Source organism: Tyto alba, unplaced genomic scaffold, assembly GCF_018691265.1.
Source record: "Tyto alba isolate M040663 unplaced genomic scaffold, T.alba_DEE_v4.0 Super-Scaffold_3, whole genome shotgun sequence".
NCBI lineage: Eukaryota > Metazoa > Chordata > Aves > Strigiformes > Tytonidae > Tyto > Tyto alba.
The window spans coordinates 11,482,231-11,770,588 of NW_024881304.1; the positions used below are offsets into that span (position 1 = coordinate 11,482,231).

General features: G+C 46.4%; 2 protein-coding genes across 21 annotated transcripts; both read right to left on the reverse strand.

Annotated features, from left to right (window-relative positions):
- Positions 1 to 6,410: 6,410 nt before the first annotated feature.
- FEZF2 (FEZ family zinc finger 2) lies at positions 6,411 to 9,581 on the reverse strand. Its single transcript, XM_042799629.1, has 5 exons — positions 9,180 to 9,581; positions 7,962 to 8,815; positions 7,701 to 7,835; positions 7,442 to 7,574; positions 6,411 to 6,994 (listed from the first exon to the last, which is right to left on the reverse strand). Exons 2-5 carry the CDS (start codon positions 8,757 to 8,759, stop codon positions 6,729 to 6,731), a joined length of 1,332 nt encoding a protein of 443 aa, XP_042655563.1. The 5' UTR covers positions 8,760 to 8,815; positions 9,180 to 9,581; the 3' UTR covers positions 6,411 to 6,728.
- Positions 9,582 to 20,149: 10,568 nt separating this feature from the next.
- On the reverse strand, positions 20,150 to 241,046 carry CADPS (calcium dependent secretion activator). Of its 20 annotated transcripts, XM_042799799.1 has the most exons (34): positions 240,537 to 241,046; positions 197,653 to 197,766; positions 192,853 to 193,185; positions 161,794 to 161,874; positions 157,184 to 157,420; positions 154,777 to 154,898; positions 135,671 to 135,782; positions 131,286 to 131,425; positions 129,174 to 129,240; positions 120,990 to 121,098; positions 119,675 to 119,887; positions 108,359 to 108,495; positions 102,932 to 103,119; positions 101,707 to 101,871; positions 92,588 to 92,689; positions 91,541 to 91,604; positions 90,657 to 90,780; positions 88,179 to 88,247; positions 87,296 to 87,313; positions 80,423 to 80,524; positions 77,643 to 77,749; positions 76,379 to 76,387; positions 71,802 to 71,958; positions 70,683 to 70,824; positions 63,899 to 64,045; positions 60,589 to 60,744; positions 57,527 to 57,674; positions 53,112 to 53,126; positions 51,738 to 51,812; positions 50,589 to 50,672; positions 45,628 to 45,660; positions 42,404 to 42,511; positions 23,280 to 23,384; positions 20,150 to 21,489 (listed from the first exon to the last, which is right to left on the reverse strand). In XM_042799799.1, the coding sequence occupies exons 1-34, from the start codon at positions 240,951 to 240,953 to the stop codon at positions 21,310 to 21,312; spliced, it is 4,380 nt and encodes a 1,459-aa protein (XP_042655733.1). In that variant the 5' UTR covers positions 240,954 to 241,046; the 3' UTR covers positions 20,150 to 21,309. The 20 variants fall into 20 exon arrangements, with proteins under 20 accessions (XP_042655733.1, XP_042655734.1, XP_042655735.1 ...); XM_042799800.1 differs by lacking the exon at positions 88,179 to 88,247; XM_042799801.1 differs by lacking the exons at positions 53,112 to 53,126; positions 80,423 to 80,524 and adding an exon at positions 115,559 to 115,570.
- Between the last annotated feature and the right edge of the window lie 47,312 nt (positions 241,047 to 288,358).

The window sequence follows — 288,358 nt, forward strand, 5'->3', positions numbered from 1 at the left end:
TATCACTAGTGATGATGATCTTAAAAATAAATGTGTGGTGTTCTTTCTCCTTACTCTCCGTCGTATCACCTACCAGAAAACCCTAATAGGCAACAAAATAGTGTGAGACGGTATTTACATCACACTTTTGAAACAGATTCAAGCTGAGCCAGCTGCCGTAAGATTATTTTACAAATATATTGCAAATTAATAAAAGGAAAATTTTGCCGTCCTTTAAGTAAATTACAGTCTCCTTGACTAATTACATAGCTTGAAGCCGCAGTAAATTAGTACCTGCCTCACAGCGGTGTTGGGAAACGTATTTTTGGTTTCCAGGCTTGCATTTCCTTACCCATTTAGTTTGTCAGTGTTTCCAATAGCTTCATTCCCGGTGCTCTAACTGTTGCTCAATAAAAGCTTCCGGAGGAGAATTTGCTGAAGCGACCCACATGCCTGCGGCTTTGTTAGGCGCGATCTAACCTGCGCGCTCGGCCGGGGCTGGGGGGAGCCCGCCCGAGGGCTGGGCTTGCTCCGAGCCGAGCAAAGCCCCGGCCAGGCGGCGGGGAGCAGGGGGGAAGGGGGGAAAGAGCATTTATCGTCGTTTCCCGGGGGGGAATGGGGGGGGGCTCCGGGCGCGGGGAAGGTCGGAGTGGGAGGACAAGCTGTTTCGGGGCGCTGGGGAGGTGGAGGAGAAGCACGGGGGGGGTGGGGGTGTGGGGGTGTGGCGCGGCGCGGAGGTGCCCGGGGAAGCTCTGGGCAGCGGCTCCGAGTCCGTGGAAACGCTCGTAATAACAACTGTTAACAGTGGAAAACGTAGCCGTGCATCCATAGGGGAAAGGTTTGTATATGTGAAGGAAACTATCGCATCCCCCCGACATCTGTGAGCGGTGTTTAGAGTGAGCTTAAACAACCGCAGCCGCTTTACACTATTCCTCGGACGTTTCTTTTTATTAAGTTTCCGGATACAGTTGGCTTTTTCCTCTATAATCAGCTTTCTTTTGCTGGATTCATTCAATAATGCGATAATCCAATGTTGGTAATATCTCAATTCATTAACATAATGAATCAGAAGGAAGAGGCTGATTATAAATCAGAAAGCTTCTATTTCTGTGAAATATCTTGGCAACTGTCAGCAGTGAGGAAGACAGTGGAAGGAGTATCAGACAGTTAGCGGGACTTTGGGAACGCGATTGCAGGAGGTCTCTGCGCGATTTAGAAGCCCGAGCCCTTCAAAGGACAGTCATGCCCGTTGCAGCGAGGCAGTGGCGCCGATTTGGGGAAATATTATTTGGTTTATGCGGCCTCGGTCTTCCAAGCGGTCCAAAGCACCCATCCCCGTTGCGTTTGGGCGCGGGTTTCGCTCCCGGCGGCCGGGGCGGCGCGGTGGGCTGGGGCTGCCGGGGCAGCGCTCTCCGACCCACGGCGATGGCCCCTTGGTTTGTATCGCCCGTGGGCCGGGGAGGAGGGGGCGCGGGGGTGCTCCGAAAGGCTGGGCGAGGGATGCCCAGCCCCTGCCCCATCGGCTGGAAGCGCTTCGGACCGGATCTCTTGTAGCGTTACTCACCGGCTTGCGTCTTCTGCAAACGCAGAAGCCTGCAAAGATGCAAATATTTGTATGAAAAGTCAAGTTGTGTGTTGTTTCGGGCTTATAAACTCCGGACTGTGGGAGCAGACCCTTTTTCTGCGCTCCGTGTCTGACAGCATTTTGTCCCTATCCCCACTGGGGACAGCAAGGCTTGCCCGTGACTAAACCGGCTCTTACTAGAGTCACTTTAAAGCCGATTTTTTTTTTTTTTTTTTTTTTTTTTACGGGTTTTAAGAGCACCGGTGACTTTCAGCACCCGCACCGAGAGGCTGTTCGTGCTTCGGGAGCGGGGGCCGCGGCTCTCGGGGCCCCGGGCGGGCTGAGCCCAGCCCGGCCGCGGCCCCAGCACCCGGCGGGGCAGGTTCCCTGCCCCGAAACGGAGAGCACAAGGCTCCAAATGCCCCACCCTTTTTTCTTTTTTCTTTTTTTTTTTTTTAAGTCGAGGGCACGTGTTGGGCTCCCGTTTCCGTGATTCAACCAATTAAGCAATTGCAAGAGATAAATGCAAATAACGCGAGTGCGGGACTCTGGCCCAGGCGCGATTAGCGCGGACCAGGAGTGAGGGTAAAAGGTGGGGAAGGGTCGCCTTATAGAGGTGAGCCGGTAAGAGTTTTTCCTCCTCTTCGTGTGTGTATGTACCAAGGACCCGCGGTGATGGTGTCGGGTGCTGCTCAGCACAGCGCTCTGCCTACGGGGGGGGCAGGATCTGCGGCAGGGCTCGGGAGGTGCTGGGGATGGCGGCAGCAAGCGGGGGGCGGAGGAAGGCGAATAGTTTGGGGTGAAGCTGGCCGTGGTGTGAGGTCTGCCCGCAGGAGTCCTCGGGAGAGGAAGGGCGTGGGGTGACCCTGTCACCGAGCAGCCCCTGGCTCTCCTGGGGGGTGGGCAGGGGGGGAGTGTCCCGGATCCGGATCTGAAGGGGTAGAGGGGGCCTGAGGAGAGAGGCGAGGAAGGAAAGAGGCGTTAGGGAGTGAGCGTGGGCGCCGTCGGGGGCTGGGGAAGGGCCACAGGGGCTGGGCTGTGAAAAGAGGGAGAGCCCGAAGGACGGCGGTGTCCTCGCCCCAGCCCTGGGAGGTGGCGGGGCCTGCGAAGCCCTTTGGTGGGGGGGGACCCCTCGTGGGCGACACGCGGGGGCGGGCTGACACGCTCGAGGCCCAGCGAGCTTGCTTAAAAAGAACGCAAATAGTTCCGTAAAACGGCTTAAAGCGGGAGAAGGACAAGTTCTGCGGGCACCTGGGCATCCGCGCGGGCCCGGCGGGTTGGGAAAGGCATGTGTCAATTTAGCCGTAGTGTTGACTTAAGCGAAAGTGCTAAGCCATTCCTAAACCTAAGTCAATACAGACTTAAGCCAAAATTGTTATTAACGAGCTCTAATCTGATTTAAGAGCCTCCAAGCGAGCCGTGTCTACACGAGGGCAGAGGAGGCGCGTTGCCGTGCGCTGCGCTCCGCAGTGCCCGGACCCCCGGGGGGGGCGCAGCCCGGGGCAGGTGGGCGAATGCAAGCCCGGGGAGGGGGAAAGGCGGGTTTGGGGGCGGTGCTGCTTCCCGAGGGGAGCCAGGCCACTGGGACTGGCCGGTGGGCTACCTCTGCGGGGTAACCTCTTAACTGTACCCAGCGCGGCTGGCGTGGGGTCCCCTGTCGCGGGGGGCGGTGTGGGGCCGGGCAAACCCCTCCGGGCTGGGGTGGCCGCGGTTCCCCTGCGCTGGCTGTGCCCGGCCCGGGGGTGGTGCCGAGATTCGGCAGCTCCGCTCGCTCGGGAGAGGGACATGCCAGTGATTTTTTTTTTTTTCTTTTTTTTCCTCCCCCCGTCCCAATGGGGCAGTTGAGCCCTCCACTCCACCCCCCAGTGGGGGCCTTTCTTTTCTTCCCCACCAGCTTTGAGCAGCCCTGTTTCAGATTGGCCTTTTTATGTTTGATATAAAGAATAGTTGTTGGCCAATTCCATCTTTTCATCGCTGCTCTCCAGGCCCGGGTCCAAGCGGCTTGTCAGATGCTCATTAACTCCCCCTTTGGCTCTTTCCAGTGTGTCTCCTAAGCTCATTGTGCCAAGAACTAGCGCTTCTTTCTCTTTACACGGCTCCCTTTCTCTGCTCCATCAGGGAGACAAATTACTTTCCAAAAGGGATCGCCAGGGATGGTTTAATGAGAATTTCTCTAGGGCTGGCCGTGGAAATCAATGTAGTTAACATTCGGTGCACTTAATTGGACTTTTCTCTTCTGCCTCCTTCAAAAAAACTCTGAAGCTATCCTGTTAATCTCTCATTTGTAATCAATTGTGTTGACTAAACAAAAGTCTAGGTCGTCCTTTCTTCCTGTCCCAGACAATCCTTTGTTGCCTCTAAATGCCTCATTCTTGAGTGCTCCTGGTCGTGTAGATGGGTCCGATTGTTGACAGTTCATTATTGCGCTTTTGTCCATTTAATCTCCCTCGCTGTGTTTTGCATGTGCATGCCTTAATGAGCTCCGTTGGCAATTAACATGTTTCTAGCAGCAAACTGGTTGCTCAGACGTTTGGAGAGCGGAGTGCAGGGAAAAGGGCAACGCCGCTGCCTTTAGGTTGTTCGCTTCCCGGTGCCCGGCGGGACGCACCCGGGTGCTGCCCGGTCCCGGGGAGGCACCGGGCCGGGCCGGGCCGAGGAGGGAAGCCCGGTGGCTCTGGCATGTCTCGGAGGCACCTCTAACCCTCCCCCCGAGGCAGCGGCACCGCTCAATCTGTTGTGTGCGCGGCTGCGGCGCCGGGAGAGGGGTTTTTGTGCGGTTTTTTTTTTTTTTTTTTTTGTGTTATTATTGAGGCTTGCTGGCAAGAGTGCCGAAGTGTGAGCAGTCGTGGACAGCAGAAACATCTTGTGAGGGAGAAGATAATTGGAGTCTCTGGCGTGTGTGTGTCTGACAGAGCCGCCCCTCCCCCGCGATCTGCGGCTTGTGTGTGCCGGGATCCGGGTGAGATCCCGGGGAGGGGGGGACGGGGATGGCCGGTGGCGAGAGCGTTGCGGTGGCCCCTTCCCAGGGCGTCCGGGGGAAGCCGGAACGACACCCGGCCCGGGGTGGGCTGCCCGCCTCCCCCCCGGGAGGGACGGGGTGACCAAACCCACGCAACGGCGGCCGGCGCGGCCCTTCAGGGTGCCCCGAGGATGCCCTTAGCCGTGACGAGGATGCCGCTCCCCCCCTCACAGACGGCTCTGTAAACAACGTCTCTTTTTATAAAAATGCGAGAAGAACGCGCTTCCCCAGTTCCCTTCCCGGGAGCAGGTTTCGCGCCGCTCTCGCCCATCAGGAGGGCTGGGGAAGCAGCCTGCGCGCTGTCTGCGGGGCCCGCAGCCGCGCCTGGCTCCCGCTTTCGGCACCCGGCTGGCAGCCCAGACCCGCTTCCCAGCGCCCGAGGTGCGGAGGAAGCGCCGCTTCCCCCGGCCCTGGCAGCGGCACCGGCTCCGCAGCCGCTCCGCGGGCTGCGCACGCCCAGCCGCCGCGGTGGACACGCCGCTCGTCTCCGCGCCCCGATCCCCTCCTCCGGCCGTGGCCTCCCCCTCCTCCCCCCCCAGCACAGCGTCCTCACGGAGAGGTGGGGTCTCTTCCCGCTGCCCCCCACCCGTGGGCTTGGCCCGCCCCGTCTGTCGCGGCGGCGGGGGAGCCGGGCTCGGCTGGCGCTTTGAAGGGGTTGTACAGCCCCTTCGCGTGGGGGACGGTCCGTCCCCCACCCAAGGTTTCCCAGAGCGGTGACTTACGGCGACGGGGGGTTGCCTTTTTCTTTCCTCCCCCTCTCCCCCTTTTTTTTTTTTTTTTTTTTTTTTTAATTTCCTTTTAACCCGAAACTCTCCCCAAATCTTTTAGCACAATCTTGCACGATCTTTCCCCCTGCTACCAGGTTCACTGGGTATCCTTTCCCGCTCCTCACCCGACCCAAACCATCCAAACGCTACTTCTGGCACTTAAAACTGCAAATTCCGAGAACCTCTAAGATCGCCCCCGTCCCTCCAGCGGGAGCAGGGGGCTCGCAGCCCCCCGGGCCACAGCCCGCTCCCCGGGGAGCGCGGAGCAGCGCAGCCGAGTAATGAATCCAGAAAGCCGGAGCGAGGGGTCGCCTCCCGTTCCTGCGCTCGGCGGCGAGCTGTGCTCGTCCTCGCCTCCCACCATTTAACCACTCAATTAAGCGGAGAAAGGTGAACTCCCCATTACGCCGTCCCCAGGCATTTGGGTGCCTCGCTCGTTCCCCTCTTCATTGGCAAGCCCGGCCCGAGCAGCACGCACACGCACGGCCGGCTCAATCTCCTTTCTCCGCTAGAATAATATTGTTCCTAACGACGTGGCCGGAATAGACACTTGCATATTAAAAGTGAGGGAGGGGAGGAGATGAGAAGGGAATATTTAGTGTAATCCAAGTGCTTGATTATCCATATTCTGATCAAAAAGAGTTTCTGAGGCCTGCTGGGAGTGATTAGATTAATGTAATGCGGTTTGAAGGGTCTGTGTTTTCTCTCTTAATTTGGGTCATTACTCGGAAAGCAAGCGTGAGATCATTTCATCTGCATGCAGGGAAAGATAGTCATTCAGGAGCGGCTTAAACACGCCGTAATGAACCGACCCCGGAAAGCGGCGCTGGGAAACTCCGAGCCGCCCTCCGCGCTGCCGGGGGTCCCGCACCGGCGCTGCCCCCTTTTTTCCCTCCGAAGCCGCCCGGTTCCCTCCCGCCCTCGATTTGTTTCCTCCGGGGCCCGCGCCGGGCTCTGGAGCGGCAGGGCCCGGCTCCCGGAGCTCCCGCAAGCCGCGTTTACACGGGGGCTGGCGCCGTTCTGCCCGGGCCCCGCTCGGACGGGGGCCGAGGTGGGAAATGAGACACCTGCGAAGGGCCGGTTTATTGTCCCATGATAGATATATATAGATATATATATATATTCCTCACTTATTCGAGCGTACATTTAAAATGGAGATTTACAGACACGTATAAAGAGCGCTGTCCTGGCGGGGGGCGGCCAGCCCGGCCCCTCCTGGCCCGCTCCGGCGGCGCAACGCGCCGTTAAATAAGATTCCTCTTATATACAACTGCGGCTCGGGATCGCTTGCTACCGGCGGCTGAGCTCGCTGGGGAAAAGACAAGAGAAGCAAAGGCTGGTTTGGATAAATAGTGCTGGCCTGGTGGAGCAGGTCCGAATGGGGCGGGGGGCCGGGCCCTTAGCTCTGCCCGCTGCGCCCAGGGTCCCGCGGCGGCGGCGGCGGCGCAGCACTGGAGACGCTGTCGTGCAACTTTCGGACGTGCTTCTTTAAATCAAAGTTTCTGCAAAATCCTTTCCCGCAAGTGACGCACGTAAAGGGCTTCTTGTCGTTGTGGGTGTGCATGTGGAAAGTCAAGTTATAGATCTGGTGGAAGGCTTTGTTGCAAATGGTGCACTTGTACTGCTTCTCTCCGCTGTGGGTCAGCTTGTGGTTCTTGTAGTTGCCTGCGAGAAAGGAAAAAGGTGGAAAAGGGGGTTACCCGATGGTGCCGGGGCCGCACGGCGCACAGGTAAAACGGGGCGGGGGGGGGCGTTAGGAAGGGTTTCCCCCCGCACCCCCGTCCGACTTGTCAAACTCGCTCCGCGTCAGCGCGGTGCAGCGCGCAACTGGCACGGCACAAATGAGAGGCAGGGTCAGCCCGGTGACCCGCGGCAAATGGAGGGCTCTGGATTAGGACCAAGGCCCGGCACCTCTCATTTAAAAAGCATTTAGGGAGAACCGTCAGCGGTGCCCGGCGATGCGGCCCGGCTTAGAGGGAAAGTAATTGGGAGCGGCGGCGGCGGCTCTGCCCTCGCCTCTCTTTTCCCCCAGCCGGGCTGGGCTCGCCGCGTTTAATCCCCGCTAATGATGGGCGAGGGCCCCGCGGGGGCCCCCGGCCCGGCCCGGCTCACCTTTCTGGTGGAAGCCCTTGCCGCAGAACTCGCAGACGAAGGGCTTGTAGCCGGCGTGGATGCGGATGTGGGTGTTGAGCGTGGAGCTCCTGTTGAACGCCTTCCCGCACTGGTTGCACTTGTGGGGTTTCTCCTGCACCGGGAGGCGAGAAGCCCGTCAAGGAAGGGGGGGGGGGGGGGGGGGGGGGGGCGGCTGCGGGGAGAGCGGGGGAGGGGGGGGGGGCCGCCGCCTCCCGCACCCCGGTTGCCCCCCACCTACCTGCGTGTGGATGATTTTGTGCCGGCACAGGGTGCTGGCCTGACGGAAGCCCTTCCCGCAGACCTTACACACGAACGGCCTGGCCCCCGTGTGCACCGGCATGTGGCGGGTGAGGTTGTAGTGCGCGTTGAAGACCTGCGGGGAAGCGCCGGGAAGGCCGGGTCAGGCACGGCGGGGTCGCCGGCCGCATCCCCCCCCCACCCCCCCACCCCGCCTTCCAAGCTTCCCCCCCCCTCCACCCCACGCCGGCTCCCCCCTTACCTTGCCGCAGACCTCGCAGGTAAAGTTTTTGGGCTTGCCCTCCGCCGCCCCGCCGCCGCCGCCGCCCCCCAGCTTGGCGTGGCCCTTGGGGGGGCCGCCGCGCTCCGCCGCCGCCGCCTCCTTCATCACCTGGTCCAGGTGTCCCGGCAGCCGTTCCTTGTGGGCGAAGGGCGGCGGCGGCGGCAGCTTCTCGGCCGCCAACCCCGCCAGCTTGGCGTTCTCCAGCAGGAAAAGCTTCTGGTGGGCCGAGAGCCCCCCCGGCGGCGGGGCGCCCAGCAGGCCGGCGGGGAAGAGCTGTCCGTGCAGGATGTCGGCCGGGTGGTACGCGGCGTCCAGGTAGTTGAAGTAGTAGAGGGAGCGGGGGGCGGCCGGCACGGCCCCGGCTTGGTGGATGACCTGCGGCTTGATGAGCCGGCCGCTGGGCTGGCCCAGGGCGAGCTCTGCCTTGCAGCAGACGCCGCAGTTGGCTTTGCAGAGCCCCGCGCCGCCCCGCAGGCTGCTCTTCCACAGCTCCGAGTAGTTGAGGAGAGTCTTGGAGGGCACCTCGTAGCCCAGCGGCGGGATGGGGATCACGCAGGGCAGGGGCGAGCACAGGCTCAGCGGCTTCTTGCCCGGCTCCGGCTCCGGCCCCGGCCCGCCGTGCCTCTGCTCGAAGGCTGGCTTGGGCTCCGACGTCTTGGCCATGATCCGCTCGATGGAGAAGGCCAGGGTCTTGGAGGGGTTAGCGGCGGCGGCCCTGCCGTCGTGCCGGGGGCAGGAGGAAGGCATGACCGTCTCCAGCGACCCCGAGCTCGCCATGTCGCTCCGCCGTGCGGGAACTTGGTGTGAGCAGCGACTCGCTCCCGCTCTCGGCTCTGCATTCCAGAAAAGCCAGGAGACAAATCAATTTAATAAGCACCTTGTTCTCCCCCCACCCCACCCCCCCACCGGCACCCCCTCCCTATTTACATTCAAATGAACATATCCAAGAACAATGGCACGTAGGGTACCAGATTACTGCTCATTAAGCGGAACACGCTAAAGTAACATGCAAGCTAGACCTTGTTAGTATTTAAAAAAAAAAAAAAAAAAAAAAAAAAAAAAAGAGAGGAAAGAAAAAAGAAAAACCTTCCCCAGCCCAATGCCACCCAACCCAGCCCCACCGATGGCCGCGGTCCGGGCAAGGCGGGGGCGGGGGGCACGGTGAGGGGCGGCGGGGCTCGCCTTGGGACCACTTACCTTTGCCCAGCGCCGGCGAGACTCATCCAAGCAGCGCAGTGTGGCCACAGTCACATTTTGATAGCAAACATCTTCCTGAGCGTCAGATCACGGTCTCGTACATTTAAAGCTGACATCACATGAAGTCACTTCGAGCAGAATGACATGGGGATGCCACCATGGATCTTCCCCGAGCCGAGGCGCCGGGCTTGGAGCGCGGTGGGTTGGGGCAGAGAGGAAGAGGAGCCCCCCCCTCTCCACGCACAATTTCCTTCCAGTTTAAGACGCACAAATCGCTCGTGTGCGAGCTGGGTTTTTTCCTCTCTCTCTCCCTTCTTAAAAAGCAACTTGCAAAGCAGAGGAATCGTTTTGCATGTGGCAAATTAGAAGGCAAGTGCGATTCACAAGTTGGGTGGAAAAGAGTGCTCCAGTTCTTGCTGGGGTTAGAAGAGCCACTCCGAGTGAGCGTGAGGATTTTTTTTCTTCTTCTTTTTTTTTTTTTTTTTTAAGAAGGGGGAGAATGAATTTTTTTTTTTTTTTTTCCTAAAGCAACTACCACGCAACCATGCTCGAGTTATTTTGGCAACCCATCTGCAATCAGCTCCGTTGCAACCGAGCTGGAAGATAATTAATAAATTGTCACTTATCTGCGAGCCTCCCCAGCATGTATAAATTAATAGCCAACCCATTAATTAGGACAGTGTATTAATGTTAATTAAACTAAGTTTAATTCCACCCCTCTCCCCTCTCAGGGTAGCTGGTGATTAGCCTTAAATAAACGAGGAGGGAGTCGAGTCCAGGGCTGGGCTTTCGCTGCTTTAAAAAAAAAAAAAAAAAAAAAAAAAACTAAAAAAAGGACCCGTACGCTGCGAACGGGAGCTTTGTAAATTGTCACCCCCGAAAGGTTCCCTCTTCCCCGGGGGGCAGCCGGGTGGTTCCCCCTTGCCCTTCCAGCCCTAGTGGCGCCCGCCCCCCTCCCCCCCCCCGGTACCCCCCCTCCAAAAAAAAAAAAAAATTAGGCGATGCTACATTATAGCGCCTGGATGCTGGGGTTTCTTCCCTTTCTCTCTCTAATAAAAACGACTTGATGCGGGAGGGGAGGATTACAGAAACCTCAGATGCGAGGACGCGGTAATTGAGAGAGTCCCGTGTCCACCTGTTTTGGGGGGCCCGGCTGCAACCCCAGCACCTCCCCTGGCCCTGATTAGCCGCCCCGGCCCTCGCCGGAGCTATTCAGCTGAACCAATTTTCCCCCAGCGATTCAGGGCGCTCAATTCTCTTTCACTTGTAGCCACTATAGCGCTGCGTGGAACCTGGTTTTGTGTGTTTCTAAAATAAAGGGGAGGATTATCCGGGGGAGGGGGGGGGGGGGGGAGAGAGAAGGGTTTAGATTGAGCCTGGCCAGAGGTAAAGCAGGCAATGAAAAGGCCCCTATACATATATATATATATATATATTTTTTTTTTTTTTCCAGCCTCCTTAGCACGCCTCAGAAAGTTTGGAAGAATTCGGGGGTTTTGTGCGGTGCTGACAAAGCCGCGCCTCCTCTCCCCGCCGGGGCAGCTCGCTGGCGGGTGTTTGCAGACAGGCTTTTTCACCTGCGAACCACAACACGCTCCAGAAACAAACTTTGAAAGTGGCGACCGCCCCGGGCTCCCGGCGGGCGGAGGGGAGCGCCCTGCCTCGGGGGGGGGCTGGGAGGGTGTGGGGGTGTCTCTCCGCCTGGAGCATCAGGTGTTGGCGTCCCCCCAGCCCTGCCAGCTCCATCCTCCCCGCCTGGGTGTGATGGGTCAGCGGGCAAGGGAGGGAGGAAAGCGTCCCGCTTTTGGGGGGGAGAGGGTGGGACGGGACTGGGGAAATCCCCACGCACCGGCACAGGCTGCGGGAGAGCCCGACTGAGCCCCGGGGAGCCGAGCTGAGCCGAGCCGAGCTGAGCTGAGCCGGGCAGCGGGCAGGCGGCGGCTGGGCTCCGCTCGCTCCCGGGTCTCGCCGGCTTTAGCAAAGTATTTAATTAGCCTCCACAAACTTCTTTTCCTCGCCTGCAGATTATACTGAGTGGAGGGTTGGGAACTATTTTACACCTTGCCACTCACATGTTAATTAATCTCTATCTAACCCTAATTGCAGTTTATTCAAGCACCGCTCAACAGCTCACCCACACAATAAACACTGGGGCTGCTTTTATCCATATTACTCCCCGCTCACACGTTGAGTAATTAACTCCAGTACCAACTAATAGTGCAAACAAATATTTTCTGTAAACGAGATGATTTCGGGCAGGATAAAAGAGGGCTGCGGAGCCGGGGCCGGGAGCTCGCTGCCAGCTTCCCCGCGCCGCCCTCGTCCTTGCCGGGGCGGTTTGTGAGCCGGGGCTCTCCCTCCCTTTATCCTTTCTCCATCCCTCCCCCTCTCCATCCCTCCCCGGCTGAGGGGACGGCTGCCGCTCCGCACCCACCGCCCTGCTCGGGGCAGCGGGTCCCGCGGGCCTCGGGCTCCCGGCGGCGGGGAGCCTGGGGGGCAGCCCCGGGGCCGCCTCCTGCCCGCCGCCCGGAGAAGCCCCCCCAGAGCCCGAGGCCGGGTACCGGGTACCAGCTCCCAGCCCGGGCCGTGCCGAGCCGGTGCCTCCCGGCCGGTGCGGGCCCGAGATACCGCACACCTTGTGCATCGGTGCTTTGGGATCCCAGCTAAAACGCGGGCATGGGAGCTCAGTATTTTAATTGAAATCGCAGGTTTAGGCACAGCTGGGGGCTGTCTCTGTCGATTCGACTTCTGCTGTTCCGGCAAGCGCGTTACAAACGAGTGACTTTGAGACGGCTGTCCCGGCCCCACCGCCGCGCCTTCACCCCCTCTCTGCGCCGGGAGCCCTGGACGGGGCGGTCGGGTTTAGGGGGGAGGGTCGAGGCGGCCCAGCCCGGCTTTGGGGGGGCAGGAGGGGCTGCACGTCGGGCGGGCTGCGGGGTCCCGGCTCGGCGCCGCTTTCTGCTGTTCTCCCGTGGGGTTTTAATCCTTCGCCCCCCGACGTTTGGAGGGGAGAAACGGTTTGCGGATTTTTTTTTAGTTTTTTTTTTTTTTTTTCCCCCTCGGCAGGCGCACGCCGCAAAGCCTCTCGCAACGCGGACGCGATCGCTCTCACGGTTATTTTTGCGCCGCTGCACCCCAATTTCCCCCCCCCCCCCCAAAAAAACACGACCGCGCTGCTCGCCCGGCCGGGACGGCGCGGCCGCGGGCGCGGAACCCGCCGGGGCTCAGCTACCGCGCTTCTCCGCGCTCTGTCCCGTACGCGCCCGGCAGCCCCGGCCCCGATCGCTCCCCGGCCGCTGACATCGAAAACCAGCGGGGGTTTCCCTTTCGCCCCCCAACAACCAGACCCACTCGGCGAGGGGCTCCCGCGGGGGCGTCCCGGGTGGGTCCCGGCCGGGCGGGGAGCGCAGGGCCCCGCAGGCCCGACACGGCTCCCCGCGGGCCGCCCCTGCCCGGGTAGTCGGCGCTGAGCATTTATGGTCCACTGGAAGATAACTTGGGATCCTCTTAGTTATTTAACTTGGCAGCTGCTTAAACTCCACAGTGGAAGCTGCCGAAAGTTATTATCATTATGCTTCGATCTCTCTGAAATGGTGGCTTTGATTTCTAGGCTGCTTTGCTTTTTATATGTATTTTTTTAAATGCCTTTTTTTGTTTGTTTGTTTATTTTAATAGCAGAAGTTGATGGACGACCAGGCAAGCCACCAGACCAGGCAATTAAGACGGGGCTGCCTTTGTGAGTTGGGGGGGGCAGCTTTTGATGTGGCTTTGCAGCTTTGTGGCTGGCACAAGGTGCGGCCGACGAGCCCAGGGCCAGGCTGGGAGGGGACCGGGGCTGTGGGGGTCCTGGCCCCACTGCCCTGGGTTTGGGTCCAGCTCGGTGCAAGGCAGCAATTGCAGCCTCAGAGCGCTGCCCAGAGAATGGCCCCAAGGTGTTTGGCTGGAGTTGGGTTTGTAGTGGTCCAAGACAGGCACTTTTTGGACAAACCGGCAAACAATGAATGGGGAAATCAGGAGAGCAAAGTTTGGGGCTGGGATGAAGAGGGGGTTGACTGCTTCCCCTTACCCGGAGCAGTACCAATGCCTTGGCCCCCACGGGCAGTCCCTCTCATCCTGCAGGGCCCTAACGGTCGGTGGGGTGACCCTGCTGCTGTGTCACCCAACAGACACTGCCATGACTGCCTGGGGCAGGGGCAGTGCATGGCGAGGCCACCTTGGCTGCAGCAGGGATGCTGAGTCCCTCCAGACTATTTTTTCAGCCCATTCACTGAGTTATGCACACATTACTGTATATATGCAGGCAGATAATTTTAATTTGCTTTATTTTATTGGATTTTTTTTTTTTTTTTTTTTGGTATAATGAAACATTACTGAGGAGCTAGGTTCTGGAGCACTGCACAGGTCCCAGAGCAAATGTGGTTAGTGGGATTCTGGAAGCACACTGGTCCAGAGTCCTTGCATGGCTGCGCTGGTCGGCTTTATCAGTGATGGCAGGGGCACCATCGACATTTTTAACCTGAGTCTAAATTTAAGAGCTGGTATCTGACCTACTCCTAAAGCTGTTTGAAATCTAGCCCCACTGCAGAGCAAGTGGCAGGGCACTGTGGCAGGAGCTGCACAGAGTGCCTCGATGGCAATCAAACTGGCTTATGTAATTCTAAAAATGGCAACTCCTTACTTGCCACATCTCTTTCTGTCTATGCGGAGAGTCCTGCAGAGCTGCCAAACAGAAGCAATTGAATGAACTCTTTTCTCGGCTCATTCCTCCTTCCGCAGCTCGGAGAAAGTGAGCCAGAGCCTATTCTAGTTTGCCTGTCAACAGGAATGGTAACTAACGGCTCGATCCCAGCCAGGCTTTATGCCCCAAAAACACTGCCTGCCTGTGCAGAGTGGAGAGAGACATCATGGGTGAAGTCTAGTTCCTGGTGTGAGACCGGGCTGGCCCAGGAGGCTGTCAAGGAGTTGGTGGAGTCCACATCATGTCCAAAGTCAAGCTGGCCAGTAAAGCAAGTAAGAAATTGTTGAAGTGGTGAGCTGCTCTTCTCCATCCTTATTGTCGGAAATAGTCATTCTTCACGTTGCAGTAATGGAGCAATGCTGCATTTAATTTCTGAATGCTGAAACTGAAAGATGTCCCTTCCTAATGTTTTGAAATGTTGTACTTTTTAGTTTTGAAAGAGTGGGAGCTTTTAAATTTTTCTGTTTTTGTGTTTTTTTTTTTCCCCTTATTTTCTATTTAGGAGAAAAGGTGGGAGGAAGTAGAGAAGGAGAATATAATGGGGGGATGGCCTTGTTCTCACTTTCCTACTGAAAACGTTTCAGAAAAAGGAGCAAGAAGCAGTGAAAACGGGTAGAAGCCCACTTCAGTTTTGTGTTCCTATTCCTTCCCTTTTTTTGCTTGAAAGAAGCATGGCCAAAAAAATAAGTGGGACAAGCCCCACGTGTTTTGAATTATTCTCCCCTTAATGAGATAGGAAAACATCTCATTTTCAAAATTACTTGCCTTTTCAATGAAAAAAAAGCAAATAGAGTAAGGAATTTTCCGAAGCCAATCTTTCCACCATCTTTTTGCAACTCACTTCCCACTCGGTGTTGACCGGCTTCTCTGGCTATGCCGCATCTTATGTTGTTTGAGATTTGTATTTGCCCTTGTTTGAACTGTTATCTCAGATGTCCCCATCCGTGCCAGAGCAGGACTCCAGGGCTGCGAGGTGCCGAGGTGGCAGCATATTATCTCCTTCCTCCGGGACACGCGGGACCGGTGGGGCTGCGGCATCCCTGTCCCTGGTGGTGGTGGCTGAATTGGAGAGAGCCTGGCAGGACTCCCAGGTTGACTGGTGAAACTGCTGCTGTGCCACCTGGGCACAAGAAAAGTGCCGATTTCACCCCAGAAGACGTGATCTAGAAGAACTACTAAAAATCCCCCCCAACAATCAGAACCCAAACTAAAAATCCAGACCTTGTTATTGCAGGAAAAAACTTCAATGCACGACCCAAGTATTCCCTGAATGTTCAAGAACACCCACAAATTCTGTAAAAATAGCTGGTAATTTATTTATTTGATTTAATTATGAGCCTAGCTTGTGATTTTGGGGTGGGGGCGGGGGTGGGGCTGGAGTTAGTGATGCTGAAAAACCAATTTAGAGAAAAGCCCAGGCGAGTCATCAGCTCTGGGGAGCTGTTTAGGCTCCTCCTCATGAACCGCAGAGCATTGCAGAACCCACAAAGGGCTCTGAGACTTCTTGGGTGAGGAGGACCTTGCTGGGGTAACCGCTTCTCGCCAGAGAGCTGTGGGCCTTTGGCCTCGCAGTCCCACAGCCACGGCCAGTGTGTGTTGGAGGGACTGGCTCATCCTTTCCTGCTTACCCACCTGGCTTGACCAAGGGTAGATCTGTGGTGGGGAGCATTAGCTGCCCCTCGGCAGGTCACCCTTCCCATCCCCTTTGGGCTGTGCTACTGGGTGACCCGCAGCACCAGTGAACGTGGCTATGGGGCATATTCTTGTCCCTTACGGGAGGGTGTAGATGGGCTTGGAGGCTGCCGTGGGCTCTGCCTCTGACGTACATCACGAAACCAAAGCTGCAACCTTTGCTGTTTTCGCTGGACAGAAAACACCCTTCCTTGTTATCAGAATTCACCACCATGTTCACTTCAAGCCTCTGAGCCATTTCTCTCCTCCTTCCTCCCTTCCAGTGCGTGCCTCTCCTCTCCAGCTGACAGCCTGGGACAGCCCCCCGAGATCAGCTGCTCGTGGAGCGTTCTCTGCCGAAAGCCGTCCTAAACGGTGTGGCCTTTGTTCGCCCCAGCTGTCGTATCCTCCGGGATTTGCAACAAGTCCCCGTTTTACAGACCCCCGTCTTGACAGTCCCCAATCTGATCTGACCACCTGGTTTGTTTTTGAATCGAGCACTTGAGTCATAACATTTCTGTTTATTTCAACAACTGTATTCCTTGCATAGGAAATGAGCCAAGATGGTCTAAGGCGGGGAGAGTGAAGCATGTCGTGGTTGTAATTGCTTTTGCTCTCCCAATATTAAATTTTACAGTATAATCAAAATCTTATTTTTGTACTACTGGACTCTCTTATTGACTTAATCTTCTTAAGTGCTCCTATTATTCCAGTGATTTCATCGTTGCATGTTGATTTTAATCTTTTGATCTCCATATTAGCTACTGCCTGCAACTAATTTGTTGCTCAGTGTTTTTCTTTGTTTTGACCTGTGAGGCATTTTCCTCATGGCACACAACTCTGCTGGCAGATTGCATATAATCTCTGCACTTTTTTTCTCCCATATTTTGCATAGTTACAACAAATGCAGATTTACAACTTGAAATGGAATATGCATCTTTTAGAAAGGCTGAGGAAAATATCACTTTAGGTTTAGCTCAAGAGCCTAAACGTGCTTGAATAAAGGAAATACGGATGAATACAGCTCACCGGAGAGAGGTGTCACACAGGCTTTTTAGTCCAGCAAGTTCAGGATGGGTGGCAAGTGCAAGGGTAGTAACTTGTATTATATGCAGCCAGGGATCAAAGAGTTTCTGAAACCATTGCTAGACCTAAGATGAAACAGGCTGGTTTTTGTGAATGGCTTAGAGGGACTCTCCTAGCTGGACTCAGCTTGATGCAGCAGTGCCTCTGTTGAATCATGACACCAGAGAGCAGATTTTTGAACAAATATTGATGATGGTCACAGTAACGCAGAGTCATGACCGTCACAGACAAAAGTGCAGAGGTTGAAATGTGGCTCAGCTGCATTTTGGCCATTACATGACTGCTTTTTCCCTCGGTAGTTGATAGTTTAACCTGTGCTGATTTATCAGGGGCTTTGTTTCCTTTAGCTTTTTCTTTTAAAGCCTAAAGAAGTATTTTTGCCTTAGGTTTGCTGTGACTTTTTCGAAAAGAACACAGCCTGAGCATTGACAAAATCATCTTTGCTTTGCTGAGTGCCTGTTTATGCTTCTGAACACGAATTGTCTTCTAATATTTTTGACGTTTTGGTCACTAGAGAGGCAGAAAAGCAATTTCTAAGATGCCTATGGGCCAGGAGACATGCATTACAGCAGAGGGGAAAGAATCTGTTAGTTGCTGAAATATAAAACAAATTGGATGAACAGCTGCTGACACTTGTCAGTCAAATAGTTGATAGCATTTTCAGTCTCCATGCCACATGCTTTAAGTAAGTCTGTCAAAAAAGGGATATTTTCGCTGGACTTCCCTGTAAATATGAGAGAAGTTTTGGCCTGATCTATCATTTAAAATTTTGCTGGCAGAAGAATGAAATTTTCCTCTTTCCCCAAAACTGATTGACATAACTGTACTGGCAGATTCCTCATCTAGGTGCAGTTGTACTGGCAGAAAGTCCTTTGACTGTTGGAGCTCATTCCATCGCAGCCATGGGTTGAAGTGAAACCAGCAGCAGACCTTTGCGTTCCTTGGCTGGGTTTGCCAGAGCGCTCCCGTCCGTCAGCAAGCCCTTTTTGATGCTGCCCGAGATGCAGCTTTGCTCTGCAGGAGCCTCAGTCCTGTCCAAAGCGTAGTCCGTGGCCAGGAGGGCTTTACGTTTTTCAGACAAAACCAAACCATTTTGGATTTAACGTTTCTGCACGATTAACTGAAGGTGGCACTTCCCGCTCCTGGTCCCACGGTGCAGCACCCATATAGGACAGGGTTGGGCCCCCAGCACCCATGTAACCATTTGCAGGGGTTAAAGGCAGTGGGGATCAGGGTACAGCGTGCTCCTTTGCTCAGCCACAGGCTGCAGGCTCTGGAGTGGGAGGTTAACTCCTGCTTTGCAGCACTGATCGTACATGAGCTCTTCTCCCTGCTCACAATAAAGCACGTAACTTGGAGCTCATCATTTGAGTCCAAACTCCTGTTATGAAGTAAGCTGGCTAGTGCTTCCTTGTTTTGAATGTGTGGTCAAGCCTGACATATCGTCAGGGTTGTTATGGAGTCTTTGAGGTGCTTTATTGGGGTTGGAGGGAGTGCAAAAAGCTGTCACAGGCTATAGGGTCATTGCTAATGACAGAGAATCTCAGACGAGGGTGTCCATCAGCGCCGTTTCAGGGAGGCACCTATGTGTGTTAGTGATGCACAGCCAAGGATCATCTCCTGAAGGCTGCGCCCACACTCTTTCATTCAAAAAACTGAGCAGGGCTCACTATTTTGAAAGGTGGCAGGTGGAAGTGGGCTGTGTTTTTACCCAATAAATATTTCATGTTAAAAAAAAAAAAAAACCACAAAAAAAACAGGGAGCCATTTCCAGAGCAGAATCAAGCTGTTTCTCCAGTTCTGCTCTGCCTGACTGGGAGCAGAGCTACAAATGTGGGTCTCCCCCAGTGCTCTTTGCTATCAGCCTAGTGACCACCCCAGGTAAGGCTTTCCCAGTGCCTCCTCTTGAAACTGTTGTCCTTCATAGAAATATTTGGGACAGCTAAGGGAGAGGAGGAAGAGGGCACGAGCACACGTATGCATCAGTACGTGTATGGGTCTCAAGTGGATCTCAACCACCTAGCAAGAAGGGACCAGGTGGCACTTGCAGTGTGTTCATTGCTTTATGTCTTGTGAGACTTGTTTTGTCAGGCAAGACCTGGGAGGGCTTCAGGGTGTGATTGAAGGCTCTAAGCATAACGATGTCAAGATACAGACAGTTTTTTGTAGGTGTCCTCATGACAGACCTGCAGATGCACCTGAACTGGTTTTGGTAGACTCAGTGTGATTTGAACACTCAACTGCTAGCTCAGTTCCTCTGGGGCTTTAGGACCAAATAGTTGCACAGCTGGAGAGTGGGTCAGAAGGGGGAAGAGCTTCCTGTGTCAGCAGCCACAAGGCCACATTCCTGATGACGTTCTGAGAGGTGTCTTTTCCTGGCAATGCTTCCCTCTACCAGCATCGCGGAGAAAGACGAAAACCAGTAAGTGTTCTGCTGGGCTACAGTCAGGGTTCAAAACTTGCCTACCCTAGTGCATCAGATGGCTTATCAGCACCTAACTGGTGCTAAATGTGCATGCCTCCCACCCACTCCAAAAGTAAAGACCCTGTTCCAAGGAGGGGGTGGTGTACACGTCACCACAGGTGGATAAGTGTTGAATGTGTAGGGTATGGCCATCAAGATGGGGCTGCAGAGCACCTCCAGAGCCAGGTGCTAAACTCTGGCACAGAGGGAAGGGACCCAAAAATCCAGTATTGCAGATGAATGTGCTCCAGGCTCCGTAACTATCCCAGCCCTACTGGGGACTTACGCCCTTCACAGGCTTTTCCTTGAGGTCCTCTCCTCCACCAGTATGTCCAGGGAGCATCTCGTGGCTCTTGGACACTGGAAGATGGCTTAGTTTAATGGTTCATCATGTTAGGCAGGTTCATCTAGACAGGACGTTTTTCCAACATTTGCCCATCTTTTATTTGTGAGCGGTGAACCTTTGTCCTCCATTCCCCAGGGTGGCCACAGGTTGCTGTGCTTGGAGGTGAAGGACATCAGCTCTTCCGCTTCTCTCCCAAAAGACTGAAGCCCCAGCTAACAGGATTAATTTTTGGTTTGATTTGGCTGCTGGGAGGGAGTGACTACAAAACCTCTCAGAAAACTCCCGATCTAACATGCTTTCCATCAAACCAGCCTGTTTTTAAATTCCAGATAGGGGTCTGCCCCGTGTCACGTGTTTGTAAGCGCCCTGCAGCCTGCTGCAATTGGCTGCTTTGGGAGAAATTAAAATACAAACAGGCCTTTTGGCGGAAGGTAAGTGTTGGGCAAGGCTGATGACCATGTAACAAGAGGGGCTGTACCAGGGTGGACCATCAATTAGACGTCCAGAGACAAATCATAGGACGTAGAGTGCAGGTAACAGTGGAAACAACTGTGGAGGTGATAGCAGAAATGCCCTTGTAACCTGGGGAGCAGACAGTATGGCCCTGACCTTGGGGAGCAAATCAGGAAGCCATCTTCTTAATTAATAAACTGTAAAAACACCCATGAGAAAAGAAAATGCCTTTATTCTGAGAGGTGGGGGCTCTTACATCTCAGCTTGTAATTTCTTTTTTTTTCTAAGGCAGACATAAAAAGACTCCATAATTTATTCTTAGGACATCTGAATAGTTATTTATTGAGAAGCCACAGTTCTCACACTTTTACAACTGTCGGCTTGTATAAGGCAAAAAAAAGCAAGATGGATCACTATTTTACACAGAAAGTAAAAGCTCTGGAGGGGGAACTGATGGACATGCAGTTACTGGTCAAAATGCAATGTACATGACATATATAAAAACCATTGTGAAACAGAGGAATTGTAAATTATGGTTACAATCTACTGAAATAAATATTGAGTATATTATTATAAACACATTTGTATAGTCTAAGATTGTAAATAAAGTTGTCTTTGTACATACACGGTTATTTGAAATTTAAACAAAAATGTAACATTTAGAGGACCAAACGTCAACATAAAACAACTGCTTTGGACTCGTAATGTGGCATGTTATATCCATAATGATAGGATTAATCTGGTGTGGCAATTAGAATGACTAATCCTTTGGGATGTAGCCTCTATGGAGTTAACTGCATATTGAAGGGAAGAACCTGGTACATTAACAAGGATGCAGAATGATTCAAACGGCTGTCTGGGTTTGTTTGTTTTCTGGTTTTTAAATGAACAGAGAGAACAAAAAAATCATTTGTAATTGCCTTGTTCTTCTTTTAAAAACAAAGCTGTTTTTTATTAATTTTAAGCAGTTGGCATCCATGGAAGAGAAACAAAGAAATGAAAGGACTCGATTCACTCATCTTCACAACAATTTACCATCAATGTATATACAGTACATTAATGAAGCATTGTTTAAACTTTAATTATAACAGGGACACACCTAGCATGTTTTCTATGTAGTTTTTCCATTAACAGTATTAAACAATGGTGCTCCATATTGCTTATGAACATATAGATACGAAATTAGGAAACCAATGAATCAAAGAGAGGTGCTAATCTTATTACCACACAGCTAACATGGCATTTGTATTGGTAAACTTCTCATGGGCATTTAGAGCTGACATAAAAATTCCTAATGTGGCTAACTGAGTTACGGACGAGGTACATGCACGGATACCAGGCGGCCCCCAGCTGGTGCTCCAGGCCAGCTTCCCTAGTCATCCTCTTCATCTTCCTCATCGCTGTCCTTCATGGTGATCCCCTGGAGCCCTCCGCCTTCGCTGACCGACGCTGTGGCCTCCTCTACCGTCAGCCGGTTCCGGATGGTCTCGTAGGTTTTGCTGTTTAGGGTGGAGTCCAGCACGCCTTGCAATCGGAAATCCCGGTACGTTTTCTAAAGCAGGGAGAGGCACGGGGAGACAGCACAGAGGTCAGGGCCCACACCGGCTCCCCGCTGCGCCGCAGGAGTCCGCCCGTGCCCCCCGCGCCCGGGGTTTGGGGCCACTCGTGGAAGAGGCAGGGATGCCAGGGAAATCCCAGCCCCCGGGGGTGTTCTGCATTGCCCCAGGGCAGCGCAAGGCGGGAGGGTGTCTCTGCCTGGCCACCGCTTTGCCATGGCAGAGGTCCCTTTTAGGGTGCCTTGGGCAGCAAATCCGGGCTCTGCAACTCCAGCCCTGCCTCCGCGGGGCGGCCAGGCTGTGCGGCTGCCTCAGGCTCCAAGGCGGGGGGTGTGCTGGGGGCTGCTCAGGGGGGCGTTGCGTACGGTAGGTTGGGGTCTAAAAAGGCATGGAAGCAACAGAGAAGGACTCTGTTCCAACTAACATCCCTTGCTTCTGGATGCATTCATCCTGCCTGTAATGTCAGTTATTTTTCTTCACGCAGCAGAACGCTTATCGCCCGTAAGAGCAGACGTGATTACACGTTCCCGGAATGCTCTGTATTAAACAATCCTACCTACAGTATTGGGATTAAATAAACTAAGTCCAGGATACCAGAGAAAATTGTTGATGTATAAACATAAGCACACAGCATGTGTTTCTTAAATCTCTCTTTCTTCACCTAATTCCGAACCTGAAGTTGTATTTCCATGGTTAGCTATATTTCCCTTGTTATTACAATTAATATCTCTCACTTTAATTTATGTTTAAAAACTTCTCGACTCGGTGAGATAAAACTCTGGCCTCGTAGTTCATTTAATTCTGCTCTGTGCTCTGCATGGAAACTATTTACTGTTCTGCTATTTCAGAAAGTCCTTGCATTTGTTGTAGCTGCTTCTGAATGTAATATTGGTATAAATAAAGCACAAGGAAGAAAGCTTTCCTCAGCTAGCTGACAAGTAGAAATAATTCGTCTGTGCCTGTTGTTTTCAGTTATGAAAAGCACATTTAATACATTTCAGTTTTAATTTATTCATGCCTTCAATGTGTTCACTGCACACAAGACCATAAACATTATAAAATACTAGACCAAAAAGCATTAGATAGAACCTAAAATGATCAAAAATATATTTACCCCCTTCTGTGATCTTATTATTTCATGTAAACCACTGTGATTTCACACTGAAATAATTATCATTAGTCCAAGGCACGCACATGCACACACACATATACACATACACGTGCACTCAAGGAAAAAAATGTTACTTTCAGGGTATGTTATCTCACCTTTGTGATCTCTTAGAGTTGATTATATACACCCATTGTAAAAGAAACAACTTCAATTAAGTATGAGAACAATCCTCATTTGCATTCTGATAATCACGAACCATAGCTACGCTTAAATGTTTCTAGGAAAACAGTGTTAAAAACTTTTGGCTTGATTTAACCCATTTTGACACCAGAGTTCACTGGTGTGATCAACATGTCTGTCCCGCAAAAGGCTAATTTTGGTGCGCTTACTGTACAGGTAGGGTCAAATAGCAGCAGAATTTCCATTTTTTCATGCAAGCAGTTACTTTGTTCTTATTTGCACACCTGTATTTTGCATCCATATGCATTTCAAGTTCCTGTTTATCCTTCACTACATGCCATACACACAAGGACCCTAATTTTTAAGAATTCTACCGAATGGCTTCATTTATTTGCCGGCGACAGTTTGCCTAAGAGAACACGCTGCACACACGCAGGCATACACACATGCACCTTCCGACAGCAAGATGGGATTGGAAATGCATCGGATGATTACCTTTACTATCCTAATGAGAGTTTTCAGTTGGTAAATGTGAAGCTGCAGGTCCATGCGGTCTGTCAGCCAGGTGCAGACAACATTCATCGAGCTGGTGTACCATTGCTGCAAGAGAGACAGGACTTCTCCAGCAACCACGTTAGGGCTGCGTGCTGTGCCCTGAACAGCACAGGCTGCACCCAGCACCCAGTCAGCACCAACCTCTCCCACTAGCCAGCCTGTTCATGGGCTACCACAGACTTAGAGGGGGTCACAGGCACCCTCTTTCACACGGAATTTCCGTGCGTGAGTTTTTAAATTTTAGTAACAACAAGAATAAACTAATTAGGAGGGGTAGTGGCCACCAGCAACGCCGCAAGGTTTTTGTAATCTGGTTTTGCCGTTGGTGGGACTTGCCAGCAGCGGTGTGTGCTTGGCCCCATCCATTTTTTAACCCATTCCCGCACCCAGTGAGAGCAGCCCTGCCTTTATGTGTGTCAGACCCACACTCAAGCTACTTACCGTCTTGAAAGTCAAACATAACCAGCCACGGGGTGAGTCTGGTTCCCTGATGGCGAGTGGGGGGAGGCTCGTGCGGGGCAAGGGTTGGCTGCGGGGGAAGATGCTGGTGCAAGCGCCCGCCCAGGCTGCGCGGGCAATGCTTTGGTTTCACCCTCACAATTAGGAAAGATGGAAAAGCAGCAAACAAACGAGCTCGTTTTAAGCTGCTGAACTCACAGGGCCCTTCCAGGGGCTGAGATTTTGCTGCCTGTCTGTGAAAAAGGCTTGCAGCTGTGTGGCAGCAGCCTGCCAGCCCTGCAGTGCAGGACGTCTCCGGTGGGCTGTGGATCGGGTCCCCCACTCACGCAGGGCTGGCATTGCACGTCTGACGCCACACAGACAAGCAGTGAGCCCTTGAGAGAAGGAAAAGCAGGGGCTGTGACAGAGGCGGGGTGGGGGGGGTGCGGCATGACAACCCACCCCCCCTGCCCGGCGCTCAGTACAACGGTTGATTAGAAAGTGGTCTGCACATAGAAACCCATCACACCTCTGTATGCACAGTCACACCCTCCTCTCGCAGTCTCCTACCCGCACACAGCTCAAAACCTATACTGCAGACCAGCTGCAATTAATCTAGAACCAGTTAAAGATTAAAAAAAAAAACCAAACTCACTGGCTCAGTTTATAAAAATCGTGATCGAGCACCGTCCAGGTTAGGCTGAAATGCAGCTCCCTCCCAGCTAGCCTAGACCCTTGCATCAGTCTAGCACAGGTATCGCTGCCTCCCTTCCCTACACCTTTGGGTGAGGGTCTCTGGCACAGAAACATGCCCTCTTCCCTCATTGCTACAGCCGCCAGCACCGCAGGTGAACGGAGATGACCGAATAATCTGTAATTGCAAAACAGAGGCCGATGACTTACTACTGGCTTCCTCCTTTCAACAGCGGCCGAGAGGCCAGCGCCTGCCGGCGAGCAGCGTGTGCCCGGCGCTGCGGGACCTGCGGCCCCAACACCGGCAGCTCCAACACCTACCCTGGGTAGGGCTTAGCTGGCAGGATCGGGCCCACGGACACTGCTGTCCCGCGGCACCCGCAAGCTGGCACAAGGCCCACCAAAGCGAACAGACGAGTCCGAGCTAAGCCAGCCCAGCGACACACCAACGCGGGCTCAGCACGCAGTCCTGAACCGTACGGTAACGCACGCGGGAGTTGCTACCCAGCACCAGGAGCAACGGTTAGTCCTGCTGCACGGGGATGCTCCTGTACTCCTGTGCTGTTTCTGCACCACCTTTTAATAAAATGGAGGAAATAAAGGGGTGGAAGAGTCACCAAAGAAACGGCACGTGGTATTCTCCTGCTTGATGCTTACACCTTGGGCAACTTGTAGCAGAGATTCCTGCTGGCCCTTTATCTTCAGGACAGAGACCTGGCAAGAGCCAAGAGCTCAAAAGAAACTGAGACAGGCAAGCAGGAGCTCTGTCCGTGACAGAAATCAAGCTCAGACACTGTTAGCTGTCACTCAAGGTCCTGACATCAGATTGGGGTTGAACTGTGAGTGAAGCACCCTGGTTAGCCGGGGAAGGCCTGGCCAGCATAGCAGACTTGAAGGTCTGGTGGGTCTTCATACCTTCCAATCCACCAGACTAGTCTGAGAGGTCAGAGCATCCCTGGATATCCCCAGAAAGCCCCGGGTGCCTGTGGGTGCTGGGACAAAGACCCAGGAGAGCCAGCAGCCAGCTGGGGGGGTGCGTGGCATAAAGTGGCTGCTGTCACGGGGGGATCTGCCTGGGTTCACTTGTAATGCTAGGGGCCTCCATGGGCAAACCAGAGAGAAATCACTGATGTTTATAACATTACCTCTCTGCAATCAGCATGCTTAAATGAATTATGCTCTTGGGTGACATTAGGTGTGACCTGGGGCTGTGCTGGCACACAGATGCCCAGGTCACCCAAACGCTTCCTTCCACCACCTCTTTAAATCAAAACCCACAGAAGCACAAAGCGACCGTATGTTACATGTGCACACCCTCTCCCTTCCACTGCTGCCTTCCACAAAACGATCTGCCGGGAGTTTATGTCCCCTCGAAATGAGAAGTCCCCGGCAGGGGCAGGTCCTGCCATTTCAGTTTGCCCCGTGCCACGCACACCTACATGGCTGTATTGGATCCGAAACAGAAACTATAATCTCTGCCTGGAGGTTATCAGCAAGGTGATTTTCCCGCTGTGAGACCTTCAGATTAAGCAAAATGAAACATTTTTCTGTGCTTCTTGTAGGCACTCCAACGTGCTGGATTCTGGGGAGATGCAAACTCCTCCGAGCTGAATCTGAATCATACCCCTCTCCTCTTGAGCACTGGCTGACAAGGGCTCAGCCAGGCGTATGGCTCGGCTGCGTGAAAGGAGCTCGCTTTCTCAAAGCTAAGTCACTCCAAAGACTTTCTGCTTTATGAGAAAAAGACAAAGTCTAATTCATTGATCTTGATACACAAAACCGTCACGTCACTTCATAGAGCACACACCAACTGCTGAATTTAAGCCCTGCATATTCATAAAAATAAGTTAGCCCATAAATTAAATGTTCCCTTTAGCTATCACTAGTGTTGATGTGCTATAAGACGCACAAGCCCTCTGATTCATGACTAACCTACCAAAGAAGATAACATTTGCATATGATTATATTATTAAAAAAACAACAACAAAGCCAAATGCTCCGAAACGGAAACGTGATCATTTCAGACAAAAGAGCACAGTGTGATCCTGTCGGGCCACGGGCCACCTCGCTCTCCCTGGGTGGGTCTGCCGTGCCCCAAAGGGCAGTGGGGTACATGCCAGGTTCCTTGGGGCTCCCACTCCAGCTTCGTGACTTCTCCCCATACACAAGGTGCAGAGGGCACGGCCCCAATACTGAACTTTGGGGCCTTGCCATGGGGCTGCAACACATTTCGGGCACATTTCTGGAACCCCAGCACCAGCTAAGCTGTGGCACGGGCACACCGAAGTAACTAGTACAAATATATTTTCTGAAAAATTCCTCACACCTGGTCGTAAAGAACAAGTAGACCTCACTGATGCTCCCAGGCCCACAGACCTCAACTCCGCATATATCTCGCTGCTGCACACACACGACTGATGCTAGCTGGCATCCCTGTCCACCACTCGGAGGACCATTTACACTCGGAGTCGGGGGGCACAGCGTGAGGGATGGCCACACATCCACTGGGATGTCAGCAGGGAAGGGACCAGAGCTCCCTTGGAGGCACACCACAGCCCCCGCTGCCTGCTGTGGCCGGGCTAACAACAGAGGAAATGCAAACAGAGGCTCTTTGGATGCTCTCAGAGCCCAGTAACAGCAAGTAGATACTGTATTTGCACCGCCAGGAATTCAATCCCTCTTTCAGGTTGCTCCTCCCGTTCTGCTTCTGTCTTTCACAGCGACCCTCATTGCGGGGTGCTAGCCTGGGTAGGCGAGGTGGGCCACGGGCTGGCTGGGATGCTGCTGGACGGGCATTAGAGGACCTGGAGCATGCCAAAGGGTGGGATTCCACGGCTGCCCAGCCAACATCCCAACCAGCTCAAGCAATAAGCTTCCTCATCCCCCACCTCCCCCCCGCCTTTTTTTTTTTTTTTTTTTAATGCAAAAGCATGATCAATAAGTTGCTGAAATAGCAAGTTTGTCTCCGAATACATAAATTGCAAAAATTGATATGAATAAATCTGCAAGTAACACAGAGTGTGGCACATTTTTTCAAAAAAAAAAAAAGCCCTGTTCTGGGTTCCTGCGCTTTCCGGGAGGTGGTGTCATTACACATACCCAGGAACATCTGCAAACCCCCGTCTTCTTTGGTGTGAGCTGAATGGAAGCATGACCTCCTGTTCCTTGCCATGAACCTTGAGTTCACACTCATATTTTACATGTTACAGGAAGCCACAGCTCACCCCAGGGGTGCTGCAAACAGAATCTCGTAAACCAGATGCAACACTGCTTCTTAAGGCACCTGAAGGAGCTGTATTCTTCATTCAAAAGCTTACATACTAGTAGCTTAAGGTCACTTCAGCTTTTGTAAAGAGTGGGACAAAACCAGGAATGCTTATAGGGCTGGGTTGTCAGCAGGGTAGCAGAGGGATTACAAGGAACCTGTGACTCTGCCTCTTTCTGCCTTTACTGGTAGTTTTTTTGTGTGTGAACAAGTGCCATACAACAGATTGAGGCTGGTATAAAGGCCTGGGACTGTGCAAGAGCACCCCGCTGAGCCTCAGCTGTGCTTGCAATTAGCAATAGGCATGAAATGATTATTGTTGTGGTGGCTGATGGCAATCTGAAGTGACAAGTTTTATGGGGGAAGTTGTAGTAGGGATGTTCAGCAAGTTTCTGCAAACCATTAATCGAAAGCTGCAGCACAGTTTAGTCAAAGCTATTTTATGTCATTCCAAAGGTCTCACAAGGATGCTGAAAGAGTATTTTTCTGCTCTCAGTGCCTTGGAATGGAGTTTTTCTAGGTCAGGGATTCTTTACTGCCCTATTTAGTGTCAAAAATACCCATTTGCCTCAAATTAGCAGAAAGCTTGTAGTTAAGGGCTAGAGATTAGGCATACAAAATTACTCAGCAGGTGACTGCTGGGTGGATTTGGGGGTTGAGAAGTCTTTAAAACTGACTACAAGACATTATATACTTCCGACAAAAGAACATAGTAATCCTACCTGCTTGCTTTAACCACTGTTGTTTGTCTATTATTATGTGCTTTAATGCTCATAAGAGCAAAACTATTGGTGATACTACTCAATTACCATAGTAACTCTCCCCTGTGACCTCTCATTTCAGTACTTGCTTTCCAACCAGAACCAATCCAAGCAGGGCAAATCTATTTAAAACTGTGACACACACTGCACAAGGAGGCTCCAAACGCCGGCTGGCTCCCTCTCTTTGTCCGGGACATGGACTTGTTTTGAAATGCTGAAAGGCAGCTTTGAAATGAAGCCTTGAATTCAAGGTGTTTCAAAGGTGAGGGACTGGATGTCGGGCGGCTGCCGCCGCAGCATCCCCGAGCCAGCCAGCACGGAGTGAGGGGACCACAGAGGTGGGAAGGAAGAGAGGAACGGGCTGACTGGGAGTCTTATTTTTCAAAGGAAAACCAAACCTGCTCTCACACAACAGCCCTCTCTCAAAGCGACTCGAGCAGCCAGGAGAAAAAAAAAAAAAAAAAAAAAAAAAAAGAATTAAAAAATTACCGACTCTTTGTATCTGGTGTTTGCGACCCCGTCCAATGGGCCAGAAGCTCAGCTGGTGGAAAGCACAGCGGGGCTGTGCTGATTTACAACTGCTGACAGTACGTGACAGCCGACAGAGCCGTGTCCAGCCCCATCCCGGGCGGCTCCGAGATCAAATTGGGAATTCGGCGTTGTCACACGCCTTCACGGCAGCCACCTCCCCTTGGCAGGTGTCGTCGCGGCAGGGCAGGCGGGGATGCAGACGCCGCAGCTCAGGACCGGGCGCTGTGGGGACCGGCTCCACGCAGACAGCCGCCAGCCTCGCGCCGAGACTCGCGCGGTGGAAGGGAGCCGGAGCTCTTCTGGTGGAAGCTGGCCTGCCCAAGGGACCGCGCTGCGGCGTTCGCCCACGGCGCGCCCGGTGCGCGCACGCGGCCGGGTTTGCGCACACGGAGCTGGCTGCGGGCCCGCAGCCCGAAGCCCGAGCTGCTCGGCGGCAGTCGTGGAAGGACCGTTCTTGTCCCTCCAATCTTCCGTGGCCGCCGAAGCGTTCCTCTCCACCTTCCTGCAATGTTTCTTCCACTGTCATTGATCCCAAGCAGTCATTGCAATTACAAAAAAACGGGTAAAGACGGTAAGCGTGAAGCATAGAGCCTCATGGCCAGTGCAGCTTCCTGCTCTTTTCTTTCAAAAAAAAAAAAGACACGTTCGCATCAAGCCTGCCCATACGGGGCAGCGTACTCAATCCCAGTTTGAGAGCCTCCTCTGAAGGCCAACTCAGCCGGGACGCTGGCTGTGGATGAGCGGTGGTGGGACAAGGTGTGCCTCTTGCCCTGCTCCCAGCCAGCGCTGGCGAGGTCTCAGCTGGGCTGCCAGAGCTGAGCCCTGGCTACTTCTCAGGCTCTGTTTTGGAAATCTGGGTTTTCTCTTGCTGCAGAAGAAGACGTGCGGTCCCCCAGGCTGACCCACAGCCAGAAGAGTCGGGGAAGAGCAGGAACAGGGCCTTGGTGACACAAGTGTGTCTGAAAATCTTAAGCTACATGGAGGTGGCCCCCAAGGGGGACGTGGCACAGCCGAAGCCGGCAAAGAGCCATAGTCCCTCAGGCACACATGTAGCTCTGGCCCCCAGTATCGATGAGGAGATGGGAACAGACCTTCTGCCACACGATGAAGGAGGAAGAGGCATATTTCCCTGCTGCACACATACGTTTTCTGGATGGCAAGAGGACACCTGCCCACGCAGCAATCCCAACCCCACACATTCATCAATCTTTCTTCCCACCACTCAACAAAACCCATCCTCTGCGCTGGCTATCACCCCACGGTGCCCTGCTTACAGGCTCCCTGTCCCCTGCCATTTGCCGGGGGACCAGAAGAGCCATCCAAAGGCAGATCAGCATTTTGAGCTACAAAATCTGCTCTGATGCAGAGGGCCAAACCCGCAGCGGGGTCAGCAGCTCAGCCTCACAGGCAATGAACATCTGGCTCGGTCGTGTCCCGGCTGTGGCCACGGGTGGCATCGATAATAACCCAGTGACGCTTTCAATTTACACCTGTCAAGGATTTGGCCCACTTGCCCAGCCTGGCAGGGGCCAAGGCTCAGGGGCTGAGTATTGCATCTCGGTAAGTGCCTGGGTTTTCCAGAAGCAGAGAAATTGGTGTGACATTGCCCATGTTACAGAAACAAAGTTTAGCGGCTGTGGATCTAAGAGCACACAGCTAACCAGAAAATAAGCAATGAGTTAATATCACAGGCATTGATCAGCTAGTCTTACAATTAATGCTTCCAATAAAAAAAAAAAAAAAAAAGCTCCCCCTTTTTATTCAACAGAATAAGAAATTAAACACTTGTGGGCTCATTCTAAAGAATGAATGAAATTGAATAAGCTACCTAGCACTTGAGATTCCCAGCGAGTGCTTGAATAGAGCAAACCTCCTGAGTTGAATGGATTGCCTTTTGGGACCAATTTGTCTCTTTTCACTCTTTATTCCTCCTTTTTTGCTGACAGATGTACAAAGGCGGAACTGCGCTGTGCAGCTTAGCTACATGCACCCACAGCAGCTGTCACTTTTGTCGAGCAAGTTAATCAAGCAAATGCCACCATATCCCACTTTCTATAAGGAACAACATGTTATAGACAGTAGTCTTGGGAGACGGGGAGGGAGGGAGAGAGACTTTATTTTAACTTTGAGTAGCTGGTATTTTTTTTTTCCCCTCTGTGTGTAAAAAAAAAAAAAAAAAGAAGAAAAAAAGAAGCAGCCAAACCTGGTAGCACAAGCTGACACTTTTGTTTTCCCATAGAACAAATATTTAATATGATTTTAACTCTAATTTGTACTAAAGGGAGACCTGTCCGGTTTTAATTAAATTTAGGAGACTTAGGGGAACATGGTTAAAAAAGAAATGGAGGCTTTTTGTTTGCCTTAACGCTTGTTGATAATAATATATTGATTGCCAATTGCTAAGCCCAAAAGATTAGTGTAGTAAATACTATTATCTGAATGCCACAAGTGAAGTGCTAGCTTCCCGTCCCTGCTTTTCCCTTTGTGAGGCAGTTTGAATCACTGGTTGTTATTTATACATTTTCTTTGATAAAACCAACTTGTGTGGCTGATTTTTTTTAAACCCTGCCTCATTAAGTGCATAATAGCATTTACGTGTGGGGCTTTCTGCTTTTTAGCCTTTCAAGCTTAAGCTTATATTCCTCTCTCACAACCATGTTTCAAAACTTGGGATGTTCACAAACAATTGGATACACACCAATATTGTATATATCAGATGCTCTCTTGCTATTGCCAAAGACTAGAAAATAACAGAACATTATCCACAAAGAGTAAATAAATAGTTATCATCCTGCTATGCTGCCACACGCCAGATAATAACACTGTCCGATCATTAGGTAGCTTTTCTATTGCACATAATTCTTTAAGAGCATATACCCTCGTTAGGTATGCAAAAGTCGACATCAAAAGTAGGTCTCTCAGTGTAGCTCTACAGAGCACAGAGCAGCAAAGCAGTGAGAGGGCTACAGGCAGCCTCCGGTTTGCTATTAGAAAGATTAATTTCCACCCCCTCCCTTCCATTCACACACTTTGGAAAGTACCTTCTCTTTCAGAAAATAAATCTAAGTTTTGGTAACAGATTGCAGTGTTCTAATTTAACTTCTCTGCAGGGCCTTTGGTTTGGTATGTTCAGAAACAGAGTGCAAAAATTGGAAGCGTTTGGGATACGTGAACTCTTTGCCAAACTCTGGACTCTACGCTTGCACCTCACCCCTACGAGCAAACCCTCCACCAGCTGCGCTCGGCAGCCCTGCCTGCGCCTGGGCAAGCGGTCCTCACAACAGGCAACAGGACCCTCATTTTCGGAATCAAACCTCTCAAATTATACATTAAATTATAGAAAACCAGTAAAGTGCTAACAACTTAATAAAAATCTCCTGAAACCCCAAGGTCCCGTTTTTTAAAATAAAATTTACCATTTTATTCTATCAAAGCCTCGTGAAGCTGTCTGGAGTCTCCCAGGTCACACTCACACTGAGCTATTACTGAAATAAATGGCTGTACTGTGTTTTACTGGGATTTTTTGTACCACTAAAATGCTGTCACTGCAAGTACACACAGCGAATTCTTCAACATCCACCCCAGTGCTGTGATTTCTGGATGCATTTTACTCTATTTTATATTCCTTGACTATGATATTTTATTCACATTGACAACATAGCTATACAAGGAAGTTACAAAGTCAAAGGGGCTCGATATGAAAATAATTTGTATTATTATTTAATAAAGTCAAGGTCCCAGAGTTGCCTAATAGGGTTAAGCTGCTAGCCAGGGCAACTCATCATCTGTCTAGGATGCAAATGGCATCACCGAATTATATTATCTTTCCCCCCCCCCCCCCCCCCCCCCCCTTCCCTTCCCAAAAATAAACTACAAAAAAACTTTGAATTGCACAAGAGCTCTGCCTTCAACCAGGGAGAAGAATTCAGAATGAAAGCTGAAACGCAGACCCAGGCGCACTGAAGTGCCGCACGCTTTTTGCAGTACATATGGCACCTGAGATCACCCACTGTTTGGGGAGCTCAGCAACAGGGCGTGCTCAGGCTGGCGCGTCACCCTTAATTGGCTTGAAGTCGGACCCGCTGGGGCTCGGCAGGTCGGTGCCACGGGTGTTAATGGGAGAACTCCTTGTGGGTACGTTTTCTGAGTGTGCCGGTGGGCTGGCACAATTCCCCACTCGCCAAAGGGCCACCACTCATCCTGCACGCTCCTCGCTGCAAATTTCTCTCCGCTCTTAACCCCAGATTATTTCAGTCCTTTTCAGGGAGGAAAAGGAGGATCGACATCTTTCATGCCGGTGGGGCCAAGGTCCCCAGCAAAACAAGATGCCCGAGAAGATCATCTCCGGCACTCCCCGCTTTCGGTGCTGCACAAATCAGTTAACACCTACACGTGTTTTGTGCAGCTGCAAGCCCCCACGCCGCGCTGGGGGGGCGTTTGTTTATGCCGCCTGGCAGTGGCTTCGCAGACAACCCGTGCGCTCTCGTCACACAGGCAGAGGTTCCCCGCTGCAGGTACACAGCCGGAGCGAGCAGCGAGGGACCTGCAGGGGGTACGCTTCACCAGAGGAGGAACAACTCCACTGCTGGGGATAAAATGGCTTGTACTTATTCAGGCATTCCTGAGCTGTACGTCAGGGTGGTCCACCCGGCTAGCCAGATGCCAAAATCTTTGCCTAGGCATCCTCACATCCCTGGCAGAGGTGAGGGCAGGGCAGCCTCAGGGCGCGACACGGCAATGACCCTGAGCTTTCTCCCCGGGGTGGATCGCGGTGAAAGAGCCACCGCAGCGCTGGCTCAACGGGCGGATGCAGTGTCCAGTGCTCACCGTGATCCGGGAAGGAAGGTCACAGACGCCAGTCCTGGCGACACCTCTGACTTCTCTCCTACTCACTGTCTCCTCAAAGCAGGGACACCCAGCGAAGGCAGGCACCCCCCCGTTTGCAGGCTCTGACCCTTGGCGGGTGCCTCCTTTCCCCTCTGAGACAGGACAGCACCAATCCTCACGCATCACAGTCCACATCTGCAGAAAATGCTGCTTTTTCAGGCAACCTGTCCTGGCTACGCGCACCCCTGAGCCTTTACGGGTGCGCTGCCACGCAGCAGCCCCTGTACCTGCACGCAGGGACTGAGCTCCTAACGGGGCCCTGAGTACCCCGTCAGGTTGGCTCTGGGTGCTGGGCCCTCGTTGTAGATACAGCTCAGCAAAGTGCACAGCACTTGCTGGGAACTGTTAAATAAAACCCCCAAAAACCTGCTGCTTTGCAGGATTTTGCAGACCTTGGTTTTCCTAAATGAGAGCTTCTGCATAAAAAAATATAAAGGCGCACACACACAAACCCACTTCTGTATGGATGCTAGTTCTCAAATACTTTTTTTAACCTATAAAATATTCTCTGCTTATTTCCATTTTTCAAAAAAGAAATGAAGTTGACATGTTAAAATCTGAGTTTCTATATAAAGCAGCTTAGTAAAACACAATATCCACACAGCGTGCTGCTTTTTTCTGTCCCGATTCCAGGGCCCTGTTAGTGCAAGGCAGCGATGGTATAACTGGATGCGAAGTTGCTCAATAAGCTGCAATACAGTAATGCATGCTATGGAATACTTTAACTATACTTGTTATTAAGATTAATTGAATACTGTCACAAAGTGGGACTTGGTAGACTTTAGCTGGCTCTTTTATAGCCTGCAAATTTCAAAAAAGCAGCTAGAGGCTGCCCGGGTATCTTAGCCCTGAGGGTTTTGCGAGCGTGGGAGGGAGCAGCATCCCTGGTATCATTCCTTGGGTTACACACTGGAGAAAACGCATTCCCTGCCCGAATCCTGCTAAGCATTTTTGAATGCCGATATCGTACATCCAGGGCGAGGTTTAAAGGAGCACTGGGGAAGGAAAAAGCTGCAGATCAAGAGAAAAGAAGTGACGTGGGACGGCTAATCTCACATGCACCGCTGGCTGGTGCGGGCAATGGCCGCAATTATGTGGGGCTGGATTGTGGGGGAGAAAAGGAAAAGAGGGATTGGAGGTGCTGCTGGAAATCAGACAATTCATTGTCCGTGCAGGGGCCGTGGGCTCACCCCTGTGCGTACCGGGGGGTTTCTTTGGGCAAAGGCCCTTTGCACAGCCCAGAGCGGGGAGCAAACGTCGGCAGCCGTGCCGGCGAGCTGGGGGCTCGGCTCCACACATCTGCCGGCACCGGGATGTCCCCACCTTCCCGTGCTCCTCACACCCCGACTCAGCTGGCACCCACGCAGGCTGGGGTTCACGGGGAACGCCAGCACCTTCAGGCTCTCCTTCCTGACAACCCACAAGGCTGGAGCTTCAATAAGCTAAGGCCTCTTAAACAAAGCTGGAAGGCAGCTTCAGCTCAGAGCGTACTATGCGACTCATACGCAGTTATAAATGTGCACGGGCAGCTCCTGGTCAGGGACCAGAGAGGCTGCTCGGAAGAAGGCTCTTTCCAGATACAGGATGCCTTGCTGCCTGCAATGTGGCACGATGGCACCTCTTCCCCAAAACCTACGTTGGCTACTCATGCCTACCAGGAAATAAATGATCTTTCACTCAGTGCTGGCCCTAAAACAAAAATCTCTGACACTCAAAAGCACTGTGCGGATGATGTTAGCAAGCCTGTGCTGACCTTAACGTAACAGAGCAATCAGTCTGCCTTCTTAGAATGATTAATGGAAAATCTCCTCTGGAAAAGAAACCAAATTAACTGTCTTCAGCCAAATGTCTACTGGAACACAAAAAGCTGTTCTGATAAAGACATTTAGGAGGGAAAAAACCCCCTTACGAGCACATAAAATCCAGTGACAGATCTAGGACTTATTTTATTAAGACTCCCCCTAAGATAAATTAAATGGGGCTTGCTTAAATGAGCACTTCAGGAAAGAAGCCTTGCTAAGGGGAATGCAGGAGAGGCGGGAGGCCACGCGCGAGTGCGTGCGTGCTGCCGCGTGAAGCTCGCACAGGGGAGTATAAAAGGACGAGGGCTGGCTCCGAGGAGCAGTGTCTGTGCTAAGCTCTGCTCCTCGCTCCTGTGTGGCTCCGAGAGGGCACATGGGAAGAAAAAGAGGCTGCAGAAGGATGGTTCACACTGTGTCCCCTCAGGACAAAGAACCTGTCCTTTCCTAGAAGATAGAAGGACAATTGCTATCACATTTTATTTTCCCTTTTTCCAAGCAAAGGTCCCTGCAAGTGGGACTGGCTCCAGGTCTGGGTCCAAGTGCTGCTGAGCCAGCCAAGGGCTGCGGCAGCCTCTGCAGCGAAAGCTGCGCTGCTCCGGCTCCTCCAAAGATGCACGGGGGGAAAAAAACCCACAAGCTGCACTTCCTAGAGATCAATCTGTCTAATTGTCTTCATTTCACAACTCACTCGGGAAGGGGGGGAGAGGGAAGGAAGAAAAAAAAAAAAAGCAAAAAACAACGCAGAAGAAATAGCTCAGTGGAGGCCATATCAGGATGGGAGTGGGAGAGAGTTAGTGCCCTAATGAGCAGTCTAGCTGCGTAGGAGGGAAACAGGTTGTTGTCTGTCTAAGAGAAAGCAGTGAGTGCGGCTGCAAGCAGATATTAGATGGGAGCCCGGCACGCAGTCTGATATCCGTTCTTCCCCTGATCCTGCAACCCGTCCTCCTGTGAGTAATTCTAACTCACAGTGAGTAGCTCCACTGACTCACGACCAGGCTTTTGGGTTCGAGGAGGGGAAGGAGAAGGAGGGTGAGAAGGGCTCTCTTCTGGCATTTGATTGTGCCGTGCATGGCTTGCACTCCAGCAAGAAATGCCATGATCCTGCAAGCATGCCTTGAAGGAGCTGCCAAAATGCAAGTGGGTAACCCCACTGAAGGCAAAAGCTTTGATTTTAAGAATAAGCTAATGCCTAACTGTCTGCAGAGAACTTGCTGAATTAACTGGTCTGTCAACCTGTGTCTTGTAATTTTTCCGTATACTTAGGTGTGATACTAGGCTCCAAACCAGAAGGTACAGAAACAGGCTGAGCTGCCTGTGCCTTTACTGCTCCAGTAAATCAGTGAGAAGCACTCAGTCAGGTTCCTAGAATTCTGTGTAAGGATTTTGCTGAAGTCTGAGGCTCACACAGTGCCCTGCATCCCTATGGCTCACAACCTCTGACATTCACAAGTCAGTTACCAGCGAGGGCAGCCACCCTTGAAAATACGAGGACAGTCCTGAGCCATGTCCTCAGCCTCAGCACTCCTGCTGGGCTCCTGGCTGGGGAAAGGAAACAAAAATCCACCAGCTGCAACCTCAGCCTTAGGATAGCGCTAGGGCTTCCTAAGAACCCAACTGAGCTGAGCCTGAGGGACGGGACCTGGAGATAGAGCCCAGCTTGTGCCTCCCTGAGAGTGGTGGGGAGGAGGTGCTGGCTCCTCGAACAGTTGAGCCGTGGCTTCTCCTTTGCTGCTGGGAAAGGACCTGGAGCGACTGTCCCTCTGCAGTGAGGATGGCACAGGGCAGAGCAAACCCCCGGCCTCCCCCATCACCCTCCCCGCTACGCCCGCCCGGACCCCGCGGATCCCACCCCGCCATCAAGATTAAAAAAAAAGCGCCTCCGTCTTGCAGAGACGAACGGGCTCGTTTTCTCATTTCAGGAGAAAATACTCCGTCTGGTATCCCGGCTGTGACACAGACCTTCGAGGAAGCCGAACATACACAGTGACAGTGAAGTGGTAAAACTGCCTTCTGCAAAAAGCACCGTGACTACTGCCACCTCAGCGGGCTGTATCCCTGCGTGATTAAGTTCTTACCAGACTTTTTGGTAAAGGCAACCTTCCTGATCTGATAACTGCCAAGGACAAGCCAAATACGCAGGGTCAATCTATGCACATTTAATCCCCAGAAGGCAGATTAAGTGTATAATTGACCCATATAATCCATGTATCATCTCCAGTGAAATGTTTTCTATGTCCGGTTTAGGCAGACATGAGGCCCATAAGAAAGCGATCAGAGACACAGTATTACCATTGCAGTGGATTTCATCAGAGTTAGAGATGGCTTTTTAATCACTGATCTCAGAGGCTGCTAGATTTAAGCAGATGAACTAGCACTAAGCACATCTGTTTTAATCCTTATCTTCTACTCAGGCTGGTGTCTTCAAGAAGTACAAGGAGGAAAAAAATAAATTAATTTTTTTTTTTAGGTCCTTGCAGTCTTAGAAGCTTCTCTTGGTGTTTTGATCTCTCATATCAAAAGCATGTTTTTGTTTTTTTCGGTAAGATATTGAATTAATCATCAGAGAGAAAAATGCCATCTGTGCTATTTAGGGACTGCATCAGGATGCTGGAATTCACAGGATCTCGGGGAGCTCACTCGACATTCAGTAGCCTTTTGTGTACGTGCTACTCGCCTGCGGCTGGGAAGGAAATATTCTCGCTATGTTTTACATTAGTGTTTACCAATTTATGAGGAAGAAAGGTTGGCATTCACACTATCTACTAGTCAATCATAGACTTTCTGGATCACATATGCTCTGATGGGTTGAAACCTATACTGTGAGTATCTAAGGGTGTGTGTAAAGATATACACATGTACACACATGTATAAATAACTTCCACCTAAAGGGCACAACCCTTATAAGCAAAACCCCCACTGCCTTCAGACAAAATGATGGATGCATAAACTCTGATCCTATGAAATTCTGAGGGTCCCAAGCCAAAGGGGACCTGAATTTTGCAGGATTGGTCTGAAAACTCGAGATCACTCTGAAGATATTTTCCCATGTTTAAGATACACCCACCTGCCTCTACCTCATTCTTCCTATAAACAGTCACATTCTGCATATCAACTCTGCCCCCTTTCTGGGGAAAAAGTGATAAAATTTTACTTTCTACCAGGCACTACACAGAGTTTGCGATCCTCCTGCACTGAGTGCAAAGTATCAGAGTGGTTTAAATCCCAAAGCACCCAGCCATGCACAGCAATGCAGGCAGCGGATGCTACGGTGCTATTCTGAAACTCTTCTGTTACCACTGCTCTCTACCAACGGGCCCTATTACAGTGTTTTAGCTTTAAATGTTATCAAATTAGTGAGCCAGGCCAAGTAAATAAGTCATGTTACTCTGCAGTAAACAGCACTGCCAAAAAGCTAGTTAGGTTTTGATTACCAGCAGAACTCCACGATCAATCTGTTCGTTCAATGATCCCAAGAATATAAATTTTTAAAATTGAGATGACTCTATTTCGAGGGGGGAAACCCTGACTAATTTGCAGAATTAAGAGGATTAACACACAGACCACACAGAAATATTACAATAATCTTCCGCAAACACCAGTACCTCCCAAAGAGCACAGCCCTGTTCTGCAGGTGCAAGCCGGGTACACGATGCAGGGGAAGAGAAATGGTTTCTGAGCTAAGAAATCCTGACGAATGCCCCAAAAGATGCATTAACCCAGTTTCTGTTGGGAGATGGCCTAGCACACTCTGCAGCCTCAGCTCCTGGGAGGAAACAAAGGGGAAATGAACAAACGCTGGGCAGGACTGCAGAGAAAAGTGGGGATTAGGACTATCCCAGGAGCTGCAAACCCCACTGAACATGCAGTAGGCAACTTTGCACTGTGCACCTCTGCCCTTGCACTATTCACGACTGCACAGAAAGGGGATTTAGCCCTATATTGTGAGCATCTCTAACGTGATACCACTGAGAGCAGAGGAACTGCCTGCAGGCAGATTTAAACTGGTTACCTGCCACTGCTGCACGTATTACCATATAACATCCGAAAACTGAACTAAGCTTTTGGCTGGGGTAAACCAGCATTGCTGCACTAAGCCAGTGGAGGAGCTGGCCTTGAAAATGTTAATAATCTCATTGCCTGGAGAAACTCTGCAGCTAAGAGGATTGCTCCTCTGCTGCGCTGGGGGAAGCGAGAACAAAATGAGGCCCAAGTCTAATTGAGCATCATAAATACCATTTTTGATTATTTCTCTTCTCTTTCATATTAAAAAGGTATTTAGCACTTAAAGCATCCTCGGAAATTATGACCATTGCTGCAGAGACCAAAGGAGCTTAAAGACCCCGTGGCTGCGCTGCTTTGCTGTGTTAGGTGAGAGGGGCAAAGGGCTGCAGGTCTGTGGCTGAGATCAAGCTCAGGACAACCATGTTAACCATTTGCTCCTGTCCTTACCAAAGCACAGACGAACACAGCACCGATTTAAACGGGCCCAGGCGACCCCCACGTACTCCTAAACCCCGCTGCTACTGACCCGCCAGCAGCACCTCAGCTGTGCTGCGAGCCAACTTTGGGAGCAATCAGCTTCCCCAGCTGCAGCCTGGAAAAGGTGACACAGAACCGCTCAAAACATAATTCCAGTTTTTGTGTGGCTAGGGCTCAGCGCAGCCCCCTCCCTCCTTGCAAACCAAGGGCCCCACAGCTCGCCCTGCTCATGGGTGGGCACTCACATACACGAGACACGTGCGAAGATGCTGGTGGCATCGGGTCCCAGCGCCGCCCTGCCAGCACAGAGAATGGGAATGGGAACAGGGACGGGAACAGGAATGGGAACAAGGATGGGAACAGGAATGGGAACAAGGATGGGAACAGCTCCCACACGCTGCGGCTCCCGCCTGCAGCCAGCGTGGGTCAAAACAGGCAGAGCAATGTAAAAACCCTACTCTTGATTATTTTATTCCGCATCGACCAGGGTGATTCAAGGAAAGCAGGGAGGGAAGGAAAGGTTTTGCACTTTTCGCTTCCCACCAAGGTAGCTGCTCTTTTTTTTTCATGTCAATTATTAATTTCTTTAAAATATGGCTTGGTAAAACTAACTACAAGTGGATCAAACTGAAATCAATATTTGTGCTAATTACAGCCTTTTGAAAATTGGAAAAAATGGCCCAAAGGGTACAAACACACCAACTGTGAATCACAGGGAAAGGATGAGGGAAAAGGCAGTGTGGGCATTGAAAAGAACAGTCCAGATGAGCTCTGGAAATTTAACTGCTCATGGAATAAATTTCAACACAAACGAGCAATGCACTCGCAGGCCTGCTGCAGATGGAAGCGACAGTCTTTTGTTTTGTGTTTTGTTTTTTCTCCCCATGCCTGCTCGATGGGTGCTTTGCGTCTGGTGCTCTGCGCTGCAAACTCTCCCCGGAGCGAGCACGCGTGGCGCCCGGAGGAGGCACTGCCGTGCTCCGTGCATGAATGAGGCATTCTCAGTGGATATGGGTCATGCTAGTAGATGTACACAGTAAGATTATTTGACTCTAATTCATGCCACTTGATATAATGTGATAAAACATTTGACATGAGAGATAAGTTCCATTTTAATCCGATAAGGTATGGGGGGAAAGAAAGAGTGGGATTGTAAAGGAGGAAGAGGTTTCTAAGGGACAGGTAATGCGCAGAAAGAGAGGTATTGAGTGAAGGAGGAAGTTGGTTGGGAAAAAAAGCAGCTTTCCCTGCACACTGAGGAAGCAAACGAGCGAGTAAAGAAAGCGAAGAAGGTTGTTACAGTTCCAGAGCTGGGAGACTGAAAAATGGCACTGCTGAGAAATGAAAGAAGGAAAATAGGAACAGAAGCTGCTTCAAACAGAAATCGATATATGGACAAATACCCTAAAGGAGACTGAAACACTAATGCTACAGGCTGGCCATCAACAGAAAACCTTCGCTATAGAACAGCTACGAGGACAGAAAGGCTATAACGTGACAAGAGCAACAGAAACAGAGATATTGGTTAACATGCATCCAAATCCAAAACAAACGGGCATCACAGGTCACTGTTCTCTTACAGTCCAATGAATTTATCTTGTGCAACAGAAAAATAGCTCTGAACATCTGGGTCAGTTCCTACCATTCCATCTTTAACAAGGAGACCATGTCTCAACTTTACCTTTGGTGTCAGACACCATAAGATGGTCCTCCTGAAATACAAAAGACCATTCCTAATCAGCTCTGTTTTGTTTAGCTTTTAAAATTAAAATTTTAGTGAGCTTAATTCACTGTCAGTTTTGGACTGCTTGTCAATGAAACACACTGAAAAATGTGCAGAAGAGATGGCCCTCAGCAAACGCATCTGCCAAAAACCTGGTTCAAATTTTAACAGTGAGAACAATGACCAAGATGTTCTGTCACAGAGAGATTTTCCACAAGCTTAAACATAGTAAAGGGCTCTCTTAGAAGATGCTGTTCCCTTAAAATCCACGCACAGACAGACCAAGACACAGTAGACTAGAGTAGAGATTTAAAGCAGGCAGAGAGCAGATACGAGCCTTAGTCAGAAAGAAAGGAAAGATTTATTTATTTTTTAAAGCTATAACCAATAAATTTGCTCAAAATGTGACTTATCCTCCTGTCTTATTTTGTCACATTTTGGGTCTCTCCTGCTTGGTGTCCAAGGAGGAGAAGGCATTTACTTACATCAAATAACCTTTCTATATACATCTCCTCATTGACCTTATCACGCAGGACATCCTGAGAGTGGCGGACAAATGTCACATAGGCATCAGCAACATCCATCCCCGGCTTCTGCATGGGGGAGAGAAGAAGAGAGAGAGAGAGAGAGAGAGAGAGAGAGAAACATGAATAGGGGTGCAGGGGGCAGCTCCTCTGTGTAGCCTCATTGATGCTTTTCCTTCTCTTCCATCTCCTGCTGTCCTCCTGCAGTCCACCCCTTCCTTACCAGACAGACACCGAGTCCCGCTGCTTTGTGCCCCATGACCAGCAGAATATCGTGTGCGACACAAGATCATGCAAAGGCACTTGCTCTTTCTCTTCTTTTGCCTAGAGCGAGGATGGTCAGAGGAATACAGCTCTTGACATACCGATGCCGGGAAGTTGTCTTGTTACCTTTGATGCTGTTGACCTAATGAGTGACCCAGCAAGCCAGGCTGGGGATTTGTTGTTTTCTTGGGTCATCTTCTCTATGCAAGCCCTCTGGTTTCAGAAGGTAGGAAGCTAACAGCCAGAGCTGGGCTCTTGCTTCTTCTTCTAGGGTGTGAGTATGCATGTAGTAAGCAGTTCACGTTGCAGGAGGCATCCCAAAATCACCTTTCTTTTTCTGTTTAGACCCCTGACTTTAGGTCACATGTACTGCTGCTCTTGAGAATAAATTGTGTAAACAATAAGTCAGGGAATATATGTCTACATGAATGTTTAAGCCGCTGCTAAATGGCAGTAAGCCTTTCTGTGCTGTCACATCTCCATGGCTCTCTGCAGAATTTAACTGATTTTAAACAGTAACTTACAAACGTGCAAGAGTTTGGGGACAACAGAATTTCTTTAAAGAAAATGGGAACTGAAGCAGGTGGATGGGAAAAATACTTAAAAAAAAATCCTGTTTGAGTTCACATTGCTTGATATATTGGAATCAAACTTACCTCAAAGGAAACCCATTAAAATACTGTAACACGAGTCATTACAAGACCTGCCACAAAATCTTAAATTTCCATGGCACATTGTAAGTTTGTTAATAACTAGTGTCATTAGTTTCCATTATTGTGATTTACCTCAGATCACAGAGTATCATTTCTCTGCAAGATACGATTGTCAGACGCTGTAAATTGAAGTTAGTTAACACATCTGTGTAATTTCCAGGGTGAAAATGAGGACAGTTTGGAAAGCAGTAGGAAGGGAGTTTTTTAATACAAAGCAAACAATTATCAAGCAAAGGGCTAGTGCTTGGCCCTTGGGAAGCCAGTAACATTTCTTAACACCTACTGCAACAATGACAAGGTATTAATTTGAAAAACAATGAGGACAACACAAATGTGGCAGTAGTCAAGTGTTACACTTTCAAGCAATTTTCAGCAGGCCGATTGTGCCCATTTCAAGATGGCATAAAACGGATTGGTTTGTACCCAGACAATTGCAACGCTGTTTGCGGAATTAGATTTAACCAATGGCTTTCTGTTCAACACCAGGATTTCCCCTCTGTCCTCTAGTCAAACAGGTTTTTCTTTCTCCTTCCCCTGGAAAGGCAGTGGCTCAGGGACCATAGGGCATCCGCTCGCAAAGGCCTGGAAGCATTGCAGGGCTGGTGGTTGATTTTATCAAAAATTTTGGGGCTGTCGAGGAAGCCAATGTAATGTGGCTTCCCTTCCAGGAGAATGTGGGGAAACAAGCGAAAAATAACCTAGATGACTGATTTGTGCTCTGTTTTACATGAAGAACTGGAGCCTCTGCCTGGCTCTGGGGACGGGAGCAGAGCCTTGCTCCTCCCGCACGGCCGCGATGCTGCCGACCTCCCAGGGGTGTCCCAGGTACAATGCTTTTAGAAAAGCTTGAAAGGGTTATATAGCATCCTACCAAGACCACTTCCCTGGAGATGCTTTACATTCCAGGAACATAGAGGCCTCAGAGAAGGCCACGATTTGCCCTAAGAATTAGTTAAAATGAATGTTCTGTACTCAAATTCCTGATAACTAAATATTTAAGATGCACTCAAACGAGTAGGAATTTCAGGTGAAGGATCTCCACATTTTCTAGGGCTAGAAATGAATTTTGAGTCCCTCTTTCTAATGCTCTCAATATCTTGTTTCTATTAATCCAAGACAACAGGATGCTGATCTCTGCAGTGGGATATTTTAAACCAAGCAAGACCTCTTACCATTCAAGAGTTTGTCTTCCCCATGCTGGACTAAAAATACGGCAATTTGGTAGGAAAGGTTTCTTTTGGGCTAAAGTTGTAGTAACATCAAATGCAGATGATGTGGTCCATGATGTCTGACACATTTATCATGTTTTCATGCGAGAGCATGCAGAGCAATCGCATCTATGTTAAATGTACATATATACATTATACATACAGGTCATTAAACTCAACTGAGTTATTCTTGATTTATACCGCCCGGTCTAACTGAATGCAGGATTTGGTGTGGTATATTAACATTTACTCTTTTTTCATTTGTAATTGCACAGGCTCTCTCTGCCTGTAAATGTTACAGTAACCCCTTATTCCAGCCAACATTCATATATTACACTTCAACTCAATTTAAATGTAAATTTCTGGCAAGTTAAGTGCTCTGTCTAAGAATGTTAAGGGCTCTCTTCCTTATGAATCAAGGTCTAATTAGAGGAGACGATGTACAGTTTTCCTATACCAATTACAGAAAAATGGAAAAAAATTATTTTCATTAACAATTTCCCAAACACATGTTGCTAGCTCGTCACCATTTCCCCAAAGTAATAAAAAAGTCATTTTCCGAAAGAGTAAAATAAACCAACAATTAGAAGAACAAAAATAAAATAGATTAGCTAATGTGTTAGATGTGTGTTGGCTCAGTTCTAACATGTCTGGACCTTTTTGTTTGGAAATTATACTGTATTTGTACAAGTCCAAATGAAGAATTAACAGAATGCACTGCTCCCATTTTTTTTTAAATGTGATTCAAGCCAATTGCATAAATATGGTACCTTTTTGACACCATCTGCAAATTATTGCCTAAACAGCCTCGTAGGTCTCCATAAGAGGGTAACTGCTCATTATTAACGTCATAGAGATATTCTTTCCAGTTCAAATGTTAGAAGTTTGAAGGCCCATGGTTCAATCTTGGCTGTTAATGCATAACGTGGGTTGCTACACATGCCATAAACCAAAGCACGATGCAAATTACTATGACAGAAGTTGTTTAAATTGTGCTTACGGGTACATCCACGTATTTGGAAGCAGCCTTCACCTGTAAAAGGAACAAGAAGAGAGTTTACAGTGTCAGTACGTCTTCAGGGCTTTGCTTTTTCTTTAAACACCTGTAAGAGCTTCTCCAGCCAAGACTTGGGACAACATAACGCTGAGTGGGGGGAAAAGGGTGATAAAAACTACATTTCCTGTCTAAAAGAATAGGCAAGGGTGGTATTTTTGTTGTTGTTTTTTTGGAGAGGTAACTTTACTGCTGCGAAAGCTCTAATAGCAACAGATGATAGTGTGGGAGTTGTGCTTCTCCCTCTTCTACTTCAGCGAGCGGGGGAAGACGGGGTTTGTAAGTAGACATCGTTATTTTCTTCGGAGGCCTTGTTCTCCGCCCGATGCCACGTGTCTCCGAAGGCAGCGTGTGTCTCTCCCATTGGGACCCTCATCCCGGGGACCGTGGGAGCCCTCGGCAGCGTGGGCACAATGGCACGGCGGGGCTGGCAGGCACCTGCACCAGGCTGGCCACTGGAAAGTGCCCAAAGGACCCTAATTTCTCCCCCTGCCCATAGTCCCCCCCCACAGTGTGCTTCTCCCAGCTTTGCCTGGGACATTATTTTCCCCCTTTTTGCTGGCCCTGACGCTGGCAGGAGCTCACAGAGCGTGCTGGGGCAGCGTGCTCATGCCGTTCCTCAGAGAAGTGCCCCAAAGCTTTTCAGCCTCCCAGACTCCGCACAGCTACATTAGTTTCCTGTGATTCTTTCTCCCTCCTTTTAAAAGACATTATATAAGGCAGGGTATCAGAGTGGACACTGCACTCTGTGGTGTCCTCACAAGCCGGCGTGGGCTGCAAGACCCCAAATTTACTTTGTCTCGGGTTTGCCATGCGGCAGGGTGCCCATCGCCTGGCACGGGAGGTGGGGTGGCCCCCAATGTCAGGGCCAACTTTTCCAACTGAGCAGTGCCCAGCTGGCCAGAGAGACCTTTTTCCCACTGTAGCATAAGGCACCGTGTCTAGAAAGAGTACGGCTGGGATTTTCCACAACGCTTCTGCTTTTAATTAGGGTAAGCGTTGCCGGCCATCTTTGTTTGGGTGTAAAAGCTCACCTGCTTTTAAATATTTCTAAAGCTACCATTAAAACAGCCTAAATATAACACGCACACAGTTGCATCTTGGGATGAATAAATTATGTGTCCCGAATGAGAGAATGAATGTATGTGTGAGACAGAATGTGAGAGTGGGTGGAAGCACTCATATGGTGTGTGTGGGGGGTGCATAATTAAGCACAATGAGGCGATACAAAAGACCAGACTGGTGGTAATTGCCGAGGTGAACGCTGCAAGTATTGGCAGCGCCCAGGCTGCCGAGCCGGGGGGCAAGAACAGAGGGAAGGGCAGGAGGAGGGCGCCGAGCGCCTGCCGCCGCGATGCGACCCGGGGTCCGGCTGTCGGAGGGGATGGAGGGGGACAGGGCACGTCCCAGCACACAAGCTGATGAAGGAGGTGGCAAAATCAGCGCCAAGCTCTCGCTCCCAGCAGACAGCGAACGCTCGCCTCTCCTCCAGGTATCCCCGTTTGCAGCCGGCCGTCTGGCCGCCTTGTCCTCTCGCTGCATTTATCCTCACAACTTCCTTGGGAGGTAGCGAAGCGCTTACCCCTCGCTCCTTGCCGGCGGGGAGCGGAGGAGCCCCAGCCCCCCTGCGGGAAGGCAGCGGGAGCCCGGCCAAGGGCCGCGGCTCCGGCGGAGCAGGCAGCCCCTGCGCACCCACGCCGGCGTGGAGCAGCCGCGGGCAGGGCTGCCCAAGCCGGCTCCAAACCGCCTCTTTTTCCGAGCAGCAAAGCTAAACGGCCAGGAGGGAAGCTCTGAAAACGACGCGGCTCGGCAGCCCGCAGAACTCAAGCCAGGGTCCGCGCCGCGCACCTGTACCTTCCAACGCTGCGCGGGGCTCGAAGTAATGCAGCGGCGCCCCAGGACACCTGCAACCTGAGCATGGATTTAGCACTCTTAGGTCCAGCTTAGCGCCACCATCTCAAACTGCCTCCTCCAAAGCCAAGAGGCGACGAGAATAACTCAGTCGGCTTCCTGCGATCTCCCCCCTCCACCCACAAAAAAACTGAGCTTCTTCTCCTGCCCACTCCCCTTTAATCAGAATAATTACTTGTTTTTCTTTAAACTCAGATTTGGCTACATTTAGTGAAATTTCCAAACTGCCGGATGTTGTGTGATTTTTGCTAGGCTGCCGTTTTTCACAAAGTATGTGACTTTGCCATGAAACGTCTCAGTTTACCATACAAATTTTGCTAAGAACAAAAATAAGATCTTTTACTTCTGTTTCCCTCGGGTAATATGCAGTCTTTAGTTTTAATTACTGTAGGTGTAATTCTCCGCCTACAGAGGCCATCCAGATTAAAGGGAATTTTAGCAGCTGTCATTCCTGTGACTCAGTGGATCTGCACATGCAGACGCCCAGCCAGGGCCTGGGCTGCTGCCGCGGAGATGCACTTAAATGTAGCAACAAACAGAAAAAAAAAAAAAAAAGTCTGGCCAAATTTAGAAGGGTGTTTTCCTCTCAAAGTGCTCTGCAAGGAGAAGTGGCTAGTGAGAATTTATTAGGACAACAGATGCATTAATTTTATCTTGAATTTCGAGGCAAGAATTGGAAATGAGGATATCCTACTAGGTGATAAAACTGTCTGTCACAAGACCCCCAATTACATGTCACTTGCAGAGCGCCTGGAAAACATGCGATGAAAGAAGTCGGTGGAAGGGGGTGGGAGACTAATGCTTTCTAGAGCTCAGCGGCTTGGACCATCACACTTTGTTGTATTTGTTCAGACAGGGAAAACGTGGGAGGTGGTGCAAGCATGCTGTAACAAGAGAGAGTTTCTCTATTTATCATTGCAAAGACTAAACACAGCAAATCACATTACTACTGCAGGGAAGGGAGACTTTCTAAGCCCAGTATCAAAGGGTTTGGGGCTGCTCCCCAGGCTCCTCTGGCGGCTGGTGCTGCCCAGTTGCTCCCAGCAAACAAGTGGCCCAAGGCAAGAGACATCCCTTGCCCAGAAAGGAGCAATCCTGCTCCTCTGCTGTGTGCTCAGCCTCCTTGCTGGGGGTGAGGGCTCAGCACCTTCCTGAGGACGCGCACACACCACACACGGTAACTATTTGGATACACATCCCTTCCTGGCTGGAAACTCAAAACTGAAGCTACGGGACCAGGTTCAAAGGCTGCGGGGCTGTTGGAGTGGGACAGACTGTTTTGTTGCTGCTGGGGCAGTTAACTGTCAGTAAGTGCCTGAGGAGCGGCGGGGTGAGGATGCTTGAACCCCGTGCACCTACGTGCTGTCTCCTCACGAGCGCCCAGAGCCCAAGCGCAGCCGGGGGGGCTCGCTCAGCAATCGAAGGGAGCAGCCCTCTGCAGCGTAAATAGTAGGATGTGGTGGGAGCACTGCAGCAGCAACCAGGGAACAGCTTGGATTCACAGAGAAGGGCTGCAGATTACACTGTCTACCCGGGCTGATGCTGGTACTTCCGATGCCTGGAAAGCTGCCGCCTCCTCATCCTCTGCTGCTGGCACACGAGCATCCCCTAACCCGCCGCAGCACTGGAACGAGGGAGGGTATCCACTCCAAGCCATCCCCTGTATCCCCCCCAAGCAGGGACGAGCACAGAGCCAGGGCTGTAAGCATGCAGGGATTATCCTGGGAGAAGAGCTGCACCGTGGGGCAGTGAGTAGAACACCCTCCCTTTCCCTCCTCCGCTGAAGAACAAAGTGCCTTGAGCACACCCGAAAAGTCAGTACTCTCAGTTTGAACCCCGTGGTGGCTTAGATAAGCTGTCAGGCTTTGTGTGCACACAGCTGCCCAAGAGCAGAGTTTCCTGCCTCCACTGGTAAGCCTTCCTACATCCATCCCCATTTCCAAACGGATCCTACAAAACTGCCTCAAACCCAGCAAAACGGACCCAAGAGTAGCAACCAACAGACAACTGCAAGTAACTAAGACAACTCCTGAATGAGGTTTTGGAAAGCCTTCCCAGTTTGCTGAGCAGTGCCTTCTGCCTCCTGCCCAGTCTTTGTGAACAAGTGAGCACAGGACAGGCTGCACATGCAGGCAGCAGGGCCGGTGGCTGAGAACGTTAATGCAACTTCCCAAGCAACCCCAGACATACACATTTGGGTGCACACCCGTCTGTGAGCTAAGAGGTCACACTTGCAAAGAGACACTCTTGTAATCTTCCTGGCATGCATTGTCAGAAGACCTTTGGAAATCAGCTGCTATGTGTTTGGCCTAAGAAGCTCTCACAACACTCTTCTGGAATACACCTCAGACTGCTGAACACTTGCTTGGTACTTAGGATAGTTTTGCACGGATATTATTCTTGTCCTGTATCTTTCTAGGAAATACATAATGTGGCAAGCTGTGGATTGGTTCTGCAATGTTAGGGAGAAACGTGGCATCAGAGGCACCTTGTGCTGTGTCACCTCGTGCTGTGTCACCTCATGGCATTTCCTCTACCTTGTTGTCTTTTAGAAACACAGAGGCACTGCCTAGATCTCCCTTATTTTGTTTCTTTACTACGTAAGATGGCCACTGTTATGGCCAGAAGATTGAGAGCGACACACCCGTCATGCAAGGTAGCAACAACGCAACTTCTTTAGTTAGGGAAACTGGATATACAGTGCAACAATTTTTTTCATCTTCATATGCGTCCTTAACAGAATAAAATCAACCAACCTGAACGGTTACTGGAGTTTGGTTTATTCTGTTCTACAACATGACGGCCTATGCATCTTGGGTGTTTACGTACTGTATATCTGCATAAAGGTTGTTTGTGTTGGGATTACAATGTTCAAACATCACAGAATGGGAGAATTATTATGTATCTGATCTAGTCCTGGGAGAGCAGGAGATTACAGCTCGGGGAAAAAAAAATAAAAAAAAAAAAAGAGAAAGGAAAATATTGTCTGTACTTACAGTAAATGACAGGAAAGAAGAAAACAAAGTTCCTTCATCGTATCTAGACAGTTTGGCCAAGACTCCTTCCAAAATGGTGACAAACTACGAAGACAAAAAATATTGCAATTATTTTTAATAATTGAACAAGAGTGTAAAAATCAGCATCAGCCTCAGAGAAGCCAGTGGAGCTCTCAGCATTGCGAAAGGAACTGACAACCTGTCCCCGAGCACAGTGGGGAGAACGGAGCGTTGCCTTTTGCCTGCTACGTGGTCCACCTCTCGCTGGGTGCGAATAATCATCCCTTGGTGTCACAGGTGACACTGGGGACAGGAGGTGGGTGCAGTGCACGGGGAAGCCAGCACAGCCTCTCTGGACTAGGAAGCCGGTGGTTCTTGCTCCCAGTATGCGGTGTCAAGCACACAGCTAGCTGGGTATTCTTGCAGAAGAATCAAATTGGCATATGTTAGCGGATTATGTTTAAAGGTCTCCACTGTATAATAGGGATGACTTGTTCTCAGAAAGTTTGAAACTAGAGGAAAACACACCCCACCATCTTTCTCCCTCCATACCAATTCCCCTCTGCGTTAGCGCAGCACACCAGACCTACACAGCAACCCAAGGGAAGTGCTGGCAGCTGAGCTAGGAGAGCCGACTCTGATGAAAAACAATTTCCAAACAATTAAACCTGACATTTTGGAATGTATTTCCCACTACTGTCACCTCTAAATTAATTTCTTAGAAGAGCATATGGTGATCTTGCACAGGATGAGTTATTTTGTCCATACAACCTTATGTGTAGGAGTGGTGACCACCTCTGCATGCCACCCCAACGTCTACGCGGCAGCATTTAGCAGTGCCACCCCCTGACTGCAGCTACCCTCAGTGCTGTGGGGTGATGCTGACCACAGGGTGTTACTCCATTAACATAACACCCATTCCTTAAAACCACTTCTGGCCCAGTATGGCAATCCTGCTAGCAGCATATTACATCTCACGCAGTTCCTAATCATCAAAGAGTCACCATGAAACGACTGGGAGATGTATGATCTTGCCTGTGAGAAACAAGAAGCCAATTCAACATCTTCATGTGTCACATTTTAATGGAAACACACATATTAAAAATGCAATGTTAACAGTGAATCACTTCACCTGAAGCTGAAGGTTACCTTTGCCACTAGGAGTGTTATCATTTCTTTGACGGTTTCCTCAATTAGTTCATCTATTTTTGAATGGTACTGGTGCTAAAGAAAAGTAAAAGGAGAGGGGGAGGAAAATATTAGCATTGATCACAGGCGAGAGCTCTATGGTTGTCAGCCTCTTCCCTTGGTAAGCCACAATATGCAGTATTAAACTGAAGAATTATGCAGCTTATTACCCCGTGCTCCACTGTAGTGGCCAGCGATTACTTACACTTGTAGGAGAGACCTTGAATTCAGGAGAATCTTGCCTCAGTTTGTGATGTGTGGGCAAACCCTGCCCTCTTCTGTGTGCCCGCAGCTCTGGTAGCCACACACAGATGTTGGAGGGGAGGCTTTGCCATCCCTGTGAGCACCCACCCCTCCCCGTGCTCCCACAGACCCTGCTTCGGTTCCGCGGGCATGATCCCGTTCGTTTTGCACATGGATCATGCCTGGCAGTGACACATGCCTGCGGTGGAGGGAGAGGGACAGCCCTTGCCTGGGGTACCACAAACCTCATAGCCCTCGAAGGGGAGCAGGGAGGATTTGCTGCCCCAGGGGAGCTTGCAGGGGGGTGTGCCACCAGGAATGATGTCGCACCCTTCCCATCTCCTGCAGCAAAGCACTTGAACCTGTGCTGCACACTGGGTTCAGCAGGGACATGGCTCGAAGCGCTCATTTAAGTGCTTTGCTTAGTGACCCGACGAACCAAGATCCGTCTTTCCGTCCCACGCAAAAGCCAGCAGGCAGGGCAGCCCCGAGCCCGGGGTGGTAGCAGATCCCGTGGCACTAGCCCAGAACCGGCTGACCAGCTCCAGCACCAGCAGCATCAGCATTTCTGAGTCTTCAACCCAATTCCTGCACATGCCAAACCTTGCTTAGCTTGGGAGCTCTGATGCAATCAGCTGCAATATGGCTAGAATAGGTACTAAAATACAGTCTTCTACTAATTTAGAAAAGACCTGTTTCCAATACAAGATTTAATTAGTGAAAACATACAGTATATTCTTATTTTCAATGGACTGAGAAAATACTGATTATGACTGCTTTCCAACACAAAACATTTGATTTTTCAGTCAAACATTTCAAGCACTGGTGCTAGTCACTATATTCATTACCACTTGGCATTAATATTGTTTTAAAATGTTAACATCAAATCACATTGAAAGAGACAAATCTGCTTTAAATACTAATCAGACTTCGGGAAGGAAGACTGTGAGGGCTTTACAAATGCTAGATGTTGGTCTCAGTGTCTGATCAGTAGTCTCTGAACTGCTCTACAGTTTGGGGAATTTTTTCTATGACAGTAACATGTTAATACAAGAATTTGGAAAAAAGAAAATAAAAGTAGGACACACTTACCCACACTTTAGCAAACTTTTCAGATGATTGGGGACATAAATAAAGAGGAAAGTGCAAAAGACAGGAAAAAGAACATATGAAGATAAACAATAAATAAACCAAAATCTTTTAAAAAAAGAGATGTACGAGAACAGCAGCATCATGTACAGAAAGAATAAGCAATGGAAAATGAAACATGGTCAAAACCTCCTTTCACTGAAATACCAGAGGTCGCTACCTGTAGTATTTGCAGTCATTAAAACAGCGGGAAGGCACCGAATTGTACCTGACTGCTGACAGTCTCTTATGGGTTTATTTTGCTCCGAAGAGGAAGGCAGCCGGCTGTGGGCAGGCAGGGTTCAGCACGGGGGCACTGACGCCCCTCGCCAGGGGTGGGTGCCCCCGAGGGGTGAGCCCTGCTCCAGGGGCAGGGGTCCACGGTGCAGCCCAGCCCGGCCGACGTCCCGGGTGGGGACACTCAGAGCCTCCCCCCCCCGTGGGACGACAGGCTGGCACTGCCACGCCGCAGGCTGCGATCTGCTGGGCCCACTCGGAGGGAAAAACAGACACGAACGAGCAAGTGATGCCTGCATTTGCAGTTCCCGTGTCCACGCCCTGCTTTGCAGGTCAAGACATGTACGAGTCCCTGACGGGATCATAGCTGTGGTTAGTCTGCTTAATGCAGAGTTAGCCCTTATCAGCTCCCAGGATTGACCTGGCACAGCTGGAGATGTAGCTGTGGGGTGACGGGGACCCGTAACAGCTGGGTACGGGCAGGAGCTGCTGACGTCCTTGGCATACACAGCCAGGACCTCCAAAGGGAGATGAAGAAGGCGTTGTGCATATTTTGGGGGTGTCTTCCCCACGACATTTTGCATCCGCAACTGCATTTTCTGTGTGTGGAAGACCTTGCAACCGAGGATTCAACTAACAGCTTTCCTTGGATAAGTCATGAGTTTTAACTCAAAAATGGCTAGCTACGTGCAAAACAATACGCTGTGAAATGCACTGACCGATGCATTTTCAGTTAAAAGCTTGTTTAAAAAGCAAGTAAGAGCCCTGATAGAATAAAGCCACAGCTCTGAGAGCAGGAGAGGACCCGGTGCATGCACCCAAGGTGGTGTCGCAGGACTCTCACCGCTCATTCCCATTCCTGGGCAGACTTGGAGCCAGCACCAGGACCAGTGAGTGTGCAGAATAGGGCCCGTGCGGGCGCGGGCGCTGCCCCAGGCAGCCGCAGCGATGTGCTCCCCGCGCCGCGGCCCCAGCTCCACCTCGGGAGGATGAGCCCCGGCCAGGACAGGGTCGGAGGAGGCGGCGGTTTGGAAAACGACTGCCTGGTGCTGCTTTCACAGACGCCTGGCTCGTAAACCAGAGTTTCTAACAGCTCCTTCTACATTTCTTATGAAAATGCCCGAGGTTAAAGATCGCACAACTGGTTTGCTTTACCCGGCGTAGCCCCCGCTTTTGACCGAGTTCGTCGCAGCTTTCTATTAGCTCAATTATTACAATCCATAATCAGTGCACTACAATGATTCAACTTGACTTTATGTGATGAGTATCTTGCCTTGTCATGTAACAGATTGTGTGTACGTTGTATTTCTCTAAGGACCATCTGACCTTAGATATTAAATAGAAACATACTAGACCAACTGAGAAACATTTAATACATACATTTATCCCCTTAGATGTATTAAAAATTCAGAGGAAAAATAAATATTTAAGATGGTAAAGTATGTTTACCAAATGTTTTAACAGCTGCCTTTAGAGACAAGGAAATGGAAATGAAATGATGGGTGTTTGTTTCACAGGGTAATGCTCGCAAAATGCGTTCAAGTATCTGTTAAAGTGAGTCTAACTGAAGGTAGTCTTAAAGGGAAGGCCTTTGGGGTGGGAGAGAAACCGCAGGAGAGAGGTCAAGTAAAGTGTCGACAGAGTCTCTGCCCATGTACAACTCAGACCATCAGAAAAATCTTTTTGCTTCTAATAAAAATGTCTTCTTAGGTTAGGTCTGGGCAAACGCCCCTGCCTGAGCACCACAGTGGGCAGTGTGAGCCCTTTTTGATGCTTTTGATGTGTCTGCAAAGGGACCACATATTTTAGGAGCTGGGAGGCAGCTGCAGCACTGACGAGGGTCCCATCAGTTAGCTGTGTCTGTCCCTCTGTCCCTGTCCATCCCTCCCTGGCGGGGCTGCAGGCGGCCCCGGCCGAGCTGTGCGGCTGCCACACACCAGGGCTGGGGTGACAGAGGGACTCAACTCTGCACAGACCCAGATCCCCAAACTACAGAGGAAGACACAGGCTTGAAACCCGGTTTCTATCCCTCTTCTGACTATGTGACTGTGTCATCATTTCCACCGGGGACGGGAAGATGCGGGGTGGTGTTTTGTCCTCCCCTCCAGGGCTGTAATGACAGATCTGTATCTTAACTTCTACCCCCCCCCCCCCGCCCCCAGCACGACCATCTCAGCGCACAGGTCTAGACAGCTTCAAGAAGAGGAGATGGAGGTAGTTGAAATATGGAGTGGCACGAGCAAATGGAAGGGGAGGTAGGAGCACTCATTAAAAGGCAGAAAAGAAAAAGGGAGGGTGTATAAAAGTCTGCAGCCTTAAATAGTAACTTATGCACCGATAATTTACATCTGCTTTACAGGTCTGTTAGTTCAGCTATCTGTTAAAAACCTCATGCCCCAGCAACTGCTGCTTGCCACGGGAGTTAGGCTGTCTCTGAGCTGCCGTACCAAACACCTTCTTGAAGCGGCACAGGCAGATTTGCAGAGCTAATCCCGCCGCAGCTGAGATCAGCAGAGAAACAACCGCGCTGCCGCCTGCTCCCCTCTCACTTGCAGTTTCGCTCAGGCCGAACGTGCGCTGTGACTGATGCTCAGAATTTGGAGGAAACTGTGGCAAGCACACAGCACCACAAGTTAGCATGGAAAGATGCAGCGCGTGGCTGGTCACACTATATCCAGATGCAGCTGATATTATCAGTCTTGTGGCATCTGAATACTTAACCTGACAGTTTTATGAATGCAATGAGCTTGATCTGTCATGGTATCGGTGTCAGTTTGATCTCCAAAACATTCCTGTCCCCAGGGACTGTGCTAGTATGCTAGTATAGTGCACAAGGGTTTGATCCTGGTTTGCAGCTGGGAGCATTGCAACCATGGCCCTTCCTGGCTGGAGAGGCACTGCCAGGCAGATGCTGCAGCAGCTGTAGACTGAGGGATTTGGGGAGAGAAAATGGGTAGGAATATGGAACAGAAAATGGTTGAGAAATTCATGTCCAGGCTTGGAGAACAAAAACCTGCTCAAGATCTGCCTCAGCTGACCCAGAGGACAAGGGAAGAACCTGATGATGAGAAGTACAAAACCTCTCCTGCAAGGTGACTGTCACAAATAAAATGTCATAACTGAAACATGTATAAGAAAAATAAAAAGAACAGCTGGATGTGATCCAAACACCACTGCCATCAGGGCAAGGATCCCTGCTGCATCCAGTGGCCTTTGGAACAAGTCGTCTCAGAGCAACAGGGTGAGGTAAACAAATGAAAAAAAACCACTCAAAACTTGCAATGATTCACTACAAAATCTGACCATGGAAAGTTGTAGAGAAAGGACCTATCTAGGAAATGCTGACAAGCAGCAGGATGGAAGAGCCAAACAGTATTCGTGAATTTATTATAGACTGGTGTATGAATATTTAATTTGGCTTGAAGCCACTATAGCAAAATTATTATTATGATGCATTTAATCTAGTTCAATTTACCACGCCTTTCTAATTCATAGATCAATTCACAGAAACTTCAACTGGAACTATGGCTTCATAAAAAAAAAAATACTAGCAATTAATTAAAACAGGTTTGTTATTTGGAAACCTGAGTCATTAAGAACCTGGAAATCCAGGATCATCAAGCGTGCTGACTATAGCCAATACTCAAGGAAGTCACAGCAGCTGGAATTTAAATCTACTTTTGGAAGTTATCTATTCTGGTGTTTTGTTTTGTGGTTTTTGTTTGTTTGTTTGTTTGTTTTTTTTTTCCTTACAAGCATAACAGCAACAACTTGGCACTTCTGTTTTCCGTATGTTTGACTACAGAAAACAGTCATATACAGAAAGTGTGTTGTTGACACCTGGCTCCAAGGTACGGTTAATGACTCAACAGATATGGTCATCATGCATCAACTGAGCTCAAGAGATACCTTATGCATACCACAGTCCTTGCAAAAAAAGCCACTCCTAGGTGACAGGGATTCCGAATGTTTATATTCATCAGATTTACTTGGGAGCAACCCCCTGCATATTCATCTGCACACTCTATACGGAACACTAAATCCACAACTGATAAAACATCTCTGAAACTAGCACAACAGGAAATAGGAAAGTTTGTGACTTTGCCTTTAAAAGCTGTGAAAGGAAGAACCTGCATTTTTACCTCTTGGCCCATTTCCATACTGCAAAGCTTTGTTGACTGAGCTTTGGCATCCACCATGACATTAAACATGGTGCATATTGATTGAGGGACTCGGAAATCTGTTGATCGGCTGGTTTTCTGCAGCTTTACTTCAAATGCAATCCTGGTTCTGTTAAGGAAAGTAGAAAAAGGCATTTCAGTTGCTTTTAAACGTACTAGAGCTAATAATAACAATAATAATAATAATGTGAAACAATACTGAGAAGAGTTTGAGAAAGCAGAAAGCTGAATGCTGCTGGGAGTGTTACTGTAAAGCACATTGTTACAAATGTGCTTTTACTAAAAAGTAGTTTCCAGTTTAAAAAGAAATCCACCTTCTAGAATACACACTATTTATAAAGTATGCAGTGGTTTCAGGGAAACTACGACTTTCTCATGCTTGATAAACAGTGTGATGATGCTACAAAAAGCAGTGTCAATGTACACCTATAATTTGGTTGCATTAGCTGATTTATAACCACAGACAAATAGCAAGCCTAACGCATTAAAGGAAGCTCCTATTGCTCCATGATATCAACTACAAATAACGAATTCATTCATGGCTTGACTAAAAGGACATTGCCAGATCACTGCATTTTTACGTCTGCATGATTGTATTTGCTTGCTGAAAGTTCCTAATTGTCTAATAAGTTCACAGAAGTGGTTTCCCTGAACCATACATATTCACCAGAATACATCTGCAAAATGTGCATGGGCGCAGTCGTGCATGTACGAACACACACACACGTGTTACACGAGCCTGCAGCTCGCTGCTCTCTTGAGGTTTCACTGAGCTCAAATTTGACATCCCCAGCAGTTACAAACCATGTTACACCCAGAGTTTTGTTGGGCCAAAGACTACAGAATTTTATCCCATGTCATATTTTAAAATACCAAGGCATTCGTGACTTTAACATGGGGAATACTCTGAAGTACAGTGGGCATTGCTTTGCCTTTCTTTGGAGCCCCTCTGCAGATTCCAGAGTTACTTCACTAATCCTACCTAACACAGAACAATTATCACATCAGACAGAATCTGCCGACAAATTAACATAGGAGCTTCAATTTAGAAATAACAAATAATATCAACTGCAGCTCAGGAATAACTTCGATCTCAAATGATCCCCCAAGGGTTATGCAAACGAAAACTCATTTACAAATGTGAAACTCCCATTCTTGGGATCAGATCTGAGCTGGTACATAGGTCCTCCTGCCCGGTTTTATTAGTGAAACAGGCCTTTCTTGCAAGGGCTGCTTTCTTGACAGCACTGAAATACAACCAAGTGCGGAAGGCGGGGTGGCTTCTCCATGGTATTCAACAGTTCAGAGACAGACGCGAAGAAAAATGTTGTGTCAAACTAAAATTGCTAAAGAAACCTTAGCCAGGCCCTGTTTGCAGGTGATATAAATAGGGAAGGCAGCATATTGGTTTACATCAGCAGTGGCATTTGAACTGATTTAATTACCAGTGCCAGATTTAGCCTGGACTCGGGGACTAGAATCTTGATAATTACTGAAAGGACCCAAAGCGACTGGGATTTTCCATCTCCTTGCAGAGATGAGCATGTTCCTACTTACTTATGCTCAGAACCATTATATATAGTCATACCATTACAAGCTGGGCCAGGTTTTTACAGAGGGGCAACATATTTGTAGAAAGGTTGAAGCAGTTGGGAAAAAACCCTGGCTTTCAGGCACACAAGCCCTTCTTCAGAGGTACCTGGAAACATGCTTATTTTTTCCAGTTATCTCAGCTGAGCTAACCTGGTCTGACTTCTGTAGATCATCTCAGCTATAACTGTACCACAGGTACAGCTTGGTTCCAAATAAAAAAAAAAAAAAAAAAGAGAGAGAAAATAAGTGTTTCGCTGGTGGTGCTGGGGGTAGATCAGAGAGCAAAGCTCCAGGTTTGCTCCCAAGGGACCATCTGGCAACTGGACGACAACTGAAGCTCAGCGTTCGTGCCAGCCAAAGGACCAAAGATGAGTTGCTGCAATAAAGCGGTGTTTGCTCAATGCAAAGACATCATGACCACCTCGTTGCACTTAAGATGCACTGGGGTTTATTCCAGAACAGTGAGAGAGCAAGCCTCAAGCTGTCTGCTTTCCAGCAGGCGAGTCTCCTGCCTCCATCTCGGGGACCAAACGTGCCTTCTCCTACGATGACGTTGCACATCCAGACTGTGAGGAACGGGTGAACAATAAATGCCATGCTCACACTTGCAAAGTGGCCAGGCAACTGTGGTACAGAACAGCCACATCACACATTGCAGCTAATATTAGCCTGTACCAGCCGTATTTGGCATCCATTCTTCCTTTGGTTTGTCTCTTTGTCTATTAATTTTTGCACAATTTAATGCAAAGTTCATCATGTCTTCCTCCTGCCTCATCACTTCTGATGCCAAATGGACATAAATTACTGTGGAAAGTTGAGAAATTCAACCTCAACATTTTGTTTTCAGAATGACAGCTGCCTGTATCTTGAAGAGTTTTTTAAAGAAACCTCTCTGATTTGCAAAATCTGCAGGTGAATATCCTATAATACGGCTGATGATACAACAGCTTTTCTCACTGGCAGCAGATGTGAAACCTGTGTGCGAAGCTACCCACTATCCCCTTATGGGGATCACTTTTTTGCTTGTTTTTTCATGGATCTGTGGTTTTTAGGTGGGTGCTGAGATCTTACTTCGGGCTATGCCTTCAGCACTCAATGCTGTTGACACCAAACTGCATTTACAAAGACTTGACCTCATGTGCAGCACCAAAAATAAGTAACTACCTGTAAAGCTTGAAAGAATTGGTGATTTATTGCCTTATTGTGAATATGCACTCTCCACAGTCTCGGCAGAGAAGTGCTTGCTTGCGAGAGTCCACAATTCACAGCAATAGAGTGGCTTTCCACCATGTCTCTGCTGAGCAGAGGTGAGCTGGGGTCACTAATAAACGGTTGTTGAAGTGAAGCTTCACTGATAATAAGACAGAGAAAAACCTTGCATCCTGTGAGCTCCTATGAGAAACATGTCTAGTTTGCTGATGGGCACGTACCTTTTCACACAGGACTCGATCATGTCACTTGCCATAAGCTTCAACCGTTGCTCTAAGTGTTTTCCAAACTCCTCCTCAGGCCAGTGCAAATCCCGAATGAAGGTCTGTAGGGCATCAAGTTTCCAGAACAGATCTTCCGAGGTGCCTGATCCATTGCTGGCAGGGCAAAATGAGAACAAAAGTCATAAGTGGCATCAGGCTCTTTGTAACCTGATGTGGAGACCATTCCTGCAACAAGTGTAGAGCAGACAGTAGTTTCATACACAGGACAACGCTGGCAATCTCCACCATCAGGATTTTGAGTTTTACCATACAGTTGCCTAATCTACCTTGCTGTCATCACCCACAAAACTTTCCAGACCAGATGAGTAAGACAACATTATGAGTTACACATATTAACAGGAAGAATGTGTGTATGGTAAAAATCAGCCTTAGTTAATAACCACATTAACGTATGTGATTATTAAGAATTAAGGCCAGAAACTGTGGTAGAAAATCCTTAATCAGTAATAACTGCCATACTAGACTGTATGCAGTTATTAAGGTTGAGGGTTTCATGCAATTCTCCCCCCTCCAAATTGTATCTTGAGTTTGCCTTGTCCCCCCCACAGTGAGGCCCCGTTTCCATGTAAGGGACAGTGCTAACAAGTGGTGAGCGAGGACACACTTTTATCTCTTGAACAGCTGAAAAAAAATTGGGGTAAGTCAATTGAGCTAAGGGCACTAGACATTTCATATCCAGGAGTTTTGGCAGGATTGACAGCTGCACCTTTTCACAGATCTGCCTCTTGCAAAGGCATCTATAGGACAACAAATTTCCATTTTTTAAAAATTTATTTTGCAACATCTTTGGTCTGTCACAAAACTGAATTTCTCTCCCAAGTGTATATTCTCATACCCACACCCCTGCCCAGATGGAAGTCTTTGGTCCTGCAGTGTGTAGCTACACCAGCTCTTTTCACAGTATAATTATATCTCAAACCTCCACTTACAGAATAAAAATACAGAACTGGATTGCACTCTGTTTGTGCAGAGAAATTTATGCATCCATAACCCTTTTCCCTCCTTCTCTCCTTCTCCCTCACTTTTTTTTTTTTTTTTCAGAACAATTACCAAGGGAGCTTCAAGAGTTTCAACCCCCTCCTCGCATACCACTAGTGCTAACACGGTAATTTATAAGATATTTAACACACCATGCATTACCACTTGTGCTGACATCATCTATAGAAACAGATGAGGGAGGGTGTTTCTATTGTGACAGATGCCAGCTGCATTGAGTTAATGCTAGAGGAGATCGGAGCTAATGCACACACGGCTACTACCAGGTGAGAACCGTAGTCCCAACATGCTAGAGGGGTCCTGCGGGGTCCTGCGCTAGCAGAGTTAACGAAATAAAGAATGAATCGTCTCGGTTGTAGGAGAAACGTATCTGACACTAAGCAACAAGTAACATGTCCTTGATGGAGGGGAAGGGTGAGTAAAAGGAAACCAGGGAGATGAAAAGATAAAGAATCAGGCATTTCCTTTAGACAGGGGACCAGCTTGTACAACAGTCTCAAGTGTCCATCTACCACCAGCTTTCAGCTGCGCCTGGTTCAAACCTGTGCTTGGGTATAAATAAGCTTCAACAGTCTAAACCTGGTTTTGGAACTGCATGAATTTATGTTTTAAATAATTCAATACGTACAAATGCAATAATTGGTATTTACTACAGCAACATTATGACATCTGTTTGGTTTCAAAATTTTAGAAGTATTATTCTTGGTCTTTTTCTCACTTTTGATTAAGGCTCCATGCAAGTAAACAACATAGTATATTAATTTCTAAGATGCACTGTTAATATTTTGCTTGTGAGCACCACAATTACTCTAATCATGCAGGCAGCTTGCAGTATACCATTGATGCTCAAGTGTTTTCAGAGGAATTATCCAATTTTCTGTCATGACATGATTCTTATCTTTTCAAAGGCAATACCACAAAGCATGCACAGAGAAAGATTAAAACTTTCAAGTACTCTTTACAGACAACTGCCTAAGCTAGCCTTTAATATAGCTATCTTAGCATGAATATGAGTTGTATAGCTTTAAAACATAAATGACCATGCTAATTTTTAAAAAGTTTTAAAAATCTATTAAAAATCCAACATCAGGGTTTGCTTTACTTTGGTTCGTTACCACTGCTCTGCAATACAGCCTGAGCAAGGCTAATGGCAGAGGCATTTTGGTGGACTCCAGGTGTAGATGTAATTGAGGGTGTTTTAGTAACAGTGAAGGGTGTAGTTTTGGGGGGTTTCTTCAGTTTTATCTTTTAAGTCAGAAGGTGGGGAAAAAGTAACACATCTGTGCAGTGCTGGCTGAGACCACCCCATGCCAACCCTAAATAATCCTCTAGGAATTTAGAAGGAGAACGGGCAAGATCTCAGTTCCTGTGGTAGAAAATCCTGGGAGATAAGCTACCTCAAATGACAAGATTTGGGTTGAGCCCACTGTGTACTACCCTCCACACTTGCTTCGTGGTTGGGACTCCTAAGGGAAATCTGCTATAAGAAGAGAACTTGCCTAACCTGTGCTCAGGATTTGAGGTACGTCCCCCCTGAGCTCTATCCATGCACCCTGGGACACCCGGACAGGGAGCTGGGAGCACAGAGCACGAAGCTCCTACAGATCAACTGCTTCGACACCGTGATTGATTTTCCAGGCCATAATCTAAGCTCATGCTGAAAATACCCTTCTTCAGTTGGTCATGGCATTATTCAGGCTGTAATGATGGCTAAGGAGCTTTAATTGCTGTCTGGGGCCTCCCCCAACACAAATACAAACTGTTGCAGGGTGTTCCTCTTTGTTAAACTGTTTCATCAAAATCAGGATGAAAATTATTATCTGGGAAACACAGATCTTGCATTAAATAAGATTCGCTTTTAGATCTACATCTGGTCCACAGAAATTGGTTGACTGGCAATGAAATTGGTTCATCATCTCTTTTGGACAAAACTCTTTGCTGAGACACATAATGCCGCATTATAAGTTCTGTGGTTCATGTGTTGTTCAGACTGTGTCCCATTGTTGACAGCTATTTTGTAAAGCAAGATACTTGCTCAAACTCTCAGTGGGAGTATGACAAATTTTCAAGATTTATACAAAAAAACCCTCAAAATACACATGCCAGAAATTCACTAGTGTCTCATTCAGAAAACATCTAATTAACTGTATCACTCTTTAAAGTTTTATATAATGCACAGAAACAAACAATACATATCCATGCCAAGATTACTTTAAATTTAAATGAGATCTAATTTGAACTGAATACACACTCAGAATCATAAATAGCAGCCATCCATGACGGTGCAGAAAAGCTAGGCATTTGTGGGATGCCTAGTGGGATGTTAACTGGTAGATTTGGTACTTTAGGGAGATTCACATTTGGTAGATTCACATTGGGCAGATTACTTGTTAAACTCCTGTGGAAGAAACAGACAGAAAGAAAAAATACCATAACAGTGACAATGCAGATGTAGCAGAAGCACATGACACTTATAAACAAATCTGCAAAGTTCACAGCATGACAACAGTTAAAAAAACAAAGCAAAACATTTCAGAAAGAAGCATGAGTATGGAAGCTTAAGTGTACTGTGTTTGCAGTCTGCAATAAAAAGCAAGTTACTTAAAAAAATAAAAAAAAACAAAAAACAAAAACAGAATGAAAAGAAGAAGAATCACAAAGTAGCAAATTAACAGAGAACTCAAACACCCACAGAAAATAACTCCACCTTCAAGTCCTGATACCATTTCAAAGCACACAGAGCCACCTTTCCTCAGAAAAATCTTGTAAGTAAGTGAGGCTCAGTGCTTAAACACTCAGGCTGGATAGAAAGAGCTAAACTAAGAGATCTACTAGAGAATTTGCATTCACAATAATCAACAGCGACTTTGACATTCCAGCCCTGCAGAAGTCCATAAGAGATTTTCTTCTCACCAAATTCAGGAGTTGGGATTTTACTGCAAAACCTCTTTGTTTATTTTGTACTCTACAAATAACGATGATGTGCTAACCTGGAGCAATGAAACGATGAACCGCAAGGTTCTTCCTCGGTGAAGACTCATGCCCTAATCCTGCCCTTGTGTTCCTGGGTGAGGAGAAAACGGGTCCTGCAGGTTGCCCAGCTCTACACGTGCACTTGAATGAATTGCACTTAATAAATCCAGGACTGGAATACGAATGTTTCTTGGCGGGAAATGGGCCATGGGGTGATTAAGACATTCAAAGATTAATTTATCTAGCATGTGTACTCAGACACCATGCCTTCAATCAATATTTTCAGACATACAACTGTTATGCAAATAGAGATCTTTTAAAAGTGGGTCAGTTTATTAATTTAATGCAACATACTCTCCTGAAACAACGTGCAGTATAACAGCACCACATGCCCGAAGTTTGCAGAACACCCTGATGTATTTTAGTGTGCTAGGTCTCTAGATGTTATAATTGGTCTAATTCTGTTTTAATGAATATCTCATCACAGCTAAATTTTATGCAAAATAAAAATGTCACGGGATATGGGAATCAGAAGCCAGTTCAGAAGTGTATCTTGTGTCTGCCTTAATCTAGTCATACTATATGGCATACTATTGGCACACAATTTATAGATGGTTTTACAGTCCCATTTGAGGAACAAAACCAGATGCTTTGACACAGTTTTCATTATTTGGGCTCAGTGAGAATGGAATCAGGACTTCAGGATTTCAGCTTCACTCTGCACTGCTGAAGCTACTGAAAGCTCTTCTATTGATGTGCGTGGGCACAGCTTCAGTGTTCCAACTTCCCTGCTCTCAGGGACTGCACCAGGACATGACACAGGAGGAGGTCTTTCCCATTCCCCAGGGTTAAACTAGTTACTTTACAGGCAGCATTATCTGGACTCTTGGAAAACTGTCATATTATGCACTATATCTTTCAAGGAATATTATAATATTAGCAACTTCCTAGAGGCATATTTAGAACTCCATTTCTTACTGCAAGTTTTATATATCAAAAATCAAAGTAATGGAATTGAGCTGCCTATACAGAATAAGTGTTTCCTATCGCAACAGAAGATTTGAATCACATCTCTGAAAAAGCTCAGCTTGTTACTGGTGGTAAGTCTTGGGGAACAGACTTTATCCTCATCCTCTCTTTGTGAATAAAATCCCTTGTTGGGGAGGAAAACCACAATTCAAAGTATTATTATAGTGAAAAAAAAAAGAAAAAAGAAAAAAGTGTGTTCTTGTTTTCTTTTGCTTCTGTGATTCTTAGTAGATTTGACGTCATGCTATCTGCTTGTCCTCTTTGTTAGGCAGTAACCAGATATGAGAATTTACTAACGAACAAAGCTCTCCATTGTTTCCATTCATACTGTATCTGCTATTAAGATGATATGATTATTGAATGAGACAGAGACTTCATAGTGATTGAGAGTGTTAAATCTTCAGAAATGGCAGTGCATGTGGTTAGATACTGATATGGAATAAATAAAAAAATAGCAAGAGGTGGACAACATATAAATGTATAAGGAAAAGCAACTTAAATAACTTAGCCAGATGGTAAATACATAAATCAGAGGACCTTTGGTTTTAATATTAAAATTCAAGAAGTGACAGTGTTATATTAATAAAAACACTGTATTAATAAAATATGACTTCTAGAGTAAACAGTATACTATATTCACACGGAAACATATTTCTTTTATACAACACATTATTTTGCTGATGCAAGGATATGTTGCAAGAATAAGTTAGTACTCTTAAAACAAAACAAAACAGCAAAATAATGGAGTATATTATGTTAACATACAGTAACTAATTTTAAAAATATCCTCCTGAATTGACATGCACAGTTTTGCAGGTTCAACCGATCTAATTATCTGGCTAACAGTTGCAGTGAGACCTGTAAAAAATGATTAATATTACCAACAAATGTTCCAGCCTGCAGTTGCTCAGACCATAAAACTACAGGTCCAAGATGAGAAACTGTTTCTAGAAGCCAGCCATGCCTATTTAATATAGATGGCTAAATATAACCTCAGCCATCAGGCAGAGAATGTGGGCATTTGCATCAACAAGATGAGGGCTGTCTGATTTAAGACGACTCAGCTTCAGGACTGGATCCTGATACATTTGATAAAAGACGCATTCTCTGGAGCTGTACTGCTTGTTTTCTTGGCTGCTTCTGATTCACCCCCATTTGTGTCTGCTAGCTGTATAAATGGCTTTCACCTGTGCTGTCTGCTGGGAAATTCTCAGTGCAAACAGATTGGCAACATACCCCTGGACAACATCCCAACACTCACACTGTACTGCAGCACCGATCACAGAAAACAAGTCCAATTGCACAGGGGCTGCTCCTGTAGAGTTGCCCTAGTACTGAAAGGACAGAAAAATCACAGTATTTTTACCGAGCTGTCTCCTGGCTTCAGAATAGAGCCAAACGAGACCCTTCTCCAAACTCAAATGTTCAGTTCCTACGGGATGCCTGAAACGATTCAGTGATGGAAGACACAAACGCCTGTCTCTTCCATCACTATAAATGCTTACTACCTTACTGCCTAGGCTGAGCAAATGCTCAAGAGCAAATCTTTTCACAAAAGCCTCGATGTGAAGCAAAGAGCTTGATAGTGAAGTAGGCAGTCAAATCTGTGCTCTTCCTCTGACTGACACCCAGAATAGTAACAAAAATACTCATTTTCACTACAGCAGTGCTTCTTTTAAGGGGAAACATTTTTCACTAGCATTTTGTAGTAGTACATCCTTATCAAATGATTAGTATAATCATACTGTTCAAGTTCTTACATTTATATTAATGATACATGTATAAATAGTTTGCAAAGGGTTAGTGAGAAATTAATAGATGCTAAAGCCAGGACTACAGTGCGGCAGAGACAGCCACAGGTCAATGAGTAACGTCCTAGTCAAGTGATTGAAATGGGCTGTCATTGCACCAGCTTTAACATTTGCTTAAAAAGATCTTTCAACACAGACACACACACAGAGACACACACACACACGTACGTGTCTGCTGGCTGCAAGATAAATCAGTGTTCTCTGAGAAGCTAGCATGAAAAAAACCCATTGCAAACCCTACTTTTCCAAGACCTCTCAACTCACCAGAGAACAGACCTACTCTGTGTCCTCCATATTTGGGATGACTGTGCGAAGGACAAGCGTTCCACATTTCTCTGCGTGGATTCATACAAGCACACCAGCTGCTCTAGCTATAGGGCACGGACCCCCTGCAAATTCAGCAGCTCTGCAGAGGCAGATTACATAGCCCTCATGAGCACATTACATCAATGCTTTTTCCCCCCATGTTTTCAATACTTAACAGTATCTCTCTCACTGTTTGTGATTTCTATACCTAACTTGTAGCATAAGGTGCAGAGTATTCAGCAATGAAAATAGAAGAAATATATGCTTGCAAACTGCCATCTGGTCAGGTTATGGAGGGCTACATATTTCAGCCTTGATTGCAAGTACGAGCATAGAGAAACCCTTTCAAAAGACTCTATGTTGTGGAATAATTTCTTGGTTAACAAGAGATAATGAGATTTCTTTCTCACAATTCACTGTAGAGATCCAAAGCAGGACAACAGTAAGCTCCGTGGAATGGACAGCCACGATGATCTACCTTTTCTGGCCAACCTGAAGACCTCTCTTCAAAGCAGAGGAAAGCCATGGAAAAAGATACTGCAGTGCTCCCAACTCCCCAAAAGCTCTGCTGGAGAGGTGGCAATGGAAGGCCACAACTTGGATGGGAACTGGCTGGTCCAAACTATTTGAGAATCAATGGCCAAAAATTCAGTACGTGCAGTATGGACATGTAGGGGGAGAAGCAGTAGATACAGGAGGGCAAAACAAACAAAATAAGTCTCTGACCTGAGTTCTTCTGCAAGTTCACTGTTGATCAGACAAAGAGGAGCAGGTAGTCTGCCCAGGAGGCAAAAGGTGAAGATGCCTTAACATTTAGTCCTGAACAGTGCATCAAAAGTGTCCTAAGATCCTAGGAATGACACCACACTTTTCCCTTACACTGTATGTACCACCTTCTTTGCATTTGCTGGCACCTTCCTTCACTGGGTCACATCGCGTTAAGCCAGCACTTGCAACTTGCACTTTTGTGTGCGAGACGCAAGAACAAAATACCAACTAGCGAAAAAAACCCTGGAGTGCACCTTTTCACCAGAGGGACATAAGCTTATTGTGAAAAGAACCCACTTTCCTGATGGATGAAATCTTTTAAAAACCCAAGTCTGTAAGGCAGATAGTCCATCCCGGGCTTTGGCTTGAAACTGCAGTGTGCAAAGCACTCGGTAACTGGAACTCCAGAACTGAATAACCATTACAAGAGAACTAAGAAAAGATCTTTTATAACTATCAAAGATAACTTGAAAATTATAGATAATGGCATACCCAGGGACAAAGCATTTTGACAGGCAAGTACCACAGCCAAGTACTTACAGACATCTATAGTTCAGCCACAGAAGTCATTAAAAGCCAAAATTATATCAGCTTCTGACAAAAGGAAAAAGCAGAACTAATTGCTTAATGACTGCTTGACTGAGGTAGACAGGTACACAGAATTAACTACCTCTGTTTCATAACAGACAAGGAAATACAAACATATTCATTACTAAAGCAGAACTCTGAAAGTAAAGTTAATGCTAACTTCAAAGTGCAATTCTGCTTGAAGGAGTGGCTGTAAAAATGGCATTCTCCTACTCGAAAGATCTATTTCTTGTATGTTTTCTGGGTCACATCTGCTTATTTGAAACAAGATTTTTTAGGATTTTTAATCCTGTTAGCCTGCAGACCAAAGACAGCAAATGGGAAGTGAGAGAGGCTCCTGAACGCCAGCCACTTAACCCCACTCAAAACAGAGGGGATGATCAGGTGTCAAGAAAAGGCCTGAGATTTGGCAGGCAGAATCCTTACGGATGCTGAGGATGCACAAGAAAGAAAGGAAAAAACCTGGGTACTCAGACTCCAGGTTGCATATGGGAGGCTGGCTGCCGAACAAAATCTCTTTTCCTTGTAAACGGAACATATTTGGTGTGAAAAGCCCTGAAAGACCACACGTTCTTTTATACAGCAACCTCTGAGAATGCAGCACCACTTAACTTTGCCTAGGGAATCACAAAAAAGCAGGGAATATAGTCTCTCAAGAGATCACCTGGTCCCAATCCCCTGTCTGAGGCATGGTCAGACTCATGCTGTTTGCAAAGGGTCAATATTTCTCTTTTAATACATTTATTAGAAGGAAAAGTCAGTTCTTTTCCTTTGTAGTATATGACTTGGCATTTTAGAGCAAGCATGACAGGGTTCAGCAATGCTTCAAAACTTGTGAAATAACAACAGTAATCCAAAGCACATGCCGCGTTTTTATCATTCACCAGCTCTTGAGTTCAATTTGGGTTTCTCTCAGGCTACTCATTTCTTGCTGGTAAACTCCTAGTTCTCCAGATTTAATAACTGATTCTGCTTGAATCACCTCATCCGTGTTTCACTCTAGTTTCTGCCCGCCTAATCCTACAGGCAAGGGAGCTGAGACCCACAGAGCTGCCCTGGGACATGGGGACAGACACATGAAGCCATCAGCTGTGGGGCTGATGTGAGAAGCACAATGCTGCACTATCCCTCTATGGAGTGGGTGGCAAAAATGAGTATTGGGAAGAATAAATACAGCAATAACTCACACAGGGCTTAGGGCTGGACTGAACACATTGAAGCAAGGTTTTTTGTTCTGAAAAGGAGATATTTGAATTCAAAAGCAGCATTGGAAAAGGGATCCAAAAAGCCATGCCAATTGAGAAGGTTTTTACATTTTCATGCTTCCATGTCCAAAGACGCACGGTTCAAACTGAGGCAGCAATGCATTTCAAAAAGCAAATACCATTTCCCTTATTAACTTGAAAACCCTGAAGAGATCAGGCCTTCTATTTTTACCATTAAACTAGAAAATCTAAATCACTTTCTGCATGTCCACTCTAATGTTTGCTAATTCATCTCTGTATGAATCTCCATCCATTTGCACCCAAATTCCGATTGTATCAAAGGAGGTTTCCTTACTTTACTGGCTCCCATGACTCCCGCTCAAAGCCCCTGTGAATTGACTGTGCAATTGAGGACTCCATCAGATCGACATATCTAACAACAAGTGGAGCAAACAGGTCTTGGAGGTGTTTGTGGAATTTTCCATTGCACAAATTATCTAGAATAGATAAATAAAAGTATAGTAAGACACTACTGTTACTAAAACCTTTGTAACAAACCACAGCGTGGCACTTCATTACACAACAATTTTGTCAGCGAACAGGAAGAAACTTCAAGAACATAACAGGAGCTGGCATCAGGCACCAGTGTTCACGACAAAGACAGCAGGAATGGCTTCTTACTCCAAACAAATAAGCAGACAATGAATCTTCTTTTCCATTAGTTAAACTTACAAATACGTTATTACTTCCTGTGAATAAAATGGATGTAAGAAATACAGCATGGCAAACATTATGGCTTTTTCATGCAGGAGAATAATTTCTTCTTCGGTTACTCACTACCATGATACTGGAAATTGCCCTCTGAGGATGAGTCCCTGGCTTTTTTATGTGGTTGTTGAAGGCTAACTGGGGCCCTGGTCTGGGACCTAACTGAAGGCAATGCCAATTCTGCCACCAGCTCCCTGGGGAGCAGTTGGACCACCCGGGAGAGTGCCAAATCCTCACAGGGTTTGAAGGCATGGGTCCATGTGCTTTGGAGAAGAGCCTTATTTCACAAAGCACTATTCTCCTGAACTACTCCTGCTTCCATTCACTTTAATATCTTCCTCCCTTCAAGAAACAGCAGGGACCGTTTTACTCCATGTTGAGTAAACGCAGTACACATATAAAATGATACCCACATTTAATGACAGTGAGATGGAGTACCTAATTCCCTGCTTATCAGGCAGCCATTACCAAGAGCCTTGAGAAGATGAAGCAAAATAAAAGTTCAACTTCTCACCTTTCACTGAGGCATTTGATTTAAGGGGTGTCTGTGCTTTTTTTTCTAGTCTAAATGGTACAAAACCAAGCTGATGGTAAGGTTATGTACTGTAAATCTCTACCCATCTCTGTGCAGTATGGAGACGCTGAAAATATTATCGGTAACCTGAGCTGCCCAATGAAAAAGAAATGATCAAAATACAATACATACAGTCACTACGGAGGGAATCGTTTAGAAGCTGAAAGAGTGGAAAGCTGTCCCAGGTGTCTGGGGGTTGCACCTCTAGCGCAGCATCCATATCCACTGCAAACAGTGACAGGAAGGTCTCCGCGTGCTCAACCATTAAGTCTGACCACCAAGCAAAGGCCTTCAGAGTTGGTAGAAAAAGATAACAAAGAAGTGTATTAGTTCTAATAAGGCACAAGGAAAGATGTTAGGCCACCTATCTAAAAAAAAATGTGCATCCCATGAAAACTACCTTTATTGTAAAGAGAACAGTGCTTTAAAGTGCTAGCCTGCACAGACAGTGCTAATCACAGGAATTAGGCACTGCTATTTTAATACAAAGGTTTTTTGTAGAGGATCTATTCAGAGCTCCACTGCAAAGGCACGCAGCTGTAACGTGGCAGAGAAGGGTTCGTCTGTTCAATTTACAATAAATGACTTCATCTTTAATTATGTTAATTATCAGAAAAAGAATCAACTAATTCTTATTCTAAAGTATAGAAATTTGGGAGATTCTTCACTGGGCTTGTGGGTTTTCTTCTGTGTTTTTCAACAGTTTAAATTTTATTTTAATTCACTACTTCTATTTGTCTTGAAAAACTAGAAGCCTAAGACATTAAAATCTGTCCTAAATCACTCACACTCTCCTTTAGAGATATTTCAAACATCACCAGTAAAAGTTATTACAGCACTGTTCATTTTACATGGTTAGCCATACACATCCATAGAAACACACTACCACCTTCATAATGCTACTGATTAGGAAACCAATTACAAAGCTCTATTATCAACATGCCAAGATAAAAAAAAATATCTACGGCAAGCCTATATTTTCACAGAGGCAGGAAAAAAAATATATCTAAACTTGAAAACCAAAAAATATCAGTGAAGTAACTCATTCTCATGCACATGGGTCCTTAAAATTCACTGTACGGGCTCTCTGACGTGGCATTCACATCATACATGGCGCAGATGTGAATGCTGCAAACGCATGCATGCGTGTTTAGTAATCACTTCTGGCTGGGAACATGCAATATGAGAAGTGCTGTCATTAGGACCATGTGCTGTCATTCTGAAGTGATAGGAAATTACTCAGTGACTTAAAGGATCTAAGAAACAGCTTTCCAGCACTTTGCAAGAAAAAGAAATCTCTAGCATAGGCACAAGACTGGAGATGAAACGGAAAAGACTGGGATTAGATGAATCAGTTTGAAGAGGAATTGCCAGTCAGGGAGGGGTATTTTCTGCAGAGTTTAGCAGACATGGATAAGCAGAATGGACTTTCACTTTCTCAGGGTTCAGTTTGATTCACTGATGAACTGAACACAACTCCAGCTGCTGGTTCACTTGGCCATGGAGAGGGAGCAGTGCGCCAAAACCATGTTACTGCCATGGACCCCTCCAATTCTTCCTATTTTGGCCTGACTTCTCAGCTGCCAGTGATGCTGGCAGGGGGTCTCTGGGACTATTTCCGCTCCTTCGTTCCCCCAAAACATAACGCAGACTGACACGGCTCTGCTATTATTCTGTGAGTTGATACAAAACTGGTGTGAAGACACGGGTAGGTTGAACGTGGCTCTGGGCATTATGTGCCCAAAGCACGTCCAAGATGTAAAATAATGAAAATAACAGAATAACCCCCAAACTAGTCTTAGTATGAGCCTGCCCTGTGGTGGAGGTGAAGATGTGGATGAGGTGGGCTGTGCCACAAAGACATGTCTTCGGTGCACCCAGGGGTGGGCTGGGCAAACTCTGTGCCCAGAGCGGCAACACCGGCAGGTTACAGTGTCCGTGTCGTCATGGCATGGGGACAAGGTGGCTACGCCGGGCTCCTCTGTCTGCAAACTGTCCCCAGCCCCACGCAACAAGGAGGAGGAAGCCGTCGGGCACCGCTGCAGTGCCCTGGGGTGCTTGGAAAGCTCAGGGGCAGTGGTGGCGGTGGCCCTGGGCGTTTGCAGCGTCGTCGCTCTGGGAAAGCCGAAACCGAGGTGAGGGAGCACGCGCGGCAATGCTCCCCAGATCCCCTCCCCACATCTGGCGCTGGGGCACAACCCAGCATCGGAGCGCCGCATCGGGAGGCGTCGAACCGCTGCCAAACCGCGCAGGAACAGAAAACATCAAGACCCGCGTCTGCTCCCAATACCTGCTCAAGCCTTCTCCCCAGAGCGCAGGTGGGAAATGAGCGGATCCCGAGCCACCGGGCTGCCGAGGGTCCCCTTAAAATTAGCAGCGCTCGTCTGTGGTTTTCAAGGAGGATGCCAGAGCGACCCTTGCTCTGCCGGGGTTCCTCTGGCTGTGCCCCCGCCTGCCGAGGGCCCTGCCACGCTGCGCCCCCGGCAGGTACTGCCCACAGCTCTGCGGGCAAAGAGCGACCGCGGCGAAGGAACAACAGCAACCGGCATTTTGAGGGGAGGGAAAAGAGGGGAGGCCAGAGAACATCCTCTGCAACAAATCCCAACATAAACACTTCAGAGTCCTGCAATAAAAACCTGCTTCCATGAAAAAGGAAAAAAAAAAAAAAAAAAAAAAAAAAAGGCTAGTTTTAAGAGAAATTATGAAGAAAAGCATGTGATCATTTGTGGAAAAAAAATATGCCCAAACCAGTCACAGTTTCCCTTTTGGTGGAAAAGTAAAATTTTAGCTCTCTAAGTCCCTAACTTATGTCAGGATCCTCAACCTCCTCCTCCCTAGTCTCAGTGAACCGAACCTTCCTGCGGTGGGAGCAGTTAACACCATACTTTGAAAATCTCCTTCAAGATGGTAACATTTCATTTATTTACCATCTACTTACCTGCTTTGGTCAAAACACAATGGGAAAAAAGAAGTGTGCTTTCTAGCCAAACACACCTATTATTGTATATTTTACACATGGATACACATGTATATATGTATGACCTCAAGGAGTTAAAATACATATATACATATACACATACGTATACATAGAGAGAGAAAACACAAGTTTAAAAATAGGTGAATGCCATTGTCTCTGGCATTTGCCATCAGTCATCCAGAGGAACGGGAAAGGAGGTGGGAGACATCTGATGGGAGAGATGACACAATGACAGAGACCTCCCGCTCTCACAGATTACAGACGTAGGCACACGGTTTCTGCTGCATTTCTGCCTGCACTGGTTTGCTTCTCTCTTATGGGTAAGACAAACCCAACTGACTAGACATGGTACTTCTGTTGTAATGTTTTTTGAACATTTTGCATGCTCTGAGTGTTATTTTCCGGGTTCTCATTAGGGAGTCTGCCTGGATGTCCATGTGGGGAAAAAAGGGGCATGTTTTAATTGCAAAAACTGTTGGTTTTCAGTAAATTAAAGCACTTCTTCAGTAAGCGGTGTGATTTAATTTTCTGCTGAACATCCAAAGTAGACTGAAGAGTCGCACCTTGCAGCTCGAACCTTCTCCAGGTGAAAGAACAACATGTCAAAAAAACCCCACCTGGAATAATTTGAAAAAAAGAAAAAAAAAAAAAAAAAAAGTGCAATACCTCAGCAATTCTCATTGCACAGTGAGATCATAGTGTGGCTACAATGTGTAATAAAAATCAGTGATAAACCACCCAGCCTCTTCTCTCTCTTCCTTTGGATGCAATTCAAAGTGTGCAGAGAGCTGGCCAACTGCCTGTACACTGCTGAAATGCCACAGCCACCCTCAGGACAGGGATTCAGTAACGTACCGACAGTGTGCCGGGCTTCTGGAGAGATGAATTTCACCCTTCCAGGTCACCATTCAGAACAAGGGACCGGGATGCCTCCTATCCATGTTGGCATTAACCTTCTGTCTCTAATCAAAACCTTGTGGCGCAAAAGGTGTTGGAGAATGGTTTTGAGTCTTCCTCCTGGTGAGGATCTCGGCAGCGTGGCTGGCTGAACGCGACCGGCCCCGTATCCACTTCCTTCAGAAGGCTACTATTTTCAAAATAACCTGCGTTTAAAAACAGCTCCTTCCCAGCTGGTTGTACATCCCGCCTGTGCTGGTGATGAGTGGAATAAAACAAATCATTATCCTTGGAAAAGGTTATCGCAGTTCGTGTGCAAGCGCGGCGCTCTTGAGCACCCCCTTGCTTTTGTAAAAATGAAGTTTATTTCACTCTTCACCCCATATATTCTCTCTCTACATATAAATACTGTATATCCAGTACAAGGCACATACAGACAAAACCAGGGGAAGACCACTACCATTCTAGGCACTCGTGTAGTACTTAGTCCATCTCCACCACAGTGTACTAGAGGTCGGGTGAATGCAAAACGACAGAGGTAACAACAGGCTGAGGAGAGAGTCCAGGCAGGTAGGGTTGTGTTGGGATGTAACTGCAGCGCTCGTAAAATATACCCATTGCTACATGCATGGACTGGACTACTACGCCACATTTACCCTCCTGTGTCAGGCTACCAGCTCCGCAAGCAGCCGACTCAAAGTTGCTGTTACATTCCTCGGTCAAAGTTACGGAAGCGAGGGCAACCCGGGTAAAATCCCAGTAGGAAACATGGCACTGAGAGGGCATGCACGAAATATGACAGGAGTGACTCGTTTCATTCGGTTTAGTCACATACCTCTTTCCCCTGCCAGGATCATCCAAGATTGAATGAACAGTAGAAAAACAGGGAGGAAATTTAAATATGCAATCAGGCATTAGTTGGGTGTTGTGGATTGTTGTGTATTATCAATAAGTTAAATTATACTGCAAATTTAATATACACTGGAATGATTTTTAGGTGATTGTGAAATTATTTATCAAATTCTCTTAATGCAAAATATAGTGAGTATATATATATATTAATGGGAAGGAAAAGAGAAAATAGTGAATGAGTGTTACATTATCTACAGTCATAAACAATAACTGTTGACTCTGAATTTCAAAACGGTTAACTTTTCAATACGCATCCAAGAGCACCAGATTTATAGAGAACAGAGGGCTCAATCCTGCAAATACTTACACGGGTACGCAACGTCACTTGCTTGGGCAGAAATGTCCCCACGTGCTGAGAGCGGGACTACAGCCAGCAATGTCACCTGCCTGTGGGGTCAAGTGTTTCCAGGATCAAGCCTCAAGATTTTCTGGTCTATATTTAACTATGATATGGTTTCAGTGGTTTTAAAACATGAAGCTTTTTGTTAAAGTGCTTTGAAGAGTTAAGAGTAGTTGTATTAGGCCTTAGATAACCCAAATAATGAGCAACAGAGAATAATCCATCCTAACCTCCGTGACTAATAATTGAGGTATTTCCAATCAGCCAAGGCAGAAGAGGCCAACAGGAAACCAGGTGAGTTAATCATGTACCGCAGGGGCCCAGGGAAACCCCTGGAAACAACCTGAACGCTCAGAAAGGGACGAAAAAGGAATTGTTCTGTTTTATGGTGGTTCTCCTTGCTCCAGCTCTGGACAGCAGGAGCAGTAAGCTGCTGCAGGCACCCCACTAATGCTGCCTGGAGGCACAAACACATGACATTATTTGGAAATACGACCTTTCTCAAAAGTGGACAGTCTTGCTCTTGTATGTAGTTGGTGGTGAACACATTTGGCCAGATTCGGCTCCTGCTGGTGCTGTATGAAAGGCTGCAGACTGACGTAGAGGAGAGCAGAGCTTAATTAATTCCTCCTGCCGCCCTCCCTCCCCTCTGCAAAAGCAATCTTCCTGAACTGTACTTTGCCTTCATTGCACTTGAGCACCATTATTTAAGAATACTTTTGGCTTTTAAAGAAGATAACCCAGCACCAGTTGGGAAGACATCACACAAATATAGAAAGCTGCCAGCAAGCCACCGGAACCTGCTGAAGACCTGGGGGACACGACCTCGCAGGGCACCGCTGCTCACCTCTGCATGGTGTTCTTCGTTTTGCTGTAGGACTTCAATTACCAATTCTGCCAGACGTATTGTGTCTTCTAATTTTTTAGCTGGTGTGACTAACCGGCCTACATTTTCTGTAGTACAAGAACTCGAGTTAAAAGGGAGGCAGAATGAAAAGCTAGACGTACAGTAAGTTATTTTAGAGGTTTAAAAAAAATCCGATAATATTCTACAGCCTTAAAGATCTTTTCATGCATATGTTAAATGCTTATATAATTAGTACTGAGCAAACCAGAAAGCCACATTCGTTATTATACTACGAAAATACAGTGCTCCAGCTCCAAATTTCACAATACTGTCAGAGTTGTTTTGCTTTATGGCGAGATGGTGGCACTTTATTAGCTCAAATAAGAACATCGCATTCCCTAAAGACAGCATCTGGCCGCTAATATACGAACAATATGTATCCTTCAATGTAGATGATGCTATTACAGAAATCATGTCTATATTATTTAAAAATTCTTTAAAGAAGATCAATTCAAACAAATCTGTCTGTACTTTTAATAAATTGTCAGACTTGAGCAATTTAAATGTCACCTGCTACTGAAAGCAAAAATTGCAGGTCTGCTTTGCTCCAGGATTTAACTCCACAAGGGTCAAGGAGCTATGCATGCTGGAGGGAGTGGAAAGTGGCAAATCCCACTAGGCGTTCATAGGTAAGATTTATATGGGAAAAGAGATGCAACTTTACAGCAAAAACCCCGCAAACAAACCAAAGAGTTTAAATCCTGGAGCTTGGTGTTTAGCTATGTTGAGCTATTTTGCAGCGTTTTCTGAAGACTTTTAAAAATAATTAAATTATATTCTTCTAGGTAATTTATATTTTTAATAAAATATTAAACATCTGAGGTGCTAACAATCTGGAACATTTAGACTATTTCACTGGAAATAATACAGAGAAAAAGAAAATAATCACATTTTCATTGAACAACAGCTTCTGCAGAGCTGGCTGAGTGCAACCGAGGAGGTTTCTGCGAGCTGAGACCGCAGCTCACTTCCCTGAGGTGTGCAAGATCTCCCTGCCACGGTCACCCTGAGGAGAAGTGGAGCAGGAGAGCGGCTCCCTGGGGATGCACCTACGCTGCAGCACGTCACCACGTTAGCTAGGAGATGTGTCCCTCTGGTTAACGGCTGGTGACAGGCCCGGCTCTCTAGTGCAGCTGGGGTGAAGGACCGCAGCACACTTTGGCAGCTACACCAGCCTGTTCATGAGCTCCAATGTATATTTTGGCCTCTCCACCATACCAAAGCTGGAGAATTCGTAAATGGGCGAAGTACCAAAACCAAAACCCAAACAGCCAAATCAATCTCCAGTTAGCACTGCACAACAGACTGCATGTCCCCAGCACAGCGGAAGGCCAGCAGTGCACGCACTGAGGCGCCGTTACCAGCAACCACCCCGGGATTTCCAAAGGCCCAGCTAAACCAGCAGCTCGGGTCGTGCGACATCCAAGGTGCTGGCTGGGCATCTCGCTCCAGCCTTCTGCACCCACTAGTTTTTTTGCTAGTGTTTAGGCCGTCTTTAAAGCTGGGATAGAAACCTGTGGCTGCACACTGGTGGCACCGCGCTGCTCTATGGGGTGATCTGGGGAAAAATCCTTCCCTTGCTGAAGGCTTGGTGAGCTTCAAGGACTTCATTGCCTGCCCCTAGTTCTCCCTGAATACTTCTTTACAGGTAACACTTTTCCCATGAAAAGGAAAGCCGTATTTTTCAGAATGGTCACATCTGGGCGGTTGAGCAAAGGGGCCACGGGCTGGTTTTCGGAGGAGCTCAGCAGCCCGGTCAGCTGAAGTCTGGCACTGCTGGTGCTCAGCTTGGCTGAGAGGCAACATGGTAAAGCACCATGCAAATGAACTCTACGTTTTTGCAGATTTATGCCACAGATAGGGGCCTTGGGAGTTTCTTCTCCAGTTTTCCTTTTGTTTCTTTTATCACTGGAAACAAAAAAATAAAATGCATGTTCCCCTAATATAATAATTTATTGGGAAAATACTGAAATTGGAGAACTGCTGGTTAACTCCTCATTCTCTCTCCTATTCAGCCCAGCACCTCACTGCCTACAAGAAGTAGAAACCTCTTCCTTTTGCAAAAGGAGTCCAAAGACATGTCCCTTAGCAAGCTCTGGTTGTTTCTGCACCTCCGAAGCCAAGGGGAAGCTTTTCCATCGATCAGAGCAGCATCAGGCCCATTCTCATTTGCAACACTGATCTGCTCTCAAATACAACTAAAAGACAAAAGTGTTAATAAGAACAACTGCTCAGAGATGCTGTCTTTAAAGAAAATATTGATGCTTATACAACTTTGGCAGCCAGCAGATGTCAATCTTAATTTTTTTTCTTCTTATTTTAAATATTTCCCTGGTTAAGTTACTATACATCAGAATATTCTGCTAAGATAGCTGGAGCACTGACAGTTACATGAAACGTATACGATATACTTATCAAACATTTCATCCAACATCATGTAAAGCTCATACATATTTATAGTTTTCATGCAAAATGTTATGCAACAACAATGTTATTTTGTGCTGACGTTGATATTTGAAAATGTTGCATATGTCAGACATTGCTAGACAAAAAAATGTGGACATTTTGAAATAAATGCTATCTCTAAATCTCTAAAACCTACCACATCGCGCTAGGTATTTTGTGTAAAGCTGCACATGAGAACTAGCTTTCTACTGCTACACAAGCAACTGCTAGACTAGAAAACCGCTGAATAAAAGGAAGGAAGACTATTACGGTACTTGGCGGCTGTTTGGCCATGCCTTTGAGCATATGATTTATCATGTTAGTCTGCGTTTGAGATGATGGTGGCCCAGCCGGTGGCTTAGGCTTGGACGGACGGGCTGCTTGTGCATGAGAGAGAGAGACACCAAAAGTAAAGAGACAAATGACTTTGTAAACGGTGACAAAAAGATGGAAACTTCAAAAGGAACATAAGCAGAAATGATCAAATACAAATAGAATAAGCTGCTGGGTTTTGCTTATCAGTACTTGAAGTATTACACGGTAATGACACCATTTAACAACACATATTCCAGAAGTCAGCAGATTTGAACATCCTATGGTACTGTGCAATCAGAAAGCTAAAAATTCAAGACAAGTATGAAACTGCACTTCATGCAGCCATGTGAGGAAACCGAAATAGGTTAATTGAGTTAAAACTCTGGAATTCAGAAAAGGTGAACTAAAAAAGATGACTTTAAGTCAGCGTCCCAATGCTTAGGTACATTTAGCAATAGAATAACGAGCCACAGGAATTAATTGCTTTGCAAATATCAATTACACATTTTAGAATTAAACGTCACTGTTGGTTAAAGGGAGCTATAAAATATTCTTGTGCAATTTAAACATGTAAAAAAATCTGTCACTTAAAAATGTGTGGTTCCTGATCGTTTCCAGCTCATTTAATTATTTTCAACTTGGAATTCTAGTGGCTTTTATATTCTGGGTTGAATCATATATAAAAACTTGCCAGCTCTATCAAATATGTTACTTGCTATTCCAAATGTTAGAATACTGCAATCAGGACTTGACCCATCTGTCATATAGTTTACAATATCAGCATAGGAAAAATTCAAAGAAAATAGCCTTTCCTTTTACATACACTCAGAGAATAAATTATATACTGTGAATATATTAACACAATAGTTTCTATTCCATTTAATAACAGTTTTTAGCAGCATTGTGACTATTTTTAATAATGCCATTTGCAAGGAATCTGGCATATTTATCTGGACATTCTATTGCCAAAAGTCCTTGCCATTTTGCTTGCATTTTCCAGTGGGGGGAAAAAAAAAATTGGTTGGCTTGTGCAAAGTAGATTTCTGATTGCTTTTAATTCTCACAGAATTATAACATTTATCAAAGTATAATAAAGAATATTCGAATAAACCGTTAAAGAGTATGAGTTAGGTTGCTTCTCCTCTCCATACACAGAGATATATATATGTACATAAACACACATACAGTGCGCACGTGCACACACACACACATATATATTTTTAGTCTTTTAAGCTGTGTAATAATTTAATTCAGACTCATAGATTCAAGCTACTGGTTTCTGGTGGGTTGTTTTTTTTTTTGTTTTGTTTTTTTTGTTTTGTTTTCTGATAACAGGAAAAGCAAATCTATTCGTTCATCTCTGGAGTCATCCCGATCCTTGTTCAATGTTTACCAAGGGTGGCTTTGTCCCCAGAAACAAACCTCAGCCTCAAGTGACAAAAATAACTGCTTTTTAGGCACTGGCCTAATGACTTTCAGTCTAATTTAAAACATAAGCAAGAATTCAATTTGGCTACTCACTGATGGCTCCTGAGCTCCACATGTGGATGTACAAAGAATATTTTACTGCCCATCACCATGGAGAGCAATTTCTGCCAAGGTCCCCAGATGGGAAGGGGTCATGGGAAGAGGGGACCACACATCTCCTCCCACCCCCACCTGGCAACCCCATGGTGGGAACCCCTTGCCACCCATGGGAGTCCGTCGGGCTCCAAAGTTGGGAGTGTCAAAGTGAGAGAGCTCCTCCCAAGAGCGTCAGAGCCAGGGTAAAAATCACATCCCAGCACTGCATCCCACCGCACCTCTCAGCACTGTCACCCTCAAGCACTCTGAAATGTGAGTCCAGCCCCTGCATCCCCAACAGCTACCCGTTGAAAAATAGATCTTGGGCTTCACGGACATCCCAACCCCATAGTGTTGAACGGGCCTGACCTGTGCGAGTGCTTTCTGTCTGAGGGAAAAGTCATTAATAGAGAAGGAAGAGGAGGGGAAAGGCAAGAGATGCAGCAGCACCGGGACTTCACAAATCTCTAGTGCAGCACGTACGGAACAGCTTGGAGGAGGCTCCCGCTGTGCAGTTGTCAGCACAGTGCCCCGGGGTGGCTTTCACTCCTCCGGGAGGCCTGTGAGAGATCCCCCCCAGCGCCTCACCCCTGCTCCTGGCACCTCCCCGCCGCCACCGGCTCTTGAAAACAAGCTTCCACAAGGGATTACAGCAGGTTAAGCAACAAATTCTTGATGTAATTCTGATCTGGCCCAATCTGCACAAATATTCAGCTCTTTTGTTCATTTGAATCTTTCAGACCCAAATCCAGGGCTTTTGCATGATGGCTGCAAAACCACCTGGAGCCAAGGGAAAGGAGGGGTCCTCTCCCTTCCTGGGGGCACTGAACACCTCCTGAGCCCTGACTCATGCTTTTCTTTGTTGACTATTGCAAGAAAATTTAAAAGATTAAGGTCTGGCTAAGGAAAGGGATTAATTTCCTCTGTAAATTTAAATAGAAATGGGGCCGCGACTGCAATGCCCCATCGGGCACTGGAGTTTACGTGCTCCTCTGGGTCCAGGTCTCAGAGATGATATGTGAGGTCTCTTTCACGGGGTGTCTCAGCTCCTGCTTGGAACGAAGGAGTTGCATAAGGCTGGATGGGTTTTACAGCACTTGACAGCAATCAGCTGCAGCGTGTGTGGCAGGTTCTGTTTCACTTTGGCTTTTCTTTCTTCTCTGTCCTCTTCCTCTCTAATCCCTCACCACAGCCAGTTTAGCATCAGAAATGCTCTTGTATTTCTGGCTCACGTGTGTCAAATGGGTAAGACTTAACCACCTCCAACACTGAAATCAGAGGCAGGAGCAGCTTCTTCCTCACTAACAACCTGACAAAGTGGTTTCCGATACAAACTTGTGCCAAAGCTTTTTAGGCTTCTGCATGATACTTGCAAATAAAATAATTGCAGAAACCCAAATTACTCAGCAAATTCTGGGGTTGTGCTTGCAATAAACTTCACCCTGCAATGAGCATAACAAGTATATTAAAATATCTGTTGTACTTTGGGTATGTATATTGCATACAATTCATTGTGTGTGACTCTATGGACTGGAAGATTTTCAAACTACGTATTTCTCACTCAGCACCATGATTTCTGCTAGATGGGCTACTAACACATCAGCAACAGTGAGAATTACACTTGCAATAGAAGAAGAGTATTAATGACTTTTCATAGTTTTAAAAATGCAGCCACTGACTCAATGATGTCCCTGCAATAATTAAAAAATATATGACCCCTGCCAAAGGCTTTGGTATGTAAGTGTTATGTGTGTGTTCATTTGCGAGCCAATCATGAAAATGATAAAAAGAGCTGCAGTTCTTAAGATGACTATAAAGAATAATGGACCTAGCCTGAAGATGAGGCAAAGAAGCCTTTTATTATATTAATTAAATGAATTTGTGTGTATCTGAAAGGGATTTCAGTGCTGATATAATTTTTTCTTTCAAAATAAGATGCGTTATCTTAAAAACAAGAAAAATTCATAGAATTTTGTTTTTTCAACTCAGAAAGAGACTCTAATTCAGCTCCTAAATCTCAACATACTGAAAAGAGAACTGATCTCCTGACTTTCTGATGATTATTCAGCCTATGTGGAATTTTTGTGTATCTGAATTATATCTCATGCCTCAGGCAGCAAGTTGTTCTGCAGTTAGTAAGAGACTTGTAGAAAGGTAACAGCACAATGCAGATCTTTGTGATTTCTGAAGCTCTTGTAATAACTTTCATACTGCTTTAAACACTCTCTTGGAAGGGCAAGAGGAAATCTCAAAAGCTGTGTAATGATTCTTTGTTAAACACAACTGAATACCACTTCAAGGATGAAACAAATAAAGCAGCGGTTCAGCAGTACACAACTATAGGTTGTAGCTATACTTAAAGTGCCTGCCTTAAAGTGCATTATTTATTAATGACTTTAGTTGCCACTCCCTTGCACAAAGATAGATGTTTTCCTACATTTTGCACTCATATTTATTTGGGCTATGCAATTATATCTTCTTTTTAAGCTTTGTGGCTTATCACAAACACTGGGAGTGATTGCCCAGCGGCGGATGGGCTGACAAATCACACAGGACCTCTCCTTGACTTGGACCAGGTATATCCTGGGGCAGCTCAGTCCCTCATCCTTCAGTGCACTCACTAAGAGTTATGGATACATGCACAGAGCTTCCCAGGCTGAGATCCAGAAGTAGGGAAGGCAAGTGACGTAGAGCGAGCATGGGGACTGTGATAAGGGCCAGTACGAATGCCTTGAAAAACACCACTGCTTCTTAATAACCTGCTGTATTGCTCTGGTCAGAACCCAACCTCTTCTGCACCCCATTCCTCAGCTGAGGATGCTTTCCATGTCTGCTAGGGTGAGTGCTACGTGCAAGATGCTCCGTGGCCAGCACCAGTCGAGGCTGACGCAGCCAAAGCCGCTGTGCTCAGTCCCTCTCCTGCGGGTGCACCCGAGTCCCCAGCCCGATGCAGGCACCTGAGAGATGTCTGCCTCTGCACGGGTACCACAGCTGTGCCTCGCTGCTCCGTGGGCAGCACCGACCCCTGCACTGACCGGGTTTTGGCTCTGCACCCACCCCGGTACCACCGCTGGGTGCGTTTTCGAGGGAAGTCAGGCTTCCCTGCCCGCCTGGCCGGGAGGGACAGATCTGGGGAGGTTGGTGCATGTCAGTGATGCAGCATGGTAAGATGCTGCACCTCCAGAGTCCTGCTTCCCTGGAGAGGGGCTGGGGATGCTCTGGGACAAGCAAAAACCTGGTGTTTTCAGATAGCCCAAGAGTAGCTGATTTCCCTTGGTGACAGAGCAATAGGACTTCAGTGGGTTCATCTGCTCTCCAGTTACTTTCTGCTTGCAGCCCGTGCCCCAGCAGTGAGGTGAGAGCTGCCTCCATCCCCATGTCTCATCTCTGTGCATCAACTCAGCTTCTCTTTACAGAGACCAAAACCAAATCACCATACAAAAAATACTCAGTCTGAAAACTAAAAAAAAAAAGTTTTAAACTAAATACAATCGTCAAACTGACAACTACTGCCTTGGCTGGCATCAGCTCTAAAGCCGCCTGTACCCAACTCCAGCAGTGCCAAATGGCACTTGTGTCCATGGGACTCCTCAGTGCCATGGCACTCCAACACAGTGCAGCACATTTCAAATCCTATGCTTAAGGGATGGAGAAGTTATCTTTTTCTAAAGGAACAATGGATTGCTGACTTATATAATAGGCAGACAAACACTTATTAAAAGATTGCACTTATTAATCTGAGTGTTAGCATTTTTGTCTGATTATTAATTAAAGCAAGTAATTAATCTTTAATTGTTTTAGTGTAGTGTTCTGTTTAATGTTCTATTTCAATATTTTTAAAGCACAGCAAGAGACTACACCCTTTTCAGGAGAAAGGACATCAAAGGGTGACACTTGTGTGTTTAAGAAGTTGTTTTCAATATCTTATTTTTAGTCTTGCTTCTGGCAAAATAAACAAAGTCATGCCAAAACCCAGTCACTTTTGACTCCACTTAAGCTGAGGAACTGGTTTCAAGTTGAGTCCTGCTGACCTTGCCTGAAAATTTTTTATTTAAGACAATGGGAGATTTGTAGGCAGGAAGCAGTGGAGTCACAACTCCCTGCATCCCTTCACTTGCTCCTAGCATTGAGAAGAAGTAGTTTTATTTTTAAATGAGCCGGGCCACAGAAACGTCCTTCTGAATTTCTAAACTTTAAGCACATGACGAGCCGTTGCCAGCAAGCTCGATGCTCAGTGCATTTATTGCGCTTAATGCACAGCAGCCTGTGCTCACTTTAAGCTGCAATAGTTAATGGTAATAGCTACGATTGTTCTATTTGCTATTTGTTTATTTGCACCTCACAGCCGTAAGGAAAACTTATTCTCTATTTTCGAACTATTTACTGTTATTGAAAATTACTTTTACTGTCATGCAATAGCTCTGGATCATTGGACCATGAGCCAAATTTGAGCTGCGGAGGCCCGGGGACACCAGGGAAGAATATGGCCCAGCCTCTTGCACTACTTTCTAAAAGCAGTTTCTCTCTGCAAACAGATCTGAAATCAACCCAATGTTTTGTTTGTTTTTTTTTTTTTTTTTTTCCACAAAACAGAACAATCTACTCACAAGAAGAAATGAACAGTTCAGGTTTCAAGGACTTTCAAACTAGGACTCTGGGATACAACAGAAACGAGAACAGGGGCTGCAGAGCTCCACCATCCCTTCTGAAGAGACGGGCACTTGAGCTGAGCCTTTGCCTTGTTACATGTCACCACAGGTTATAAACGAGAGACAAACACGACTTCTGTCCCACCGAATTGTTTGTTACACATTAACAAAAAAATAGAAAAAAAAAAAATTAAATCCCCAGTCCTCCCATCAGGGCATAAAATTGAAGATATGAAAACCAAAAATGAACGTTAGTTTAGTTATAAATGTGCTCGTTAGGTATGTTAAATCAATGGCCAAATCACCAACATTTTTTCACCCCAAATGAGCTGCAGTTCTTTTGGAAAACAAGAAACTTCCTCTTTACAAAGACTAGATTCTCCTCTAAAACTGTCTCCTAAGAAGATACTATATTTCTCTGAGGTGGTTCTAATCTACACTCTATTCTAAGGAAGGAGGAAAAGGAGATTATGTAGACAGCACAAATTAACTCCTTAAGTATTAATGCATCTCCATTTTCAGCCTGAAGGAGTACATATCTTAAGGAGCTATGAAAAAATAAAACAAAATAAATATAATTCAACAGTCCTAGCAATTTATAATGCATATACAATTGTTCACCTGCGTCCTTTTGATTCTCTATATGAAAGAGAGAAAGCAACAAGGAGAGAAAAGAGAGAAACAAGAACAGATATGCAGGATTAATGAGCAAGTGGACCGCACAGCCCCCCAGTTATGTGTGATATATGACATTTGAAAAGAAGAAAAGTTGCCCCGTCTCGCCCCCCGCCCCCCCCCAAGCATGGGGTTACCAGAAGAAGCTCCTTTCACAGAGGTGAAAGAAAACGCTGCACAAATAGAAAACCAGAGAGGGTGAACTCTGAGGACACAGAGGGGATCTCCAAGTGACAGTGGGGCTGGGATGTCCCATCCAGAGCTCGGTGCAAAGGAGTCAGTAAAAAAATCGAGGAGGAGAGCAAGTAAAGCACATCCTTCCGCTCAAGAGCTAACAGACAGGAGACACGTAAGATCTGATGTACAGAGAAAGGACAGCCTTATACGATCTTATACACAGGACTGGGTAAAGATCTTATACGCAGGCAAAGGGATGGCTTTTTCCAAGTGTCCTTTATCTGACCTCTAGCTCACTTCTCCCCGATGTAGCTGCTACCTTTTGATTGTGTACCAGTGACAAGCACTTTACAAATTGGGGTTACACAGAAGCAAAGTAAAAATGCATTCAGGTCACGGACATAAAGAACTGAAAAAACTTACAGACGATCTGAGTTTATCACAAACAGATGAGTTAATTGTCTAACCTGTTTTAGGCTGATAAAAAGTGACTGGACTTCTCACACTGGGTTTCACAGACAGAAGCAACAGACAAGCCAATGCTAAAAGACTTGAAGCAAGGAGAGTGAGTTGGTTTGGATCTGAACTTTCTTGAGGTAATGAAAACAGAAAGAGTGAGGACAGCATGGAGAGGAGGGTGGTAGGTACTCACGAATGGTTAAATCCATCACTTGAGAGGCCAAGCAGAAGACAGGATGCTCATACATTTCTCTCTTTTTCCCTATAAAAGAGGATTTGGGCATGCAAGAGGCTTAGGTCAGAGGTAAAGAGGTTATAGGCTATAGGTCAGAGGAAAACTTTTTATTAGGTTAAAAGGAAAGTAGCTGTAGAGTATTTTGGGATACACACAGGATAAAAGGAAGAAAAAATAAAAAAAAAAAAAAAAAGGAGGGCTAAAACTGGAGATCTACTGGATTAACCATTCAGCATGCCCATGAGTCACAAGAGAGGCTGTGACCATGACTCTAGAGGTTTGCTCTGAACTGTTTGCAAGAATATAATGATCAAAACGTCATGAAAAGGGGGAAATAGAATTTCATTGGTTTAAGGCTCCGAGATACTAAGGATTTCAGCCTTCAGTATCTAAGGCTTTCACAGGTATTTCTTCATAAGCATAGCCTCAAGCACTGCTGCCAGATTTGGTTCTGCATTTCTGACAAAACTCTCTTAAACATGTGGCTATTCAAATGTCAGCTTTCAAAAGCAAGATTTCAAAGCCATGTAGGGTGCACAGGAATGCATCTCACCGAGGAAAATTGTTATTTGCTCTTCTAAGGAAGTATTTGAACACGTAGTGGACTATGCTCATGAGAGAAAACCTGATGCATGCAGCTGGCGGATGTTGGGTTGTTCGAATTAACAATCCCAGCATGCTTGGAAATTGGTGTTACAACCACTTTTATAGAGATAGTATCAAAAAGTGGCTGTGGCCAATAACGGATAAAGGAGGAGAAAAGCAGAAGAGAGCAGGTAGTGTGGAATGAACTATTTCTCTGAAAAGGTAGCTGGAAAAAAATAGGTTTGTTGCTTCAAAGTATTCCCAGACCTAAAAGTCACAGTGCAAAAAAGAGGGCAGATAATTAACACAACCAAGAAGAATTGAGGCACAAAAGGAAAAGTACACACTAACTGTTCTACTTTGGAAATGAATGCATTTTTACTTACAGATCATAAAGTTTGTTTTTGCATAGATTTATCTGAAAGAAGAGAGCAAATCTTACCAACAAGTTAGTGATATTTATACAGAGAACCTAAGGGAGCCAACCCTGGGTAGAAGCATCCATCAACAGAAAAGCTGCTTTTGATTCTCAGTCCTTCTCCATCCTTGTCAAGTATATTTAATCATTGCATTTTACAGAATACACCAATTAAAATATCCTGTGAAGTTGAATACTTTGATAAATTGCCTGATAATACAGTGCTTATGAAACCTTTGTTCATTCTCTATTTTTGTTACTCATTACCAAGTCAAGAGTTGATAAACATCCTTTTAGTGCCCAATTCTTAAGTGTTTCTCACTGGATGCATAACAATGAATTCATTACCACTGGTACACAATTTGCATCGTTAGACAGAAAAAAATGGAAAAAGAGAGGACATGTCATGTACAGAACCTGTACAATTTGTCATATAATAACCCAATTTTTCATGTAAACAAGAGCGAAGAACAAATCAGACGGAGTTTTGGTGGTTTGTTTGTTTTTTTTTTTTTTTTTCCTCCTCTCAATATTGTCCTAAAGGCATACAACAATAATCTCAACTGTGGGAAAGCTTCACATCACACATGACAGAAACCCAAAGTCTAGAGCAGAACATACCATTCATCTGGAACATACAGGTTTAAGCAATTAGGAGCTCGGATAAAGTTGGGTAGGAGTTTCAAGTTGGGAATAACAGCCAACAAGGTACCAACGTAAACTGATTAACATGTAAAGAACGACTGGATTATAGAGCTTCAGCTGACACATATCCTCCAGCAAGCTTTAAAATGTCTTTTTGATGGCTACATGTGTCTCTGGTCACTGGTTATTATTCTCCCATAACTTAAAAGGTCAATAATATCATCTATGCCAGATTTAGAGTGACAAGAAAGAAATCTGATGCAAGTATGGGATCGCTGATCAATGACTGCTACGAAAACTGCAAAGACAATGAAACACTCCCAGAAAAAAGACATTTTAAATTGGCTACAAATGATTAAGCATAGATTAAACAGTTTTTCAGCTTCTTATTTTTCACTTGTTTCCTGAACTCCACTGTCACAAGCAATTAGCTGCACTATACCTTCAGCTGCAAAGATGACATCCCAAGTATTTCTCAATTTGTTTTTTAAAACCACAACATGAGTCTGAATACTATACCACTGGCCGAATACACTAACAATAAATTAAAAAAAAACCCCTACAGTTCCTTTTAACTGTTTCCTCTCTCGTTTCCAGAAAAAGAAATGTTTTGCATAGCTTCCATTCTTAACTGCTTCTGAAGCCAATACCAGAAAAATGATTCAGAATCACATCAGTTTTATTGACAAGCGAATAAATAGCAAATGAGCTTCTTTTAAATAGCTCCCAGCCACAGTTGCCACCTAGAAACATAACAAAATTGTAATTTCACAAAGAAAGAGCCTTACCTTCAATTTTGGCATACTCTGATAGTCGAGTATAATTGACTAGAGCTGCTTGCTCCAAGCATTTACGGATGACTGTTTTTACCTCCTCTTGAGGGACTGGAGTAACTATGTCTTTCATCAGAACCTTGACACAAGAAAATCTGATTTGTTGTGGCATCGGGCACACACAACTGCTTTTCTCCAAGCCCAGCACATACATCCATTCCTACACTAGTGCTGCGTGACTCTCCGGGTATGAGTACAATATGCAGGATCCACTACAAGGTCACCTTGGCCAGCTTGAGATATGGGACCTACCCCTGCTGTATTATTCCCCTTCTGTATCTATATCCTATGGCGTGCCTTGAAATCCATGCTCCTGATTTTTTAGAGCATGACATTAAGATCTACCACAACTTCCCCAGTGCCAGGCAGTGTTATGCCCTTCATGGGTTTTGCCGATTCACTTGAGTTTAGGTCTGGGCTTGGCCATGCTGTGTGTTAGCAGGGGTGAGAAGGATGCTGAAGCAGCAGGAAGGCAGAAATAGGGATGGGGAGGATGATGGTGAGCCAGTTTCCTATGCCCGAGGGGAATGAGCCTGCCTTGAGATGGGAATTTCACCGGACAGCAGCCAGGCATCGCTTACAGCGGTCTGCGGTGTAGATGCTCGCCAGCGAGATCCTCCACTATCAACACAGACACAGGCTGTGCTGCCTTTAGCAGCCCGGCTACACACTGGCCTCCGAGCTGAAGCAGGAGAGATAACAACCCCACCTAATTCTCCACATTTCAATACTAACTATGATTAATTACATGTCCTATGCAAAAGCAACAGTTCCTCAAGCTCTAGATGGAAAGATACAAGAATACAAGTAACTTTAACTACTGTTTTTCTTATTCTTACCCTTTCCAGAAGTGATAGAGTAGCTTTTAGTGCACCTTCTGGACGGCCAAATGGAAAGCAGTACCTAGAAAAACAATACCATGTTAACATCAGACTGGGTGCATGTGAACAAGCATTTCCAGCTCTATAAATGCTGTGGGGATGCCTTTTCCATCATTTAACTTTAGTTTATAAAAATTAACACATTGATACAATTTCCTAAATATGCCGGAGCAATGATCTAGTCCCTCTGACTGGAATGAGCAGCCTTACTACAAGGTAATTTTCTGAAAGGATTTGATGGTGTGGACACTAAGGCAGCAAAACAGAATACAGGGTAGTAATAAGCTGATAGTTTTAGCAGCTTATTAAATCTGGGTGTCACTTGGAGAGTTTTTAGATCTCACAGGAGAGAGTTAAATATCATCTCCTTGTAAAAATGGGGAAAAAAAGCCCCTCTGGAAAGGACATTTACTTCCAGCCGGAGACCTGGCGGTGCACCGGGCTGTAGGTAACCAGCTGAACCAACCACCGTCCCTGGCAAGTGGCAGCCCCGAGGGGCTCCCGCAGGGGCTCTGCGTGTGAATGCACATCACCCATCTGCGTGCAAATGTGCACAACCTGCCCAGGACCTGGCTCGTGTGCAGAGGACAATTCATCCCTTTTTGTGGGGGCAGTATCCATCCTTTCTATAACTACAACATCTCTGCAGAGAGCCCTGCCTGCCTGTATACTACAGAGAAGGGAAAATAAATGGGTAGTAACTGAGCAGAGGGGAAAAGAGAAACAAGAGGATAAGGGATTTTTCTGTTGTTACATTTTAGAAAAAATCCACATGCCGCCTATGGAAGCAAGATGGTTTGAAGTATCCTCTAAAGGTTATATATTTAAAATCACTCTCCAGCTACAAACATGCTACAGTGAAAACTTCAGTGCCCTGTGTAGGTCTGTGCCACTTATGCAAAATTTCTGTAGGCATTCAAAACCTGCCTTTTGGCTTTGCTCTTATAGGATGGAGCTGGGAGGAAATCAGTCCTCTCACATTCAGTCTGGGCTCTCTGCCTTTACCTAAAATGCGTGATCTGATTCTCCAGAAGCAAACGAAGCCGCTCTTTGATCTCTTCGAAACGCTCTTTCTCGTCTACAGTCACAGTTCCTATCCCGTCAGGCCTGGAGGAGAAATACCACGAATGACTCAGACTCCACCTCGCCACCCTGGCAGCTCACCCCACAGCACACTGCCCTTTCGGAAAGGGACGTCACCAACTCTGAGACCCGGGACAGAAGATGTGTCACACTGAGACACGGGTGGTTGCAGCAGCACCATTGCCGAGGTATCAAAAATGAACAAAGAAAGAAATATACTCTTTCAGAGTGATAATCTAGATGTGGAAACCGCCCCTCCCCCTCCCCTCCCCCCCTTATTTTTCAGTTTGGAAAAAGCAGAATCCACCCTAAATATAGGTATATGACAGAGAGCGCAGCGCCAGCTCTCACTGCAGGATCGGGCCCATTGCTGGCAAAACAGGGACTGAATTTCTACAGAAAAATTCAGCTGCTAATTTAACACAGTTCACAGTATAAAAGAATATTGACAACAGGTGTATATACAAATAGAATATAAAATTCTGCACTCCTTCACAACCACTGAATCACCCTACTATAGTGATTTCTTGAAGAGAACCACCTTCAATATATTCTGCTGAAATGTGCCTAGAGAGTGACATGCATTTTGTATTATTACCTTTTTGGTAATTTAACTTTAATTTATGAAAATTAACACATCGATACAATTTATCAAATATTTTCTCGGACTATTTACGACACTCTTGTATTTCGGGAGTGCACAGGAGGGCGTTGCGAGACACCCAGGTCCTGCCGCCTTGGGGTATTTCTCATCTTTCACAGAGCACAGTGTGCAGGCGAACCCCGCTGAAGCTCTCCCGGGGCTGGATGATGCGGTGGTCCCTGAGCTCTTCCACCCTACACCTCTGCCGGTGCCAACCCATCCGAGAGCCGAAAGCAGCAATCCCCTCCTTCTCCCCCACACCCACACGGCAAAATACGCCGCGCAGCAGAATCCCGGGCGAGAGGAGAGAGCGAGTCTAATCCATCCACCAAAGGAATCGGCCAGGCTGACAGTCGACAGCACCGCTTCCCAAAGTCTACGGATTTCTGTACTCCCGGGCAACTCTGCTGGCACAGGCACTCTTTAGGTAATGTAAGACGTCTTAAAATTGAACAAATGTTCTTACTTAAAGGCCTCCTCCAGTGTTCAGCTTAAGCTGCATAAATCCGCAGTACTAGACTGGTTTGGCTATACAAAAGACTTGGCAAGGGATTACAAAGCTTCTAATGAACCTCCTGTCAGGGGTTAATTGGTTGGCTTTATTTTCCTCTTAAAGAATCAAAGGCCCTAAAATTAAAAAAAAAAAAAAAAGCTATAAAAAATTAAAAGCTATAAAATCTGTAGAATCACTTCTCCTTGACCCTGCATTTAGTAAGCTCTTAATATCCTAAATACGAACTCTGATATTCCAACACAGGTGAATAAACCATTAAAACATTTTGGAACAGGAACTTGCAAACCGTACATGATATTTACTGCAAAATTTTAAAGCTAAATATACATTAAATAAAACTTGCAACATGGACACAGAAAAAGACTTGAATACCATGGGATGTATTTAAATTTAAACAGTATTTAATCAGAAATTTTTACTTGATTATTTGCCAAATTCAGTTGTGTATTAGGGGAAAAAAATGGAAAAAAGATTTAGGCTGAAACTTGGATAAAATGTCTCAGCTGGGGAACACATTTCATAAACAATTTTGGAAGTATGGATCTGGTCTCATTAGTACCTAATTAGGACTAGTTATTTTGAAGAAATGAGCAAGCCACAGAAAAACCAAATTAGATATTAAGCAAAAATCAATGTCTGAACACGCTTAATATATTTTTATTCCAAAGTTCCATAAAATATTTAATATTCAGACAGAGATGTTCATGCCTTTTGTGATGCTGTGTACCTCACTGTGCCTGCTTTGCTCCCAAGCAGAAGAGCAGATAATTCAAGGCAGACCGCAATAACTGCCGTACATTAAGGGGCAGGGTTGAAAGCCCTCGTTTGACTTTTGGCATTTGGTTCTCTCCCTGTACCCATACCAGCTCACAGGGTGTCACTAGGTTAATTGTATCAGCGCTAACAAATGAGGTAGGAAAAGCCGCCTGCCCTGGCAGTGATGTGCTGATGGGACTGGAAATGGTCTGAAAGTTATGTTACCCTTTGCTGGGTCAACAACCTCAACTGGCGAGATTTAACAGCAGGATCTGACAGCCTGGTTGGGGTCGCAGCCCTTTCACACGAACTGCAGTTTCTCACTGTATTCGAAGGGCTTCAGTTTTGCTAGAACCGGTTATTTAGGGCTTGCCACATAACGACTCGTGGTGGACACCCGGAAAGGGCTGACGTGACACCATCCGACGTGTCCCGGCTGGGCAGTGGTGGCTCTGGAAGCATCGCTCTGAAAACACTGACCCACACAAAGATGAAGGGTGGGCTCTGGAGAGGGAACCTCCGGCCAACACGGCCCTCGCCCAAGTCACAACGCCCCAAGGGAGGCCAACCCAACCACTGAGGTGTGTGTAGACCACGTAGGCTTAACCCCCTGGCCTCTGTCTTTCTTGAGGTCTTTGTGAGCCAGGAGGACCTCAAAACCAGTGGCTCCAGCCACTGCTCCCTCCATGCAGAGCCTGACGCGCGGTGCAAACGCCCACGGCTCCCGTGTATCATGCTGCTGCAAACTCGAGACAATCCACAGGTCAGCTGTAGCCATTTCTGGAGCAGCGTGGATGTCTGGAAGGGCCTGCCAACCGAGAGCCATCACTATGGCAAGGACTCCCTTTCTCACCCAGCTGTGGACTATATTGCATCTGACATGACGAGCATCTCTGGAATCTACCTTTCAAATTTTCGGCAAACCATTTTCTCACTGTCCTTCACAAAGTTGACATTTTCGGCAGCATGATAGGAAAGATGTCATGTCGGCTGCTTTTCAAGTTGTTGTCACAGTGGTTAGCACCAGTTCTGTCATCTTTGCTTTCCTCACAATCCCCCATCTTGAGCCATGTCACAAATAATAATACTTCCAATGTTTTTGTCAAATTTCAAATACTATAACCCAGCTGCACATCTTCAGATTTACTAGTTATGTTAATCTTTGTTGCTCATCTTCCCAGAAGCTGAAGCATTAGGAACTCATTAATTAGTGACAAATGCAGGATATACATAGAACTGGAAAAACACTACCCAAAGCCTTGCTCTTAATTTATTAGCTCGATAATTTTGAAAACTAATTAAATATTCAAGTCAAATATACTTTGAAAATGTAATCGTTTTGAGGGAACATATTTATTTTCCCTTTTACAAGAACACAAAGGGTATATAGCTTAGCATTGCTATAATTTAAGCTTCACTTCTGTGCTCTAGACAATTTCAGTACATGGCTGATGGGGCTGAAAAAAAATCCTCAGGATTTTTCAGGAGAAGCTCAAGTCGCACCAGCTCGTTCTGAGGCTTATCGGCAATTTTGTTTTCAGCAGAGGTCTCCAGCTCAACTTTGATATTTGTTATCTGATCTCATGGACAGAAGCACCAACTCCTCCAGCGAGCAGCATTTCTGCAGTAAGGCTGGTTCAACCGCAGCTGGAGGAAATGGATGTTCTTGTATGCAGTCATTATTGCACTGAAGCAGTGATGGGGAAAGAGCGGAGAGCAAAAGGGTGAAAAGTAGTTCAGTATGAACATGGTCTATACAGATGCGCAAGGGACAAAATGGGTTTGGGTCTGTGAATTTGGGTCAAGAAACAACATAAAAGTCTCCATCTGTGTGGAGACACAACTTCATCTGATTCTCTATAGCTCCTGCTCAGGGTCACTTGAGGTCTATGGAAGAAGTTGTGGGCAGAGAGAGAAGCAGAAGGGCAAAAAAGGCAAGAAAAATAAATAAGGAGATTTTTAATTATAAGTAAACAAGTTTCAGATCACTCCTTCTGCTGCAGATTCATTATGTTGGCTCTAAACTAGTAAATTCCCACTGTAAATATTTCACATGAAAAGTTTTAAATGCCACTCTCCTAATCCCCCCTTGTTTTGAAGTTTTAAGCCACGAAAACAACAACATCAACAAAGCAGGTGGTGAAATTTAAAAAAAAGGGTTGCAATTTAAACAGCAAAAATGATAGTCCTTGTTTAGCTTAGATGGTTTGTGCAAATTCCGGGGTTAATTATAAATTGTAATTAGGACCTGTGATCCTAAGGCCACTGCTTTATTCTGTGAGCCCCGCCTCTCCCCATGCCCTTTTCTAATTATACCCGGTGCCCCCAGGGCTAGATATGCTGCTAAAACAAATATATCAAAATGATTTTTTAACAAAGACTAATATATGAAGCAATAGCGTGCATTTGTATGCAATTATAAACATACAGTATAGCTCCAGTGGGTTAATCTCTTTGACATAAGCCTGTATGAAATACCATGGCGGCTTATAAATGAAAAGACATATCATCTTTTACACCTTTCATGTTTAACTTGTCTACACTTTTTTTTTTTACTGGGGAAAATATTGCTTACACGTAGCAAACAGATCTTTGCACGCACTGTGAGCCCTGGCATACAGAGCCAAGGAAAAAAAAACAATGTCAAAAACTGATGCAAATAATTTGATTTTTTAAGTAACAACTCAAATATAAAACACGTGCTGCCTTCAGCTCCCTTGCTGGTTGCCAGGTGCAGCACATATGAGCTATACAGTAAACATCGATGATTAGTGCCTTGGACGGCATGTGTCAGGAGAGGCTTTTAAAGGATCCCTCGCAGGAAGACTTGCCTGCGTGAAGTCCCACCGGTTGCACGGGGACTGGCTCTGGGGATGCGGGCAGGATCACAGCTGCCTGCCGGCTGCCTCCTACGTCTCCCCCAGCAAATCTGACCTGAAAGAGCCCACCTGTTTAGACCCCTTGAAAAAAAAAAAAAAAAAAAAAAAAAAGCTCATTCAGCAAACATCGATCTTCCCCGACTCCCCCTTTTTTTTTTTTTTTTTCCTGGGAATTCACACTGCGCGGGGACTGCGGGTTGGAAGCCCTTTGTTCAGCCCAGCCCTCCGCCCGCTCCCCTGGGCGCTGCCCCAGCCGCCCGCTCGAGATGCCGCGGAGCATGGGGGCCACTTCATCCTCCCAACTCCTGCCTGCCTTTCGCCTGGGCTCTCCCGCGCGCCGCCGCGCCGGGCCAAGCCACGGCTCGTCGCTCCTCACGTGCGACCTGCACCCCGCGACGTACCGAGCCCGATGGTTTCTGAGCAATGCCATCCTACACCCGTTGTAACGAATCACGTCAGCCGGCCGCACGGAGCCCGTTGTCTGCTGGCGGCGGGCAACCCACCGCCCGTCAGCGCAGGTGCCAGATCCCATCCGACAGACAGCCGTGAGGCACGCCGTGCCACCGCGGGCTTCTCACGGGGGCTGGTCGGGACACGGAGCTGGCACCTAACGAAAGGTTACAGCATCACGCCCTGCCAGATTTGAACCTGCCTTGCTGCAGCCGGGGCGCTTAAGCTGAGTGAGATGCGGAAACTAAATATGAAGCGCCATGGGAAGCATATAAAGATACTGTGACAAAGCATTCACATACTTACTACTTCTTTTAAGGGACCAAAAATGTCCTGTTTTGTTTTTTTAACTAGCTGTAGGGAAATCTTGCCTTTATGCGAAACAGCCAGATATATATTAGAATACAATGGGAAAAATTGCAAATACGTTATGCAGGCTTTTCGGTTCCTCAAGGTTTATGACACTAACATCACATCTGCTGGATTACAGCTGTACAAAACTAACAAAAGCTAATGCTAATCGTAGCTAATGAAAGAGCTACTTCTTGAAAACAAGTTTGATGCTGTAAAATACAGGTTACAGATGAAAGGGCAAGTCACTAATTAATTAAAAGAGAGACTTTTAACTGCTTGGACCTTGGGTAAATAGTCATCCAACAACTCACTGAGAATCACGCTGTTCAGTTGTTATTAGACTGTAGGTGATTCAGCCTGGCATCCTGATTTCGGTAAGCTCAATGACTGCTAATACTGAGCATGCACACAGTCAATATTTTAGTCTTATTTTTAAAAGTTTGGGATTAGCAAGCATAGAAAGAGTGCGTGGGGGGGGTTGTTACAAAGTTTAAAAGTAAAGATATTATATGTCTAAATCCAAAAAAGGCAGATGCAAAACCAAGGTCACTCCTGAAAGCCACTCCTCTGAAAGGAGCAAGAACTCTGCTGAAGGTTTAGGCACTAACTTTGGGCCTGGGAAAGCTGACCCCAACTTGCTGCTCCACAACACCTCTCCCATGCACAGACAAGGAATCAGTGAGGCTCCTCTAACACATCGCTTCTCCGCGTGTCAAACGAACGCCAGCAGTACTGTCATAGCCCTCCAACGTGAGGACAGCGACAAGCATGAAAACAGAAGGCAGGGAAAGACCTGGGAGATCATGGAAAACCTTTCATAATTTTACCCGAAATCATGACGTCCTTTTAAAACCATTCCTGCTTCTTGCCTTTGCTATTTTTTGGAGGACTATTGATAAAGCAAAGCAAGAGCCTCGATACTGCGGTGGTGGTACCAAATGCAAACTGACATCAATAAACACACAGCGGGTGTTGTCGGATGCCTGAATAACACTATGCATTTCTTACCTGTCACATAGGCAAATACATCAGAAATCACAACAGCTTTCATAATGGCAGGACTTTACAAAAGGCATCCAGTGATACCGAGCAGAAAAACCTCTGTTATCAACTCACTAGCAACCACAACAGTGAAAAAGCCTCGAGTTCCTCAGTCTTAGTGAAGAGCCAGTACCTGGGTAGCAGAAAGGCGTAAGGATGTTCAGCTGGTCCCTGCCTTCCTGACAGCCTGCACATTACATATTCAGGTATCTGCAGGAGGTGAAACTTAGGACAAGGAATTTACATTTAACTCCAGTTTCACTTAGAAAAGGATGAACTTAACAGAAAAATTAAGGGGCCTGTCATGCAAACAGCAGTGATTTACAGCCTTGGTTTGGAGAGATTATGTCAGGCTTCCAGGGGTCTGAATAAGCTGCATGAGCCCAAAGGAGGGAGAGAGACCAAACCCTGGCATCTAAAGCAACAGGGCTCCAAAACGCCCCCCCCAAAATCCCGCTTTGACCATTTCACCTGCTGCGGCCGCAGGGTCAGCTCCAAGCTGGAGGTGCGTTCCCACCAGCCGCCGCCCTGCTCCCATCCCGGGCGCGGTGCGAGGCGGGAGCCGGGCAGGCGCGGAGGCATCGTCCCCGCGCTGACGCCTGTCATCCTGTCAGCCTTGACCTTCGGGCTGTCCTCAGCCTCCGCACCCCAGCCTGCCTGCACTTCCCCGCTGACTGCAAGCGACTGTTGTCTCGCTGCCTGACCCGACGCAAACGCGATACAAACAGACAGCCCACCTCAGCTCCATCACTGTCAGCTGCTAATACAGGAGATTGATAGCCACATGAAATTATCTCCCTGCTCGACCTTCATTACTGGTTGGCATATTCTGATTGACAGCCAACCTCATTCTGGGGAAAGCTAAACCACCCATTCTGTTTTTCTAGTGTCTAAAAGTGAAGGAACTTCCCTTTGTAAAGTAAATCGACACTTTCTCAGTTTTAACAGAGAAGGAACCCTTCGTTAAACAGAAAAATATGTCATAACTTGAATCTTCCCCAGACCACTGTGCATACCAATGACAGTGCAATGCACGGCAGCTCCAAGATGCTCTGCTGGACACTGTGCTGGGTCCTGGGGCAGGCGTGCTCCCACCTTCAGAAATCTTACATGGGAAGTTTTCAGCTCTGCCGTTAGCGAAAGGTTTCCTGGGGAGAGCATGGCCAGCCCTAAGGCAAAAAGCAACGTATGGACGCAGCAGGTGGGAGGAAGGGACGTAGCTAAAGAGAACTCAGCTTTACACATGTCGCAATTGCCAGTAAGGACTGCAGGGGTAAATATTGGCTTTCCATCACTCTCTGCCAGCCAGCTCACAAATGCATGATGCATGTGGCCTAAGCAGCTTTCTGAAAAGGAATCGTGACTCTTCCGCTCAGATATTCAGATTTCTGATAGCAGACACGAGTTGCACTTTCTCTCAGATGCCCCGCGGTCCCTTTTTGTGACCTCCCAGCTGCAGAAGCCAGAAACTGCACCCCGCAGTCTCTGCACCAAACTCCCGGGTGTTACGCAGAGCCTGCCCTCAGTGAGAAAGCACAACGCCGCAGCCTTGCAGCTCCAGCACAGAGCCTCCCGTAACCCCCAGGCAGCGGGGAGATGGCAGCTACCGAGGAATACGAACCTTCACCCTTCTGATGTGAAGTCAACCATCAGCTAAAGACAGATAAGTCACAGCAAAACATCGCGTTCCTTTCTTGGAATATTTAAAATTAATTACTCGAAGAGCCCTTCTGTGTCTGGGCTGCCTCTTTGGTGGTGCCCAGAAGTCTCCCAGCACGGCACAGCAGTCACACACAGTCCTGGGCAGCTGTACAGGCACAGGACTGGGGTCTACACATCACATGGGTTTTAAAGCAAGACATTTTCCTGAGCCCACAACTCTCCAGCCCCACAGGAAGGGAATGGTGGGGTGTCAGCTTGGCCAGCACCATCAGATACCTCCTGCCACCAACCCTGATGAAGTGGAGGCTCCAGCTCTGGCCGTGCTGGACCCTGCGAATAGGTACGTGGGGCAGTCGTGTCCAGCATCCAACCTCCTCTCCATTACAGGCCAAACAGGCTTTGAGCCAGGTCCTGTCCCCAAAACAGCCTCCTGCCAGGATGAGCCCTGCTTATGGAAGAGGGGTGACAAGGGCAACCGGTTTCCTCCCCTGCCCAGTCTCATCTCCTACACACCATGTGAGCCATCTCCTAAACACACACCTAAAAAACTCAAGGCCGTGACCCCCTACGGGACTCGGGTGCCCAAATGCCATCCAACTCCCAGGAGAGTGTAAGACCTGAACGCCGGTGCCGCGGCCGGTCCCCCCGTGCCGTGGGGATGCAAACTGCCCAGTGTGCTCAGTGACCGAGGAGCCCAGTGCCCTCTGCAACACACTTCTGTGCACTGCGCGCTTTCGCTTACCTTTTTGGGTCTGGATTCGGCTGGGATTTGGAATCTTTCCTTTTTTTGGACTCCTTTCTGGAATCCTTTTTTGTCTCCGCTTCAGCGGCAGAGGCATGAGACACTTTGCCCACCTCGCCGTCTGCACTTGGCTGTGACCCACCAAGTAATTCTGCCATGTGTTGGCTTTGGGGAGTGATTGAAATGCACGGGGCAAGGCCGGCAGCAAAAGTGAAAGAAACAAGAAGAAAGCATGAAAAAACTCAAAATAAAACAAAAGGAAGCTAAACTGAAAGGAAACAACTGAAATCAAATACCAATTGGCAAAGAAGGAACGAACAAGCAAAAGAAAGTCAGAACTAAAAAAGAAACTAAGGAAGCAAAAACTCGGTTTCCATGACAAGATGTATGAAAGTAACTGCAAAAGCAAGCGGCAGCCTTGCAACGTGAAACCTGGGCAATGCATGTCATAATTTGGGATGGTAGTTACCAGAGGGTTTTTGAAAACATGTAATTATTTTATAACATTCCTTTCTTCAGCAGCATATGCAGGATAGAGTGGTATTTCAAAGCATATAATAGAACTTAACAGAAAAAAGCAGAAAAAGAAGCTGCAATAGATGGTACAGCTGTCAACAAAATAAATAGAAAAGGAAAAAGCACAGCTCCAGTTCCTCCCATCAAAGGTTTGCCACATTTTAGAGAAAGGAATGGGCTACTTCTGAAACTGAAATTGCTTTGCAACAGCAGCAAAATAAAATTTTTAGTTAAGTCTAAGCAATTTCCGAACTGACGTCACATGGACTTTAAATGAGACATGGGTGCCCGGGGGCTTAAAGCCCTTCTAAACACTGAAGTTTGGTTCAGCTGAAAATATCGCTGCTGCAACTTGTCAGATCCTCTTGCACACCAATTAAATCAGTATAGTGTACCATTTACTTCTATTTATTCAACCCATGACAGTCACATATACCTCAACTCTAATTTGTCCAGAACTGCATCTAGCAGGTGCCTGGGTAAGAAAGTTAAAACCCCTCATTTCTGGATCCTCTACGTGCATTTTTATTGCTTACATTAAACAAGCAACGAAACAAACAAACAAACCGACTATGCCACTAGAAGCGCTGCTGCCAAACATCCACTGTGAAAACAAATTGGGGACTGTTGTGCATTATCCAAGGAAACCTATATTTGACAAAGTCATCCCTTGCTGGCAGGGAGTTGCTAGCCAAGAAGAATTCCTTACCTGTTGCCATGAACATGTGATGCACAAAAGGCAAAGCTGTAGTGAAGTAAGGTGGGGTCAATCATAGCTCCATTTTCTGCGCGCTCTAGCAAATCTCTGAGGTAGCAGAGATGTCTGTGACAGCCTCTCACTCCATTACGTGCACAATACTCATCTAGCACAAAGACCTGGCCAGGACTAAACCAGCCCTGTTTAGAAATAAAGAGACTTGATTTTAAATATAAGTTATTAAATACAAAGGCTATCAGATTTGGAGGTGTAGTGGTCAACTGTACTAACAAAATAAATACAAACCTAAAGCTATGTTAAGGAAAAAGGAGAGAGGTCACTTTTAAGCAATACAGTCTGTATATCATCACCCAAACACAGCATGTACTTAGTGCAACTGTTAACAAAAACATATTATGCTACCATTAAAGGGAAATGTCATTTAAAATGCTGAAAAGTTAGGCGGCCAGTTCATGTCAGTGCCTAGCAAAAAAAGAAAAAAAAAAAAAAAAAGACAAAAAAATAAAGACTTACACCTTTAAGAGATGATAAAGGTTTGATTATTTAAACAGCGTGAAACAGTAATCTCATTTCAGGAATGGGATTGTACATTCGGCCAGGAGCAGGAAGACTGATCTGGGGGAGAGCATGGAGGATTACACTGAATAATGACTTTTCTTGCATCTGGCAGGTAGGAACATCCTCCAGATGGAGGAAGGCAGCTCCGCAGTGTATCAGAAAGGGATGTTTCCCATTGTCCTTATTGTGTTCCGCTGGCGACGCGCTCTGCCATCACCCACCTCCTCGGCATCGAAGCAAAGGGAAGGCTCTGCTCACGAGCTGGGTTTCTTTACACATCCAGAAACCTCAGACTATTTCTGTCTGTCAGTCCTGAGGGCCTGCTGACACACGGCTTGTGGTGCAACGTCTGGGTCCCATGCAGGGCACCCTTCCCTGTGAGGGGACGGCCCCGGTGAACGTCCCGGGACAGCCGAAGCGGAGCATGCCTCTGCCTTCCGGAAAGGCACTAGCGAGAACAAGAATATTCTCGTAGATTGCTTTTCAAAATGCTGCAAAACCGTCAATATTTACATGGAAATTTGGGTGCTAAACAATTGCTAAGACGCAGCTCTGGAATGCATCAAGCTGCAAAATCTTTCATCGTTTAATTGAAAAGTTCCTGCAGCGGGCGGGAGAGTAGTTGAGGCAGAGCACTGCCCCTATAGGCAACTTCTTTGCCACCCCATCTGTTACCCCAAATGCTACATCTTAGAAACAACACTGCTGTGAAAGATTAAAATATATTTTCTACCACTCAGATGACACCAAATCTTTTCTAGATGCCAAAATAGCTGCTTTGAAAAGAGTTGAAGAAATATCAATTAAGAGCTCAAAGACATAGAGAAGGATTTGCTCATCCTTATTGGGCCAACTCCAAAACAGATTGAGAAAAGAATTAAAATAATGAGGGGAAAATGATAGATATAGGGAGTAGCTACAGTGCTGGGATCACTAGAAGTGCACATTTCAAAATGAAGACATAGAACAATGCAGATGGGACGGCACTCTGGAAGGCTATTTTTTGGGAGGGGTATATTTGCCTTCACCACTTTTAACGGTATATTTGTTTGATTTTTGCTTGGTGCTATTATGCTTGATGCTGGATTTCTTTATGTTGCCTGATTGTTATATCTGTGGACCGTCTCTTCACCTTGCCTCTCTTCACACAAGTCTCTGGCGATCAGGCATGGTAAAAATACAGAAGTGCCGTAACTGTTCTGCGATAGAAAGACGTGTGCATTTGGTTAACGGGGTAGAAATGCAGTTGAAATTGTTATATTCACCTAATATATAGAAAGGACTCAGTCCTCCCTATGGGATGAAATCTTGGCCCTACTGACATCAGTGGGAAGGCTGGCACTAATTTCACTGGCGCCAGGTATCAGTCCCAGAATTTGGGTTGAAGGAAGCAGGAGGCTGGACCCAGCGATCCAGCGCAGCCACACTGCTCCCCTGCTCCCGGCTCTGCGAAGTGCTGGTCCTCAAGTGGACAGGAGGGATGGAGGCAACCACTCAACATCGCTGCCATGGTTCACTGAGGGGAGGCCTGAGCAGAAGCTCAGAGGTTCAGTGATGAGCCTCATACCGTGATACCTCATGAGAGCACAGGCAGACTACGGGTGGAGAGATCCAGAGCCCAGGAAGACCAGGTGGCCCCCTTTTGCACAGCAGAGGTATGAAATAAAAATCCTGCTGCTGAACAGGCCTCTAAAGGATCAGTAAATGCTGCTCCCCACAGCTCCAGAAAAAAATCTTAAGGTGTGATGAAAGGTGGTATTCAGACAAATCCCCCACATCTTCAGGCAGATCCTGGCTCCTGATTAAGATTTGCCTGGAGCAACCAGCTGACAACCAGCCAGTCTGGCAAACGCAGCTGAAAGTGATGACACACCGGGTGTCTCTCCCCAGTGCAGCTAGGTGTAGCTCGGTGTGGTCTCCCAGATGGTCTTCAGTGGCATAAAGAAGCCTGGAGGGGACAATGGAGGAAGGCTGCAGAGCACAGGGAGCTCAACTGACCGTGTTCAACAAGCTGAACTGCACCGAGAAGGGGACACATGTCCCAGGCATCAGCAGGGAGAGCAAGGGGAGCTTGGGAGCTGGGTAAAGCAAGGCTTGATGAGGGCTGGAGAGACACTGGCAAGTTTTCTAATGGCAAACGCAGCTTTTCTGAAAACCAGAATTTTTGAGGGAAAATTTCAACTTTTCAGTCGCCGAATTTCCCTGTTTACCATAGGAAAAAACAGAAGAATTTCATTTTGGTGGCTTGCCTCATGGACCTTTTAAGTTGACTGCTTCACATCATCTTGGCTAGGCTGGGCACTATGGAAGACCACCTTTCCTTGGTACATGTTGTGCTGTATTATGTGAATCCCACGAAGGCTGACACGTCATGGGAAATACAGCTCCAGGGACCTAGCTGCATGAGCTGGATGCTGGCAGTGGTTTGGGAAGTCTTGGAAAGAGCTGAAGGGCAGACTCAGAAACAACACACATGTCCAAGCAGAAAGAAATGAAGCCTCCTGCCTGTGTGGGGTCCACACTAAGTTGGAAGAGCTGCATACTCTTCCCAGAAGTCCAGGAGGAGCTGTGAATGAGACTGTGCTACCAGTCTGTGGATGATGGGAAGGAGCCCTCAGCAAGCTCTGCAGACAACGCTCTTCCCCAGCACGGTGCTCTCTGCCAGCAAACATCACTTCTGCCATAGCCGAGATTAGTCAGCCAGCCTGTTTGTTTTCATAGGGATGCCTGGCTCAGCCAGTGAGTGGGCTCACGATAATGTTGTTTAACCTGGTTCCATGGAAAGGAGGCGACGCCGAGCTATCCTCTGTGTCAGGGTAAGCCACTGTGTCCGGGTAAGTCTTCCCTGGCACCTCCACGTCCACGTTTGAGAACAAGAAGAGGTGCGACAAGGCAAAACTCTGCAGGACCTTGCATGGGAATGTCCTGTAGGGAGAATAACAATTGCCCAGCGGCACACAGAGCGGACAGAGCAGGCTTACCACGGGCTCACAGCTCCTCCAGGCAAGTCAGCGCAGTGGTATCACCAACAACCCACAGACATATCAAGAGCAATGGGAGCTCTTTGCAGTTGAACTCAAATTTTGGGGTCAGTCTGTTTTTTTATGCCATAATCCGGACAAAACCATATCAAAATAAGTAAATAAGCATGTGAAATCCAAGCGTAGGTGAACACAGCCCATTATTCTCTTCTTTATAATGCTCTGCAATGGGTGATTTGAAACAACACGGTTAATTGGTGATGCTCTACTTCGAAGAGGCACAAGTCTTGGTGCTGAGGGGAGCTCCACAACTCCAGTAGCTTCTAGCAAGGGCCTAAACATCTCAATAACAAGCAGTAGTGTGGCTGTTGGGTTTCTTGAAGAGAAACATTGTTAATCATTTTCAGTGATAGCCTTGCACTTCTCCATGAATTTAATTCAACAGCCACAGCTCTCTCACCAGGCCGGAGACTGCACAGAGACAAACCAGCTGCAAGCCAACCTGTCAGACATGCATGGATGGGGATGGTCCTCCCGGGGTCAGCCATGCGTGGGGAGCAGAAGCTGCATGCCAAATTCACTGCCTGCTGGAGCAAAGACCTCGATGGAACCAGTGAGAAACCTGCTGCAGGTCTGACAATGCTCCCACCAAGCCTACTTGTACCACTTGGGTATCTGCAAGTAAAGTGCACGCTGCAGCCTTCCCCCACCCCATCCTTACCTCAGGGGACGTCCACAACCGTTCCTCCTAGCCCTGCCTCTCATCAGGAAGGTGACAGCTCACTACTGCTAACGGCATTTAGTGGATCTTAGCCTTTCTGAGATCTGCCCTTGCGTGCGGTGCAAGAAGCAGAGCAGGTGAGAGGAGCACCATGGTGGAGGGGGACGTGGAGGACAGGATTTGAGACTGACAGCCTCACTGCCAGCTGCTCAGCTGTGTTCCCAGGTTGCTGCTTTTAACAGCAAGCCACTTGAGAGCCCCAGCTCCAGGGACTGCACAGCTGGCAAAAGATGAAGGCTATCAGCATGACGAAGAAACACCAGGAGGGCAGCAGGTCAGGATCTATCCCATGCCATGAACAGGACAGGACCTCCATTTCAGGCCCCTCTAGAAAGGCTTCATTCTGCTGTTTTCTCAAAAACTAAGAGCCTCTTCATCCTCCTCAATGAAACTGCTAAAAATTAATTGTTCAAGCTGTGTTGTTAAAAGGTTATTTATGATTTAAACCTTTCCAGGACCTAAGAGGCACCAAGCACTGCCCCCCAGCCAAAGGCTACAAGCTGTCCTGGAGCACCCCAGTGCCACTGTCCTACAGACCGTGTCACACAGCAGTGGGCTGAGAGCTGCAACCTGCACTTGTGAGAATGATCAGGATGGGCATGCGACTACTTGAGCATGGACAGACTGCAGCATCACTGCAGTTATCCACCTCGTCCCACCTGCTACCTGCTGGGGATCCCTGCTCATAAAGAAACACAAAGCTGGGCCACAGTTATTCCTGGTGGGACTCCACTGGCATGGGAGGCGGTACCAGACCGTCATCCTCCCCCTGTTTTTTCATCCAGAAGACTCTGGAAGGCAGGGCGGGAGGCTGCAAAACACTGCTCTCTACTTCACAACCCCACACTGGAGTTTGCCTTTGCAGGAAGAAACATTTTAAGCATTGCAAACAGAAATGATAAAGACAGTGCAACTGGAGAAGAACAGCAGTCAGTTCACTGCAGGTAGCCTCTCAAAAGAAAATACCTCTGGGCCAAATTCAAACCTGGTGTAAACAGAAGTCAATCTTCCAGCAACAGGGGGATTAGCCCCAACTCGCACTAGCTTTGACTTTGCTGCTTGATGTTTATATCACTAGAGACCAAAGAATATACTTGCCAGACAAGAATAGGAATCATTAAGTCTGTGGTCCAAAGTGAGGCGCTGAACCATCTCAAAGAGTGAAGCGTGGTCAAAGTTACAGGGATTGGAAGAGATAAATTCATCCATGCCATGCTTTTGAGCTCTATCTGCATCTGTTCATTTATACATATAGAGAAAGACACCATTTAGAGAGATATAAGACATTTCAGTTGACAAATACAACAGAAAAAAATATACAGTATGAAGCATGAAAGCGAAGTATCTCCTCTTCCCTACATTGCCATTAACTTTTTTCTTTGCAGGCTATACAGTACACTTTCCACCTCCCATTGTCAACTTGCATCAGTTATGGACTATCTTATTGCATTTAGGCAAAAGATTTTAGAATTAATGTCTTGTCAACTGCTCATTATAGTGCACTTATTCTATACTTAAAACCAGAACACAAACCATAGAACTTACTCTGTATCTTACAATACGCTATGAGTTAACAGAATTTTGGCTCACATGAGTAAATTAGCTCCTATTTAGATAGTTGCGGTTAATTATAATAGATTCTGCCATTCTAATGAAGTTAGAGCTGTAGCATTTTTCTCTACATTTACTAGGTTTTCTAGGTATCAGACCAGTTGCGTTGTTCTTTATCCAAATGCCAATGTTTGTTTCCCCACGGCAATCTTTTTCCTAATGGCAACTTTAAATGCTACCTCACCGAAATAAAAAGATGCTCTTTTAAGCATCGCTAAGAAGTTAAATTGATATGTAGTTTGTTGTCACTGAGGCAGTAACCCGATAGTGCGGCAGAGCTGCCAGTCATCCCGACGGAGGGACTGAATTTCCTCTGCCTGGATTACGAGCTGCCATTTTTGGGTGAATTAACAGCCTCAACGTATTCACACTTCTCTGCTTTGGGTGACGTTTACGGGCACTAACTCCTAGGGGCTAATTAATTAATCTCAACATGGTTAACTAAAAATACACTGAATTCAGCAGTTGAAATGAAGCCGCCAAGCCGGCCTGGGTGCGGCCAGCCGGGACCCTGCTGGGAGCAGGCTTTGTTCTACCAGCGGCTGGGGAATTAAAGGACACCTTTCACTTGGTTTTGTCCGTGCCCAGCTTCCTACTATATGGGTTCTTGCCAAATCCTCGACAAAGAAAATAGGATTTAAATCCTTCCCCTGTTTATAGCCTCCTAGGGGAACTGGGTGGCCTTGAAACAATGTGGCTGAAAGGACACAAAAATGCAGTTTTCTGCAATAGTAGTATATGGTAACTGTATTTGTTTTAAAACAAAATCCCTCTTTATCAGAAAAAAACAAAAATCCTTAATTAAAAGAATAAATAAATAAAAAAAAAGAGCTTTAAATGATAATGAGACAGTGTTCTTTTATATATGTTTTACTATTTAATGTTAAGCTGTGAAGGATGGCATGTCTTCCTAAATACCTCGTTCATGTCTGTGCTCTCAGATATTACTGATCATTGGGAGCAATCTTTACATTTCTGTATAGTCTGTCATTAGCTATATACAACTATATAAATAACATCACCCACTGGAAAGAAATCAGACAAATTAAAACATGTAACATTTCAATTAGCTGCTAGCAATACTTAATTCAGCAGTAGCTGGCAATTTTCCTCATTAAAACCCTGCTGAATAAACACTGATTTTTTTTCCTACAGCTGGTTAATTTTTGGGGGTCTGATCCCCTGTTTTGCTCCGCGCGCAGGGTCCTGCTGCTTCCCCCCCCCGATCCCAAATCCCCCCTCCACCTCCGCTGGTGGCTCTGTGCATTCATTCAGCACGGGGACAGAAGAAGCCACCAATGGTGCCAAGCGATGTGGCAGCACGAGGGCTGGCTCGGGGGATGAGGACAACCTCCCCAGCCAGCTCATCACCTCCCCGGCACCTCTGCAGCATCCTCGGGCGTGGGATGCGAAGCCCACCCAGCCCTGGGGCTCATGGCACCGGCCGGTTCCTCTCCGTTTTGACAGCTTTCTGCCCCATCGTCTCTGTCCCTTTGGGCCAAGATCGATTTGACTGCACCCACTCCCAAAGAGTTTGCCTATGCTGTTTTCCATTCCATCCCTAGTGCCCACAAAATATTTTAACAGATATTATCAGACTATTTTTAATGGCTTGCTGCTCTGCCCGGCTCCTCGGAGTTGACTGCAAGCTGACAAATTGGCTGGAGGCCTTCATTTGCCAGCTTCGCTCAGAGATTTTATTACTTTTCAATTAGGAGCCCTGATACACTGTCAATCCTCCTGCACAGCCAACGAGGCTCTGAGAGCTGAGTAAATCAGCTGGAAATTTGAAGAGTCCTCTAGCCCTTTAGCTGGTGAACTTTTTTGAGCATATGTGCTAGAAAGCATGTTTGAAATGAGTATTTTTTACTCTAGACTACTAAGCTTTTCCCCACTTTATGTTCTCTGAGCAAAGTGGGCAAGGAGCAGACCCTCAGTTGGTGTGAACCGACTGAAGCTCTGTTGGCTTCCATGGAGCTGAGGGTCTGTCCTGAGCTTTTTAAGATTTCCCTGCCCAAGGGACACAGACAGTTCCCTGCCAAGCATGAGAACAGACACTGTGATTAAACAGCCTTCATGACTGTCCATAATCAGGGGCAATTTTACTTTCATTAATCACTTTGAAGCCACCCCTTACTGAGCATCCCATTGCGTGCCTGCTCAAAAGCCCATTTGCCCCAAATCTCCCCACCTCAGAACAACCACACAGAGAGAGAAGCATCAGACGTGGCACCACATGAGCTCAAGTGACCAAAAAAGTATGAGCTGCACAACTTCTGCTCAGTCAGTGGCTTAAAACGTGGTTTTCTGCCATGGGAGGGACGATGACCCGCCGCAGCTCTCCCTGCAGCAGCCCAGCACCGCAGCTCTGGCGTGAGCAAACCATTTAGCACGGGCAGAGCTGCGGGGCTGGGTGGGTGCACGTCGCCCACCCAGGGGATAAAGCTGGCATGGTGTTAACTGGAGGTGTCTTTGGAGAATGGTAATAAGTGTATTTCTCCTAAATGCAGTATCTGCTCTAGGCCAGATGCTTAAAATTCTTAAGAATAACTGGGAGCAGGTTAAAAAGGACAATCCTAGACTAAACTCACCTTCCCCTAATCAACTGCTAGAAAATAAACATGTCATGCAATTTGCAATTTATTTTTGCATTTTGATTTCTCATATGGACTCGCTTTTAGAAATGAAATTTAGGAATCAAATTATACCAAAAGCATTAAACTTCCTAGATAATACAAAAAGAAAATGGTAGGTTGAAATATATAACTCTGCTCCAGACAGCTGATCTGCGTTTAAAATACTGTCAACATCTGCATATGACATGTTTTATGTATAATCTACCCTGTTTCAAAATGGCTTGTACAGTTTGAATGAAATTTTAAACAAAGCACAAAATGAGAATGGCTAATATTCACACACAGACTGTACAGCTAATTTGTAAGTACTTTAATTGTTTCAGTCCAATACGGTTGCTTTTTTGACCCTGCTCTGTTATTCTAGCTAAAAAGAAAGGAGAAACCAAAGAAAGAAAGTTATATGATGCTCCAGTAATTTACAATCCCTTCCCAAGGTGCCGTGCCAAGCTCGCTGGTGCTTCTTTGTTCGGGGCCCCAGCCAAAATGCTGCTGCAGGCCCACAAAAGTTATCTTACATATTTAGACAAGCTGAACACAACTGCAGCTGAAAAGTGTTTGATGGTGGTCTTGGAAGGGAGGCTGCCAGCAGAGGGAAACGGGCAGCACAGACTGCACGAACCTTTCTTCTAGAAAACTGCAGACTCTGGCCTTTTATATTACACTTGGTCACCTACATTACAGTCTTTTTTTTAATACTGCCGGGTTTATTTTGTTCATTATTATCCAGTTTGCATTTTATACTGACTCCATTGACCAGCCCCTTGTCACACATGCACTCCCTACAAGTGTTTGAAATCAGAGTCTTAAAAATCTGCCAGTGTCGGGAACACAAAGATTTCAACAACAACAACAACAACAACAACAATAATGATTTTCATTATCAAAGGACTGTCCCACCATTTGGTTCTCTGAGGGCTGTATTTCTCTTTATCTAACAGTTATTTAAAAAGGAAGAGACAAAACAGTCAAATCTCTCTCTTTTTTTTTTTTTTTTTTTTTTTTTAAATGTATTTCCCTGCCCTCTGCATTTCTTTTGCTCCAGTAATAATTTTGGCAGATTTTGCTTTGAGAGCGGTGAAGTTAATAGTGGGGGACAAGCTCCATAAAAGAATTCTTGTTATAAAAGGCTTTAGGTAGCCATTTTATTGTAAGAATTTCTTACTCCAGATTTATTTATTTTCATTAATGAGTGACTTTGTTTCAGTACCAAAGGCAACTGTACATCCAGCAAATTTTACGACACGTTTGTTTTTTAAAAAACAAAACAAAACAAACAAACAAAAAAACCCAAACAACTGTAAATTAAAAGGTGACTTTGTATCTTACTCATCTGGAAAATGTGTGCTTGTCATATCTGCTTGACATTACAAGAATGAAGATGTGGTTTGGACAGTAACAAACAATGACACTAGTCAACCTCATCAGGAGACATGAAATAAAGGAATGACAATGATTGATGGCAGCTATTCATTTACAGATATTTCTAGAAAACTCTTCGCTGGCCTGGCCGGGCAAAGCGGGAGAAGTTTTCCAGCCTGCGCGGTGCTCGCCGGCCACGCACCGGGGCGGGGGGCCGCGGGGTCCCCTCCTGCTCTCGCCGCTTCCGCGGAGCCAACGGACACGCCGGGGCCGCGGCTCCTTGAAGAAATACCCGGGGGGGAAGCGCCCAGAAATCCCGTTTTGTTGGGCCCCGTGGAGCGGGAGGTTTTACCAGCAAAACCCGTGTTCTGGGCGGGGGGTGGGTGGAACGAACCCGTGCGGGGACTCCAAACGCCCGGCTGCGGCCGGGGAGCGAGCTGCTGGCAGTGCCGGCTGGTGACTTACCGAGTCCCCTCCTCGCCGGGCACGGTGGCATTGCCACCTCTGAGAAGTGACATACGTGTGTGCATGTGTGTGTGTGTGCGGGCTCTGCAGACCTCCTCCCCGCTATGAGCTCCAGCCCCTGCAGCAGGCGGAACTCGCCTTTCAGCTGGATATCGAAGAGCCCTTTTTTTCCCTTCATATTATTCTGCGTTAGAAGACAGCTTTAAATTTAATTGGCTGTTTATTCCTGTGTTTTATGGCTCTTCCCCTGCTGCAAACAAATTCTTTTCTGCTCGAGTTACAATTTTAATAAACAATTATGAATGTTCCTGTAAATCACCAGACACACTAGGCACTGAATTGAAATCTAAATTATCTAATGTTTGGTAGTTAAATGAAAAAGAATTTGTAGTATGCACTTACATAATTCCTTGTGTGGCAAGTTAAAAACACAGTTTTAGAACAGCTATTTATAATATAAAACATTATTTCACAGCATTATTATAACTATTTAAATATATTTTGAATTGGATGACTGCAGAAACCTGTGAATTCGTATTTCATAAGTTAGAGTCCCATGCTTCTTACAGCATGTAGAAGTGATTTACAGGCTAGTTTTAAATTCATGCAAGTTATGGGAGAACTGAATTAACATTTTAATTCTGCATTCCTGCAATGAAGCATCTGCAAGTTGACAATACAGAAGACACAGCAGCGTTCTCAAGATATCTCTAACTATCTAAAATAAAAAAAAGCAATTAAAGCACAAAACTAATAATCTAATAGGATAGCAATGCATTGTAGTGCAAATACATGTAATGTTGCCAGACCCAAGTTCATTCATTCATTCACTCTTTCTTTCTTTCTTTCAAAGTGGCAAAAATCTGTATTTCCATCAAATTAAACTTTTTTTTTTTTTTTTTTTTTTTTTTTTTTTTGCGGTAAAGTCTGATAAGAATCCTCTTTGAAAATCCAAACATTTGGAAAACAAAAAAAAGAAAGAAAAAAGAAAGTGTCTGCTGAGAAGGAATTCTGCCTGCTACCCATGGGCATACTTATACACACACGCACATACTCGCACACAGAAAAAAAAAAAAAAAAAAAGAAGAAAAAAGAAACAAAAGGAGGAAGAAGGAAAAAAGGAATCTTGTTTGATGGCCAGGAGGGATGACACCGCCTGTTCCTTCTCATAATTGCATTCAGATACTCCAGATACATATTTGCCAGCTCTCATGACCCACTGATGCTATTCCCTCCTAAGGAAAGCAGGCACTCACCAGGTATTGGAGAAGCAGCTTTTAACACCAATAAAGGATTTGTACCGGGTGTATTTAAGACTTGAACAAAGACTGAGGAGAAGCTCTTTTACACTACAAGTTTGGACTTTTATCTTTTCCAAAGTAGGTATTCCAGCGGGAAAAGGTAAAATAGTAATTCCCCTGGCTTATTCTTTGGCAAACATTGCTTTGATTGGTGACTGAGACCCATGCTAAAACATTAATTTACGATAATTTGGGGGAACAGCAGCACCCCTCCGTGACTAATGTACTTAAGTTGGAGTGGGTCAGCACCTCCAAACCCGGGGTGACTCAGACGGCTGCCGCTTGCTGCTGAAATCATCCCCTACAGAGTTTACGGGAGAGGGATCTACCAAACCTTGATGACTCAGGCGTGTTTTCACAAGGCATGTGTGGAGGGGATTTTGGGGGGGCTCCTGTGGAGTCCTGCACCTCATCTAGGTCTCTCGGGGTCTCCTGCCCTACTTTTCTATGCTTTGAGGTGTCCACGGTTAACCCCGCACGCTGGTGCACTGCACCGAGCTAATCATCGGCACGGAGAGAAGGGATATTGTCAGAGTGCAAAATGATCTGTTTTCAGGCAGGAAGCAGTCAACTAGATGTAAATTCCATGAAACAAAAGAAGGTATTATTTACAATTTTATTGTAATGTTAATTAATATTTACATCTTGGAATGAAAAATAGAAATGTAAATGATTGGCTTTACTAAGAGGATCACTTGATGCCAATGTGAAAGCCAGGGAGAGAAGGCAATTATGCAAACATCACATGCATCCTAATTTCAGTATGGAAACTTACATTTCAAATCTCAATTCAGGAAAATAACATGGAAAGTTTGTACTACAAAATCTAAACATGAGAAAGATTTAAGAGAAAAAAAAGCACATTGCATATGTCAGATAATCTAGTCTGATTATCTGAGCTGTGCTAGCTACAGGGAAGCACTTACCCTTGAGTCCAGCTAGAAGTTAGCAGGGTAAGAAGGAACAAACCAGAATAACATAAAGACTAGCAACAAGGCTCAGGAAAGCAGACAGGAGCCCTAACCTAGCAGCTAAATATTTGGGTTCAAGCAAAGAATAAAAAAGAAACTTAAGAAAAAATCAGACCAACCGAAAAAAAACCAAAACACTTACAGCTGAAAATTTCTTAAGCAGCTCAATAAACCTCACTACTTATTATGGGGGAGCAAATCATTACAAATTCTCAAAACAACAAACTTTTCATATATGGTGTGATTAACAGTCATTAAATATAAACAGACATTAAAAAATGAAATATAACCACAAGTGATACGTAAAACAAGTACAGACCAATCTTTCATGTTAAAAAGAAAAGAGTTTAAAAAGAAAGAAAAAAAAAAAAAGAATGTTGAGCATGTTTGGGAATTTTGTTTGATGCATCACTAACACAGAACGAACAAAGATTGGTGCTTTCAGACAAGTGACCACTTTTATGAAGCTTAAATATTGCCAAAAGGTGTAATATGTATTGGCAGCATTATTGACTATAATATTGTGCATGATTTCAACAGTAAACAAGAACAGTTTTGGGTTTTTTCTTTTATAATGCAAACACTGGAGAAAAGCACAGCTTTGCGTGAATGGAGTTCTTCTTTTAAATTTTAGCAAAACAAAAAAAGCAAAACTTTTCACTCTAACAAGTATTGTTCACCCACATAAAAGGAATTGTCGAGTCATACAAAAATTAATGAATAGCAGGATCTATTTGTTTTTAGTACTTAAATTGCAAATAAAATAAACTCCACCCTGGTTCGGAGCTGTCTGTTTACTTCCAAGTCAAGTGCTGCTATCAAACCGTGGATGAGAATTTTGAGTGCTGCTCGAACTTTGTATTTACTAAGTCAAAGGAGGTGGGAACTAAATGAATTCACTATTTCTCCCAAGTTTCCCCAACAGCAAAATATGTTCTTCTCAAGTTTCTGTTTAACAGACAGCTCCATCACAGGAGTGAAGGGCTGGATTTTCTCTGCATGTGCATGCATGTGCATGTGCCATCTCGGACTGCTACCACATGAAAGCTATAACAACAGTTACTCATCAAATGGCTTAACATTTACTTCTTTGCATATCCTCATTCACCATAACCTCCAATAAGCACAACAAATATGACAGGTATAAAGATAAATGTTCAAGAATAAAATGTCTTGCAAAAGTCCTTACCTTTCTGCAGGCAAAAAAAAAAAAAAAAAATCAAAAACAAAACCAAAAAACCCAAGCCAAAAAAACCCAATAACAAACCAAGACCCTTTTAAAAATGCAATACTTGATATGTTTGAATTTCAAGACTGAAGGAGCTGAGATATGTATTTGTGCATGTAAGACTCCTGACAAGGTATCATGTGTGGCATGCACGACTCGCTTCTGTTTCTGATTATTTAACTGCTGTGCCTGATGACTTTTGCAAGGAGCATTGCCACGTACAAATGTTGAAATATGAAAAATGAGTAGCCTTTGCTGGTGAGATGAAGGTGTACTATGGCATGCTGCCCTCCTCTTGTAGAATGAAGGTCCTGTGCACAGAGTTGTCAGAGCGACCTAAATCCAAAGGAGGAGGAGGAAGGAAGACCGTGGACAAAACACACTAGCCCAGAGGATGCTGAAGTAGCAAGTCATCATCAGACTGATGAGCTGACTGGTTTCCCCCCTTCCAGGTTTTGGCACAACACAACCAAGAGGGTTTCCCAGTGCTTGCAGCAAAAAGGGGAGCCTGAAGATGCCCAGCTTATGGGGGAAACACATTGTGGATGGAAGGAGGGTGGTGGCATAAAAAAAGCCAATCTGGATTTGGAACTGTTATCAGCCTGAGAAGAAGTGAGAGAAACTGAGTTCAGATCCTGACCCCCTCAGATGCCCTGGAGGGACCAGGGGGTGAACTCTTGGCTGTTCTCACCAGAAGTGAGGATGAGGGACCCCTGCCTCCTGGCAGGTGAGTGAGATGGGAAAAACAAGGTCAAACCTGTGGCCCTGCTAAGCTCTGAGCACAGTCCAGCTGATACAGTCGGCAGGACCACGAGCAGCACAAGTCTCTGGTGGACGTGCTGGGCTGTGGTTAGATGCAGAGAGGACTCCTGGGCTCAATCACTGACTTTGCAGCTCCCTTGCAAGGACGAGGACAAGCCAGCTGCCTCTTCTCCATCCCAGGTAACCTAAGCAGGGGGGTTCAGCTCTCCCCACACACAGCGCTTGGCTGTGCATGGGAACGACACACCCGAAGGTCCAGGTCCCAGGACATCCCCTTTCCCTCCCAAACTCCCAGCAGACTTTGTTACAGCTGTTGCCAGGCAATTATGATGTGTTTGGGAAAGGGACCCTTCACCTGACCCCACATATTGGTCTGGCAAAGTGAAGACTCCGTAAACACCAGGAATTTACCCAGCAGAAAAATTCTGCAGGCTTAATGTCTGCAGGGATGGGAGAAAACTGGAGGGAAAGGTGCTTCCCTGGTTTGACGTTCTCTCGCTGCCCTCATCCTAATCCACAGGGATCACGCTGGGAGGAGCAGGAATGCATCCTCTTTGCACCAAACACACAGCTTAGAGCATTCTTCAGCTTCACTTGTTAAGAGAGGGAGTCACAAGCAGCATCCTTCTGCCGCTCTCCCATGCCACACTTTGAAGGCTTTTAGCATGCAAAAAAGCAGCCGTAAAGGGGCTGTGCCTGATCAGGCAGAGGGACATACAACCTCTGGGAGAGCTCTCAGGTCAGCACGACTCAGCCAGGTCTAGAGGCTAATCACAACCAGTAAACTTCCCACTTGCAAGAGCCCAATTCCTACCTCTCATTTCGGCTTTGAGAGGCATCCTTCCTTCCTTCCTGACCCCAATCCTTTACACCTTGCACCCCCAAAGTCAGTGACCTGATGGGATGAAGAGGATGAGGGTCACTGAAATGAAAATACTGACTATAGGTTTACCACGCTGCACCGCACCGTGCTACAACTTCACTGACAGCAGCAGCAACGCAAGGCAAAAGGGTGTCCAAAATATGCAGGTGTGTGCAGGATGCGGAAAAAAACCCGAACCAGCAAGCAGAGGTTTTCTGCTGTAACACTGATCGTACAGCTGTATGTCTTGCATTGATATTTTCTATAAATACTGACATGAAAAAGTTAAACCAACATAAAAGATGGTCAAATAATACTGATAAGCAAGGGACAGATTTTCTGAGTTCCTTACAACAAAATACTCCATAACAGCCTTACAGAGACTATTTTAAATGTTAGAATCTGGTTTAATGAGAAGAATTTGCTAATATTTACCACTTTTTCTTTATTTTACTTGTAGTTAATGATACTAATTCTTAAATTTTTCTGAAACTATCAAACACTACTGTATGTTCCATAAAAAAGGGGCTCCAGACGTGTGATCGAGACCTTCAAGAAAAATGAGCGAGGTGGCATTTGTCTGGTTTATAATCAAATTACATTTGCAAGACAAAAGAAATTGCTCTAAATTTCAAATTAAGCAAACTGGGTATAACTGCACAGGACATGCAGCATAGCTACGACTTAAAAGATGATTGCTTTAAATTCACATCTAACTGGCCTGCAAAGCAACCTGTTAAAAATACCATATGTTTTCCTACAGTTGAATATTCAACAGGAGACCTCTTTTTGTGTGTGCATTTCATACTTGCAAGATTTGCACCTGTAGTTCTGAGCACGTGATGCATTTGATAGACAGCTAATGGCGCTAATGAATCGCTCTGATCTGGGTGTGCAGTTTATTGTGTGGGGGTAAAACGCGTGTCTGCAGAAAGCAAGCTGGGTCTCAGGTTCTCAGATCCCAGTCTCTCCTCCATCAAGTATTGCACTTTAAAATACTCATTGACAAGTTCCCCAGGGAATTTTGTTTCTTGGGTCTGGTTGTGCTAAACACACAGGTTAACTGCGTCTGGATCCACTGATGTAAAAAGCAGATTAATGGTAATGAAAAAAACCTTCATTTTGGAGTCAGAAACATGTGTGCTAATACTGATTTACATCAGGGCAGAAAATCTTTCCATCAAAGACTTCTGCCCTCTAGAAGAACTTATTTACTTACAAAATTGAGAGATTGGGGCGTCTAGCTGGGGTACATTTCCTCCTTTAGCATTTAGCTTTTGCACTTGGGTAGGTGGCACAGGTTTGTGAGACTGGCCGGTGGCTCGGTACATGGCTTGGACCCACAGGATACGATCCTGCTCATCATCACTTGCAAAAATCACCGTGTCTCCTTCCTTCACTGCGTTGAAGAATGCTCTGCCGCCCTCCAAACCTGGCAGGAGAGGAAGTGACAACAGAGTTTGGCAGACTTCTGAGGGCAGCAAAGGCATCTCCCCTGGCTTCCCACCCCACCACTGCCTGCCCCAGGTGTCCCCAGCCAGGTCCGTGCTGTCCCCTGCTCCTGGCTGAGCTCAGCTCCCTCCCCTGCACTAAACTCGTCTGTGAGAGAGCCCGCCAGGTAGCACCCTGCACCATGATTACTAAAACATGCCCCAACACACTGGGATTGATTGCTTCTCTCACCTACAGCCCTGTCTGTGTGGGTCCTGTGCAGGTTGTGCCACTGGAGCCCCATAAAAATGGGTTATGAGGGGATGCGGTGGGAGGTTTCTCATTAGAGTGAGTACATCAGTGCTCACACTGCACTAAAGGTGCTTGGGTGATTTGCTTATTTCTGTCTTTGCCCACCTTCCCATCTCACTAACATCGGAATTAACCTGGAATCAAGGTCTTGACAACCAACCTACTGTGTCTTTCTTCATCTCCTCTGGGGATACCATTATCCAGGGCATGGTGAGGAACACCACACTCAACGTGTTGCCCCACTGCAATGAAAGAAATGTGGTGTTCTACCACTTGAAGAAGGGTCTCACCACTCAACAGGTACCTCCAGGTACCAGGGGGCTTTCTAATCCTGCCCCGTCCATTCACTCACATCTATCAGAGAGAAAATGGAACAGGCAAAAATGCTGGGTTGGTCCCACAAATATTTTCTACAATAAAAACAGGCATAGCTGCTAACCTTTTATTTAGGGTATATGATCTGAAGGCACAGGGTAGGATCATCGCTCGGTTCGAGCATTCAGTTCACAACTAAATTTCATTGGGATTTAAGTGTCTAATTCACTTAGGCTCCCCAGAGAAGATGAGTCTTTCCCTCCTTTGGTGCAACTCCGAGCTCAATTCCTTAGATCTATTTATAGTAAAGTCATGCATAACTGATGATCAGTATAAACAGAAACATATTTATAATAATGCTGATCACAGTTCAGCTGCAGGCAGGGGGAGAGCGAGAGGAGTCCCGTTTGGAAGCCGCAGGCAGCGAGGCGAGCACGGGCTCCGGCGGGTGCAGCAGCGGGCTGTCGGCCCCGTACCTGGCTGCGGGTCGGTGTAGTCCACAGTGTATCCGTCAAGCTGCAGCAGCTCTTGAGGTTCAGCTTTTTTCTCCCGGTAGCTGCACATAGCAAATGTATATTGACTAACCTGAAGAAAATCACAAAGCTAAGATGGCACCGGGTGATCACAAGGCAATCCGAAGTGCTTACAAATGCCGTACGCCGATGGCGTGTTCACAGGGGGCTGGGGGCGGTGGGGTAATTTTGATGGTCATTGCTTATACGAGACAGACTAAACTTTTTACCAGGCTTTCACAAAGCTCTCTCTTAACATACCCTGCTGTGGCAGGCATCTAATTCCCTGCACCGGTACATGCAGCGGTTTAATTTTCTCCAGAAGAGGAAGCTCCACGCTTTAAAACCGTCTTATCATTCATCCCCAGACAAGTGCAAGAGTGACACCCTGTCACAAACAATGTGAGCTAAATTGCTAGGTGCCAGTCATATTAAAGCAATCTTAAGATCCCACTGATCTCGGCAGTTGTTGTCATCAGTGCTGTAAATGGCAGCTCTCACTCCTCTGAGGTACCATCTGCATGACACGATACATTCAATGTCAAGCTCTTGACGGAAGCCGACTCAGCTGCGGGGGCTCTGCCAGGCCCCCCAGTCGCCTTTAGGAGGCCATCAGCCCGCATCAAGACCCCGCGCGTACGCGGCCGGCTGCGATCTGGATGGTCGGCAAGAAGCTCGTCCAGGGAGGAGAGGAGAGCAGAGGATTCTCAGTGCCCCAGGCTAGGAACTCACGGGGAAATTTACTGTCAAATGATTTCAAATGACTTTGTTAAGGTTGTGTCACATTCTGGACGCCTGACGTAATTTTATTCATCTGGACATTTTCTTGACCTCTAGAGGAAACTTTAAAACTCTGGTGGGTGGCAGTGGATCATGCTCGTCATTTTTGGGAAGCGAGGAGAGATCCTGAAAGACGAGTGAATGTCTGGGCTGAGGGATTTTGCCCTCAAATGCCAAACAAATCACTCTGCCACAAATACATAAGCAGCACCTATTTTGGTGGTATCTCCTGCTAATAAAATGTCATTTATTTAAATCAGGGGACCCATCTATTGGCATAGCATCTCCCAGCCAGCGCTCGGTTTATTGCTGCCCTCTACGGGCTTCTGTTAGCTGCCAGCCTGCTCTCAGCAGCCCTGCCTGCACCGTGCCTTCCTCCAGGAACAGCTCCAAAAGCCACCTAAGAATAAACCCTATCATTAACACATTTGTGGGAGTAAGACTAAAAGTGATGCTTTAAGCATCTTGCATCCTCCTTAAAACTACCAGCACTGACGAAAGATTGACAAGTAACAGACCAATAGCAGGAGCACACCAGTGCATATTCTATGCTATGAACTTTGAATGCATACCATCGTACCGGCAACACAAAAATTAAAAAGATTAACACGAAGAAATCTAAAAATAACCTAGTGCCCCACAGCACAACATTCAGACGACTCCTGAAGTGTTCATTCAGCTATACTTGCAGTATATTGCTGCCATCTCCTGGAGAAACTCTTGAATGTGCTTTATTTATGGTAAAATCCTGGAGATTTCATCTGAGCAGTGAGGATTTGATTTCTGTGTGTTAGACAGCCTGAACTTCAGGGATTGCGTGATAAATTTAATTCCTGAAATGAGTCAGTGCTAATCTACACTGACATTGATTGAAAACATTAATGCAACTAATGTTTTTTTCTTCTCCTGTGTGCTTTACAGCAACAGGTAATATTCATTCAGCAATTTAGTTTCTTCTTCTCTGACCCTTGAACACGAGGTTTGAATTTCAGGCTCTTCTTCATGTACAAGTAATTCCTCTCATCTTTGGACCTAGAAAATATTCTTCATCCCTATCAATAAGCCAACCATACCAACACAATAGTAACGTATGGAAACACATGTAGGCATCTCAGAGCTTGTATTTCTTATGTTAAAAAGTTATAAAAGCCCAAGCCTAGGATTGCCCGAGGGCCTGCTGGCAGCAGGCGGGCTGGGATCAGGGTGCAGGGAGGAGACAGTTATCCATGGCCTCTGGAAATCGTGCCAGCTGTGCCGTCCAGAGTGCCTGCACCTAAACAACTTGAGCTACTGACTTCAAGGACTGGCATACCAGCCTGTCTGTCCTACCCTGCTGCCTAGAGCATTTACTGTTTGGGGTCAGAAAGAAGCTGATGCCCTGGCTACCAGTGCCATGTGGCTCCTTCCATTTACAAGCAGTGGTAAAGCAAAACTCGACAAAATGAGATTCTAGAGAGCTCAGTATATCACAATCGTGCTTCACTGCTGAATAGCACTGCAGGGTCAAGTGGAGATTGCAGCTTGCCTTTCATCAGTCCTCAAAAATATTGTGCTTTACAGAGCCTGCTTTCTGTAGAAGCTTAGAAGTGGCCAGACAAGTGAAACAGTTAATAGCAGAAATTAATCTTACAGCCTGCTGAGTTCACACCGAACCATAGCTGAGTATGAGAGCGAGTGAGCAGATGGGATGGGCAAGATGAATGGTTTGAGTAATTGGAAAAAACACAGATACAGAGAGGAAACTGGAGGAAGACAGAGGAGAAATCTCTGCCCAGTGAGGGACAACCTCTCAAAGCAGCTGGGATTTCATCCAGGGACTTGATGAGGGCCAGGAAAGGAGCATCTAAGGAAGCTGAACTGAGTGAAACTAAGAGAAGGGAAATAATTCAAGGCTGCCCTGGCTGGTTCATTACAAAAAAGGGAAAATGCCTTGAGAAATAATTTGAGAAAAAAAGAACAGAAGGAAAAGAAAGTGGGAAAAAAGAGAAAAAGACAAAGAAATCCAGGAAAGGGGAAGTAGACAGCGGGAGACAAATGCCAAAGTTCACTATTCCCAGGCTGCTAAATTAGATCTGACTTTCTTGGCACTTGACCATATTCTGTCACCAGCTATATAATCCAACTGATTAATAAATACAGTAGATATGTATTAACCAGTCTTGACTTCGTCCTTGTTTTTCCACCAGAGACTCCTGCTCTAGTGAGCACCACTTTCCCTAGGATCCTGCTCAAACCTGTTAATTGTCGTGCCTCACACTCCGAGCTCAGTCATTTGCCTCCCCCTTTCTCACTGTTGACATAACACTGCCCCACTTGGGTTAAATTCTTAAATGGACCTTTCCTAGATTAACAGCATGCATTTTGTCCCAAGGGAGAGAAACTGTGCTAAGATACTGCCATCTGTAATATAGCTCTCCACTTTGATGAGAGAACTCTTGTCCTCTGGTTGCAGCTGTATGTTGCCTCCCGAGCCCTTTCCTGACACAAATGAGCAGAGGAAATGATCTAGCTTAAAGAAAAAAAATGTGAAAACAACCATTTTTACATCTCAGCACATCCACTGAATCCTAAACAACTGCACCTAGCAGTTGTCCCAACTTCTTCCTTCAAGCAGGAGGGGGGGGTGTGTGTTCTCCGCAGGCAGGGCTATGTGATGGAAAGCCATCCCACGTGAACAGGGATGGGACATGCAGGACCTACCATAGCCAGGTGTAACAAGCTCTGGCATCTGTTTAACCAGCAGTTTCCAAACATTTTGTATTTACCATCAACACTCAAGGTTTCTCAAGAATCACCACCTATGACCAGTTCTCAGTGAGGGTCTAACTGAAAACATGATTTAATATCATTATGGGGACTGGCTACAGGTCATTTACCTTGACTTGAGGACCACAGTCTAGGACCGCTGATGTAGTACACTGCAATTTTGCTGATTTATTTTCAAATTCTGATGGTTATTTGGAGTTACTGAACACTTCATTTCATTCTATCCCGAGTCAGCTGAGTTTTGCTAAAAGCAGGAACTGTCACTGTTAGTCTAAATTATAATGAGTTCAGGGAGTCTGTCACTAGAACAATAGATCCAGGCGTAGACGCTGCAACTGGTTTTAATCTGCAGAGAGTTGATCTGGTTCCAACAACATTCTGCAAACACCATCAGACACAATCAGCCGAAAACTGCTTCAAGCTACTCAGCAGACATGTCATCCAGGTACCATGGAGTGTTACTTCCCATATGCTGCCAGAGCACAGAAATGGGGTTATGACAAGAGAAGAACAGATTCAGTCTGAAATCTCAACGTAATTAATTCACTTGCCCTTAAGAATCATTATAAGAAATTTCCAGCAAACCCACCAGAACCAACAATAGTGTTGTTGCCAGTACAGCACATTAGACCTTGCAAAGAATTAATACAAGCTCTGTCAGCTATTAAAAATCCCAGCTTTTGCACGATCAAGGGTTTAATTGGCAAACTGGCTGAAATTTGTATGCTGTGTTCAGGCAGCCGATATAGCAACATAGGAAACACTTAGAACATCTGTGATGGATGTACATTTTCTTCCCTAACCAGTCACAGAGAACTTTGCCCTAAATTGCTCCATTGCTTTTGCTTACCACTGCCACTGGCATTACTGTTGCCTTTACGAAGCATTTTCCTCACTTGTGATGCTGCGGACCATTTCCATCCAAGCTCAGGGCCATATTCTGCCATCACTTTCACGCTGCATATCTCAGGATTTAAAATTAGGCAAGTAACGAGTCTCTGCCATGTAATTTACATCTAATCAGTATTCTGCTCTTCTGCTGCTCATCTCAAAGGGTGTCTACGAGAAGGGTGGGCAGCGTGCAGAGAGGACTGCGATTCATTCGGATGAGAAAACTATCCCCTCTTAATGCACGGGTACATGCTGGAGGAGCATATGTACCAGCTCTGCCGGCCGCGCCATGCTGTAAACCTTCCCCGAGGGGTTGAACCAAGCCCACCCAGCAACGCATGCACTGGAGAGGTGAGGCCCAGCTCTAGAAACGGCACAAAGGAACCGCTCTCACCCGCTACACCCAAACAAATCATCTCCACTCCTGTACAACCCTCGCAGCTACACAGACACAGAAGGTGCGAGGGATTATTCCACCCAAATCACAAGGCAGTTATTGCTCCTTTCCCCTTCTCTCCAGGGCTTACACAGCCAAGTAGCAGTGGAAATTCTCCCTGCAGAGCTCCTTTTTCTACATACGCGCGCAAAGCCTCCGTTCATACCAGCGAGGCATCACTGACACAAAAGACAAACTGCCATCAACACCTTCCTCCTTGGTGCCGCCCATGCAGTTTGGCACTTTTGTGCCTTGTTTAGATGGTTATGAAGAGTTTGAGTATTTATTACCATGAATTTCTTAACCACTGGTACCAGAAGGCAGAGCGGTACCTCCCAATAGCACTGAAGGAACTGAGGCTGTGTCCATCTGAAATGGGGAAGGAGGGGCAGGAGAGGGCACAGGACCAGGAGGAGGAGGTTACTCTGCAAGGGACGGGAGAGGAGGCAGAGCTGCAACAGAAGATGCTACTGGTAAGGGACAGAGACAAAGGATCAGAAAGGAAAGGCTTCGTTATTCATCTGAACGTACAGCCTTGCCCTCTTGGCAGGGTCACAGACTGAGACCACTATGGACTTTATGCTCTGGACTCCGTCTCTCAGCTCTGGTGCAGGCAGGAGCCTGGTGCAGATGAGTGAGCTCCTGAAACAGGGACTGCTTCTTGGCTGTTCTTTATGTAACACAGCCAGCTCACCTTCCCGTGGGGGTTATTTTCTGCCTGTGGTTTAGCAGAGTTCAGAGCATTCTGGACATCAGCACCTTAGCTGCCAATCCCTGTTCATATCAGCACCCATCCTTTGCATTGCATGAAAAGCAAATGACAAACATACGGACAGCAAAGTATTTTTATTCCATCTTTATTGCCTGCTGACATGTTCAATATGCTCAAACTACATCTGAGGGACTGCATAGAGAGTGTTTCTTGTTTATATTTGATGTACGGCAGAACACTTTACATTGCACCAAATGTTGAGCAAACGGTAACATAACAGAGAAGCTGCAGCGGCAGCTGGAATTTCTGAGGTGGGCTACAGAGACTCTCCGGGGGCAAAAGTCTGCTCATCTTATTCAAATGAATTGCTTTTCTGGCCAAATTCTGTTCTTATATGCCAACTGACGAATACAGACCTAGTAACATGAGAAAACATGGAATAACTCTTAAAGCTTCAACTCCACAGCAAGCTGAAGAATATATAGCAACTGAAAACTAGAGAAGTAACTGCAACCACATAGAATGGCCAGAAGAAAGGTTCCTTGAGAGAGAGATGGAAATCCATGTACAAACCTGCAAATCCTTGCACAGAAGAGTATCAATAGATTTATTTATGGCAGAAGCTATGTTAAGAAAGAGGATTCTCTGCTTTGGAGAATCCCTGTTCACAGGGAAAAAGGGACTGATAACTTGGTCTAATAGGAATGAATCATCTCTCAGGGAAAAGCAATACTAGTTGCTCTACAGGTGATCACAGACTGCCATAGCCCCTTTAACTTAATTTCAGAACACAATAAAAGAAACACATGGAGAAAAGCAATCCCTCAATCCCTGCCCAAGAACAGGGCCACTGCATGTTACCAAAAGGCCTTTCCTTCATTATTGCCTCTGCTAATTCTTACCCAGGAGACAGTGTGGGATTTACCTCCAGCGGTCTAGCTCTGCAAGATGCTGGGTTCCCCTGCAAGGTGCCAAGCACCCTACCTCACCAGGGACCTGGCCAGTCCCTGCGTGGAGGGTGCATTTGCAAACCAGGTGCCTCTAGAAATTGATTACAGAAATCCTAAACCCATCACTTTTACCTAAATCTAAATATACTGCTTGATAAAGGCATCTCCTGTGGCTGTTCTGTGATAACTCCCCCACTTCTGTGGCCATTTTGGTCCCATTTGGAGTACAAAACAAGCACTTAAACTGCAGCTGCTGATCATACTTGGTTATTGGAATAGGTACTCAACTGGCCCCTCCAAATAGGCTCCTACTTACACGGGTCATGCACATCATAAATCCCTTTTACCTCCCCAGGATAGATTTTCTTATCTGCCACATAGCAGAGCGCTGTGGAGGCTGGCAGTGATGGACAAACAGGGAATGCAATTAAGCTTCCTACTGAGACAGTTGAACTTGGAGTAATAATTCACTCAAAACAAACTCACCAGTTTATACCAGGTGATTTAGGACCAGAGAAGCCAGCTGTGTAAGGCAGAAGATGGACCGTGTGGACTCTTCCCTTTACTGGCACAAGAAAGCCAGCACACAAGCACGCTCCATCCCACACGTGGAACCTGGTGCACCTGGTTTACACCACCTCTGTTGTTACACAGAGGTGAAATCCTGGCCCCTCTGTGGCAGACATGCTATCTGCTTCACCGGCAGTAGGATTTCACCCTCTGACTTGATCACTTTGGATCTGTGCTGGCACAAGATCTCAGTTGGATCCCATGGTACTCCATCAGAGCATCCATGTCGCTTTCACCACAGGACCCTGCACAAAGCTTTTACTTCCCATACTTGGAGACAATGTACCCTGAGGAACCCAAAGAGGGAAGGAGAGATGGACCCAAGAGGACTCTGTGGCTCTATCAGGTTGGTATGAGGATGGAGCTGCTCAAACTGGGGCCCCACACTTTTGTGGCCAATGCAGTGGTTTCAGCTGCTCTAGGGAAGGTGAGGGAAGATCTAACCAAGTACTGACCAGACCCCTTTAGGTCACAGAGGACATCTGCCTGTTTCCTTGAAATTCTTAACCATGGTCTACTGAAACTGGGAGGGCAGAAAGTGAAAGAAAGAAAAAAAGGGAAAAGGGAAGAAAGACATCACAAAATGATTGATGAGAACTGCGGACAACGAGAGGCAGTAATGAACGTGAAGGCAAGATAAATGTCAAGAATGATATACTGAATCTGATGTAGCCAGTGATGAAACTACTGTAGATTTCAATGGACTTAAAATTTTACCTGAAGGCTGAAAAGGGAGCATTTGCACCCAAATACCTCCACCCAAGACAGACTGACCTTCCTCCTCATCTCATGAATTCCTCACTAAAATTGGTTCTCCATTTCACCAAGCATTCATGTGCAGCAGGAAACTCATGGCTAGAGGTCTGTAAGTGGGATATCCTTGAGAAGATATATACGTTTAGATAAAAAAAAATCTATGACTTAACAGACACCCTATGCAGAACCACAGCTCAGCATCAGTTACACAGCACTGAAAACAGCCAGAAGAAAGACTTAAATATTTCACGTTGTGATTTAAGATCAATTCTAGTTAAATCTGTTACCTGGACCAGGACAAAGAATCGTTTCTTCCATCTCTTCCAAACGTTTTTACCAATGGCCCATAAATACCTAGGAGAAAAGAACAGGTGAATTCAGTACACAAGTAACTATATGTTGTTCTCTTGCTTCTCAGTATGTTTTATTTACACCTAGAAACTGAAGTTAATGCACAAGCAAGAGTAATTACAAGACTCTTAAGCTCAGCAGCATTCATAAATGTTTTTTTTTTTCTAGACTGAACAAATAACGTGTAAAGAAAGTGACATAAAAAGCTTCTAGAGTCATAATATTACACAGTATTAATTCTCTCTTCCTCTGTTTTTCACAACTTGCTCAGAATTTAGAAGCCCTTTAATGCCAGTGAATATGTATGACATGGTCATATGGGTGAAGAATACAGCTGCAATGGAAGAATTAAGGGAGAGAAGCACCAGATGTTGCTTTAAGCCCTCACAAAACCATTTGGCTGAGGGGAGCTGTCAAACAGAGGAATATTGACTACATCAAAACCAGTACTCAGAATCCTAGTACTTCCAGTACTTCCCAGGACACTTCACTGAACAGCTTAAGATGAAATCCTAGAAATCACTTGACTACAGATATTCAAGCAAACTGAATAATTTCTAAGGAGGAGTGAATTTACTGTTTTCTAGGAAGGAAGAATTAACTTTTAAAATGAATATAAAAATTAGCATTTAATCTCTGTGATGAAGCGGCCACTGTGACACTATAATACAAACACTGGCAAAAATAGTGGCAGCACCAGACTAATAATAAACACAAGGACATTATTCAACGTTACTATGTTTTATTAACATGTTATATTATAATTACTTTAGCTCTGGCTCAATAAATAGAAAAACAATTCCTTTTTGGTTATGCTAGTGGTTCTTTATGCCAGAAGAGATCCAGCATACCCCTAGTGAATGTTTAAGCCACAAAACTCCAAGTCATGCTAATGTGGGTACCGAGTCCTTTGCTAGTTCAAGAACAGGGTAATAATTGTCCTTTTTGCTATTGCCACTAACATCAACAGAAAGACAATCTTGGTTCTGATACAAGCTAGTATTATAAACCACATAGTTTTAGGCAGCATCTTGTAAATCAAATGTCAATTGAAGAAAGCCTGAGAAAAGCCAGGACTGCTCAGGCCTGTTGTTATCAGCTGCGGTCAAAGAAATAAATAGGACAGGAGAGCTGTCCTTCCTTGCTTTTGGTGTCTGTGATGTTGGTGGAAAAATTAAACTTCACATGTGACTATTGGCTCTGATCTCATTAGCAGAGAAAACAGGAGGAGGAAGAGAAGGAATTAAAAAACAGTGAGTGATCCAAACCATCTAATAATGGATTGAATCTAACAAAATGCTATGAAAATAAAAATGAAACAAAGTCACTTTTATAGCACCAAAAATATACCAGAGAAAGAGTTAATCAAAACAGTGACTTTCCTGGACAGTTTCTGTTTTTTATCACATCCTCACCTCCGAAGAGAAAACAGAGGAAAGCCTTGCCAATGGCATTAGCTAGATCTTCCCAAGGATGATCTAATTTGTAATTGCACAGCATGAAGGTGGAATCCAGGGGTGGTGGTCAGGGATCCCCCTGGCTCCAGATCCTCTCACAGTCACGTCTGGACGGGAGAGGTTTAATTTTGAACCTTCCAGATCATTAGTCCTACTCCAGGCAACCACCATTTAATTGTGCCGTGTATCTCTGTATAAATAATGATGATCACAATAGAGTTTAAGTGGAAGGTGCACTGTGCTTTTGGTTCTGAGAAGTCAATACAGGGAAACACAGAATAACTTGGGAAATGATACCATTCTCAGTAGAGAGTCAGGCAGTTCACCTATTATTTCCTTACAGGAAAAAAAATAACCTAGCAATTTCCTGAGGAATACTGTTTAAAATTTAAAGTTTGGCTGATATGCATTAAAAAGACTATGCTAAGAATATGGAAAGTGCGTTATGAATGACTGAACTAATGCCACTTTTATATTTATCCTTCTTTTGACCTCCTGTGATCTTGAGAAAAAGAGTTTCTCATCCAGAATCTTAAAAAAAGAGGGACATTTTCTAATGCACATTCAAAACAAATTGAGACAAGCATTTACCCAGAGTGCTTCATGTTTTGAGGCTTATCCATTCGCACGGCAAGCTTGATCTTCAGGTCTTGATCCGGGCAGTTTTTGGAAACAGTCATTTTGTGCCACTCTGATTGCTTTGGGCTATTGGGAGTAGGGTGGAGAACAACCTGCAAGCATCAAAATCAACAACGTTAAAGAGAAAAATGATTCACAAACTGGGTTTTAATGGGGAAAAAAGGCACATCAGCTACTTTTGCCCTAAAAGTCAGCCTGGGAATTTCTATTCACATCAGTAAGGATGGCTTTTTATTGCTTTTTTAAAGTACAGATTATTATTTTGTAATTAGTTCATATATTCTTTGGCTCCTTTATCTACCGTGCCATTGTTCATGGGGGTTTTGAAGAACAGAACTGCATTATCAGCTCCCATCGTTTAAGGAAAGATCATGGTAAATAAACTTGCAACTGTCCAGGTAAATCAGTCTAGAAGTGATGGTGGACTAATGTGATTAGCAAACCAGCAACAGGATTCTTGCTGTGGTTCCCCACTGCAGTCGTTCACTTTCAGACTCATAAAACTTGGTCAGCCTCCAGCCTTCCTAACATCTCCCATGTGAGGTGTGGTGTTTCAGGGGCTCAGAAAGCTCTACCTAAAATGGTTCATCTATTACTGCTATCAGGTTGTGGGGAAGCTGGCTTGATTTTCTGCTTACTGTTAAGACTGGATGCAGTAGGCAACATTTGAGGTAGGCTGATGTGTCTGACTGCGCTACAACAGCAGATAAAATCTGCATCCCATGTCATGACATCAGTGGCTGCAAGAATCTCTGCTTCCACTTCATCCAGTGAGGAAACAATGGGACAGTCTCCAGCTGGGGGGAATCAGAGCAACACCAGTGAAGTGGTGCAGATGAACACCCATTGTAGTGCTTGGCTCATCAAAGAAAATGAAAGGCTCAAAGAGGCAAGTAATCCTTCCCAATCATAGCTGTGCTTTTCCCACTCAGCCATTACCCCTACAAAATCAGAGCAGCTCCCTCAGCCAGCCAGCCACAGACTATTCTCCCAGAACTACTCCACATCCACCATCTTCTCCTGATGTTTCCATATGTGTCCTCTGAGGTGGCTTAACTCTCTCCCACCTACACCCATTCCTCTTCTGATGCTGTCACTCTCAGAGGTGACTTTGCCTGGCACAATTTCATTCAAGTCTCCATTGTTCTGCAGTGAGATGAATCTACTTTAAATCCATTAACCTTTACACAAGCAAATTATTTTACAAATGGCAGCATTCACCCTCATTATTTGATGTGCTGCCATCACATTCCTTGCTCACACTTAGTCTGTGCTCCAGCCAAACTCCAGCCTGGACTCTAATTTTGTATTCCTCTTCTCTTCAACTTTACTGCTGATTCAACAACCTACAGGCTGTTTTCCACCAAAATATCCTTGACGCTATTACCCTCTGATGAATGATTTTAAAAATGACTTTATTGCCTCCTCCAAAGCCTGAGGTTAACATCAGTAGATTCTCAACTTCACCCTTATTCATAAACATTATTTATCACTTCTTTTATTGAATTAGACTAATGCTTTCTCTGGCAGGAATCTGAAGCTGTTATGAATTACACAGATAACTGAGCAACACCAGCCTCTACTACATCCTTCTTGTAAAAAAAAAAAAATAGCAAATCCCAAAGATGAGAAGTGACTTCTCCATGTGGGGTGTTGTTAGAAACATGGATGGACCCAAACTCTGAGCAGTATCCAAGGACCCTTGCTGCAAGGAAGGTCATGCAAGCACACTTGCACTTAAACCACATCTCTCAGTGAGACAGCAGCCACTCAGGGTGTTTGGGACGCTCTCTACTTTGATTCCTAACTCTTTTTCACTAAAAGGCACATAAACTTCACTCAATGTTGTTGTAATTCATGGCTCTTCCCCTCCTTGCTCTCAGCAGATGAAGTCTTGGCATGGATGAAATCTGTGGGAGCCTTGCCACCAGCTTCAATAGGGCCAGGATGTATTCCCATGCCTTCAGCTGCCCATCCAGCAGTTTAGGGCTTGGGAGCATTTTCCAGCTCTCCCTTCAATAAAAGTGGTGAAATGAGGAGTGCCGGCCGGTTGCCAATTGAACACTCGCAATAGAAAGTAGGCATTGTACATGCCTGGCAGAGCACAAAGCCGCTTCTCAAAGGGCGGCTGAGCATGGGTGTTTTTGTGTATAAAACCTGCTTCCCTCTTCTTTCCATGCAAACAGGTTCATGCCCACTCCAGCAGCTAAACCAGGGGCTTAACACGCTCCCAGTTTCATTATTTCGTTTAAGAAGAAATCCTGATGCAGCCTGAGCAGACACGCGTCATTTCTCGGCCGCTCCGGGCACACCAAGCTTCCCTTTGAAGTTCGGCCGATTGAAAGGGCTGGTGGCCACGGGCCAGGGGGAATCACCGCCCGGCTCCCCGCGCTCGCCGCTGCTGGCCCACGTCCTTTGGCCTGCAGAAGCTCGGAGCTGAGGGATGGCTTCCCGCTGGACCAGGAATTAAAGCACATTGGTGGGGCTGGCTCATCAGCATTTCAGGGCAAGAGGGGGTTGCTTTGGGGCCTGACATCTTTCTCAGAACAACATGCACAGCTAATTGCTTCCCGAGACCAGCAAAGTCAGCACCACTCATGGCTGCCAGTGGAAACAAGACTTACAAAGGAAGCGGGTCTACGCCGAGTGTAACCATTCAGGGGAAAAAGCCCTGAATGGCATCACAGCCAGCTGGGTGAAAAGCTCTGCTCAGCATGCTGCAGTGGATAAAGGCAGGAGTGCCGGGCTCTTTGAAGAAGGGTTTGAAAATAATCCTGAAAATATTATGGTGCTGTGCAGCAAAGCAACATTCGGTCTTTGGCTGGAGTACTGCAGCCTAGTGGGGGCATCCCCTTTGTCAAAAAAGGAGGAGGATAAGGAGAAAGGAAGGATCAAGGTGTGGATGAGGAAAGTCCGAAGGTGCTGTGACTCTCTTTTAAGAGAAGATTGAGAGGAGAAAAGAAGGGGTAGCTTTGCTTTTCTGTCTCTCAAGTGCAAGAACAAAGGATTTTACATGAACATGAAAACACAAACAGTAAAAATGAACATAAATTTTGAGACAAAATCACATGCAGCACTCTCCACCATAAAGATACAAATTAAATCAACAGCTCACGAGGACCTGAAAGAACATTTGGCACTTGTATGAACAGGATGAACACGAAGCCATGTTAATTAGGGAAAACTTAGTTGTATGGACACAGACTCTCTTGCGTCAAGGCACAAGCAGCCATAGAGTTTGCAAGAAACATCCCAGCAGGTTAGTCCATAATTGGAAATACCGTGCTTGAGCTTGCTACAGGATCAGTGGCTTCCTTGGCCATAACCAATGTAGAAAGGGCAGAGAGCAAGGTGCACTGCAGGGCCAGGCAGAGTGAGCCCAGGCTGCTCCCACAGATTCCTCAGGCCGTGCTGAGCTGTGATATGGACAGTGCCAGGCCCATGTGTGAGGTGTAGCCTCTCTTACCCTGAACTGATTTTCATGGGCTCTTCACCATGCCGATCTCACACCCCTGAAGAGCTGAGGAAGGCATGGTAGGGACTTTGCTGCCACTTATGCCTGGGGCCAACACAAATTACACAGCTGAAAAAAAAAAATGTGGAGACTAACTAAAGTGTCTCAAAGCCACAAGAAATTGCCATCCACAGATATGCCGGAGCTGTGGGCTGCAGCAATGGAGGGCCACTGGTGCCAGGGTGCTGGTTTAGGGACCACAGGTGGGGGGCAGAGATGGGGCGGGAAGGTCAGCTCTGTGGCCAGTACCCCGGGAATCTAAGCTCTTTGCTATTAACACCACTGATGGGGGAAACGAACCCCCAAGTTTCCCAGTCCAGCCCCACTGAAGCCACCAGTTCAGCCACAGTCCCCAGGGGAAGCCAGGACTTCAAGCCCTTTGCAGTGAATACCGCAGTCAGTGCTTTCAACTGCTCAAACTGTGCACCGGCTGCTCAGCAGATATGAGAGCAGCTTAACACTCTCTTGCCAAACTTAAATCCCCTCTTTTTGCTTCAGCATAATCCCCTTTTCTGCCTCAGGAATGTCCATTTCCGTAAGCAACTTCTAAGGCTTTCCGGACTGCCAATATCACACACAAGATCCTCTGCCTGTGCTCAGTGCAGGCACAGCCAGCTGAAATTCTGCCATTAAAAACTCACAACAAAGACAGCATGCGAGATACACTCCTTTCCAGCAGTGGAGAGCTTGCTTTTTTTCCCCCCTCCTGAAGCTTGGCAAAAAAGCAGAGCATGTTGTGCTCCAAAGATATTTCCGTACAGGAGAGATTTCTCTAGAAAAGTAGGGCCAGAAGGAAACGTTATTAAACTGAAAATCTCCTTACCCTCCCAAGCTCTTTGTCCTCCAGAGCCAGTACTCCCGTGCTCTCTGTGAACAGCTTCACCTTCACTGCAGGAAGCGCGTGTGTTGTTGTGAAGTCTCCTTGGGTGCCCCAGCTATGGAAATAAGGAGAGAGAGATGTTCAGCTCAACTGGCAGGTCAGCAGCACTACTGTCTGGGTGTGCAATGGTTAACTGAAAATGTCCTGTCTGACACAAGCCAAAGTGCCTGGACTGTCCGAGTGACAAGGGCATTAATTATCTTCTTTGGGAAGTGTGGGACAGATTTTTAGAAAACCCATGATGGTTCTTTGGGGAAAAAAAAAAAAAGAAAGTATTTGGGAGCAGCATGAAACCAAATTTAAGATATCTTTTTTATTTAGAAAGAACAAGATGTCTCCCACAGCAGCAGCCTGTATAGTCACAACAGAAGTTGAGGATCGAGGACATCTGCAATCGCTCATGCCTCTGCTCATCTCTTGGCTAATTAACCTCTCCCTTCCAGGTTGATAGTGAGGTTTGCTTTTTCTGAAAAAACACCAATTTAACCTGGGTCCTCTTCTGAGTCCCAGCCCAGCCCAGGTTTAAGTTCAAGCCATGATGTATGCAATAATCCTAGCTTGCTGGGACTGCAGAGCAGGACACCAGCTCCTTGGGGATGGGACAGCAGTGGCTGGGAAGTGGCCACTCTCCAACTACGCAACAAACCAAGACCACTGTCTACTATTTGTGGTCTATGAGTCATCCCCTGGCAGGTCCCATGGCTTGGAAAGGACGCTGAATGACACATAGTTTGCAAGAACCCCCTCTAGACATGCTTGTTTCTAGAGGACATCTCCAAGCTTCCCCAACCACAAGCTGCCCGAGCGTGCAGAGAACATGGACTCATTCCATGGGGGAGCCTGCAGGCACACGGTCCCAGCCACAGTCTGTTGACATCTACGGCCAAACTTGCCATTTTAAGTCTTACAGGGGAGCCCACCCCACAGCTGATCGCATCCCTGCAGCCCACCGGCAGGAGGTCCGGTGATGGGCCCTCGTGCCAGAGGTTTCCTTTCTCAACCCGGACACCGGGGGAGGGTTTAAGCACAGAGCCCCAGTTTGACCACAGCTCCCTGCACTGTTTCAGGAACTTTCCTCATGGGCCCTGTTCCCGTCCCAGCGAGCTGCAGCTGGAGCTGCTCCCTGGTGACACCCATGAGGGCTCACCTGAGCTGCGCTGGTGAGCATCCTCATGGGGTTGTCTTAAAGATACCTGGACCTTAGACAGCAGCCAGCTTTGATTTAGAGAGATTGTAGGGAAAAGAATCTCATGAAACACCAAGTTTGTTCAACGTCCTAAGGGCTACGGCTTTTCAAATAGGCTCACGAAGAGCCTGCACAAGTGATGCCACTCACAGCAACAAGTCAAATTACTCACCTGTGCTAAGGCTTTTGAGATACAGGAAAATGCTCCCCTCTGGCAAACAGGCACAGGCTGAAGAGGGTCATGGAACAAAAATTAAGTGGAACTTGAACTAAAGCCTATTTGTAAGCTTTAAACAATTCTGAAAGCAGTAGAGAAGAGAATACTTTCTACACTAACGGGTAAAAAGTCATGAAGCTTTTATGCTTGAGACTTCACAGCTGTGTTTCAAGCTTTGTTTCTGCAGCTTAGAAAGTTAGAAACTTATTAAAATAAAGCCAGACAGAAACTTCCAGATAGTCAAACAAAGCACTCCTAAAACTGCACTTGCCCTTGTTAGCAGAGAACAGCTTGGCCAAAGATGAAGGGCAGAGGGAGGGCTGAGGAAGAGTGCACCACTGCAAAGATGATGCTCCTGAATATCTGATCATGCAGAGGCCCAGTGTGAAACTAGCAGATAAAAACTGCTCTTTTTACTTTTTTTTTTTTTTGTTCTTTTTCTTTGTCCTTTTTTACAATTCATTGTGAGCTAGATTTCTATGTTGTTCCCAGAGGCCCTGAAAATTCATCACACTTCAAAACTCATGCAAAGTGTACAAGCAAGCTTGAAAAATAAACACAGACAAGGTACTTTTTGTAAACTAGAAGAAATCAAGAGTGTCCCGTGAACATCTCCAAGTGATGTGATAGAACACTCACTGCAACCTAGAATACTGCAAGTCAGATGAGAGATTATATCATACCTCACTAACCACTGCTATTCACCCTCCTGCTATTAAGGACACTTTCTCATTTTACACTGTCCTCAAACTAGATACTCTGCTGAAGAAAAGCAGTTCCCTTGAAATGACAGGGAAAAGGCTCAGGTGACATGTGGTCTAGCAACTAGATGTTCTTCAAACATACACACCAAACAGCAGGTTTTGCATTTGGAAAGTTATTGGGAAAAATCATTTACTCCTTCCTGTGTGCAAGGAGTATGGGTTTACGCTTGTCTCTCCTCTGAGCAAATCTTCTCCAACTGAGCTCAGCAAATGAGCATGCGCAGTGCAGAGCTGATTAACAAACACAGTTTCTTTGTCAGCTTTGCTCTTAAGTTTTCTCTCCCAGTGTCACTGTTCCACATGTTTCATCTTTTATGACAGTGCATTAAACTGCCACCAGTGCCAGGGAGCAGAGGTTTGGCATAAATTATCTACAGCACTACACGTCCAGACAGATGCTCAATACTGTATCTTTTCATGTGTGAGCCATCAGCTACCTAGTAAGTGTTTTAAGCATAAGAACCAAGAAACAACCTTATTTTCTAATTGCAGCTTCAATTCACAGGTTATATTTTCTCTCTTAAAAAAACAATTGTCACCAGCAGGGAATGCAGGAAGATAATCTCACTTTGGGTAAGAGGCAAAAGTAAGAAAATATCCAACCTTACGCAGTGTATTTTGACAGCATCTGCTTTATAGAACTCATATCTCTGTTTACTATTAAAAAGCTCTTATTTGCTGAAGCATTCCCAGACCATATGTTATCAACAAATGTTACTAACCAAATACAAACAGTAATTTTCATTAGGTTTCCTTCATGAGAACAACATTAACCACAAAGGGAAAAAATGTTTCAAATGACAGTAAACATACATAGCAAACCCTTGACAACACTGTGGTGCTTACATATTCATACCCCCAAAAGCTCTGAAAAGATCTGCGCCAACAAACAGAGACCCTCAGAAGTTGGGTTTTGTGCAGGTTGAAGCCTGCGGTGATGTCATTAGTTGCCATAGCGATGCTCAGCATAAGGCCATAATTCATGTCACTGAAACATCATTTGTATTCAATCTAAGTACGCAGTTTATCTGTGCTGTGTATTAAATTATTGTTCAGAAAATTAGCTCTGGACAGTAGTTAGGTATTAGGATCTTCTGAGGGACTAACAATGTAATGGTTTCACTTTCGTATTTAATAATTATGCAGGTTATCACTGCAGAAGTTTATTTGTTGGGAAAGTGCCCTGGGACCCATTCTAGACAAATCTTATGAAGTAGCCACGCTATCCTGTCCTCATATCACAGAGCTCATGCTCACGCTTCAAAGAAATAACACATCTGCAAACAAGGACATATAATGTCATTCTGGCCAAAAGGAGATATCTATATTATAGATATAGATACATATACGCCATAGAAAAGAAGTACACATGCAGAAAAATCCTGACAGTACCTTCTCAGTTAGGACCACATTAACTATCTGAATCCCACCTGAAGCCCTCAGCCCAGCATTTCTTATTGCCCAGAGTATCCCAAAGCCTGGAGCTGACCAAGAAATGCTGCCATGCATAGGGACTTTGCTAGAATTATGTCTTCCCTGCTGTTCCAGTAATATCACTAGGATCTACTTGTGTCTCCAGGGTTTCTAGTTAGGCATCAAACTTAAGATGAATAGCTAAAGTCTTCTGGCTGCAAAGAGCCAGAGGATGAGATATGCCCCAGGTGCTTGTTTGAGAAATATTGGCCCTTGTTTTACCTTTTACAAGCAAAGTAAGATGATCAACACTGTAGAATTTGTGTCTACAGATTCACCTAGAGGTGTCATCACAGTAACCAAACAGCCTAAAGCGCTGAGATTTTTTTCTGAATTAAACATAAAATGACACATATCCAGAAGGTGTGAGTGGACAAGAAGGGACAAAGAACAGCCTTGTCCCCCACTACCTCCGTGGGTTTGTCTAATGTGGAGCACTTGAAGGAGAGGCTTACCTGTCTGATTTCAGGAGTGTTTAGGAGCTCTCACAGGCACTGTGCTTACTGGCACACAGAGGGAAAGTGATGCCGTTGGTGATGTAGGTGCCATGTTACTCAGACCAAGCTGCTGTCAGCTGTTCCAAGCAACATGCTGGTGATTTTCTGGCAAACCTTCAGGCTGACGCTACTCAGCCCTTCCCAACTTACGGACAAAACAAGTAAGACCACGTAGGCTCCTCACCTTGCTGCTGTACCAAGATCTTAACCTTTCCTGCTGTTAAGGTCACCACAGAAACAACTGTCTTCATCCTATGGATGTGAAGTGTTTTACATCCTGATCTTTGCCTGCAGCCTCTGAGTGCTACCAAAATGCTGACAGAGCAATTATAAATTTAAATTACTTCATAGCCAACAAGACAAAATAATTCAAATGTCACAGCACTGCTGTGTTACAGTGTGTGACCAAAAAGCTATTAGGGATATGAATAAGGCTTGAGCAAACCCTGCAAGGGTCCCTGTCCTGACTGCACTCACATATTGCATGAAACCAGGCAGCAGGGTCTCTAACTGCAGGTGCTTTTCTCCACAATATCCCACTTAGCTGGCCTAATCTATGATTTCTTGCCTGTCCTTAAGATACACTGACTTAGTCATTTCTATTCACCTCTACTGTAAATGTTCCTCTAAAGGAAATTTTAGCACTCATGACCTTCACAAAAATGAACATATATGTTAATACCCAGAATGCATTAAATTATTTCATTCATGTACTGTAGTCTCCAGCAAAGTCTGCTTAGCCCCTGCCTAATTTGAAACAGTAATCCTTCTTCCATCTCACTGCTCTTGTAACTTGATCTAGCCAGAACATTGATGCCTGTGATTTCTATAAATAATGAACAAGTGCAACTGAATTATATTGCTGGGCCATGAATCAGCCCTGCTAACCAGCTTGGCCTGTCAGTAGGCTAACATGGGAGCAGCTGGAGAGTGATGTGCTTGCGACAGGGTTGACATTTAAACGTGATCTATGACCAATTCTCATGGGCTTCAGAACTGCCAGAGGACACATCTTCTCCCTCTCCAGATATATTTACTGAAACGGATTTGCCTGCCAGCTTGCATGAAATAAACGTGAAAAAAATTATCAGAAAATAAAAGTAAAAATGTGCATTAAAGGACAGCTATCCCTCACTGGGTTCACTCCAGGTGTGCATTACGCTCCATGTACACACAGCAGTAACCTGGGACATGGCACCTCTCTGTGGGAGATACTGCCCTTCTGCCTTGTTCCCACAAGTTTACCACTTCAGTAAAAAAGTCTTGAAGAATAATCATAGAACAGCAGGTTGGAAGGGACCTCAAGGATTACCTGGTTCCACCTTTCTTGGCAAAAGCATGGTCTAGACAAGATGGCCCAGCACCCTGTCTGGCTGAATCTTAAAAGCATCCAGTGCTGTGGAATCCACCACTTCCCTGGGGAGATTATTCCAGTGGCTGATTGTTCTTCTTGTAAAAAATTTTCTTCTTGTGTCCAATTGGAATCTTATAACTTGCACCCATTGCCCTTCGTCTTTTCCATGTGACTCCTCGTAAAAAGGGAGTCTCCATCTTCTCTGTAGCCACCCTTTAAATACTGGAACATGATGATAAGGTCTCCCATAAGCCTTCTTTTCTCACAGCTGAACAAACCCAATTCTCTCAGCCTTTCCTCACGTGACAGGCTTCCCAGTCCCTTGATCATCTTTGTGGCCCTGCTCTGGACCCTCTCCAGCCTGTCCACATCTTTTTCGCATAGCGAGGACCAAAACTGAACACAGTATTGCAGGTGTGCCCAAACAAATGCTGAGTGCAGTGAGATAATGACTTCTTTACCTCTGTTGGCTTTCTTTGTCACAGCAGCTCACTGTTCACTCCTGTTGAGCTTGCTGTCCCCACCAGGGCCCGCAGGTCCCTTTCCACAGAGCTGCTCCCCAGCCGGGCAGATCCCAGTCTGCGCGTTGGTCAGATTTGCACTAGTTTATCGAGCCACCTGCTCAGTATCGTTTTTCAAACGTAACCAAATCAGCAGCAATGCACGTCCCCTCCCAGGGCAAGAGCACGTCCTTGGGGATGCAGGATACGGCGCGCAGTTGTCTCCATCCCCACAGGGGCACAGACACCTAAACCAGCACCCAGCACTGCCCGCCTTCCTGCAGCAGCTGGCTGGTTGCGTACAGAGGCAGGGAGGTCCACCTGAAAGGCCTTTAATATATGTGACCACGTCTGGGACAAAATTTGCAAGGCCAGCTTAACATCACTTGCTGTCCTCTGCTGCCAGGATGGGATCTGGCAAGAACATGACTGGCCATGCTGGCTGCCTCCCTCGTGTGCTGCCGGTGCAGGCAGGAAAGCGTCGTGCTTCATGCGCTTCTCTTCAACCCCATCCCTCACCTCTTCTCTCCTGGCACCCACAGCAGTGTGTCTGTGTCCCTCCTGGTGTGTTGGTAGTTCAGTCTCCAAAGCGAGCCGGCTGGTGAAGCTCATCAAGAGGGTGGCACAGACAGCAGTCAGATAGACACTGCCTAATTTTTGAGGAAACACAGGTCAGCAAAGGCACCACTTTCTGGGTCACTGCTTCACCTGATGCTTTTAATCCAGCCTTGGTTTCTCGGTTTACTGCAGTGCCCAGCGTGGTGCTTGCTGGAGCTGGATTCTGCTCTGAGAATGGAGAGATCCAATCTCGCTTCATTGCTGGGAGACTGAAATGCTACACAGTCTTGAACTGGTTCTTCCAGAAATCCTGCCTAACAAATGGTGGTTTTCTTTCTTCAGCCCACTCCTCCCCTCCCAGAAAAGACCTTTCCAGGGAACAGCCTTAAATCTTGGGCCATAAATCAGGTATGTCCAAAGCTTGAGCACTGGGAAAAACAAAGTTAGAGAAGCACACGATGCATTGAGTTAACCTACCTTCAGGCAGCTGATGGAGTAGTACTCCTTTTCCTCTAATGTAATGTTAAGGTGTGTTTCTTTTTAACATATTTCTAGAGATACAAGCAAGGATGAAAATAAAACAGTTTTAAAATGTGTTTAACAGTTAACTCCATGTGAAGAAGCATGCAGGAAAGCTTTCTGTTATATTCTCTAATATTTTACATACACCAGCCATTCAAAAACATGAAATAAAGGTCAACAACCAAGATCATGGTTATCGGTGATCTTTGTGAACTTCCCTTACCCATATTCTGAGGCTGCAGTTCATTATAACAGAGCGCACACTGACTTACTCAGCTCAACAGCAAAACCTGATGCAGGGACATCATTAATCCCCCTGGGATGAAATTGCTCTTTTCATTTTCAGAAATGGGTATTTGTAAACTTCTAGGAACGAAATAAATGAGACAATGCTGCCCATGGGCTGAGCCCTTCACAACGGCGAGAGCACACAGCTCACTCCTCTTTGGGAGCAGTGTTGGTGAGGCATCGACCTGGCAGGGGATGTGACAGCATGGACATGCCATGGTGGAGGCAGCTGCTCACACCTGCACTAGCTGGGTCACAAAGCCGTAATAAAAAGAAATAGGACATTACAAAGCCTTTGGAAAAATATGTATTTTTTGTAACTCTCATGGGTAATGGCAGTGGATAATAGGTTTTTTGGTTTGTGTCTTTGGGATTTGAAAAAACCCAGAGGCAACAGAAGAATTCAGGCTCTCCAACAAGAAAACCTACAGGCTCGGTCACACAGCTGGAGACCCGTGCAGTGGAGTTCCACACAGAGCTCTGTTTCAGTGGGAGAATGCCATAAACCACAGCCAGTTTGGAGATAGTGGGTTGGCAACAGTTACAAACTGGTCTGTGACTTACGGCAGTAGAACTACCAACCTCGACTGAGGTCATCTGAGTTCTAAGAAACGAAACCTAGTGAGTGATACACCATCTCAAGAGATACCTTTATTAAAAGGCAAAAAATGATTTAGTCAGAAACAAAATAAGGTGCTGAGTAAAGACACCAAAGAAAGAGAGTGAGTGCTGCCTGCTCTGCAGTGTTCAGCAAGTGCATCATGCTGTGGACGAAGTACAGGAGGTGTCGGTTCCTCCCACCAGCAGCAGCCAGCCACCGGCAAAACAGCAAGTAATTTAATCTCTTTGGTGGTTTTTGTGGGACTGAATTTGGATTTCACATGCTGCAGAGGGCCTCAAATGGAACTATGGCTCCAAGGAGAGAATGTGATTTTTAGATATTAGGAGAGAATGCTGAGACAAGAGACCAACCACAACTGTGGAAAACCACAAATTTAGGGGACTGTGCTACCATGTACACATGCCCATGTCACCTGCCTTGGGTCCCTGCTATTGTAATAAGGAGAGATCTAATTAACAGTCAGTGGAGTTAAGCCTTAATTTGCCTCATCCCAATTTAGACAGAGCAAGCAGATGAAATGAAGCCTGCCTTAAAAGCGCCCATCTTTCCACTGCTAAAGAGGGGTGCTGGAGATGACTGCCTGATGCAGAAAAACAGATCTGAAATGAAAATCTCAAAGAATATAGAGACATGCAAAGAACCTTCTATGTTTCCGCTAGTGCAAAAATGTCCTGGGCTAGGAAACACAATTCAGGTGCTAAGAAAGGTACCGTTCCACTCTGACTGTAGAAACAGATTGAGAACGGTTTGCATCTGTAACACGGCTTGATTCCCCAGAGCTGCTGAGCCTCCTCTGGGATTCCTCCCACGGTAAAAGTTCTATGTGTTTACTCACCTTCAGAACAGGATAACCAAAGTCATCAGACACAGATTGACAACACGGCCTATTTTTGTTCACATTTGTTTCCTCTCTTCTCTTTCTGCTGACAGAACAGCCTTTCAGTCCCATCCCCTCGGAAGAAGCTGAGCTGAAGTGGGAGTGACAGCACAAACAGATTTGATTCCTCCTAGACTTTCCTGTGCAGACTTTACAATGATGGCAAAAATCTGCTTTCACCGATGCAGCCACCATGCAGGTGACAGGAGCCAGCATCCCTGCACGCACTGGCCGGCAGCGGTGGCTGTACCTGCCTTCCCCCGGCACTACGTAACGCCACGTGAGGCCGTGGCTCTGGGCAGAGCACTGATCTCTGCTCTGACAGGATAACCCAGCGGCTCTCTGAGTGAATCCGTTGTTTCCTGTGATGTCCCAGTTCCTGCTGAGCATATAACAGACCCTCTGCTAAAACCGCCCCCCCACTAGCAATTCTTTTGCTTACAAAAAAAAAATCATTTATCCAAAAACTTCACTGCAGAAAGCACCGTGATGCTATCCAAAAGGTGAGCAGAGACAGCATGTCCCTAAGGTCTGGGCTCCTCCTAGGAGCAGCTAAGGATGTCTTACAACCTCCAGCATTTCATGGACTGTCCATTTTTTGTTCCTACAGCTCTGAGACACAATGTAAGTGTCATGCACGCAGACACCATCTTGCTTAACATCATGCAGCCAGCAGTACCAGACAGCTGATAAAAGGCACCATCTCTCTCTCAGGAGCTGCAACTCCCACATCCTCAAACTGGCTACGGCAACACTGTGACTGCCGGCTGAGAGGGAAATATGTCTAGGAGAGCATCACATCTGCGTCTGAGTGTGCAAGGTGCAGAAGGAATAGGGTAAAGCTGACGGAGACTGCAGCAAAGCAAAGGCTGTGAAGGTCTGCTCTTGATCTGCTTGTGGCTCACACACAGTCCCCGCAGATCCTGTTCCCGTGCCAGCACCGTGTCACTCGGCTGCCAGGGCACCGCAGCCAAGAGGAGCTGCTGAGGCCGATGGCACAGCTTTAGGAACCCAAAAAGCCATGATCTTTGCTATACAGGAAAGGCAGAGCTTGATTTCAGCGTGAAGTGTTTCCTAAGCATAGCTGATACACAGGGTAAGCGTTATGGGGAAGTTATAAGAGGGGATGGGAGGTGGATTTAATCACATAATAGCTATTTACGGCCACGAGATGGCATTCCTGCCCCAGAGATGTCCCTCTGCCAGGCCTGTAGCCAGCCCAGCCTCACCTCCTGTGCCCAGGACCACACACTCCTCCCAGCCTGCCTCTCCCCAGGCTGTGCTCTGCTGCAGAAATCTCGTGGCTGGTTTGGATGAGAATTTATGGCAATGCTATTCACCACAATCTTCAGGGTATTAACAGGGAAAATAAGTAGAGTGATTACTAGCGTGATTTAAATGACGACTGCTTTTCAAATGCTCTGTGCTCTCGCTTAATACTGTGATATTATAATTAGGGGAGAAAAGCTCAGCAGGAGGAAATGGAAATGTAAGCCCAGCAACCTTTTGCTGGGAGGTCTGAATTGAGAGAATAATTGCTTTTACAAGGGCTGCCTACTGTATGTGCTTCACCAGTATATCTGCTTTGGATAAAGCACAAGTTAAGAGTTTCATTCATTAAATGGGCCTGTGTGCATTTACTATCTGCAGTTGCTACCAATTCTTGTATAAGGTCACTGCAATGCCACGCACAAGCTAATCAAAGTTTCTTTTGGCCAAAGATGCTCCACTGAACCGGCCACAGAGCTGCTCATTTCACAGAACAATTATTTAATTCAGAGGAGGTAAATCACTTTACCAAATCCTATCACTCTGGAATAAAACACAACTGCAAAGGGGAGCTCTGCTAAGGCCTGGTTATGGTTTAGACTTACTAAGGCCATGCACTGCCTGCTTTACAGAAATTCAGTGTCTCATAAGCACAGACCACAGAAAAAGAGAAAAATCCTCTGTTTGAAAATACAGGATAGTGATTTTATGTCAACATAGTCTAGACCTTCCTTTATAAAATTCAGTAGAAGAGAGCAGTGAAATATTTCCTAAATATAAACAGAGCAGAAAATGACACAAGGTACCCTTCCAAAACCAGCTACAGAGAGGAACAAGAGGTGTGAGACTATTCCTTCTTGTGCCACCACTCACGTTTTTGCTGTCCTATATTCTCCTAAACCAGTACCCAGGCCAGGAAGCCCAGATCTAGCCAGACACTTGGGATGAGGTTTGTCTTGCTTAACTTCTGATGGCTAGAAGCAAAGTCATCCTAGCATCCCCTGGGTCACTGGGGATGAGTGGGCACTTCCAGGATGATGCCCACCCGGCCATCTCAGTCATGACTGTTTTCTCTGCTGTGAAATAGAAGCATTGTCCTAGTTTCATGGATAGAAATCCCAAAGTAAGGACTGAGCCAGCCACTGGCCCAGGGACACAGAGCCACGGAGAAGAGCTGGAACAAATACACTAATGCCACATCCTGTGTTTCTGTGGGAGATCCGTCCCTAGACATGCATTTTGCATCTCTGGCCTGACAATGATCACAGGGCTCAGCAACCCCCTGACTTGCAGAACTTCATCCTTCCTTCAGCAACCAACAGGGGCTGGTGAGCCCCCTTCCCACGCCCCAGTGGATCCCGCAGCTGCAGCAGCTGTGTGCAGCTGTTGGGATCCCCCTTCTCACCTCCTCTAAGCCACAGAGTGGATGTTGCTGCGAATGCTCTTGGCTTTATTTGCCTACAAGACCTTGTGGAAAAGGTGTCAAAGACCAGTGAGCTGGGCAGCACACTCCTGTGTGCTGTGTCCTGCCTTTCACAGACTTTTTCAACCTGAAACACTGTGGAGTTGCTTTGGACAGAATTCAAGAAAACACTGCCATGTCTCTGCACTCCTGCCATGTTTGCAAGCTCCTCTCTCCATGAGCATGCCTTGTCCTCTTTGCCCATGTAGTCACAACAGTACATAGCTCCCTTTAAGTACTTCCACACATAGTGCTGCTGTTCACTGGGAGACTCAGGACGTCCACAAAGGCAACAGGCCTCTGTACCTTCATTTCACAGAAAGGACAACTAAAATGTTGAGAAATCACTGTCAAGGTTGGCCTTCTTATTTAACCATTCCCTCTTCCAGAGCTCTGTCCAGGCAGGAGTAGGCACAGTACCAATTCTTTAAAGCATGCTCTCTATCTCCCTAGGCTGCTTTGCAACCAGCAGTAGCAGTGCCCCTCATTAAATAATATCGTGCACTACTTTTACCCAGAACTTAATAAATAAACCAACAACTGGGCACTTTTCACATGTCTCATCCCTGGCCCTTCCCTCAGCAAGTGACATGCAGAACTTGCATTAAGGCATGGTTTCATTTTTCTTAAAGCACCAACCATGAGCATTAAACAAGAAGACTGAATGTATTCCAGGACTTCTGCTTTGCAGTCCTCTTCTTAATTTAGCATTATTTCAGATCACTGAAGCTCAATCTCATTTCAATGTCCTTTTGGTCTCTACTATCCCATCTTAAGGTTGCATGCATAGGAGTGATGAAGCAGACGGGTGTCGATGTAAAATGCCTTGGGCATCATCACACCTTCTGGAATACTTAAATTTGAATGTATGTGCTATCAGAGGAATACATAATTCCCAAGTGCATAGGAACACTCAAGAAATTAAGACAGCTGGCGAGAAAAGAGAGACATTCATCTGTGAAAGAGAAGGTGCATGAGCTCAACCCTTACTAGACACCAGAGAATCCAGGCGAAAGCAATACTACATATGCTCTAAAGGTCAGGGAAAACACAACCAGAGATTGCACTTACCTGATACCAAAGAACCGAACTACAGCAGGTAAACCTATAGAAACAAGCCTTCATTATTCTTCAGCACAGTTTCTAGTGTAACATTTATAGCACAGGAGAGAGGAGGGGCTGCACAGGAGACCTTTGGGAGTGGGACCATCCCTGGGATCACCCGCTGCAGTCCCAGCAGAGCATCACGCTGCTCTCCAGGAGGCTGCACCACGCCAGGGTGGCTGTCTGAGTGATACTCAGGGTAAGAGAATCCCTACAGGGCCTTGACTTTATTCTGGGATAAAACTCGGCTGCTTAATCTAAAACAGATTTTTTGTCCCCCCCCTCCCGCCATGGTCCCCAGGGCAGCAGCTGAGCTGTGTAAGAACCATTCCTGCAGAGAAGATACAAGGAAGCATCACAAGATGTTCTGAATTACTAATTAAAAAGGCCACTAAACCATGTGCATGAAGACTTCCCATAATAGATCACATGCTTGCACCTGGGTAATAACTTTTCAGTGCATTTTTTGCTGTGCTTAATGACTTGTCCACAGCCTCCACTTTCAAAGTGGGAAAGTCATAGCATAAATCTCAGGAGCATTATGGAAATACTATCACACACACAAAAGGCGACTTGAAGAGCAGGTCAGACCTAACTAGCAGCAGAACCCTTCAGGTGCAAAGCCATGCACAGTCCCACGGCTCTGAGACACTGATGTTAGCTGTATTCAGGGCTCAGTCACCTACTTTGACACATTCATAAGGCTCCTCTAGGTTTCCTAAGAAAAAAGAGCTGTAAACATTTTCACAGCTGTGAAATGAAATCATGCAACTGGAGAGGCAAGCCAATCAGTCTGGGTAATTAAGACAGCTTATATTTAATGCTGAAGCCAACTAGAAGAGGGAGGAGAAAAAAAAAAAAAAAAAGCAAAAAAGGCAAAAAGAGCAGCTATCTCCTAAAATTTCTTTTTGCCTTTTTTTTTTTTTTTTTTTTGACCCAGCATCATGATTTTTGCTTAGACAGGGCTTAGCTAGGTATGCAAACTGAAATATGACTGACTGATTAAAACCGTGTAGCCACGCAGGTCTTCTGTCTGAGCTTTGCCACGGTGCCATACCCAGACAGCAACAGCTCTGCGTGTAGCACGGGCTCAGAGCACCTGGGTGATGCCGGGAACTCTAAGGCAGCCGATTCTCCTGCCTGTGGAGCCTGCAGGGCTGTCAGCAGCCAGGACAGCAACGCCAAGAGCAGTGGCCAGCCTCCTGGCCTGCCCATCTGCACGTCTGGAAGTGACCTACCAGGCACGGCACCGACAGCTGTACTGAGGGATACACCACGTGAATTATGGGCTAAACTGCTCGCACTCGCATTGGTATAAACCCCTTTAGTTTTGTGGAGTTAAATTAGTTCTGCAGCATACAGAACAGTTCTCTGTAATTTATACGTCTCGAAAGGACCATTCTCATTTTACCAGGGGGAAGCGTTCACAGCATTTGCTCCCAACTAACAGTGGCAGCAAAACACTGACTGCAACAAAACGCTCTTACCACGCACCTACTCTGTGCAAAGCCACTGAGCATCACTTCAGACTCCAGGGCCTGAGGCAAAGGATTCCTGAATGAAAAGATGAGATTTTCCCCTTCTGCAAAGGGAGAGAGGGCATCCCTGCTTGCCAGCCTCCCTTCCCGCAGGGTTTCTCCCTTTGCTGCTCAGTGCCCATCTCCCAGGAGGAGACAGTGTCTGAGGAAGAACGCTGTGGAGTTCCCGTCCCTCTTCATGGCCAGGCAGCAGGCGCTGATGGATGCAGCACACCAATTCAAAATGAAGACCCTAGTCGAATGATAAGCCTGGAGGTTTGGTGTAGGGATCCGAACAAGGGCAGCCTGTCGCAGCAGAGATAAGCAGCTGAGCTGTCAGAGCACCTTGAAAGCAAATCAGGGAGCAGCATCAGGAGCGAGCACAAAGATAAAACAGGGCACTCCTGTCTCCTGGTGCGGTGGCTAGGGAATGGAGATGGAGAGGTTTAAAAGTGTACCAAGGACATTACTTTATCAAGAGTGAATTTCTGGAGAGGGACTGAGGCCCAAGCTCTTGGTCGTGACAAGCAACGTAGGAAGTAACATGAAGTCAGATGAGACCCGTTGAGCGTGCTCTCTCCAGCACTGCCTGACAGCACATGCTCAAGAAAATTGCATGGAAAAAACCCCCAGGCAATAAAGAGTGATCTTTTCTCCTTCAAAAATAACAAGTTCCATCCTCCCTTCTCATATTCTGAGCTACTGCACAACCCTTGCACTAGGACTGAAGCGGCTGCTCTGCAAGGAGGGATATATAACCTCAAAATGAAGCCACTTCCAGAGTTAGAGGAACATCCCACACCTCCGTCCTTTCTTGGGCATGCCAAAATGCCCAGATAGGTTATCCAGATTCTTCCCCCAATAGTTATTTACTACTTTTAACCCAAATGGTTCAGCTGACCTCAATGCAGGCACACCTGATTTTCATTACTGCGAGCCAAGGGAGAATGAGACTTATCTGTATACTGAAATATGTCCAGGTGAATATATAGCGTTTATTCACAAGGCATGTAGGACCTTGCTGCTGTTTGGGTCTCTTTGTTTTCTTTTGTTCTGCTCATGTCAAAGAAAGCCGACACGATAAAATGAACCACTGGTATAGCCCATGAGCACTGCTACAAGCACAGGTCACTGTTTAAATATATTCAGCAGCCTCTTTAGAGACTGTAGGATGAGGGTGTTGTGGCTGGATCTTTTGTGCTATTCCCAGATCCCTCAGCAACTCTGTTCTCGGGCCATGCAAAGAGCAGCATTACTAACGTAGCTCCTGGAAGGGCAATGCTGGAGACATGCAGAACCACCTTGCCCCCCGTGCTTTGCCGAGGGCAGACAGGCCAACATGCAGGGAAGAGGCGGGGTATAAACCTCTCAATGATCTGCAAGAACACAGTTCCAGCGCAAAAAGCAGTAAAATCCCATTCACATTGGGCTATGGGATATTTTGTAGAGGCATCTGCAGGTTAAGGCGTAATACAAAGGCTTATTCTTACACAACTTATAAAAAGCACTACTAATAATACACTGCAATCCTGATCTGAAATAACCCCTGCTATTTTGGGTCTGGCTTTCTCTAGAACTGTGTCATCCTCTGTACCCGTGCTGAGGCACATAATCCTCACATAAAGGGACTGGGCTTAAAATGTCAGGAACCCAACATAGAGCCTGAATAAAAATAGAAGACCAGTATTTAATGCCATCCCAAGAGCCACAGTCCTCACACACGACTCGTCTGATCACTTGGTATCTGTGGCTGCTACCCCTGCTGCTACCCTGCCTCTTTCACGATCTACAAACAGGATTCAAGCTCCAAAGTCACTAAGATACTTTCAAACATCTTATTCTCAAAAACTGCTGGTTTTGCACCAGGGAAGATGAAAAGGTGAATCTCCCATAGACCTGGACGGATGCTTTGGGAAATCTTTCCCTGGCTGAGAAAATGCATTTTTCCATTAGGGGTGCAGAGCGTTGGTTAGCACCCCTGGCACAGCAGCAAGCTGAAGGGCAGCCACTGACACTGGTGTGCTGTGACTTGGGTGTTTTGGCTGAGGGCTGGCATTTCAAGGACACGTGAGAGTATGGTGAACAACTCTGTAAGACATTCTTAGGTAAAAAGATGTTCCACAAGGTTGTGTGGCCCTGTGACATTCTCCACTCCCAGGACACTGGGCCATCATAAAAAAGGGAAGTCTTCCAGTGAATCTTACTGTTCAAATGTATTTTTTTTTTCTCCTGATATTTATGAGAAATTTAGTCTTCTGTAGCCTGTAGAGCCTCCAGATGATGACAAAGCTGAATTTCAAACAGTTTGAAGACTTATAGTTTAATCTGAGAAAATACTGCCTATTTCCAGAACTATATTCACCATGTCTGAGTATGGGCACTTAACCTGCATTTCTCTTTCTTGAGACTCTGAGATATAAAAGTCTTGGGATGCACAGGGGTAACCTGCTTCAGTATTTACACTTCCATAGTGCTGAGTCTCAAAATCCCCACAGCATGCTCCTCACCCCCAGGCCAGGCAGCATCCCCTGCCAAAGCACACAAAACCTGGGACACCTGGGGAGCAAGCTCCCCAGGAGAGCAGTCCAGTCTGCTTTTGCTGATCTAGTTCCTTAATCAATGAGCGTTTTGCTTATGATAAAAAGTACACGAGCAAACAAGGTGTGAATGACCTCGGTGAGAGCAACATCAGCATCTAAAGAGACTCTCCAGAAGGCTGTTTTGGCTGACCACAAACCTTTTGCCTGCAAGGCAGTGCAGCTCAAAAATGCACCAAAGACTTCCCTGAGCTGTTTCTATCACTGCTCTCATCACTGGAGTACCTGAGGGCCTTCAGGGTTTGTATTAAACAACATGACAACCATGTCACATCTGGTTCATTCTCTCTTTCTTTCTCTTCTGAAGAGGAGAATCTAAGTGCAGTACATTGCCTTCATAGGGCTTTGGTTTTCCATGTCTGGGCTGTTGTGTCTGGGAGGGGAAGCAAGGTGAAGGCAGCACTTCTAATACAGAGAGGAAAAAAGGACAAGCTTTCTGTGATGGTCTCTGGTTTCTGTGGAAGGTTATTCTAGAGCCTTGGCTTGGGTGGTTGTTGATTTTGGAAGTAAAAAGTCCCAGGACCCTCAAGGAATGCAACAGTCAAGCCTGACTCACACCCCTACGGGCAGCCAGTGCAAAGAGAGGATGAGTGTGATGGACTTGCGTAACTCATATCACACTGCAGCATTCAGCATTGGCTGCATTTTCCTGAGGGCTGATGGCTTCATGCCCAGACATTGTACATTTCATTATGATAAAAAGACCCACTCAATTAAAGAGCTCACTCCTGCAGCCCTTGTTTTCAAAATAACACTTGTATAAATGGTCCTATGGCTGACAGCAAGAAGGCTTGTGTAAGGAAGGACAAAGCCTTTGAGCAAAAGTGGGATGAACAGACCAAGCTAAACAAGCACACGTAACCCAGCAGAAGTGTGCTTTTCAGTATGGTTAGTAGTAATTTCCCCTAAATGGAGCCCAACTTTCTCCACTGAAGCAATAAAAATACCTAAAATAGTGACAATTGCAGGATCTTATAGAAATTTACTTCCAAGCAGAGCTTTCCTACTTCCTTCTCTGAAGCAGTTTTTGAAGCATTTTGAAAAGTAAGCCAGGCTGCAGCACTTTCCCTGATTGGGAATATTGTTTTTAAACCGCTTACTGCAGATTCCTGCTCCTCCGGTACAGCGCAGGGCACAAGGCATCAGCAGTTCCTGTGCCTCTGCGGGAGGACAACCACTGCGGGAAGGCAGCCTGCCTTCGGCTCTGCTCCCCTCCTGCCTGCATCAGCTGGTCTTGAACTTGCCTGCAGTGCTCCTGCACTCACGTGTTACGCAGCTGGGCGGTTTTGGTTTTCCTTCCACAAGCTTGGGGAAGCTCCCGGTGAAACGCCGCCGGGGAGCGGTTGTTGGGAGGGAATGGGATATGGGAACACAGAGAGAATATCCCAACAGCAGCCCCTCCTGCACTGTTCCCCACTGCTGGAGGAGGTTTCTTATCACCTTGGCAATTCTCCACCATGAGGATGCACACGGAGAATTTCATTTAAGTGTGAAATCTCTGCAGTGAACCTGAGTAAAACTGCCTCAAATCCACATAGAGAGTGTTTCAAGTTAACTAATCCCATGAATCAGAAAGGAAATAAACCATTCATCATTTTCTCCTTCCAAATTAACAAAGATCAATCACTATTAGCAGGCTTATAACAACATCTGGGTAAGAGAAAAAAGCCAAGTATGGGGCCAAGACTAGGGATTTAGGGACTAGGTCAAAGAGACAGAACAAGACTGCCCTTGAACTGGACAAGGGCAGACTGGCCTCAGATGAAGCTTTAGCTGAGTGACTTGAAGCTTTCCCCAGCTCCTCTCTCCCATCTCTGGCTGTGGCTGCTGGAGTGTGTCCCCGCCAGCTGTTTCCCTTTGCTGTATGACTGCTGAAACCCTGATAGTGAGGACAAGATTATGTACCTACACCTGATGGCACCAGCTCAGATGGACACTCAGACAAGTATTTATCTAAGCACATGCTTAACTTTATCCCTATTTAGCAAAGTACTTACATATAGGCACAAATTTATGTCCCTATGGCTACAAGAGAGGTAAGCCATCAAGATCTCCATCAGGGCTTATCTGCCATTCTTAGTCACAGGATGATGCTCTGCATATGTGGAAGGCCAAGTTTGTCCTCTGCTTCTCAGAGTTCCCTCTGGCCTCACCCTGCCAGAGCCAGAGTTATCACAGCGACACACGGAGATGGGGCAGAGGAGAGCATGGTGGAGAGAGCAAAAGTCAAAGCAAGACTTACGTTGGCTTTGAGGCTTCAGCCTGGTCAGTCTGCAGTTTCTCCCCACCTTCGACTTCCATGGTGCAGTACACAATACGGTTGGGGGCCAGCGACTTGAGACCCTGCACCTCCATGATGACAACCTGCAGGGCAAAGAAAGAGGAGCGTAAGAGGAGCAGCCCCTTCAGACCTCGCTCTGGCTGCTGAACCCCCAGCGTCAGCCAGCGCTGGGGTCCTCCACGTGCTGCTGGATGTTCATGGTGGCAGGTGGGCAGGGACCGCGGCACTGCCCAGGCTGAGCGGGGACCGCAGCAGCCAGCGAGGTCTGTATGGAGACTGGGAGGCCTCCCTCTGACTGCACGTGTGCTTGTTGAAACCCTTGGATGCCCAGGGATGTACCACGCTTCAGAGGATGGTCCTCACCGACATGGCCATGCCGTACCTAGAAGTGCCTTAATATGTGAAATCCAGAAAAAAAAGCACACAGCTACTCAGCTTGTGCCAAAAGCCTATTTTCAAGATTAATCATAGAAAAATTTGGGCTTGACCTTTTAAGATTATCTAGGCCAACTTCCCTACTGTGAGCAGGGACATCTTTAACTAGATCAGGTTGCTCAGAGCCCCGCCCAACCTGGCCTTGAACACTTTAAGGGAGGGAGCATCTACAGCTTCTCTGGGCAACCTATTCCAGAGTCTCACTACCTTCATTGTAAACATTTTCTTCCTTACATTCAATCTAAATCTACCCTCTTTCAGTTTAAAACTGTTGTCTATTGTCCTGGCACTACCCGCCCTGGTAAAAAGTCTCCCTTCATCTTTCTTAAAATAAATCTTTCTTATTAAGACACCACCATCTAAGTTTCTTGCAGGTAATTACCTTTTTTTTTAAAAAAAGGTGATTAATCCTGCTAACCATGTACCTTAAACATGTCTACAAGAAACACTGTGGGAGTTTCTGTTCATGTTTCATTACAGCTATCTATGAAGTATATATGCAGGGGTTTAAAATTCCTCTCCTTAGGTCTTCTGATCTGTCTTTGCATTGAGGATCCCTTCCCTCACACACAGAGTTCCATAAACCCTCTGATGAGCACACATTTTTGCTAAAAGCGCTCTTGCAGCAAGAGTTTTGAGCACAGAGCAGTGCACAGACCTGCCAGCTCCTGAAGTTAGTGCTTCACTGAGCTTCTGCTTCCCACCAGATGGGGTTCAGCTGGAGCAAAGAGTTTCAGACGCCCCGCTGTAAGGGCAAGTCCCTTTATGCACGGCTATACATGCTGCACAGGCTCCTGCAACAGAGAGGTCTACTGCTTTGTGATAGTTTCCTGCTCCTCTGCACGGGAACACTTTGAAATCAGGCTTTATTTGATTCTGCTGTTGCAGGAACCATCTCTGGGTTCATAGCCCTATTTTTAAATAAGACTGAACTGAATGTTATAAAGATGGCTTCAGACATATAATGAGTTAAACTCAGACTGGACAACCGGTGTCATTAAGTTTTGCATTGGCATGACATATATAACAAGAGACCCTTTAGGAAGAGAAATAAACAGGAAACTACACAAAAATAGAATTTTCTGATTTTTATGCATCCTACATTTTTGACCCCATCCTGGTAGTTGTTTTGACAACGTAACATAAACCCACTCATTGACAGACAACAACAATTCTGTATGGGTGTGCTAATGACTCCTTGGAGTAAATGTCTTGCCTAGACCGCAAATATGTTTGCACAGAACAATTAAGTTGGCTGAAAACTGCTACTGCAGCAACACTGTTTCTAGGACCGAGACAGACTGTGTCGGAGGTAACTGCGGACCCGCAGCACCCTGCCTTCCCCTGGGCTGTACAAACTGCTTGACAGAGTGCTGTGCTGGAAACCAGTGCTCAACACAAACCAAAAAGCAAGCCAGAGAAGCACAGCATTTCCACACACACTGCAAGCTAATTTGTTGGGTGCATTCAAACCCCAGCAATTTTTAACAATTCTCCAAAGAGGAAGCAAGGCTTGCAGGGACACAGGGCGACACTGGCAACAATTGAACATGCTGACATTCATGGTGTTTCATTGGTTTCGGGGACAATACAGGCTCAGGGTTACGGGGGTACTCAGTCACAAGCTGCATAAAGAGGTCAGTTAATGAAGCAGATTTCTGACCCGTTTGATAGACAGCAGCAGGAAATGCCAGACAGTTTATCTCACACAATTTGTTCCAACAAGATGGTGAGATACCAGAAAGGACACAGTGTTTGACCACAGCTAAAGCTTCTCGTAAAGCTCCTCAGAGAGGAGCTGTTCCTCATGGAGATCAGAAATTGATTTCTACTGACCTCTATTCGTGTAACTCAAGTTTGAACTCAGCAGAAGTTGGCTGCTGCGATTCTTACTCCCACGAGCTCTGCACACTGTTGTGTGCGTGAAGCTTACCTCTAGGGAGAATGACAACACGACATCTGACTTGGAAAGCTGGTTCTCATTTTCTTCTCCCATGTCAATTATTGAGGTGTTGTGACTACGCTTCAGCTTTTGCAGCTTGAACTCGGAGCCTCCTTTAGACACAGGCATGCTCTCTAAGTTCGCCATCAGGAGATTGACAGAAGACTTCAGCTCTTCAATGTACATGTTTTCCATTTCTTTGGACACAAACTTTGGAAACTTGCGCTCCTTAGGTTTGGAAAAAAAAAAAACAAACAACAGAATGAATGGCCGTGACAATCAGCAACCACTTGTTGCACTGCGAAAGTCCCCCAGGAGCATCTGCAGAGAGGTCTGTGAGCAGGGAACTCCCACAAACCAGATGACAAATTACAGCCTCCCCCTGTGTAATGTAAAAACATTATTGTTAGCTTCCCATAGAATTACCACTTGGTACTCATCCAACTTTACTCTTTCTTGCATGCACTTGCATTTCACTGATTTTTCTATCTGCAAATGGCCTTCTTCATATATATGTATTCACAATTACAAACACTTCAGGTCAGATTTCAGCCGAACTTTGTGACTGACAGCAATTTACTAATGCTTCAAAGGATGTTGACAGTTAGGGACTTATTTTCCAGTCTCCCGAATGTGCCAGCTCTTTTTAAAACCCTTCTGAGCTCCATTGGTTTTCTAGGTGTGAAAGGAACCCAAGGAGGGAAAATCAGCAATGTGTGGGCAGGAATGTGTAGTCCCAACTGGAAAAAGGGGTAAAACACCCTTTCCACTACCTGCCAGTAATGTGTCTCCCTCCAACAAGACAACCTTTCACTGTGACACCCTCCAGTGCTGCTTGCTGTAAACAGCATGTTTAAACATTAAAATCAAAGGTGACAGTGAGCAAAACATGATGCTGCCTAATGTGCATTCTCAGCTTTGAACTGCTACCCATGCTCCAGCTCTGCTAGGATCACTGGTCTGAGTGCCACATCTTCTGACAACTCTCCCCATGCTCCAAATCTGCTCGGGGTTTGAACATCTCTCAGCAGGTTACAAGAGACCGTGCAAGGCGTATGACAGCGAGGCAGCATCTGCAGCCATGGAACTTGAGGCTGGCATGCAAAGTATCTTAGTGGCAATTCATAATATGGTAAAAAGCAGTTTGTAAAATGTATGCTAGGGAAGAAAACAAGGTCATGTTTCTTCTAGAATGCTGTTACCAGGCTGCTGAAAAAGTACTCCACTCCACTAGTTTTTGCATCAGTCCTCAACAGCTTACCCATTACAAGCACAGCTCACAGCAGCACTCACACCAAGCAGTTAAAATATAGTCTTCTGTTTCCAGTCTCAATCTTGGGAAACAATTCCCTCATGTAAATTCGACCTGGCATAAGATAAACTACCTAATCAGTCCGGTTTATTGTCTATGCATTATGTAAGTTGCAAGCCACCCCTAGAAAAAAAAACAAAACAAAACAAAACAAAACCACAACTGTTTTGTAGCTTTTGAAAACTAGTGCTGAAGCAATGATATTCAAATGTTACTGCTTTTTCACCCTGCTGCTATCCATCTCTCCAGGAACTGCATTTTGGCACTGTCCCCACAAACCTCTTCAGAAGTGCAGCAAGGACTGAGACATTTCACCATGTGCCACCAGCAACTTCTCATGCCAAGGCTAAAACCAGGTGGTTTGAAGTGACACACAACAATTTAATTGGGACTGCGTCTGATGATAGAAATGCAGAGATGCAGGTGTGGTCCCAAGTTACCCATCAGACTGGAGACAGAGCTGGGGGAAGTTTGGAAGAAGATACAATCAAGAGATGCAGACAACATCAAGAAAGGGTGTTGGTCACCTCCACATGTACTTGGAGCAGGGAGAGGACTAGAAACAGGGACAAATGTTGAGAGAAGCAGAGTTAAGAGACTGTGAGGAACGACTGGTCCAGCAGGCTGGACCAGAGTGGGTCCAGCCCCACATGCATATATTGCTCTGGTGTTACCATAAGGTCTCACTTAGTTGCCCCTATATGTGCTCCTCCTTGCCCTTGAGACCAGGTGACTGGGTTGGAGAAAGGCACCACAGGACAGCAGAGAACTTGCTACTGCAGAGAAAAATATACCTGTGCCTTGGCACCACTAAGCTCTCAGCTGTAATGCTGCTCTCATTTAGCTGCTGGAAAAGTACAACATGCAGAGTGAAAAGCCTGTCCAGATTCAGCTTTAAAACATCTGCTTGACTTCGAGCATGATCCTCAGGCTGGCTGGCTCCAAGGCTGGGCTTATGTGCTTTGATGGAGTCAGGCTCAGTGGGGGGACCCAGCATAATGCTGCACTGGTGCTGTGCTGAGCTGCACTCTCCCGGACACACAAGGAGGTAAAAAGACCCAGAGCTGTGCCCTGGTACCCAGATGCAGGAAAGCTGGTGTGCACAGCGACTTGTTCAAAGTCACACGACAGGTCAGATGAGGGCTTCCAGAGCCACCAGTTCTGCAACACTGCAATCCCAGGTCCTGCTACACTCCACAGCCTTTGCTGCCTCTGAAGTACAAATGCCCTAGTGTGAAATTCTTAATTTATTAACGAGGCATTAATTTGCCTTTAGCATGGAATTTCCAAGACAGCCATCTCAGAGCTGGTTTCACAAACACTGTAAGTCTCCCCATGCAGCAAATCTGCATTAAAAGCTGCGAACTGGAGATAAAATTGGAAACACTCTCCTTTCACTGAGCTGAATTGTGAATCTGTTCTATGCTAAAGGGAAGGCAGCCTTGCCCAGAAAGGGGCAATACAGAGAAGGGTTCAAAAGGTCATTTGGATGCCTCCAAAAGATGGTATTCGTGGGTCTGAAAGAACAAGGTTTCTTGTAGGCAGGTGCTGGCAGGGTCTGACATTCTGGAGAGAAAGCCTGCAGCAGTAACGTGAGGATGATTAAATATCAATACCTGCCGACTGGATCACAGGTAAGTCACTTTTACTCCAAGCCACCCTCCAAGCTGAGCAGCTGTATTTTGAAGGTTGAATTCTGCATGGGGAAATGTCAGGTTGTGTTGAGGACTTTCCCCAACTGTCTCTTGCAGGGCCAGCAGTGGCATGGTTTGTTTTCAGCATCCTTGGGGAAGGAATGGAAATGGCAAATTCTCTTTTGCAAAAAATAATTCATGAAGCTGCAGCCTCTGCTGGCTGCTACTGAACCATGCATATTGTTGTCCCACATGCTATAAAGAGAAAATGAAACAACGAAACTGAGCAATCTCATTCTGGCATGCAGTGCCTGGCTACCCATCTCAGAACTGGAGCAGCAGCACTCTGCACAGGGGCTTACATTTTGCCAGAAATAAAAAATACTGTAGGTTTTCTTGACAATAAAATGGCAAAGGGCCAACTGCTGAACAAAGGAGCTGCAGCCTGTTTGCTGCTTCGCTGCGCCATCATTTGGCCACGTGGTCCTTGACCACCTTACTATTTTTGTCAGTGAAGTGGTAAAAAACAGAACCTACCTCCCCAAACACGCAATGACTCTAGCTGTTTAACAGAAGTGTTAGTGAGGAGTAACTGCACAGGCGCTACCAGCATCCTTGCTAACGCCTGACCATAAATGAATGCGCTCTGCTTTTCACACCCAGGGATATCAGTGTGGTTGCAAACAGCTCTGGTATTACCTTTCTCATAAAAACCCCCAGTTTGGGCACAGCTCAGTGTCAGGAGGACTGCTGCTGAAAGGCAGGTAACTAGGTTGAGCTGTGTATCTCTGATTAGACCATTTTATTGTCTTCCTAATAATGGTTTCTTGATTATCAACAGCCAGACAGATCATTCCCAATGACTTCAGCCCCATTAGGGCTTTATCAGTGACTCAGAGCATCTGATTAGGTGCAAGGATAAAAACTTGGCCATAGGGATGTCAACAGGATCCAGGGTTTCTCTCCGTCAGAGTCCACGTAAATCAGCACTGTGCGAGGGTATGATTTGCTTCTAGGGACATGTCTCCTTACTGAAGGGTCTCTAGGGTGTTTAGCTGAGTGCTTAGTTATGAAAACTGTTTGACGGTCCCGCGCCTGCTGCTCCAGATGGCAGTGATGTTTGCACAGTGCAGCGCTAGCCTGGCTGCTCTCATGCAAAGTGTGAACATATTTGGCACAACACATCTGAAGTACCTTTACTGAGGCAGCACCTACCTACAGGCAGGGAACTGTGGCTCCCAGCAGCCCGGCGGAGGGCACAAACCCCAACAGGGCAATTCCTGGCTCCTTTTTACATGCCATCACCCACCTTATTGCCTAGCACAGAAGTTGGACAAAGAGGTCTCAGACGTGTGCTTGCAGATCTAGTTGGAGCACTTCAGGACAGCATCTTCCCTATCACTGAGGATTCATAAGGGATTTTGCAGAAACCTAAACTGCCCCAGCTCATCAGGACATTCCAAAAAAATGCACATCACAACAGCTTCATCTGTACTTGTTGTTTCGTTTGCAGTTAAAAATCTGTTAAATTTTAACTGGTGATTACTGGGAGAAGAAACCTGTGAGAGAAGGACAGGACCTGGGGGCTGCATCAAACTACTTATGTGCTTCTGTGTGAAGAGCTTATTAATACAGAAAACTTTTTTTTTTTTTACCTTGGCAATTTGCTCTGCCATTTGAAGACGTCCATCTAATTCACGTCTGATCTGTGCTGCTTGCTCATCTGGGTTGTCCAGCTGTATAAAAACAAAAGGCAAATAAAGGTGAAAAATTAACCAATGCAGCACCTTTACAAGCAGCTAATTTCTTCAGGCTGACCACCTGTATTATAATATCAATTAAATATAGCATAGAGGGAGTGGTGACGGGCCCTGCTCTGGGACAGAGCCCCACCACAAAGGACGCACACAGTGTTCACCATCCCAAGACAGACGTGACCAGGGGACTGTGCAGACCCTGTTTGGATGCCTGTCCAGCTGCCTCCTGGGGCTGAGCATCCTCACGCCGAGGTCTCAGACCCACTTTACCCTGTGTGCCAGTCTGGCAGCAAGCCTTGGCGGTGACTATCTGAACCCCCGTAAAAGAGGGGTGCCTGCCAGGGGTTTTAACCCCACTGGTGCTTGGGAAGCCACAGCCCCCTTGTACTGGGGGCAGGACACACGGCAGCTCCAGCTCACCAAGCCAAATACCCGCTGCTCCCACTTGACATCCAGAAAAAGACAGAAGAAGGCTCAGCAGAAATGCACAGCAATAGCATTTACTTATTTTCTTTCCCTTTTCCCCTCTCTTGTTGCACCCCTGTGTTACTACCCAATTTGCGCAGTTGGTTTTCCTGCAGCCTTCAGCAGAGGTTTCTGCATTTTTGTTTGTTTGTTTGTTAGGTTTTTGGTTTTGTTTTTGTTTTTTTCCTTGCAACACACTGCTCACAGCCCTGTGGTTCTGTCTTCAGCATCTGCCTGGCCCTGAAATGTCTTCTGAGGGTAAAATGTTGTTTCTACCAGTTAAGCAAGCAATTACAGCACATGTGGAAGAGGCACATTGACTGCTGCGAACAGTTTCCCATTGGTAGGGCTCGGGGCATATCTGTTATTTTTAGTGGGACTACACAGGCATAAATTATAGAACACCAAAAAAGTGCAAAATCAAACTAGCCCCCAAATAAGTCGATAGCTGCTGTAATGAGATGTCAATTTTATAGTTGCTTTCCAGACTCCAACCACTCTTTAGACTCCTTTGGGGTCATTTTGGCCACAGCACAAGGCTAGAAACGTGCGGCAGCAGGGCGGTTACGGCATCGCTCCACACACGAGGCACACAGTCAAGTTCAGCCTGGTGCAAAACCTCAGAGGTTTTTTTCACCTCCTCGAGCAAACATGACTTCAGGAGGGAGGACTGGCTCCTCCATCCAAATGCCGCCTTCATTTGCAAAGTATTGGCCCCTTCTGGCTAACAGCAAATGCAATTGCCACAAGCTGCTGTAGGTCAGCACCAACTGCTACACACAAATGAGCTTTATTCGCTGGCTTCGGGTTGTGCTAACCGCCTCCCTGGGTTTTATTCTCCTCTGGAGACAAACGGCTTGACAGAAGAAAGGCTCGGCTGATGCAGTGCAGTCTGGAAAGTTACAGCGACAGCAACGACAAAAGTTTCAATTCTCAGCCTGATGAATGATAAGCTCATCCGTTAGCGCTCCCTGGACAGGCTGAAATATGCCGCTTTCCCCCAGACCTGCCGCTTTCCACGGCATCTTCTCGGCCATCTGCCTGCACATCCTGCATCTCCCCTCTCTCGCACACGCTCGTGTAGATCTGCACGCGTGCAGGCATGGATTTGCATACTGCTTCACCACTGATGATTTTCCAGAGAGCCAACATTCATTATGGCTGAGGTTGCGGGAAAGTATATTTTTTGACTAGTTCTTGAAAGCCTCTGTTACTGATTTAATTCAAGCAGGAAAACTACAAAGTGCCCTGACCATGATCCAAATCCACTGAAGCTTCCTTCAGTGACCTCTGCTATGGCCACCCAGATTTCACTCACACCAGCTGTACCACATAACCTGCTGCCTTCACCTTTATATTCCTGACCCCAAAACCAGTACAGAACCATGGACCACCAGCACCTTTCAGGATCAGCTGCCCCCGTTAATTTCTCCATGAACAAATGCATCGCACAGCTGACTTCCACCAATGTGCAAGCATCTCTCAGAGATGCTTCATTAAGGGTGGGAAATGTACAGTCCCAGATTTCCATTTCTTTGCGACTCTGAAAGAGGGGGCATTATTTGAATTCCATCTGAGCTACAATAATTGAGGTTAATCACACACTACCCAAAATAACTCACGCACTAAATTTAGAAATCAAGGATGCTGCTGTGGAGAAGAGCTGTTTTTGCGGTATGATAATGAGCCGGCAAACTGCCTCATGCTTTCTGCACTATCTTGATTTTGCAGATGTTTTCCAGTAATGCTACAGGTGTCAAAAAACATGTCAAGGAAAGATTTGACTGGGGGGAAGATTATTTTTCTTAGGAGGCAACAAGCACCCTAGGCAGCCTTCTTGGTTGTGGTCAAGTGGGTAATATATTGCTTTTCAGGGCTGCGCTTCCCAAGATTAATTAGTGATGCCAAGCCAGGTAACCTGGTATTTAAAGGAAACAAAAAAAGTCTTTCCAGGCTGTATTTTCAATGACTGTGCATGATAGCTCCATGACAAAACCTGATCTTTGGGAAAGCAATCACAGTCTGTTGTAGCCAACATAATGTTTTCTTCTTGTTATCTACAGAACAGTATTAATGAGGCAGCCCTTGCCTGCAGATCCTGCATGTCCTCCTGGCACGTTCAAGCTGACCTCTTATGACTAAGAGTAGCAGCCCAACAGCTCAGCCACTTACTGCTCTTGTGCCTGGGAAGGGCTCCTGCTGCCGTCAGAGCAAACCCAGTACATTTTACACAGTCATAACATTAGATTGGGCCATTAAGTGAGTAATGCTAGTGCCCGTAAAATATACTTCGCTTGTGAAACAAGGCAAGGGGCAAAGTAAGGCATGCAAGACCAAACAAAAACCCAAGTAAGGCAACACAGACCCTAATATCATTAAAACTCAGTTTCTTAACTAGAGAATCAGCTATTTATTTTCTGCTCTATGTATGCCCACTTTATATTCAAATACTTGACAGCTAAATATATAAATGATTTACAAAGTCAAGGAAAAATTGAATTAGTTTTGTTCTGCATTATGACTATGTTATGGGTGTGCTATGAATAAAGAAAAGATATAAATCATAAGGTTGCCCCAGTCAATTAAATGTGAAAAGTATTATAAATTTCAGTATATGTATGATTTGTCATATGCACTGGGCTTTTCTTCAGCACTATGCCACAAATAAATGACGTACATAATTTGCAATTCTCAACTGATCATTACCCAGCTGCCTGCTGGTAAATTAGATGTTTTCATATATCTACCCACATACGGCATTAGTTCTCTCTTCTTGTCCTGCAGAGGTTATCTATGTTGTTGTAACAGTTGCTAAAGTAAAACAATAAAAATAAAATAAAACTACTTAGATCAGATTCTGAGTAGAACCCAAAATTTACCAGCACTGCAGCCAGCCCTTCGCTGAAGGCACTGCAGGGTATGTGCCAACTTTAATCCCTGGTGACTGTTCAACTGCAAGAAAAATATCAGGATTAAAAGAGAGGTTTTCTACATATAAACTGCTAATAAGGGATAATTTTTAATGGGCACTAGTAAATGAAAGAAAAATATGTTCATCATCTGATTTCGACAGTTTTAATCCCAGTAGGAACCAGTTGCTGGTCTGCAGAAGAAACCCTTTGCTTCTGTGACCTTGGAAAAAATTCACTGCAAGACTTTTCCTTGTGTTACCCCAGGAATGGAAGATAATCTCTCTACACCCTCGAAAGGCAGAGGCAAACAAACCAACCTAATTAAGTGATAAGATCTTCAATATGACACATAAGCACCTACCAAATCCACACCGTAACTATTTGGTGTGTTGGACACCTCCAGTGTTACCGCCCAACCTGAGCCTTGTGGCTCTGAAAGCCAGGAGCCCAGGCTCACCTCCACTAGCCCCGGGAAATGCCAGAGGCAGCTTGAGGACATTAAGAGTGTTAAGGGAGACTTTAAATTCCCGTGGTTTTGGAGTTAACGTGTTACATATTTAAAGTTCCAGCTAGGACTTCAGTTTATCGCAGCTTGAAGCCAAACCACGACGATCACAGCCCTGGCTCCGAACGCGATGCCAGGGCGGCACAGGCTGCTCTCTTCTTCCATTCTTTGCGATGCCCAAAGGCATCTTGCCCAGTTTAACACCTCGAACCAACCCGCCTGCCCCGGGGGACCACGCAGGGTACGGCCCTGGTGCCGTCGGCCACAGCGAGAGGCCTGCAGCTGGGGCTGGGCCACCGGCCTGGGGACAATGCTGGTGGCACAAGTGACACGCTGTACGCAACGCTCAGCCGGTCGGTAAGCCAAGAGGGGATCCAGCTGTGCCACCGAACACATATTGATGGGGCACGCTCCCAACAGACACGGGCGAGTTAAACATGATGCAGGATTTATACCCACGCCCTGAGCTCAGCGCTGTTGGAAATAAAGTTGCGGTAAGCTACAAGGATTTATAATTAAGTAACGCTGTTGTAAGATACGAGGATTTATGACGACAGGATGCAACATACAGAAACAACCTTCAATGATCGGCTTGGCATTTACGCCACGCACCACGGACATGACAGATATTGTCACTATAATTGCCATGAGCCCCAGCTAGAAATCATTAGGACCATTTAACACTGTAATCCCTGCCTGCCGGTCACTGCTAATGCTGATCTCTGCCTCCCAGCAAGGGCAGCAAGTGTCTCAACATCCCCATTCCTGAAGCATATCCGGGGCCTGTCTGAAAGTATCTCCCCTCCCTTTGAGAAAGGTCACACCACGGTGGGGAATCCAGCCGTCCTCCCGCACTGCGCGCTCCTGCAGAGGATGAGACATTTGCAGTGGGGTTCCTGAAAACCACATTTTAAATGTTCTGGCAACGCAAACGCCAAACTGCAGCAACCTGCTTGGCACAGCGCTGGGAATGGAAACAAACCTGGCCCTTCACCTGCTGGAAATTAAAGCATTTGGTCCAGGTCTCTATGAAATCTGCAGCCTCTGCTTGTGCGGGTTTTCCCCCGTGGCAGCGTTGACACTGGGGACAGGCAATCCCTCCTGAACAGTCCAAGGCAGGAACAGACAGGCTGCTGCCAAGCAGGAACTGCTCTGTCTGGGGGCACTGTCTGAGGTTTCCAACATTAATTTTCTCCATCCCTGTGTCCAGCACACCACCACACAGCTGGGGGGTCTGAAAATCCCACTTTGTGTATTATTTTCCCTGGGTGGAAGACAAGGACAAAAGCTGTCACCCACTCATGTCCTTCCTCAGCCTGGCTTAAGTCCTCCCAAAATGATTAATACCTGTGTCATTAACCAAAAACCTCAAACAGAAAGTTTCAATGCACTCATCCTCTGACATGCTGGGAGCTATATAGCTCAGCAAATGGTTGATTAAGTACTTCAAAGCAAACATGCTGCATGTGAAGGCTGAACAAGATCACAATATGGGTGACAATTTTGCAGCTTTGATGTAGGGCTTTAGGAGAGATCTTTGTCTCATAAAAGGTGGGTTTTCTTTGTGATGCTCAGTGAGAGAAAATATTGAAAAATTCATAAGGCCCCATCAATTAATAATTAATCAGTTAGTCCAGGTATACTCACAATTTGTGGCATCAGCAGCACAGAGTGCTCCAGCTGAAAGAAACACATGGCCCCCAAAGCGACTCATTGTATGGAAGCCCTCAGTTTCTTATCAGAAAACCACTGTTCTAGAAGATGAAGTGACACGAGATAGGACAAACTGGCGCTGTGAACCACACACAGCTTCCTAAGACACGCTCCATGCCACGGTCAGAGATTGCTCTGTAGCATCCTTTTCCTGTCAAGAGGAACTATTCTCTACGAGCGGCAAAGGGCAGAGCAAGGGAGGCAGCCCGGCGCTCGAGACCCCGACCTCTGCCCACGTCTCGGAAACAGAAAGTGGGGAAGGATCCAAACACTCGCTCCCTCGACACCAGTTGGGATGTTGAACTCCCTTTTAAACTGGGAACGTCAACAATGCTAAGCTGCCTAGGTACGGTAAATCGCTAATGCCCTGGGCAACATGTTAATCCTCTGAGTAATAATTTCAACCTGCGGACCACCGGCTGCCTTGGGATCTGAAATGGAACTGAGGAAGAGGAAGCAAGGACAGCTTCCCTTTGTTACCCACCTCCTCGTGTCAGCAAAACTGGCAGCATCAGTACAGTCTGACCAAGGATTCAGCAACTGTCACTCACGTGGTTCAAGAGAGAATTTTGGAAGAGCTGGAGGGAACCAGCAGGACACATCCTCTCCACCAGCCCTCTGGATTTCAATGCTGTACTCTCCCCACGCACTCCACGAGGACCACTCTCCCAGCACCACTGCGTGACAGGGATGCTCAAGGCTACCTCTCCTCTGGCCGGTCAGACTTCCTTAGATCAGTCTTTTAGGCTCAGAGTCATGCAGAGTATTTCTAGCACAATGTAAAATTCCATTAATTAAAGGAATTACAATCCGCACCTATTACTTCACCAAAATTTTCATTTTCCCTCCTGTCGGCCTCAGCTCCTCACAGTCCTAGGGCTCCAACATCCTGAAAGGTGACAAACCCCCTCTCCTGAAGAGCCCACACCATTTTGTTCCTGGGTAGGTAAAATCAGTTCTGCTGCAGGAATCTACTCGCTTCCAACTGCAGCTGCACATTGTCAGTTGTTTGCTGTGGATGGGTGCCCACTCCTGTTATCCTGGCAACCTCCTGGGTCATCTAATGAACCACTGATGCCATGAGAGAGCAGTCAGGGGGTCCAGGGAGTGTGATTTAAAACAGCAGAAAGGACTTAGATAATTCAGTAAGGGCTGACGCTTCCCTTTGTAGGAGAAATCTTATTTCACGGTTCGCAAAGTTTAGGGTTGCACTAGACTTGTTGGTGAAAATATTCCCCAGGATGTAAACATTCCCTGGGATGCACAGCAGCCCCTCCTTGCCCAAGCACTGAATCCTGTAACACTGCAATAAATCTCTGTGCTTCACCAGCCTCCTGGGCTGCGCAGGCTCGTGCCCATCACATCCACCGACAGATGCTGGGACTGTGCCTGCTTCACCAGGCGAGGTCAAGAGACCCACCCTCGAATTAACTCGGGTCTAAACGATGCCTTTTGGATAGCTGCTTATCCCACAAGCTGAGCTGATTTCCAACATATTTCAGAGAAGCACTGGCAGCACGTGTGAGCAGAGGTTTCTTATGCCCTCCTTGCTGTCGGCCCCAGCACCTATGGGTACCCACGGCTCATCCGCAGAGATTCATCTGCAGATGAATCAACCAGCAAGTGCCGGCAGCGTGGTGAGGGCAGGCAGGTGCTTGGCCCAGATCCTGCGTGGGAAAAGGGACAAACCCCTGCACCATCCCTGTTACAGACCCACCTACCACCATAGCCCTGCGCGGCTTTGCAAGGCTGTGCCGTGGGGCTTAGGAAAGCTGAGACAAGCACATGCAGCACACAACTTTCCAGCACGCTGTGTGAAGATACCTCCACATTTATGTGCAATGATAAATGGAAGTAAATGGAAAACCAGATTCAGCAAAATGGGGAGGGGAAGGAAAAGCGCTGCTTGCCTTTGCAAATGTTTTACAAGCTGTTAAGAAAACGGATGGTGGAGCACTTCCACCCGAGATGCAAGTCCTTTCCATCTGTGGCCAGAGAACTTCTGGACTCTGCAAATCCCTCTGCAAGATCATCTGTGAGAGGTGTACGACACTGAAAGGACTTAAAAACTAAGTTGTCCGGAGGCTCTGACCTCTGAGCATGCCTTAATACCCTCTTCTTATGGCATTGCATAAGGCCCTTTGAAGGCATATGGGCAGCATACGCTGAGCTACAGCACCAGAAAAGAAACTGGAGCTCTGGCTGGTTGATGCAGACTGAGGTAGATCACTGTATTTCACTTGCTTCTGTTTCCTTGCATCTTATAATTTGCTGCATTTCACATCACTTAACAGGAAGAGAATCACCTGAATTTCCTACACATGACAATAAACTACTATTCAGTTCCAAGTAATTTTTACACCTAGGATTAGCTGCAATTAACATCCCAGTCATCATGGAAGAAAGATCTATGTATCCTCAAATCCTTGTCTTTTGGTTAAAAGATTAATGGTAGATACGTTTGTCAAGTAATTGAAAATGGGCTTTGGCCTTTGGAGCTAAAGCAACTTGCATGAGGACCTGGTCCAGCAAAGCTGCAGTACCTTGACATTTAGCAGGATTAAAGGTGATGGAATAAGACATTAAGAACATCTCCAATGATGCAGGCAGGGCCAGGGCAAGGCTACAGCATAGGAACCTTTAAAAGTGCCCCTCTCTGTGCTGACACGTGCTCAGGGCCAGGGTCTCAATTCATGTTGATTCAAGCAGAGAACTCAGATTTTTCTTGCTCTTTCATCACCATATTGAGGGATTTTCAACTGAAATCCATGGCTGCAGCACCTGAAAGCCTTCCACAAACAGAAGGCAGCAGCTTCCAATGGGCTTCAGAGTCACGGTGTATTTACACATTTCAAGTCAAACCTTCTACTTGCTGGTGCTTGGCAGAGGTGGGTATCTGGGGAAGAGAGGGCGTCCTGAGAGGAGTGCCACTCTTGCAGGGAGAAGTCCTGTCCTCTTGAATCAGAGGTGTTGAGTTCCCTGGCCGCATCATGCAGCCCTTCCCACAGAGGTCTTTGTGCAGCTGGCTCCCCGGCTGAGCAAGCTGCACTCCCAGCTCTGACAACAGCTCAAGGATCAAGCCTGAGCTGTGAATGTAAAATTCCCTAGCTGGCCTCCCTGTTGACACAAAATCAGATATCCTTCAGGGGCTGAGACCAGATGGTAAAACTAAGACTCCAGTTCCTCTGCTGCAACCAGGACCATCCTTGGTTATGGATGATGATATCGGTGAACACGGAGATAACAGAAGCTACAGATGATCATGTGAATGATGATCAACCTTATTCATTAATAACAGCTGACACAAAATTGAAAGAAAAAACATTCAGAAACAAACTTGTCTGCCACAGAGATGTAGCTTGAAAGTGGATGGCCGTTCTCCAAAACAAATGAAGAACTACCCGCGGTATATCAGTGCATACTTTGGAGTTTGAATTGCAACACTGGTTCCTGCAGTAGCACAGCAATAGATGCTTTTCTGTAGAAGCTCTGAGCAAAGAGCTAGCAAAGCAGAGACTCTGGCCATGAAGAACAGGGCTTTGGTTCCCTTTTATGCTAAACAACTGGGAGTCAGCAGAAAAGGAGGAGATAGAATGTAGAGGGAAGGTTATAGCTCCCACTTTTTCAAGGACTAAGATAGCAAAAATTACAGCGCTGCCCATTACAGTTTATTTTGGTATTTGTTAAGTTTAGATTTATCACAGTCAGAGACCTAAAGTGACCATTCTCCTGAACATGCTGATGTGTTTCACACTGGTTTGACACAGCAAACTTTCTCTTGAGGTCAGGGAGAAAGCAGTTAGGAGAATTAAGCCTCTAGGCAGCAAATCTTCAGCATGCAAAGAGGTCACTATATGTTCTCAGCGGATGGCATCCTAAGGGAGCTGAAGTTGCTGGTCCCACCTCGGGCTAGGATCACACTTCGACAGGAATCTCTATGTATGTCACGATTAGAACCCTTCCTATGACAATGGAGAACTGGAAGGGAACTGCCCTCCATGGCAGACCTGGCTATTTTCAGTCCCTCCAAATTCCACTTAAATTGATACCAAACAGTGGAGTGTTATTAAAATCCAGAGCAGAAACAACACATCTCTAAGTCCCTTTGGTCAATACATAACAACAACAACAATTCTTAATGATTAACAAGTAATCATTATTAAGCTAAATTATTACATTATGCTAATTAGAATGGAATATCCCTTGCCTTTCTTAGAACAGTGCCCTGACAGTTCTGCTCCGAGTCATTCAACGGTTTTGGAGAAATTTACCTCGTGAGGAATTTCCTAGTTTTAAACAGAAGCAATACCCTTAGCCATACCAATCTTATCTAATTTATCAGTGCGTTTCAGAAAAGCCACTTCTTTTTTAAATAACTAGCATTCAACAATGTGAAAAAAATCCGCAAGGAATAGGGATGGGAACTCTAGCTCCACTAATTGGGAACATCCGCCACCGCTTTTACTGCCTGATGCCCTCCAACAGGACCTGTGCTGCCCCTGAAGAACCAGTGGCACAAAATGGATGTTCGGCACCTCTGAGAAGGGCCACGTGGAGCTGCAAGCTGTTGTGTGGAATTTAACCCTGCACAGCATCCTTGCGAGATGCTCTGGCACCGCATTAAGATCAAGGATGTGAGAAGAATTGAAGCAGATGCAGAAAAGCAGCGAGAGGCACAGCCATGAAGAAACAAACATAGGGAGCAAAAATGTGACACTTTTTAAAGCAGCTAGTCTGTAAGGTGAGAGGAGGAAGAGTTTAGCACAAGGTACTGTGTGAGGGAAGAGCTTAGCAGATGGGGCAGGTGCTTCCATGGGGTACACCATCCTCACTACCTTACTGGTGAGGACAGCCAGCACAGCAAGCCATCAACACAATATGGAAAATGCTGTTATGTGCCCATATTGAACATAAGATAAATAATTTATGTGTACGGATATTACAACAGCTACAGAAGAAGATGCTTCAGTCTGGAAGCAGCAGCTCCTGCAACGTGGCAGGACACCTCACCTCCCTTTGCACGGCAGCCTGGAGAGCACAGCACTGCTGCTCCCAGGCCTGCATTCGCTTTACTCTAACCAGCTCAAACCATGGCAGTGGTGAAGCTGGGACACAGACTGGGTGTTGCACCATTCCACCCTGAATCTGGGCTCGGTGGGTGCCTGGCTGACCCCCAACAGCCCTCCCAACAGCCGAGCGAGCTGTGCCAATGCTCAGGGGCTCCAGCTAGACCTGCTGCAGCCATCCATCCCACGGCGGCACAGGCATTGCCTGGGGCTGTGGGTGCAGCCTGAAGGACAGGGCGCTGCTCCCTGGGGAGATACACCCCAACAGCAATTACCCACCAAGGTCCAGATGGTGCTTTTGCACTTCCCTCCTTTCCTGCCGTCGGAGGCTGCTGCTGTAGGCTGGCACCTCACAGCTTTTTTTAAGCACTGATGAATTGGTGCGTGAGACAAGGCTCCCAGGCAGCTCCGCAGAACAGCCTCGCAGCAGACGGGGCGTGGGACCTGCCACGAGAGCACCCCTCCACCTCCCTGCCCCGGGGACCCTCGCTCAGCGCATCCGTGAATAGAGAGGCCACAGCTGAGAGCCAGGCCAAGATGTGCTGCCTCTTACCTCTCACTACATAAACCCTGCAGGAGATCCACCAAGAGAAATATCTGTATCTGCTGGGCATGGACCACACGCAGCCCTGCCCAGGCAGGGGAGGTTGGGCAGCTGGCATCCCCCTGTGAGAACAGGGATGGTCTCTCAGGGTCCTTGGGTTCAAAGTCTCTGAAAATTACACAGTTTTAAATTCCTCTAAGGCTTAGCCATCACCTTCCACATCTCATACTGATGTTCAGAGTGGGGGTCCAGGAGCGCAGCAATAATATGTGCATGCAGAGTCTTCACCGTGTTATCATGCTGTGGACAATAAATACTTTCTTTTCTTCTTGTCGGGGAGATAAATGAATCCTAATGGCTTTCCTGACCATAACACACAGACAGCACTGGCTACAGACCTTGACTTCTGGCACATCAGCTGTAAAAGGCAACAACCTTCAGATAAGAGAACACCAAGGCTTTTGGGGCTCCTGCCAGACCTGGTGCACCGCAGTGAGAACAATTAGTTCTTTCCAGAATGTGTATTGCAAGTAATAGAAAATATTAACTCACGTTACAAATATTTATAAAAGTCAGACATAAGTAAGCAATTTGCAATTGAAAATTAACAATCTAAAAATTCAGCCGTGTAGACAGACAGTGTTAAATATAACAGCAGTTAATGTGAGCTGATTTAAATAGAGATAATACAGCAGCAACAGAAAAAGGCAGTCAATCACATTCCCTGTCATTAACATCCTTCTCCACGTGGAATATTATTATGTGAAGCTTTCGAGCTGCTCTGCTGTCCCAGAGGGTGCAGGAGAGCTGCCTGCTCGCAGCCTGCTCTGGCCGGAGCGGAGGGACAGGGTGTCTGTCTGTCCACCACCGTTCTCCTGCAGCCGCACAAGCCACCCCGCACACCTCAGCCCCAGACAGTCATCACCACGAGATGGCGAATGGAGTCAGCTTGCTGTTGAGCATTTTAAAACGCTGTCTGCAACCCCACACAGCTCGCTCCAAGGCTCTCTGCAGACACCGTGTGTGACATGGACCCCAACATCTTGCATATGGGGGGGCCAAGGCAAAAAAAGAGTCCAGTGCCACCCTGAGAGTCTTGCACTGTGTTCGTGTAAGCACCACTGGCTTTCCCTCAGTCTCCCTCCAGGCTTCACCCACTGCCTCTTAATTATCTTTCCCTAGAGCTCAGTATGGATGAAGACTCCAGAGAGAGCCTTTCCATCCAAATAGGGTGGAGAGCTGTTTTTCACACTGTTTTACTAATTATTATTTGCATTTAAAGCCAAATAAAACACTAGTTGCCCGACACCTTCATCCCAACCCAGGCTGGACTACCTCAGCTTTAGCATCTGCCAGAACACAACACAGCTGGAGGAGAGAGAGAAGCACCCACCACCCATGAACCCTGGAGGGGCAGCCCGTCCTGGGAGGGCAGGCAAGGGCAGGGCTGGGATGCCAGGGGGGATGGCACAGCCCTCCGCGGCAGAAGTCCATGGTCAAAAGGTTGTTTTAAGGATGGACATGGGCTGGGCAGTGGGTCAGGTCTCACTGTAGCTGCATGGTAACTCTTCCAGACAGCTCCTCTGCAAGGAGCCCTCTCATCTCCTGCTTTTTGAGGAAATGCAGTTTATTTCAAACTGCATTCAGCAAGGCATGACCCCTTTTCTTTGAAATTGTTACCAGGGCAGGAGGCTTTTGCTTACAGAGTTAGGGTAAATATATTGGAAGCTCTGAGAGTACAGCATTATAGTCTCTGCTATTGTTGAGGTCTCTTGGTGCTTTCTGAATGGCACTGCATTGCAAAAATAAGGTGATAACCTGCCCTCTGATCCCATTTCATCTGTATTCTATCCTCAGTCTTCCCTTTAAGCTTCCACCAAGGTCAGCACACTTCATACACAGAAAGGACATGTAAAAGAGTAGTGCAGAATATGCAGCTGGAAACCAGATGTGAGCCAGAGTGCAATTGTGACTGCAGGTCCACAGTGTCGGTACCTGCTCATCTCAGACAGCAGCTGCGGTTCTTTTTAGAAATTAAGAAAAAACACCAGTTAAGAGATTAAAGAGAAAAGCACTGCTTGAAGCATTCTCATGGGATTCAGTCTTTTTTACATTCTGCTCTGTAACCAGGTCAAAATTGCACAGCTAGAGCCACCCTGTTACTTCCAATGAACATACCGTCAGATGATACCAGCTATAAAACCATGGGAATATACATGTATGGAACCTACAGCTGGAACTCTTCCCCTCTGTTTCTTATTATTAATCAAGCAGATCTGTGGAAATCACGGGGAGGAAAGCAGTGCTCAGGGCACTCGCAAAAATAATGTGTGTGTGCAACCACCCATGGGGTCAGGTCACCGTCCCGGCTGCATACCCAGGCAGAAGAGCAGCTCCTTCTGCGTTCCTCTCTCTCTCTCCAGCTGGAGTTATAGCGAAAAACAACAGGAAAAAGCAGCCTCCAACGGGACTAATCACCCAAATGCTGTGATCTGTTAAGGAAGGTGGAAGAGAGCGAGAGCACTCTTGCTGGGAACTGGCACAGCTGGGAAGCGCTCCAAAACCTGCCCGTGCTGCTTCACAGATGCAAGGGAATCAACTGAGAAGCACAGTGTGACCTTGCATGGAAGCTGATGGAATAACTGAATCATTTGGCTTATAGGCTGAGCAAAATCCACAACAGATCCCACCCCCTCAAAAAGCATTCATTTGCAGACAGTTTTCCTTATTATGTTTTCTGCAATCTAAAAAACCTAAGCCGTTCTGTTTCTAAAATGCTCAAATCCATCTCAAATCCATTCTCTCACTGTTTTTTGGGGAGGGATTTAGAGTAGAGGGTAAAATATCGCTGAAACAACTTAACCAGTTCCTTGAAAAACCGAAAAAAACGCTTCAACTTCATTCATCCCGAATCTGCCGACATTACAAACCATGTGCAGTCTTGCTCCGCGGGATGCGTTTGCTGAAAACCGAGAGATGTGAGACTGCCTCTTCCCTATTCCACCGGGAAAAAAACAGCAATCCTCTCCCATCTTCACTGGAGCCATTTTCACACCCGGCCAAACACCTCCCAGCTGTGCCAGATGTGTGCTTTCTGTCACAGGGAAAATGAATGGAGCAGGCGAGAGAGCAGCCTGCTCTGCAAGATGCTGCCTCATTCGAGCAGGAGATCAGCTATATAGGGAATGAGTACCTAAGCATGGAGAGGCCAAAATGAGCAAAGCAGAAAATACTTCTCTTTAAATATATTTATTTTTTTCCTCTCCAGCTAAACCCCTTTGCCTGGCAGACAAGGACAACTGCTGGTGCTGAGGCAGAGGCAGGAGAGGTGATGCCCACTTGCAGTCCTGCTGGCGGCATGGCTGCCTTAGCACACCCCACCACATTAGCAGGACAAACAGAAACCTGCCACCACGCCTGGTGAACCATCTCCATCGCAGGCACCCTCCAGAAATCAGCGCAGGGCACACCTCATGCAAGAGGTGGTTTGCAAGGCTGGCACTGGAGTGAAGATAAACCCCTCCCATCCCCACACTGATCATCACACATTGTTATTCAGGTTTATGCTGCTGGCAGCTTCCTTAACTGCACAATGACACACGCTAAACATATTTGCCGTTTGGACGAGATTTCATGTTTAAAAATGTATAACAAATAATTACTTGCACAGCACAAACCTTATAGCTTCTGCTTCCAAGCAGATGGGAATTTGTAACAAACTTCATCTGGCAAAGCAGTGTCCCCTCATCTGCACCACCACGCAGCACCAAGCGCTCTGTGCATCCCAGTCCTGCTTCCCAACCTGAATATTTCCATAGCATAAGCTTTTGGCTGCAGGTGACCAGAGAATGGGTCCTTTTCAGACCCCACCACAATGTTGCAGCAGACCAAGATGAAATAACCAGCCTAGACAAAGTTCAGTTAAATAACTGTACTATTTCAATTCTATATTCATCAATAACACTGATACTTTCACGGTGTCCAAAACCTGCCCAGCCATGTGAGGCTGATGGGCTCCCAGCCCTAAATGAACTACTAGTTCCTTTCCATGCAATCTCCTGTATACCCCTAGTAAAACTCAGCCTACAGTTGCTGTATTAAGGCTGTACCTTCCATTCAAACTCGAGCTTATCCAATAGAAAAATACATGATGTATCCTTCATGAGAGAGACAGGCTCACAACCTTTGCCCAGTTCTTCCAGCCCTGCCTATCAGAAGTGTAGCCAACAGCATCTGCTTTGATCTCACAGTTTTACTGCATTTGTACATGCATGGTTAAAGATTGCTCCAATACATTTGCAAACAGATCAAATTACTTGGGACCGTTTCCCCAGGTAAGCCAAGGTATTAGTCCTTCCTTATCCTTCCACGTGACTCCCAAGACCTTTCCAAGGCATTTTTATAATGCAGATCCCAGATCAGGATACAGTAGAGGTCTTTCTGCTGCCCTATAGAAGAGTAACCATATTCCTCAAAGTTTCATGAGGTTTCTCTGCTTAACTAGCCAAGACCTGAGAAACCACTGCAGCTAGAAGCATTGCTTCCAAGTTCAGACTCATTCATGCACGGTTGTCCTCACAGTCTTTTTGGAGGCTGCCCTGAAAGTCAAATCCTCTCCAGTCTGTTTACCATCCCACAAGGGTGGTTAGTCTCTAACTTACACTCACCAGATCCCAAAACATCCTCCTCACCTCCACCCTTTCAGCATTCTTCCCCTTCACTCTGTCTTTGGAGACACACGCCTTCTCACTTCATTGTTCAGTCCTTCAGTCTTCATTTCATCTTTGGCCCTCCCTTTCTCATGGCTCCATGCACACAGAGTTCAAAGCCTGCCTGTTCTTTCATGCTTTCAAGGACTGGCACTGGGGCTGGAGACCTCAGCACACCCACTGAGGCTGTGACTGTATCCTGTACTCATCGCTTACACCAATGCCCTGGGATCCCTTCAGCTGATGTCCCTAAGGCATCAATCATACACAAGCACTTTGAAAACCCTTCACAATTCAGTCATCACCTTCCCAGGCACCTTGTTACCTTACTGCAAGTCTGACTCTTGCTTTAACATTATTTATGACAGCTCATACTTCCTCCTTGCTTGCTTTCCCTGTAAGTCCTCTCCAGAGTCACTTCTGAAGCAGAAAAAAAAAGAAAAATAATGAAAGGGGAAGGGGGGAAGGATAGAAAAAAGGAGCGGATCTCCCTCTAAAGTGTGCTAGAATCTATCTTGGAGGTTACAGGCTTGCATCCCGAGAAAAGCAGGGGTAGCGTGGTTGTTTCAGACACTGGAAAATAGAGTAGGCAAACCACTGCAGCAAAGTGGGACTGGCCACATCGCCAGTTCAACTGTGTCCACACATCCTGCCCAGGAGAGGCAGCCAGGAGGGTTTCACACCAAGACATCCCAGGGTAGTTGGAAAAGCTCTCCATACAGATCACTACCGTCAGACCAGATGGGTGATGTTTGCTCCATCTTAACGTAGGAATCATTACAGCCTGAAGACAGCTTTACAGCAAATACTAATGTAATTTTTGAAAGGCAATGTTCCTTTTTCATGCTGAACTCTCCTTCGCTTGGTGAATTTTTCTGAGCACATCCCTTGCTGTTTTTGCCGTTAGCTGCTGTACCAGCACTGCTCTTCCCTTCTGTGGGGATCATGTTGGCATAGGCCAATTCACATCCAGAGTTCATCCCTGTTGATTTCCAGTTACATCTGATTTAATGCTATCAATGGGCATTTACTCCTTTTGCAGCAGGACTTGATTTGACCCCTTTTTCTTTTCCCCTGCTCACCAGCACCCCTCACTAGCAGTCTGACACACTCCTCCTCAGCAGCCTCTACACAGGAGTTTTGTTATTAATGACTCTTATGAACTCTCCATCTTCGAACAGGAGCGCTTTACTTTTGATTCATATCTGGCATCCAGTAATTTCACGCAAGAGTGGAGAGAGATTCCCTTCTGCTACGGCACGCTGGTAAGGCATGAAGTGTTAGAGAGACAGATGTGCTTGGCTCTCCTGCCCTTGCATCCTGTGCTGCCCTTCCCTAAATCATCTCATGCATCTTTGCTACCCTGACTGCAGACGAGACAAAATCTAAGGCATTGAGACACCAGCTCTCCCAGATATCAGGGTGAGCTACTGACTTGCAGTGGTTCACATGGTGTTTCATATGACATTGATAACCACTGATCTGGCCTAAACAAAACATATTTTGATGTCATCCAGAAAATGACCCTTATTTTGAAGAAGACCAGGTCTTCCCAAAATCACTAAGGATAATGTTCAGACCGGGCCCATACTCTGACATTACAACACCAGTGATTCTGCTGGCATATCTGGGATAGAAATAGATTGAATTTTTTTTTTTCTTTTGTTCACTGATGCTGCTTATGTTTTTAGCTATACAATGGATGAAACTGCAATTGGCATTATGATAGGAAAGTTTAATGATCCCAATTATCTTCTTGAACGTATCTTTGGCTATTTTCATCTGCAAAAATAAAACTTCTACTGGCTGCCAGACATCCTCAGCTGTTCTGCAATCGCCATACATAAAGGCGGAACAGATTGACCAAGCAATGACCCTGAACAATTGGCTACGTAAAGTGGTAATAAAGAAGACCAGGAGTTACATGGATGGCAAAAGAAATGCACGGGAAAGGAGCAGAGTCACCTGCCACTGACCAGGCAATGCTGGGGGAGCAGCAGGGCTGCAGCTGGTGCCTCCAGGGGAGAACAGCAGCACATCAATTAGCCAAACCATTAGCAAAATCAGTAGCCAGTGTTCTCCTCCCGTTTTGCTAAGGACCACACTGTCAGTGGGGACTTCCCCGAGGAAAGCTGTTGTACCAACGTTGGAGAAACCACAGTTCTCACCATGAATACTGCAGATGTTCATTGTGAATGCAGTTTGAAACAGACCCTTTCCCAACTGCTGCTGCTGCACACTCACGAGTGGTAACCATCATTTTTATTATGGATATTTGACAACATATAAGACAGTATTTAGAGTGCCTTGCTCTTCTATTAATTTAACCTCTCTAACTCCATTTCCCCCAAGCAGATCTAAATCATCCTGTTCTTGTCTGACCTGACAGTCACTCTCCTCCACAAAGTTATTTTGGAATCATTTTGACAGTGGCAGCCACAGCTCCTTCAGCTAATTTACACTCAATTGCTACTTAGCCATCTGAGCACAACTGTTCCCAGCCAAAAATCCACTGTTAGGGAGAAAAAGGCCAAGTAAAGACAAAATCCACAAGCAGAAAGGTGAATGAGGAACTGAGTTAGAAGGTGACTGAAAATGGCTACTCAGTATTTTACATTTTTGAGAATTTGGATATGCATGGGGAGGGAAGGAAGGGAATAAGACTTCAAGCCACAAAGAGATGGCAGCTACAGTGTTGAAGATGTCACTGATATTACACCCTGCATCAGAAATAAAGAGCACTGGGCTTTAATGTGATTTTAAAACATAAAATAAAATGCTGCATTTGGCAAATGACATTCTCATCAAATGTAACAGGCATCATCTGATTTAATACAATCACTGTGTCAATAGTTTCTCCATGAAACCACATCTCCGTTTTGCAGTTATTTTATCAATCTTGGTCTCAGCTCTGCACTCAGGCACGCAAGTCTTCTGGTAATGGCAGCCAAACACACGCCTGCAGCTCATTTCACCAATGTTGCACAACATGAGCTCGGCAGCAAACTGGCAGAAATATCAGCAGGATAAATGACTGGCGTTGAGAACAAATAAGAGACCATTTAATTACTCTGCTATTGGAATTTTATAATTTAAACCGCCCAAAAGACTTTCTCACTGTTGTCTCTGGACTTAGCTAGGTCACAAAAGCAGCTAGTTATGTTTAGTAAAGCCCTCCAGCTCGTGGTCCTCAACCTGGGAACAAGGAAACTCTTCACTGATGCTCCTTTTGCTAAGGAATAGCTAAGGGGAAAAGCCTTACACTTGATACCTCCCCTCCAGCACCCTACTGCAATCTGTGTTACCTGTCGAGATCTCCTAGCTTTGTTGGTGACCTGGCGTTTCACTTTGTGTCCTATGTTCTACCTTTTTATGTTGATACCTGAAGCAAAGTACCCTCGCAGTACCGATCTTGCCCAACATCACTTCCTGAGGACTAATGACGATCAGAGACCTGCAATATTGCTGCTGTTGCCAGTACAGCTGTAAACACAGGGGGTAGTTGGTCAAGATGCAGAAACAAGCATGGGGCACGTCCCAACACCCGTGAGAACGGGTAGGTGCATCTAACCAAAACTTAGTAGAGCGTTGGGCAAAGTCTGTGTGCGTTTCTCTGCGGGTCACTGTGCTTCCTTCCTCCCCAGCACCTTTTTTCATTCCAAACCTCACTCACCTGGCGGCCTGCTTGAAGAGGGCAGCATAATTACGCATTTGCACTTCGCTCTTTTTTGCTGTGGGAAACGCCTATAATTTGGGCTGCCCCCACCTCTGCATGCTCTAAGCCAGGCTTAAGGCTCAAGCATGAACAGGTGAGCACAAAGCTCGGCCCCGGCAGTGCCCAGGAGCACACAAGGTGCAGGAACCCCGTGTCACAGGGGCATCTCAGGGTTCAGACTCCAACCTCCAGCCCGTCCTGTGCTCTCCTGGGCCACCAGCACTCAGGGCTCACATACAGCCACGCTTGGAAACTCTGCTCACCTCCCTGCCATAGCTAGCAATGTTTAACATCAACAGTCTCCAACTTTACAGCATCTACAGCAAAATACGTGAGCTGGCTGCACAACCCCCAGAGTGACTTATACTTCTCTCCCTTGCTTTCTAGGTCTTCTCATATTACATGAACTTCAGCTCAATACTGCCTTTAATCTCAAAATACTCTTTGGAAGGAATGGCTGTCACACCATCCTACTCTTTGTTAAATACAGGGCTGCAATAATTTTCCCTCTTTCGTTGCAATGACGTTTCTACAAAGACTTCACACTGAATGAAAAAGAATATTGTGCCATTACCTCCCCATCTTCTTACTGTCCTCTATTTCAGAGACAAAAGAACTGGACCAAAGGCTACAACACATGAAAAACACAAGCACGGATCGCTCCTGCTAGCAAACATCACTGCTACCTTGCAATATACAATGAAGCCTGTGAGATGGAGGCCAGCATGGTTTTTATACGACTTTAAGCTATTATATCTGCCTTTTAAATACATGAGGGTCTGTATTTGAAGCTATCTTGCATCCAATTCCCTATTGAACTTGCACTCTAATTTCTCACAAAACATGAGGAGAATCAGATGTTCCAGAAAAACCATAGTATATTGAATATGAAAACTCAACACTGAAAGAGGTAACGAACAGCTTATATAAGTTGCATTCCCTGTAGTTTGGGATATTGAGACTGACCCTTTGAAATGCATGAAATCTAGTTTGTTGCTCATTTCCCAATTTATAGTCAGCTCAGTGGGAACAAATATGTGCCTACTTTGATAACCTTTTGAAGAAAATTATCGGCACCTCATTTCTCTTAAGGAACATACCTATTCTTTTTATTTTGGTACCTTTTTAGATACAAACTGGAAGATTAAGCCAGCTGTATTTTATATCCATGCAGTACTTTCAATAGCCTGATCCATCTGATTCCCAAAATTTCTTCTGAATTAAAATTACACTGTCTATCACATCCCAGGCTGTGGCATGAAGCATTTGTCAAGTAACACAGAAACACTGGTAGTCTGAAGAATTAAATGTAGGGAGTGGAGGAAAGGCCTGGTGAATAACACATCTTTTTTAAAAATAATTCTCTTTTCTGGAATACTGAACATGATATGGATTGCAAAGGCGTAGAAGCAGCCTTGGAGTAACCGCATCTTTCAGAAATAAGATTAGAGAAAAACTCAGTAAAATATTAATGTAGAACTTTCAAAAGATTCGTTTAGTGGACAATATAAGTCACGAGAATGATCTCTATATTTAAGATGATAAAAAGAAAACTGAAAGAGTTGTGTAACATTAGACTAGCACAGCTCAGTGAAAACCAGTCCAGGTTCTCCAACCAGACCTTGCTGGTTGAAATGAAGACTCTGGAGCTCTGGCTCAAGACTCCAGCATGACCACATATAACCCCTGCTACATGCCACTCCGATATCTTTCCATTTTGCTCGTGAGATGGGCATTGAAAGCTCCCCAGGGAAGCAACAGGATTTCAGTGATAAAGTACGTAAGTGAGGGCTGAAGCGCTGCAAAGCATTGAGGTTTTTACATGGAATTCAAATTAGATTTAAAGACCTACACGCAAAATTAAATTCTAGCGGCTGCATTGTATTTCCAGCTAAAAGGAAGAGAAAGACATTAACATAGTGCAGGGTCACGCGCCAGTTATGTCTTATTAAGTATTCCAGCCTTCCTTAAGATAAGCATCACATATGGGTTCTTTTGCAGCTAGCAGTTCCTTGCTTAAAGAGAGAGAGGTCTGGATAACACCCCTTCTGTCTCCCAGGGCCTCCTGGGCTGATTGACAGTGACATGCACTGCAGGGAATAAATGCTGCTCAAAGGAAAAACAAGATTACTTTCTCCAAAGCGGGCCAGTGGGGTCATTTCTTTGTCACGTCTTCTGCTCACCATCTCTGGTTGAGGGAAAGACAAAGAGGAGGAGTGACATTTTCCTTTCCTAATAAAACACAGGACATGCTGAGGAACCAGTTTTTACATACAGTGGCTTGCACTGAATTCAAAGTTAGGGAAGCAAGAGAGATGGCTCAAAATAAACCTGGCATTTTGAGAGTTGAATCCCACCTCCAGGTACCAGGACATGTGGAAGCCCAACTCAAAATCCTCACTCCAACCCACCTCAGTTACATTTTAGGCTGTTTTTTTTGGAAGATCAGCAATAAACATCTGATTTTATGTATCACCTTTGGTTACTGCCCTGTCCCCGTGATGGATAACATTTGGCTTGGCTTCTCCTTCGGCAGACCCACGAGGTGTTTGGAGGCTGGGCCGCCCTGCGCAGTGTCAATGTGCCCCATGAGATCGTTGGGTTTTTCAGTGCAAAGTGGTTTCTTTGAATTCAGCAACTACTTCTCCACTTGCTCCTCCATTTCTATCAGCAGTCTCCTCTCTGCCAATACAAAGGTAACACCTCTGGGGTTTATATTTTGTGCCATCCCAAATCTCCTCTCCACTGAAATGCTTTCAAGCTGTAATTCCTGATTGTTGTCACATTTAATGATGCCCAAGAACTTTTCCTATTTCTCCAGATCCTGCAAACCTTCCCCACTGCTTCGGTATCTCCCTCTGCACAGCTGTGCCAGGAATGGTCCATCTTCCTGACCTTCCCCTCTGCTCTGATCTATTCCTACAATAAAGCTCAGAGGTGGAAGCAGCCAGGCACTTGCAGAGGCAGCAGACACCAGAACAGTTCTCCCAGTTAATAATCTCAGGTTTTAAGTGTTTCCCTTCCCAGAGACCTCTGCTAGTCTGCAAGTGGCAGCATCAGCAGATCAGTACAACATCAGTTACTTCAACTTTTCATACTTTTCCCCAATTGCTCCTACTTAGAGCCAGGAATTCACCACTTGTTTTACTCTTTCCAAAATGCAAGGTGGTGATAAGGAAATGGAATTGTATTAATAAGCATCCATTTGAAATGCGGCTCCTGATCTGATGGAAAAAAAAAAAGTCTGGCTAAGCAGCAGGAAAGTCATGCCAACAACTAGATTTTCAGTGAAAGAACAGAATTAGCAGTCCCTAAATAGAGGGGTTAAGGTAGATTGAAAATGTCAAGTCATTGATATTTTATAAGGTAACCATGGTTATTTTTTATGCGTTCCTTTGCAGCGTGAACGCAGATGATGAAAAGTATTCATGGGCCAATTGAAACAAAAATAAAACTGAAGATATATCTTGATGGTAATTTAAACCTTAAACGGCAGAAATTAATCAGTCCAAACAGACAACAAAGAGCGTTCAGCTGACATTGCACCACAAAAACCCCTCACTAAATAGATGAATAAAAAACATTTCACAAAAGGATGAACATCTTGAAAATCATCCTGACTTTAGCCCTAATGTACCTGCAGGGATCAATACTGCTGGAGCAGGACAGATCTGGTCTGATGTGTGAAGTTGCCCATGTGGCCTCTGGATAAAGCACAACTGTTTCTAATTTAATTTGTACAAGCTGCTGGAAATGCAGAGGACCACTGGTCCTGGCATGCTGCAGCCCCTTAGTGCAGCTCAGCAAGGGGGTCACTAATGTTCTGGATGCGTTAGTCTTCTCTACTGCTGCTTCTTGGGGTAATTTTGCATGCTTTTCCATTAGACTAATGAGCTCTCCTGGTTGCAGTTACCTCGCTAGCAAGTGGTGTCACTGCTTACAGAGAGGGCAGGGGAGCAGCACAGATCAGAAAGGGGGGGAATGGGAAATGGCAAGGGTGCCCAGTTGTGACAAATAACAACTGAATGCTCTATTAAGCAAACTACAACAGAGCTTTGGCTCAGAGGAGTCCACGTGGACTTCTGCAGCAAATAATGAATGAAATCCACGCCTAGAACCCCGTGGCAGAAGGGCTTCCAGCAGCCAAAATGTTTTGCATGGCAGCAGAGAGCAGAAATAAGAGACTGCTCCCCTACTCCAGAACCTCTCTGGATGCTGAAACCGTTTTCAGTCCTTAAATAATATGCCGTAACAAGCCACCACTTGTTTTGGTGGAAAAAGTGTCATTTGGATAGGCTGTGGAGAGGCATCCACACCCCTAAACCTGGAGAGACGGCTGGCAGGAGGTAGCGTAGGAAGGATTCCATGCAGAGGACTTCTACAGTCTAATAAACATCTCTGGTCTGTGTTAGAAGAAAACAACTGACTTTTCCTCTGTAAGTCTTCACTATTGTTGCATGACATTATAATTTCTCTACTAAACATCTGCTCTTCAGATGCACAGTCCAGTCTGGTTTTTGTAAAGGGACTGTAAAACCAGATGATGTCCATAGTAGGGCCAGAACTGGAAGTTCCTAGTGCATGAAAACATACATCCCCAACTGGCAGCTAACAGGGTTAAAACACCCTCTGATTAAATGAAAGCATCTTTAATTAGTTTAATTGACCATGCCTCAGCCAAGACCATCTGCTCAGCAGCATTTGCCTGCTCTTTGCAGGAGCGATTGATCAGCCATAGCTAGAGAATACAGCATTATGCTACATCAGATTTATTTTGTTTAATAGAAGAGCTAATTTACTTTAAATTTAATTACAGGGGCCAAGATTGCTCTCCAAGTCCATAACAGCACAGAACATAAGCTGATCCTACAGCTAATGGATACACACATAGGTTCATACGTGTCTGTGCAAATCAGACAGCTCGGGGGAGCGGGTCCCACCCCAGCAAAGACTGATCACTGCATCTTCCTCCCCAAAATGCAGCAGCACCATGGCACAGTGCTGGGCTGGCAGGGCCACCCTGCTCACTGCTATGTCCCCCTCCAACTGACTGAGCTCTTCCCCACAGCTCTCCGTTGGATGCTGGAGCAGACACGTCCCATCTCAACCACCTCTCCTGCTCCTAATGATAAAGACACTAAATGATGAATCACATGTAGGGTCACTGTTTCTGCACCACATAGGACCAGTGGGGACCATCAGGGGACTGCTCTGTACCTCCTGGGTGACCTCCATCAGCAAACCTCTCCCAAGAAGGGTGGATGGCAGCTGAAGGTCCAGCAGAGTCAGACATCACACTCACTCCATCCCTGACGCTGCACTGTCCCTCTCAGTTTCTCCACTTTCCCATGACAACATCATTCTTCGAAATATTGTACCTCGAGCTGACAGAGGAAGGCAATTCCCCCTCCTCCCCCAAGGACCACATGTATCTACGTCGTGTTATTATGAAGGGGAAAATTTCATTCACTTCCCAATGCTTTTTCCTTTTTCAATTCCCCATTGGGCGCTAAATCACTGCTGTCTTTGGGAGCTGCTTGTGCCCTGACAGGCATGCTGCGGCTGCCACTGGCTGCTACAGGAGTAATTACAACCCTGCAGAAGGCTCCAGGCTGCCATTTCCGTTTCCATGGAAATAAATACTGAATTACTGAAAACAGAGTATGATGCTTTATGGATTTTGAGGCTTTTGATCATCTCAAAACCACCTTAACCCGTTTTTATTGGTGGTGGCTTTGTTTTACGGTGGGGAGGGGAATAATGCTCACAGTGTAGAAATAGGCAGAGTCACCTAAAGGTGTTTTGAATGAGTGAAAGAGAGGTGAAAAAAAAAAAACAAGGGGTCTGGCTGATGCCCTGGGGATTTGCAAGGGGGACAGTGGTGCTGGCTGAAGCTGCTGGTTGTCCACAGCATCCAGGTATCCGGCCCTGGAGAGAGGAGCCTGCAGAGGCTCACTGGTCCTTCCCTGCGGCCCCAGCTCACCGCCACTGCCCCTGTGATGGTCTGTTTGCAGGAGCTCTGGAGCCACAGCAAACCTCCCAACCTTTCTGGAGGGGTCTTTATAGCCAGCGTTAGTGCTTAAATGCCCTGAACTGCAGATGGGCATTTCATAGACGTTGAGCTTCAAGATGAAGCTGCAATAAAAAGGAATTGCTTTATGTACTTCAAAAATTATGAATAGGGAGCAGAAGGGAATGATCTGATACTAAACCCCTGTATCACTGAATTGAAGGGACACAGAGGTGTGCACAGACAGGTAATTCCACGCTATGCACAACAACCCTGGGCTCAATTCTCATCACAAGGCATGGCTGGGAACGATTCGTCACAACAAACTAAATTAAATACTTGGTTTGGGGAGGATACACACAAACAAACATTTATTCTGAAGTCACCTTAACCTCCGTCTCACTGTCTGAGTTGTTCCAGTGCCTCCAGTACTCCAGGAAAGAGTTTCTGTCCTTGCTTGTTTCTGCCCTAACTTGGGATGCATCTTCCAAGTACCACCACAGCATCTCTGCAACAGGCTCAACGCACCACAGTAAGTCAAGAAACGAAGTCTGGGAAAAACACCTGAATTACAGAGATGAGAGACGGGCAGAAGGCGAGACACCACCTCAGAGAATCATCTCTAATACTGACTTGAGCTAAAATCAAACATTTGATTCAGGACAGAAATCCAAAATATCTTTTCTGCTAACGCTTCTGAAAACAATTTTTTTGGCAGGGGAACTTTCTGCTTTGTGAGAAATGTCAGCCTCTGGACACAGTGTCCTAATTCAGCTGCAAAAATAAATGTCAAAACAGTGAATTCTAGTTTTAAGCTAGCTCTGGTCAGCAAAATTTGGGTTGAAATGTTTCCTAGCTAAAATCACAGACCCCCAAAACTTATAAAACAATTCCAATTGCACTGGTTAGAGGCTTTCATCCCTTTATGTGAAATAGCCACCAGTCAGTGATGGGACATGGTCTGTGTTGTAGCCCACCCACCCACACACACTTATCTTCTACCTGAATGGACGGGAATAGGTGCTGAAAAACCATGACCATGTGTTACTATCTATTACGGAGCAGGTTTGACAGCATGTATTTAGCTATTTGGTTTCAGATCTAATATCTAAGGGAATTAGATGAAATTGGAAGCTTAGCACGGGTATTTTGCACATTTAACACAAACGTCACAGCATATGGGACAGTTCAGGCCCAGGAAAGAATAGGATATTGTATTAAAAATTGGGGATATTGTATTAAAAAAAAAATATATCTTTAGAAATCATCTTCCTTCTGCACGAATTATTATTTCAGAAGTGAATGGAAATGCCATCCCAGTGATGTAATCATCATGCAGTTAGTGAGTATGATGTAACAGGAAGCCGTATAGAGAAATGCACCTTCTTCCAGGCTGCAGGAGGAGTTCAAGCAAGGGTTTGGAGTTCTCAGCACCATTCCTGCTCATGCTTCAGGAGTACAATAACTACAAAAAGTCTTCTTGCCCCTTAACATGTCTCCGGGGCAGTTTCAGCCTGCACACCAAAGCCAGGGGGAGCGCGTCAGACCAGCCAGCCCCTCCGCTCCCATCAGCAGAAGCAATGGGAGAAGCCGGTGGGCTTTGCCCTCCCGAGCACAGGTGATCGTCTGATAAACCGCATCAGCAGCACCGCGCTGCAGCTCCAGAACGAGTGAGGGCATTCAGACAGTCTGCCAGGGAAAAGGCTCCATTTCCCAACTCCTCCCATGCACGGCGAACAAGCGTATGTCAAAAAATAAGTGTAGCTTATACTGTGGCCAAACCACCGCTGGGAGAGCTCATGATTGCCCCCAGATTTGTTTGGGAGGTTTGCTCAGTCTCAGTGTAAAGCCTGCGGCTGGCACCAAGGCAGGCTGCCGGGCCAGGGGCTGCGGCGGGCTCGGCAGGAGCTGCCTCTACGCTGCCTGAGGAGGGAAAGCAAATGTATTAATCACCCACGTGTGTGCAACTTGAGGCTGCACGGCATTTCGGGGAATATTGTAATTTCAGCACATCCAGGAAAATGCCAGGCAGTGTTTTTCTTTTACTTAAAGCTTGTTCACAAACAAAATATACAAAATACTTCGCTCTTACAAAACAGGTGGCAAGTTTCTGTCATATTATTAAGATTTAACTTGCACTTCCAATTAACTCAGATGAGATAAGAGTCAGAACAGAGTCAGCGTGCCTTCACAGGGAGGCAAACAAGCACTGCTTAGGCTGACTCTGACCATAACACAATCCAGACTGAACCAAAACAGCACGATGGAAATAAATCACCATTTTTAGGGGCTAGGGGGCCAGTACCCCAAAGCCCAACGTGTGTGCTCTGCGCTGCAAGTACAGCTGCAGGCACAGCCTGAGAGGTGTTTGCAAACCAACCCGGGAAGGGAGCTCACTGATGATTTCAGGACAGGCTGGCAGAGCAGATGAGTTTGCAGAAGATGACTTGTCAAACAGAGAGAGACAGATGCGGCAAATGAGAATTTATGAAAACGCAAAGTCAGGGGGCAGGGGGAGAGAGCAAGCAGCTGGAAGAAAGTCCTGCAGAAGCCTGTCCCAGCCCTGCCAGGGCCATCACACACATGTACATGCAAAGCAGGGAGCCGTTGCTCCCCTCCAGCTGCCCCAGGTCCTCTCCCACTCAACGCCCATCTGGGCTGCTGCAGTGCCGGACATGCGATTCTTCTCTCTCCAGATGTCTCCGGTTTTAGTGCTGTAATGTTGGCAGGTGCCTCTGGCTCCCTAGCTGGTGTCAGACTGCTCACATCAGAGATGCCGCTGGTGTGAAGTGGCTCAGCACAGTCCAAGGAGTTATGGCACGAGAGAGTTTCCAAGCCATGAAGGACAGTGACCAGGGCTTGACTTGCATCTCCAGCCTGCAGCAATTGGGCACCCAGATGCCATTGTGGCTTTGAAATCTGTCCTGTGCAAACACCAAGAGCTTTTGGAGTAGGAAATAACTTGCTACTAAAGTTTAGGAGAGAAAGGGAAAAGTCTCCTGTTTCAGGGCTGACACCAAATGCTTCATCATAAGAGATGAGGAAGAAGTTTTCCTGGGGAGAAAGGGGCAGGTTACTGAATCGCTGCTCATTGCATATCATTTTTTGCTCTCCATTTCATCTCTGCTGAAGAAAGCACGCTAGCCAAGTGGCATACTCCCCATACAAGATAAGCAAACAAAAACATTTGTTGGCTGGTAGGTTTTACTTATACCCTACCACAGACTGGCTGCAAGCAACGGCTGAGACCCTGCAGGAAGGAGTAGCGGTCAACAGCAACTTTGGTGTTTCATGGAAAGACAGAAGTGCAGAGCAAATGCTGGTCCTCTCCTAAGGGCTGCCAGTGGCCAGAGAGCTGCAGAGATCCCTCTGGTACAGCCCAGGTGACACAACCACTGGTAGCTCCGAAATAAGAGTCCCCACAGCAAAGCCTGCTGTTTGCCTGGGTGCTCACCGTTGCCTTCCTTGCAGCAGCACCTAATGGGAGAAGGAACAGCAGACCTGCTCCCACCTCTGCTCCTTGAGGAGCAGGCTCCCACCCCACCATGCCGGCACCATGGCAGCCTAACCCCTCGCATTGTACCCTCACGAAAACACCGAACGGCTGAACGACTGCTGGCCTTGCAGCTTTCTGAGCTGTGCCTGGTATAAGGGGCTTTCCCTTCTGCATAGCTAATCCTCACTCTTCAGGTATTAAAAACAGAGTAACTCCCTTGCTAATACTCGCTTTCAACAGAAATTACGTCTTTCTCTAAAAGCTTAAATTACAGGTTTGCTGCCTCTGAGTATTAGAAAAGACCCAGAATTAAATCGTTCACTTTCAGAGTAAAACTAGGACTTACTGCAGAAACAGGTTGCCCCATGCAACAGGGCAATTTGCAGGGAGCAGCCATCAGGTTCATGGTGTCAGTTAGAAAGGCTCTCGTAAACAGAGATTATCCACAAAGCAGGGCAGCCATGATTAAATACTGTTTTCTTCATCGCTGGGAACCACAAAGCAAGAGGGTAGGATCACACACACGCTCACACAAAACCACTCTATTTCCTTAGCTGAACGCAGGTCAAGGGAGGATGACTGACACAGCTTGAGTTGGTTTAAGTTAAAACAAAAAAAAAAAAAAAAAACACTGCAGAACTGACTCAGTTCTCAACACATCACTGAAAACATTATGGTTTTGATTTTAAAGAAGTCCTCCAACAAACGATGGAGGCATCAAATCTGGTTTGTAAATATAATTTATGAGGACGATGCAGTCCTTGCTGTTGCTTTTTTGCTATAAAGATGCCTTACTCAGGGATGTTTATTATCCTCTCCCCACCCTGCCATTAAGGTCTGAGATGAAAAAGAACAAATGCAAGATAATTAAGCTCTTTACAGGAGAATAAACAGATCAAACAATTTTCTGTGTCTTGAAAAGGACTGGAAATGTCTAGACAGAAGACAGAATTGGTCTCCAATGTATTGATTTCAGTAAGAAGTTGTAGCCCTGAATTACATGGAAGAGATTGAGGTCTGCTGCTCCTCTGAAAACTTTCCACAGCATTACCTTACCCTCCCATGATTCTGATATCCTTTATCCCGCCTGCGATATTTATATCCAATAGCAGGGGACTGTAATCTGGGTCATAAACTGCCTGGACAGCCACTGACAGCCCTCAGCAAGAGCTGCTGGAAATGCATGTAGCACTGTAGAGTCCCAGCTCCATGCCTCTGGGGAACTGGCTCTTAGCGGGGGAGAAAAAGAAAGGAATGGGAAAGGTTTTCATCTATCTGGGAACTCATCATGCAAGTAGAGCTGCCTCGAGGTCATGGGGGGTTTGGGACGCTGCCTCCTTCCACCACGGGCATGCAGGGCTCACAGAGGATCCCTCTACTTAAGGAGAACCCGTACAACCTCAATAAGCGAGTTTGCATAAGACATCCACCCCGGGGGCAGCTGAGCTTCAAGTACTAATAAGGTTACTGCAGGCTGAAAGAACATACTGTCATTTAGATTGGTGATGTGACAGAGGAAAGGCAAGCAAGTCACAGCAGAACAGCCCACTTAAGCACCATCAAAGACCTGCTTATCCAGACATAGAGCTGAAGGAATAAAATTTTCCCATCTCAGAAATCCTATGGAATTTCACAAGAAAACAAACACAAGTAAGAGGAGGCGGCCCACTTGCGTAGCCAGAACAAAACTGGTGGAAGTTCTCTCAAAAACAGTGTGGTCAGACCCAAAGTTTCCAGTTAATAACAGCAGTATCTCCCATTGGCAAGCCCTTCCCTGAGAAACCTTCTTCCATTCCCTCCCAGCCTGGGAGAAAGACCTTACCTGACATGCATTGTACAGAAGCTGATGCTCAAATTTCTTGATCCCCAAAATGTTCTGGAACATCTCGTAGAGCTGCTCCTTGCTGAGGATGAGCTCCGAAGCAGCACTTGCCGTCATCCTGGCCTGCTGCTTGCGGGGATCCTCTTCCCCACGGTAAATAGCATCAAACTTTGCCATCCAAGAGCTCAGGACGGTCTCCTTGCTGAGGCCATCGATTTCTGGCAGGCTGCGCACTCTCTTCTCAATGTGTTTCTTGAAGACCTCCCGGGAGTCATTTGCTGAGCACCCTCCGCTCTGCACCATCCTAGCAACGCGGTCACTTTTCAGGAATACCTGCAAAAAAAGGGTGACTTCAAATGGTGTCAGTTCAAAAAAAAAAAAAAACAAAAAACCACCAAACCTTAAGTACCACAAAATGTGGATTCACTGCTGGGAAGCCCACTAACTGGCTGCCAGTATACTTTCCAACTCATCACTCAACAACCACCTGTTGCCAGACAGACAGAGGTTTCAGCTGTACTTTGGGAAGCATAACAAAATCAGGTGAAGCTTCTGCTTGGTGTGTGCTAAAATGGAACATTTTGATGCAATTAGAACTTCATGCGATGTTGTGGTTGCACTTCACCAGATCCGTAAACACCCTTTGGGAAATCAGGATCGTATTTTGCTCTATCAAATGTATTAATAAAGAAGTTATTGCACAACTACATTCACCTCGCCAAGTTCTGCCCTGTTAAAGGGAGTCCAGTCATCCTACTCGTCAACAGCATGGCGTCACATTTATCTTGGTAGCCAGGCCCCTGGAAAACCTCTGACCAGTGCAAGGACCAGGCTTACATTAAGCTATTACTCCAGAGAAGATCTCTGCAGTCTGCCCTGCTGTCACAAGATGACATTGTATTAATTAATTTAACGTTACCTTCAGTTACATAACATGTGTGTCCCCACTTCTCCCATGCCCTGGTCTTTCCAAATTGGGCAACCAGCACTGCAAGAGCACTGTAAAAACACTGTGGGAAAGGACACGGATGTGTGGCCTGATCTTCGCAAACTGATGGGTAAACACCAAGCCAACTCACACCACTAAAAGGTGGCAAGGCCACAGGTCGGAGAGGCCACATCCCTTGCCACACCAGCTCAGCTGAAGTAGCACAGGATGGTTCAGCACAGCTGGAGGCTGCCTGGGAAAGCTTTGCCGAGAAAGCAGCCTGCAAGGTGCAGGACACCAACAGCAGGAGGGAGGGAGAAGGAGTTTGAGGAAGAGGCTCCTCCCGCTATAAGAGCAGCAGAAGGGTCAAATCATAACAGATCCCTGCAGACCAGGAGATGCCACAAGAGCAATGCAGAGCTGAAGGGTGAAAGAAGGGCAGGGGGATATTGTGTTGGCTCTTCTCTCCCAAGCCCTGAACACAGAGGGGCAATCAATGCCCAGTAAGAACTGCTGTTTTATTAATGATGCTGAGAACTGATGAATGCAGCAGGCTGGGAAGAAGCTGTGCCAGCACAGGGGTGTAGCTGTCAGCTCTCAATAATTAAAGAGCTGGAGGATGACCTAAGGACATGGTAGATTCTTTTTATACCACTCAGCAACATGGCACTCCATGTTCCCATCTGTTGGCAGTGGTATTGGGTTTTGCACCAGGACCAGCCCAGAAATGCTGCTGAGGAAGAGCTGGGCTGTTTCCTTTCAACACTGCTGTGTTGGGGAACACTCCCTGCAGATGAGACAGGCAGGATGCCACCAGCAGCCTCTTCAGTCCACACTGAAACGATACCAGCACACACTTTGTTTCCTTGCAGAGCTTAAATATGAGTGATAACACCCCTGGTGTGTGCGGGTGCTTTTAAGTAATAGGTGAGAGCTATCAAAATCCAAGCTCCCGCTGCAACCAAGGAAGTCCTCAGCACACTCACTGCTGGAAACGGTGGGAGGTCATGGAGAACAGCTCCACTGCAGCACCCTCAGCTCCCACGTCCCCTCCCTAATTATGGCCTCCAGGCACCTTTGGCCTGACCCTGAGTGACAGCGCTTGTGCCTTCCCATACCTGCCAGCACCAGCGGCTGTTGTTACCCGTGGTCCTCACCCCCATCAGAGGGGTGACTGCACTGCGAGCAGAGGGACCTGACTCCCCATCTCCCCTCAGCCCTGATTCACCCTTCCTGGGTGCCCAGCAGCAGCCAGAGGAAAGGAGGGCTGGGGTTGGCAGAGGGGAGGCAGGCATGGGGCAGTGCCAGTCAGACACAAAACAGCCAAAAAAACCTGTGAAATAAGAAGATAAAAAAAAAAAAAAAAAGATAAAAGAGGTGTTTTTTTCCTACAGTGCGAACTGCTTTCTTCAGAAAATACCAGGTGAATCACCCAACCGTAAGGCTACCTAGTAGGATTGCCAGGAATCTCAAATTACCGGAGCAAAATCCTAGTGTGGGCGCATACCCTGGCACATGCAGAAAGGATCTGGCCTTTGTGAGCTGGGTCAGGCATCTCCTGCCACATCCACAGAGAAGTCCTCCAGGTGTGGTCCTGGCTCTGTGTGCCCACAGCAGAGTGGAAATGGGTGTAACAAAGCACTTCCATAATACCCACCGAAGCAACCACTGCATAAAGTGCTGGTTGACAGATGAAGCTTTACTCATTAGAAGTAAAAGGACATGAGACAGGCTCTCCTGGAGTGTCTGTTGGAATGCGCTGGGCCCATCTCTCAAACATGGATCTGCAGCATTCCTGCAGGTGCAGTGGTGGAGCCTGCTCAGCTCACTCAATCTTTGAATTTGATAGCAGCCTCTGAACTAGTCTAAGACTGGCAATCACAAGCTCACCCCCTGACAGCGTACTTAACAGCACAACGTGGCCATGCAAACACATCCATGGCAAGAGCAGACGCATCCCTGACCTACCATGTCACCCTTACCTCTTTCCTTCTACACACACACACACAAAAATTTGCTAGGTAATGATCCTATTCTGAATCAACAGTAAGTGAACCCCCTGGAAACATCAGCCATTACCTGCACAGAGGTTGCCAGCTTCAGCTGATCAAAACCACAAGCTTTAGTATTTTCCCAGCCACCATACAGCTTTACAGGTCAGAACCTAAATGCCAATTTTTAGATAGTATCCATCCAAGGAACACTGAAATGCACAAAACTGAGATTTGCAGGAACCGAGATAAGCAGGATCTGCTGTGATTGCACCATGGCTTGATCAAGGGTGGGCACCTCTCTGCAGAGAAGGGAGGGCACCACCATCGTCAGGGAAGGCTGCTCAGGCACTGGGAGGGGCAGAGGCTTTGCCTTGTGCCACTGCAGATGGTGCTGAGGAAGCGACACGCTGCCACGCTACAGCTGCAAAGGAGCTGAAAGTACGCGGCTGTAAATTAAAGGAGACCAACAGTTAAAAAGAAGAAAAATAAGTTTGCACAATAGGGCACAGAGCAGTGCATTACACTTTCTGTGGCCTGTTTTAAGTAGGACAGAGCAGGTGGAGTGTCCAGCTGAACTGAAGACATAGGGTTTGCAGACATCTAGTGCTGATCAACTGCTCCTTGTATGTTTAATTACTCAGGGTAATTATACAGCATAGGACTTCTGGAGCTGGTCAGGACACACTTTCAGCAAGACTCACCAGCAAAACTGGGGTGTATTCTGCCTGGTTTTAAGCAGTTTCCTCCTCCTGCCCAATAGTCTTATCTGAACAGATGACACTGCTCTTACACCCTAAAATGCAGCTCACGCCATCTTGAAAACTTTCTCTGAGATCATCTGTTTGGTGAAGCTGTGATAAAGTGATGATCCCTTGGCAATTTCTTTTCTGATAAGAAATGTAAATTACTCACAGCTTCTTTGCTGTACAGAGAATGATGGAGCAGTAACTACTAGGCCAGTTTAATTGAGTTAATCCAGGGATAATTTGTGCTTTCCTTACACTGAAGCAGCTGCTGTCATTTTTTATAGTTAAAATTCTCTTCAGTTTTAGTATCTGATTTTGGTCCGCTCTTAGATTCCACTTCCAGAGAAATATTTTATGTAGGCAATTCAAAATCTTCACCTTTTATGACAGAATAGCTCTAGGGAGAAAGAGAAATGGTTTGCAGAAAGCGACACTCCTCATACAAATCACAAACACCAATTTACTTCAAAACCAGAAGCTCTTTCCTTCTGAGAAAAGGTATGAAAGGCAGCATTAAGGGCTGCATACAAAGAGGTGCAAAAAGACAGACATGCATAATTATTCTTTTGCACAATTATGAATGATGCTTCATGTTCTTTGGCATCATCTAGTTTTGTAGATGTACTACATCCTCCTCCCTCCCCCTTTGCTTTACAGCACTTGTTGTACCAAAGAGAAAAGACAAGACTCTTGCTGAAAATCCCAAAGTCAATTAGACACAATGCATAAGCTTCAGCAAGAACTGAACGTGCTGCCAGGTTCTCTCTTGGTATTTTTCACAGGGAGCATGTGACATTTATTTTATATTGTGCCATCTTGCTTGTTTTAGAGTACACAGTTTAAAAGTATCAGGAAGATATTTTTCAGCTTAAAGGAAGGGTGATCTTCCCCATAATCAAGCTACAGGATACACCATGGTGTATGGGTTGCCACAGTTGCTGTATGGTTACATATTCAAACCCTGAACCTCACAAACCTTGTGATGTACCAGACATCTGATGGAAGTAGTCTTGCGCTTGACTTTGTTTTGTGCTGTTTGATAAAGGACAATTCATTAGTTCAAAATTCAACGCTCTCTGTGAATAGCAGTGAGAACAGGAATTCATATCAATATTGTATTGTCTCTCCTTACCTCATAGTAGCTCTGGACAGCATTTATAAACGCTTCATCTGCCACAATCTGGGTTTCTCCATTGAGAAAGGCCTGGAAACGATCTTTAATTGTCTGGAGCTGCTGCTTACTTATCTACAAAACATGACAAAAGGAGAAAATTAGTCAAGAAAGGTTTATATATGAGGAAAAAAACTGCACTAATTCTTCTGCAGTATCTTATTGGGGTGCTTATGATGTGCACTTCTGCTGTCCTTTGCGGGCAGCAGCAATAGATGAGGAATCAGCCACGTGTGGGTACACACACACATGCATTCTTCACTCTGGCAAGCTCATTTAAGCATTATGAGCACCTAAAACCACCCTGAACATCATTTCTGAACAACTCTGCCACCACAAAACTCACACAAGACTTTTACTGCTTCAGGTATACCTAAGTCAAAAGCAAGCTGCTGTGTACATGCTTGAAGAGACTGTTTCGATTCAATCTTTTCCCCATTTAGTAGCCTCTCCTCCCCTTCAGAAGATGAGGTTTCATCATTGAATGGGAAGTCTTGCGAGCTGGCTGTTGAAGACAGCACTCATCAGCATTCCAGGGCTTTGGTCTTTCCTCATTTGTATTTTTTTTTTGTGTGTGTGTGTTTTCTGTTTGTTTTTTTTTTTTTTTTTTTTTTTTCCCTCCTTGCACATTTCTTTTGGCTTGTCACAGATAAAACAAAAACACGCCAGTGCTGAAAGAATTTCATGCCATTTAATGCCAAATAAATTATGAGGGCAAACCTGTTCTCTTTATCCAAGCAAGAACCTTCTCTGCTGTCTCTTTGCTACTCAAAACAATTTCTGTCCAGCATACAGCTGGTATAACTTACAAGATAGTTCTAAATTTGGTACAATTACATCAATAGAAAGTTTACAAGGGTTTGTTCCAGGCTTGTAAGATAACATGACATTATTTTACCAATTTATCTGTCAGTTTGAAAACAGATATAGCTAAAAACCCCTCACCTCTTTAGCTTGTAGTGCAAAGTCACCGCAGGCACATAAGTCATGTATCAGCAATGCCAGTACAACATCTTAAGATGCAGATAACACTCATGCTGAAATGCTGCAGGCATTTAACTGTAGTTGTGCCTGGTTTACCACATGGCTACTTCAGGTTTGAGGATAAGAATTAATTTACACAAAAGAAAAGGAAGCAAACAAGTTGTATATATGACAACTTCAAACTTAAAAGGGAAAAGAGAGCACTGAGAATTAGGACAACTATTTAATAATGATCTAGAGGTCCGGAGAAGAGGGTTGGGTTTTTTTGTTTTGTTTTGTTTTGTGTTTGTTTGTTTTTCTTTTTTTTTCCCTCACTTGTATGCCAGAAGAAACCAGCTGATTAGAATGGAAGAGAAAAATAAAATTAATTGCTCTAAGTGTCTAAATGGCTTTGCATAAAGTATCAAAAACTAGAGATATCCAAACAACTAGAACATAATGAAGCCTGGTATGGTAAACACAGTTTATGATAAAAAGCAGGAGAGGGACCACTTGGAAAATGCAACGGTAAATATCACTAGATCTAGATGATGTGCCATGCGGGGTGTTTAGGGACTGCAGTAATGAACATCATGAATACTGGTAATTAATTCTGCAACACCATGCTGAGAAGGGTTAGTGAGCAATGACAATTTGATGTGATAATCTGGGATTAGTTTATCCTGGTGCTTATGGAGAGGTGTTCATCAAAGTGACATAGAGCAAGACTCAATATGCTGTCCTCCAGAAAACATGGAACAGCCTTTGCCATCCCTACAGGTGCTGGAAAGACGAGTCACTCCCACCCCCAAACCAGCAGCCCACACTTCACGGGGGCTCTCACACGTGCAACATGGCTCAGCATCACAGGGCTGGAGCAAGGACTGTCCTTCTGACCTGAGCCACCTCAGCCTTGGTCACCATCTGCAATGAGCCCTGTGCAAAAGCACTGCTGAGAGCTCCTGGCTTTAAGGCTGGCAAAATCTAATTTTTTGCTCTAAGAGTGCATCTGCCACGTCAGGCACCTAAAACCCTATGCAGTGTTTGCCAATAGCATCTTAGACATCACAAGCTCTTGGGCAATACGCGCAGCATCAGATCTAAAGCAGGCTCCAAACCTCTCTGAGCTGATGGAAGCTCCTGATGGAATTTAAAAGAAAACTGGGTCAGCGATTAAGAGGAGCCAGAGACAATGTAGTGATCTAGTGGGTGACACCTGTGGGAAGGCGCTAGGTCTGTTTTTATTAATCATTTAATTATCTGGAAGAAGAGAAACGCAAGATGTTAATTAAATGTATTGACGATTTTGTATTAGCACCATTGTGAACGTCAGGCAGAAATGATAGGGTGATAGAGGCCATAAGAAACCAAGAAAAGAAACAGGAAAACTGCAGGTAACATTGAAATCAGGGTGCTGAGGCACAAAGACAGACACCCTAAAAGCACAGATGCTCTGAGCCAAGAGGTTTTTCATTTGGGATTTTAACAATGTGCACGGCATTTTTATTTTTTTTCCAGGTTATTTGTTAAGACAACCTCCAGAAGTCCCTCCTTGTTCGATTCCTATAATGCCATCTAGCAGCAATATTTTACGCTCCTTCCTCAGTATTGAACAGTCTACCTTCAAAACAAATGATGCTCCTTGAAATTCCTAGAAACTCCCAACACAGCTCACATGTGAGTTCCTGGGGGCTGTGGAAATGAATCATCAGATTTGTCTCTATCGGAGTGTCAGTTGCCTCCTCCTCGCCCCCAAGCTCTATTCAAGTATTTTCCCCATCCAGGGAATAGGAGATCCTCTCTGATCACACCAGGCTGCAGCTAACGGGACCCAGGGTCTTCCACCCCTTCCAGACCATGAAACAGCACTGGTGTATCGATCCGTGTCTGTGCCGCTGTTACAGACGTTATCAAGAAAGCAGTCAATCTGAGCTGAAATTAAACTGCTTTCGTATTAAATTTAGCTTCTGCAGCACAGCAGCAGATGCCTGGTGCAGAAAGTCAGCACCAGCTGGGAAGTGGAGGGTGGTCAGACCCATAGGTCTATGAAAACTGCCCAGCACGCTCCACCTCCTAATTTTAGGCCCCTTCCCCTCCCCGGCAGGCACCGAGGGCATCACTGCCGGGTTCCAGAAGCATCCCTTGGGCAGCCGGGAGGCAGCAGCTCCCCGGCAGAGGCTGGACCAGGACCAGGGCCCCAGTGTCACACCCCAGAGCCTTTAAGCAGGGCCGGGCAATACCACCAACCCACCCACAGAAGCTTAAAGAGCACGTGCCCTAAACACTCACCTAGAAGCTTAAGTGCTTTAAAGGCAGGGGTGTTATTTTATCTCTCGCTCTTAGAGGCACCAGTGATCAGCTAGAAATCCATATTAAGCAAGGCAACAGCTCCTGCAGATCCAGTAAGGCCACTAAGGGGCCAATACAAACCACTTCTCTGTTACCTTCTGTAGCGTGCTTACAAATAGCAGAAAACAACAGAATTACTTCCCCTTCAAGGCACATCAGTACAATATCTCACCAGCTAGGGCAGGAGGTGGAAACCAGGATGGGTTGTAAGCCCAGCAGGCATGAGGCTGGTGGGGATAGAGCCTCACTGCCCCGGCTGCAAATACAAATCCAGGTGACATTGCTCAAGAGGGAAATAGAGAGCTGGGAGTAAGCAGGAGTGCTGTGGTGGATGGAAGAGATTTATTTTATTTACCTTCCCCCGCTTTTCCAACCCTCCCTGCTTTTCTCCACAACTACTTTCAGTGTGTGACAGCCGTTAAAGAAATAACAGTCATTTCTGCATTCGGCAGAGATTGCAGAACACCCTGCCTGCATACAGTGACTCTGGACCCAAGCGAACTCTCATAAGTCAATTGGGGTGTGATTATGCAGCAGAGTGTTTCACAGCCTTTATCTGCCTAAAGCATGTGAGTACTTAAGTTGGTAGATATACACATGCATATTAAAAATGTAATTGAGTCACTGATGATGAACTCCTGGCATAGGTACCAGAAAGGGCACCCATGGACCTTTGGACTGTACAGCTTTTTATAAGAAACTTGGCAGAGGTCTTCTCCATAACAGACTAAATTATGGGGAAGAGCTCACCAGTAACTAGATCTGGGCACCCAAATGCTTCCTACCTTCTTGGTCTAACTTCTTTGTTTTCTTTTCTTTTTTTTTTTCAGAGAAACTGCATGCCCAACACAATCCAGTGACCTCACAAATGGGGTGGAACAGTCTCTGGCATATGCCACGTCCCCCGCCATGGTCACAAGTAAATCACGGAGGCAATTTCTTGAATTTGCTTGATGCAGATCTCAGCAAATGGCACACCAGCCTTCTTGGGACAAATGCTCACCAGCAGTTTTTTGCTACATGTTATTTTTGCACATATTCCATCTGACTCAGAGCTGAACGCAAACCTGAATGCATGGAGCCATGGCACCTTCTCCAGAGTTGTTCCAGCCAGCAAACAGCTGGCACCATCTCTGCGCATCGTCTCCAGCCCCCTTCGCTTACACCAGAGAGCACAAGTGTTGCAAAGAGGAGCTGTTTGCTGCAGAAAAGTTCCCTGAAAAAAGTTATATACAGCAACATGCCTCACTAATCCATCCTTTCTCCAAAATGCTTTGCTGTGTCTGAGCACACAGGAATAAGTACGGTCATACAGCTCACTGATTAGGGTCTGCATTACACAATAATACAACACTAGCTGAATTTAGGTTTTCTACCCCACACTGTATCATGTATGGGCTCAAAGCAGAGTCGCAGATTTATGTGCCTTGAACTTCGAAGAACAAGAACAACATCTGCAGATTTTCACTCTTTTAAAGAGAATTTCCAAATCTGTATGTGTGAAGAAAAAAAGAGGACTTGTGCTCACAGGACAGTTGTCTTTCCAAGCTTTGTATGATGTACATCAACGGTATTAAATATCCAAAAGCCACATATGACATGCCTTGAAATCTAGTAGAAAGGAGAGTTCATAAGAATTTATAAGAATTCTTGTGTAATGTTGCAGTGAGGGTGGTCCATTGAGACATGGGCCCAGAGGGCCTGTGGCATCTCCAGCCTTGCAAATTTTCACAACCTGACTGCATGAACATGATCTGGTCTGGGAGAGAGCCCTGCTTTGAGCAGAGGAATTTGGCCAGAAACCTCCAGAAGTCCCTTGCAACCTACATTACGCTATGGCAGTACCATATCCAACAGAAGATTTGCAAGGAAAGGCCACCCTAGATTGTAGATTGCCAAACATTTTGGGTCTAACCGCTGATTTGTCAGTGGCAGGCTACAGAATAACCCATCCACAGCTGTACAGGTACTCTAACCAGCTAATAAAGCCATATTCCCAGGGGAAGCACCTCTGCCTTTTGTCTAGAGAGACCAGCTTCAGCACACGACCAAGAGCAGCACAGAGCTCTTGCTCCTTAGGGCACCTGCTGTGCAGGTACCATGGCAAGGAGGAATATTTAACTGCTCGCTGTGCTGCTGTTCTGGGTTTGGTTTTGTAACATCTAATAAATATTTTATTACTCCTCAGCACCAGGTGATTTAGGAAAATCTAAACCAACCGAATGAGCATCTTTCATCATCACTGCTTCTACAATCAGAAACCCAGACATGACATGAATGACGTGGAAGGGAGGGAAGGAGATGTGGGGGCTGGAGCAGCAGAGCGCTGGCCTTGGGAGGAGAGGCCAGAGGCCCCAGCAATGGGCGTGAGTCCAGGAAAAAACCCCATCAGGTTATTTTGCACTGGGAAAATGCATCAGGTTCTCCCTGCACTAATGCAGCTTTCCCCTGATGGAAGCAAGGACCACACAGGAGGCAACTCACATCCCCAGAATTTGGGTTTTAATTGACAACTCTCCTGGGCAGACGCAGCTGCTTTGCAAATGGCTGAATGTTGATGGCTTTTTGCTGTTAATGTAAGCGACCAGTACTAACTGTCGCGCTCAGGGAACTCTTCCCAGATGCCTAACAGTGTATTTTCTGGTTGTTTCAGAGAAGATTAATATTTGTTACCCTGTGCTTTGGTTTCCAATAGCCACAATACATCATTCCAGGGATACCAAGCTGGCACATCCTTTCCCCTTACAGTCTGGCCATACATGGATCACTGTATACACACACTCCCATATACCACTGTCTACACAATTCCCTCTTTGTGGGCACTTGATTTGTTGCCTCCCCACTCTGTCCATGATTTACAGGCCCTGGTGCACCCACACTGCCCACGCTCTCTCCAGCTACGCTCATCCTTTGTGGATAGCAAACTAGAAAAGCACCGGTCATGTCCCCATCCACCAAGCCTGGTGCCACCTTCTCCTGTCTCAGAAGAGATGCCCAACTGATTTGCAGCAGAGAAAACAACTGTGCCATCACCATGCCTGGGTTTACACACACAGGGCAGTGAAGGACACACAACCCCCTTCTGCCCCCAGCAGCTCATGCTCTGCCTGCTCAGGCCACCTGCGATGTTGGGGATGGGTCAGAGCAATGAGGACCCTCCAGGGAGCATCACTCCTACATACCCACCGGCCTCACGCTCAGAAATCAGCCTGGGTTTGGGCACAAGCAACACAAACAGCCCCTGGCTCTTTACACACCAGCCCGACACCAGTTTGCAGCTCAGACTAAACCAACCTCTCACCCAAGCAGCCCGACAATACAAGAATGATATTTCCTGACCTAACAGTAAATGTCTGCTTCAGGAACATGACCAAAGCGGTGAGAAAACCCACCAGAGCTGTCTGCAGAGGAAGGAAGCCCCCTCCTCCACCCAGTCACAGAGCTACCACCCAGCCAGTGCCCTACCACAGCATCAGCTCTTGCTACCTCCATTATTACAAACAAACTACAGCAGCTTTGCAGCACAAGCAGCGAGTGCTAAATGATTTTGGCACTTGCTGGAATATTTCTTCTTTAAAGAAGCTCAAGTATTGTTGGATAAGTAATGGGAAGGTAAAACATCAATCCCTTTAGTTAGGCCAGTTGCTGGCACAGAGCCTCTAGATCAAGCAGAGCAGATCTCTCCTTTCCACTGCCCCAGACTACATCAAGTAACAGGTTTATCAGAAGAGACAAATCACAGGCTCTGCGTTGCTCTCTTTGAACTACGTGGATGCTCTTTTTTTGTCCTTTCAAACACCAAGTACATTTCTTTTCTATGACTCACTCTGCCAGCTAGGCACACTTCTTTGACGTACATGAAAGACCTAAAATGTTATTATGGCTGCTCCTACTTTCTGAAACACAGTGATGCACAGTGCTAAAAGAGGAAAGCAAAGCCAGGATTTGGGACTGGGCCTTTGCCATTAAACCTTCCTCCTGGTGTTTTCCAAGCTACACCTTCCTTCTGCAACCTGCCACCACAGAGCAAGCCTAGCACAGACACATCAAAAGATACCTTGCCACTGCACACTTCACTTGCTACATCTGTTCATACCAGATGTGTCCACCCAATGTTCACATGCCAACCATGCATCTCCCCCCTGCAAATCTACACCCTTTTCCATTATTGGAAAAGGCAGTGCTGACAGCTTCAGGAACTTCTGCTCCTGTCTGCAAGTTTCCTTCTTGAGCTGTCTTTCTCTTCTCCTGGCTGGTCCTTCCTCTGCAGCTGGTGTGCAAGCAAATAACCCCAAGATGGAGCCACCTGACAAGAGCAAAGAAAACTTGGAACTTCTCCCAACTTTGATCTTATTTTACCTAAGCAAGCCATTAGCAAAGTGAGTTTGCAATAGGTCCGACAGACTAAGCTAGCACTGCTGGATATTTTTACTGTGTATGATCAAACAGACAGGTGCCCCTATTTTTTTTAGCAATTAATAAAAATATGACTTTGATCTCAGAATAATGGGGAAGCCAGCACAAAATACAAGCAAGAAATAGCAATGATGAAATATTAGGTCAGTGACTGTACATGGGCTGAGGGGTGATTGCTGCTCTAAGAAACCTCCGTGGCGATGTCTGTGACAGGAGCCTCACCTGGTGAGCTCTGCTGGGTAAAACACATCATTATGATCTGGCAGCTTTCAGCAGAAAGCCCAGCATCAATCTGCCTGTGGTAAAAGTGTAGCTGCTCTGTTAATGAAACAGAAAAAACAAACCCATAAAAATACTAGCAGAAATACAGCTAGCAAATAAAATTAGGAGGCAAATGGAATGGAGGCTGTCTAGGATAGGCAGAACGACATGCAAAGCCCCCCAACACAGGGTGCCCCAAGTGCAGGAAACAAATCCCTTTATTTCTCCGAGTTTTCCTCCAGGCTGGACTCTGCAGCTGGCTACTCTCCTCCTACCCCTGGCCCAAACACCTTCTTTGCTCCCAGTCCCAGTCACCCTCTGGTTAACCCCAAGTCTCAAGGGCCGCTAACACAACCACTTACAGAGCCTCCTCTGGAAAATCCTGCTAGCAAGGGCCTTGGTCAGAACTGCAGGTCAAGTCACATTTGCTTTGATTGGCACAGGAGCTCTCTGCAAGTGCAAAAGAAATGGCTTGGCCTGTCGTTTTACTCCAACAGTGCAGCACACGGGGTAGGTACAGTCCATTGCTGCCCTGAGACCTCCAAAGAAAACTTAGCCCAGGAGAAAGGATAAAGCAAAAAACTTCCTCATCTCTTAAGCCTTCCAGGCAGTCTTGGAAAGCAATGTTTTCACTCCTCCTCTTTTTCTTTTGAATGGAAAATAACACATGGTCTCTTGAAGTTTGTGTATGCTGATGTGACACAGCTTCTGAGGCATTACCTCGCATACTTTAGTGCCTCAAGACCATGGTGTGCTGCACAGTGGAAGGGCATGGTGCAGAGCTGGAGAACACCACAGATCATCTCCCATGAGTCACCCACACCTGCCCCTTGGAAAAGTCAGGGACAGGCTAGGCTATGAACATACTAGAATTTGTATTTCTTTCAGAATATTCTGAGGACAACTTCCAGAACTTGGAAGTTTTACAGCCTTACTGACAAGGAAAGTAAAAAAAGTCAGTTTGGGGTATGGATGCTGCACATCTATTGCCCAGTGGCCACAAAGTCCTAAGCCTCCTGCTCTATCACTGAGACAGACGTGTAAAATCCCTCAGTTCAATCATTTGCAATAGATAGCTGGTACTGTATGTATCTAGTAATAAAAAAGTCTTGTGCAAAATCTCCTCCAAGCGCTACAAAGGTACATTCACAAACGATGCCCAGGTGACCAAATGAAAGAATTGTATACAAGTGAATGGTTTTAATCAGCTGATCAATGTGGCCAGGACCTCTCTGACCCGGGACTCCCTGTCAGCCCCTCCTGAGGAGTAACTAACAGTGGAGAACCTCATCCCACTACCCTGGTCAGTATTATTTGGACAGTACAGTACTCTGAAGATCAGTAACCCATATTGCTGCCGATACTACCCAAGTGTCTCTGTTCTTGGACTACTTTAGAGGCTAGGCAAGGCTTGGTGTATCCTGTGTTTGGAGATCTCAGGCACAACGTAATGACACCTAAATATCCATAAACTGACTGAGTCCGAAAAGTGGGTGAGGGATGAGGTGGGAACACAAGTTGGTCTATGCTGGTGGGTCCCCCGTAGAGGAGGGCAGTGTCCCAGGGCCCAGGCAAGTCCTCGCTCTCTAACAGCCCAGTTTTCTTCTTTTGTGCCACATCTCACATTTGTGAAGGGAGAATAACAGCATTTCACTTCTCTCCAGAAGTGACTACACATATGAAAAGACTAAGAGCCTCTCACTGGCTAGAATGGCGGGCTATCCAAGAAGAAAAGCAAGCTACTTTTAGAGACACTTTTAGATCACTGTTTGAACTATTTTCATCTCTGTGTTCCCACTCAAGGCAGACCTTCCATACCGCAGAAGCTAATTGTCCTGCCTGGTTAATATATACAGCAGCTCATGCTGACTTGAAAACGTTAAACAACCAGAGCTAAAGATCTCCTACTGACACTTCAGATCTGCAAACAAAAAACCCACTCTTGTCCTTTTTTTTTTTTTTCTTAAAAAAGTACATCCACCACCACTGGAGTTATTTTTGTACCGTTTTCATCATTAAACTCTGCCTCTCCTCCATGTCACAAGCTATGTTAAAAACAGTTCTTACCGAGCAGAAGCAATGGACAAATGAATGGAGACTCGAGGACTCCTGGTGTGTCCCAGCCCCTGTGAAAGTGCTGTTTTCAGCCTTGCAAAGTTATCAGGAGAAGGAGAATCTTTGATGGGACTGAACAAGATCACAGGAAACGGAGAGAAGCTTCCAGGCAGACAAGGCTGAAACGCTGAGCCCTGCCATGGGCATCCCGCACGCTCCGGCTGCCCCTCGCCAAGAGCTGGGCAAACTGCCGACCCCCCCCAACAGAGCGCTGCCATCTAAACCAACCTGAAACTGGGCTCGTGGGGCGGAGGGGGAAGCACACGAAGGTCTGAGCAGTATTTCTTTGCTGAAGGAAGCACATTTTCAAAGCAGCCCATCAAAAGATCTGACCTATTACACGCCAGGGCTCTGGATAAAATACAACTTGTCACGTTTGAAATTCTCCCTCATTCTGTGCATGTGTTATGATTTCCAGGAAACAAATAAAAAGAAAGAAAACACCCCAGATTTTAGAGAAAATCTGTTTAAGAGACAAACACATCTCTGATCCAGTAAAAGATAAGCTGTCTCCTTCAGACAGCACTTGAAAAAGGTTCAATCAATCAGTCAAGCCAGAACAGAACTTGTTTCTAGATGGAAAGACAAGAGAGAAAAGGTGTGAAACTGTAGTGCACCTCCTCCTCACATTTCCTGCTAAAGTGAGTAATCTCAGATTTTTTACAAGGGCAGAAAAAGTTTGGTAAAAGGTAGTTTGTTCTGAGGCAGCAAACTGCTGCAAGAAAACAGCATTTCAACTTTCCATCTCCCCTGCCATGCAGAGACAGGGGAATATACCTTTGCATGGTGGCTGGTATGTACCCAAAATAGCTGAGAATGAATGTCTGTTCCTTCAAAGACATTAGGGAACATTAGCTGTAATAACATTGTTCCACTGGGGTGAATTATTATTATTATTATTTAAGGAAAGGCACTGATAACATTATCCATTTTTTTTCCACAGCCCTACTCTTTGGACCCAGTTTATGGCAGGAGGCTGAAAATGAAAGGGGCAAACCTTGCAACTTACCTGAGGCACCACAGAGATGGGGTGAGAGCCCCATGGGGACATACCCCCCACTTAAGCCTAGTTTAGCTCAAGCAAGTGCTCAGATTTCCAGGTTCAGAGCACATTCACCTAGAAAGGGAGGATAAAGGCAGCAGTGGCCTTTTCTCAGCTTTGGGCTGTAAATATAAATGAAACATAGCTAGGGAAATCATGTTCACTACGGTGCACACGCAGCATGTGTGCAGCGTGTGCACCACCCACGCTGGCATCTGCAAAGAGGACAATTAGCTGCTTGTGTGAAATTAGGCGTGGAGTTTGATAATGGTTTTTAAGGTAAGAGAAAGGCCATTTGCTGGCTGATGGGTTCTGGAAGCTGCAGCAGTCAGTCTGAGCCTTGCAACACAGGGAGATCTGATGGGAGAAGGATCTCCAGGACGAGGTGTCCCAGCTATGCATGGCTTAGCACCAGGACCTTCCCCACAGCAAAACCCACTGGCAGAGGAAAAGCAGCAATGCCATAACCAACATGTGCTTAATGGAGCTAGGATGTCTCTGGGGGCATCTGGCAGGGGCAAGAGGGACATCCTAGTTCCCCAGCTGACTATCCCTCTGCCCTTGGTGCCGTTAGCTGGCGTGCTGGTTGTCTTCTGCCTTCCACTTCGTGACAAGTTTAATTAGAGCTAAATAACACCCCCGAAAGCTGCTTGCTGTGACCCAGACCCAGCCATCCCACCCCATGCAGCAGGACCCAAATCCAAAAATATCTCATGCTGCCTCCCTGGCACAGAGAGCAAATGCAGCCAAATCTGGCCCAGTCCAACCTGCCTCCCCAGCACTCATCTGCAACCCAGCCTGGAGACAGAGACAGTACTGGTAAGCTGGAAGTAAAAAAAAAAAAAAAAAAAAAAAAAATACCACCCACACACATAAAGGCTTTTTTTGTGCTTTTGATGGCCTATAGTGCCTTTCTTGGCCAAAGGTAAGAGATACTAGTGTGAAACATCCACCTTTTCTAACAAACCCAGAAAAAGCAAGTTTGGTAGCATTATTATATACTAACTACCTAATGTCTGGCAATTTTCAACACAATGGTTGTATATGGCCCTACATAAAGATCCTTTCCAAAAAATACATGACCACACATTAAAAACTCTCTCATTTAAAGCCAAGAAATCTGTTTTAAAGATTCCTGTGCTGTATAGTATATTAAAGGCTGTCTCAGAAAGAAGAGGGAATAATTTCTCTTCTTTGGACTTGAGGCATGATATTTTTAAGGGCTTTGAGTGATGAGCTCTGGGCATTTCTGGTGGGAGGGTTATTGCCCCCTGCTATCCCCTTCCCATTCTGATGAGCTGTCTCTGCTCCTTGCTTGCTCCAGGTTGTGTGCATGTGGACAAGAAAAATTGCGAGCTAATGCTACAGGAACAGTGACCTGCAGCAGAAGTGGATGTAAATACCCTCCTCAACACACCCCTAGAATACGCTGTTCAAGCCCCAAATCCATATTTCTTATGTCTCTTATGCCACCTTATTGCCAGCTGAAAAAGCCCAGGAGGCAGGAGAAGAGCGGGCTGTGCACAGCGGTATGGAGCATAGTCCTGAAGGGCAGGAAGGAAGAACTGCCTGTTACTACATCTGGTAATGAGTTTGTCTGCACACTGCGAGTACAAGTTGAAACCCCCACAAAAAGCAACACAGCTACTGCAGATTTGAAGCCTATAATTTCAGAGGAGTGTTTGTAAGAGCAGAAAACACGTGGGCATACAGAAAGAGGAAAAGATGAAATCAAATTATTCATCATAAAAGGCAGCTGTGCTAGAATTTGCCTACAGCATTTTCCATCCTGGAGCTTCATTCCTGCTCCCAGGAGCCCTGAAAGAGGTCACTGAAACCGTAAGAGTCAACGCCATGAAGAGTGGGAAAATAAGCTCCCAAGATGAGCACAATGCATTGAGTCACTACTCCCGTTTTCCTCCTCCCAGTAAGCCCCAGGAACAGGCTATGCCTTGGAAGCAGGTCTGTGCGGGTGGCAGATCCTGGAGCTCGGTGGCAGCTGGACTGCAGCACTCCGTGTGCTGTGATCCCACAAAACAGATCCTACGCTGTGCTGTACATGCGCACGCAGCCCCAGCAACTCCAGCTCACCTCAGCCTACAGTGTGGATTGCATTTTTTTTTAAAAAAAAAAAAAAACACTCAAACATTCCTATTAGAAGCCTCAGCCTACGCCAATGAATTAGAGGTAGCCGTTACCTGTGGAAAGCGGAAGGAAAAATAGTAATCTTAACTACTGCTTAAATAAAAGCTGCAGAACAAAGAGTCTGGGAATCCAGTCTTTTACCTGAAAATGCCCAAAATATTTGAATGAAAGAAGCTGGGAGTTTCGCTACCCGGACGGGCGCAGCCAGCCATCGCCTCTCCCTAGGCACGCGGCCCGGCGACATATTGCAGCAGTGGCCCACACAGCCTGCTCGGGAGGAGGCGTCCCTGATTGACGGTTGTCTCCAAGACAAATGCCTTCGCACCCCTCTGGGATAACGGCAGCGAGCTTCCCTGGCAGCTGGGCGAGGGAGGAGGCGCGCTGCGCCGCGGGGAGGGAGCGGCGAGCCCTCGGCGTGCGCAGGTGAGGGCGGGCGCTGCCGAAAACCACTGCACCGGCTTCCTCGGCTTGCGCAGCTCCTCTGACATGGCCTCGAAACCCCATAAAGAAGAGGGGACCAAGGTGAACTGCGACCAAGCAGCTTCTGTCCAGAAAGCCAGGCACGGCTGGGGTGTTCACCAAAGCAAAGCACCAGCGAAGCAGCATGAATGAGCCCCTACCCCTCAGTGCAGCGGCAGTTTCACACTGGCAGGGCTTTTTTTCCAGTGATGCCAGCATTGTTTTGCCATTCAGACACTCCTTGCCTGCAGTTTCCAAACTTCAGAGGCTTCAGTTACGTGAGTGGGCAAGTATCCTGCCCACACTGACAAGAGAAGGACAAACTGGTGTGAAACTTTGTTCCATCTCCAACACACTCCCAGCCAGGCTTCAGCGCTTGGCTTGACCCACACAGCAGAGAAATCATCCATGTTCCAGCCAAAACCCTGGATGCAGGCTTGGAAAGCCAGAGGTTATGAATACTGTGGCAAACAGAAATCAGCAACAGATTTCCCCCCACAAGAAATCTTGAAAAGAAAAGCTAGGGAAACTGGAAATGGAAGTCACCCAAGAACTTCAGTATCACTGCCCGTTGGGAATCAAAGGGGCAGCTCCACTCCTGGAGAAGATACTTTTCCCCTCACTGACTCAAAAGTCAAAGTCTTTGTCAGGAACATGTACCCCCTGGCAAAGCTCCCCAAGCCCCAGTGCAGAACTACTGGTCACTCTTTCTGGCACATGTGTGTCTGTTCTTGCAAATTCACTTCTCTCCCTTTTTTTCTCCTGGGATACACCTAAGACCCTCTTAAATCTAGGGGGTAAAAAGAATTTTTTATTTCCTTTAATCTTCTACACTGTGACTGCTTCTTTTCAAATCATGTACTATTTTGTAGAGCCTTGTGATTAATTTCTTAGACAATTTTCACAGAAATGTGATTTAAGAAAGCAAGACAAATCACAATTCATCCAGATACAACTGAGAAGCAAAGAAACTGAAGATAGCATCAGAAAAAAAACCATCACAACACAAAGATAGATGTCTTTGCCACATTGCAGGCTAACAGCAGACAGACATATGCAGCACATGCATGATAGAATGAAGATGCTTATATTGAGCAACTCAGAGTCTGGCCAACACGAATCAGTACGAACAAGGCAACCACCAGCCTGTTTGGAAGACCAAGGAGAGTTCTGAATTGGTCTGGTAGCTGAGCTTTCTGCTAAGCCTGTGCACAAATCCTCTTGCCTACGGGCTGACATTTGGGTGGGCGACACAGGCTGCTTTCCCTGTTTGGAGGCTGCTGCTGTGCTACTGAAGGGACCGACGTTCCCTGTAGCTATGGAGGGCCACAGAAAAACCCTCTGAAGCATGGTGTCAAAGACTGGAGTTCAAAAGAAGACTTTTCTTCCCTTATTCTTGGTGCCTGCAGAACCAGCATTAACCTCCACCACGCTCTTTGGCTTTATGGGCTCTTCCCAAGAAAGAAAATAACAGCATATTAAGCTGGCACAGTATGTATGAAGTGATAGCAAGACCCCTTGCAGTAAAATCTCTGTGTGACACAGAAGGAATTACCTCCACGATCCCATTCCTGTGAATTCTGCAGTATCATGCTGTCAGACAGCAGAGCACCACGCAGGGGGTGTTGTGCTGATGATGCCAGAGCGTGATTTCCATTAGTGTTAATAGGAACTACTGACAGAAGCAGCAGCCAAGAAGCCAAAAAGCCTCCAATCTCGATGATCGCCTTTGATAAGTACAGAACTGCATTAAGTCAGTCCCAGCAACTGTACCACACAAGCAATCAGGGCTGTGAGCATGAGAAAACAGCCAGGACTCAAGTTCAACAGGCTGCCAAGAAGGGCTGGATCCCAGCTGGGACGGGGAGTCGGAGCAGTGCAAACAGCCAGCGAGGTGTCAGCAGTGCCATGAGCCTACACCCGGTCCAGCATCCACGTGGTGGTCGGTTGCAGTCCTTGGGAGCAAGCTTGAAGGAACCAGGTAGCCACCACAGTGTTTCTTGCAGCTACTCTAGGAACAGCTATTGCCAACAACTGCCAAGATCCTTGGCATGGGGCACGGAGGCTGCGATTATATCCCCAGTGGAAACATAAGATAGTTCACAAGAAAAGTATAGGTATGAAAAAACAAGGGCTTAGAATCAGAAAATAATATAATATCAAGAAATATAAGATGATCCATGAGAAAACTACAGGTATGGAAGAACAGGGGCTTAAAAAGGTGTTGTTTTGGGTTTTTTTGTCTATATGTAGCTTCACTTGCACACCTCTGTAATAAGCAACCAGAAACAATCATTATTGCTTCCTAGCTAAATGCACATAAACATCGTCTTGGGAGTAGCCTGTAAAGTCCTTGTTGTGCAACCTACTCACTTACGTTTTCTCTTCCTACAGCCACCCCTGTGGTTTTCAGACCCCCTGAATCTCAGGATCTCCAAAACAGAGATTTTGATTGAAAAAGTTAATAACCCTTGCTCAAACACAGTACCACATCAAAAGCCTGTGCCTACCTCTGTTTCAGCGTGATACTTCAGTGTTATTTTTGCCTTCTAAATTCATTATACCAAAGGAAAGACAGTTGCTCTTATTTTCATTGTTTTTTTAGCAGATAGCAATTATACAATCATTGCACCTTTACAGAAACAAATTCCACTTTAAATGTACTAAGTTACATCACCCATTATGGTCCAGCAGTTCAGACAGAAGGAAAAGTCCATCATTACAACCATCACTTCAAGTCATTGAGGGTTTTGGATATGCAAAAGCCTAGAGAAAATTCATCCCAAAGATATACAGATTTTATTCTTTAGAGGAAAAAAATACCAGATAGAAATCTCAGTCCTTTGAGAGCAGATAAACTAGATGTCAAGGTTATTTTCTTCAAAACAGTTTAATAAGCAGGTGCTGAGCCTGTGGTGGCCGTTTATTGAGCATCCTACACGAGAAGAGACACTGGTACATCCTTGGCCCTTGCAATTTGCAGCAAAACCATCAGGTCTCACAGCAGATTCCCTGCCAGTTTGAAGCAGGGAATCGTTTCTCATCAGCTCACCACAGACAGCAACAGATCATTTCATCCTGTTACTTAGGCCACAGAAATTTAGACTCGAGGAAAAATAGGCGTAACAACATTACATCATTTAAGCAACCAACTTAGCTGACTATGTGAAATTCTGCCTGAACTGCTGGCAAGAGAAACAGACCTTTAATTAAACTAACTAGCCGCGAGCCACAGAAATACTTTTTTCCTGCTGATTCATTTGATAGGAGGTGATGGTGCTGAGATCACCTTCACAATCCAAAGCACTACTGAGTGCTCCCCTACAGCTCACTTAAATCCCTTTGGTTACAAATGCCTCTGCAGCAGCCTGTGCTTCCCAGGGACCTGCCTTGTCCTGTTCACACCCAGGTCAGCTCCACGGTTTATTTTTGTTGCCAATAACCAGAGTCTTACGGCCGGCCCTGTACTGCTCAGTGCGGAATGGAAGTAATGAAAAACCCCACTGGCTCCTGCCCCAAGGTACTTGTAACTTGAATAGTTTCACATGATAATCCATGAGAGCCAGGAGCAGTCCCTTTCACAGGGCTATGTCAAGGACACAAGCCTGCCTCTCCTGGGCACGGACTGATGCTGAGCTCTGGGAGGGGAGACCAAGCTTGCACCCATGGGGTCTGGACAAACTGGGTGCAGGGGAGGGAGAGGGCACCCCCCCTCCCCTTGTACCTGTGCTTGCCCACATCAGGTTTGGCAACCACCTTAGGAAAGCCAAGCTCTTCATGAAAGCAAACTGCTGCAGGGAAGAGACACAGCTTTGTACCGGCCAGCATGATGCTTGGTCATGTGGCACCGTCCAAGCCCACACAATGCATTATCTTTTACTACACGCTGAATTGAGCTGCATTTTTTCATGCTTTTTTCTTTTCTTCTGGAAAGGAGCTAATTAGAGTGGAAAAGTATCTCCATGACTCTCGCATGTATGACTCTTGTATTTCAGAGATTTTTAATTTGTGTTATGCGACTACCATGCAGACACTGTGCTTGGAATTATACAGCGCATAACCTAATCAAACAACACTAACAATGCCAGGTAGTTAAATCATGCTGCGATAAGAAAGGAAAATGATTTTGTGTAGGCATGGCAAAGTCTCTCTTGCACCTCCGTCAAAGTGGCATCTACTACCAATTATCAAGTTGGCAAAACGTACCTGTTATTGAGGGCAATGGCTTAACTTAACACTTAAAGTGCATGGCTGGGGGTGCATTAAGTCATTTGCAGAGTGCTGTTCAGCTGTGGGTGGAGAGGACTACAGGCTGAGCACAAGCAAAGGGAAGTGTATTGTGTTGTAAAACAAGCCAAAGCATCATATAGAGGTGAGTAGACAAAGGAAGAGGCAGAGGGAGCACCCTCCTTCTCCCGGAGCAGGGAAGGGGCACCCTGGTGGCACTGACCACGCGGGGACCCACTGCCAAGAGGAGCAGGAGCAACGCAAGAAATGTGAGCCTGGGGGAAGGGCTGTGGGAACTGCAGAGCTCCCTTTGGGAGGGAAAGGCTTTGAGGACAAGAGTCCTCAAAGTATGGAAAAATCTGCTGCAAAGAAGAAAATAATTAATTCCCTGTGTCCACAATGAGAAATGAAAGGTATGTGTTACAGCAAGCAAGCCAGGCTGGATGCTGGAGAAAACTCCCTGTCCCAGGAAGGATGCAGATGCACATTCACGGGAGGAGGTGGCCCAGGAGCCCATGTCCCCACAACCCTCGCGGGACTGGCCAGATGAACACTGCCAGGAATGACCCGGCCACACTCCATCCTGCTTCAAGGGAGGAAGATGATCAGATAGTCCGAGGTCCTTCCAGCTCTATTTTTACAGGAGTTCTACTCTTGACTCCAACTACCCTGCCATACCTTGCACAAGGCACCCCACAGCCCGACACTGCTCCGCAGCAGCCCCCGCGAGAGGCACGGGCTATATTTATTCTGGTACATTGCAGTGGGAAGCCTTAATCTGTGTAATCGCCTCAGAGAAGATTTCATTCAGTGAGGGGAAAGCAATTACCATTTCATTTGCAACCAGTTGCCTTCCCAGGGTCTTCATCTATCAGAGCTGGAGGGTCCTGTCAGCCCCTGCACCTGCCTGGACTTTTTTTTTTTTTTTGAGAGATAGGTTCATGCCTCTGACAAAAGCATTTGCAGATACTCAAGGTTTTCAGTCCCTGTTCAAAGCTGGTTTTCTCCTCCCAGCTGCTATTGCTTTTATCTGACAGCATACACCCTGCATGAAGAAAACAACTGGATATAATCCTAGATTAAAGGGATTGTAACGCAGAATTAAATACAAGCCATACCCTTGATAGGGCCCGCTGTCGTCATTCACTGAGCACAGACCTCGACCGTTTGGGAGGTGGGCAGATGGTGGTAGCGTTTCTGATACTCTGCAGCTCCTGATTTTCCTACATAGGCATTTATGTCTCCCCACATAGGTGGGAGGAAAAAAAAAAAAAAAAAGGAAAAAAAAAAAAACTAAAAATGAGAAAAATCCCAATCCCTAGTGTTTCCATATGATGCTGCATTAAAATCCCATTGATATTTCACTCCAGAAACTAGCAACTAAAATCCAAATTCTCAGCAGGACCCTGCATGTGCCAGCCCTGTTGGAGCTGCTGCGCCTGGGAGCTAGGAAGATCCGTAGTCTCACAACGACCACGCCAGGAACCGCAGGAAGGCGACTGGAGCTTAAAACAGATGAGTAAAAAGTCCCCAGGAAAGAATATTCATTGTCTACTGCAGCAAGGACCACAATGACTGAGCAACGCAAAAGCCCACCAGGAAATCTTTATGACTTTATCTTACCTCAGGAAAGCCACAATATACTTATATGCACAGCTGCATATTGAAAAAAAAAAAAAAAAAAAGAAAAAAGGCATTTTAATCTTCTGCTCTTTGCAGCCTGGCAGTCAAAGCAGCTTGACTCGATAAAGAGACTTGAGAGCTGTGAAAACTACATATTAAAAAGAGAAAATTTCCAACTGTCTTTCTCTTGTAAATTGTGGCAGCCAAAAAATCCAACCCTAAAATAAAGATGTGCCTGAAGGTAGCAATTTTACAATCAGCAACATAATGATTTATATCACTGCTGTCATCTTTGTTGGGGAAAAGGAAGCCAGGTATTGTGATCATTAGCTTTTTGATACAGATGATCTTTTTAAATGAGGAAAAACACACGCATTTTAATAAGGAACTGAAGGAAATAACCCCAAAACACTAACAGAAGAATCTGCATCTCATGTCAAGATTTGCAAACACAGGAGATGAATATTAAGCCAATGGTATCATTGGTGGCATCCTGAGCTGCTGCACATCCCTGAGTCGGTGTGTGGGAGCCTCACTCACCTTTGAAGCACGTGGCCCCACACCCCCCCCAAAACACACACCCTCGTGCCACAGGCCCCAGGTGGGCACAGCCTGGAATCTGGCCCCACTCCCACTAAAGCCTGTGAGTGTCTTCCCACGGGTTTCCAGGTGCTGGTCCCAAAGAGCGAGGTGCCGTCGCTCCCGCCCAGGACAGGGCTGCGCACAGCGCTGGGGCTGCCCAGCATCCCACTGATGGTGGGCAAAAAAGCAGCAGTGCCGGGTCCCAGAGCAACGGCGGCTCCAGGCTCTCGTCTTAAACTGAGGGCCGAGGCATTCCTGCCTCTTTTTCCCAGAAAAGTCCCAGAAGCAAAGCCTGGCCTTGCTGGTGCCTGATCTCTAAGCTCCTGCCTGTGCCTCGATAGACACACATGAAGTTGCAGGTGTACGAAACAGGAGTGCTCTACTGCTGTCAAAGGATTAAAAAAAAAAAAAAAAAAAAAAAAAAAAAAAATCAACCGAACTTGACCTTTAATGCTAAAATTTAAAGCAACGACCTGGCTTCTCATGCTTCCATTCCCTAATGTAACCATAATCAGGTTTGTGGCTAGTATCAGAAAACTGTTTTCAGTGACCAATTTACATGCTGCCTTCAACAAGCCTGGGTGATACGACAGCAAGGACACACCAGCACAGCCTTTCTCAAGCCCCTGATGGAGCAAGTTTGAAGTTGGGATGCATTTTAAGGTCATGGGACAGGACTTTCTGCAGGTGACAGCAGCAGTACATCAATCTTTGCTGAATGCTTGCAGAGAAAAATAGCAGAGAAGTCACTGAGAGTGCTCAGCTGGGATGGGAAGTTCTTGTAAGGGTCCTCCAAACTGAACAACTGTCTGGTCACAAAACCACCCAACCCTCACCACAGATGAAGAGGATAGAGACCAGGTCCAGAAACCTCATTTCCACCCCATCCCACATCCTAATGAAATAAAGGAAAGGTTCAGCCCATACTGGAGCAAGTTTTGTTTATAAATGTCACGCGAATGACAAAGAAAAACTCTCCTCCAAAGAAAAAGCCGTGTTGTCTCCCAGTTCATGGCTTGCATTGATGGTCAAGTAATCACCCTGCATCTGGCAGTTTCGGACTTTTGACAACAATTCCTCAGCCTGACAAGGACGCACAGCAGTCCAGAACCACGGCACACCAGTGGGAGTAGCCACCAGTCATTTGGCACAGTTCAACTCACAGATCAGCACTACTGCCTCCGAGTTCTCCATCTCCGACTATTTCTAGCCCTGTGGGTCTGCAATACCTTCACTGCTGCTTGCTCCCCCGTATTTGCCATTTAAAAGTGTTGATAGCAACAGAAGTTGGACTATTTTCTGAAAGCGAGTCTAATTAAGTATTGTTCTGCTCCATGAATCCCCTGGGAAGATGGAGGAATACCACCAACCCTTGTGTCCAGCCCTCCTCCCACACAGCCTGTCTTCTTTTGCCCAGTGTAACCATCCGGGACCAGATGAAGCCCTGATCTAACTGCCAAGCTATATATCTGCAGCTGTGTTGAACAACTCAGAGGCACGTGCCAAGCAGGAGGTGCTACAAAGCGAGGGCTAAGACACCTCATCCTCCCTGTCCCATTGGGGAATGGGTCTGCCAACCACCCTGCTGCCAACAAACCCTCCCTGTCTCCATTAAAAATCATATGGGTGCCTCAGAGACACCCTTATCTCATTTGGGAGGCTTCTGCAGGAAGTTGTGTGTATGCAAAGCAATCAGGATCGTGTCTAGAGCATCCCAGTGGCCAGCCCTTCCCCACAGCCAGCTACCAGGCCTTTCCCTGCTTCCCCATTTCATCTCTGCAGGACAGCTAGCACAGATAAATCTCAGGTGCTCACCTGGGAGTTGATCCCCCTCTATGCAATACTGCTAACAACAAAAGCTAACAGCAAAACTTCCAGTGAGGCAAAGAGAACCAGAGCGCTGCCCCCAAACATTAGTCACTACAAGTGCACCAGGTAACCTGAAGCTGAACACATGTGGGATCCATTTTAATTTACTTTTCTTAATTATGAATGAATGTGGGTTTATCCGGTGTTTACTCCAGAGCAATGAAAACACATCCAAAGTTATAAATCCCCTTGCATCACCAGTGGATGCCTGCCTTGACCGCCAGAGCCAGCGCAAGCAAGCAGAGATACAATTGGGTGCCACAGGCTGACATTTTTCATGCATAAGGGGAGTTTTCCTTACTTGCTACTGTGTGCACTGTCAGGAGATGCCCACCTACAAACTCTTCTTACTTATTCTTTTGCACAACCTATTTATTAAACCAAAGGTTGAAATGCAAGAAGGAACCCCACCCAGGTAGGGAACAGCATAAGGAAGGATTACCTGGATTCACCAGGACAAACGATAATCATCACTCTGATCTTGGGTTGCTTTTGATTAGTTATAAATACACACCACTAGCAAGGTGCCAGGGTAGGAAAAGAGCTTTATTGGAATGGACCCCAAAAGGAGAGTGCTCGTGGCTCTCCAAAAGACAACCCTAAGTGCCCACTGCAAATGGGAGATCACATTTTCCTGCTCATGCTGGACAGAAGGGCAAATGATATCATTAAAGCCCACATTGTGTCTCAAAGTCCTTGGAGGGAAGGGAAAGTGGTACTTCATATTTCTATAAAACAATTAGTATTGACAGAACAGACTATAATACAGCACTCAACCCAGAACAGTAATTAACTATCACGGCAGCTTGCTTACTGGATGCAGATAGGAAGCAAGGAGGCGGCAATTAGAGAGCAAAAAGGCAAGCCAGACACATGGATTTGCTTTAACAAGGTATTGACTTGCGAGCCCTCTGTGCAGGTGTCTGACGGGACATCACATACCCTACGGTGAGCACCAGAGCATCCCCAGCACAGCTGCTGGCACCTCCCTGGGCACGGCAGGGAAAGAGCTAGAGCCCAGCGCTGATTCGGGAGCGCCTTCCCCACACAGGTTGTGCTCAGCCTCTCTTCCCCTTGCCTTGGTCTCTCTGTGCCCTAAATAAGAGGATGGCTATAAGCCAAGCAGCGAGCTCTGGCCACTGAGAGCACTGGTGATGGAAAAGTACCGCCAATGTAGAACGGTGTCTGGGAAGTTTTCTGCAAGATACCACATACCATCAAGTACTTTTCCATCAAAGCTCAAGGCAACTGGTTTCAGCACACTTCTAATTTGCAAATCTCTGAATAATACCAGAGACCAAAGCCTCCAGGACAGCTGGGGCTCCTTGCACAGTTTCAGCCTCCTGACACTTGGCTTTAAACACCTTTGGAGAGAAGAGATTTGCATCTCAGCTTGGGGTTGAGAAAAAAAGGACATTAAATGTCCAAACCTTCAGTGTTTCTTCTCCCAAAACAGAGAGATAGTGTAGAACTGTTTCTGAAAAGCTTAGGAAAACCCACCTAAGAAATAGACTTTTCAATATAAACCTAGTAATAGTCCTCTAAGCCTGCTCCTCTGAAATATTAATAAGATTGTTGGTGCTCTCTAAGAAATGAGAGTAACACGGGGGAGGAACACATCCCTCCATGCCAACATCACAGCACCAAGAACATCAAGTACAAGGCACCACACTCCAATGCCTGGGCCAGGGATTTGGGTGGGTTCCCACTCAGTACCCACCTTACCCTTGGGAAGCATTATCCCATCCTTGGGGTGTGCTGATCCCTTGCTCTATCTTATTCACAGCTGCTGGGGAAGAGTCCTGGCACAGACGGGAGGCCCTCCTCACCTCTCTGCAGGAAGGTAAAGCAGAAGCAAGCAGAGTTTCTCCTTCAACATGACCACCTTCTTCCTATCTCACCTCTTCCCTTTCTCCTCCCTTTTGCCACAGGAGGTTTCCAGCACAGACTGGTGATGCCCCTCTGCAGGACAGCTGCAAATGCATGGAAAACCACTCCATGTGAAGCCAATGCATTTATACCCGCATGTGTATGTCTGGCAAGCAGTTCACAAGTTGGGCTGGCAAATACAACTGAGTACGAGAAACAAAGCTCTTTCCTGCTGTGAAAAAAATTCAGCAAGCTCTTTCACACCGCGAAAAAGCCAGGGCTACACATGCAGCGAGGAGAGAACACGGAGCAGCTCCGTGCGCAGCTCCAGAGGCAGAAAACTGTTCTGCAGTGATGCAAGCGACTGCTTCATTCCCAATATCCCTGAAACAAGGGGAAGAACTCACCCAGCGAGGGTTTCACAAGGACACTGTGCTCTCCTGAGTGTGGTGCCAAGGCACCGTAATAACAAAGGGCAGCAAAGGAGCCAAAAGACATCAGGCATCACCAGGCCAGAGTGAGTACCAAAGTGACTAAGTCATTCTCTCTGGCCAGCCCAAACTCTCACAGAATGGTTAATGGTTATTTGAGAAACAGATCTTAATTTGGAGGTAACACTGATTTCTGGATATCAACTCTCTGAACAAGATGGATAAGGAAAGCAAGACTGCTGCAGGGTCTGCTGCTAGCAGTTGAGGACACGAGACCTGCTGGGAGATGGCAGTTCAGCAACCAGACTTTCCAGAAACCAAAGCTACAGAGACGTGGGGCTCAAAGCCACGATTCCCACCCGCTGATGCCAAACCTCACCCAGCATTCAAGAGCAGTGGGGTCTTCCCCTGCCACCTTCTCCTGACAGCAAACCTGAGAGGGTAGTTGGAAGAACACCACGGATGTAAATACAGCATTAAGGTTTGGGATGCAGGGGATTTAAGGTAGTACTCCTCATGAGCCTTTTGTCACGCTCCCTGTACACGTGGGACACAGCACTCTCACCACTTTGCTGTCACTGTACACACCATTTCACTCATTCAAGCACCAGCACCCGCTCCCAGGCTTTCTGGTGGGAGGGACCAGTATCCTGCACACCAGGAGGACACCAGGGAGGGAATAATACATCTTCTAAATAATATAATTAAGTCAAATAATCTCATCAGCTCCGGGGAATCCCGGCCGGGTTCTAAAGCTGCAGCAGCTGAGGACAGACAGTGCCACATCCACATGGCAGCAGCTCTGACAGAGCCATTTAAATGCAGAGCACTTATTTTTCATTTCTTCTCTTCCCAAAATGCCATTGTCAATCCTCATACACTAGGATGAGAAAGCCTTGTTTTCACTGGAATATTCCACCAGCAACCACCTTTGCACTCCTGCTCTGTGCAGCGTTAACAAAGTAAACCAGATCTTGGCCCCAGTGAAATCAATGTGATTTTTTGCCACTGACAAGTCACCACTTTAACTCACCAAAATGTCCCAGCTCATATGCAAAAGCAGTGCCTGTTTTCACAACACAATTAACTGTAGCAGCAGGTAACAGCCAACACGTAACTCCTGCCAACACAAATGTGCCGGTTTCATCTTGGGACCTACTCCTCTCCTGATAAAGCTCAATATTGCTCCACTAGCATCAATGAGCAACGAGATGGGCAAAGGAAATCACAAATGAGGAAAAAAAAAAAAAATGACAGCAGCAAACCAAAACACCCTGGTCCTGCTGCAATAGTTGAGAGATCATATTTAGGTACCAAATCAGCTCTAAATGAGAGGGTAAAGGAAGCCATCAGGATATGGAATAAAATTCGGCAGCTGCAATTCTGGTGTCAGAAAGGCAGCAGGGCAGGACTATGGCTGGACGGCACCGAGGGCAAAGGCAGCTCTAAGGCACTCAGATCCACACCATGCTACTTTACTACTACTCCGAGCAAGTAGCTCACCCCCTACTCAGTTCCTTGTGCAGATGATGTTAGGAAGGGAAGAAATCGGGAATCATTACTGTGCCACAACTCTGAAATACTTCCCCTGGGTAGGCAAGAAACGGCTCCCATCACTAAAAGTGCACGTGCATGAATGCACAAGGCAAGAACTTAAAATAGAGGCACCCAACTTCCATGCATCGAGTCAGGAGGTACAGAAACAGCGTAAACAGTGAATCAGCAGCAGCCGGCGGATGCAGAAGGTTGTTCCCTTGTCTCTGCCCCCCTGTCTGCAGCCCTTCCCACCTCAGCTCAGTCCCTGGTTCCCTGCAGCTCCCAAGAGTGATGCCCAGGTCTGCCTTGCAAAAACACCCCCAATCCCACAGGGCCAGGGGATACCTGCCAGCCACGGGGGACTCGCTGGCTGCTGAGCTGCCTCGGGAATGATGTGCAGTGCCTGGAAGTGCCCTTCAGGCAAGGTCCAGCTGCCAAGAACACAGACATTTATACAGCTTCTCCATCTACAGCAGTTTTTCTAGTGCAAAGTCTACAAACAACCATAATTAAGTGTTTTGCTATGAAAATAGCTGCATAATCCACATTTTTGCTATTTTTTTTTTTTCATTGAGTTTATGAGCCTTGTATCTACAAACCTTAGTCATCCAAACTGGGTACAAAAAGAGGCACGATGTACAACCATTGCGTACGGTTGCCATCTCTGGTGCAAAGTAGTGCTGTGACTCCATAAACACCCCTGATAAATTGCACAAGACGACACCAAGGACATTTTCAAGTCCTGTGAGATCTGCTACATAAACAGCTACGACCTTGTATACATGGTTTCAACAGGGACATGTTGTTTTTTTGCTGGTTCTCACCCCCAATTTTTTCATTAATGTTTGCTGAGAAGCCAGAAGGAGAAGCAGATATATGAAAAGGAGAAAGACTGGAGAGTAGAAATACCATCTTACATTTTCTAAAACTGTAAGTTATCTCTGCAAGCAGAGAGAATTAAAATATTGCAGAGCCTTCCCACCACCCGAGCTCTCTCATTCACCCTTTCAAAGCCAGCAAAGGGAAGAAAAGTCTCCCAAGCACCCACCCACCCACTCCATACCAAGCATCTGTGTGAGCAATTCCTCCCTCCAGTGACTGAAGTCCTAGGGCTAACATGCTCCTTTCTGCTTTAGCAAACTGTGCTCTTGGGTCCAGGCACCATCTCTCCCAGAGGCACCAGGGGAAAAGTCCCGGTCCTCTATTTAGTGATGCTGACGCTCCAAGACTTCTGGCTGTGGCCTCGCTCAGCACCTCTGCCCTGTCCAAGCCATGGAGCATCCAGGAGAGCTGCCACCGGCCCCGGGGGGGCTGCTCCCACCCCCCTGCCATCCTGCAACGAGCTCCCCCACCTTTCCACAGCAACCCTGGCTCTTGACTAGGACAGGGACCAGGGTTTTTCACGCAGGGCTGGCAGGGCCCACACGTCACCTGGGGGGGTCCAGCTGTAGCACCCGTGTTGCATCTGTCTTTTCTGGTTTGGTTTGGGTTTTTTGTTTGTTTTTTACTTGCTTTGAGAACATGCCTGTTTAATATCACCCCATGAATGTAGCTGGTTTAACGAAAAGCACTGAGAGGCAAACTAGACAAACCCTGCTGCCCGGGATACCCAAACCAAGGTGCACCTCGGTGATGCCAGCCTTAAAAATTTTCTGGGTTTTATTGTTTTTCTGGTCAAAACACATGACCAGGAGAACACTTAGAGCACGAGACATCCTCTGCATCCACCCTGTGGCCTCATGCTGCGTACCCTGGGCACTGACTGCCGATCCCCCCACGGCTGGGGCTCCCCAGGGCCATGCAGGTGGGGTGGAGGGGAGACTGTGCCCCCACATATCTCCCAGACCTGACACAGAGATGCTAACCCAAAAATGCAGCGTGTGCCCCTGTTGGGCACACTGCAGCCCATCTCACACACTATTTACCTGCTAACACCCCATGTAAAAATGAATAATCATGCCAATAAAGTCAAGGGAGCTGTCATTACAGCCACAACTTTCAGAATAATTTTTTTATCATTTGAGGAACAATAAATGTTTGAGTGAGCAAGTACAACATGTAGCCAACAAGCCTTTTAACACATGACAAAAAATACCGTTGAAGGGTTTCCTTGCACAACTTGGACTTACCCCCACACCATTCCTAGTCATCCTAATTGATGAAGAACAATTAAAGCACACAAGGATTTCACCTTAATTTTGGAATGGATTAAAGTCCTTTCATATTCTCACCTTGATATACTCCGAAGCCTAGATGATTTGCATTTTGTCATCTAATTGACATGAGGGCTGCTGCCTAACAGACCTTAATCTTCTCAAAAACATGGTTGTGCCTCCCTCCCCAAAGCAAATATTTATCACAAGTTTCACCTTGAATGCAGGTCACAGCATTGCAAAGAAAGTAATCAGAGCTATGAAAAAAGAAAGATTCCATCTAGGTAAAAAAAAATTCAAAAGACACATCTGCTCCTGAGCCACAGCAAGGAAAGATTATCACCATTAGCATAAAGGTTATACAGCAGATGAAACAATTGTTTAAGGAAAAAAAGAAAAGAAATCGCTTATAGTGTCATCTTTCAGCATTAAATTTTAATGGAAAAAACACTCTGATTTGTTTAGTCTGAATATATACGCAATGTAAAGAGACTATCTGACATCATTGAGGCGTAACACCACAAGATAAATGGAGATGATTTGCCACACTACAGGAGCAGCTGTAACTCCCTCCCAGACCTGCAGCAATCAAATGGAAGGGCATAGAAATAGAAAGCCATCTGCTTCTTGCTGGCCACTGAATCTTACACATTTGGCTGATAGGAAAGAAACGGGGGTCTTGCCCTTCTCCTGATGGTATGGGCTTAAACGGAGGGCAGCTGAGCTGTTACAATACTTTCAATGCCCATCTCTTGTTAGTCCCATTTTGCTCGTCCCTGCAAGACTTAGCCATCACCACGGGAAAAGCGTCTGGAGGCCGCAGTTTGCACCAAGGGTGCCTTAAGCAAGGGCAGCCGGAGCACACACATACGCATCCAGAGAGCGCCCGGCTGGAGCAGAGCCTCGCTTTGCAAGCTCCCAGCAATGCAAAACCAGGCTCAGTGCTCCAGGCTGCCTTCCTTTCATACAGCAGTTGGGTTTTGAGAGCATTAAAAGGAAAGCGAAAAGTGGAGCAATAAGGCTGAAGGTTTTCCTGCCCTGCTTCTGCATTACAGAGCAATTCTTCCTGCTGCACCCTCCTGAAGGAAGGCAGCACCCGTGACAAGCTCAGGGGACAACAGAGCGGCGAGCTGCGGGCAAGCCATGCACTTCCCTGCATACAGAAACACTGGGCAGCCTGCTGCCCACCTTCCCAAATGCAAACAGAGAGGAGAAAAGCGCGCACAGCTATTGTACATAGTGTTGTTAAGAGCTATATGAAGCCCCACACGTGCGTAAATTAAACATTGGCTCCTTTTATCATTAAGTGCGTACAACTTGTAAGCATGAATTATGCAGGACTATTAACTGTCTTATTGTAAGAGGGAGCAGCTGCAGAAGCTGCTCGGAGGACACAGCAAGTCGCGGAAGGGGCAGCCCGTGGATGCTCAGTGTCTGCGTGTGTCTGAGCTACAGCATGGCCACTGTCACTGGGTCCAGTCCTAGTGCTCCCAGGGACCCACACAACCTGCACTAAGCAATTAACATCTCATAAGCTCTCATTGTCTTCCAGCACTCTATGGAGGAAAGAGAAGTATTTTCATCACTTTTTTTATTGATGACAGCCTGAGAAAGATCTGGAGAATTGTGTGCACTTGTGAAGGAGCAAGCAGGGAGCTGAGCCTGTAACCTAGCCCAAACCCAAGCCCCCAGCCAACACCCAAACCGCCGAGCTCTGCCTGTGCTTTAGCCCGGGGAGCACAAGGAACCTGAAAAGCAACACCACCACCACCCCCAGACCAGCGTGCTCCAGTCCCTGCTTCAGTTCAGTAATCTGCTCTTTGACTGATGAAGCCCTGCACTCAGCTGGAGCCCACAGCTGAGGATGCCAGCCGAGGGCAGCGCTGCACAGCCCATGCTGCCAGGCCACGGGCAGGGCCATGCCCTCCCCGGCCCCAGCCCTGCAGCTAGCCACCGGCGACTTCACTCGGCCCAGTCACCAAGTCCTCACCAAGCTGACACCACGCTTAGCAGATGTGCTGAGGTTGCTGGCAGCAAGCTCTGGCCAGAAATTACTTACAGGGTGAGAATGCTTTTGATACAGTTTTACATAAAATATTAATCTCTTCAGTCAATACAAATGCTGTTAGGATTGAGTGGCGGGGCCATACGCAACGTGGAAGCGTTTCAGAACATAACGGGTGCTGAAAAGGGAGGCACAGATCAATATTAAGACCAGTTTCATTTATTGTATATATCATGGACTTGGAAGAACAAACATCAAGCACCGTGATTACATTTACTGATGATTCAGAGTTGTGTGGGCTCCTCAATACACAAGAGGAGGGCAATAAAGTCCTGGACAACTGTGAGCAAGCAAGCACCTCGAGGGATAATTAAATTAATTCGAGCTATGGAAATGCTACACAACAAGGCTAAAACATAAAGCAAATAACATCGAAAAGGACTTTGCACTCAGTCTATATGAGACAAACCCAGGCTACTGCTTGCTCCCAGTTACCCAGCCAAGGTGCCAGGCACTGTACAAGCTACAAAGCCCATGTTGTCATGGCCATCAGGTGAAAACAGTTACAGGATACACAGGAAGCAATATAAAAAAATCAATCCCAGTGATACCAGTTATATGTGCCCGCAGCCCAATACACTGTGGTGTTGGAGAAGGGCCGTGCCATGCGGGGACCACTGGAGATGCAGCAGCTCCTGGACCACCCTGGCAAAACAAACCCACACAGGGGACCTCAGGCCACAGCACCTGCTTCCCACCTTGCTTACCAACTCCCAGTCCCTATTATCAGCTCTTTTCCAGACTCTTAACCATTGCTCTCCATTCCTGGATTGTGTACCTGCTCCTAATTGCCTGGGCAGCCTCACCGCACTAACCAGCCCTGCCTGAAGCAAGGCAGCTGCCCTAGGAGACACCAAGGTGTCTTGCCTGAGCCACCCTGCCCAGCAGAAGAACTGCTGGCCAGCCACTGCAGAGGGCACAGAGCCCCATCCAGGAGACAGGCCCCGACAGCACGTCAGAGCAAGACCAGGGAACACGAAGCATCTGGAGCAGCAACATGAGAAAAGACATGGGAGAACAAGTAAGAAGTGCCAGAGCTGCCCAAGGCCCTGAAGGCAAGGAGATGCTAAATGTGATGAGGTTGAGGAAGGGAGCCAAAGGAGGAATAAATAGAGCTAATGAGAAAACAAGGCATGAGCATTCAAAAACCTTTAACACACTGCTAAACAGCAATAAAAAGGCAATTAGAGTTCCGAGATGCATGGAGGGTGATTGCACGCACTATAAATAGGTGGTGGGAAAACTGTCCCACTCAGCAGGATCTGATTCACTTTTGGGGTGACTTCTGTGTGCACAGGAATATTCTGGTGTGAGACAGAAGCTGAGATAAGAGTTTACAGAGAGATGAGATTACATGAAGAATTTCTATCACACACATCCTTCTGCATGAAATATGCACCGAGCAGGAGGCTTTGGAGGTCCGAGCTTGTGGAACTCCAAACAGAAGTTCAGCAGTAGCAATGCGAAATAGCCTTAGAAAGAAACATCCATTTTATGCCAGTCAGCAAAATGCATGGCACTGGAGTCCAGGCAGTTCAGTGGCTGCCACTACTGATGGAGAGACTCTCTCACCACACTGCACTCCAGCACCCATGTGGATCCTGCCTTGCTCAGCTCATAATCCCGGCACCTTCAACAGCAAGCAAAAATAGGTTTAAAAGTGGAAATCAAATGTCAAATCCACTTGAGCATGCTCCTCAGGCTGCCATCAGCATGTTCTTTCTGTTTCCTACCTGTGCTTCAGGTGTGCTCTCTGATCTGCAGCGAGGAGCACAACTGCTCTGCAGAGACATAACCCTCTCCTCTAGGCTGGTGTAAACCCTCAGGGGATGCCCAGGTCTCGTCAGTACAAGTTCATGGCAGCCAGGGCAAGCAGCTAGCTTGCTGTTTACAGAACAAGCTCTCTGATGCCATTCCCCTGCCCAGCCTTCCCTCTCCGTAGGCCAGCTAGGCTGAATAAAATGCACCAACTGCAAATGCACACTCTCCCTGCCAGGCACATGGCTCAGGCCATGGAGGAATGTGTCACAAAAGGTTCTGAGCAAGAAGGAGCGCTCAGAGCCAGTAAAACCCACAACACCCCAGCTGAAGGTAGGGGCAGGGTCTTTACGGCATCACAACCAATATCTTTAAGAGCAGAAGGCACACTGAAGTCCAGGGAACCTGCCAACAAGCAGAAATATTACCAGCCAGATCCCTGGTCAATGTAAACCACCACTGCGTGATCAACTCAAGCTTTTTGAGGATATCAGTCCTCTTTTGAGACAGCTGGAGGACAGAAAAGTACTATTCCCCACCATTTCTGCAGGGCCCTGGGGCATGCCTGCTGCAAAGCAAATGGGAGATGGAAAAGAAAAAACGCAGCTGCACCCTAAGGCCATGAGCAATTCCTACCCCCTGCCCCAGCTCCTTTACATATACCCTTTTGGAGGGGGATGATTTTCAGACTGAAGCACCAAAGGCCTGAGAAAGGGAAGGAGCAAAGCTATCACTTCCCAGCTTCAAACACCCTAGGCCATGCTTGGTGCCCTTCCCAGCTCCCCACTCCTTCCCACCACAGAGCATCAGCATCGATTTGTGCTCGGGAGCTGCTCTGCCCTCGCGAATGACTGAGCACACACAAAGTCTCTGCAGTCCTAACTCCAGCTAGCTCTTGGCTATGCACCAAAAAACAACCCTGTGCCGCTCAGACAGCTGCACGTCCCCAGATAACAGCAGCAGATGGCTTCTGCCTGGAGGTCTCACTGGCAGAGGGTGGTCTGCGGTGCCGGGGATGGGAGGCACAGCACTGGTTTTTGCCGCACTCACTGCTGGCCGGTTACTCAGCCTCACCCGTGGCTGAAGAAGTGCTGGCTGTGTCCTTCCTTCATCCTTGCATTGTCACCATGCAGGTAGCAAAGCAGCTGGCTCCTGCTGCGTCACCCCATTAGCTTCCTTCCGAGGCAGTGATGAGTCTGTCGTCTCTGGTTGCAAGAAAGGTGGGAGCAGTCTGCTAGGAGGTAGGGGGAATCTAGGGGTGTGGGCAATAAAAGCAAACTCGGCATGTGCAATATGCAAAGCATTTGTGCCCTCTTGCTGAATTAGGAAAGGATATTTGGCATCTTAGAGGAAATTTGCCTTTTTCTTGACTTTTTGCTTGTGTGATGCCCGCATCACCTTCCAGCTGCTTAAATCCTCTGCTGCTGAGGTGCAAGAGCAGCTGACCCTCCCCATTGCAGGCCAGACAAAGTGAAACTCCCTTCTTGCAAAAACTAGCCCCTGTCAGCATCAACAGCATTCCCAACAGAACTTCTGAACAGCTTCACTTAATTGCTCCCAAATCATCTAGTATTTTCTGTGCCTAAAACATAATGCCCAAACCCCCTTTCCTTCCCGGCCTCCACCCATCAGACAGGGACATCCGAGGGAAATACCAAGTGGCACACGGGCTGCATCTGGCTGGCTGCTCATGGAGGAGCTTCTCCCTCCCACAGCCACCTGCCAAGGTTGGCCAGAGCAAGCCCAGAAACCTCTTCACAAAGTGCCTCTGCAGCGTTGTGGTTTACTTGGCCAAATGGCTGGACAGGGCTTCCCTGAATCTCTCCTTGGGATGTTTGTTTCCAAGCAAAGAACCAGTTGAAAATGAGATGGGTGGTAGAAAGGGCAGTGAGGTTATGTGCAGAAAAATAGATTCTCTATATAGGAGGGAAAAAAAAAAGGTTTTGAGCCCACATCTACCTTCGTGTCGAACTAACATTCTATCTCACTCCAGTGAGCACGATGCTGTGTTTACAAGCATCAGTTTATGTTCCCTCCGACAAATATCAAACCCAAATCACTTTATCTCACCAGGGTGGCACCAGCCAGGTAGCTTGTCCCCCCCTGTTCCCAGATGAAACCTGTACGTCAGCTGTGACTCCCTGGGCTCCAAAACAACCCTTGTGCACACACACCCCTTCCCTCCTGGAGGCCCCTCTATGAGTGGCTTCAAGAAAAGCAAGGGGGTGCTCCCCTATGATATGGAGGTGGGGGAAGCTATGTGTCAGGGTGCAGGATTTTATCATCTTAAGTAGCCCAATATGTGGCTGCAGCCTTACAACCTGCACCCCAACACACAGACTTCTGTATATCTCAGGGCAATGCTGACCTAGCATTATCTGGACTGACAACATGATAAATACCCCAGGGAAGGAAGAATTGCTTCCTCCAGGAGTTGGCGTGCCCTGCACACCTTATCGATTGCAAACACGCATTGCAACTAATAAACATCAGTGGTTACTACAAACTTACACAATCTACAAATTCCCAGCACCATCCTCTCCAGCTCAGCAGGTGCTTGGGATCAAATTCAGATGCTAGAGCAGTCACCACTGACGCTCTTCACAAGGCAACATATGAGACTGCTTCAGTAAGATATTTCTTAACAAATAGCTTCTTCTACCAGTAGTTTCTCATGGTGTGAGACTGGAAAATGGCCCTTCCTCCCTATTACTTTCCTCCCCTGTGCCAAACAGGCAATTGGGAGCCAAACCACCTCCTTTGAGCCCTGCTCCGAGGGACCGAGCTGATCCTGTGCAAGCCATGATGCTGCAGCTGCTCTGGATGCAGGGCTTCTTTCTCCTGCAGAAGTATGTTAGGCAGCGAAAACATCCAAAACAAGTGCTTGTTTTCCACTGCTATAAAGTTTATTGAGTTTTTCCCTGCTCGAGATCCTTCCTCTGACTGAAGTTGAACAGCAGGTAATGGGCTTGCTGGAACAGGGTCACTCTGCTCCACACTTGTACAGGATCAGATCCAGTTCATATCCAGTCTTCATCCTAAATCATCAAGCATGGATCTAAATCCCATCTGAAAAGGGGGCTGGAGGTCGAAACTGGGGGTTTACAGACAAAGCTAGACCTGAAGACTGTCTTACATTCTGAAGACAGAATGCCCTGCCCTCAGGTGAACGTCACCCTAATTTAGCACATGAGATCACAGAAGGCCACTGCTGCACCATTAGCAGGCAGCCCTGTTTGCCAGGTTATTTGTACAAATGCATTGTGGCATCAACCCAAACTCCTACCAAAGTCAGTGGGATTCCTTCAAGATCTGCACACCGCATCTCCAGTCCTCAAAGATAAACACTGCAGCATCATCATTTAAAAAAACCTCCACCCTTTGAGCTAGGAAAAACATGACTAAATCTAGATTTCATTAAGTTTCTTTGTCAAACACTAATATTTGGGTATGCACAGATGTTCAGCACTTGAGCAGTTGTGGTTACACAACTGTCCTGAAGCACATGGGTCAAGTCATTGAATTGTATGGCCCAAGTCACTGAGTTGTGTGTTGGGACAGTTCTCCAACCCCTCCAGGCTGGAGGTGGCCTGCACTAATATCCCCTCACAATGGTCATTATATTCATCATGCTACTAGAAGCCCAAGTTCACAACCTTACTGTGAGGTAGACAGACAGGTTTTGAACTATGAGAACTACAAACACAGCATTGCTTACCCCAAGCTGAATAAACATTTTCATGACATTTTGACTCAGGTGTTTAAATTCTAGAAAACATCTGACTATCAGCCTGAATCACAGACAAACAATACCAATTATTATCACTAAAAGCACCTTTTCAAACAACAATCTCACACATTCACATCAAATACTCAGCAACTGCACTTACATCTGGTTTGAAGAATGATGCCCACCCAATCCATCAGAAAACCCAGTCAAAGGACCCCACAAATAACTTCTCCCAAAGAAAGTGCCAGTTTAGGATGCTCCATGTATTTTTCTCAGTACCTACAAGGTAATGACATGGGGAAACTCCCCAGGAACCCACCATCTCTTGCATCTCCCACCCTCATGAAGACACAGCTGGACCCTGCTGCTGGTCCTCAAAGCATGACCTACGAGAAGGTGGCCCAATTCCAACCCACTGGGAGCCAGTGGCACCACCTGCTATGTAGAGCAGCCAAGGCGAGGAGACAAATTTTCCTCGTCCTCCTGTGCCTGCACCACGCTCCCCAAGAGCTGGGGAGTGAGGTGTCACCTTCCCTTGCACCTCACCCTGCTTTATTTCCAGGAAGGGAAAACCTTTGAGGGGGCACCCATCAAACCCCACCTCTGAGGGTCACTCATCCTTCTGGGTGATAAACGGAGAGGACCTGCTCACCACCGAGAAAGGTCCCCTTGCCTGCTGTTTTAAAGGAATTCTACTGGTTTTATTAGTTTTTAAAGACACACTAAAATAATACATGGTTTCTAGAGATCATTTTGTGGGTGAAACCCTGGCACTGCTGAAGCCACTAGCTGAATTCATATTGACACCAACCAAGCAACAGCTTTATTGATTATACTATATTGATCAGTTTTAACATATTAATCAGGTTTACATAATTAAATAGGATGTTTACCTTGTACACCCCTGGACTAAAGCATCACCAGTACCTGTAACGGGTTTGTATAAACACACTGCTAGTAGCATTGTTATGATGGCTGGGTTCCTACTGCTAAATCATGCTAAAAACAAATTAAATACTTCTCCAGATAACAAAAAATTACACAGGGCTATGACTTGCTGACCGCTTCCCACTTAGGTGAACAGGGAACGACTGACTCATCATTCAGCAGAAGGAATTACAAGTTGTGCAAATGGCAAAGTGCTTCAGGGAGAGTGTCTAGACTATGCAAAGTAAGGCCATAAATAATACCTTTTGGAAATGACAGGCTTTAGCAGGGGCTGGGGCTGCAGTGTCTCATGAGTCTTCTCCACTCTTGGTTCACATCATCTCTGGCCCAAGAGATGCCACCCACAATAACTGAATTGTCAGGCTATGCATCAGGAGCTGCAAAGTTTTACAACAGCCAGAGACCAAGCTCACAGCCTATTTAATTACCTGCTTCCCAATCCAATAAGCTGCAAGTATATAAATAGTCAAAGTATGACAAATATTTAATATCTGCTAGAATTAAATTAAGATAAGACACTGGCAAAATAAATGATAGGTGTTTTAACTGAAAACAACCATTTTCTGCAGATTCCAGACAATCTGAGCACAACGATCACATTCTGCATTCCACACTGGACTCCCACCACATGTCAGATTTGCCAGACCCCCTTCCCCACAGCAGTGCAGCAGTGGCCAGGCTTAACTCCATTCAGGTTAGCAGAGAGCTGGCCCAGGGACAGCCCCAGCCGAGAGCCCAGCCACACACACAGCTCTCATCTGACAGTGGCAGCGGCCTATGAGCAGCAAAGGCAGCCCCTAACTACTCTTCCAGGTTTTTACAGGCATAGCACTAATTATCTTGCAAGCTTTGCTGCAACTACAGAGCTGTGCGCAGGGTCCAGCTCACGCTTGAGACCTGCCTGGACCTTGCATTTCCTTAAACAGCACTAGGGTACAACTGAGGAACAGACAGAAATCAAGCAGAGCATCATCTCTACCCCTCTTTTCCTGCAGAGGTGAGGAAACCACACCTCCAAAGGTTTCTTGGGGCCAGCAGAGCAGAATCTGACCCTAAAAATCACAGGTCCTCCAGCAGAAAGTTGCTAAAACAAGTCCCAACACTACCTGCAACACGGTCTGTCCCAGAAGAACAACATGTCGGTGGTTTCAAGAGAGAACTTGTGTAAATATGGCATGAGAGTAACAACCCAGCCCATGACAGGGAGGAAGTATGTGATTATTTGGAAGGCTGCACTAGCTTTACTATATTCCTAACTGTTGTAGCATATGCATGCATGCCAAAATGGCAGAAATCTGATATTTTAAGATTCACCGTAACCAATTTAAGAGTTTCTGATCCCTCACACCTGTTCTGCATTAAGCACCACACTTAAATCAATCACCATTCAGCAGAACACAAGCTTAAACGCTTTGCTGAATTTGACTGAGAATTTTGCTAATGCACCTGACGTCATCCCACAGGCTTACACAAGGACCCAAATCACAAGGCACTTCTCCCAGAAGTATCTCCAGTAATCCACAACTAAGCTGGAACTTTTTTCATCCCACATTTATCTCGACTGGAACTGATTTACTCTCCCTTATGCCACCTGCCTGCTCCCTCGTTCTGCAGGGAGGAAAACCGGTGATGACAACCACGACTGTGGTGATGTCTGACCTAACATGTTCTCCACATTTTATCTCCTAACGAGTTCCTCCTGCTGCCCCTTTCCCAACAAGTGTTTTCAATCTGTAGATGATCTCCCAGTTTATGCTATTTTGAATGAGTAAATGCTGATTCCTGAGTTGCAGTGCACCTTTTGGCTGCCATGCTTTGGAGATGTTTAACAAGAGGTATAACCTGCATTCAAGGGTGCTTGGTCTGCGTCACTACAGAGACATACTCATTGCCCGACTTCCCTAGGCTGCCGGCTGAGCTCTCCTACAAAGGCTTCAGACAGTTGGGATCAGGCAGGGAGAGGCACAGAGCATGGCCAGTCATCTCAATTCTACTTCCAACAAGTCAGCATGAGCTAGAGAAAAGACTAAATACATCCTGGGCAAGCAATTACCAAGCTAAGTGCCATCTGCAGTACTAAAACACGTTGTTCTGAGAGCAACAGAGCTGGCAAAGTCACTTTTGAGCTGCATCGCGAGGCTGGAGCTTCAGTGTCCAGCAAGGTGTAAGCTCTGATGGGAGCTTTTCCTCCACGGGCCACCCATTCAGTAGGTTCTTTTGCTCAGATTGCTCAGCATCTAGTAAGGGCTGCCTGCATACTGACCCCTTCCTCCCACCTAGGGTAGGAGATAAATACAGATTTTGCTGTTTTCACCAAGCTTTTAAGGGATGCATATCTTGCGGACCACTGTCTGCCTGTCAAACGTGCCTTGAATTCAGTGGTGGCTTAAAAAAGAAATCCAAGGGGGAAGTAAGACAGCACAGGCAGGTATCTATTAAGTCCTTTCTTTCTTTTCCTTATGAAACAATGTTAGGGAGATGTAAATGAAAGAATTTACAGATAGACATCACAGATGTGTAGTTACTCAAGTGAAGCCTTACCACAAACATCAAGATAAACCTGAAACAGAGGTGTAGGCTTGAACACACTGATCTAAAAAACAATTTTTACTCTGTTGCTGAGATTTCTGGGGTGCCAGGATCAGAAAAATACCAGCTCTGAGTGGCATTTGCTTGAATTCATCTTGAAGTGTGAAACAGCGTGTGTTACTGGTGTAAACAAGCAACCCTGGCATGCCCATGTGCAGTACATACCTGGCTATGCTGTCCATTCACACATTTCCACTGCTCTCTTTGCTCTCACATACGTTATAATTTATTAAACCGCATGTAATTATCTTTCCGTTGCAACAGTACCTTAAGTACACACTTCCCTTTATTCCAACGTGGTTCACGAGCGCTGTAAAACACCAGGCTGCATTTTCCAGCTCCCGAGCACTACACACAGGCGTGCTGCTACATAACCGGTACCCGCGGTGCCTGTGCATTACACCGCCGTAACGTGCGGCCCCCGGGGCTCAGGGTACCAGCCAGCTCCGATACAGCAGCGCTGCAGGATCAAGGAGGGAGGATTACACACCTCAGGGGAGGTACCGCAGGGATCTTCAGTCTAGGCAGTAACTTCAGTGCTGTGACCGCAACAAAATCAATTGCACTCTTTTCTGACAAAACTGCAAAGAAGATGAAGCTACAGAAGCAGCCCGGGCTCTGGGAGCTTGTTGGTGGCTGCATTGCATGGAGCCCATCTCAGGCCCTATGGTCCTCCCGTGGAGATGGGCTGACTCTTATCAGGTAACCCAGAGACGCTGAGTTGTGCCAGGCAGCTGCTGTGCAGGGTGACAGCCTCACCTGCAAAGCCATGGTCACCCTGCTCGGGCTGTGCTCGGAAGTGGCAGCACCTCCCATGCTACAGGGGAGAGCTCTGGGCCAGGTGAAGCCAGACCTTGACCATCTCTTCCTCCTCCCAGTGCAGGCAGGACCTGCTGAGCAGGGCTAGGGACAGGTCACCAGCTCTCACTGCTGCACAGCTCCACCAAAGCACCTCTGCGGTGGCTGCTCGGCACCTCCCTGATGCAGGCGTGGGGTGTGAGCAGCCCCACGTGAAGCCTGGCTGGTCCCCACGCCCCGGCAGAGCCCCACCAGGGCTCCCGGCACCCTGCGACCGCAGCGGGCAGATCGGCAGGGCCAGGCCCTCACATCTCCAGCATGCCCACGCGTGCGGCGGATCAAGCACCTCCCTTTGCAGCCCCTCCGTCCAGCACCGACGGGAGAGGTGGGAGCGTGGTTCTGCGGGCTGGCTCTGCAGCGTGGGGACTGCAAACGGCAACGCTTGGAGGTTTTCTGCTTCCCGTTTCTCCTGAGATGAAACGCATCCCTCGCAAATGTCAGGCTGCAAGGCTAGAGAGGCATGGCACATGGAGAGAGAAGCAGTTTATCCCCACCTCTGCTGATGACAAAACTGAGGCAACAGCTCCCATCAGAGCAGGACCAAAACCTGGTTTTCTCCAGAAGAGCAAAACACATTTCCTCCACCCTGATGAGTTCTGAAGCATCTGGTATTACTGAAGGTCCACCAACACACAAAGTCCCCACAGAGACCATTCAACCTGGCAGAGCCACCATGACAGAAGCTCAGTGCCCAAGAGGGAACACGTCTCACACCTTCACTTTTGGTCCCTCTCGAGCCAGAGAAGGAAGGGTGGGCTTTCCCAGAGGGATGCACGAGGAAAGCAGAGGAGCACATGGAATCCAGCAACAGACTCTGGGCTCTGGTGGTCCTTTAATTGACTTTAATAGGAGACGTGGCTAAGGAAAAAGAGCAAGGATTTACTCCCAGGAACCAGCATGACAACTGATACAGGGATATACAGAAGACAAAAACCCAGAATGAATTCACCTCTGAAAGGGTGAATTTAATTTGACACATGTTGTCAAGTTAAATTTAGCTTTCTCAATTCCCTCTCACTGCTAAATTTGAGGGGAGACGGTAGGCCCCTGAGACACACCTATTTTAGCTATTTGTATAAATAAGCCAGACACATTTCCCTACATTCTTCATTTCACAGAGAATGGATTATTTCCTCCCAAGATCCTGTGTAACTTCTCATTCCCTCAGGTACTGCTGCCAGTTTATAATTTTTCTCATTACCCCTCATTTCTTTGTTTCACCTGTACTTTATTCCCCCCGTTCTCTCTCCTTCCCCTCCTGTCCCTTCACAGCACAGTATTTTCAGTTCAGGGACTATGAACAGCCCTTCTTCCCAGCCACTCTCCTCCAGACTAAGATGCTGCCTGCTCCTTTGGAAAAACTCCTTTTCAATTTCAGTTGACTTTTACGTGAGAAACAGTTGCAAGGCTTATTTGTTTGTTTTGATTTCTGCAAAACTAGTAACAACTTAAATTCCATCATCTTTTTCTAATATGAAGAAGTTTCACAGGGAACAAAAGCCATGCCGATTTTGAAGATCCACAATCTATTGGAAAAGGGTTGTAGGCAAAAAAAAAAAATAGCACAAGCCCCCCCAAAAATAAATAATCTCTGAACCTAGCTATATTTCCAGCTATGTACTTTCCTCAGCAAACAAAAGCAGCTCATTCAACCTTCTAGCAATACCAGATTGTCCTATATTGCCTTTAAACTACATGCAGTACGGATACACTTTCCTACCTCCGTATGTTGCAATGACTAATAATAGTCCTGTGGTGTAGAAGAACTGAATGTCGCTTGCATCAATACATCCAGGAGTCTGCCTGATTTGTAAAGGTCATTTGTGAACACAGAATGGTATCAAAGCTAAAGCTGCAGTCTAACAAACTCAACTGAAAATGGAGAAAAAAAAAATAAATCAGCCAGCTGTTCCAGAGAACTACATCCCATCACAGCCCTAACTCTGGCTGCCACCGGGAAAAAGTTGGCTGCATCTGAGTGAAAGGCGCCCATGTTCGCATCCCAGAGAAACTTAATTTCTGTCCTAACCCACAAGCTTGTGCCTCAGCGGAGAGACAAGCTCCAAGATGGGATGGGGAGCCCAGGTGAAGTGCTCCTGCCCAGCCTCTGCCTGCCGCGGTGACGCACTCGGGGACGAAGAGTAGGGTTTGTGGCAGCGACTTCATCGCAAAGCTCTGCTGCTGACACGTTTTGCCAGGAAGCTGGCATCGGGAAGCTTGCCGCGCATAAACACTTGCAAGAAGTTGAAATGAGGCTCGGTAACTCCCTAAGTCGGTACAGGCACTCCCAGTTAAGCAAACTTTGCAGCGAGCATGGACTTGCAGAGTCCCTTTGCAAGAGGCAAGGGCACGCATGTGGTGTTTTCCAGCAACACAACCCATTTCTCTCCTTTCGACAACCTTTAGATGGCCAACATCCCAAACTTCCCGAATCCTGATGTTGCGTAACTAGGAGCAATGCCATATGTCAGCACGTTGGCTCCATGCGGGAGACCATGGCGCGGCGGCAAGGGGGCTGAGGGCTTCCCCCTGCCCCAGGATGGGGATGCTGCCGGCAAACCCCACCCATGAGGGCCCAAGGTGCCCTGTGCAGGGATTGCCCTTGGGGTGCCCGGGTGACTGCAGGCCTGGGGAGCGTCTGCATGGGGCTGCCGGCGAGCAGGACGGTATTTAGGGGAGCACCCAGCGGGGCAGACGAGCAGGGGTAAGAAGGGCAGTTAGGGGGGGTGGGCTGGGGGCGGGAGGGCTGCTGCCAGGGAGCAGGAGGCCAGGGGCAGGCGATGGGGATGCAAGCAGGGGAGCTGCCGGGGCAGGGCAGGCTGAGCCCGGCCGGGCAGGGCATCCCGAGCGGCCGTACCTTCTGCTGCCGGCGGGCCATGTCGGTGGGCTGCTTGGCATTGAAGGGGTAGGCGATGCAGCGCATGACGAAGACGTAGAGCTGCAGCTTCCTCTTCCTCTCCTCCTCCTCCCGCTGCAGCCGCTCCAGCTCGTCCTTCTCCTTCTCGCTGGCCACCGAAGGGCTGGGGCTAGCGGGCCGCGCCGCGCCGCCGCCGCGCACGCCCGGCTGCAGCCCCCCGCCGCCGCCGCCGCCGCCGCCGCTACCGCCGCCGCCGCCGCCGCCTCCACCGCCGGCCCCGCCGCTGCCGCCGCCGCCCGGGCCCTCACCGGGGCGGCTGGGCGAGAGCCGCGCCGCGGCGGGCGCCAGCGGCTCTTTCCCGCTCTCCTCCTCCACCAGCTCCTCCGACTCCTCCTCGCTGGACGACGGGTCCAGCATCGCGGCGGCTGGGCTGGGCCGGGGCCGGGCGGGCTCTGGGCTGCGCTCGGCGGGGGCTCTGCCCGGCTCCGGCTCCGGCTCCGGCTCCGGCTCCGGCTCCGGCTCCGGCTGCGCTCGCCGCCGCGCCCGAGCGCGCCCCCGCGGCCGCCCCGCCCCGCTCTCGCCCCGGCCCCGCCCCGCGCGCGCGGGAGCTGGCCGCGGTGCTGCACGGCGGAGCGCGGGAGAGCAGCCCCGCTGCGCATGCCCAGTGCGGGCCGGCCGGGCGCGGCCGCCGCCGGGGGCGGTGCCATGATGGGGGGGGGGGGGTGAGTGGTTCGGGAGGGCCGCGGGGGGAACGGGCGGGAGGGTGTACGCCCTCGGTGTCCCCACAGCCCCGCGCGGACCCTGCTGTGTGTTCGTTCTGTCCCCACAGCCCCGCGGGGACACTGCTGTGTGTTCGTGATGTCCCCACAGCCCCGCACGGACCCTGCTGTGTGTTCGTGGTGTCCCCACAGCCCCGCGGGGACACTGCTGTGTGTTCGTGGTGTCCCCACAGCCCCGCACGGACACTGCTGTGTGTTCGTGATGTCCCCACAGCCCCGCACGGACACTGCTGTGTGTTCGCTCTGTCCCCACAGCCCCGCACGGACACTGCTGTGTGTTCGCTCTGTCCCCACAGCCCCGCACGGACACTGCTGTGTGTTCGTGGTGTCCCCACAGCCCCACGGGGACACTGCTGTGTGTTCGTTCTGTCCCCACAGCCCCGCACGGACCCTGCTGTGTGTTCGTTCTGTCCCCACAGCCCCGCACGGACACTGCTGTGTGTTCGTGGTGTCCCCACAGCCCCGCACGGTCACTACTGAGTGTTCGTGATGTCCCCACAGGCGCCGCTGTGTTCTCGGTGTCCCCACAGCCCCATATAGACACTGCTGGGTTCGTGGTGCCCCTGCAGACACCGCTGTCTCTCGGTGGCCCCACAGACACTGCCAGGTTCTTGGTGGCCCCACAGGCACTGCTGTCTCTCAGTATCCCCCACAGACGCCTTTGTGTTCTTGGTGTCCCCACAGGCACCACTGTCTCTCGGTGCCCCCTCAGCCCCACACAGACACCCCTGCGTTCCCACAGCTGCCCGAGCCACACAAATCCCCGCAGGCTGGAGCCTCTGGGCAAGTTTGCTCTCTGCCAAGAAGCTCTTCTTGCACCTCAGCGCAGCTAAAAATCTTCACTGAAAAGCGATACTGCTAATGAATACTTAACCCAAGTCACTAATCATTACATGTGTAGTAATATCGTGGCGTTCTGCTTTGAAGATTACCTGGAGCGAGCTGAGGACTTCAGGAGCAGCTCTGAGGGGAGAATCAGTGAAGATGTCATGTGTGTTCAATATTTTAATTTTTGGTGATTTTCAAATCTGTTTGAGACTTCATTTGCACATACATGTGTATTTGTGGTGGGTGTGTGTTTTCAAGGTTTGGTTTTTTCTGCTCAATTAGCAGTGCTTCTTTTGTAAATGCCAAAATACCTGTCACCAGTTATACATGTTAATAAAGGTTTGTTTCATATTTGTGGAGAATAGGTAAACATCGATTCCTGGTGCTGGGCCTGTGGGATTAGCTCACAGGATGGGAGATGGGTGGTGCTTCAGACCACATGTTTTGGGATTTTCACATCAGCTGGGCTTTCTTAGCTTCTTGCCTACTTAACAATTAAAAGCTCAGCATAGCAGATGAGTCTGGAAAAACTTCAGGGCCCTGCATTTCCAAAAGACATGAGAAGCAGCTAGAAGTATTGGTGCAGAGGGGGAAAAATGGCTTTCCCCGTTTCCGTTAGCCTTACTCGCCGGAGCTGCGCCATCCCTCATGCTCCGTGGGGCTGTATGCAGGAGCAGTCACGCTCGCTGACCAGGCTCGCTGCCACCGCCGTGGAAGCCCCTTCTCCCATGGGGACACCAGCAGCATGAGGGGGGCCCACGGCCGGCTGCAGTCCTGCGGCTGTGCGTGCCGTGGTGTGTGTCCTGCCCGTGGCGTGGGAAGCCCTGGGGAGGCTGAGGTCTCTGTGGGGAAGAGCAACCTGACACCGCTGGCACTGCATGGGGACATCCATGGCTCAGTCTTCTCGGGTCCAGCCCCACCAGCAGGCATCTTGCCCAGGACATCAGGGTGAGCTCTGCAAGGCAAAACCACTGCCCTTTGCACAGCCCCGAGCCCTCTCCCCCTGCAAGGGTGCCAGCTGCGGGGGAACCCTGGACCCCAGTGGGTGTGGATGGGTTCCTACAGGTGCCAGGTGCTGACATGCACCGACACACCAGGCAGACACAGCTCCAGCCCTGTTTCACCTTCACACTCTTCATGTTTGCATCGCTCATTGGCAACTCTTGGAAAGCAACGCTGCATTTTCTGCAACAGCACAGTCAGCAAGTCAAATAAACACTGCACATCAGACTGGATATGTCTAAAACTGGAACAGGCACACAGCTTGCTCTGCCCAGCTACTGCTTTCATCTGAGACCACCTCCAGAAATGGTCCTTTATTGCCCAGTTTCTCTAGCGCTGCTGCCAGGACTGTCGATCCAACCCACAGGTTGACAAAAGGCGGTGGAAGCCACCCCAGCATTCCCGCAGCCCACCTGGCATTTGAGGATAAACAGCGTGAACTGAGAGCACAGTGCTGGTGCTGGCGGGCAGCTTGCTGTGCGAGCAGCAGTGCTGGCTGCAGGGCAGGACAGCCAGGACGGATGGCAGCACAGGGCATTTTCCTACATTTGCATCTTCCCATCAGCCTGGGGAAAGGAAAGGACACACGGTGTGGTGTCGGCATACAGAGGCTGGTCTGAGCTGAGGTTAGGAAAAGGTTTTTTAGCACCTCTCAGCCTTCCTTAGTATCATTTCAGTTCATGCCTCCCTATTTATTGTCTCCCAAAACAAATAAAAGTACCGTGATATCATGGTTGTGATGCAACTACCCCTCCTTGCCCAAGGGGCATGTCATGTAGTTGTGCTGCCAGTCCCTTGTGATGGGGACAGGTTGAACACCACCTCCTGGTGGCATTTTGCCTGGCACATGGCCCCTAACATGACTAATGCAAGGATGACTACAACAAGGGTGATGGGAACGCCCCAAAGATCACTTCTACAGCAAAGTTCTCTTATTTTTTTAAAGTCTTCTTTGAGTTTTTTAAAATTGATGCCGTTTTCATATTATCCATCAGAAAAACTCATTGCCCTGAGTCCAGTTATGCCACCTGTGAAGGCAGAAAAAAATAGAATCAATTACTTCGGTTCCTATAATGATATTATCTATAGGTAATTCAACAACAGAGGAGAAGCCTTTGTCTTTGGGCTTTTCAAGAAAGAAATGCTATTTATTGTACTGGAGAGTAGAGAAATTTATTTCTGCAACATGGAGCTGCAAGTGCTCTCCCTCATAGCTGAGGAGGTAGATGTTCAAAAGCTACAGCTCTCTGTCTTCCCTGTCCCAGACATGACAGCAACAAAACTCTCCAAGATTATCAGAGGAAAATTGGACCATTTTTTATGAAAGGTTTTCTTTCAGTAGTGATTGCTCTGAACTGTTTAGGTAACTCTGCAGAGGTGGATTCGCTAGAGGAAAGCAGCTGGGGATGACAGAAGCAACTTTTGCTGGTAGGAACATCACAGACATTGCGTATCTATCTATAGAGACAGACTGACTTTTCTGACAGATTGTCAGAAAAGATTTCTTAAATTAATTGATGCAAAATAGATACATACAACCACCTCAAAAAATGTGTTCTTCTTTAGGAGCTTTCAGAATTATATTTATCCTTTTGTGGGTGAGATTTTGCTCACTGGAGAACTTTGAAATTGAATATGTTTGAAAGGGTCTGTCTAGACATCTAGGGATGGATTAGTCAGGGTTCATCTCGAAGTGCTGCTGGTCTAGAGAAGCAGGGACACATAGCCCTTAGAGTGATTGACACTTTCTCTTTCCTTAATTCACACAGCTGTGCTTTCCCGGTGGTTATGTCGTTATGTCTGAATGTACAGTTATAACTTTAATGCTTTTACCTGAGTAAAGGAAAGAACAAAGTCAAAAAGTCTCCAAATGCCATTTTTCTCCAGAGAGGTGTATCCAGCTCCCTCTAAAACTTCTCCCACTTACAGTTGTTTGCATCGAACTGCAGAGCAGCACTATTCCAGCATCTCCAGCTGCAGGAAAGATCCCCTCTAATGACAACAAGAGGAGCAGGATTTTCAGTAACTTTCAGTGTTAGCCTCCCTGCACCCATTTTTGTGGCACTTTTTGCAGGAGCCAAGGGCTTCCATGGTGTTGAAACATCCCCAGGAATATTGTCCCATTAAAAACATGAAGAGCATGCAAACCTTGAATTTTGCATCTAGGAAGATGATGTGAAACATGGCTGGGTGAGCCAGCAAAGCAGCTGCACAACAGGCACGACTGTCCAGCATCATTCAGGAAGGGAAGCAGCACAAGTAGAGCAGTCATGAAAATTATGTGTGTGCAACTTCCAGTGGCAATATTTCATGGTGGGTAATTGTGTAATTACCCATTAAGAGTGGGTAAATGTAGACAAATGAGAGCATTGGCTAAGTAATTTTTGGTATTATATTGGTGTATATTGCTATTTGCTCAGGATACTAAAACAGAGGCCGTTTGGGTTAAAGGGATGCATGATGTTAGGCAGTTCGTTTTCAAGATGCAATATAGCTGCAAAATCCATGATCCTTTCTATCTTATCACTTCGGAGCAGGCTCCAGGAGGTTTCAAAAAATATGCCCCTACCTATTTGTTCCCAGCATCATGAATTAATTGCTTTTTCTAAAACACTTTCCAGAATAATTACCTAATGAAATCCAACGAGCCTGCATTGCCAGCTCTCTTGCAGTTTCCAGTAAGGGAAAACGCACATCATGTGGGAATACTTGACCTCCGTGCCTGTTTGTGTTTACATGACAAACAAGGAGCAGCAAATCCGCACACGCCTGGCAGCGCCTGCACCGTCCCTGCGGATGGTGAAACATTTCTCACCTTTCCCAGCTGGAGCCACTGCAGCTGCGCGAAGGAGATCTCAGGTGGCCTCAGAAATTGGAAGCAGCGTCGGTTGAAGACTATTAAAAGTATTTTGTGAAGTGTTTCAAATTTGTTTCCATTTTTTATGGTGTCGTAGGGAAGAACCTGCTGATATTAGAAAAAAGCACTGCTGTAGCATTCATATCCCTCTCCATTTATTCCCATTAGACGGCGTAAATCAGTGTAGATAACGATTAGTGGAAATGACTGTAAAGAAAAGCAGAGTTGAAGCAGAGGCCCTTGCTTTGGAAAGAGCATGTTTGTGTACGTGGCACTGGGTGCCTCGCTGCTGCCTTTAAAAGCAGGCTGGCAGGACCCAGTGGTTTGGAAAAAACCCTCGGAAAGAGTAAACTCCATTTAAAGCAGCCATTTGGGAGAGCTTAACTGAATAGCTCCCACAGGGAGGCTCACGTTTGCATGAAAAACAAACAAACCCTCACTCTTTTTATTAATCCTGGTTAAAGGCCTAAAACAGAGTATTTATGAAAGCTGGAAGCAATTAGCGCCTTTGTAAAATCTATGCGCACTGATAGCAGGGAGTGTGGGGACAGTCTAGAAGGGAAAAGAGAGAGTAAAGCACAAATCTTGTGTTGTTTAGCCTCCTCTGAGATTCCTCATGGCCATGGAAAATCGCTTGCAATGAACATGAGATTTGGAAAGAGAGGTGAGCGTGCAGGTTGCTGGTGCTGGCGTACTCGCTGCCTCTGCCCGCCAGTCACCACCGCAGCCATTAGCTCCTGCCCCCAGCCCAGCTGGGACAGTGGTGGTTAAACAGGCCAGGGATGATTTGCCTCACACCTGCGGTATGCTGGGGATGGATCTGAAAATGGTGGAGGGGTGTGCAGGGGCCTCGGCTGGGGTTCACCCTCGCTTTGAGACCGACTGCAGAGCAGCTCCTGATTTCAGGTGATCTAGAGGTGGGCACAGTGCCACCCGGTGCCAGCCACCGGGGAATCACACATTGCCTGCTGGCTACTGCTCTCGGCACGTATAGGAGTCCAACATCTGTGATCATTTGTTCTTCTGGCTGTTACTCACCGCAACCTCAGCCCTTTGGCAATATGCCATCAAAACAAGAAATAAGTACCTGTACCTCAGCTGTATCCCTTGTTTTGGAAAATCAATTTTGCAATGCAAGTCTGAATTTTGTACAGTAACCGGGGCGGGTAAAAAAAAGAGACCCATTAAGTGGCAAAGAGTCTACTTAAAAATATCCTCCAGTTCATAAAAATTAGGTGTTTTATCAGCAACCAATATAGGAAGCAGAGGAGCTGCTGAGCATCAGCCTGGCTTAGGCTGTGCAACAAGTAGTGCCAAGTAAATGGCACCTTCTCCCGAGGACTCACTGTGATATCCTTGGACACACTCTGCAAGGGGATGAACAGTTTGCACCTTGCAGCTGGGCAAATCAAAGAACAGCAGTGACGACACTGGATAACAGGAGCGTGTGAGTGGGCAGGTTTGAGTAACATGTCCTTTCTTTTAGGCATGAATAGAGTCCGGCTGCAAAGTGCCACTGTGAAACACTGCCGGTTGGTAATAACACTAATTTACAGAGGGGAAATAGAAATCCTGGTGTGTCCTAGGCTCCATTTGTTTCACTGTCTCCTAAAATAGCACAGAAAACAATCCTTGTTTCTTGGTAACAGCGTTATATAGGTTGCTGTGTCTTCCAAACAGAATGGCTTCAAACGGTGCTCTTTTCACCCGTTCACTCACGCTCAGCTAATATTTACATTGGGATCTGGCTGCATCAGGGCTGTGCCAGGAGCAGAGCAGGGGCAAGCGAGGGCTGCTTGGCCTTGCTTAACCCTCGGCGCCGGGGAAGTGTGGGATGGGGAAGGGAGGCACCGCAGGCGACCCAGCTGCTGCAGGGGTGGATGGTGCAAGAGCCAGGGTGCCACTGCTGCAGCTCAGCATTTCTGTTACCAGTGCCATAGCATTTGCTCAGTCTCCTCCAGGCCCTGCACATGAAGTATTTACAGCACAGGGCTCCCTGAATTACAACCTGGGCAAGAAAGTTTCCTTTCTTCAGCAAATTGCCATGTCAGAGGTCAGCTTCCAGTGGGTTGAGGGTCAGTATCTCCTCTGTGGTGGGACCGGTTATGTGTGTCCTGCTTGTGGCAGCTGCCCACTGGGGACCAGCAGAACCCTCCTGCCAGGAGATGTGGAGTGCCCCACACTGCTGGGAAACTGGGGCTTGCAACGAGGTCACCTCCTAATCTGTTTCTAGGTAGTGTGTTTGGAGACACTTTGGGAAAGCATTTCTGGTCCCTCGGTAAAGTCTGTTGAGCCATCATTTTCCCTCTCCTCTCCCTCTCTTGCAGGTGCCGGGTGCTGCTCTCCAGACCTGATCAGCATCTGCAGGGAAATGAGAGCTCCCACAGCAGCCAGGCTCCAGAATCAGAAACAGCCATGTGTGCTGAGGAGTGCTTATTCCACCCTGTAACTGGATTTAGACACGCTGCAGCCGCGGCTGTGTGGAGGGTGCTGGTGGCTGGATTGGAAGCAGCACTAGCCTTCCGAGGCAATGCTGCTGTTCCCAGCCCTCTGCCTCCAGCAGTCCTTCTGCGGGAAGGAGGCAGCCAGCACATCAGCTTTCCTGTGCCTTCAGGCTGACACTCGTGACGATCCACCTGATGTGTTTCCCCCAGGTACCTGCTATTGCTCCAAGGCACTGGGACAGCAAACACCGCAGGGAGAGAAGGGGTGATGCATAAAGAGAGGCACATCAGCACAGTGGCAGAGGAGGAGAGGTTGAATAACCTCTTTGATAACACAAGGCAGGAGATGGGGAAATTTAACCACAGTGGGAAACATACTGCATGGCCTGGGCCCCTGCCCTGCTGCTCTCCTCCCCTGGGCTTGGGCAGAGCCCACTCGTCATCAGGGATGCGCTTGGCCCTGATGTTGGCTTTGGTTTTGCAGCCTCTTCCTGGAGTTTATTATACAAGGTGTTAAAATAAATAACAGGAAATTAGCCCAACCCAGCAGGCCCTGAAAGAGGGCAGACTTGATGACTGCGGCTACTCAGCAAAATCCACAAGCGAGCTGTTTATCTCCACTTTCTGGCCAGACTGGCAGCACCACATCTGTGTCAGGTTCAGTGCCGAAACCCTTACCCAAACACTGCTGAGAGGATTGTAGCAATATTTTGCTGCCCAATCAGCCCTGGCTCCCAGCTTCTGAGGCGTCTATAATTAAAAATGACTGAGGCTTATTAGAGATAGAAGTAGCACTGGAGATTTATTAAATGCACCCTACTCTGCTAGCCCAGAGCCTGGAAATAATTGCAGCTGCTCTATTCCAGCATGCACAGGGCTCCCACAAAACCTGGGCTGGATTGCTGCTGCCACTTAGTACCTGATTGCTATCCCCAGGGTCACCTCAAGTCCAGGTGGATCTATTTACTTATTTTTAAGATTCTTGTGGTAGTTTTTCAGCTGGTCCTCACATTTTGGGAAAGCACCAGGAGAAGGTAGCAATCAACTTGTAGCAACTATGCTCTGGCTGAGAGATTGCTTCTCTGAATGTACAGTATTCCCACTGCTAAGGAAATAACTCCTAATTTCTACTAGGCTTTGAAGTGTCTTTATTCTGGAAGGGCTGATTTTACTGGTCTTCAACAGATCACTAAAAACTTCCAGCTAGTACTTTTTTCGCGGTAATTATGAACCTTGAATTTCCCTTCACATGAGCTACTTCCTCAGGTTTACAGAAGTGACTAGATGGAATTCCTCTGAGGCCATGAATCTCACTTTTTATTAAACAGCCCAATCATAATAAATGCCTCAGAGTCACCATTTTAAAATAAACACATTATCAGTACTGCAAAATCTATGTGAATTAATATGTAATATCACTAAGTAGGACGCTCAAGCAGTATTTTAGGCACAGAATAAATATTTAATGATTTCTGTTCCAAATTTAGTGTGAAAGTGATTTAAATGCACAGTATGCTCCCTGCTTACATATCAACAATTTGACACAAATACCAGCCGGCTGTTTGCGCGCTTCCCGGCGACACCGCTCGGGTGCTGCGGAGCATCCTCGCCAGTGGCACAGCTGTGGCTCACAGCGCTTTGAAATTTCTCTGCTATTAATTCAGCAAAGGACTGGCTCATACTTAGCAAGCAGACTTGATGCTGTTCATAAGGACTTTGCTGTTGCCATCAGATAGGATACAAATAACATCTACCCTGTTGAGTGTCCAGTCCAGGAGCTTGGCCATGGTTGGCAAGAGCATGAGAGTTTGCAGAGGTAGGGAGGGGGAGGTTTAGTCAAACTGAAAGCTCACACACCTATAAAGGGGCTGTTTCTCCTATGGTTATTTTGAAAATAGCGATGAGCATCTTCACACACCAAGGCCCACTGGGAGGACAGTGCTTGAGTCCCCTCCCAAGCTGTTTAGAAATTGATGGATTTGGTTGAGTTTTCTCAAGGAATTCCTCTTTGACCACTCCAGAGGATTATTTTTTAACTATTCACATGGGCAGTGCCACAGCCAGAGTCCCTGTGAAACTCCTGGAGAGATCCCCTGTGAAAGTTTTAGGCGCTCACAAATTCAAAGAGGTTGAAAGTCATTTTTAACCAACCCCTTACCAAGTTTGATGAAAAAGGAGGACTTCAGCTGAACCAAATGAAAAAAAAAGAAACTCAGCTTCATGCCTTTCACTTTGAGTCACCTAGGTATTTCAATGTCTCAGCTACACACACATTTTTATGGACAAGTTAGAAACGCAGCATCAGGGCACTTCAAAGTAAATCTGAAGAAGCCCGTGGCTGTGGCTTCACTGATGGGGGCTGCTGAATTTAGGAGATCTGGGGCAGCTTTGGAAAGTCAGTGTAGAACAGTGCTCAACTTTTTCCTCTCCGTTTGCCACAGGCAGCCAGCCGTGACCAGTGGCTGCCCCTGGGGTCTAGCTGGTGCCCACAGGCACAACGCTGCTGCCACCTCACCCTCCCCACTCTGGGCTCTGCCTTCCTGGGCAAATCAAACAAGCAAACTGTCTGATAAAATACCTCTTTGTGACCACCTGCCCTGGGTTGGGGATGTGCTCACCTAAATGAGACACAGCTGATCCAGGCTCACGGAGAAATAGAAGCCAAATACAGTCTTGGTGAAACTATAGACTGATAGAGCTCCTGAAGTTTGCACAGAGAAAGTGATTTTCCTGAGCAGTGAGAGGTCTGGGTCTGTACTGCTGTGTGTGTTGGCTGTGCTCACGCTGCACATTTTACACGCTCATAAAGCATCTGCTGGGTGAGTTTGTCCCTTAAAAGCATATTAATTCAGGGAAGTATGCATCTTTACACCATGGAAACCTCCTCTAATAGTTTGATTACACTTTGATTCTCTAATTTACTGATGGGAAAGGTGCTGAGCTGCACAGGTTTCAGCCTTCTAAGTAATTTGACATCTCTGTACATGATATCACACAACAGCAGCAACAGAATGGGAAGGTTTGATGTAGGTTTTAAAAGCATCAGTTTGGATCTCTTCCAGGCATTTGTGCAGCATTTGCATTTCCCATTACTCCTGAAGTATTTTTGTTGCAAGCAGTATCTTTCAGGTTAGATGCAAATTTTTTCTCCTTCACTAAGAAACTTGATCCTGGGGTGATATCAAGCACTGTATATATATATACACACAAATGAGTATTTCTACATGTAAGTGGAAGTTAAGAAGATAATAATAGTGATAAAATTGCTGTAGTACTGTCTCAACCTATTACTTAAAAAGATTATGGTTTTTGTAATGATCCTAGGACACTACTAATTTTAAATAATTTATAAGAACAGGCAGATCACTTCACAAAAATAATTCTCATATATCATGGTTTCTGTGATTCACAGGAGCATCTTCCTGCTTTGGTCGTGGGCAGTGCTCTGAACTGAACACCGTTTGCAGAGATATGACACAGAAAAGAACCGATTTAACAGTAAATCAGGCTGCAACAGGTAGTCAGTGTCATTGGATGTAATTTTTCAAATTGTGGACTTGCTGTGTTGCTTTTACTACCCCACTCAGCCAGGGCATGGCTCGTCCTCCAGAAAAGTCCTATTTCAGCAGGTGGTTTGCAGCAGCTGGTCTGTGATACCAGCAAAGCCCTGGTATCAAACAGGGACAGCCGCTCCGAACTCCCAGGGCTAATGCATCTCTCCCCATCTGGTGTTGCTTTGAGGGCTGCAAATTCTCTAGGTACAAGGGCATCCCAGCTTGCAGCCACACGGGTGCTGTGTTTCCAGGACACTCACCAGCTGCCCATCAGTCTTGGTGGGAGCTTTTCCACCTGGGCCCTCTTCACCCTTTCTGTATCAATCAATCACACATCTTTAGGACAAGTCCTAAACTTCAGCAGTTTTGCAGAGCCAGGCCTTGTTTCTCCAACGGGAATGTGCTGATCAAGATAGAGCTTAATTCTTCTAAACAGCAGGTTTTGAAGAGCAGGGCTGAAACACTGTTTGAACACTCATTGCTTTATTGGCCTCGCTGGTATAATCTCTGGCAAGCTGATTTACTGCAGCCATTTTACTGTGTGTAGAGCAGAGGGACCAAGCCTCTATGCCTCCCTAGCAGCTCTTTGGGCTGCGTGGGTGGAAGAAAACAGCTCCAGTCAGTCCCATGCCATTATGGTGAGCTAAGGAGTTAAGAACAAACGAGGTAATGTGGTCCTCAGATGGGCTGGGAGTGAGGTGGAGAGCCACCCAGCTGCACAGGGCAGCCTGGCTCTGTCAGAGCCATCAGCACTGAAGGGTTCAGCTCCTTCAGAGCCCCTTGGGTGCCTCCCCACCAGGCTCTGGAGGGATCTGATGGAGGCTTGTGATCTTGGGCATCATGCCGTACATGCACCATGCTGTATGTGTTCAGTGCTGTCTGTGCACCATGCTATACATGTGCCATGCTTTATATATACCATGCTGTATGTGCATTGAGCTGTCTGCAGTGTGTTTTACGTGCACAGTATTTTAGGTACCCTGAGCTATAGGTGCCCTATGCTGCATGCTGTGTATGCACTGTGTTGTGCAGTCACCGTGTTGTATGCATACCGTGCTGTACATGCACTTTGCTGCCCATGCCATGTCTGCCATGTGCATAGCAGCCTCTGCTCGGTGCCCAGCCGGCACACGGAGGGCCAGCTAGCCTCTGTGAGTATTTGTGGAAGCAGGGCTGGCAAAACCAATGTGAAAACAAGTCAAAACTCATGCTAATGATGACCAGCCGTAGGAGGATTATCATCACTTCTGAGGGCAGGGCAGTGCTTTACAATGAGCATGTGGAGATGGAAATATCTATGAAGCCAAATAACTCTAGTGGTATTTGCAATGAGAATGAGAGACAGTTTGCTCCCTGGACTCATCCAAATTCCCAAACATATCTTCAGATGGGAAAACAGTCAAAATATTCTCCCCCAGGGAGGTCAGCAACTGCAGAGGGAAGAAGCAAAGCAACATTGCTCACTAGATTTCAAACAGCTGGAAAAAAGCTAATATCAGTTAAATCCTGCAGCTTGAAGCGCAGTGGGAGGTAAGAAGCTCTTCACTGGGAATAACCGTAACTACAAAAAGCTGCCAGCAGGCTCCCCAGTCATCGCAGGAGCTGGCACTTGTATCACCCGCACAAGCTGTCCCTGAGCAGGCTTGGTGCTGTGCCTTTTCCCTGCAGGATCCCACTGCCGTTCCGTGCTGTCCTGTGGGCACAAATGTGTCTGTCACCACAGACAGTAAGAGCAAACCCCAGAGGGCTGCTCCACCGTTACGCAGGTGTGATCAGAAATTCAGGGGCGGGTAGGCAGAGACACCTACTCTGCCCAGCAATCCCTGCCTTGCAATGACACTGCTCGAGCTGAAATCAAAAGATACAATCAAATTTTTTTTGGCCACAAGTGATGAGAATGGATTTTCAAGGCTGACTGAAGCTCCAAAGCTGAATCTCACTCAGTAATTCCTGAGTAAACATGCCTGCATTTCAGCACTGCCTTAGTTCAGGATCCCCAGCCCTGATGAAAAGCCCTGCAGTGCAGGGAGAGCTGGCGTATCTATACAGATTATTAAATATTGTCTTTATTAAACATTTTGTGCTGTCTTTTTAGCCTTTTGTCTGGGTTCAGTTCCCATTTCATTGTGCCATTTTCAGCTAGGAAACAACATCATATGTTCCCCCTGCATAGTCTTGTGTAGGCTCTGGTCAAGTCACCTCCGAAGAGGCAATAATTTATACTGAAGTACCAAACATGCGAGGCTTAGGATTGTTCTGAATGCTTGCCTGGCTTCCTTGCACTGTTTTATGTAAAGCTCTTTAGCACTGCAAATACACCTTTCTTTTATATAATATTTCCTACATATGAGATAGCGTGATTCTCTGTCTAAAAATATATAAACCAATAAAGGTGTCATGTTTATTTCTAGCCTTCCTACTGTCCTTCATGTCTTAAAAGTCTTACAGCTGTAGACTACTGAGAGAAAGAAAGCTCTCACAAGGCCACTTTCCTTAATGTTTGCTGCCCTTTTTCCCTCTGAAATAGAAAGTGGATGACTAGGTAAATATTGGTGCAGTTTTTCAAGCCCTCTGAGAGCATATGTCACAGCATCCACAAGCAGACTGCCTCTTCATATCTAATTTCTCATGGTAATTCACAGCTGAGGAGCTGCTGCTCCTGGTCCCTTCGGCAGAGCATCGTCCCTGGAGCCAGGGAGGGCAAGGAGCAGCAGGCGCCCCGGGGAGCTCTTCCCACTGTCACTGCCACGTGGAGGCTGTTTTCTGAGGGAAGGCTCCAAAACTTCCCCATCCCCAGAATTTAGTGAGATTTACTGTTGCTCATGCTCACGCACCCCCCATTTCGGGGTGATGTGCGGGGGATTGGCCCCGCTGGGACGTGCAGCCTGTGTGGGGAGACGGGATGAGCGTTTCAACGCTGACACTCTCCACATGGCCACGACGAAGAGGGGAGCCACCACTTCCCTCACAGGGAACTACAGTACCTTTCCCATACTGCTGATATTTAGTCTTTGCTGGTTTATTTTCTTTTCAAAACATGTGTCTTGTACTCTTCTCTGAGAGCTTCTCCCATTTCTGCTTTGCCCTGGTCAAAGAACAGCGATAGGCCGTTTTTCTTGTCATTTCTCTATTTTTGCCTGCTTTTTTTAATATGTTCTCTTCTTGCTGACAAATGCCCCTGCATGTGGCTGGCTGTGCCTCGCCAGCCAGCTCAGCTGCTCAGGACTGGTTGCAGGACGATGTTCGAAATGGCAAGTTGGCACTTGACCAGTCACAGAAACAGCTGAGACCACAAACATTTCTGAGATCCGCAGGGAAAAAAAAAAAAGGCAATTCCTGCTGCCTGTGATTTACAGGTACCACAGGGGCCTTGGCAAGCTGCTCTTTGTACAGCCACGTTCACCCCACCTGTAAGAGTAATCAAGGGACAGAGTAATCAAGGAATGAGCCAGCCTCTGAAAATGCAAATACAATGTATATTCTTCAAGGATCTGGCTCTACTTTTAATTTTTTGCTTTTAAACATAAATCCAAGCACTTCTCTATACTAACAAAAAATTGCTTGACTGCAGCCCATTAGAGGTTTCATTAGTGTTCTTGGTGCCAGAAAGATTTGGGTAATTAACTTATAAAAAAACGGTTCTAAAAAGGGGATAAGATATAAATTTAATTATGTTACACAGAAAATGTATCTTCCCTTAATGATATACTGAATTTGTCCAACATTTTTAAAGTATTTTGAAACCTAATTTAGTCTGACAGGGATGAATATGAGTAAACAAACCATGAAATTTAGCAAGCAGCTGCCAATCATGCAAACACCCCTGTACTAGCTTTGTGCCTTAGTCATTTCACTGTTTTCAACAGGTATTTGAGCTTTTTGATGGGTTACAAATATTCAGTGTCACACTGCCTGTGTAATGCCGGAGCAGGAGAGGATAGGACCGCTGAAGCACCCACCTTTTTTTTTTTCCTTTAATTTCCACCTTATTTTATAACGTTATGATATCTGAAGTTACACGTTTGAAAGTGTGGTGTGTTGTTAATATACTGCACTGCAAAGTTTAAAATCTCCTGGAGGTTTGGGGTTTTGCAGGCAGTATGGAAGTTGAGCCTGTAGGCTGCAGGGGCAGTAAAGCAGAGCAGAAGAAATCCCCAAGCTCTGCTGCTTCCAGGTCTCCAGCCCATGGGGCCACGATGGTAAAACTGCAGTGACAGCGATCACGGCCCAGGGGCTGTTTCAGGGCAGGGAGGCGATGGAGGAAGCAGGAGACCAAACTGTAGACAGGAGTGTGCAAAAGGAGAAAGATTGGAAGGGATGATGGGCCATGGCCATTCTGTTAGCTCTGCTGCAAGCACCCTCTGAGCCATCTATCACCAAAAACTGCTGGTTCCTTACAAAGAAGGCCCATCTTTTGCAGAGACCGCAGCACAACAAGCACATTCAGGCTATGGTCAATCTCTTTTTATGATAGGTATCTTAAATGTGTGTGATAGCTCCTGCCTTAGCTGTCTTGATTTGTCTCCTTAGCTATGAAAGGAGCTCATGCCACTAATGGAGATGGAGATGTTTATAATAACGTTTCCAATGTCAGGGGAGATGTATTGCATCCCAAAAAAACACTGCATTTCATTTGCTTCTGTGTTGTGCTAAGACACTTCATCTGACAAAACATTTCTCCTAATCATAGAGCACATCCTGTATTGCATCTATAGCTTGAGGTGCCTAGGGAGAAATATCAATGGAAAAAGCTTTGTCAAACCACAAGATATGATCCATTTATGTTTGACTTCTCCAGTGAATCTTTAAATTTCTGGACTGCAGCCATGCTGACATTTATTTCCACAAGAAATCTCCAATAAAACAGAGTATCTGATATTAATGTGATTGACCTGCTAGCCTTGCTGAAGCTGCAGGGAAGTAAGTGTACATTTAATCAATTTTGCTGTGTATGCAGAGGTCATCGTTGTGAGTGGGCTCCTGAAGATGCTGTTCAGTTTCTTCTTGTTTGTAGAGAAGAAGACTTTAGATCTCGAGACTGCAAAATGTCCAACAAATATCTTCCTATAAGAGCCTGTTGGGAAGGACCTTGATGCTGCAGATACACACAGTGCCCCGTGCTTTGGAAATGTGGCTTCTTCCCTGTCCCCTGGGTACCATGAACCTCCCTTCATCTGGCAATTGGTCACTGCGGAGAGCACACCCAACGCTGGCTGCAGAGCAAGCTGTGGTCAGCCATATGAGAGGGTTTGGTATAAATAGAGAAGAGCAGCATTCCTGAGAAACTCAATGGTTGGGAAATACATGGACTGGCATACAAGACGAGGAAGATGCTAGCAAGGCTTTGCTTTAATAGAATGCTTTTTTGTATTTAGCACTAAAGTAAATTTAACACAGATTCTAGAGTTTGGGGGGGGGGGTTGCTTAAGTAAATGTGTGACTTTCTATAATAATTTTAATGTGATCGGAGTTCATGCTTGTAAAATAATTGTATTTTATCTACTATCAGCTTAATCTGATGACTAACTATGGATATATAAGGCCCACCATGATCCTATGTTCATTAATATGGCATTACTTTCTATGTCATTTGAACTGCAAGTTCCTAGCACAGGGGCTATTTTTATATTTTGTATTTATGCAGAGCCCTTCACAAAAGTATTACTAGAAAATAATTACAACCTAGTGACATAAATTAGTAGAGAACTAATTATTTGGCTCCTGTGTGGAACAAGCAGTTATGAAAGTGGGTAGCCATAAAGTGGCTTTAGTGGGAAGACTAAAACTTCTCAGGAATATAACATGTTATTCTCCATTTAATCATAACCCAATGTGCTATTTTATAAGATTCAGACTGTGCAGTGTGAAGGAAATTGATGCAATTTGTTTTAAACAATCTGGTCAAAATGCAAAGAAAAGCATCTCCATCAGAGAGGAGGGTGATGTCTTCATGCTTTTCTGACCTTTGTCTGCTGCTGAAATCACTGGCAGTGTGAGACCAAGTTGCATGCTATCCAGACACGCTGAATTTTACATTGGGAGCTCATTATTTGAGAAATGCACAGAAAATCTGGAGTGCCTGTATATGGGGAAGGGGTTAAAAAGGAAGTTTCCTCAAGGCCGGCACTGTGTGTTGAGTACAAGTCCCCAGAGTCTGGCTGAGATGCAAGAGGAGGGGTGGCATCCCAGAGAGGAGATGTGCAGGACAACAGATTCCAGCCCTTGCAACCCCAGCCCCAGATCTGCAAGCCTAGGTGACCTGGGGAAGGCAGCAGCCCCAGGGCACCCATCTGAGTGCTGGGTGGGCTGCAAGGTCTCCTTGCTCAGCTCACTATTTTTTTTTTTTTTTTTGATAGAGCCACCATGGAGGTGAACACTCTTTCTGAAGGAAGACAACACACTGCCAAATCACCTGTGTCAAGAGCTTCCTGTCAACCTTTCTTCCTCTTTCAAAATCCTACCACTGAGAACATTGCATGGATCTGACAGCAGCAGCTGGGCCAGACTCACATCCCTAAAAATGGCCACGGGATGACCTTTGATAATCTAGGTCTGTTACCTGAAGACAGAAACAGAAATAATTGAGAAAACGTGCTGCCTGTCCAGCAGAAAATGCTCATCAACTGACAAATTATCCCCATGGAGAAAAGCTGAAGTCACAAAGCTCTGGGCCGATTATACCAATATTGAGAAACTGTTTGCATTTTTTGGGCATCCTCTTTTCAGCAATAAGCTGCTGCTTATCTGAGCGCACTTATTCTCCCAGCCCAGTAAATATGTGCATCTCAGGGTGCTCCTCTAATGGAGGTGGAAGCTAGGGATTAAAACATAAAATGAAACCAAGATACAACCAAAGCCTCTGAAAACTCCAGTCCCTCTGCTCGCAAAGGATCCCTGAGACGGTTACGGAAATCGAATGTGTCTCGGAGAAACAATGAAAGAAGTAATGTTTGCATCCAAATAGAAAACAAACAGAAAGGGGAAAGTTGCAATTAGTGTAATTTGGAAATTAGAAACTGGATAAATTAGATAAGGGAAGGAAAAGAATGCAAGAGACAGGCTACAGCTACAGAGAAAAGAGCAGTAAGAAAAAGTCTTTGAAATATATTAGGGATGAAGAGAAGCCAAACAATGTCTTTGGACTATTACCAAATTGAAATTATAGAAATGACAATAATTATGCAGAAAACCAAATGTTTTTAATGAACAAATATTCCTGTTCTGAATCTGGGGAGAAAAACAACCACAAATGATGCATTCCCGTCAGATGATGATGATACAATAATTTGCATAACAGCAGAAGTTCAGGGGGTAGCAAGAAATCATTACAACAGCTAAGCATCTTCAAATCAGCAGTCTAAATAATTTGCATAGAAGTGTTTTGAAGAGAACTTACTGTTTTTTCTGGACTACTAATGCTGTTTTTGCAGGGATTGTGGAGTACAGGCAAAATTACACCAGGAGAAGAAAAGCTGCTATTTAAGGGAAAGTTGAATGATTTGGATATTGATAGGCCCGCTGAACTTTGATCCTGGTGAGATAATGGATCCCAGGCAATGAGAAATAACTGCAGAGATTAAAAAATATGAAGGGATAATATCATTAATGCCCATCAACAGGGGATGACGAGGAATAGATCTTCTAAAACTAACTGGAATTTTTTATATTGAGATTACAATTTAGCTTAATAAAGGAAATAGTGTTGATTTAAGCTTCTGTAAAATATTTGACTTGGTATTCCACAATGTAACGTTCAAGAAGCTAGTTCAGTACTAAATCAACACAGCACACAAAGTGAATTAAATATGAGCTAAAAGAATTACCTGTCAAAGATTGGTTGATGTGAGTATGTTTCAAGCGAGATCTCCACAGAAATCACTCCTTGGTCTTGAGGCAGGCAATGTTTTACTGGTTACCTGTAAAAAATCACATGAAATCCCATCAGCTCTGGCTGGCTGCTGACTTGTGCTAGGGCGAGAGGTGAGGAGTAGAGAGGAGAGGTCCCTGATGCAGGGGTAGGTGTCCTGCTTAGCTGAACATGATGAAATCGTGCACATTTTCTTTTAGTTACAGGTAAGGTCGTGCGTTGAAAGAGAATGTGGCACTTGTGCTTGGCAAGAATGGGGACGCGGTGGAGCTGTGCCCAGGTCAGCTTCTGAGAGAGAGATTTGGGTCTGAGGATGGGGAATCAGCTATAAAACAGCTAAAGGGCTAATACAGGGGAGGCCTGAGAAAATTATTTCTGAAACACTGTGCAGTGGGAGGGCTGCTGGCCACAGCAGCATGCTCTTAAGTGCTGAGGTGGATCTGTTCACAGTGGAAATGTTTTCATCAGGCTTTGCAGTGAAAAACAGGATCTTTTATTAAAACGATGTCACAGCTGGAGACTGCAGCCACTGTTATCAGGACTCTACCTATTGAACCAAGATCTCTATTTTTTCCAATATCAAGTTCAATGGTTTTCTTTTTTTAGCAGTTACTTCAGTGCAACAAAACCAGTGTCTTATCTCTTGGAGAGGGCTCAGTTTGGTGTAGGCAGATTCTTCCGTCTTTTCCCTTCCTCTCTGTCTCATAGAGTGGTTTCATCTCTTCCATGATTAACTGCTGAAGCACCTCATCACGCATCACTGAATAGCTGGCACATGTAATGATTTTTCAGTCATTTAGCTTCCATATAGTAATGATGGATTTTTAGTTATTTTTCTTTCTAGTAGCTGCTATGGCTAAAGTGCTGGAGGATGTATTTGCATCCAAGCAGCTCATTTTGCACAGCCTTCGGCTGCAGATCCCCACTGGGGGTGGGTCTGGGCACCCTGGCACCAAGGGCTCAGCTGCAGCTCACCTGGGTGATGCACTGATGGCATGGACAGTGAACAGCCTGCTCTGCATACCGACGTAGCACAGCGCTCCTTCAGGAACACAAAATATTTGCAAAGTACCCTCCGGATTCATGTCTCCATACATTTCTTCAAATCTTTTCTCTTAAGCTATTGAGAGCTGTGAAGAGCTGGTAAAAATCAAGTATGTATCCTGAGTTCAGTTCTCATGAAGGTCTGGATGTCACAGCCCTATCAAGAAGCCAGAAGATCACCCTTCATATAACTGAGGTGATGTCAGCAAGCTGTTTTTTGGATGGGACATGTTTATCACAGTTTAAAAGTTTTCCCCAGCCTTTTTCTCCCTTGTCTTTTTCTTACTCTTCAAACAAAGCCATGCCAAAATACCTGAGCTGGTCTGCTATGTTCGTGTATCAGGCAGCAGCTCTGAGATGCCCATATTTAACTTGGTTTTCTAGGGTGGCCAGAGTAAGCATTTGAGCTCTGGCAGATTAAATCACACCATAGTGTCTGCTGGACCCCCCAGATTTGAATTCAGCAAGAAAAGCAGCAGTGCTGGTCTCTCCTGCTGCAGAGCAGCAGTGCTGGAGCTGCTGCATCTCAATCCCTGGCCTGGCTGGGAGGTCATCTCACTGCGGTGGCTGTGGTCCCACATCACGGCTGCACTGCTCCTGCTTTCTCATGCTGCCAAGTGCTGTGAAGGGAACCAACCCACCTTCATTTGGTTGCCTCTTTTGGAAGCAAAGATGCTCAAGTGCTGATGTTTACTGCATTTCTGATGAATATGCACAGCCTTCGTACCAGCAAATAGTTTTTGGGATGAGGGCCAGTAATTAAAATTGAAATAAAGAATAAATCCCCCTGTACCATCACTGACAAATAAACCAAATCAGACCTTGGCACCAACACAGAGGCCTGAAAGCGAATGGGGTGCTCATCTCCCCTCCTGATTGCGGGCTGGGTGCCAGCACAGAGCCGGGCAGCGAGGGGACGGGACCCACGCAGAGGTGACACACTCACTGTCTTGGAGCACACGTGTGGATTTCGGCAAAGACAGGTCTGTGCAGATGCATCTGCCAGTACGAAGGCGGAGGAGAAAGGAAGTTAGAGCCGTTATTAATCACCTGTGGACTGAGTGATTACATGGCATTAATAAGGAGGGAGTAATGCTGAAAAACATTGAACCAACTCAGCTGCCTTGGCTTTTACCTCGCTGGGGATGTGCTGCGCTCCCTGTGAAGCGAGGTGCTGGCAGGGATGGGGAGCTCTGGGGGGTGCAGGGATGACGGCCCTTGCGCTGTCCCCAGACACAGCCACAGGGCTGGGGTGTGGGATCCCGGCTGTGCTGGCCCCCACGGGACACCCTGAGCCTCTGCACCCCAGAGCCAGCTGGGGCTGACGCCAGCCCCTCCAAACAAACCCCCTGGCTACGAGGCACCTCGGTAGGTACCAGCCATCCCATGCAAGGTGCCACGGAGACGGGTCCTCTGATGGCATGTCCTTCCCTGGATGCAGTCGTGGGGACACTGCAAGGGCACACGGGCTCAAAGTCAGACCTTGAGGTATTTGTGGAGTAGGGCTGTGCCAAAAGCAGTCGAGGATGCTGAGCTCCCAAAGTGAAAATCTCCCCAGAGAGATGAAAAATTGCTTTTACAATTTCAATTTTTTTTCTCCCCAGTTGAACATAGCAGAGAGATCAGAGCCTACAAGTAGAGAGAGCTTTTAAACAGCGGATTTCCCAACGACAGGGAGGGTTGCAAAAGTATTTGATGGTTGTTTTGACTGAAGATGAAAGCATTGCATTGCTCAGCCACACAGGAGGCCACAATCCAGTGACGGAAACAGTTACTTTAGAAAGGAGGAAAACCTAAATATTTGATATTGTTCCTTGGAAGTAATGATCAGAGATTTTATTTATATTATTTGAAGATGCTGAATTATTTATTTTGTGATAAATATTACTTTAAAAAATTCTGGGAAAACAAATGACTTAATGGAGATCCCCAAAAGCTTTCCTGCATAGCTATTACTTCTCATCCTTTTTGCAAGGAAAAGTCTATTGAAAGTTTCTATTTATGATAGCATTCAGGTGGCTTTATCTGAGCATGTGAAGCATTTCTTAGTTTCATCTGTCAATGGCTGCCACAGGGATCAAAGGCTTTACCAGGGGGCCAAACGTGTTGTGCTGCTTTATTACACATTAGTCATCCCTAACTCTCCTCCAGCAGCTGAAGATCACAGTGTGACTTGTCCCCAGTGAAGCACAGCACCGTGCTGCTCCTCCCACGCCTTGCCAAAAGGGTGTTTCCTTTTGATTAGATATTAGCTGAAAGCAACTCATCTGCAGGATCCTCCTAAACATCACCCTTGCCGCGCTAACGAAGCAGGAGTTTGCGGGGGGAGCACACAGCTCCCCTCGAGGTGGGAGAAAGCGCTTGGCTCTGCTCTGCTGGACCAGCCCGGGGGCCTGATGTGCACAGCAGAGTCTCCAATAGAGTCCCAGCTCTCGCCCGGCGGGTGGTCTGATACAAAAGTAATAAGAAATATATATAGCTCCCAGCCAGCCCAGCAGCCAGCCCGGTGCAGTGGCCAATCTCTTGAGGTGCTCATCTCGAAACTGACTTCTGTTTTCAATGCTGCTCTTCTTTCTTGTGGAAAGCTTTCTGCTGCTGAGCATTTGTATGTGAACAAGAGTCACTTCAGCTTCCATAATCTGGAAGCCAAGTGAGGAGAGGAGCCTCAGCTCCCAGAGCCGAGAAGAGAGCAGGACCCAGCGTTCTCCTGCAATGCCACGTCCCTTGGGGAGGGCAGCACAGCCACCTCCTGCTGCTCAGCACATGGGCGAAGACAACGTGAGCTGGAAATGCAGGAGTACAAGGTGTCACGTCAACCTTGGAGCTTGACTTCTCCAGTATTTCAGTTAATGCAAGCTCATTTTGTTACCCCATTAAACATGTGTCACAGGAGAGCTCCTTCCACTTCTCCTCCTTCCCCAAAGAAGCAAACCAAAGCCACTGTGTCCCTGAGTTGGTCTAGAGATGCCTCTGCTCTTCTCTTCCCCATGCCCAAGTGTCCTGGCCACAGAGGTGGGGAATACACTGTGTGGGAGAAACTCTACCCAAATAGCGGGTGCCCAGGTGGGTCAGAGATGGGACTGGGATCTCTGGGGTGCGAAAGCCTGGTTTGGTGTTCTAGGATGAGGCTTCTTTTTCATTTTGTGGTCTCAGAAAATCTACATCAAAAAAAGCAAGTCCCATGTCTCGGTCTTTATGCAGCCCAGCTGTGGGCACAAAGCCAGGCAGGATGGAGCTGCAGCCATCTCATCTTCTCATTCAGCTGCACTCGGGCTGCTACATTTCTTCTTATATTCTCCCACTTGCAGGAAGAAGCTCCCAGCATATGCCAGGAACCTGTCACAGATGTTCTTTGGAGCTCATTTACATTTAAGTGCCTTGTCCATAGCAATCTTGCAATTAAATGGAGTGATATTTTCCTCACTGGATCCCAAACCTGCCTGTCATGACTGGTGACTGACACTCAGACACTGTCAGTACCACACACTGCATCCTTTGTCCTCAGTAGAAGATGCTGAGAAAAGGAAACCTGCACAAAAGTCAGGCAGCTCCCAGTAAAACACAGGTTTGTTCCTATTCTGAGAGCAGAGCAGGAAATGTATAAAGAGAGACAATGTTTTACATATTTGATGCAAAAGTATAAAAGTTTCATAGCATAAAAAAATATATAAATACACACATTCAGTCAAGTCTGAATGGTTTGTGTGGATCACCCTGGTGATGGATGTGAGTGCTGGGGCTCTCTGGCTCAGGCACAACCTAAGCACCAGGATTTGATACGAGCTACGGCAATAATAACCCAGAGCAGCTGGTAGTAGATTCTGTGTGTAATGGTGTTAAGGCCACGACTCTCACTCACTGAAACTACCAGGCAGATACTTGTGCATGGGAATAGCACCACTGAAGTCAATGAGGCAATGTAAGTACTTGCATGGCAGCAGCTGTAAGTGCAGACTGAATCTGTTTCTACATCATCACAGTCCTGTAACCCCCATTTCAGGAATAGAAGAGTTCAGGAACTGGGCAAACTGCACAGTTATTTCAAGGTATTCCCCCTCCCTTTATAAAAATAACACAACTTTTAGGAATTTTAAAATCTTTTCTCCTCCATAACCAAATACCACCAGGGTGGAGGTCAGAGACATATGTTGGAGCTTTACCATCAGGGCTGTGGGATGACAGGGAATGCACAGGCAGGGTGGGAGACACACAATACAGTCACATTATAGTGTCAAGATCTATGAAATTTAAAAACATCTATCAGCCCTAAAGTTGCAGAACATCCCTGCTGGTGTGTAAACCTCCAGAAACCTGTGTGGCCACAACTAGCTCTGGTATCTCTGGGACAGGCAGCTGGTCTGGGAGCTTGAGCTGACCAGGCATGTGATGGGAATAGATATCAAGGATCTCAGCAGGAGGCTGTGCCAGGGGTGTATTAGGAATGTACACTAGCCAAGGGTGGGAAACATCACAGTTTTGCTGCCCCTGTACTCACAAATCTGTGGATGCATCCTGCCAATATCTTCAGGCCCTTATCAACCCTGCCTTTCTTTTCATGTAGGATTTATTAAAATATTTATCAGAATCACAGTGCCATTTTTCAGGGATTAAACTTATTGTCAATCCAGGGGGAAATGAGTTAGCCTTCTGTGCTCACAGGCAGCAAGCAGTGCCCAGCAGCCCCTGAGGAGATTTGCCATCAGATACCGCACCAGTGAAGCAGCCGGGCCAGGGCGCTGCTGACAGGCAGAAGGAAGCAGCACCAGCCTCTTCAAGAATTTAATACAGTCATCAGTAATGGGGAAACAACATAACATATGTCTGCCTGCATCTAAGATGTGGGATAGATAGGAGTGTGTGAAGGCACACACATGCTCTGGCAGTCCTTGTGTACTACTGAATTTTTTCAAAGTTGCTCCTTTTTTATTTTAACAATTTGGTTGAAGATTTGTTCTTGGAATGATGACTTTTTTTTCCTAGTGGGCTGAAGATGTTATGTCTCTGCTTTGTTTGTTGCACTGCAAGGGAAAATTTGAACGTGAAGAAAATAAACACATAAAAAGGATTTTGAACCCACATTTTTTTGAGTGATTCAAAGTAATTGTAGCGCTTCAGATTTTCAAGAGTGCTTTGAGTTTCTGGGCTTGTACAGTTTAGAGTAATTTAAAATTAATGGAGTACTTAAAGTTTTTAAGAGCACTTCAATTTGCAAGTGATCAGAGTTCAGGGATGCAGAGAATAAAGCAATTTAAAATAACTGGAAATGCTTTTCAGAGTGTTTATCGTAACTCTGGCATAAATGGCTCCATGTTCACGGGCTGCCAGCACTTCCATTGTGTCCTGTGTGCCACAGAGTTTTATCTCTATGACAATCAGCTCTTCAATAAAATGACCTGGCTGATCATGGCCTCTTAAGAGACAATCTCTATTTTTAAAACAGCCAAAAAGCTGGGTACGCTTTGGGCACCGCTTCTTTGTCAAAGGCTTCTTTCCACTTACTTGAAAGGATTTAGGCCTAGCTGAAAAATTAAGGAAATCCTCAATGTCAGATTGAAAATCTGCCACCACACTTGCTGCTGGTTGAACTTGCTGCACAACAACCCTCATGTGCACAACCATGCTCACAACAGCTTTCCACTTTCCTTGCCTCATTACATGTTGAGACTTTATTTCCAGTTCTCTGGTTTTCCCTGAACACCCTGCTGCAGAAATACAGCAGGAACTGCATTCTCTCCTTTGCATGGGTGTGTCTATAGCCATAACTAAAGACAGAAAACTGTTTCTGAACACAGTAGTTTAGATTAAAAATTGAAACAATTAGATTTTATAAAACCAAACCAAAATAGAATAACCCTTTGAGATTTCTTGGAAAAATACAATTGTGAAGGTATCTTTTCATGCTAGGAAGAACGTAGGTACACTGCTGTGAGAACACTTGCAGAAATTACATCTAATGTACCTCCTCAATGGACTATCAGGGCATTTCCTTGCATATCTATTGAAACTTCTGACTAAGAAATTACTTCACAGTTGTTCCATTCATCTGCAATAAATCTCATGACTGTAGAGGGAAAGATGCTATCCTGAAATTACAGCTCTCCTGTCAACGTGCTTGAACAGGTTACCCAGGGATTGTCATTTTTCATCTGAAAGCAGACATCAGAGTTCCTTTTTCAAAGCACTATTTGAAGTACTAAATGATGTGGAGAAAAGAGCTGACAGCAGAAAGGAAAATAACATTTGCATGTCTTGTGCAGCAGTTTGAGACAAGGAAGGTGCCAAAGGAGGAGCTGATCTGCACGGGGGGTTTGCCACACTGCAAAAGGGGCTTGAACCCCAATCTGACATCTTTCTAAAGGTTTAAAGCTTTTGCTGTTGTTTTTGTTTGTTTGTTTGTTTGTTTTTTTTTTAAGCAGGAACTTAACAAATCTTGTCAAGAGGAGATGATAAGGTAATTAGTCTCAGAAATAACTCAAACCACAGAAAAGTGCCCACAAACCTCAGCACAGTGAATCCTTCTGCCCACGACTGTGGTTTCTGAACATTGCAAGAAAAGAGAAGGAGGATTCAAGGAGGAGGATTTTCCTGCTAAAAGAACACTGAAGAGGCAGAAGGGATCAGCTGGCAGAAGCAAAGGGCTCAGCAGACCTGTCCAATCTTGGAAATGGGAAGGGGAAAATGGGAAATAAAATTTCAGTGAGAAATTTTCTAAAGTTTCTCACCACCAAACTACATAGTCTTAAGAGAACAAAATAAAATCAAAAAGCATAGCAGAAAATGCAGAGACAACCTCAACTACTAACAGGTGTTAGTAGAGCCCTTCCACTCCCCTAGATCAATGCTATGAAGCTGTCATCATGCCCTGCCTTTGAGATGCAGCAATCACCTGAATTTGTCTTCATCACCTGAATCAGCAAGACAAGTGCAGGTGGGAGCTTCCTTTCCCAAGAGGTATTCAAAGACCCAAAGACATCCAAACAGCTGGGTTGAAGCCAATGAATTCCCTATTGAGTAGTATGTACAAGCCAACTGTATGTTAATTCCCATGCAGAAAAAGCAACTGAATTGAAAAAGTCTCCCATTGAGCAGCACTAGGAGCCCTACCATCAAGCCCTCAGTGGTCCCAGACCCTGGTGGAGCATATACCTGATAGCTGTTGGCCTTCAGGAGAGAACCAAATCCATCTCTCAAGAGTTGAAAGAACACATCTCTTGGCAGCTTGACAAAGGACCTCCTTTTTACGTGAGCCACGATAGACATGCAGCTTAGCACAGGGAGATGGAGAACACCCCTGGGGAGCCATAAGGGACAGTTTCCCCATACCTACGTGGGTGCTGTCTCCTTACCCTGATCGCTCACCTACCCTCCTGGGAGCATAGCCTAGTCAGCCCCTGAAGACCATGGGGGCACCTATCTTTGGAGGCTGCCTGATCTTTTAATGATTCCAACAGTCCCACCCCTTCCTAATTTGCACTTGATTATCAAGCTGTTTAAAGTTAATCACTCATTGTAAAACTCTGTGCAGTATCAGGTAGCAGAAATATGTGCCCTGTTAATTAGTAGTCTTCATAGATGGATGATGTGTGAATGCTCAAAGGGAATATTGGTATCCTCTGGAAGGATATAATCAGACATGTTTATTTCCTGTGGCCTTGGGAAATAGCTTAAAATTCAGTAGTGCTGCTTTTAGACAGCTACAGGTAGATGTAATACAATTTGTCTAGCCTATGTCCTGAGTTATGAAAACACTGGAGCCTAGATGACTGCATCTAAAATTGTGAGATGCAAAAAGTATTAGTTATGGCATATGGTCCATAAGTCTACATACCTGATTTTAAGATATTTATAGTTAGATTTTTAGATTTAGAAAAAAATATGCCTGAGATACAAATGGGCAGTTTGTGGGATTTTGTAAATTGCCTGTGTATTTTGAAGCTGTGAGCAAGAAAGAACAATGCAAATGACTGCTTTGTGCATGGGTTGTTATTACAATTAACAAGTACCTTTGTCTTTACAGAACTCTATGGAAAGCCTCTATAGGATAAACAATGCAATTAGGTATGGAAAAGGCAATCACATCTGCAGAATAATTTACAAGGACATTAACTCAATAGGCACATCTTAATTAATTAAGAAGCTTAATTCGTTGACTTTTTAATGTCTAATTATACCGCTATTTATATCAGTTACAGGTAAGAGTCAAAGAAGTGGAAGCATAATGCTTTTTAAAGAGTTTTCCCTGTTTCTGAAAACAACATTTCCCAGAGGAATGTGAGATGAGAGCTTGAATTGCAAAAGGGGTAAAAGAAGGGATGAGATGGTGAAGCCAGAGCTTCATAAATCAAAATTTAAGCATATTATATAATAAAATATTCTTATAATTGAAATACCTGAATGTAAACTTAGATTCCCTATTGAAATAAAATGCTTAGCTCTCTGCCTTTCCAAACATCAAACTATTTGACTTTAAATTTAAAACCATTCTTGTATGATAGTCTTGGGCTTTCTGCACCTTAGGAATGTGCAAGAAGGCCATGCTGATCAGCCAGAAATGCTGCCACCTTCTTCTATCACAAATCGGATCACGGAGATGAACTTTTATTTTTTTTAATTTTTTTAAAAACGTTTTTCCAGTGTCCAGTGAATGTAGCCCTTTTTTTCATGGACTTGCTAGGGTGGAGGAGGTCCAATGGTGTGAGGATAGCAGCGACGGACCCCTTCCATCCTCCCACGTGCTTCAACTGAGCAGGTGACCAGTGCCCAACACGCGACACCCGTCCCCGTGATCTCTGAACTTTCTCTGCATCTTGCCACAGGCCATGACCAGAAGACCGTGCTCCTGAGGTCTGATGGATCAGGCCTGAGCAGGTGACGGGCCATCCACGAGGTGCATAGTGCGCGAGAGCCGGGGCTGAGCCCAGCTGGGAGGGCAGCCCGGACCCGCCTTCCCTCCGGCTCCTCACAAAGCCAAAGCCTCTCTCCTGTTCCTCCAGCCACGCCATCGCCGTACTGCAGCACCCAGCACAGCAGCACCCAGCCGGGTGTCCCCACGGCCTCCTGGAGCTCAGCACCGTGGGCCTGGCCGCCTGCTCCCTAAAGAACACCCAGCAGAAGCACATCCCTGCTGTGGCGTTAGGCTGGCGCCGTGGTGTGCTGCCGTAGGTGCCTGCCAGCATGCCCCGTCTGCACGAGGGTGCTGGCAGCTAACCTGCTTTACAGAAAACCCACAAACTATGATGAGTAATTTACTTAACACCTGCTAAACGTTAATCTTTTCACTGGGTGTAATTTCCTGATCGCAGTCCGGTTTTAGTTTGGTTTTACTCTATGGCCCACAGATTCATAAAGCCAGCGAGCTTATCATTATAAAGCACTACAAGGCACAAAATATGAACTCTTCATCTTCAGGACTTAAAAAATGTTACAAATTGTACGAAGAGGTGATAACATTTTTATGAAGAGCAGGATTTTACATCTATTTAATGAAGAACAACATTAAAACAGGAAAAAGGAAGGAAGGTAGGGAGAAAAGAGGGAAAACGTCAAGAAGGGAATAAAAACATTTTTTTAAAAAAGGAAGATGATTTTCAAAAGAAAATATTTGAGTTAATTCCTAGCCTGCTTCTTTCCCCCATCACGGGCTGGTGTCACATTTTCAGTCCTAATCTGCCAGGCCACCCATGACAAGGGATGGGGAATGCAGACTCACTCGCCACATCCCAGCTGTTGGTGGTATTCCTGTAGGATTTAAGTCACAAATCTGCTCTGATTCACAAACCCTAGTAGATATAGCTGTGGCTGCTAGTTTAAGGCTCTCTGACCTGCTTTCTGCCTTCAGGTGTCCTCTTCTTTATCGCTGCAGGTAGAACAGGCAGGGTGTCTTCAGAATATGCAGCCCTGTCCATTGATTTATATCACCACTGGTTTAAATCTGCGTAATTTCTCTGAATATTATTAATTCTCCACTTTCCCAAGGACAGAATTGCTCACTATAAATCAGAGGTATTCTTCATAAATTCTTTTTGTCATCTGTGGGAAGCACAGATTAAAGTTCACTTTTGCAGACCTGATATGATGCCTGTTGTCGCTCAAGTTCTCCTTGTACGCAGCATCAGTAAAAATGACAGCACTACAAATAGTTCTCAGAAAATAATGAAACACAGACAACCTTCTGCAAATCCAGCTAAAGTCTTTGCCTGAAGGAGACTTACTGGCTTTCCCCTGTCCCCTGTTCAGTGGCAGAGGTGATTCATAGCTACGCAAATAATGCTAAGCACAAAATGGGAGAATGTGAATAGTTTTATCATCACTCCCACCAAGATATCTTTCAGAGAATGAGTAAGTCTTCATCTATTAAACTATGTGTGTTTTATTAGTTCTAGTAAGAATGTATTGGACTGACAAAGATCTCAGAGGTATTTGTCTTTTTTTAATACCCTGGCTGCTATTGTAATGAGAACTCCAGAGCCAGGCAGGCCAGAAACCATTGTGCTTCATCTGGTTAGGAAATTAAGTGATGGATGCAGGGTGCATTCAAATGAGGAGTGCTGCAGTAGGTCTGGAGACCTTAGGGGAAGATTAGCTATAGCTCATACTCATTTTAAAACTCTCTCCAGCCAGCAAAACATGGAAGAGTTGCATTAATGAAGGATCCCCATAAAATTGTTGTTGGACGCTGATAGCGGTAACAGAACAACAGGAGAGAGTTAATGGTAATATCGTTTTAGATGCTGAGGTTTGTATATTGTGAGCAGTTTGTTGTGAAAATGTCATTGCCAGAAGTAGCCTCAGGAATAGGATAGGTTCGTGACCACTGAGCTCTGGGAGGGAAAATCAGCTCCACAGACATTAGGTGACACAGACTGAGGATCTCTTGGAGAAGAAACGGCCAAGCAGACGGGAGCAATGAGAAAATTCAGGATGTTCTGGGAAAGGCAGTTTTTCTCTCTGAAGAAAGTGAGGGTATAATAATAATAATGTCAGTCACTTGTAGTAAAGTTACCTAAACAAAAGATTTGAGTTAGTCAAAACGAAGGTCTGAGAAGAGTTTTGTTCACTGTTTTAACATTTTTTCCCTAGTACCTGCAAGGTACTGCAAGCTAGCTGGAAGCCAATCAAAAATGACATTTTTGACTGCCGGCAATGTGGCCAAAAGACTCAGCAGCTTCTTTTCCTCGCTGCTGAGAGGTATCCTTCATGCATATGAATCCTCCGTGTTTGAAGAAAGCTGGTTAGAATAAATGGACTTGATTATTAAGCAGAATGAACTGGAACAAAGATGATTAATTAAAGTGAACCCAGAGACCTCGAATTAAAAAAAAGCCTATAAAACATGTGAGGGTTGCCAGATTTGTTTGTAATGATGCAAAGGTTTGGAAGACCCTAACGACAGTGGTGGTTCAAAGGGAGGAGGAGAGCAATGTTTTGCTTAGCCAAGCCTGCAAGCAACAAAAATTACTCAACCAGAAAGACAACCTGTCCTGCTTCAGCAGGGCCGTTTCAAAAGAAAACCCACAGCAAGCTCTGCCAATATTTTGCAATGAGCAGACAGCTAATGAAGATCTGCAGTTAAAGAAGATACTAAGATTGGATGAAAGCTGCCTCACTGGGCATGTTACTCACCCTGTAGCTCAAAGCTAAATCCTGTAGCTGAAAGCACAACTGGGCAACAATGTGGTATCAATGATTATTAAAGTCCATCAATAGGATGGAATATAGATAACTATTAACTATGATTTTAAAGATATTTTTGAGTTGCTAAACTCTGACAGTCTGTAAAATTGATTGATTAATCATTCATAAATTAGCACCTGGTTCTTCATAATCTATAAATTCACCTTTAATATTAAGTGTAATGTCAACTGCTGTTTGCCATGGCATCTGCACCACCACTGTGTACAGAAACGCAGTCTCCTGCTTACTCTGCTCAGTCACCCCACGATCATTCCCCTCGCTCTGCCTGGACTGATGTCTCGCAAGGAAACGGAGATTTCTGACTAGCACCTTTCCAATCCTGCCATGCTGAGAAATGTAAAGTCTAGTTCTCTACCCTCCAGCCAGGAGCAGATATGTTGCTGTCATGAGTGGTATTTTTCCTCATTGACTGAAGATGCATCACAGAATTTAGATTATTTTCCAAAAGCAAATCCACTAATTATTCATGTAGAGTGAAAACCGGAGGCCTTTTAACATTTTTTCTGCCTCTCTCTTGCTGTCAAATTGCTTACTGGTTCAGCTCCATTGAAATCACCAGCCAAGGACAGCTAAATTACTTTTACAGCATGAAAAGCAGAAAACAAAAAGTCCCTGTTAATTTAATTGGGTCCTTTCAAGTGCTTCAGAGATTTTGTTAGCAGAGGTGCTAACATTATCATCTTGTGCTACTTAAAACCCAACACATTTCTCACTATGTTTTCAAACATAACACTTGATTTTATTTTTAAATATTGATGTGGCCTGTGAAAATTTCTTAGAAATCTTATATGGAAAGGGCAATTCTGAGCAATTCTGGTTTTAACTTTAGGGGACCTTTCAAGTACTGTGTGTGTTTTTCTCTTCTGGGAGAATGATAGGCAAACACTTTTCTTAATTAGCAAATGCTTATATAACTTGCCTAAATATAAAATTAGACTTTATTTTCGAGCTGTTGACCTGCTAGATTTCTTTGTGTCATGTGGCGTTCTGGCACAATAGTAACTGTGAAAATACTTCTAAAATTGGAGCTGCAAAATTGACTGCTTTATTTTTTGCTTTCCTATGTACACAACAGAAACGGAGGGTCTAGCAACACTGATGGTGCAGAAGAAAGCTGGAGTGGGATGTATCGATCGTGGAGCAGGAGGAGTTTGGCCTTCTCTAAAAAGAGTGAAATCTGTCTCTGTTACAGTAAGGAGTTGTTTTGTACCGGACTGTCTGGGCGGAGGATAAAGTCTTTAATTTTCAGCAGAGCTGAACATCTGCTACTTTTAGTTCCAGTTCTCATTACTTCTGCAAGGACTGAGAGCATGTTAGTACACAAGATACTATTTGGGAGATTTTATTCAGTCAGACTCCAGCCAGACCCAGTATCTGCATACTTCTGCAAAGCAGACTGATTCCACATCCTACACCCTTTGGGAATATCCCATCTCAGCTTTGCATCAGGTGCTCATTCCTGCAGGATCCCCAGACTCCCAAGCACTGAACGTTGCAAACATCCAGTCCAGAATATCCAAAGCTGCAGCTCTCCAGTCCCTGAGTCACAATCCATGAAAATGACAGTTTAAATGAGGTTTGCAGGAGGCTAAATTAACTGCAGTTCAAGCTTTCTCGTGAATAATTCACTGCCCTGTGAAGTATGTGACTAGTCAATTCAATTTAATATCCCAGTCAAAGAAATCAAATGAAAAGAACCCAATACATATATTGCAATCTCATTTGGAACGTGCTGTTATTTTAATTTGTCTTGTAACCTCAAGCACTGAATAAAAATAATATACCTTCACTATTCCAACTGCCTTAAGGAAAGAAAGATGCTGGAATAAAATGTTTTCCACTCTGAAATTAACTGACAGATCTATTTATTCTTTCATGTATTGTTCACAGAGAACATACAAATACAGTACAAATGTTACACACATGTCTGAGCATAAGCCACAGATAACCAACCTCGCTCTTGTGTGCCTGAGTCTGTAAGGGGCCGAAGGCAATGGTCCAGAAGCAGAAGTGCAAATAAGGCATTGAAATCTTCCCAAGTGACAAGGATGCTGCCTGAGCCCAGCCACATGCTTATCAGCCCTGTCCTTGTCTCACTGTCAGAAAAGCATTCAATACCATGTTGTGAAGACCTGTCTCATTTAACAGTAATCTTCTGCAGTGGCACCCTCGGGGTGTGCAGCTGGGGTTGGGGTATAGGCTGGGAGATCCAAGTCACTTGGTCTCATAATTACATGGTACTGGGCATTTGTTCTCCAAAATTTTTAAATTACAGTTTTTGAAAAATGCATAGGAGAACATGAAACCTCCTGTGAAACTCACAGCCTGCGGAAATCCATAAACTCTCTGAAAAGGTTGTTCATACTGGGAATGAGATAGGCCAGTGTATGAATATTGGAGATTTTGCTTGCATTAGTCATAAACCCAAGGAAAACAGAACATTTTGCCTGAACAGTGACTGTGCTAGAAAGTTGAGGACTCCCACTTCATGTTCTGATCCAAAGTTTTTCAAGCTTTTTTTTAAATGCATCATTGTAGAAAAAAGTAAAAAAGAAAACTCACTGTAGCATGCAGTGACTGCACCCCCAAGTCATCCAAAAAGTCAAGAAAGAGCACAAAACCAGACTCTGGCCATCTGATAAGGAAAAGGGGCAAAGGAGGACAAACGGCAGAGCTCAGTCTCCTCATAAAGAAATTTAATTTGCTGGTCTAATATGTTTTGCTTGACTTAGCTTTCAGTAAGTTTGAGTGACACTGTCAAGATCATTTATGGCAGTGAAGATCAGAAAATCATTGTAGTTAAAGGTTATCAAACACATTTTTTTTTAATTTAAGACCAGGGAGCAATTTTTTCCTTTCCTCTTGCAAGCAGGAATTCCCTTGGTGTTGATGGATTGTAATAAGGACTCAGCATTTATCAAAGTATCTCCCTGTCAAATTTTCCTGTAGGGCAATTATAAATAGAGATATTCCTAAATTTTTATAAGATGTGGGCTGTGAGTTGCAAACAGCTGGGTTTGCTCAGAAATTGGGCTGAGCTGCAGCTGCAGGTGAGGTGGAGCGCAGGGCTGAGCCGAGGCTGATAACCATTCCACTTGCTAAATAAGTAAAAGTAAAAAAAAAGTAGAAGTCCCATTCAGTGGGGTCTATTGCCAGCTGTGGTGGCTGAACTCCCACGTGCCACCACATCAGCAGCCAGACCTCATTTAGTTCAGCATCTTGGGCTCTGCAGCAGGCTTGGCTGAAACAGCGCTAAGGAGAAGAGCTAAGAATCAATTATGGAGAGCTAATTGATCAGCAATCTGGGTGCGATGTATTGCAGTTCAGTTGTCCATGGGCAGGTGGGAATGGGGTTGCTCTGAATGATGCAATGGGCATCGCCGTGCTGCATTTCAGTTACTGAACTGGCTACATGCTGGTGAACTCTTTCGGAGATCCCAGGGACAGTCTGAGGACACCCGTTAGCCACTCTGGGGCTCAGCATCCGTGCAAAGTGGGATACTTTTCCCTCTGGACCTTGGGCAGAGATTGCAGCAGAGGGAAATCCCTCCTGGTGCCTCTTCACGGCCGTGTCCTGGCTGCCACAAGCTGACCTTAGGGCAGGACTTTCTCAGCCCAACACTGAGACCCACAAAGACAAAGCACAGGGGAGGCAGCATTTGAAAAACCTGCATCTCACGGTCATTCCACGCTAGACCTTGGCTCGTCCTAGCACAGATGCTAATATACTGAAGTTCATGATACACAAAATAAGCACAACAATATCAATAACCATTAGAATGATAATAAACACGGCAATAACAATAAATATTAATCCAGAGAAGTACCTAATAAATGACAGCGTTGCAAAGATATCGGGTAACCTAATGCACAACTAATGGCTTCTTGTGGTAACAAAATTACAAATAAATTATAAACTGTTAGAGCCCAATTTTTCCTGTCTTTAGAGCTGGGAACTTTCAGAGCTGTGTTTCCAGAGGAGCATGGGGCCACTGAGACCACTGCCTGAGCTACCCCAGCCTCGGGTCTGTCCCAAATCCTGCACGCTGTGGCAGGATCGCTGCATTTATTAACCATTCTCAACTCAGCATCTGTCACCTGTACCCAAGTTCTGACATTTTGTCATACCAGATGCTTTCAGAAAATCATGGTAGCAAGCAGGTTCTGACACAAAATTGTATTAAGCTGAACAGATGTGTTATAAACTAATCACTGCATGTCTGTGGATATAGCCCCAAACTCACAAAGCTGTATGTGGACAAGGGAACAAGATCACCTGAGGAAATATTCACATTATAGCAATTTTGTCAGAGCTTCCAGAGCTGTAGGGTGAGTTGGGTCTTTTCCTATTAAAGAAATTAGTTCTACAGCAAGGTCTGAGATTAGGCAGATGAGCAGGTGGACTGACAGAATATAGACCTCAGCTTCGTTTCATACCTAGAACAAAACATCCCTTGAAGTAATCAGATGTAAAAGAGAAAGCAATAACAACAGCCTGATTCATAGGCTTTCAGTTTGTAAATGTTTACATTGTAAATAAATAGCTGAAATATGCTGTTTATCCCAGACATAAGCAATGCCTCAAAAAGTAAAAGTAAATACGAATTATGCATTACAATACTTGTTTTTCTCATTTTTCATCAGCAGTTTTCATTTTCGAATTTCAATCTGTTGAGAGTACTTAGGAATCTTGTTGCAAAATGCTTCATTGGTTGCTCGAGATTACTTTCCTGATGCAATATTGAAAGGGAAACAAAATCCCTCCCCCATTAGGGCTACTCAGGCAGTGATATATTTGGGTGTACTTTGACAGATTTTTCTTTAAGGGCCTGGTTACAAATAAATGAACAGTTTTAAACCTACATAATGAACTCTTTGTTCTTTAAGAGCTTTACATTATTTAAAGTCTTTCACCCAGCTTAGGTCTGCAATTTCTTCCAAAGCATTTTCTCTTGGATACAATAGTATCTAAAGATGGATGTAAAGGTTAAAATGTAAAATATTAATCTGCTGAGCAGCTGGAAATTGCATGGACTGAAGGTGCTAAACCTAAAATAATTCCTCCTTGGAGTTATCAGTCACTCTGCTTTTTTTACAGAAGTAATTTCAAGCATATTGTGATGGTGTCAAGACAACGCATTAGCATGGCAGCACGAATAAACTAGGTACTGAACTTTGCATATGGCTGCAGATCCATCACAGCCTTGGCATACAGCAGAGCTGGCGCGGGGCCAGCTGAGCCGCTCTTGACTCCATAAGTTAAGGAGATGTGGAAAACTTTACCATAGTCATTAGGTCTTCCCAGAGCACTTCAGATCCAGCAATCCTTTTGGCCCATGTGGCAAAGACTGACTAACAGCAGCTCTCCAGGGAAAATGGGAATAAAGAATGTAAAAAACCCCATGAAATCCATATGGACATAAAGGGCTTCCCACAGGGCTGAAGTTGCAGGAATGGTGATTCAGTATATGCATTAGACAATACCTCACAGTATGGCTTGGGCTCTTTGCTCACTTTTGGCTGAACAAAGGTTTTTGTTTAACGCCATTCTGATTAAAAAATCCAATAAGTGGAGTTAAGTAGACTGCAGTAAGGCACGAATTGTCTCCATTTTAAAGTCAATTGGCACTATCTTCTCCTTTCACTCACATATCTTTGGCTATAAGACTAGAATTAAAGTTGATATTTAATCCAAACCCTTCCTTAGCTGGCCTAATCACACTGCTTATTTTGTTGTACGGACTGTGCAGTCACTTGCAGAGTACATTGTAAAGTGTCCTGGGTTGAGTGAGTGGTGGAGTTTTTTGGTGGCAGGGGAGGGGGCTATCGGGGCGGCCCCCTGTGAGAAGCTTCTCGAAGCTCCCCCAGCTCCACGTCAGCTCCACTTCTGTTTGGGAAATTGAGCCAATTGCCTGCGCCTCTGCCATAACGTATTTAAGAAGGGACGTGGTGACGGGCAGTGGGACTTGTGAGGAGGAGTTGCTGCAGCTGTGTGAACACCAAGGTCAGTGGAGGAACGGAGGAAGAAAGGAGGGGGGAGGTGTGCCGGAGCAGAGACCCCCCTGTATCCTGTGGGGAGACGGCAGGGCGCCCCCCCCCCGCCACCCATGGAGATCTACGGTGGAGCAGACACTGATTTATGGCCTGTGGCTTCTGCTTGCCTGATCAAGGTTCTGTGCCCAAAGAAGACCAGGGTCTTGTGGGAAAAGGCAGCCCCGCTGCTGTAATTCAGTGCTGGGAGGATTGCAGCATGCGGGGGAGTCCCACGCTGGAGCAGCTCGGGAAGGGCTGCAGCCGTGGGAGGGAATCCAGTCGGAGGAAGTTAGTGACCCATGACGGAGCAGTGTGGGGAACGCTGCGGCCCATGGGAGGAATTCACGTCAGAGAAAGTTTGTGGAGAACTGTCTCCTGTGAGAGGGGGACCACGATGGAGCAGGGGGTAACAAGTTTTGGACACTCCCCTCATCGAAGATGAAGGAAGTGGCAGCACTGACTGCACCCCCCATTCCCTGCCCCTGCGCCACTGGGGGAGGAGGTAGAGATATCGGGAGCAGAGCTGAGCCCGGGAAGAAGGGAGGGGTGAGGGGAAGGTGTTCTCAAGATGTGGCCATGTTTCTCACTGTCCCACTCCATTAAGTGTTGTTAGTGCTATAATAAATGTATGTTCTTTTTTTCTCCCCCTAACGAGTCTGCCTTTTGCTCATGCCCATAAAGGGTGATTTTTCCCCATCCCAGTCCTATCTTGGCCCCCCAAGCCTGGCTCTCTGTCCCTTCTCATTGCCGGAGGGGAAGGGAGAGAGAGTGGCTGTGTGGTGGTTGGCTGCCGACCAGGTTCAAACCACGACTTAGAGCCATAAATAATGGTAATAATTGTGGTAACTGAGTGCAAGATTATTCTCCTGCTAACAAGGGATACTCAAATGGTTATCTTTTGATGAAAAAAAAAAAACAAGGGAAAAAAGATTAATTGCTGTATTTCCATTCTAAGCCTGGAGCAATGATTGGTTAAACTGCAGGGAAGTCTAATTAATACACCAGCTTTCCTTGAACTCCCCAGTGACATGATGAAACGTGGTTTTCTAGCTTTTCAAGGAGTAAAAAGAGAGCCCTTCAGAACTGATGGTGCAGAGTGAAGGGGACACCACTGAATTATTGCCAGGGATTGTCAGATAATGTTTCACAAAAAATGTCTGGCTGATTTTCTGACTCCTGGAGTTCCTGGACCGAGTCCTAGATGTGTTGCGGTGGCTGGAGAGCCCCTCGCAGCGGCAGTGCTGACAGGCATCCTGCCATCCCGATGAGTTATCTCCCCCAGCTTCGGCCTCATTGGGACCGCCAGTACCAGCTTCCCGCTTCCAGAGGCACTCAGCTATGGCAGATCAGCTGGGACCCCATCGATGTTCACACAGACCCCCTCAGCCCTCTGAAAATGGGAGGTAAATCGCCTCAGATGAAGCCTATGTGGAGTGATGGCTGATGTGCCTCACCAACTGTCTTGACTACGCATCAGAGCCCGGTACTGATTGCCCACCACCATGTCCCACTGAAAGACCCCAGCCCAGGAGAGTCAAAGCCTCTCTTGCTTCTAGCTGAATAAAGAACTAAGTTCCAAGTAAAAAGCCATACTCTGTGTAGTATGTCTCCATCCTGGCTGAGGGAGCCAAGCGCCTAAATCAGGGCGGCAGCGGACTCATTCTGCTTTGCTTCTTATCATCCTCATCCTGAAATTAATGGCAAAGCTCTGGAGAGGTTTGAGTACCTGTGGGTCTGTCATAGTGTGTGCCAGTACTACAGAACTTGAAGATGATTCCAGCGAATTTACTCACAAATTCTTGATATGCTCTGCTAGGAATATAAATGTTACTGAGAGGCACATTTCATACACTGGTTATTTTTCCTTTCTCTTGTTGGAGTAGCCAAATACCAAGTCAGAGGATGAAAAGCTTGAAGGAGGGTTATCTGTCCAAAGTATTTTTTAAAATCACAGGCCTGTAGGGTTGCACTGGAATCCATATCCTGGTGGAAATCAAGTTCTCATCTGTTTCTGTCATGTGCTCTGTGTCCCCTGGTCCTGAGAACAAAGAGAAGCAGAAGAATTTCATAATGGACTGAAAGATAGATGCTTACAAGATGTCAGGACACAGGCATAATCTGTGCTTCACCTTTGTGCCTGGTAGCTTCAGAGCTTTCTTCTCTCCCTGTCAGCTGTAGCCTCCTTGCCTTGATCCTTAGGAAATGGAGGGGGCAATAAGACTGAATTATTTTTTCCAAGGGAATAAATTGGAGGCCATGTCTAAAGATCTCCTGCTTACTGGCAGCTTGAGAAACTCAAGGAATTTCTTCTGTTCAAGAAACTGAATGGAGCTGAAAGTATTTCTGTGCATGCAAATTCACATTGATTATGATATCAGAAAACAAGAAGCTGGAAGAATATATTTGCTGGTAATCTAATTATGCAAAAGAAGTAATTGCCAGTCAGTCTTATCTGCATTGTGAATGTCACCAGCTAACAGACCTGAATATGACCCAAATCGTAGTGTGCTGCACGGTCATTTAAACTAGGAGTTTTTGTTGTGCCTTCATGGATTTCCCTTCCATGTAATAGAGACAGACCTTGTTTGGGTTTTATTTATTGTTTAAGGATATCTGCCCTAAGGTTGTGGACTGTCTGTTGTACTCATAGGCTAATAGGATCAGAAGTCAGTATTTACGATGAGAAGTAACTTAAAGTAAGATACAGAGCTGGAGCTGATGATAATGTAATTTCCTTAAAAGTAATTTGTATCTTTAACTATGCCAAAGACTTGCTAAACAGCAACAATACTTGTTTGCATCATACAGTGGAATGGAGGACTTAATCACAGGAAGATATTTTGAAGCTGGATTTATTTTTCTTCTAGTATTCTCATTAGCAGACTTATTTCTGATATCCATCAAGATTGCCACAGAGGTTCATTTATGGTCTGATTCAAAGCCTATTCACTGAGTCAGTGAGAAGACTCATTGATTTCAAATAAGTTTGAGTTTGACTTTTAATTTTATTGGCTCATGTGGCAATTTATTCTGGAGTTTCTTCTGTTTTTGCATTACACTCTGAGGATTATTTCTTCTTGGATCGTTCATTGTACTATATAACTAATGCCTGAATTGCCAAATGCCTTGGGATATACATGTCAGAACTACTGGTATTTTCTTAGTATTAATTCTAGTTTGTTTTGGACACAGGAATAGGTTGCCATACTCTGTGGCATAAGCAGAGCTTTCACTTGTATGAGAAAAGAAGGATCAAGTCCTGCAAATGTTTTGATAGGGACTTGGTAGGGATCAGTTTAGATCAGTGACTTTGAGCAATTTAAGTGATCAAGTCCTGGTGACTGCCACTGCAGGGGTGCTGGATGATGTTTCAGTTTTCCAAGTAATGGGGTTGTCAATTTTCTTCTTAATTACCCAAATCTTGTTTGAAAAGCAACATAAAACACCAACAAGAATCCTTTTCATTCAGCAGCTCAGAGCACTGCACAGGGATTACTCTGAGCTCTACTACTAGGATGAAGCTTGGAAGGTTTTTTTTAAGAATTAGACAAAAGCATTTCCGACTTGTCATAAGCCCAACTTCTCCTTTCATGTGACACATCTGGGTTACGGTGAACGTCCCTGAGGCAGACGGCTGGTGGAGGTTGTGTAACGTTACAGTTCAACAGCCTGGCACCAGGCACAAAGGAGCAAAGGAAGAAAAATATCTAGAAAAAAATATGAAAACATTTAGCAATTAAAAAATAATGATGCAGAGGATAGGGAGGATGAAGTGTGTTTTTCATCATGCAGTGGGTCTCATTACCAGAGGAAATGTCACTCGTTGCTGCTTTTCTGAGCTGAAATGTTATATTTGGCAGGGCTGAGGCAGCCGAGCAGGAGCTGGTGTGCGGGGCTGAGCCTCCCAGCCCCGCCGGAGGAGATGCGTGGTGCTGCCGGGGAGCTGGCAGGGTTTGCTCAGAGCCATGGCATCCAGCCTGCTGCCCAAGGGCTCTCACAGCCAGTGTGGAGGAAGCAGAAAACAAAGGCTGAAGCCTCCTACCTGAGGTTTTTCAGACTTAGACCAGCAATTCAGGGAGGGAAATAACTGCTGTCGCCTTTGCCTTGCCCCAGGTGGCCTCAGAAGCAGTGTTTCACTGTGACACACACATGCCGCAGAAAAACTTTCTGCTCTTTTTAGGCAATGAGAGCATTTACATTGACTGCACATCGGGCAATTCCCTGTTATCCAGATGTCTGCTCTCAGTCCAAGGCACCGCAGTGCAGCACTGTACAACGCCACTACAGGAAACACAAGTTTTCACGTTTTTAAATTAATAAAAAACAAAGTCATCAAGCAACAGTTGTAACATGACTTGAGCATTCGAACCGGCAGACCTGCCTTTGCATCTGGTGTCCAGCTTCCCCACAGTGCTCTGCTCCATATCTGCCACAGCTGCTGTTGCAGGGGCGCAGGAAGCCAAGGAGCAAATGAAAGCATCCCTTCACCCTATGGACAAGACAAGCAACAGCAATACACATTTGTTGATTGGTCCATGGGGTCATGAAATTTTGGACTGCTGCGGTAGTGAACTGGCAACTATGGCTTTCCTCCAGTGACAGTAAGCTACAGCTGCAATGATCATTATTCACTGCTCAGAAGTGTCATCCCCTAATAAGTATTCACTTTCTGTGCTCGGGTTCCTTTAATGCTTTTATCTTAGCAAAGAAAGGACATGAGTTACTTTTCATTTTAAATAGCCTTCTCTGGTAATGTTATTAAAATGCAAACTGAAGAATGACAAAGTGGACAAATGCTAAATAAAAATGGAAATGCTGGCCAGCTTGGAAGCAATAGCTTTTGAGAAAGGCAAAATTAAACAGAAAAGTAATTCTGGAAGTGCTTATGATTTTGCAGAAAGCAGAAAATACACCGTCATTTCTGAAGTCTAGGTTCCCCCTTGTCCTATAACTTCCTTAACTTGAACATCAAACCTGTCATTGTGATCGTGTTTCTAAACTCGTGAGAAGGGAACAACATTTCAGTCACCAAGGGCTGAGAAATGAAACTGCAGACGTGGATTAGCAATTCTCTGTAAGATCCCTTACAACCTTCCTGCCTAGCCTTCTAACACGGTTGCTATTTTTAACCGATTCTTGAAGAATTGCCACCAAACGTCCTTTTCTGTGACCATTAGAAATATCAATAAAAGCACTATCATTAGATAACCTTGTTGAAGGGCAGGTGACAAACGACGTCACTGGAGCGTGGCACACGGTGACTGACTGCAAAGCAACCTCTACAGCACTTTTGGAGGATGTGAGGCTCTGCCTCATCTCTGTTGCAGTGGATTTGCTGCCATCAGAATCTAGAGGCTCTTCAGCAAAACAGAGCAGTTTTCCCTCTGGCTCCCATTCCCCCCTTGCAGCAAAGGGGTTATTCTCATCACTCGCTGCATCTTCCTAAGGTATCAGCAATAAATATTCTGCAATCCAAAAGAAACAAAAGAACATGGCTAGGATCACTCAGGGAACATGAAAATATTTACACTTCAGAGCTAGAAAAGCAATTTCAATGCTACAGGACATCATCTGTATGAATTTATTCATATTACTACTTTCCAGAGAGAGAAAATGCCTCTGAGCCTTCCCTGATACTGAAAAATACTACAGATAGTCTATAAGCACATAGAAAGTGGATGGTAAGTTATTTCCCTTTATTTTCACAGATTTTACAAAACAAGGAAGATATTTGATGTTTCAAATGGTACAGTGACGTTTTTGGGGTACCTTCTACCTAGAGCCATGATTTATGCTTTGGAAAGTGGGGAGGCTGCTTTAGGTAAACAGAAAGGGGAAGACTTGGAGATGTGCTCTGGCTGTATGGAGTAAAGAGATGGGTATGGCTTTGTAACCACACAGTAAAAAAAAATAAAAGTACAAGGAAAATGCCAGTGAGCCACTCAGGGTAGCGGGGGATAGAAATGAACTCCCCAAACATGTTTCTTGCAGTGCTCATCGGCTGCAGTGAATTCCCCATATGGCTCCAAGGCTGCAGGTGCCATATTTTGGATGACTTATTTCAATGCAAATTGATCATCCAAATGCTTTTTGCAGCATAAAAATTACAGCCAAGATTAAAGTGCCTTTTAATGATGAATGCTCTGTTTTACAACCCTGAGACAGCCAGGAGCCTGAGCTTTGGAGAGTATGTCCAGATCCACAGAAAATTTTCTGGTATGCTGGTAGGGATACAAGACTGACAGACATTTCAGGCATAAGACTTTGCTTGATTAATCCTACTAACCTACTAATTTTGTGAGTCTGTAGCATCTGAACATACATGAGGATGCCAGTTGTTGGGAGAAATCCTTAAAATCAATTTTATCAAGCTTTTTTTTAACCTCACCAATATGAAATCACTAAAGGAAATTATATAAGAATGGGCAAAAAAAGTGGGTTTTTAAAAATCTCTTTCAATGAAAGTCCAAAAAGAGTTTATGTACAACCAGAAATGTGCACTTCTCCAAAGCACGATTTGGCTCAGGCATCTGCTATGTGTGCTATGATGGCCATCTGCTATGGTCCTTTGGGCTGAAATCTGGAATTTGTGCCCCTCCTTACTCCATAAAGCCAAACAGGAGGCACTTGAATAATTCTGTTGAGCACAGGAGGTTTAAAATGTCCAGCTTTTTATCCCACCAAAGTGTTTGTTGAATTCAACGAAGGAAAAGGATTATATGGGAATTCTGCCTGGCTGGGCACAGCCAGTGCAGACGAGACCCCTGTGGGCTGTGTCTCTCCTTCTCTGGAGCATTAACCTTGTGGTTTTATAGTCCCCTCTCATTTTTTTCCACCTTTGATCATTCCCACAAGCATTAGACAGTGCTGACAGCAGGAATTTGTGTGAGCACAGCTCTGCCTACCTTTCTTTCTAACTCTTCCTTCAGATTTTCTTTTGGCTCTCCTTAGCCAGAGTTAATACTGATCCTCCCCTCCTACTACTGGGAAATGACATAGCTATATATTGCTTATCTCCTTTCATATTTTAATGAAGGGCATGAAAGATAATGGCTGAATTTGTATAGTGGCAGAAGAAAGGACTTGCTAGATGACGCTATTGTCTACACATGCACTGGGTCTCTATAAATACAGAAAGTCTGTAATTATCATTAGAAGGTTTGTTAAAATTGAAAAGTAGAGGAATGCCAGTTATCCATTAATGAAAATCTCTCTCTTCCCCTGTTACTCTCGGAGGAAGCTGGCAAGCTGTTCCCTATTCTGAATATTGTTCCTCTACCTCCATCCTTTTTCCTCCCTTCCTCTCATTTCCATTCCTGTCAAAGCCTGCAATGCCTTCAGCATGATAAACACACTGCTCGTGTTCCTCCACTCCTATCTCACAGAAAAAGATGAGGCTCATTAAGTGCTAGCATTTTTATTTAACACAAATGCATTGTTTCAGTACCATTTTATTTCCTGTATATATATACCCCAGTGACTGTGTGCTCAGAGTTAAATGTCTGGGAGCTTTGTATGCCAGTCCCAGGCTGGAGCCCACATCCCTTCTACTCAGAGGAGGAGCATCTCCATGGGGGCCAACAGTGGCAATCGTCACCTTGTCTTTACAGCTGCACCCTGTAAGATGTGGGCATGTTATCGGGATCCAGGTTTGCATCCAGGCGTTTCTTCAGGAGACTGCCTCTGCTCAAAGAGCACTTTTGTGTATATATATATATGTGTGTATTTATATATATACATGTGTGTGTATTTACACACACATGCATGCACACATATATATATTACATACATGTACATATATATATATATATACATAATTGCAAACCTTGGGACTAAATGGCAAAACCTGGACACAATTATGGGTGAAACTAGGCAAACTATTTCAGCTATTAATTCAGATTATTGAGAGCACTCCATATCGGTATCAACTGTTATAAAAATTTTTATAACCAGCTTCACAGTTGACATTAATATTGCTTGGAAGATGAAGTGCGGGATTTTGTACTATATGGTAAACATCAGTGCCAAAACATTTGGACAGTTTCAGAGACATTTTCCTCTATTTTGAGCTAAGGAATCCAGCAAAACTAGTCCATTCGCATGAGCAGTTTCATTTGTGAAGACCTACTATTTCCAGAGAATATATGTATAATCAAAACACATAATTCATGCTCAGCTCTAACTTTAATCTGAAATTTGAAGAATCAGATATGGAAACTCAAACAATATTTCCCCTACACTTGCCAGTAGGATGTCTACAAAGAAAAAGCCTTTCTCACTGTTTCTCAAGCCCCATCCTGATCCAGGGATGAAGAAATGAGTAGATATAAGCAGTTATCTGAACATCATCTGGGCTCAAAGAATGGCTGTTCCATTAGTGAAACGGGGAGTGACTCACCCCTGCCCCGCAGAGGCATGTAGCTGGATCGGAAACCCAACGCCGGGAGCAGAAGTCATCCTGCTGCTGTGAGCTCTTCTTCATCAATGGGAGGAGTACGGTACAGCCCGTGGGGAGATGATTTCTCTAAATCTTAGCCATTATTCAATATAGAGGTATACCCAGTTCTGAGTAAGTGCCTGCTCTGATTTGAGGCACTTAGCTGAAGCATGACAAGACTTCTAAAAATGTGTAATTTAAAATACAATTTTGGTGAGACAGTGTTAGACCTCTTTCACAGAGGTTACAATAATGTCTTTTCATATTTTCTTTGAGCTAAGAGCACACTGGAAGTTACTGCATCTCAGGAAGTGTGGGGTAAAGTGTGATGTGTCAGGGTCCCAAGCACGGGGGGAATAACACAATGTAACATGCACACAGACTCACACTTTAATTTATATTGAACATATATTTTAGGCATCTTCACTTTAAAGACCTTGACATATGCATTGTAGATGACACAGAAATGCACCAGATCTATTTGACATTTAGGCTGGAGCCACAGACCACTAATAATCATGTAGCCACATGATAAAATATCTTCAGTGATGAACACACAGTATTTACATGCACTGATCTTTGGGGCTGTAATCAGTCATCTGGGGAAAACCTGCTCTGCTTATTGCTATTTGCATCCCTTATTATTATTATTTAGCATTCAGATGCCTAGGTATCAGTTTAGGATCTAAAATTTAGACATCAGTTTTAAAAATTATCCTTCTAACTCTTTGCATGGAAAGGTCACTGTGCTGCTTGTTGTATTACTGATTCTGAGGATGCCACAGCTTCTGGGAGAGACAGAAGCCCCACTTTCAGACTTTCATACCCATAGCATTCACACTGTTGAGCTGAATTTCACATTATCCTTACATTTATTTTTCCCTTTCATCTGAACTGGGATGTTAATCATCAGGGTTATCCAGGAATTGCAATATATTCACAAGCTGTTGTGTCTCAAGAGTAAGGTAGAAAAGATAAAAATCAGAGAAATATCAGTAATGTAAAAATTCGTATCTATAAATATGTAGATTTTTATCCTAACATATGCTGCTAGTCTGTATAATAAAGTTGTTGGATTTTTTCTTTTCAATATACCATACACTTGAGATAATGTGATTATATTAGAATTAAAATAAATATAATTACAGCTCTGAAGCACATTTAGCATTGCTGAGGTGAATCTCATTTGGGTATTGTTATGCATTTCATTTCTTCTGAAGCTTTGCTGCCCAAGGTCAGAAACATTTAAATAGGTCAGGGATAACTGCCCTTATCATACTGCA

What these genes read in the sequence shown, in the direction of transcription:
- FEZF2 (XM_042799629.1), bottom strand. Translation starts at nt 8,759, where the DNA reads ATGGCGAGCTCGGGGTCGCTGGAGACGGTCATGCCTTCCTCCTGCCCC. An exon ending in CCTGCGAGGTCTGCGGCAAG is followed by an intron (nt 7,836 to 7,961) that starts GTAAGGGGGGAG and finishes GCTTCCCCGCAG; the next exon opens with GTCTTCAACGCGCACTACAA. An exon ending in CAAGGGCTTCCACCAGAAAG is followed by an intron (nt 6,995 to 7,441) that starts GTGAGCCGGGCC and finishes CCTTTCTCGCAG; the next exon opens with GCAACTACAAGAACCACAAG.
- CADPS (XM_042799799.1), bottom strand. Translation starts at nt 240,953, where the DNA reads ATGCTGGACCCGTCGTCCAGCGAGGAGGAGTCGGAGGAGCTGGTGGAG. An exon ending in TTCTGTACAATGCATGTCAG is followed by an intron (nt 161,875 to 192,852) that starts GTAAGGTCTTTC and finishes GTTTTTATACAG; the next exon opens with CTGGACAACCCAGATGAGCA. An exon ending in CTACACCGACCCGCAGCCAG is followed by an intron (nt 119,888 to 120,989) that starts GTACGGGGCCGA and finishes CTCTCCTGCCAG; the next exon opens with GTTTGGAGGGCGGCAGAGCA.